Genomic DNA, 268,497 nt, shown 5'->3' on the forward strand with positions numbered 1-268,497 from the left:
TGCCAACGAGGATATGACCAAGCTGCAGTGAGTACCCAGGTGAGTCCCCCAGGTAAGTAGGCAGATAAAGCACAGGACCTATGGGGAGATGCTGACATAGCTGCCTTAGGTCACTGGAAAAGAAAGATCAAGGAGGGTTTCTCAGCTACCTGCTCTCTTCAGCTACTCTGGGAAGTCTATGAGAGGACACAGCCAGGCTCTTCTTGCAGCTTGACATTGAAAGCACAAGAGACACCGAGGCTGTACCAAGGGCAGGACTGTGCTTCTCATCTTTCTCCCAGGAGAGAGAACCTGGTTATTTGACAATTTTCTAAAAATCACTGTCACGTCAGCAAAGATGGAAATGAAAACCTTGAAAGTTCTCTAAAACATAGGATCAAGAAACTAACTCCCTTAACTTGAAAAAATGGACATGAAGTAGTCAAGAAAGAACACATGCATTAGCTACCTCTGGGTTTCATTCCCAAAGTCTTTTCTATGCTTCGTTTAGCTATGAGATGACAAGATGGATTCTGTGTTTCTTAGATGTGAAGTCTGATTCATAAGAAAATATACATCCCTCTGGAACTGTCTCCCAGATTGTAACCTCTACCTTCAAGAATCTTTTCTGGAATTCTACCTAATATAAAGATATCCATCAGGATTTCATATATTCCATAATACCCTCAATACACATGATCAGAATTTGACTTATGAATCCCCTGCTAATGTAAAGCCACCTGACAAAGTGCTAGCAATATGGAGACATATTTTTGAACTGCTAACTGCCTAGGTAACTGGCCTCTATTATCAGTTAGCTTGTCAGGGGACTTCTCCTATGGGGCAGATATACTCCTTCTGGACAAACTGGTGAGAAAAGGAGACGTTAATCACCTCTGAGTTTATGAATCTCAGTACACACACTTTTCATGTCATAAAACTCCAGAAGTAGTTATACATACACATCAGTAATATGAAATTCAGTTAATTACTAGTTTCATAGTGAGACGAAATTTAATAGGATGCAAAATACTTATTATATGGGGTGACAGAAACATGGAAATAGCTGCTCAGGACTCCCCAACTCATTAGAGTCATCTCTTTGGGAAACTGAGCAGGCTGAAGAGAAATCTGACAAGAAGTCAGGAACTGGATCCCCATGTAGTCAGTTCCACAAAGAAATTGAGAGCTTTGGCAGGACTCTCCTGTCCCCACGACAGCACCAGTGAGCAGCACGCCATGAAAACTGAGAAACAAGCAGGCAGGCTGGTTTCTCCCAAGAACAGAGACAAAAATCAATATGTGCCCATCAAACCATTTCCTCAGAATCAGAATTGTTTTTCTTATGAAAGGTTTTCAATGGTTATTCCTGAAGTGCCAGGCTATTAATAAATTTGTCAACCGTGTCCTTGGTGTTTCACTAAAACAAATTCCAAAAAGCTTTTATTGTAGTTATTCCCTTCTCTCTTTTTTTTACCCTCGCTTCCTGGATCTTGAAGTTGAAAGAATACCACCCTGTGTGAAATGATTCATAAATATTAAACAGAGGAAATACATGAGACAGGAAAGCACAGTTAATGATTGCTTAGAGAAGGATCTATTTTATGGGAAAATTAAATTATTTTATTACATTATTATTATAAGTTGTTAAAATTATAATTAATTTTCATAAGTATTGTAGCAATAGTAAATTAATGTCAAAATGTGTTGTCTTTGCAGTTTTTGAATACAGACTAATCACTATATACTGGAAAAAATGGTCTCTTCAATATTAAAATGTATTTTTTGATAAAAGAAGCAGAATTTTTACATAGACCCCATGAAAACACAATGATGTCCAATATTTAGGAAAATCCTGAAAGCGTATTTGCCTTTTTGCTGATGGAAACAGAGATATATAACTAATAATATAACAGCTTGCCCAGTCTGATGCGTAACAGCAAATGACAGTGTTATGTAGTTAGGTCCCAAGAGTATTTTATTACAGCACTCTGAGGTGTGGAAGTACTACAATTAGTGGTCTAGAGTCCCTCTACTCTCTATGACTATCCTCCAAATGTAAGAATACTATTATCAAAATATATTTATATAGCAATAATTAAGTCCCTTGGGAGCCTGTTTGATGTGTTATATAAGTAAGCTCCAAACACTGATGGCTGAGTTGAACACTCAAGGAGACGTGGTCAATGTGTTCCTTTTCAAGTATAGAAATAGAGCCAAATTAAGACATTGGCCAAGAGTATCATGCTCACTATTCAGGGGCAAAACCAAAAAAGCTCAATTTGAAGTTGTATTCTCAGTATCAACTGCAGGGACCACCACATGATTCCACTATAAAAACTATTAAGTAATTGATTATACGCCCTTCTACACAGTGAACGAAAAAAAAAAAAAAAAATCTTTACCAACATTCTGGAAAAGAAAAACAGTATAAGGAAGGTTATAGAACAAAGCGGCAGAAGAAATACAATACCCTATATTCATTTAATTGACTAAAAGTGCTCTTTTGGAAATCTTGAGTAGTAGAGGAAACAGGAAGAAACTTTTTTTTACTCAGTCAATCACTGTTCTCACTCAAATTCTGAGCCATCAAGCCAGGTCATAGCTACAATTATCAAGCACACACTCTCCTCATCCTCATACAACGACTGTAGAGGGGAAGTCCTTTTTGTTACTCTACATGGAAAATTATGCTCATTCACATTGCCACACACAATAACCCTCTTCGTACTGGAAAATTAATCTGCAGAGAATGCATGTTATGATGCACAGCTAGAGAAGAAAAAGCATCACACATCAAACAGCTAGTCATCCTGAAAGAGGTCTATTTCTAAAGCTCCTCAGTGATGAATAAAGATAAATTTAGGAAACTCTTCTATTTATAGATAGTATGGTATTCATTTCTAGACTAGAAAGTAAGAAGCACTTCTGGCAACAATATCCACCCATGGTTCGTAATTTTATTGTTTCCTGACAGAAAATACTGAAAGAAAGGGAAGAAAGGAAATGGCACAAAATTGGGATGCATTTAAAGATTTAAAGTTTGGCAGAAAGAAGAGAAAACAAGAACACAGAGTAAAAGAGAAGGAATAAAATGCATGGATGATTTTAAGAAAAAAATAACGGACAACTGGCAGCTTGTTATGCTGCTCTCAAGCATCTAGGGTGAAAATACAGTTGTTCTGCCATAGCACATGATATCTACACTTATATTTTGCATTTCCAATTAGACCAGACTCATTTTCTCTTTCCTAAACTTCTTTTTAAAAGTTTAAATGTAATTCCTGTGTCATACACAACTTTCCAAAGAGGGAATACTAAGGGAAAGGCTTATACTTGCACAGTTGGCTTGGGTTGGGTTTTTTTTCCAATTTAATAACTGAAAATCATCTTCCAGCAATTTCAGCATTGCAAAGTCATCTTATAAAATCCTTCACTATCTGTTAAAATCTGATACATGATTGGAGATGTGGTGAGAGTACAAATACAGTCAGTTCAAGTCAGGTTATCTCAGCTCAAATCAGTTAATTCAAGTTCACAAGCTGTTCATCTGACCTTAGAATTGGATGACAGAATAAGGATGACCTTAGGATGACATTTTTTAATGGTTACTTGTGAGTACAGAAGTAGTACTCTATTTGAAAATATAACAGCCTGGACAGGACATAGCATGCAAGGACTACTTATTTTGCATAGAGTCCCTCTTATTGCTCTGAGAAGGAGTGTAATTAAGCAGAAAAATCTAGGAATTAGTCTCCAGTGCAGATGAGCTTACATCAGCAGCTACAAAGACTTTTGTTACTAATACCTCAACTTGTGTGACTTTTATGGCTCACAAATGCATCAAGATTTTTTAACAACTTTTAGCTAAATTGAAATTGAATCACAAAACTACTCATTCCAGCTGTAAACCAAAGTCTCTCTGTTTCCAGCCAGTGCTGAACCTCCCATTGGCTGTCAAAATGTACATTAGGAGAGAAAATACTTTTGAGATTAAAGTGTCATTTATCCTTTGTATTCCCACAGAATATAATAGGCTGGAGCACCTCTCCTATGAAGACAGGTTGAGAATTGGGGTTGTTCAGCCTGGAGAAGAGAAGGCTTGGGGATATACCTTATAGCGGCCTTCCAGTACTTAAAGGGGGCTGCAGGAAAGATGGGGAGGGACTCTTGATCCGGGAGTGCAATGATAGGATGAGAGGTAAGAGTTTTACACTGAAAGAGGGTAGATTTAGATTAGATATAAGGAAGAAATTCTTGACTGTAAGGGTGCTAAGACACTAGAACAGGTTGCCCAGAGCGGCTGTGGCTGCCCCCTCCCTGGCAGTGTTCAAGGCCAGGTTGGACGGGGCTTTGAGCAACCTGATCCAGTGGAAGGTGTCCCTGCCCATGGCAGGGGGGTTGGAACTAGATGATCTTTAAGATCCCTTCCAACTCAAACCATTCTATGATTCTACAAAACAAGCACATTAACAACACCATTTTATGAAGGTGGTCCCAGTTCAACCACTATCTGAGATACTTAGTGTCTATACACCTAATTTATGCAGGAGGTTAAAGGAGTAAAACATGGAGAAAAATATCTATTTGCTCTGGACATTTTTGCATGTTTGAGCTAATCTGAACAAAAGGTAAAGAAAGTGGTTTTCATTCAGTATGCTGACCATGAGAACTATTAATTTCATTTTCTTAGAATTTAGGAGTTGAGAAAAATACTTATAGAAAATCTTATAGAAACAATGGTTTTATGCAGATATGGGTTTTTTTTTTTCTGTATTGAATGTACTGTGAACCATTGAAACTGTTAGGTTATTTAGAGTATCTTAATCTACAAGGATTTCAGGGAGTGAGTTCTTGGTTCTAATTTCATTCTGCCAAACCTCACTAGAGCTGAATTTTTTTATCCAGATGCTGACCAGCAGAATTTTAAGTAAGTTGAATGTATTTATCTATTCTTGACATTTTGCTAGAAGAAATCAAAATTAATGGAAAAAAAAAAAAAAAAACAGCAAACCAAAACTTTTTAATTTCTAAAATTTAGAAGCAAGAGGGCTTAATAACCAGAGGTAAACCTTCCCTTTGCCAGAGTAAAATACTTGAGAAAACAGATTGCCGAATTTCACAGTTCTGAAGAACTCTTCTTTTTCTTCAAGAATTACAGCATATTTATAAAGTAAATTGTTTACAGAAGAAATCATTTCAAGAAAGAAAACTCCCACTATAATTTGGGGTTTAGCTTTAGATCCACCCTAAACCAATGAAATTTTGGAGCTCTACATACCATCTTTGAGTTTCAGTACTACAAAAGCATTCTATTTCAACATCTCTAGTCACCTTTCACTCAAAACAGCAATACATGACAGAAAAAAAGTAACTGAAAATGCACATTTACTCTATGTATGCAATACCTTGATACTTCAACAAGTCAAAGGCTTACTGTGGTGAAATGGCTATCAGCTGCCTCTGATGTGAATCAGCTCCATTTTGACCCAGTAGAATGGGTTTGGTTTATTTTTTTAATAAGTCCAAATGCTCTGAGGAACACAAAAGCATAGAAGTGGGTAAGCACAGAAGTAAACAATAAGAGCTGCTCCAGCTTTTGCTTTCAAGCTTCCAACCTTTTCAAAGTTTACACTTTACACAGTGACTCTATGACATAAAGTCATTTCAGTTCATTGAATAATACCATTGTTTTCTATTTTCCATCTCTTACCACTTTACATCATCCAGAATAGAATAATGGTAAGATCATCCACACTACATTGTCTTCTAACTGTGAACATTTCTGAAATCTCAACAACTCAGTTAACCATTTCACTGCAAAATCTGCAAGTGTGATAACGTGCTCTTTGACCTGTCTATGTTAACACTGTACTCTCCTGTGCCAAAGATATTTTCCTCTGTCAAACCAGAAGCTTGCAACACAGTTTCCATAAAGAACAAAGAATTATGACAAAGGGTCCCTGCATGACAGGGTGCCTCTGAGGTATGTTGACATTATCCTGCCTGACTCAGAAGACACTGTTCAATATCCCATTGAAACCAGTCTTCTAATACACAAATGTATCCGTAGTCATTCCACAGAACAGTATTCTGCAGTGCTAAGAACAACTAACAACATTTGATGCTTTCAAAGAAATTTAAGACCTTTGTAATTAATGAGCAAATAGAGCCAGATTTTGAATCTTTTTTTGCATAGATTAGATGATTTAAAGCAGTATTTCACTACAAAGCCCTAGTCGGAAAACCTTTTATTCGTATAAGCAGATTGAAAACAAGATGTCCAGGACTGACTTAAATAATAATTGCAAACACTGCAACAGTCACTATCAAAGCAGCAGAAAAGAACAGGCCAGAAGGTGGAGTCTTGAGAAACCTGACCAGTTTGCTCAGTAATTTTATACTTATTATCAACTGTGTCAATACACAAGTTCTGCAGGGACAGACTGGTGTGATGGTTAATGGTTTTAGCCCTTTAATGGCAAGCTATCCTCGGAACACACTTGTCCTGCTGAAAGTGTGCAGAAACTTACCTGTCATTAATTTGGAAGGCAAATGACCTTTCAGTCACTGCATGGTAAAAGAATCCACAAGGGCAGAGCTACACAATAGCTAAGTGACAGAACACATTGTTGATACCTTGATTTGTTTTTAATTTTCAGATAAATTTAAGTTTATGAACAACTTTGTTCATTGTGTTTTTCACTCCCATTTTTCCTAGAAAAATACTTCCCTTCTCAAGGCTTACGCCCTGTAATTCATTTAAGAATTTTCTTACCCACAAGTGTAAGATGTTCTATTTTTTATTTGAAATCAGGTAGTTCTTTCAATTCTTACTAAAAGTCTCAGAAAATCATAGACAAGCTTAGTTTAACATATAGCAGAGTATGCATCGAAAGCACACTGAAACACTTGATTTTGTCAGTGAAATACATCTCAATACTCGATTCACTCCACCCTGATATAATAGCAAGATAATTCACAATATATCAAATTCTTCAGCTTCGTGTAATGACCTAGTCAGTTCAAGGAGATAGAAAAATTTCTATGAAGATTAACCACATTTGCATGCATTCATTAGAGATGTGCCTTTAAACCCTGAAAACATTTCACAATCAGGTTACTTGATAATACAAAGGTGAACTAGATTTGTATGTAGAACAGCAAAATTTGGAATAAGTCATAAATGGCGTAGAGCAGTTGACAATAATTTTCTTTCTGCAAGGAGGTAGTCCACTTAAAAATAATGATGATTTAATTTTTTTAAAAGTCCCTAAAAACAATGTCTAGCTACTTCAAAGGCAGTCAAATACACCAAAGAAGCCAGAAGAGATTCGCTAGTAAGGTATAGTCATTGCAAGCAGCAGACTGCATATAACGGAAGTATGTTTCAGTAAAGCAGAAGAGAAGATGCTGAGACAAACTGACAGCTGGTCTGTGCAATTCTGCTATGAATAGATAGTGTGTATTTTGGCAGGGAATTAGGTGCACTCAAGTGCTTGTAAATTTGAAGTGCTCAGAAAAACATTTTTTTTATTAAATCAGTACTCCCAGAAGGCATTTCCCCCTCTTTCTTCTTGCAAACTCACACTTTTCTAGTCTGTTATGTAAGATAAATGAAACAGTCCAAGCAAAAAACTTACATGGTGATTGAAAAGAGAACTGCAAATATATGCCTAAAAATCAAAGAAAGCAGTGCCAGACTGTGCCAGACTTTAAGCTGTTAATATCATCATGTTCTTTACAGTATGGGACTTGAAAGAAATGTCCCCTTAGTAAAGGGGTTTACTCACCTCAAATAACTGTATCATGACCACTTTGAAAATAGGGAAGGGGGTGAGGGTGAGGGGAAGCAATAGAAGAATGTGGTTTGAAAAGAAATTGCTTTCAAAAAAGGATAGTAAATTTATTAATACACTATACCTTTTGATTTTGTGGCATGTTGTTACTGAGAAGCTCTGAAAACGAGTTTTCAAAAAAATAGATATATTAATGTAAAATTGGAATTTAGGTTTTTGCTTCAAATGGGCCGGATATTCAGCAGATTAGTCAAGTTGAAGTTCAGAAAATTAAGTCTCTTGTCTAGAAACACAGGCTGAAGCACAGTGCACAAATGTAGCAAGTGACATGGGCTCAACTACTCAACAAAGTACCAAATAGTTGCTCAGTATCAACCATTTGGTGCGTGAAGATTTTCTTTCCCACGATCAGCTTAGATTAGAGAAATACAAATACAATGTGCCTTCATCAGTCAGTCCACAGGAACAGTTTTATATTTCTGATATCAACTGACTTATCTATGTTTCTACCCAAGTCACCTCCTTAATTCCCTTAAAATATGAGCTAAAACATACAATACAGCTTCTGCACAATATCACAGCTGCTGTTCTCAGCTCCCCTGTGAGCTTCTTTCCCCATTCAAATACAAGTCAATATTCACATAATGTAAAGCTTCAAATATGTATAAGCAACCAATGTACAAGGTACATTTTCACTTTCTAAATATTTCCCTCACTGGTGTCTACAGAACTCCTCCATAAACTCCTTCAGTTTCTCAGATGTCTCAAAGGTATTAGCATAACAATATAGTAAAAATGTGTTTGTTCAACAGTCCTCCAAGGTCACTGACTTGGGCACACAGTTCACATTCTGAGATCTCTAAATCAGAGACACCCTTGAACTGATTCTTTATCTGTCCTGGCAGAAATAACAGGAAAACTTCAGCTTTATTATGACCTAGAGGAATAATTGTTGCAAGATTAATGGCTAAGTATACTCTTTTTTTTAATAAATCTGTTTACTGGGTACCAGGTTCAAAATTCAAATGAACAAATGGCAGATCACCTGGTAGATTTATAATGCATTCATTTACTGATGCATAAGTGTCTATTGGTTCGCTCAAGGTCTTCCTCTGTGCTAACTTAGCTGTATCACTGTTACACCTGTTTATACAATGCAAATACTGCCCACCTTAAGAAGCTCTTGAAAAATAATTAAACCTTGTTTTTTTCTTTTCCCTTCATACACCAGGAAACACAATAAAACATGACAAGCACTGCTTATAGCTCCACATACTATCTTCTAATACAGACTCTGAACTGCTGGATTTTGCTTTGATTCTCTCATTTTATAACATTTTATTGTAACATTTTGGATTCGTTTCAGCAATGGCAGAACCAGGGCATCTGCTACCACAAACTTCATCTCTTTTGTCACTGATTGATTATGGTCTTTCCAATATCCTCAGAAGTTTATTCCAGAAGCTGGCAGAACTTGAACTCCAGTCAGAGTCCAGACCCTTAAAACTGTACAGTTTTCAGTCTGCTAATATGTATGACATCATTTTTTTAATATTCATTTTACAAACATTGAATACGCATTACATTTTTCCAATACCCATAGCAATTCCCTTCAGTTCAACAGTAGTTTCTTTGCTGAGATACCTGAGCACTATTTAAACTCAAGTGTTTCAAAACCTAGTTCTTGTCGCTAACTCACCTTTTGGTTATTTTCTTTTCTGGTGACATCTGTTACTTGTAAACACAGAGTATTTAAACCTACTTCAGTTCTGTTTCACATTTTAAGTGAATTGCTGTTCCAGTGGGCCTTTTAAGAATTATATTCTTCTGCTTAAGATATTTACTTCATGTATTGTATTAATGATAATATATTTTGTTGAGAAATCATTCAGAGACAAGAAATCTGACAGATCTGCTACACTGTCTGGGTTTTTACTGAACATTTTGGGTCTCTGAACAACAGATCAGCTTCCAGATAGCTCCTATGAGCTGCTTTTATAAATAAAAGCCCAATCTTATGATTTTTTAAATTTAGAAAAAAGAATTGTTTAAAAAAGTGATAGCATGCCTTCACAGAAGAGAAAAAAGAAAATGTTTTTGTATTTCACTGACCAGGAGGAAATAATGTGGGCAAGGCTGCTGCTGCTGCTGCTGTGGAGAAAATTAGCTAGAAATAGCCTGCGTGCACACCATGTACCAGGACAGAACAGCCTCTTTTGCTGTACTGTATATATTGTGTCACAGATGGTGAAGAAGTCAGGCAGTCAGTCACACAGGTTGTCCCCTTGGAGAACAAGTACAACTTTTATACTATGTCACTATCCACATACACTTTAGAGACATGATTTTGAAAATTACTTCATTAAACAATTAATAAAAATAATTGTCTAATATTTTTGTCTGCAAATTGGACTTTCTTAGTGTCTGAAATCTAACTTTATGATCCTCAAGAGAAAAGTGGGATACTAGTACAGTAATGAAAGCCCTTCGTACCAGTCAGAGTATGTACACTGTGCATAGGAATGCCACCATCTAAGATTCTGAACTATTGTAAAGAAAATCTCAAATTCTGTCACAAAAGGACAGTTCCCTAGATCTATAGTGTCCCCATTGATGAAGCATGATTCAACAGTCCCCATTCTGCTTTTATGTCGCAAAGTAATTTGGAAAAATTTATTATGTTATGAGGAGAAAAAATATAGTTTCTTCTGATACACCTTTTTGTCAAGGAGTACCTCTTTAGACATTCAGAACATATCTAACTGTACTCTAAATGACACTGATTTATAAAAGGAGCACAGGAAAGTAGCCAAAAGGATCCAAATTTTTATTAAGTACTTCTCAGGTTTGGCACATATCTATTAAAATCATACATATTCTGAAACAGAATATATGACCTATTTATGTAAATATCATTTAAGAAATCAATTACAACATTTAGTAGACATATATTAGTATTTCTCTCTCTTAGTCTGTTCCCGAGTGCCACAACATGAAATTTAGACAGCTTTGGAAAAGAGGTTATTGTAAACACACACAGACTGAGAATGTAGTTTCCCTGGCAACCAAAAGATCTGAGAACAACTCATTCCTTCAGGTTGCAATTCAGTTTATGAGCTTCCACATCTGCTTGCATAGAAATGAGACACCTGGGACTACATTTCTAGAGTGATGAGTGAGAAATTAGAGAACAATAGACATTATAGCTAATTTTGTTCTGTGCTGAAAATGAGTCCTTTGATGTTCATTGTCACAGACCACCCAGAATATCTGAGGACACCAGGATTCAAACGTTTATTAAGCATCCAGCTTCTTCCCTAATTGTGTTGACAGGAGCCAAGGCCTGTAAGAAAACCAAAGATGCTCTCCTGCTTTGTACAAGCATGGGTTAATGGACTATTTTATTAAACTGAATGTAATCGTTCCTTTCCGTCAAGGAAGAATATAAGCCAGAGTAAGGAGGAAATATTGCACATCAGATGGTGATCAGGAAAGAGCAGGCACTTCTGTTTGCTATTTCCAAGAAAACAGGTGCAAAATAAGTAATTTATAATACAATTTTATTTAACTCTCAACATGAACAAAGTTACATGTACTCTGTTGGCTTGCACGGAAGGAATTACTGCGGCAGGATACTTTTATTTCCTAATGTTTTCTCTGCAAATGCTCAGTGTTTGCGTTCCTTTACTATATGCAAATGACTTTGTATGGATGCTATCACTCCAGAAGGGTTATTTCATTCAACCCGACATCTACAGGAAAACTACGCAGCTAGGCTGCGATTAGTATGTCTGAAAAGTAAATGAATTTTCAAGCCTTGTATTCAACACATTTTACTCAAGACTCAGATGGTCCTCCACTAGTTCAACTGAAATTATTGGGGGGGTTTATTATTATTAAGATTAATATCATTAATTTTGTGGACAAAACAATTTGTGAAGGGGTGGGGGGTGGGGGTATTTCTAAGATCTTGTAATAGTCTTTCACTAGGTAAAATGAATACCAAAATGCACTGTTGCTCCTTTCCCTACTAAATGCGTTCTGCTTCTGTCTGAACACCTTTTTGTTGTAGATTTCTAAAGCCCAGAAATGTGCAGTAAGATATTTGTTGTACACATAACCAGAATTATTCAAAGAAACTGTCTTATGAAGACAAGTATCCTTAAAAATCATGAGGCGTTGCTTTTTATTTTATTTTTTTTCATACAATATATAGCACTTTTCTAAGAGTTTTTTTTAAAAATGAGGCTCAAAAGCATTCATAATATCTACTACAAAACTTCAGTGGCAAGTTTTCTAACATACACAGTCCTCAACATACTCTACCAAAAACCAAAACCAAAACCCCTCATAGTTTTACAGTTTAAGGTTGTTTTGAATTTGATTCAAGTAATAGCATTCCCTCAGTTTTTCACCTGCTGCATGCTCAAACTGACAGAAAAGTTCAGACTTTTCAGAGAAAGAAATACATTCAACCACTAATTATCAGTAACATGGTAATTTTTGAGGTGAAATTCTGCTCTTAAACCCCTAATATGAGCACTTCATCTATGACCCCTCTTACCACTCTACTTGATGGCGCTCATAGAAGCTGAATACTGAGCTTCTCTTCATGCAACTAATGCAGGTGGAACCTTCCACACAAAGCCCAGAGTTTATCCAGCTGAAGGCAAATACTAAGTAGTCTTTCTTTCAGTGGTCATTAACATAAACGAAACTTTTGCAATGAGAAGTATAGACTCCCATTATATAGACTGCATATCAGCACTAATAGAACCAAACAAAAATGTATTTGTTCCACAACAGAACAAATATTTTGAAAATTCAAGTACTTCACAATACACACCAAACTTCCCTGTACCTTCTTAGTATTTGAATCTCCAGGACCTATTTCACAGCACAATGTAACTCATGACAATGTGTGAGGAAAAACTGCTAAATCAAAAAGCTGCATTTAAACTGATTCGTGAGAAAGAAGTTTCAAGACAAGATGCAATGTCATGTTGAGAGAAACCCTGCATTTTGGAATGGTTTCATAAATCTGTTACCTTCCTATTTTCATCTGTCAGCAACTTCAAGTCTTTCTGGAATTTTTATCCTCCCAGCATTTTAAAGCAGTTGCTTGCTTCCCTACATCACTGGCTTCTGTAAGAAAACCCTCTCTCAGAAATCCTTTATTATCGTCCCCACACAAACACTCTTAAAACTACATTTCTTTATACTGTCAAAATAAGTAATTAAATTGTAACCCTTGTAATTCCTGTAGCAGAATAAAGCTACGTATGTTCAAACAGTAGTGCCAAAGTATCTTTCAATCCAGAACTGATGATTAGCCCGTTTGCCCCTGGCAGCACTTCTAGACACACTTAACTCTAAAAGTCTGTGGTCTCCCAAACTGAGCCCTCTTACCTGCATGTCAGTTAGACACTACCTTATAAGCTACAGAAATGTAGATTCAATCATTAGCAAAATTCAACACCCCTATTCTGTATTTCCTATCTTTGTAAATCCCAATTCTGGGCTATACTGTCCACAAGTGTAGGCAAACTTGAAAGGAGGAAAAAAGGTGATTCTTAATAGGATTCCCCTTAAGGAATAGGAAGCCTGTTATGTTGTCTTAGCATATTAAGTAATTCAGAAAGAAAAAAAGTTCACACAGCTTGGGCTAAGTAAGGGTGCTTTCAAAGATTACATCTAAATCAGGATATGTGTCTCAAGACACATGAGAAGATGCGATCTTGTAAGACCAAATAAATAAATAGAAAACCTGCTTTTTAATGCACAGACCTTTCTTTAAGTCTGAAATAAAACCAGAGACACCTAATGCTAAATATAGACTGAGAAGAACTGCTCAGAGCTTAGTTTGATTATATTAATTAATCTGAGAGAGAAGATTATTGGTACCAGCAGGAAAGAGAAAAAATATTTGTAAGGGGACAGATGATAAGATTCTTAGCACATTAGACAGATGGCCACATGATTGCCTGGGGAACACTGAGGTCTAAGCTGAACATAGGAAAAATTACAAGGTATTATAAAATCCATGTGTTAGGATGGCAAGAATTTTCCTCTAGGTGTTCCCTTGCCAGCAGTAGGGAAAGCATCCCAGGCCTCCCCAGCCTTGAAAGTAAGTCATACACAAGTATGACTGGAACAAAAACAGATTTATTGTCCTGCTCCAAGCTGGCACAGAGCTACTCAAGAGAGACTCCTAAACCTCAATCAAAAGGTTTGATTAACTCTATAGTGTCTTTTCTCCTGCCTCTCAAATAATTTCCCTATATTGCCTCTTTACCCACCCAAATACAGAACATGCTCCTGTTTCTCCCTTCCCCAGTGGACCCAGTTTGGTTGAATTTCTAGCATGATCTGGTATTTATGATATGGATAACTTGTTAATTTCTGTGTTGGCTACTAGTTCAGTTAAGCTAACATCCCACTATTCTGTTTTCTACAATATCCTGACATCTTCATGTCACTGTCTTGTTAGTGATGCCATAGGTCAGGGTGGGCCACCTGCCCAAACATCACTCTTCTTTTGTAATCTGCAACATCCTGAAACTGCTCATGTTGTTACCTTGTTAGTGGTGCCACAGGTCAGGGTTAGCCATATGCATGCAAACCCTAATCCATAACTCAACTGAGCTTCTAAATTTTAGATGCAAATAAAGGCAAGCTTTTCAATGCCAAGTCTCATCTCCTTGTGCATGTTCCTTGAAAACTGGGACTTAAAGGTCAGCAATAGAGGAGGTGTTTGTGAAAAAATGCTTATTTATTGATAAGTGAGTGTTCTGAACATCATTAATAGCCTTATGCAGGTAATATCAACAGATTTAGCACCTCAGTGTAGCCATTTCAGCTATTTTTTAATCTTCCAAGATTGGCCTTGCTTGGTCTTACAGAAAACCTCATACCTGTTTCCTGCTTATATGCAGCTTCCCTTAGTTCTACCCAGTGCAAAGATCCATCTAATGCAAAGATCCATCCATATCATGTTGAATATGGAACATGCCAAGCAATATTGTTTTGCAGCCTTTGGATTTAAATTTTGTGGTGCTTGCTAATATTTTCATGACTGAATTACTTGCCTTAAAATTTTCTTCAACCCATTTCATTCAACTGCTGATAACCTTTTTTAGTACAAACTGAGAAAATGTTATTCTAATTATTTAGAGAGCAGGGTTTAAACACAATTTTGATTTTCACACCCACTTTTTGATCAGTAGTCATTTTAATCAACTATCCATTCTCCACCACCATGTGGACACAAATCTCTAACTGGAGTTAGAATGAACACTTTCAAAAAACTTGAAACAAAAATACAATCAGTGGGCACCTTTTTAGATTTCTGAAGGACTCGTATTGTGCTCATGTAGCATCAAAATAAAATCTATTTGGTAAGCCCACCTCAGCACAGCTTAGATCTCTTTCCCTGACAATTCTCATTACCGCTTGTGTAAATAGTACAAGAACTCCACAGAGCATAACATTATCACTTCAGTGTCCTAAAATATTTAAAAAATGCAAGTTAGCCAAAACTTGTGAGAAATAGAGTAGCTTCCACCCATTTTATTGGTTCTCTCCATACTGAAAAGTAATGTATAACATGTTAAGTAATGGGTTATAGAGCTTTCTTTTTTACATCTCTCACTTAAATTTGTTCCATTTGGTTAGTAGCAGAAACTTGATATAACCTATAGGTCTGATTAATAGAATGTGTACATAAATAGGTCCCAGTCAGGTTTTTCTTATTTATTTACTTATTCATTTTATTTTATTGCTTTAACTGTGGTTGATAGAAGGTATGACAACTGCAGTTGTCACTTCTGGGCAAGAAAAACAATTATCAGATACAGACACTGTACCTGTCAAAATCTATGCAAGTTGTCATAACATCTAGTATTGCTGCAGTGACTTTTATATGTGAGTACGTGAATTTTTTCTTTCGAAGTATATCTTCAGCTCCTTTAATACACACTTTGCTTAAGTTTCAAGACCTGAGACATGGGATTACATTAGGATCTCAACTTTGGCAAATCTTTCCAGTCCTTGTTACTCAGAAAGGGTGAAGGTGAAGCAGGTGAATTCCACCAAATATGTGCCCATAAAGAACACTATGCAGAAATGAGAATGTTCTAGACGTCTCATTAAATCACTACGTTCTTGAACTCTCAAAGAAGCAGTATCTGACATAAGGTCTCAAACTCCAGAAATGCCAAGTTTAAAACATTCTTATTATTACATACAAATTTCCAACACACAGAGAGTGTGTGAAAGGAGAACCATATCTGCCTATTTATTCATCTTAGAAAAATGCAGCTCAGGCTCTTAAGTGACTTTTTCTAAAAGGCTTTTTGTGTTGGATATTTATTGTATAGCTTTATTAGATGCCTTCCCTCTTACCCTCTCTTATCTTGTCAGAGTCCAATACTCTCTGACCAGGTGATATTCCATGAGTGAACAGTGTAATCTTTAACATCAGATTTATTTGATTGAAGACAGTGGATGTTATATGGGATTTTTGACTTAGCAGAATGATACAATATATACTAAAATTACAATACAAATGTAAGTTACACTTAGCAAAAAATAGCAAATGCAATATGCAGTTCAATCACAATACCAATATGGTCCCCATTACCACTGTCTATAATAATACTCACCAATCATAATGCTGTGTCCCTCCAGTCACTGGGAAGCCATTCATGCCCATTGCTCTCTTTGAAATTATTTGGTTTAATTTTCATACGTGAGCCACGTATTCACTCCCACCATGCTGGTCTGGGTAACTGAATGAGAAATACACACCTTTTTAATGAACTCAGGGAGAAAAACACTACCAGTTGATCCACTGAACTGTTGATAGCTATTTATCTAAAACAAAGGCCTCCCTCTGGTCCCCTGTGTTGAGATACAGTCAGCTTCTGTGCAACAGCTGTGGTCAGTCACACCTGTCATTATTTCCTGAGCTTCATGAGCACATTCTCCTCACCCACCTCCTTTGAGCCTTCTTCCAGTGAAGGGGTTTATTCAGGGTGTCACATTCTGACCCTATGGTTCGGTCAGTCACATATCTTCACTAACACATTTCTCGTACCTCTGCTTACCATAATAGAGACTTTTATCTTTTGCTAATGTGATAATGATTATGTGAATTATAAAAACATTCACTTGATTAGTAATATTGCTTATCTGTTGTTAAAAGGTTGTATCTTGGCAGGGGGAAGGAAGCTGCCTGTTAGATTTGATCTAGCTGCTGTGCTCTGGATTGGATTAAAACCTCTGTAAAAGGAGAAGATGGCAACTTGCTTGAGATAAGCTGAGCACAGGTGACTGCAAGGTGTTTTGAGAGAACAGATTGAGGAAGCAGAGAGAGAAGAAAACACAGATGGTGTCAGTCCAAGAAAGCCACATAGCACTACCAGAGGTTTATATACTTTATATAGACTTGCTTGTTTTGTTGCTGTAATGTTCCCTCCAGTGCAGCTCAAATACACTTTTTCTTTAGTATACAATAACATAACCATTTCCTTCCAGTTTCCACAGACAGAGTTTCAAAGATATTAAAGTGACTGAGTAGGCAACTAGTCCTTCATCTTTCCATTCTCAAGTTATATAATCTTTGACCTAGCAGCATGCCCAGTCCTTGAGAAAAGGTTACACTGGTTTTGAAAAGTTGTATCAAATATGATGACGACCTCAAAACAAGCCTACAGTATCATACTGGGAACTCACTCATCCCTAGTGTCTGTGGAGTTGTCTCCTATGTCTACCTTTAACATTTTTTTTCCTTGAGCTCTTCATGTATCAGCTTCTCAAGGCTTTCAGTTTGGAAGCTTCCTCACTCTTTGTGGAATTTTCCTTTTCAGCTTCAGAAAAAGACATGGGGAATGTCTAGTAACTACCAACTCCTCCTCTACACACTTCTGGGTCCTTCTAGCTAAAAAATGCATTGTTTATGATTCAGTAAAAATCCATAACTACTGCAAGTATTTCTGAGTAAGTAAATCTCACTGCATCATGCACAGAAAATCAGCCTCTGACATTGCATTCAACTCTAAATACTTTATCTGAAATCCAAATGATAAATAATAGTTACACCTTTTTACCCATATTCTTATTCTGCCACCCCAGAAGAGTCATATTTATTCACCTGCTGTGTTCATCAGCATTTTATCCTATAAAATCAGTTTTGATTATGCACTTTGGATTATGAATATAATTAATAGTTTTTTCAACAGAAACTACACACTTCTGTATTATAATGCCTTGTCATTTTTTGAGAACACAGATGGTAAATTTAAAAATTGCTCCCTTATTACTAGTTTTAACTATCTGGCCAAATGGTCACTGTCATGGCTATTAATCAAGCTAAGAACTGCACTGTACAATTACGCAAGGGTCAGTACAGGTGAAATTTTTACTTTATTGTTATTTTTGTTTCAAATACTACAAAGTGACAACCACACATCATTTATCACTGTCTAATTAAATTATTTTAGGGGCTTGGTAGCATCCCATCCTTAAGGAAGAGAATTAGATGACCAACTGATTTATTTTGAGGCTCATCACTATGCATATTGCTCTCAGTGTATTCTTAACAAAAAAATGCAAAATCCAATGGTAATGAAATGGTATGTTTTACACTGAAACAAATGGAAGAGGTATTTCATAGAACCACCGGCTGTAAGTGTCACCTGATGAGGCAGGAAAGGGACTACAAGATTCAATCTGGCTACATGCAAACCTGAAAAAAGACAGGAACTATATTGAAAAGCCAAGACTATGCTTGCTTTTTTTTTTTTTTTTTTTCATTTTAATAAAGCTCCATCTGTACAAAAGCTTCAGCCGTTGCAGAGATCATTTCTAAAGGGACAAGAATGCCCCATACACTGGCAGAAGAAAAACATAAAATAACACCTGGAACCTTAAATCCCACTCAGGTACCTGGTTCAAAGCAGTATAGTAGAGGCAGCCTCCCCAAAAGGAGAAGCAATAAAACTAGAAGGCAAAAATGAAAATATGCAATAGAAGTGTATAAGAAAAAAATACAGCTTTATTTTGCTACTTCCAGAATAAATACTGTGAATTCCTGCATGCACATATGCTAAAATATGATTCAGTAATAAAGAATAACTTGAAAGAACCAACAAAAAGATACTGATAAACTAAAATCAGGAAGTTAATGAAGCAATTCAAGGAACCTAGTTGTCTCCACAATTCTTTGAGATTTATTTTAAAAAAAAGATACATGGTCCCTTGTTGATACTGCTAATGATCTTTATTGTCAAATTTAAAAGTCACAAAAAGCAGCTTTTCCTCCATTTCCTTTGTGAAACACAAAATCTGCCCATTTAATAATTCTAATATAAACATGCATTTTTCTGTTCCCAGCTTCTAGACTAGATAAAGGTAGTCTAAAAAAAGTTTCAGAAATAAACCAATTTTTCAAATAAACAAGGGAATTTATTTGCATAGATATCCAAAGTTCTATATCATCTGGGCAAAATAATTGTTCACTGTTAAAGAAGTTAGTGTCTGTATTTGTACAGAGAATCGTTTTACTTATTAGAAATCTCTATTTCACTCAGAATTATATCAATGATTACATAGTAGAAAAGTTCTTTCCAGAAATCAAATTGTGTCTTCATCCTAAGGTGTTACAAATAAGTGTATTACACATATATATAATTACTGCTGCAGAGCTTAATAGTTTATCTATACCGTAAAAATCCTCTCTGGGAAGAAAGGGTTGTTATTTAGGAAAAAGATAAGTGAGAGTATAGACTCTGACACTTCAACTGCTTTATCTCAGGAAAAATGAGCTAGACCTTCTCTCAGATGTCACTTTTACAAGGATTTGCCTATAATAATATTACCGGCAATAGAATTTCAATGAGTCTTTCATACAGATTTGGTCTTTTATTTTCACTGATAGAGTAAGCAAACCTGAAACCTGAATATTAAACTGAATTGGAGGAATGAGTAAATGAATGCATGAGTATTCTATACAGCAAAGCTGTCCAAACATTTATTTGTTTTATTCATAGGCTCTCTCTCCTAGACGATGAACAAAAGTTTTTTCATCCCAGCTATTAAAGACTTAGGTTTACATGTGTATGAATGCCAGCAATTTTTTGTTGAAATTATATTTGTCCTAATGGCATTTTCATAGCATTAAGAACTATGTTACACATTCAGCAATATTTGCAGATTTCAGATTTCTTATGTGCTCTCCATGTTTTCACAAAGCTTTTATTATATACGTCATGTGCACAGGCAACTTAGTGTTATTTGTTTCATCAGGTTTGTATCTAGTTCAGTGGCAGTATTTCACTAAATTACAGAATACAATGTATCATGTCAAATTATTAGACTGGAAACAAGACTGAAGATGCCTAGAGAGAATCTACTGCATCACATCTGGATAATTGCTCTGTTGAGAACAGTTATTTGACAACCCTTTGATAGAAAACAGCTAGAATTATCAAACAGAACAAACACCAGCCAACTCTCCATGGAACAGGGCTTTTTGTTTACTGTTTTCTCCTACTCTGCAGACATGGAAAAAGAAGCTACAACTTCCCAGGTGAAATACATGGTATGCAGAAAAGATCTACTTGATACAGATTTTGTGTATCTATACAAGGTAGGTATCTGTATTGGCACAGGCATGGTAAAATTTACATGTAATAAGAACTTGTAGGAAAGAGACAGAATGGACTCTGATGAGTTTTACAAACACTGGAAAATATCAGTTTTACAGAAAGACAGATTTAGATTCATAAAGCATGCAAATCAGAATTAAGCAAAACTCTCTCTACAGCAAGCATATCCTTAAATTTCTTGAAGGAAGTGGATTTGTTTTAAATTTTCTTCAGTATTTTAGAAAGTAAGTTTGAACAAAAGCAAAGTTGAAATTTTTTCCTTTGTCTTACTGATTTTTAAAAAAAATATTTTCATCAATTTTTTAAAAAAGAAAGTGAAAGACTGATTCACATATGTTGTAGTTTGAACTCGGCCAGTAGCCAGCCACCACTTAGCCAGTTGTTCACCTTTGCCCCTCACCTGGGTAAAATAGGGGAGAGATAGAAAAGAACTCATAGGTTGAATAAAAAAAGAGTTTAGTGATGGTAGCAAAACAACAGTAACAATAGGAAGTCCAGGCAGGTAATGCACAATACTCTTGCTCTCAAACTGATAACTGATATGCATCCTGCCCCACGGCAGCGATCTTGACAGAGCGAAGGTCCCACCACAGGGACCAGAAGTGAGAGAGAACCCACCTCCTTTATATACTGAGCATGGTGTCACATGAGATGGAACACTCCAATGTCCATTTCAGGCCAGCACTTCAGCTGTGCTCTCTCCCAGCTCAAGGAAATTTAACTCTATCTTGGCTGAAATACAGGTTGGATGCTTTGGCTATGCTCTCTCCCAGCGCAATAAAATTAACACTATCCCAGCCGAAACCAGAACATAAGAGCTTAATAGCACAAAAACGTGCATGCATGATTCAGACTGTTTTTTTCCACTGCCAAAATTTATTAGAATCTTCATTTGCCCTTCTCAGGAAACTGTTCAGCTCATCTTTCCTGGTGACATGGTTCAATTTTATATGAGTATTTGATCAATAAGTAACTGGATATCCAAGTCTCATAATTCCTAAGAAGATCCCCTAACCATCAAACTAGATCATACTCATTTTTTCTGTTCAAATATAAGCATTTTATTGGATGAGGCAGAAATCTAATAGGACAGGCTAAGAGAACTGTACTGTAAAACCAACAGAGCCAAAGCAAGACCTTGCAATCAAGATATTCTTTTAAGGTTAGATATATTGCTACCTATAGAAAGAGAAGGAAATTGAAATTAAATCTCCCACATCCCGGAATTAATGCTATAATTTTTAAGAATTTAAGTGAGAAGTAGCACAACATCTCTAAAAAGGTTCTTTTTGCTCATACTCAAAACCTTTTGGAAAAACTCAATCCTAGTTTGTGTTTAATTTCAGGATTACAGAAAACTCATGTCCTAGCAGCATTATCATTTACCACAGTGTGGTTGGTCATGTCTATTCTAGAGCTTACCAGGAAAAATGACTGCTGAAATGGGAGTATTCTACTTATTCAGTAATGCTTATAATTCCCCCCAAAAAATGAAATGAAGATTCAGGTACCTCAGAACCCATCTTAGAAACTGCACAGCCAACTGTGCAGAAGGGTGAAAAGGTCTCAGGCTCCAGGTACCTGACAAGAAGCAAGTGGAGTCTTGGAGCCTTAAAGTGCAACAGGGGAGGTTCAGACTGGACATTAGGAAAAAATTTTTTCACAGAAAGAGTGGTCAGACAGTGGAATAAGCTGCCCAGAGAGGTGGAGTCACCATCCCTGGGTGTATTTAAGGGTCATCTAGAGGAGATGTTAGGGGATACGGTGTAGGGGAGAACTTTGTAGAGTAGGGCTGATGGTTGGACTTGATGATCCCAGGGGTCTTTTCCAACCTGAATGATTCTGTGATTCTGTGAGTTTCTTTGCAGATTTCATTTCCTATGGAAGGCTCCTATACTGAAGGAGGCTCAGCCCATACTGCTTCAAAGATTTCAACAGATTTAAGTCAATCAGAAAAAAAAAAAAAAAAAAAAAAAAAAAGGCAAAATAAACCACAGTATTCATGAAGCATCTGGTCTTATTCCAAATGGATATTTTCCCACCTTTTTCTCATAGTATAACTTCAAACTGTTTGTAGGGCATCTTTATAAATAACCAGCTTGGGCACTGCATAACTGAATGTAATTAACATCACAAAGAACAGTGAAAAAAATCAAGGCATGCTATTTTGAAGAAAAAAATATTTGGACTACCTAGATTTTGAAGAAATATGTTTTACCTATACCCACCTCTGACCATTAACAATTCTAAACAGCTGTGTAAAAAACATTACATAAACCAAAAGAATATTCTATTGCTACCAAAATAACTAATTCTAGAGATCCATGTTTAGTGCTGATAATGGATTTAGAAATGAAAAGTAGACAAAAACTGTATAAACTTATTAATCCTCTCTCTTGCAACATGTACATCATCTTGAGTCCTTCCACCTGTAAAAGCAAAATGTCTTTTACACAAGGGGTAACAAATGTAAATATAGAACACATTAATTACTCACATTGCTATGAATTTTCAAAAATTTGTGTTTAGGTTGTAGGATAGTAGTAATACTGATGTAGCTGAATGGGATTTTAAATTCTATTCTGGTTAATGATACTAATTCTGTAATATCAGCTATAGTTGTGTGTGACTGATGGAAGCTTGTTATCAGTATAAGAGTGCAAATATTTAATGAAATAGGGTGTTTCCTATTTTCTGTTACAGTTTATTCCAACCCCCTTTACAGTAGGATCCATGGTGTCCATCTTTACTGTAGGACAGTTAACCTTAAACCCAAACCTAAAAATCTAGATTTAAAATGTAGCCTAGAATCTACAATACACTTCCGAAGAAGGTTGGATTTTTCCTGTTTGGAAATGAATGTTCAGTGAAATATCAAATTATATTCCATTTAAAATTCAACTAGAAAAATTACAAAATTCTAAAGACTGTGAAGCAAGCAACTGAAAACAACTTTTTCCCCAAAAAAAAACTATAGTTCCATCTTTCTAGTAGATTCTTATAGATTCATGAAACAACTTCAGAAACCTTCCACATCACTTGTAGTTTAAGAGTTTGCAAAGGATTATTCCTCTGATTTTTCTGTCTCTGTCCTCATACAACCCCTCTTTTTTAAATGCAAAACTTCACAAACACACTCGAGGAAATTACTGGGGGCAAAAGCTCTTCAACTTTGGAAGATAACACTTTAAGTCAATTTGACAGGAAGTTCCAGCACTTTCTGGCATAAACTGTTGCAGATGCAACATGACATTGCTCTGAGAAAACTTAAATTTCTCCATATTTAAGTGAAACATTATTGATTCTAGTTTTGAAACTTAATTAGTGGTGCCACAACAAGAAAGAGACTATTACAAATATGTTGTGAGTGCTAAGACTGCTTGTGGCATTCCTATCAATGGAATATCAGAGAACACAACATCTTCAGTATATAAAAGTTGTTAGAGAAGATAAGAGAAAAAAAATTCATTGACCTAGGTGCCATAGGGTAGGTTCCTGCTGGTTTGGTGAATTCCCTTGAATCTCAAAACCAACACCAAAACCATTTAAGAAAATAATATTTTTAAAGGAAGAATTTGGAAGTTTTGTTCAAAAGATATTATTTCTAAATGACTAACAGTGAACATTTGTATTTCTGTAAAGTTGCACTATGACCTTAAAGTATGTTCTATTGGTCAGGTATTACTAAGTCATCATTACTCACTAAAAGCTACAGAGAAAAACAAAGATTGTTTCTCTCCTACTGGTGAAATGTAACCTCCACAGCAACCAAGTATGATGAATAATCAGCTATGTTTGTTCTTAAAAGTTACTATTTAAATAGAAACTTAAAAGTTATCTTTAGCTATGGTAAGGTATAAATTACAAGAAATGTTATAAAGACAACCATAACTATGTTATCATATGTGTTTTCTTTGTAACCTCCTCCAAGGTATACAACATGAAGATGGAAGACAGCCTGTCAACTGGCAGCCAGCTTTCCAGCTTTCCTTACGTAGATGTTATTTTTATTATAATAACAATCAAAGGCTTTGTCAGTATATTATAACAACTTCTTGGTGTTCTCATCTATGTTGTGTTATATAGAACACCTATATCGTCTCTGTCTTGCCAATGGAGATACTCAATACGGATGCACTGACACCGTGCAATTTCCACAAGGTATTTCTAGGACAGCTGTAACAAAACTGGATTCCCTGAGTCAGGGGCTACCAAGAACCAGTGTATTTTAACAAATGAACTGCACAGAGTGTAGTGTGATAGCAAATAAGGGAAGAGTATGGAGAAAAAGGGATATTGACCTTTGTTAAGCAACAGAGAGAGAAAAGGATTGATAAAGTAGGAGGCAGCATAATAAAATCTCAAAAAGTAAACAGGAAATTATGTTAATCCAATTCCTCTGGGTATTACTAGTGAAGGGAAAATGTATGAGAGACACATCTACATTACTGCAAAAGATACCTACATCTTGATTATGCATCATGATCTGCTCATATCTCAGGATCCACTCCCTGGCAATATATAATACTGTTCAACATGCAGTTCCTCATGGGAACCTGTTATTCCCCATGAATATTAGGTCCTTAGTATGCATCCTAAGTTCCTCATGTCTTGTTAACTGGAGATATTTGGCCATCATTCCTTAATGCATTTTTATCTGCACTCTGTCCATACACATTCCAAACTGAGGGTAAGCTAGGAATGAACTGTTTGTGAAGTGTGAATGCAAAAAGATGTTTCTGAAACTGAAAGTGATGTCATAAGCATCATTATCTGAATAGTAGATGCTATCAGGGCTTGAAGTGTTACATTTATATCAAATGTAATATTCATATCAATATCATAACAGATTTTATAACAGCATTTTGTAATGGAAAGTGATTATTAACTAGTGTGGTAGTAGCATCTGAAACTCATATTACCTGACAATTGACACATGAAGAAAGAGAGGTTTAGGCTTTCTAAAACCCTTTTCTACGTTCTACAGCAGCTGGCCACACAAAGGTGGTGATTATAGTTCAGAAATATGTTTCAAATGTATTCTGAAAACTGTTTATGACTGATTTTCATTAATATTAAATTGACTGTTTGCAATGCATTTTAATACTGTCTTGATGGAAATATGAAGTAATCAATACTGTGGCTAACTCACACTCATAGATGTTACAGTCAACATAAATAGTGAAGATGAAAAACCAGTTGGTTTTCCAGCACGTAGGCTTTCCAAGCTACCCAGGAAAAAATACCACTTACTTTCACATGCTCTGCACATTAGAGTAAGCAAGTGAATGTCAAGTTCAAAAGGTAACACTCCTTACTTCTAAAATTTGTGACAGACCAGAAGGAGGCTCATTGGAAAACTTCCATAAAGAAAAAATAGACAGCATAGTGGAAGTGAAATTTAACAGCTATCTCTGTGGACAAGAAGAGGCCTCAGTTTACCCTGAAGAAAGGTGTTAACTGTTGGAGTCCAGCTATAGTCTTATTGCAATAGAGTAAACCCTACCATTAGGGAGCCGGGGTAAAGGTGTACTGTACCCTGACCAGCAGCAGAGATCAGTGGAAGAATTTTCACACTGCCCTAGGATGAAACATTTACCATCACACACCTATCCTTCACCTTTCTCCCTCACAGGTTGAAATTTCTCTAAAGCAGTCTGTGGGATGTATTTTATTTCTTCTAGAATGGGCATGTGAGGTAAAAACACCTGTAATCATACGGAGTGATGTGGTATTTTATCTCAGACTTTCATGTTTCATTCTCTGCATCAAGCCTTTAGTTATAAATATCATACAAAATCTTTTAAAAGGGGTTTGTTTGGTTTTGGTTTTTTTTCATTACACATTGAGCAGCTTCTGCAAAATTGTGGCTTTAGTAAGTAATTTAGATTTAACATGACCTAAAACTGACAGAGGTGGAAAGAGGGAAAAAATGTAAGAAGTGGGGACTTATCTGATTTCAGCTGCAGAGCTTTGGTCCATGTATTGGTTTTAATATTATTCCTTGTCTGGGAAAAGTCTTTAAAAACATTGCTAATTTAAGAGATCTCAAATCAGAATCATGACCAATGTTTCCATGCCTCAGCTGTCAATAAAAAGGAAATTACCTCTTATTTGATGAATCAACAGCACACTAACAGAGAAATCCTTGCCTAGCAATAGAGTAAGCAGAATTATCTCCGTTCATAAAATTTAAAAACATTTTTTTGTCATCAGGTGAAGTAATAGTAATGGAATTAAAATCTGCATAATCATAAAAATATTATTTTGAAGGCACCTCTAGCATCTCTAGTCCAATTTCCTGCTCAAAGTTTGTCTATCAACAACTGAGGTCAACTGGGGATTTATCTAGCAAAGTCTTAAAAAGCTCTAGGATCAAGATACCACTACCTATTCCACTACAGCACTGTTCTACTAGTGTAAATGTTTTCTCCTAATGTCCACCATGAACCTCCCAAGGTGCCGCCTGAGGCTACTGTCTGTTGCTTATCATCTGCCACTGAAGAGGAGAGTTTGTATCCATCACCTTTGTCACACTTTCAAGTAGCTCTTCTTCGAGGAGCCCTTCTAGGCTCTTTCTCTCTAGACTAAACAAGCACACTTTCCTCAACCTCTCCTCGTGGGGCATGTGTACTCCAAATCACTGCAGTAGCCCTCCAAGGGACTCTCTCCAGCTACTCAACATTGTTCTTGAAACAGGCAGCCAAACCTGGACACAGTAGTCCATGTGTGATTTCACCACTGCCAAGAGAGGAGAGTAACTTCAAATCTACAAGCCACGTTCATCCTAAGGAATTCCAGTGAGTGATTTGTCTTCTTTAAGAAGAGAATACATTGCTAATTCATAATCAGCTTGGCATTTACAAGGATATCCAGGTCCTTTTCAGCAGGGGTGTTTCTCAGCCAATCAGTTCCCAACCTGTAATTCTACCCCTGGTACAGACCCTTGCATTTCTTCTGTGTTGAAATTAAGAGGTTTCTGTTGGCTCAACCCTCGAGTTTCCCAAGGTTTCTCAGGATTAAAGTTTGACTCTTTCTTGTATGAGTCATTTCACCCCATTTGCTGTCATCCACAGATCTGAAAAGTGCAATCGGTCTCATGACCCAAGTCAGTGATGAAGATGTTCAATAACCTTGACCCCTGGAGTACTCTGCTTCTTACCAGCAACCAAATAGATGTTCAACCATTGATTACTACATTTTAAACATGAAGATCCAGCCAGCGTTCAGTCCACTTAATTATCCATCTTTCCAGTCCATATTTCATGAGCTTCCAAGTGAAAATAGTGTGGCAGATGGTGTAAAAATTCTAAAATTAAGGTATATTGCATGCACCACTCTTTCTGCTTCCCCTTCCTCATTTCAATGTAGAAAGCAATTACGTCAAGCATGATTTAGCCTTCATAAGTCCATGCTGACTATTCCTAACTATCTGTTTGCCCAGACAGCCAAAATTTAGACAGATATTAACAGAATGTGAAACTACTTCATGCAGAAACTTCCTAAAACCAGGATAAATTTGCCACTCATTGCCAAAGAGTGGACAATCCAGACAGGTTGTAAACACTGAGAAGAGATAATTAAACCATGAAATCTGTAATGGACTTGTGGGATGTGACTATTAATATAGGATTGTTAAAATGTATATCACCTGAGAGAATACTTTAATGTTAATTAAGTTTTATAGCATGCCATAATTCTAATGACACATGGCTCAGTTACAAGAAGGAAGAGCATTTGCTAACACAGGCACTTACTCGTGCTAACTCCATCACTCAGCTTAGAATCAGAAATCATTACTGCTACTATATTATACATTATAGATACATATAATAAGCTCAACTCTATCTTTTCACCCTAAACTCTCTTTTAAAACCCAGTTTCACACATAAGGCTGTTTTTCCAGACAAACACCCTAGCTGTCATTTCCAGATAAAGTTACGTCATATGATTGTATTCATATGCTTCTGCATGAAAAGCTATTTTTGTATTAAATCAGCTGGTTCAGGTACAGCTTTACTAAGCTTCCTGACTTCGAACACAAAACTTGCAATCTTATGCTGCTCCATGGACTGTTCCAGAGATTTTGTTCTGGTTTCATAGTATAGGCCCTGAAGCATCTTCATTTTCTGCACTGCTCCATAGGTGAGACTGCATATGGCCAGGATTACATCATAGGACAAGGCGATCTCACTGGTAACTGCAGGTATTGAGTTATTTTCCAAACAATTTAGCTATTACCCTGACTCTGCACACACTTCTCTACAACCCGTTAGTATAACTCTCTGGTAGCTCACAGAGAAGCTAGCATTTTGTTAATTGGCAGACCTGGGCAAAATCTGGGGGTAATCACTTTGAAATAAGGGTGACAGCTTTCAGAGCAGAAACATGTTGCAAAAGGATAAAGAATAGAACAAAGGATTTCAGTGCAAGAGAACTACAGTCATACAAAACTGATATACTCTTTTTCTAAGGGGAAACAAAACTATTGAGATAAACTGTATATTTTTCTCGTTACAGAATAGCAGCAGAGATTCACTGCATTATGAGCAGGTGCAGAAAAGAACAATCACACATCAAACCTTCAGCACAGGGTTAAAATCTCCTAGTCTTCAGGTATGAGCAAAACGGGTTTAAGTGACTACATGATAAGGGCAGTCAGGTCAGAATATACATAACAGAAACAACAGCGGAACAGTAGCATGCTGAGTTCCAGAAGGAGAATTTGTAACGTTTAGACAATAAAGGACATTATGGCAGAATCTTGGTTTTGACAATCTTTTACTTGAATAATTTTAATAATTTCAGTTTTTTCTTGGTTGGCAGAGGAAAGAAACCACAGGAATTTTGACCAGAGCGATTTCCAGCACTAACAGAAAGTTTTGCAGAATGGTTTCTGGGAGCATAGGGAAGCAGGAAAACATTGTCTTTCAGAAGCATTTGTATATCTGAACTTCTAGAATGTATCAAAATGAAAACCACAGTGTAACCTTTAATTTTCAGTTTTGTAATCATTTAAGAGGAAAGCTCTACACAGCAAAATACAATAGTCTCTTTCTAAAAGAAATCTAGAAGTTCATTTATTTTTCTAACTATCCTCTCTAAGGATTAAATAGATAGTTTCTCTGATCAAGACTTTGGTATTCCAGTTGTAGTGATGTTACAAGATGTTCCTGCGAACACACTGTCAGAAAAAAAAAAAAAAAAAAAAGGTGTAAAAGAAGCAGAAGGATGAAGAGTGACAAAACTCAAGTAGGAGATGTGATGAAAGGGTTTAAGACAGAAAATGGTCCAGAGTTGAAAAAGGCCTTTCAAATACCTGAGTTCTTTTCAAACACAAGGAAGTGAATAAAATTCTACCTTTAAAAGAGTGGAGTGGAAATAAGAATGTTTCACTGTTGGTAGAAAAAAGCCGTCTCCAGCATACAGGTGTATGCGGCAGATCATTCTAAAGAACAGAAACAAACAAAATCATGTGCATTCTACAATCTGATTAAAGTAATGTTGAATCAAGCATGAAACACATCGTATCTATTACTCTGGCAAATGTTAGACATTTAGATTTACATTTGTTACCTTCAGGAGAGACTCCAAATTACACTGGGAAATCGGAAAGATAACAGAAATTATGATTAAAAATTCAAATGTGATCACAACAATGTTTACAAATTTTGACAATAATAATGCAATCAATTCCTTTACTGACACTAGCACACATTTAATATGATTGCCACCATTTACGTGATTCCTCAGCATTAGTCTACTAAATTTTCTACCAATAATAAAATGACACTATTCAAATAAGTACTATCTTTTTAAATTTTCAAATGGAGGACATGGATAGCTAGTATGAACCAGACTGCGAAATTGAACATAGAATCATAGAATGATTTGGGTTGGAATGGACCTGAATGATCATCTAGTATCTAACCCCCTGCCATGGGCAGGGACACCTTCCACCAGATCAAGTTGATCAAAGCACCATCCAACCTGCCTTTGAACACTGCCAGGGATAGGACATCCACCAATTCTCTGGGCAACCTGTCTCATCACCCTCACAGTCAAGAATTTCTTCCTGATATCTAATCCAAATCTACCCTCTTTCAGTTTAAAACCAATACCCCTTGTCCTATCATTACACTCCCTGATCAAGAGTCCCTCCCCATTTTTCCTGCAGCCCCCCCACCCCCTTCTTAAAAAGACCTGGAAGGCCACTATAAGGTCTCCCCGGAGCCTTCTCTTCTCCAGGCTAAACAACCCCAACTCTCTCAGCCTGTTCTCATAGGGAAGGTGCTTAAGTCCCCTGATCATCTTCATGGCCCTCCTCTGGACCTGCTCAAGCAGGTCCATGTCCTTCTTATACTGGGGGCCACAGAGCTGGACACAGTACTCCAGGAGGATCTCCTCCATAACCTTGCCAGGCACAGAGGTGAGACTGACTGACTTGTAGTTCCCTGGGTTTTCTTTTTTTCCCTTTTTAAAACGGGGGTTATGTTTCCCCTTTTCCACTCACTGGGAACTTTGCCAGACTGCCACAACTTCTCAAATATGATAGATTGCTGCTTAGCCACTTCATTGGCCAGTTGCCTCAGGACCAGCAGATGCATGTCTTCAGTCTCATGGACTTGGGCACCTTCAGGTTCCTTAGATGTTCTCAGATCTGATCTTCTCCTACAGTGGGAGGTTCTTCCTTCTCCCAGTCCCCACCATCTTCCATACCTGGCAGTTTGGCTGGAGCCCTTGCTGGTGAGGACTGAGGCAAAAAAGTCATTGAGTACCTCAGCCTTCTCCATATCCCTGGTAGCCAAGTCTCCTTTTTCCTTCTGTAGATGGCCCACGTTTTTCCTAGTTTCCTTTATCACCAACATACCAATTAAATCTTTTCTTGTTGCCCTTGATGTCCCTGGCCAGATTTAATTCTATTAGGGCTTTGGCCTTCCTAACCTGATCCGCTGCTGCTCAGACAGTTTCTCTGTACTCCTTCCAGTCTATCTGTCTTTGGTACCACCCTCTGTAGGCCTCCTTTTTGTGGTCTGAGCTTGTGCCTGACCTCCTTGTTCATCCATGCAGGCCTCCTGGCATTCTTACGTGACTTCATCTCTGTTGGGAAGCCTTACTCTTGACCTTGGAAAAGGTGATCCTTGAATATCAACCAGCTTTCTTGGGCCTCTCTTCCCTCCAGGGCTTTATCCCATGGTACTCTACCAAGATCCTTGAAGAGGCCACAGTCTGCTCTCCTGAAATCCAGAGTAGCAAGCTTGCTGTGTGCACTCCTTGCTGCCCTAAAGACCTTGAACTCCTCCATTTCATGGTCACTGCAACAAGGGCTGCCCTTGAACTTCACAATCCCCACCAGCCACTCCTTCTTTGTGAGAACAAAGTCCAGCATAACACCTCACTGGTTTCTCTATCACATGGAGAAGGAAGTTATCATCAATGCATTCCAGGTACCTCCTGGACTGTTTATGCCCTGCTGTGTTGTCCCTTCAACGGATATCAATGTGGTTGAAGTCCCTCATGAGGCCCAGGATTTATGAACATGAGGCTGCTCCTATCTGTCTATAGAGGACCTCATCTGCTCGGTCTTCCTGGTCAGGTGGCCTGTTGCAGACCCCCACCATAATGTCTCCTGTCCCTGCCGTCCCTTTAATCCTGACCCATAAGCTCTCGGTTGGCTTCTCATCCATCCCCAGGCAGAGATACACACACTCCAGCTGGTCATTGACATAGAGGGCTACGCACTCTGCTCATCATGTGGTTTTGGACATTTTTTTCCCAAATGACTGAGACAAGATCCCCCGTCCGCATCTCAATCTCTTCTCTCATCTCTCAGAACTCTCTCCAAAAAATGAAGAAATCAGTGGGAAAAACTTAATGAGGAAAAATATATCATTTTCCTTAAAAGTTTACTCTATACCTTCTAACAGAGTAGGTATATTCAATTGTAAGACACTATGGAAAAGGGATTTACCCTGAATTTTGTGGAAGAAATAAGACCATCATCTCCTAGATGCCACCATGCCAGTTACCACCCCTTCCACCACATTGTCCTATCCTGTTCTCCCACAACTTACAAGTGACCATGACATGTAAGTACATCTTTGTATCATATCCCTTTCAATTATATTTGAAAAATTTCCTACAATAATACCTCTCAAGTACACTTCTCAGTTTAGAATTATTGTAATTTCACAGAGACTTCTTGAGAGTGACTACAAGGTCTACGTGCATTGGCTTATGGTTTTCATCTCAGAAATACGTGCTCTAGCAACACTAACCCTTTTCATACCTCATTGCCATACAAAGGATTGTACATTCATTTCAAAAAATCACTTTATAAACATGGGTTTAAGATTACTTGAGCTTTCAAGTTCATGGCAAGTAAGAATGACATAAGAATCTGAATGGTTTAATCCTCTATTCTGATATTAGGCTATCACAAAAAATATTACTGCTTAAGCTAGAAAAAATCACATATCTATTCCTTTTTGTCAGATGGACCAGGACAAAACATTTTTATTACTCACTTGCTAGAATTCTTTTAATTGCATATGTTGGTCCCTTATTCACATTTCTACTTTTCTTCATTCCAACAAGACATTTTTCTACTAATTTAAAAAAAAATACTTAAGACACATAGAATAGGAACTTTTGAACATTTATTTTTTTTAACACAGAAGTGTCTAATTTTTAAATATATGAGTATTTTCATTAAAGATACCGTTAAAGGTGTTTTTCCCATAAACAACATGTTTAAATACTTCCATGGATTATTATACTTTTCCTTCATTAAGAGAAAATTACAGACGAAGAGTGAAGATGCCTTCTACTCTTACATAATCTTCTATACTGCTTACTACTGGTAAGCTCCCAGCAGGAGTACTGTGCCCAGTTCCCTGTGCATCATATGAGAAATATGGACACATAAAAAAGTATTCAAAATTTTAAAATTATCAGAAAAAGCAAAAACATTATATATAAGGACATATCTTCTATACTCAACAAGACAAGAGATAGTCAAGATATAACTGTAAAGAATATGGAGCAATGAAATAAATTCCTGTGTATCAGATACCATTGTCTCCAAATGCTAGAGCTTTTTAAACATATTAGATAACATCTGCCAGAAGGTGACAAGTCTTTAAGATCCTACTGGATAGTGGGGTTTTATTTTTCCATTTTTTACTTTGTTGGCTGCATGAAAGAACAAGAAACTGTCTTTTATGTGTTTTTCACTTTCACAGTGTCAATTGATCTCTCAGTTCACCTCAGAGATTACTTTGTGACTCCAAAGCCATCTAAATAATAATTTAAAAAAAAAAAAAAATCAACCACAAACATTTTATCCAGATAAAAAAGCCCAAACCCATTTCTTCTAAGGTGACCAATTTAAAGTGTTAGGACAAAGTAGAAAGGCTATCATCAAATGAGCCAAATGATCCCTCAGTGTTGAAAAACAGCTAAGTAACACTCTAAGCACTTCTATCCCAAACAGTCTCCTGTGATTCCAGGTGAGCACATCAAAGAATCACTTTCACAAACTAATCAGAAACCACCCTGGGATTTAATATTACACCTATAGTTCAATTAACTTCTCTTATTAAAAACTGATGAGCTTCCACTTGGTAATATGCACCATAAGAGGTCAAACTTTACTTTTTATACTGTAGGTTCCATCCCTTCTGTTATTTCAACACTTCATAAAATCTACTTCCTTCTGTATTAAATCCTAGCTTATTAATATACCCTTCTTTTCTGCCATGACAGTAAAGCGAGTATTAAATAAAATTATTCCCAGAGTGATCACAGACAAATTTTACTAATCACATCTTTCAATTCTGATACTTTCAGTTTCTATACAACCTGTTATCACCATGGTAGTCAATTCAGTATCGATTTTAAGGTCAAGCTGGGGAGCTCTATATTTAAATATTCATTTTGAAGCTTCATAGTCACCTGTGGGACTCCACTACACTCATATAGTATTCTGAATGTTGAAAGAAAAAACTTAACTGTTCATTGATTACCATATTTTACCAGAAATTTCTTAATTTCATATATGCCACATGCCTTTTCTGTGTTCTGTATTTAAAAAAAAAAAAAAAATAATGGAAGAAAAACTGATGCAGCTCCTTTAAAGAGCTTCACAATATATTTATGATCATCTGAGTGAAATCTAGTTATTCTGCTGTTAACAGTGGCTAAACCCATTTGAAGTTGCAGCAAGTAACATGAAACCAGTCAGCTGTTGGGAAGATGACAAATGAAATGGATAAATTTAACCTGAATAAATTATTTTCAATTATATTTACTAAATTCCACATACACTGTATAAAATGGTAATTCAAACATTTTTTAGAAAATAATTTTGCTAACTTCAATTCATACTGAGTAAAAATCTGTTACACCTTAATATTAATTGCAAAAGGTCGTATAAGTAATTTATCAGTAGCTCAGTCATTTCATTGCTGGAGAAGATGATTTGGTTTATTCTCATTCTTAATTTCTGATCCAGTCTCCAGTCATTGTTAATAGGCCAATATAGTCCTGTACATTTTCTAAGACTTAATTATCACAAATTACCCATTCCTATTTTGAAGGAAAAAATATTCAAAGTAATTTTAACTTGTATATATTGGTCTCCAAAGAGACCAATATTATATCTTCATTTTCTACACAGTCCATTTCCAATTTTAGTGATTTTATTTTATTTTAAAGCAGCCATAGGTTGAAAATTGTGTAAATAAATTGGCTGTCTCACAACTTCCACACTGCATCAAAATATCTACAAAACTTGATTTCAGAGTATCTCCATCTCCATCCCTTACCAGGAAAGTACTAAAGCTGCAATCAGTTCACTTAATTCCATTAAATCTGTTAATCCATATTTCTGTTAGATGGTATTTAAGACTCAATGTATTTGTGTTTACATTGCTTCATTGATTTCCATTAACTTTATAAAAGTAAAATTATGTTAAACCTTACATGTTCAACATTTTTATTTTAAAATAAAGTCGACAGTTTTAATTAAAAGACTAAAGAAAATAATACTTATATAATGGTTACAGGACCTATTCTACCTTCACCAAAAAAAAGATGTGGAGAAAGAAACTGAAGAAAGTTTTACAAGCAGACACAACTGATTAATAATAAAACAGAAGAGAATGTTTGATCAACCTCATAACCTTCTACGATGTAATGAATGTCACGGTGGATGAGGGGACAAGAGTGATATTGTTTATCCTGACTTCAGAAGGTATTCATCACTGTCTCCCATAACGTTCTCACAGAAAAATGGATGAAGTACTAACTAGATGAGTGAATGGTGAGGTGGGTTGAAAACTGGCTGAACTGCCAGGCCCAGAGGGTAGTGATCAGTGGCACAGAGTCCAGGTGGAGACCAGTCACCAGTTGTGTGCCCCAGGAGTCATTAATGGGGCCAATACTGTTTAACCTCTCCATTAATGACCTGGATGATGGGAAAGAGTGCACCCTCAGCACATTCACAGGTGACAAAAAACTGGGAGAACTTGCCAACACACCAAACGGTTTTGCAGCCATTCAGGAGACCTCAACAGGTCGGAGAAACATGTCAACGAGAATCTCTTGAAGTTCAAAGGGAATCACAATGCTGCTCCTGCAGGCCCCCGCACTACCAGAACCTTGACGCCTGTACCCAGTACAATGGCATATGAGCTGTTTGATAGCTATTACTTCTTTCTGGAAAACCTTATAAAACAGCTCTCCAAGCACTAACTGGCAGCTCAAACCCCAGCATTCCTAGGAGTCCATTACAACATGAAATAGAGCAAGTTTACAACAGAATATTGTCCTTATTCACTTTATTTTGAAAGAAGTGATTGTCAACACATGCCATAGAGTCATTTATTCAGCTTTTCTAATTCATAACACCATATTGTGAGTGCTTAACTTTTAAGTAATGCATTATATTTCATAATGGTAGCTTAGACTCCAATACACTTTGGTCATAGAATAAAGCTTAACTCCTTTTCATAAACTCTTGTCAGCTGAACACACACACCTTCACGGATATTCCTGTTTAAAATCTGTATAAAGTATATTCCACTTCTAACATCTAAGGTAAATTTATGTTATTTCAATTTCTTCTCTCTTCCTTTAGCAGGTAGTAAAATTCAAATTACCTAAAAGATAAAAATAAATTTTATCTAAATCCTATATGTTTTTCACCTTATATGTAAAAGATAAATATGCCTTTAATATGTATGATGTTAAGGAAAGCATCTAGGCCTATAATGCTTCAGAGGATAAGCATCAACTGTTATTTACCCTCCAATTTTAAATTCAATATAAAGATGTAGTCAAATATTTACACATAACTGAAGAGGGATTGCTTGATTGCAGTAGTAAAAGACATAATTCAGGGAGATGCTACATATTTCCTAGAGTAGATTAAAAACATGCACACAGAAATATTTTGAACTACTGACTTAATGTTTAATTGTATTCACAGTGCAGTGCAGCTCAGGCTCTTTTGTGACCTCTCACTTGACGGTGTCACACATTTCATTATCATCAAAACAAAACAGACAAAAGCGGTTATGAAAATTCAAACCTACAAATGGGTGACTAGCAAGTGATCTTCAGTATACTTGCATTAGGAATCCAAATTTATTATTTATTATTATTTTAGTCTGAAATTTAATTACCAGAGTTTATTATCACTATTTCATGTAAAACACAGTCATCATATTTATTAGCATATTATATATGTTCATATCCACATATGCACAGAGAAAATTAGGCAAGAAATGTCCTCATCTTATTTAGACAATCAGCTGGAGTACATAATCATATTTCAGAAAAGTAAACATTTAAGTACCCCAGTGGCAAGGTAATGAGGTTCCACATTTTCTCGCTCTTAGATAGCTTCAAAATCATAAAAAATATAATATAAAAACTCTTTGCAGGGAAAAAAAAATAAACTAATATATGTCTTTATTAAAAATGCTGGGTAGAACTGAATGAAGCTCAAAACTGTTAATCCTTTTTCTGGCACTTTGTCTTCAGTATGCAAATTTGGAGTTGGAATCAGCTGTAATTTCTTAATTAGTCTTAGTGTTTCAGCAATTTCTTGATAAGGAGATTTTCTTCTGCCACTCATTTAATCCATTCTTTTAGAAGAAAATGTCTATGTACATTTTTACTATTTTCTGTATTTAAAAAAACACAAAAAATAAAAACAAATAAAACCCCCCTACATTCACTTCCTGGACTTCTACTGTGCAACAAGAAATGAAGTAATCAAGTCAAATGTAAAGAGAATTACTGAAGAACTATAAATATAATGTGTGAAATCTCATAACCTTTAATGGCTATCATAAAGCCTTGTATGTGCTCACCTTCTACCTCTCTAGATATGCTTATAAATAGTTAGGTCTATCATCATGTCCTAACTGTAAAACAGTGATATGAAGTAATCCACTATTACACCAGTCCCAGGAAAGTCAATTTATAGTTACCATTACTTCCAGTAACTTTCCTGGCTTTGCTTACTTTATGAGTCTATAAAACCCATCAACTCCAGCTTTAAATGAAAATAAAAATTCTAAGTACTATAAATTAACTTTTGTTATCTGGAATGAAGGGAAGGGAGCCCAGAAAAACAAACTTTTGAGCAAGGTCTCTTCAGAGGCTGCTAGGCTGCTTCATTTCCTCTGTAAGGTAACACATCCCACCTTCCAAATGACTTGTTTGTTTGTTTGTTTGTTTTTCCCAGCCCTTACTACTCCAGAATAAAACCTCAAGAATAGATGCCAAGATCTTGGGACTCTGTCCAAGGCAGACCAGGCAGACAGGGAGGAAAACTAAAATCATCTGAAATATCTGGTCTTTTCAAGTATATGTTCAAGGAACATGCAGCCAAGGGGTGTCACTGTCCACTTGGTGGACTCGTGATGGTTCGTTTGCTACAATCTGAAAGTGCAAAATTAAGGTGACCAACACCAAAGGGGATAGCAGTAATAAAACAGTGAAACTTTATTGTGTTGCCTGTGAAGCAGCACGTGGTAGTTATAGATGTGTGAAAGAAAGGAGAAAAGTAAAGTTAATTTTTAGAGAGAGGAGAGGGAGAGGTTATAGCTACCACCGCCAATCTCATGACACCCTAACGGTCCCTGGTCCAGCTGATGCTGCATCGTCGATTGTCGTGGTCCTTGGTGGGGAAGCTTCCAATTTTTGTTGTCCAGAAGTCATCCTTTTATGCTCAGTAATACATCTTGATCCACCTCTGCCTCAGGGGTCTCCCCCCTTCTCGAGTGAGGCCATCGCACATGCACAGGGGGGAGCGTCCGAGGTGTGGTCAGTCTTGGAGGCGGGTAGCCTTCCACCAGGAGGCGTGTTTTGGTATTATAATGAAGTAAAGTTTGTCTAAGGTTCATGATTTCTTCACTGATGTTATAGCAAAAGTTGCGATCCATCTTTTTTGACAGTGGCTGTGTGATTATCTCTAACAGCTCTGGCTAGGCCAGGGTACCGAACAATAGCACAGCACTCTTGGTACTGCACAGCTCAGGCACCAAAGAACAGCCCAGCACTCCCTGCACCACACGGGTCAGTGCTCAGGAGAACAGCACAGCACTCACTGTGCCACACAGTTCTGCATTCTGGAGCCATTGCACCACATTCCACTCCAGGGATCGGCAAGGCCAAGCAGGCCGTTGATGGGTACCTCACTGTCCATGTCCCTCATGACAATGTTGAGACAATGCTGATCTTCTGACCGACTCTTACAAGGGGTGAAAACAGATTTTTTTCGGCTCAAATTCCAAGGTCAACACGAAAGTTAAAGACCGATGGACTACTGTATTAAAGACACAAGTAGGTGATAAACTAACCAGCTTGCCAAGAGGATGGAAGCAGGTTGCTTCCAAAAGCCTTCACTTACATGATCACAACTACAACACAACACTGCGTTTGTCATCTATTCTTACCACTAATATGGGCCAGTCCATTTAATTTATTTGTATTTAGTCCTACCAAGTTAATATAGCAATTTCCATTTTGTGGCTAGATACCTTCCTTTTTCACCAGTTACCACGGCGTTATATACACATGTCCTGACTTACCACAAATGCAATATTTCTGCTAATATACATATACTTTACATCTGCCTGACAGCAATCTATGAACCCTCCCTTTTACCCACACCTTAAAAGCCCTGTCAGCTCTTACTTGATAACTCTTATACTGAACTAGTCTCACACCAGCACCAGCTCACAGGAGTTTAATGCATCACTGGCTTCCTAGTGTTTTCCAAGAGACCCACTATTAACTCTGGGTTGCCTTGCAATGGACAAAATATTATCGTACCATTATCCTTCTATCTATTCAAGTAGCACAGCACTGTCCTAGGTAGAAATATAAGCACTTGTTAAACAAACTAACCAAATTACAACCACCACAGAATGACAACACATTCAAAATTCTCATGACTATGAGTGACTACTGTGGTATCATTTCAAACTTAGGTAGAAACTTTCCTATGTGTCTATTTAATATGGTGCCCTAAAATCTCTTTGGCCTCGCTGATCAATCAAATTAACACTTTATACTCCTGCTCAAAATCTTGTAACACCTGCTTTATCTCTTTGAACAGAAGACTTGAAAGGAATCAAAGGAATTTTTATTCTAGGTAGGAATGTACCCTGGGCCATAGATTTCTTAAGCAGACAGGAACAAGTAACTGAAGTCAAAAAACACTTTTGCCCAAATTAGAGGCATGTATAAATATTTTAATTAAGGTAGAGTCTAAATACATATCCATGTTTGCAATTCATACTGATGCAGTAGAAAAATCAGGTCATAAACATGAAATTTTGTAAGTTGTGGGCTTTATTTCTGAAATCTATAGGAAAATAGGAAAAGGTGTGTCTGGTACCAGCAATCAAGGTAGACATTTACCAAATATTAAAATTAAAATAAACTCCCAATAGAGAAAAACAGAAAAAAACCTCTGGTAGTTGGTGGTTATGTTTTCCTTGAAATGCTCAGTCCAACTAGCTCTACAGCACAAGAATGTTAAAAACACCAGAGACAGTGTATCTGTGTATGCTACATAGCAAAAAAAAAAAAAAAAATCTAACAGCCTTCAAGAGTTATTCTTCCTCAAAAGAGGGAAAATATGATTTGATTGATTTCAGGATCAAAGAATGAAGTTCACAAATGGAAAAGACAAAGAAAAGAATTAAGTTCACAAATGGAAAGGACAAAACTGAAAAATTAAACATACATGTGAAGCAATCACCTTGGCCCATGTCAAAAAAGAACACCAGGCCTTTGGCATCCCATCTCCAGAGACCAGGACATTAACTCTGATTGAACAAGACATACCAGGGAACTGGAAGGCATTGTCTTGTGAAGTCACCACAAGATATTAAGTGAGAACATGGAGTCCTAGGAGATCAAGAAGACCAAAGAGACAGATTCAACAGTGTCATATTCAACAATGAGAATGAAAAAAAAAAAAAAAAAAAAAAGCTATGAAAAATGTGAAAAACTTACCTTGCTTTCATTTACATTCCAGGAGCCAAAAGAAGACTGAATAGTGAATCCCACCACAGGTTCATAAAAGTTTAATTTTTTCAACATCAAATTCTTATGGATAATATAGGGTTTGAGAACGAACATCTCATCACTTGAGTAAATAAAAAAGCCCTCAGATTATCTATTCTCAATTTTGAAAAAGCTGCTTTTCAGGTTATCTGAAGTGTTACATACCTACCTGATGTTTTACTCCGAAGAAAAATAAAGACACACACAAAAAATAACCACAAAAAAACCCCAGTAAGTAGCCAAGATTTTAAAAAAATCAAGCTATTTTTTTTGCAGAAATAAGAAAGTCATTTGAATTCGTACTAATTAAAGCTGCGCTTTAGCCTTAGTAAATTTTGTTTTGCAGATAGTGTTGTCATGCAGGTTGCCTTAGGTTATAATCACTCCTTTCTTTCTCTCCTGTAATCATTTGTCACAAACTCTGAAGGGTAATACAGTGTCAGATTCTAAAGAAGGAGTTTCCAGCTAAAGTTTTAGAAGGCTCTTTCCACAAATAAGGAGCAATGAACACAGCAAATTGGGTGCAATACAATATATGTAGTGAATATATGAGTGTACATAAACTATAAAGAAAGAGATTAGCACTTTAGCAGAAAACACAAATTGGCAGTGAGAAAAATTTTCTCATTCTTTCTACTAATTGTGATACAATATATAATCAAAATATGGTTTAAATTATTTAAAAGAATCACAACATTCTGAGAAATGCTGAATTATTTGAAGAGATACTATAATATCACAATAATTACATAACTATATAGTGCATTATATTTATCCTAGTTTAAAGCTTCAAGACTCCACCAAGTGTAGAAAACACAAACCTTAACAAAATTAAAGTTTATTAAGTAAAAGTTCAGGTATAGGTCTGAAAATTGCTACGTTTTATGCCACCAATAGAATTGTAGATTATAACAACGTTGTATAAAGTGATTATATAAATGGCAAAATAATTTCTAGTACCTTTTGTCAACGGAAGGAAAACATGTTGTCAAACATGTCAACAGAAGGAAAACAATTAATGTTTTACAAAAAAGTAATTAACAAATCATTAGACCACATACAGTTCACTATTTTTTCTTCCAATGTCCAAAACAATAATATTGATAAGAACCCAAGAGTTGATGATATTGCTGATAAGCATTTTTTTTTCTCACAAATATAGCTTCAATAGGACCACAGCACTAATATTCAAAGTCAGAATCAGACCCTCATAAACTGGTGAATTCATAAGAAGGAAAAAAAATCCCAAAACAAACAGCATTGAAATTTTAATGAGGTGTTAAATGGGAATAAGGAACAGTGCTTGATTTAAAGTCTTCTTTCCCTCACAGTTTAGCTGAACCCAGAACGTCATCTGCTCCAAGGTCAGTTGACATATGCCCCATCAGAAGAGCCCACTCTTAGCCAGGAAGAGTCTTACATAGTCTTCACTAGTTCTAAGCAAAGAAAAAGTTCTGTATATTTGAAATAATTAATAGGATCAGATAAAGCAAACAGTTATTGTCAGTTTAGCTCTGGTCACCAAGCCAATGAATCAAGTAAATAAGTTACTCCACAATGAAAAACATATGTGAACTCAGCCAAAAACAATTCCAAGATTCTTGTGTGGTAAATTTTAGCAAGTCTTTCAAGTTAATTGTTTTTCTATAGTTTTTGGTTAAATTATAACTTACAAATGAGAAAAGTGGTGCAAATACCACTTTGCAGATTAATGTTTTAAGACCAAAATAAATATTAATAGTTGTAAAAATAAAAATTAACACAATCATTGAGCAGGTCATAAAAATCAATTGATAAGTGAACAAATGCAAAAAGATATACCATATAATCAAATGCATTTTTTTCAAATATATTTTCTATATGGTTCTGGTATATCATGCAGACCCTGACAAATACTCTAAGAAAAAGAAAAGATTTTATTTGTCATAGTACCAGCTGAAAATTTGAGGTACAAAATTTTTTTTTGTTCTTTCTCCCCAAAAATAAATGATGAAAAGGAATATGAATCCAAAACACATTTAAATGTGTTTAAAGCCTGGATTGCTAGCAATCTCTCCAAAAGCCTGTAATAAAAAATCCATGTTAAGCATTATGGCTAGCATAGAAAAGGAGAAAGCAAGAATCAAATCTAATCTGTTCCAGACTTTTATTCTTTCTATACTGCTGAGTGGTGAAGGTAAGTATGTCTGGATAATCTTAAAAACCAGAAATGAAGCAGTTGAAAAATGTTAGATGTATATAACCATGAAGCAAAATCTTCTTATAATATACAGAATTCAAAGTAGAGATTCCCCTTAAAATATCCAAGTGTCTTCAGTTATTAAAAAAGGAAACAATAAAGTTTAAGGTGAATCGTTACCCAGTGTTTAAGAGGACAGGAAGGAGAGTTTAGGCTAACTACCCAGGGTAAAAATACTTCATTTCATGTTAAGAGAGGGGAAAAATTAACAAAAGTAGCATGTAACATATTCTGTTAGGAATACTGTTAGATCTGTTGTGTTCTGAGGAGAGGGGTGTATTTCACCAATGGGAAGCTACCTTAAAGGTAACAAACAATGTATGTTTTTCTTCACAGCAACTGTGAACACTGTCCAGAAAAAAACATATCTGATTGCCATCACACTAGCTAATCACTGTAAAGTGCAAAACAATTTAGAAATGGAAGCATGTCCTACTTTTTACTTCCATACTAATTTCCTTCCATTCACTAACATTTAAGCATCCATCCCCAAAACAGGCAGGATGCATTTTAATTTAAAGTTTGCAGAGAATTTGGTTTGTTGTTCAGAGCAAAAAGCATGCACCCACTGAATCTATAATTTAAATGTCTTTTTAGGGCAGAAATTTCACAAAATACTTGACAATATAACCCTAAATATTTGACCTATCTGAATTTTTCTATTGTTACAGCACATATAATTTACTTTAAGAGAAATGGTTGTGTATTTTATTTTTGGCATGAAATTACTCAATAGTAATGTTTTTAAAGCATCATATATTCCATTTCTCTTCTTACGAAAATGCCAACATAATATGTTCAATTAGTTGGAAGGTAAAGGTGAAAGTGAACTACTAATATGGTGTTCCAGTGATAAACATTGTATAATGTTCTAGAGGCACTCACAGAGTTAATCTCCAGCATTTTTGTCAAACTTCTTATTTCTTGATACAGCAGCTTTCTACAATGTCTGCAAGAGTGCATAGTACTCGAGGCTTTGTTATTTATTCACACCTCCTCCTATTGTTCTTCATGACACAGTGAGGAAAAAAATCTTTTTTAAAAAAATATTATTTCAAATGGTCTACTTCAGTAGAGTAAACAAGGTCATCTCTTTTCAATCTAAATGACTTGTAAGAGTGATATATAGCCAAAAAAACATGTGAGCTATTTCCTGCTAATTGGTAAGGACCTGGTTCCTTAAAATAAAAAATAAGGAAGATTTGAAAGTATTTCAAAATTTAGAAGATAAAAGTTACAGTCACAGCTTATGAAATTACTTATAGAACTAATTAAGTATGCCAGCCTAAAACAGTAAAAACAAAACAAGGCTTCCTCCCTGCAAAACATGCTTAAATGCATACATTTTAATAAAAGATAATACTGGGGTCTTTTTTATTTAAATGATATTAAAGTACTCTTTGCTTTTATTATTCTAATTTTATGACTGAACAGAATATCCTGGAGACACAGACTATTTTTCCATACTTATGCTTACCTTCTAATTTAAGAAAAATACACCAGTATCATCAAGCTTACTCCAGTGAGATGACTAAGTTTATTGACATGAGAAGTGAGCAATATTCTGATTTCTGTATTCTTCCACTAAGAAGAATGTTTGATTTTATTTCCCCGTTTCTCAGCACCTTGGAATTTCTCAATGCTCACCTTGGAATTGGATCTAAAATCTACTCCAAATGTGATTTCCAGACAAGCATTATTTTCAAAGACGGAAACACATTTTAGACATTTTGGAGTAATTTTTTGTAATTTTCATAGCTGAAAGAATTTAAGTGCTGTCTAGTATATTGAATTTCCATTATGAATTATATTTACACAGAGACCAGATCATCATTCTAACAATAATTTTTAATTTTCTGAAAATGTCAAATTTTAGCAGGACTAAATGACTGGTGTCATCTCAGACTAAATATAAGAAATAGATTTTTTTATGCTGAGGGTGGTGAGACACTGGAACAGGTTGCCCAGAGAGGTAGTAGATGACCCATCCCTGGAAACTTTCAAGGCCAGGTTGGACGGGGCTCTGAGCAACCTGATCTAGTTGAAGATACCCCTGCTCATTGCAGGGGGGTTGGACTAGATGACCTTTGAAGGTCCTCTCCAACCTAAGCTATTCTATGATTTCTTACACAAAATGCTTGTATAGAGATCTCATGCTTGTGTGGACTTCTCACGCTTTCAAAATTATTTCTATATCTGCAAAGACAAATGAATTGGCATTCTCAATACACAGCAGCATGATTTTGACTTGAAGTTGACTAGGGCAAGTTGTTTCTATCCTAGAATCATTGATTTATTTTACATTATTTTTTATTGAAATTAAGTTTTACTTTCTTTGGGAATATGATGCAACAGTAAACACATTCCTTGTTTCCAATTAAAACATTACTACTGTAACTGTATGAACATTAGTTCAGATAATTTAGAAGCAGGAATATAATTTCATGCACATTTAAAAAATATTTAACATATGATACAAGCATAGTCTGTGTGTCATTTCTTTGAGAACAGATATAACAGGTATGTACCTACCTGTACTGTTTGTTATGGGAACTGCTTCATTTTAAATGCCCTTACTTGACACATGCTACATCACTTCTTGACACATAGCTGAAATAAAAGAAAAAATGTTTTCATTCTAGATAAAACTCTCATACAGAAAATAAGAAATTCCACTCCAAGGCTTCCCCAGCAAGGACAAGGAAGCAGAAAAGAATGATCCGTTGCTCTCCAACCCTGCTTGGCTCCACCTGTCCCACCTTACCAGAAGGAAGCCTTCCTATGGCTACCGCAATGTAAAAGGAAACTAAGAGAAGTCTCATTGTGAGATTCATTCAGTGGCATGTTTCCAAGCCAAGTCTTGTGTGCCTCTCTCCTGTTCATTCCAGTTTTTGCCATGCTACTGGCTAGTTGCTATTTTCACCATTTCAGAACTTTTTCATCTTCAGCTCCTTCCCCTTTCTTTTACCTTCCCTTTCACACGTCCTTCATCTTCTTAACATTCTCTTCCCTTGTTCTCCCTTCTTCTCTAGAGAAGCTGGTATGCCCTGCCGTCTCCCTGAGCACTGCAGTAAGCTGTAGTGCAGGTCAGACTGTGCTAGGACAGAGGGCCTGTTTTGCTGATTAGGGATATAAATTAAGCTCGAACACCAGAGTGAAAAGAGCAGGCGTATTTTACTAGAAATAACTAAATAGTGTAACAGAATAATACAGAAAACATACAGTAAGAAAAGACAGAATAGCACACTTAAACAAATAGGAAAATACAGGGTGATGTATCAAATCATGACTACCTGAGAGAGAGAACAGTGATTAAGAACGATACATCACCACTTGCATACGTTCCCATCATCCAGACCCGCAGTGGCTGGGGAGCCCCGGTTACAGCGAGGGTTTGGAGAGCCCATCCCGGCAAGTGGGAAATCCTATGCGGTGCATCCACCCGTAGGTGAGGCTGCCAAAGTCGCTGTGAGTGGGTCCAGCCTTATATACCCCAAAATCAGCAAGCCAGAATAGCTGGCACCTTTGGTTTAAGTGGAAATACCTGGTTTCAATCTCACATTAGATTCCGCCAGAGCCTGTCCAGGGCTCAAGGAAGAAGCTCAGGGACTTTCCCTCCTTATCTAACTGAATTATGTGCAAGATCTCACATCAGGCCTCCGGGACAGACACCTGCCTCCATGACTCTGTTATTCTGTTCATATACGAAGGAAGGGAAGGATACATTTAAAATAGCTACATCCACCATGCGTATTTCACTAATGATTACATACTAAGTTAGCAGTTTTGGTTCAGGGCCTGTTGCTCAGGCTTCAACACTTCCACCTTCTACATCAGAATAGGTGGTTTGTTATAACTTAGTATAATACCTGTTAGCACAATGGTTATCAGTTATAAAATATACAGGATTCATCTGTAGGCCAACTCTGGCTTGGGCCTATTGTCCAAGCCTCAGCACTCCAGGGCCCAGTTTTGCAGCTGGAAAAATTAGGCAGGAGACAACACCAGGAACTAACTACCCACACCTTGACCTGAAAGTATCTTCACAATTTCAGAAAATTAAAACTAGCACTGGGTCAAAAACTCCAGCAAGTTTCTTCAGACATTTTCAGGTTTCTAATTCCTTAGCCTCCCACTTCATCTTGAGTAGCTACTGCCCCCCACTTCCAGAGAAATAACAAAGTCTGCAGCTACCTGGATAAAGGGTGTCCTTTCTAGCCTTTGTTCTGGACAAGTCTCTGGTCTCCTACCACAAGTTTTTACTACAGTATTTTCCCTCCTGAGATATACAGTTGGAGAGTCGTGTGTGGATGCTGCAGAGCACATGCACAGCAGAGATCTTGAAACACGACCTTCTGCATCCACATTTTGGTGCTTTCTTCTTTGGCTCAGACCCTCCTCTTAGCACCTGGAGGCAGGTCTTTGCCACAAAGTGAGGGACAGGCAATAGCCTTCATGTTTTCCACCTGGAAGTCTTCATTAATTTGTGATTGAAGAAGCTTTTCTTCACATACACCAGTAAACTGTAATATTTCTAGGTCAACCTCTGATACAAGCCAGGGCTTCACATATCACCTCCTTGAAAAACATCTCACTGTGGAGAGTACTATGGTACTGTCATCCACGGAACAGAAGCAGAGAGAGCAGAAAGTACCACTAGTATGACTTCCTAAAATGACAATAGTAGTAACCAGTGCCAGAAGGAAATGCTTTAGTATCACTCTTCTGCTGTAGGCACTGGTGTGGTAACCTCATTTTTGTAAGACAGGTAGAAAGAAAACACACTGTTTGCCTACATCATGAGGATGCAGAGGCTCATGCTATACCTTTCAAACCACTGATATATGGGCAGCTTGCAGACAGCATTGCAAACTAATACCAACCCACAATAATACTCAGTGGGATATGAGCAGTTAGTCAATAATTGTTTTCAGCTCAGTGATTCACCTCATAAAGAAAAAGAAATGTATAAGGTATATACCCATGAATGTTATAGTTGCCGCAAAAATAGTGAACAGGCTTGAAAAACATCTGCATTTAAATCCTGAAAGAGTTATTAATTTGTCAGCAGGCAGCGTATGTGACAGAGTGAGATATGTCTGTGCTGAGTTACGATTTCTATTTGCATTCTGCTGAATACTAGTCTGACCTTGTCTAAAGAATCTACTATACTGCATTGCGGTCACCCTGCCTGGAAATTCATTGAAGGAGCATAACTAAGAGGCTTCTGGGACTGTCAGCTTCACTACTGGCCTACCTCCAAGAAACTTTTTATTTTGTCATCAGGAGAAGTCAGTGGGGAAAAAGAGAAATGACAATTAGCTGTAGTTTCTTAGTCTCAGCATGCAGCAGCAAGAGGACATCAAATCTATAAGTGCAGTTCTTCTGCAACAGGGGCAACCATTGCAACAAGTAAAAAAGACATGAAGGAAAGAGGACAGAGGAACCAGCTCAAATCCCAGATCAGCAAAGCAAGGCATGCTAGAGAGCAGCATCCTCCAAGATTTTGATAGTTTTCAAGTGCACGCTTGAACATTCAAGTTCAGACAGATATCTCAGGGAGTAGGAGACATATTTGCTAAGTTTTAAATTACATCAAGCCTGTCACACTTTTCCAAAATAGATTATACTAGAAATTCAAAGTACCAACAGCCTGAGTGAAATAGCTTTAGTCAATGTGAAGACTGAGGAGCTTGCACATCTTAGTTTCAGGGCCTGGTATGAGGTTGGTGTCAACATCCAGAGGCAGGTATCAGGCAAAAAAAAATCAAAACCTGGGTATGTGCTAGAGAGTCCCAAAGCTATCAACAGTGACTACACTTTACTGAAAAGGTGAGAAAAAGTTGACAGGTTATACAAATAGAAAAATGGAAGGTGGAAAACATGTATGAAATTAAGTGCCTGAAGCGCCCAAGTATGCATTTTCCAGTGTATCAAGGGAGGATAAGGAAGTACTATGGGTATATGATAGGATTGACAAGCTGAGGTTTTGAAACATTGATTTGGAGCGAATAGTAGGGTTTGCAGAGGTGGGGCTGACCGATGGAGTTTAAATGAGTAGTGGTGGAAATGCTGGTCTGGGAGGCTTTGCCACAGAAAACCAGGAACACAGAAGTACTTACTTGCGCCTATTAGAAACCACTGGATTTCATCATGCCACACAATTTCTGAACAGCTTTAATCTCTATGCCTAACTTCACTTAGGTCTAATCAACAATCCCTCCCATAATTACCCAGCTATTGCACTCTTTAATATCTGATTGCAGGCTCGGTTAGGTCAGTAATTCTGTATCTCACTAGTATGCTGTTGTTATTTAAGGCTGTTGGATTTATTCAGTTCTCCTTTATGGCACTGACTCTAGACCCATGCAAAATAAACATCTGACTGACAGCTCAGGCCCTTCACTGAGTGGCTAATGTTCATGCACAACAAGGTTTTTGACTAATCAAAGAGTAACATCTAAATTTTTCCTCCATGCATAATATTATCACAAGCTGCTCTATACCATTATAGGAATATCAGTAAGATTTTTCCATAACATAGAAGAACAGGAGAAAAAAAAAATCCCCAAACTGTAGACAATCATTTATGAAGGACTGAATGCACAGTGTACATTTTACAAAATATCAAATCTGCCTGAGAGTTAACTAATGGCATAAATGAAGGCTGTGCTCTGTTCTGCAACAGAAATTCTGTGAATAGGGAGAAACAGTAAATGAAAGCTTTCTATCCTTGTTTTCATGCAAGGAAATTTCACACTTGCAGATTTGCAGCCATTATCCAGTAATATAATAACTCAGAAATAAGATTCACAGAAACCATCCGTAACTCATACATACTCATACATAACATACTCATTTTATAAAATCATGTCTTTTTTGTTTGCTTCATATAGAGAAGAGAATAAAGACCAAATTAGAATCCCCTTAAAATCTGTTTAGCTGGTCAAAGAAACTATAGCTGACTAATAGTAATATCATCTACTGTAGCAATCTGATGTACTTCCTCGACCAAGATTTAGAACAAGTTCTACAGAAGGGCTTGAATACTTTAGTGAGATATGTCACACAAATATGCATCCTTTTTTCTGTCATAATGTACACAGTACTAATGATTCTTACATTACATTGTTTAATTCTACTGCAGATGCATACGCCAAAAAAAAAAGTACCAGTAACAGTAGATGTCAAGGTAAGTCTATTCTACATTCGTGCTAGAGGTGATCTGCTTCATCTAATACCTGATTTTATGACGTAATCAGACAACAACTTGTGATAAAATTTAAGTGCTTTCAAAAATTGTTGCCATTATCTTACTGTAATTTGTGTGTTCATAGCATCAATGTAAAGCAAAAAAATTTTATTTTAAAAGTACAGGTTACACAGAGAAATGGCTAGATTTTGATTTGAGAATTAAAGACGTTTTATTCTCTGCTGCACTAGTTACCATTTGCACAACAATACAAAAAAGCAGAGGTCTGTAGAGATGTTAATCAGAACTTTAAGCATTAATACAGTGCATTGCTCCACTATAGCCCGCATGCTACAGGCATTTCAACGGATGTCTCCTCTTTTTGAATAACAAGAATCCTTTTGCCATATTTCAAAGAACTGTAAATTCCTATTACTAAATCAATCAATTCGTCCATGTTACAGTTTGGAGGAAGAATCTGTTAGAAAGTAGAGTTTACATCCTGGACTTAAGAGGTTGCATTCTGAGTCCTTTTCTGTCTCTGCTTTCTACACTCATAGGCATAATTAGGCCCTTATGTTAATTATTATTTCCAAAATTCTCTAAAAATTATCATGAGAAAGTATTTTTCGACACTGTACTCTTAACTCTTTTTAACTCTGTTAATTCAGAGAGTCACAGAATCAGGAGCAGGGTCAGCTACAGTATCTGGCATCATTTTGATTCTCCATCTGTCTTAGAAGACAAATGAATTGTGAATTGATGGTACTCTTTCCCCTTTGTGTTATCAGTCAACTCGGATATCAATATGGTCTGTTTAAGCACATTTTAAGTACAAAGGTTAACTTCCCAGCTTCTGCAGAAGGTAAATCCAACTTGTCCCTCATTTTTCTTTATGACCAAGAGCCATAAGTGGTTTTCATTCTATTTTGGGGAAAAAAAAAAACAAACCATAAGATGCTGTCAGTGTCATTTGACTAGTCTATTTCTCCTTGTATGTGTGTGATTTCAGGTATGTTAAATAATTTGTTTTCACATCCTCGTGCTTTATCTACAACATTGCCAAATTTCAGTATGATAAACAAAAAAACCTTCAAAAGGAACCAGTTCTCCCAAGAAAGTAGGAAGGTGGAGAGAAAATAAAAATACAAGCAGTTCATACAGTCTGAAATACTTGCAATATTTGATGTTTGTGCTGTATCACAGCTGTTCCTATATAGGGTAATGTATAATTTTTCTAGAGAAGAATTGTCAAGGCTGACTGCATTAACATTGAAGTATTGTTCCCTTAGGTTATAAATTTCTGCAAATCCAAAGCATGAAGCTGTTTGGAAGAAAGGGAAAAGTCCCAGAACTCTAAGGTGTATTAGTAGTCAAGAGACTGTTGTTTGATACTGGCCTTGCACAAACTGTACAGACAGAAATACAGCCTAGAACTAAACAGCTCCATTACAGTCTTGACAGTTAAATCATACACTTTGTGTTAATGATCTCCAGGTATTAATGCCAATATCAATTAATGCTACCCTTATGATGAACACATTTGAATGGGAATCAAACCAAAGTAAAAATGAAAGGGCTCCCCAAAAATCAGGAGAAATCAGAGAGATGTTTGGAAAAAAGAACTCTATTTAAAAAGAACTTAGTGATCATCCTCAGATATGAGGACACTGAAGCAAGAACAGCCCTTATCTGGCACCTTCCCAGCTTTCCTGTAATTTCGTGAGGAGCACAGGAGCAACCCTGGAGAGTATGGCATCTCAGGAGATTTTCCGCTTTTTTCAAGATGAATACAAATGGATTTGTTCAGTTTCTCTTAAGCCACTTAAAGGTGCTTAACCTGCTCATTAGTAGGTTTATCGAGTAAGCTACAGTTGAACTAACCTCTGGAAGACTCCACTAATCTTTTTTTTTTTTTGTTGGTTGTTTTGTTGGGGTTTGGGGGAATGAGGAGGACTGTAGGGTATTAGAATGCTTCTGTACAAAAGCTTTATCTCTTTCAGAGACTAAAGGAAATCCACCCTCTGCTAGGCCAGATAACTTCTGGTAAATCTACTTATAAACCATTCTTTTCTCATTTATCCACACTACATAGTGTTACTTTTTTCCATACAATTTTTCTAATCAAAAGAAGGCAACAAAAATGTTTGCAACTCCAAGCTCATGCTCAGGATATTTACTCTCCTCTTCATATCACTGAAGGATTTCCCAATATCTGTATCAGAACAGCTGAATCAGCCTCTGTGGGAAGAACAAGTTTAATTGTTGAGGTTTTTTCATGTTTAATCTCCCTTATGTGACAACCAGTAGCACCTATTAACAAAAGTTTTAGTCCACAGCATATTGTAATGCACCAGAATGCCACTTTGAAACTTGCTGGAAGTGAAGCTGGCATTAAATAAGTAAAGCCAGGTTTTACATGCAAACACCTGAAAATTGGTATTTGGCAAGAGACAGTAATAAGGATTGTCCTTCAGAGACCATTAATTTTGTCTTTAATCAGCTCCCTGTGTGTATACTCTTATTCCAAATCTGTTCATTACACTCCAAAAAATGGATTAACTTAATTCACAGAAATGGACATAGCTAAGCAAGTAACCTGCAGCAAGGTGGACAGGCAATAAACCTGAAAAAGGAAGGGGGAGAATACGGGAACAGAACTGAGAGTGGTCCAAAATCAAGGAAAAATAGACCAGACAGGTTCTTCCACAGAAAAGGCCAGGGCCAGCTGGAAAAATAAATGTAAAGTGGAGGAACATAACTGCTTGGGCAAACAGGATAATCACTGTGATTCCCTGGGGAAGTGACTTGATCTAGACAGAGGATTCAGGGTGAAAAGATACAGACAAGCAGGCAGAGGATGTAGTGGCTTGAGGATGAGTAACTAAGGAACTTGCTTCTTGATAAAAGCCCTGTTTCCTCAGATGCAGGGGGTTGTGAAGTCATCCTGACAATGAGGTAGGTTTGAGGAAGAAACTTCTCACAGTAAACAGTATAGTCAGGGATTGGCTGTTCCAGCTTTTGACATCAAGACCTTACTTAGATTTTCCACAAGTGACTGGCAACTTGTTCTGGGTGCTTGGTAGAGAGCTCTAGTATGCAGAAGGGCATTTGAGATGCACATTCAATGTGAAGTATCGCAGAACACTAAATACTTTCCCAAATCAGGCTCCAGACTCTTCTATTCAGCATTCAAAAAACCTGAAAGATTTTAAACTTAATGCCTCGGTAAATTGAGAATGGTAAAAACTGAGATGACACCTCATAAACCTGGGGTGTTTCAGATACACATTTGTTGATATTTGTGAAGTATTGGTTACTATAAGAAAAAAGAAAAACCAATTAAAAATTCAGTCTTTAAAGCAGAAGTATTGCACTGTAGAGCAAGAAATATTGCACTGCAAACAAACTTAAGAATGGGAACCAAGAAAATCCTATATATACCTTAGGCACGTAAGTGTCCACAAAGAGAAGGATGGGTAACTAACAATATAGAATTTGTCTTCAACGATTTCTTCAGCACATTTAGACTTTAGGATTGAATTCCAGTTGCACAGATCATCAATTGAAAGGCATTTCTAATCTGATTCTGATTTATACAGTCTTGAAGTTGTTCAAAAGGTACATTCATTTATATCTTTCAAACTAATTCTCTGCAAGAAAAAAATTCCTTTTTCTAAGTTCATCTCTACCATCCCTCTGAATATCATTTCTTATTTTTCTTTGCTTTTCTTCATTAAAAATTGCATTTAACACCCCTTCTCTCTCCCTCAACAATCGCAACTGCCTATTAGAAGTACAATTATCCCAAAACCTCACATGCTGCTATACTTTAAAAAAAAAAAAAAATAGATGAAATGGTTTGTCCTTTAAAAGAATGAAACAGCTACAAAACATAAAGGGTAAAATCCAGCTGTCCTCCTTGTTCTGAGTTGTTATTACACCCAGCACACAAATTGCCAATAGTTTGTAGCTGTAGGACAGCCAATTAAAGTCACTCAGATAATTTTTTTCTACCTAGTTATAATCACTACAGCCTCAGTTCTCAGAAGCGACAAGGATTAAGGCACATCATCATCAGAGTTCACTTCTGCTGAGTTGGCATGGCCTGCTAGCCTCTAGTAATTAAAGAATGATGCCATAACTCCTATCCCTCAACCAGCCCATTTCTGCTCCCCAGTTTTGCCCACTAGATTATTTAGTGACCTTGGGAATGTAGAGTACAAAAAGCACCAATTCAGCCAAAACTATCTGTATTTTTAAGGAAGCATGCCGAGATATTTTTTTCCCCAATATCATTACAGTTCTGCATACAATCTTACATTGGTTATGTCCACAACAATTTTGTCTCACCAAGAACTAAGTACAATAATTCATTCTAAAACATGAACTGCTTTCTCTGACAGTGTCATCTAAACCTAAAAGAGGAAAGTAATTTCTTTATGTTTCTCGCTTAAGGGGAGAACCACTTGCATCATCAGCTACTGATTAGATGGCTTAAACTTTTGGCAGATATTTAAAACTGATTTAGTGCAGTCTTAAATGCATCAAAAGTAACTGTAATAAGGTATAACATTTAATGTTCAAAGCAGAAAACTCTGATCGGGGGAGAGATGAGAAACTGACCATGGAAAAGTTTAAGCAATGTGAAAGGACAGACCTTGTATTAAGTTTTCTTTTCAAAGACAAATTAACATCTCAAAAAAAACATTAGTATCTTAGAGACCACCCTTCCAGTAAAACCTTTGAAAAAATAATTTATCCTATAAAAATTGTGTTTAAACCATGTAGAAGCTCTTAAACATATACCTTCCTTACTTTAATCTGTATCTGCTACGCTGAAATCATCATCTGAGATCCTATCACCCATGTTACATGGGAGATCCACCCAACAGATCAGAAATACACGTAAAAACATACATCAATTTTTAGGGCTGTCAAATCTGGAAGCCCACTCAGCACCCAACTGCCTACTTGCTAGCTAGTCTAGCTTGATGTTCACTGGTGACCACAGGCTGACATACACCCCTACACAATGTATGTTCCCTTTTCTCTCCCCAGTTGCTGCACCACAGACACATGGGCTCTGCAGCCCATGGAGGACTCACACCAGAACATATGAAAAGGGTATGAGAGAAGGAGCAGCAGACAGAAACCTCTATACACCAACCACAACATCCTCGCTGCCTCACTGAAGGGGCTGAATGGGATCTGTGGCAAAACCAAGGATTTTTTATCCTTCAAAACTCAATATTTCAGATTAAATCCACAAAACTTGCTGGCTCTAGGTAGAATTTAATTTTTTGTCATAAAGTTGTATCAGCACAATAGGAAAAAAAGCACCTTTTGGTCCTTGGACACCAAATGGAAGTACCCATTGGATTGTAAAGGAAGTCCTTTTAAAGAATTTGTTTATTAAAAATAGCCCATTCAGTCGATAAGTTCCATTTTTTTGTTAGAAACTGACCAGTCATTAACCTTTTGATATCACACAGAAACAAAGAATTAAATAAGCAAATTAAAAGACCAGGTTATACAAACCCACCCCATTGTTCTTCACTGCAACTACGTACTGCACCCATGCTTGTTTTTCTTGAAAGACCTTAAAAATAGTTGCAGCCAAACACATTTTACATAGAACAAAGATGATATGTTTTCTGTACATTACATTATACAGACATTTAAGGAGTAGAAGCATTTTTAATGTTTCTAAATGTATACAATCAGTATTTTTAAGCCTACAAAAAATATATATGTGGCATCTAATAGGACTGGACTATGCAACTATTGAACATTGAAATACTAAACTTTACAAGACAGTAATCCAGTATTTTTTCATATTACTCTATTCAATAGCGATGCAAAGTTGGACCTATCATACAGAAGAGCCTCCTTCTATTTTTAAACAATCTTAAAATGTTATTATTAAGCAAATGTGAAGAAACAAAAAGGTCTTGCTTCAGGGAGTCTTGCCTTCTTTTTGATGAAGGAAATTAGTTTCTTTTTTGGTTTTTCTTCTATTTCTATATATGAAGAGAATTTTAATAAAATCACGTAGCTCTGTTGGAGATTAAAGAGCTATATGTTGTATACAGTGCCTGGGCATCTTGCAACTGAATGCCTATAATTTGTTCTTCAGCAATGTAAAGGTAAAATGACATTTTTGGGATGTAAAATCAAGTGAGACAATTAGTGGATAATAAAGGGTTTCTACACTCTTTATCTCAGCAGGCCCAGTCAGTAACGATCACTAATAAATCCCTTTCATTGTCAATGCTTGTAAAAAGCCTTTTTCATCATTTCATTTTTGCAAAACAATTACCTACTTTCCCCCCCCACTGTTTGAAATGTAGTTCAGGACTCCATCCCTAGGAATCTGATTTACAAAGTGCTTAAAGAACCATCCGAGATCAAATACTGTTAGGAATATAATCAAGGTAGCAGCAATTCAGCTTTCTTCCTCGGTTGAGAAAGCCATTTCAGAGCCTGAAAAATAAGTTTCTCTTATAGTTTCCCTTTCAAAATGAGGCTTATATGCCAGGGGGCGAAATAATTTAAAAGGAGGAAAAAAGAATTACTTCTTTAAAGAATGGCTAAAAAAAAAAAGAATGACCCCAAATAAAATATGGTCGTCAAGTTTTAAAATCAAACTACTTGCAGCAGCTGTTATATGTTTAATCTTTTTGTATGAAATTACATTAACTTATAGTAAGGGATATTCAAGCAAAAGATAATAAATTCACCTGAAACGCACTTCAGCTCTCATAACAGAGTCATCATCAAATAAATGCATCACTTTACAATTATAAGAAAAGTATTAATATAAGCATTTTTCAACAATTTTTCATAATTTTTCATCTGAAACTGTAAGCCATTTCAAAACCATCCACAATTCGTATCATCAAGCAATCTTTTAACTTTTATTAAAATACATCACACATCAGACACAAAGTCAGCTATCATTGTAGCATTATATGAAACTCAATTACAATAATAAAAAGATAAAGGCTTATTAGTTGTTACATTCAGGAAATAGGGAAGCAACATTATTTTTTCAGTCAGCGGACAAATAAAAACAACATAAAACTGACCAAAGACACAGATATGGGACCAGAATCAAAAGTACTTATGCATGGATCTGTAATCCTGCTTCCTTCATTCTTAACAGAACTTCCACCTCTACACTGCCAGAGCAATGTAGAAAACGCCTCCACCTCTGATTTCCAGCTGATTGTGCAAAGGATGAAGGCATTCAGAGAGTAACTGCTTTAAAGCCACCAGGTAGCTCCCTGCCTCATGGACATTTCCAGAGCCAAATTTCTAACTGAAGTGTTATTGGTGAACACAGTATTACAGTGCAGTCTTAAGGTTTACATGGTAATAATTCTTAGAAAAAGGCAGTTACTTCTCCTCTAGTAAGCCCCAAGGTAGTCTTTTACCCCTCTAATTCCTTCAATGTCAAGATAAAATTAAATGTAGAAAACTATCAGTGTCTCATATCCTAAGAATATTTGGCTTCATCACAAGAAGGATTAGCACCTGAATATTCTTTGGCTAAAATTTTATTTGTTTGCAACTATAGTTATGGAGAGAAAAATTGAAAGGTCAAAATTGTTTTAACTAAGAATGTAATTATTTTCAGTTAGCTCCTCGTAACAGAGCGGGTGACCTTTCATAACAAAAATATAATTGTTTATCTCATTGTAGATCACTGATTTAATAAGTTATAAATAGGTACTTGGTCACTTACTGTGTCTCAGTTGAAGAAAAAATGTACTGCAGACAGTGAAGCTAAAACCAGTAGCAATATCCAACCTCTTTAGTACGACAGGAATACTCTAACCACACTGTGTTTGCTCTCAGATCTCTACAACATATAGCTGTATGATCACTGATCTCATCTTCAGTGATTAAGACTGATATATCTGTGGAAAATCTCCTTCCAACATTCACAACAAAAAAGCTCTGATTATAAGTAAAATAAAGCCTTTAAGAAAGACTTTGGGAATAAATTAGAGATGCCAGAGGGGAATTTTAGCTATACAGTTAACTAATTTTTATTTAGATTACACCTGAAATACAGTGCACAATCTCATAATTAATGTTTTAGTCACAACTGGAATATGGTATTATTAAGATGGGTATCAGTCTTCATTTGCTTGCAGCTTTGTCAAACTTGTACATCCTGCTGAACTTTAAATAACACACATTCCAAAATTTCTGTCTGCGTCAGATACATTTTATCAGGTTATCTGTTCCTCTCAATGACACACTGCTAAAGCCAAAATAATATATATGAAGCTTCAATATGAAGGAATAGGCTAAACCTCTGTGAAAAGGTTAGGGGAGCTGGTGAGGATGAAGACAGAATTCATTTATCCCTGAATCTGAAGGTAATGGGGATGAGTGAAAACGGGTTTTCCATTGTGAGTTAAAACAACTGTAAATTAGTGGGACACAAAAATAGAGAGAGGGAAGATACTGCTTACCTTTTGAACAAATAGAGTGTAGATGTAAGTGAGAATATTGCAAGATACTTGAAAACTGGAAAGTAAGAAGAGACGGGATTTGAACATATTGGAAACAATGGAACAGATTAAGTCAGACAAGAGGAATGTGTCAAAGAAAGTGCGTGCAGCAGAACAGTGACTTCAGAAGGGCCTCCTCTTCAGCCTCAGCACTTTGCTTGTGCCAGGAAACATCAGTAAAACCTACCAGCTATGCCACTCTGTGGGAACTTTTATACCACTTACATTTATTAATACATTCCTGAAAAAATATTTTAGTTGTATTTGAATAAAGGAAAAGGAAATAAAAGAACACCTCTTGTTTCTTCTCAAAATAGAAGATACAGTATGAGAGGAAATAAAAAATGACATCACTGGACTTGAGATTTTGAGTGGCTCCTAGAAAAACATCCTATATATTTGAGAAAAATATGTTATGTTCTGCCACTGTGTATTATGAAGCAGCAAGTGAGAGAGGAAAATTCACTATGATTTTTGAATTACACTGTCATGCCAACAAATCTTTGCAAAGTTCAAACAAAAATACCTTTATTTTTTAATTAATATCATAGAATTGGAATACAATTATAATTCCATGATTCAAGCTTACAAGATTCATAAAAATGTCAAGGTTATTAGTATATCTGTGTCCTTATCCTGGCTGCTCAGGGTTTGTCTTTTTCATGTTTTGTTCTTCTTTCAGTGTTATATTCTGAAGCTGCATACATAAGCTGCATTGTGTCTGTTACCATGGAAAATAAAACTGTTTTCAGCACTTTGTTTACCTACCCACCCTTTTATTAGTTTAAGTCTAATTAAATTTGCCCTCAACATCATATATCTTAAGTAGTGTAGAATTTACTTTGTGAATGTGGCTGCTCTAGCTCATATTGTTGATAATCTCTGTTTCCATCAAAGGCGCGTGAAGATGCGACTTTGCTGATTGAGTTGAAATCACCGGTGCTGACCAACTGAAGATAAAGCTAGCATAACCGGTTGCATAAGTGATGCATTGAGCTATGACAGGAATGACTGAGGCATCAAAACTTGAAAGCTGGGTGAGAAAAACAGGCAATTATACAGAGTTTTACAACTGTAGCAAGTGAAGATGCTCATGATCTCTCAAAATAGAGCGTACCCTTAGGTGCATACATTTAACAGCCTCTATACCAGATGTAACCTTATTTTTCTTCTTTTATTATAGAGCAGTATATTCTGTATTGCAGAAAGAGTGGAATAGTATTCAGGGTTTTTATCTGGTTTTAATAACCCCAGAGCGCTTATTTTGTGTTTCAGGATCTTCTTGGTTAAAGTCTGTAATAATTTTAAAAAATCATTATGAAAAGTATTCCACTGGACACTCAGTAAGATATTCTATTGAAAATTTTTGAAGCTAAACTTTGAAATTGCCATACCAGGTAAAACTGCATTTCTAAAGTGCAACTGACAAGATTAGCGCTGTATCTTTGCATCTTGTGTACAGTGTAGGAGTTGACTACTCACAGAGATAAAGTATATCTTTCTCCTCTCTCTCTAGTGATTTCAATTTTGGGGGCATATATGCAGCCAAATTAATATCATAACAAACCACAAACAAAGGAAGGAAAAGTAGCTTCTGGTACAGTAAATTTAATTCTCTGTTGTCAAGGCAAAACATGAGATTTTTTTTCTTTCATTAACTGATCAAATTTAGCCTTAAAAGTGATTCAGCATTTATCTCTTCTTCTCTTACCAGAAAGAATTTAATTAATACATCCACTCAAATAGCTGGTAACTATTTTCAGTTTCCAGACTGGAATTATTCATGGTCACACAGATCAGTGGGGGCTGTAAAGCTGTCTGAGAAACTGAATTAACACCTGGGCTATTTTCTTATCCTGAACTTTGAGATGGTTGTACAACATTTACCTTCAACATTAAAGATTTGCACTAACTTGCACGTACCTACCAAAGCCACATTCAGAAATGACAGAAACATAACTGTATCTTCAGGTTCTCCATCCCTCCAAACCTTTCCTGAACCTGTTCCAAATTTAATTCATTTTTTCGTTATTGTAGATGAGGTCTCCTGCCAGTGCCTTGCAGAATGTTATTTCTCCTGGACAACTTTGCTGATATAATCCAAGGTCACGACTACATTTTGCAAAGACAGATCATGTGGACAATTCAGACTCAATAGGTAATTGAATAAATGCACACAGATTTTTATGCCTTTAGTTATTTCCAAATTATAAGCTTCCTGCTTCTAGTACAAATTCTCCTCATCTCCATATGAATAACCTTGCATTTCATACTATTCAACTTCATCTAATTTCTAATACCCTGTTCCTCAAAACCATATAATTCAACATGTCTAAAATCCAGTCCCTTTCTTTATACATGAGCCTTGTAGCTTCATTGAATCAACAAGTTTGATTAACCTATTTCTAATTTTCTTTTTCTCCCTGGTAAGGTCAGCCTGCAGTTCTTAAGGAATTTCACTTGTAAATCATGTTCAAATCCACTACATGCTCTTTCAGCAGATATCACATCATCTCAGCTGCACCCACTAAAACAAATTTCTAACAATCTTCATGTCATTGAACTTGAAATAACACTTTTACTTTGTGACAGCATGTGATGAGTTATTGAAATCTTTGTGATTCAGATCAACATTTTTTTCCTCCAGAAAATCAGCTATATTTCAACAGATGACAGATTAGTCTCATACAATCTACATTCGTGTGTACTTAATCAGTTTGCTAGTGTTTCTTTCTCCTTGCTCTTCCATCTTTTACTGAATTGCTCCAATTCCTTTCCCTGCACTGCTCCTGCTTAAATATAGATAACATATTCGTTATTTTCCATTCATTCATCACCCCCTGACAGAATCTAGAAGTAGCTACAGTATGACTATCATTTCACATGCTAGTAAATAATACATCCAAAATATAATTAATTAGCTAATTACAAAAATTTAAATGTCTGACAAAGGCATTTTAAGGTGATTTGCTGCCATAGATTGACATTTCAATATTTGAAACTAAAGGTTTGGGATTTAACTAAGATTCAATGGAACAAATCTGATGTTTGGGATCTGCTTGGCAGGGTAACGTGGGATAAGTCCCTAGACGGTAGAGGGTCCCAAGAAAGCTGGTTAATATTCAAGGATCACCTCCTCCAAGCTCAGTACAGAGGCAACCCAACAAAGAAGTCAGGTAAGAACAGCTGAAGGCCTGCAAGGAGCTCCTGGACAAGATCAAACACAAAAAGGAAGCCTACAGTGGAAGCAAGGACACGTAGCTTGGGAGGAATACAGAGAAAATGTCTAGGTAGCTAGGAATCAGGTTAGGAAAGGCAAAGTCCTGATAGAATTAAATCTGGGCAGGGACACCAAGGGCAACAGGAAAAGCTTTTACAGGTATGCCAGTGACTAAAGGAAGATGAGGGAAAATGTGGACTCTCTACAGAAGGAAAAGGGAGGTTTGGTTACCAGGGATATGGAGAAGGCTGAGGTACTCAACAGCTTTTTGGCCTCAGTCCTCACCGACAAGGGCTCCAGCCACACCACCAAGATGCAGAGAAGAGAAGTCTTCAGGGAGACCTTATAGCGACCTTCCAGTACTTAAAAGGGGCCTACAGGAAAGATGGGGAAGGACTCTTTATCAGGGAGTGTAATGACTGGACAAAGGATAATAGTTTTAAACTGAAAGGAGGTATAATAGATTTAGATTAGATATCAGTAATAAATTCTTGACTGTGGGTGGTGAGACACTGAAACAGATTACCCAGAGAAGTGGTGGATGCCTCGTCCCTGGAAGTGTTCAGGACCAGGTTGGACAGGGCTTTAAACAACTTGATCTAGTGGAAGGTGTCCCTGCCCACAGCAGGGATGTTGGAACTAGATGATCTTGAAAGTCCCTTCCAATGCAAAGAGTTCTATGATTCTATGAAGTTTAAATTGTTAAAAATTTTGAGGTATCAGATTGGCATCCATTTTTCCAAGTTAGTGGAAATAAAATATTCCTAATAAACATTGGGTCTTGTTGCAATTAGCATATGCTGAAGAATTACTGTCACATCCTGCTCATAGGAGGGAGACAAGTGACACAGATTCATAAATCCCCAATGGAGTGGACAACAGTAAGACAAGTATCAATGTCCAGACATTTTTTAATTTCCCACAAAGTACTTATCGGATACACGATAATTGACTAAGTATATAACAAATTACGGCAAGCCGTACAGCATGCCTTGCATTACTTAATTATAATAAAGAAAAAGAGAAAAAAAAAAAAGTAATAGAAATATATATAGAGAGAGGTAGAAATAGAGATCACTGGCCTGGTTTCCTGCATTGGTCCTGCCAACAAGGGTTCAAGGATGCATCTGTCTTCTTCACTTCTTCCTTTTCATTCCTCGCCCACCCCCCCCACCCCCCCCAATTTATACACATTTTCCTTGGGACTGTCCCATAGGTCAACCCACATACCTACATATCACATGTATGGGGAGGGGAAAGGTGCTTCATGGGATGATGTAATTAGCAAGCATGATCTTCTTAATCTTCATTAGCACATCCAGGGGTGTCAACTTTAATATGCATTTCATGGATAATGAAGCAAAGGTCATTCACCAGACAGATGGTCCTTGAAACTTTACAGGATGCAGAACTATCCTGCCTTCACAGGACTCCCTTCTCCAGCTGAATCTTGTTCTATCTAGGCAGCCTTATCAGCTTCAAACTCCACACTATTCACCCAATCACCATAGTTTCATTACTTGTGTTTGAGACATTCCTCAGCTTGGAGAGCCTCCACTCCCCCCCATCCCTTACCTCTTTCTCAGGCTGTTTTTTCTCCTGTAAGCCCCCTTCAAGTACTGGAAGGCCACTATAAGGTCTCTCCAGAGACTTCTCTTGGCTTAACAACACTTACTGTCTCAGCCTATCCTCACAGGGAAGGTGTTCCAGCCCCATGGTCATCTTCATGGCCTCCTCTAGACCCACTCAAGCCGGTCCATGTCCTTCTTACGCCGGGGGCCCCAGAGCTTCTGTTTCTTCTCAGGCTCTGTTTCAGGGAGTTACAAGTAATCTCTCACACTTACAGAGGCTTCATAACTAACACATACCCTACTGTTACATTCAAGAACAATGAAAAACTCCTTCATACATATTTATCTTGAAGGTCAAAATTTTTTTAATCCATTTCATAGTGTAGTATGTTACTCTGTATCTTACACAAAAGCCAACAAGAACAGAAATATCTAAATCTGCATCACTGAGTACTGCATACACCCAGATCATGCAAGTGAGTGACTTCATTTCTTATTCACATTCATATTCATATCACACATACTGTCTTCAGTCCTAATAAGTCCTAAGGCCAAGCAATACTAAAAAGTTCAAGACTTGTGGTTGATGTGGTATGTCAGAAAGGCAGGCTTAAAGACCAAAAAGCAGTTAAAGCCATGGAGTAATAGTGTGGCTAAGAGCATGACCAAAACAAGCACTTTAGTCCAGGCTTTATACTCAGAATGTCAGTGGTTTGACCAGAGGAACATCATATAAAAGACAGATGTGAGTGTCTTCCCTTCCTCACAAGACTTCAGGTAAATGAAAGCTCTCTGCTGGATCAGTCCAGACAACAGTACTGTACAAAACTTTGATGTGTTCTGAAAATTGCATAAATGTAGTCAACTATATGACTTAAAACCTACACTGTTGAGACACACAAACCGGACTACAGCTTGAAGTAAAGGAATGTCAAAGTGTTGCTGAACTTATAATTTTGACTTTCAATTGTGAAGATCAATTTGTATGCCTCTCTCTTTTTTTCTCTTCCCTTGTGCCCTTTTCCCTACTTTAAATGTGAGCAAAAGTTATCAAGCCTTTTTTTCACTGAAAGCAAAGATATCTCTCCTTGAACCACTGAGAAGGAATATGTCAGTAATGGCAATAAGAAGTACATCTTCCCAGATGGAAAGGCTGAGTGACATGAGTCAGTTTACCTCTTTGACACACAATAAAAAAGTCTTTAGAAATAGTTCACATAGCTCCAGGGCCTGTTTCAAGCTTTTCTAACTTTACTCTAATACCAAGGTCAGCATTGCATTTTTCATTCCACAAATCCCATTCCCAGCCTGAATGAACACTGAAGGGTTTTTATATCCCGCAGTATCATCATGATTTATCACCAGGGACTTCTTTTCTCTCTTATCTAGGCTCAACCTGGCAACATGACTAAGCACTGTCTTTATGAATTTGCATAAATATGCAAGACTTTTTGTCTCTAGGGTTTGTGATTATTGTCCATGAAGGTACTGGGGTTCTTGACAACCAACTGTGAGGTCTGATGATTTAGTCAACTTTGAAGTAACCACCCCCATACTAGAGACTGATGATGTACAGCAGAGCTCCAGGTCATGCTGGCTTGTCTGCTGCCAGCATGTCTGCAATGGTCATTTTGGGGTCTGTGCTGACCTACAGGTACTGTTACATTAGAGATGGCTTTATCAAAGGTTTGTAGAAATTATACCTGTCTAAATTATGGCATGACCAAAGGCAAAAGTAATATTGATTGTGCCCATTTTTAATAATATTTAGAGTCTGAAACTTGCAGATTTTGAATTTCCCTCAAAGTAGCTAAAACTAGCTTGCCATACTGTACTGAGATTCATCAGAAGCTTTTCTTCTGAAGTTAATGGAAGATATGAGAGAAGGACATAATGTTAAGCTTAGATACAGGATATCCTCAAAAAAGTTTTGAAGGCTGGTTAAAATTATCCAACTATAAAATTTTTGTTTGATAGTTTGGTAGAAAATTCCCTTCCCATTGAGAAAGGCAGATAGAAATAAGAAAGAAATGTTACAACTCTTTGTGAGATGATACAAACACAAACAAGGTCCCAACACTTCTTTTGAAAAGAAATACCAAAGTGATCTAAATACTAATGTGAAAACTCCAAGCCTTGTGTCAAAATCTCTGCCATCAAAAGAAGGTCAGATATGAATCATTTGATCAAAATGTTATGTTGGATTGACTTTCCAGAAATCAGCTCTTGGTAAATACCAATACACAATGCAAATAAATCTACAAGTGGGAAAAAAAAAAAAAAAAAAAAGAAAAAAGAAAAAATCATTAATTTGAAGGGCAAAGCATTATTAGTAGATTTATTTTGTATTATTATCAAAAGACCCACTCTTTCTTTTACAATTATCTTCCTAAAACTAAAAAAAAAAAAAAAAATTGCTATCATAATATTAAACTCTTGCATGACAAGGAACAGGAACTAGCAAAAGAGAGCAGGGGGACAAAAAGGCTGTATTCTACTTGAAAACTTCTTAGATTTAAGAGTGAATGATCAGTATAGTTCTGCAACACCAGCTGATATCAAATTACTTTTCATTCATTAGAATAATTTACGCTCTTCACATTAGTAACCATCGAGAAAATACAACATACTTGGATTTTCACTGGATATTTATCAGGAGAAAGAAGGGATATTACAAAAAAGATGAGTTGGATAATTTCCAGATGTCTTTTTTCTTTCTTCATATTATATTATAGATTAATTTTTTATTTCATGCTCTGGACAACCTACAAATTCATTTTTCAAGAAGTTTCATCTGTGATTTCTTTTATGTACTAACACTGATGCAGGGCACACACCTTTCATGTTGTGTGTGCCCCACAAAAATGTTATGCCCTGCTCCAGATTTGTACTTCCTGCCCACCAGCACTGCTTGCTTGTAACCAGAAAAGTATTAACCCATTTTCCATTAAATGAATGTCCTGGATAGCCAGGACCTGTATAGTCAGCCTCCTATAAGAGGAAATGGAGGATCAGGTGGAAGAAATAGAAGAAAAACGCATGGATGGCAGGCAGATACCAATTGTTAAGGCCACTACCATACACAGTAATAAATGTGCATAAATTCCTTTTCTAAGTAAGAGGGATGCCAGGAAAGACAAAGTTGCTGGAAACTTCATAGCCAGCAGGATACAGGCCAAGAACCTTTTTATGTATCAGCGAGCACATCCATTTATAGTGAGTTTGACACTGTACTGTTTGAATAGTCTCTTATGTCACAGATAAATATTCCATGTTTGTAGTATGAGGTAGCCTATAAAGAGAGACTTATTTCCTCTTTCAGTGAAAAATAGCCAACTAAAGCTCATCATTCACCATTTAAATGGCCACCAGTCAGTGACTAACAGCTAGCCCATTTGATCAGAGTTGTAGCTTACTGATATGAAGTCATATTTCATGGCAGCTGTTGACTGAGAAATAGAAAGAAAACGCAGGGCTCACAAGAGGGCTTTTGACAGTTTCTGCCATGAAATGTTTTCATTTGTCACGGTGACAGTGAACAACAAGATACTGACTAAAAAAGAGGGCATGAGGACACAGCTGTCTTTAGCTAACTTTCATTGAGCCTTGATACACAAGACATGAAAACACACTTGAGGTTACTTAAATTTTCCTGATTGTCCTCAATAACCTTATTAACCATTTATATTTTAGGCATAAAATACAGCTAAGCATGTATCACTGATGCTGCAGTCATGCATAACAACAGTGCATGCAGTCCCAATTTCATTAAATTCTGTATAAATCTAAAGGATTAATTTTTGCTTTTGATCATAGCTTTTTTAACGAGTTTTGGCTTAATTATTTCCCATGGACAACAAAGCTTTCCACACTGTTCATATTGTTTCTGTGGTTTCCCTACTATACCAAGACACGTCTCAAGCTTCTGGTTTTTTTTAAAAAAAAAAAAAAAATTGTATTTCTAAAAAAATATCTTCCCCATTCAAGTTTAACAATGCTTTTTTTTTTCTACACCTGAAGCCATTCCTAATACAATTAATTCTCTGAATAATGCTTAAATCAATGAAATAATCATGAAAGTGGTAACCTTAACCAGATAGAATAAGCCTAAGACTTAACAAGAGAAAACAGCCCTGTTGTCTCTTAAATATTATTAGCATCAAACCAACAGCAGTGTAATATTTATAAGCTATCTTACATGCTCCTTCAATTACACTTTGCATTAGGCAAAACATACACCTATTGTAACCCTTACATTTTCAGTAATATATGCCATTGAAAAAATAGGTCAAGGTAACAGTAGTCAGGTCTTATTTCAGAAAAAAAAAAAAAAATATAATAATAAGACATTCTTGTCCCGTAACATTGCAAATAACAATATACTTAATTTCCATGGAGACAAAAGCCAGTATCTTAAGTCATGTTGAAGAGCCCTACTTCTAGTATAGCTTTTACCTCCACCACTAAAAGCAATGCTTTGCCTGTCTCCTTTTTTTTTTTTTCCTTTTAAACTTTTTTCCCCAAACAGGATACGATCCTGTTCTAAAAGTGATGATCATACCTTAAAAGCATCCATCACTACGTCACTGGTCTTGAAAGCTTAGAAACAGCCACCTTTGTTTTCATGAGAAACATACCAAATGCCAGATCTTTGCATATTACTGTAATATGCAAAGTCCCAGGGAAGAAGGGAAGAAATCAGTTACGATGATCTTGATGACAGGAAAGGGAAATGAACAGGACTAACGAGCAACTCTGAAATATGTAATTAGAGTTTTGTTTACAATGTTTGAGGAAATTCCAGTTTTAAATTGTTAAATTAAAAGGAAGTTGTCACTAACCTTTATAATTGTAAAGATACATGAAAGTCTGAGCCAATTAAGTATGCCCAAATATGTCTAGGATTAATATTTACCATAATCTAAATACAGTTTACAGTCATGAAAGACAAAAAATCTGAAAGACAACAAACTGAAAAGCAACCTGTTTAAGAGAGATGGTGTGGAGGAGCTTAAGCTTCTTGCAGGTGGGGTTTACTTTGGTAAAGGCAGGTTATCAGGGATTGTACATGATCTTGTACACTATAGCAGCTGTTACTAGCTGAAATGCTGGGGTTTCAACCCCAGGCCCCAAATTAAGGTTGACATATGGGTGATTCCCACAACCCTTCACAGAGGGGGGGTGAGTTTGCCTTTAGGCTTCCCTCCAGGGTGAGGCCGGCCTGGCAGGGAGAGCCATGAGGTAAATGAGCCCCAGGTGTCGGCATTAAGTAACCAAAGGTCAGGTGTCCCACTTAGGGATAAAAGCTGGGACCCCTTGCAGGCAGGGGCAGTGTCTGTCTGTGAGGTGGATGTCCTGTGCAGAGTTTCCTGTTGGGGAAGGACCTCCTGTCTCCCTGGAACTGGGCTCCAGTCAGGTCTGGCCTTTGTAAACGTGGGCTGTGTAGAGATTCAGTGTGTGGCTTCTTTGGTCTGATGTGTTTGGTTTGTTGACTCAGTTGTCTCCCATTCCTTCTATGGGAAACTGCATTTCACCATTTATTCCACCCATTGTTGGTTGTGCGGTGTTGTTGTTGGGGTCAGTGGGATTGATACTGTTTATGTATAATCTGACTGACTTGTTTGTACCCCCAGTGATCACCCATGTACTGACCCTTTTGTATCAAATACAATTTGGTTATTGGTTCATCTTCATGCTGGCTGTGTCCTTTATGCTAGGCCTAATAACTGGCAAAACACTAGCACAGAATAACTAAAGATTGCAACTAAAGGTTGCAAAGGTTGTCCAAGCACCTAGATGAGCATAGCCTCAGCCAGAGGGTGATGCACAGAGCTCAACAGCACTGGCTAGCTGAGCACAAGTGGCCAGATACCTTGATGCAAGTGATATCTTGGATAAAAGGTAGCATCAATGAGAGGATATGGGACCTGACAATTAAGAAGTCTTGAGTGAGAGCGTGCCTGGTAGACGAGCCAGGGAGAAGGATTTAAAATAACTGTAGACACATTTTGGAACAGAATATTTAGTTTCTATTAGCCTGTTTATCTTACTGCTAAATTTATTGAAAGGGAAAAAGGAAAGATGTCTATGAAACTATCTGTTTTCCCTCTTAGAGGTGGTGATGGGGGAAAATTTAGCTCAGCAGTGTCTCATGATGTTTCAGCTTTCCCAGGATGCTGAGTAGGAGTGCAAAATGGTGTTTATTAGAGATCTCCAAAATCTGTACCTATCCCTTGTTGCTCCCAGTTATATCTTGGCAGAAAGGTAAGACAAAGAAACTCCCCAAGTTTATAATGTTCCTGAGCCTACAGCTCTGTTTTTCTTGAAGTACAAATTATCATTTGCCACAGAACAGAAATACTGTGGATCAAAAAGAGACTAAGTACAGCATACAGTTAGGGAACAATCTCCACTGTTGTCCTGCACGTCAGCAATTCCAGGAGACCTTGCTCAACAAGTCATGGTCCTGACTTCAACATGAAGCTAAAAAATAATGAAATCTCACATTTGGTATAAGATTGAGAATTGATCTTAATAAAGAAGACAATATCTGAAAATATAACATTAATAATAATTTTCTCTTTAAGGTTTTCTCCTGAGCTCACCCAGCAGACTTGAAGACTCAGTCCCCTAAGGTTAAGCTTCTCAAGAAGTGGAGGAACTAGATAGAGGAACTAGATACTGTCTCCAAGGAGTTGATCCACAAAAAGGTCAACATACAAGTGCCTAAAGTGTTGCATGTCACTGGCCTAAACAACTTTTCAAACTATCATTACTCTGCCAATGAAAAATGCAGTCATTTCCATCTCTTCATACACTTGTGCTTCACGTTGCTGTTTCTTCAAATAAATCTACTGTCTGTCTCCTGTACCTGTCTATCCCATACTTCTGTCAAAAACTGTTTTACTCTGTGCTCCTCATTTCCTTGGGTCATTCACTGTATTAGAGTAGCTTTCCATTACAAATGGAGAGAATGTGGGGAATAATTTCTCCATTTCAATAAACACTTCAGAGAAAGCCATTTTAGAATACCAAATTGCTCCCAGGAGCACAGACCACTTTTCCTTCAGATAAAATCTGGTTTAGTAAAGGGACTGGAATGATCTTCAATAACATTATTTAGCAGCTGATATATAGGGGGAAAAAAAAGAAGAAAAAAACCTATGTGATCAACTAAATATATCTGTATCTTGATTTTCACTTATCTTACCTCCATAAAGAGACTGGGCTTGGTGCCAGCTTTACTATATGAAATGACTTTTCTTCACATTCAGCAAAAGCTCTCCTGATACAGAGTCCCAGAAGAATATAATATGAATTCAGCCTTTCTCAGCTGTGTTGCTCATAACCTGCAGGCATTTTCTTTTAAATAGTGTCAAAATCCAATAACTCTAATAAAAGGTGTAAATTCCCAGTACAAACTAATGTGACATTTAAAACACACACAAAACCAGCCAACAATACTACAGTGCAAGCTATGATCCATTACCTCGAGTTTGTGACTAATCACAATCTTCATGTGAATATGGTGTTTTTCTCAGTTACAGTTATGAAATCAGAAGCACAGTTAATTCTTTGAGATTTTTCATCCTCAAGTTAAATGTAGGTAGATCTCAACAGAGAACTGTGACCTGGCTTACTGAATTGTCAACAGGGGAAAAAAGCAGCCAAATTCAAAAGAGTCAGAGGGCTTCGTGTTGCAAAAGCGACTGAACACAAATCTACTGAACAACCAATGGCTTGATTCAGAAGCTGCATTCCTAGTGATCAGCTTGAATGGCAAGTCATTGCCTTGCTGGTAAAGGGCCTGCCTATGCCTGTAAAGACTCATCCTGTTTCCTAGTTGCAAGAGACTGCAGCGTCCAGTGGCTCCCTGGGACTGTGAACAGTGGGGGCACCCCAGGGTGGGTCATGGCAGGGCCTGGTAGCCAGAATTACAATCCCACAGGGATGTTTTAAATACTGACAATTCAGTAATGCTCTCTCAGTTTCCCTCTAGCTTCCTAGAAAGAAACTTTGTCAAACTTTACCAGAAAAATTGCATGGTAGCAAGATATGTTTTGCAGTAGAGAGCCATAAAAAATACTTAATATGTCCCACTGATAAGTAAGACTTCAAAACAGATTCAAAATCTTCTGTCATGCAAAAGCTGGATTGGATATTTGGATCACAGTGTTAGTTCATGCTATCTCAGCACCACACCACCTACTTTAGAGACTATGAATGCAGCTTCTGTTTGAGATCAGGCAAGAGTCACATTTCTTGCTGTTAACAAACCATAGTTCAAACTTCTCAGACTTTACCCTTAGAAAATTAAGCAACAGACTACCATCTACAGCTGCCTAACCTCAATTTATACTCTTGCTGTTTGTTACTGGAAAAAAATTGCCTTCTTGTTGGTGTCATTATCAGTGGTGGTAAAAAACCCCCAACTTCATCCTCAGAAATTAACTGTATAGAAGTAAGCAATAGTCATCCAGCTGACATCTTATAAGATAATATTTATTTGATCACTGTATTCTTTGTGATAGCCACATGTTCTGAGACACCCACATCTGCATATGAATAAAGGCAACACTTTGACAGAAGACATCTTGAAATAGCAGGACTGAAGAGCTAATGTAACTGTAAAGAATAGTGCAAGGCACAGACTTTTCCCCTAACTGTTTATTGCTAGCTACATAAATTTAAAATATGTATTAGTGTCCACTATTTCTTTTATGTTTATAGACAATCTATTAGGGAATGATAGCATTTTTATTATTTTTTACTCTAGTGTTTGGGTTTCGTTTTAAAATACATTTGCCTCATTTTTGGTGTTACATAAGTCATTTTTAAAGGTCTAGCTAAACATATATTCTTTTGGGGAATGAAAGATTTTTGCTTAAGTCTCAGCTAAAGCTCCTTTTCTTCTGCACTAGTGTGTAGAAGCAATACAACAGGATAATCTCCATCACAAAAGCATGACATGAAAGCCTTAATACTGACAGAAGTACATTTCTTTGGCTTCAACAACATAACCAAATGACAGGGGCAGAATTTCTTAACTTCTGATTTAAAGATAGGATATTCAGAGCAGTCAGCCTGGGTGTTCTGGATGTGTGAACATGCACCTGTGTTATGAGCAGAAATGTTAAATCAGGAGCTTAATGCTTATAGCAGGATTTCATTCACTTAGGTTAGCTTGTTGAACTAGATATATGTAAGCTCTGAGGTTAATAAATCTTGAAACGGAGCTCCACATGAATAGACAGTTCTGTGCCTGTTAAACCCATGTAAGCAATTTCTTCAATACATAGCATGCTTTTCAATTTTAGTATGTTTTATTACTACTGAAGATGTTCGTTCTTTACTGTTGGTTGTTCTTTCCAATTGTAACTGATTATACATCTATGCATCTGAAATGATGGTGTAGCTCTTGAAGCCACATCAGCCTCCATATTTTGTCTCTAAATCTGCATAGCCCAAATTATCAGAAATTCAGCCACCTCCTTCTTCTGAGGTAACAGCAGCAGCCACTGGTGAGACTCAAATATAAACTTGCAAAATACTCTTGCTTCTCTCCTTCAGAATCTCTACCATTTAATTGTGTTTGTCCTAGAAAATAAATACATACCAACAGCTTTTACTCCAGTCATGTTTGTTTCTTCATATTCTACTGATGCTGAAAAGTGAAAAGATGAAGCCTTGTGAAAGACAAGTAAATATAGGACCGCTCTGATAAAATCAAAACACCAATATATGAGGGAGAACATTAGATTACTGAAGAGTAAAGTCAACTTGAGAACTATTTCCCTCCACTCTGCCTTAATTTAAAGTGCATATAATTTCTCAGTGTCCTCCCACCCTTTACTTGCTTTTTGCTGCATCAGAGTAATGTAAGCAAGATTAAGCCATTTTTTTAGCTGCTACTTCAGTGAAGGTTTTTCTGTGATCAGTCTATAAGACAGACTGCATGTTTTCACCAACCTTGTACTAAAAAGGAATTGATGCAGCTATTTCCTGTCTTTTTAATGTAACCACTCATGTAGCTACTCACATATATGGCACCTAATCAGCCACTGCATTTGATACTCAACCACAGCACTAATCACCAGGTTTTTAAAATCCCTATTTCACTCCCAATTTAATAATTAGTAATGCTCATGATGGCTTAATGCATAAGTTATAAAGAGTGAGCAATGTAAATATTCCAAACCTTCCCTTCCTCCTTGTGGCAACTGAGGCCGTCATTAGAAATAAACACTCAGCATCTGTATCAATGTTCAGCAACACAAACAGCAAGATGCATATGTCAGCAGCCTCTGATTTTCGTTACTGCACACACCATTACTCACTTAGTTTGTTGTACTTGCATCTAAGCCTTTAAATTTGCAAACTTGCCTTTCCCACTGTGCATTCATTGCCTTTTGCTGTCACTTCAGCCTTGTTTGGTAACCCTCAGCACTAGATAATTGATTACTCTCTTCACTATCTCTTTGTGCAAAGAGTTATACTAAATCGAAACTGCCACCTCTAAATTATTGTGCAGCCTTCACACTTCAGTATTAGCAGTACGTTAAAGTGTTATCTCCAATCTATACTATAAAGTTTATTGTTTTAATTAAAATGTTCTCTGTGCTCTCTAAAGGAGATGATCCTTGCTTTCCCCTTGCTGCTCACTTATGAGTCATAAAAAGTTTCTAATTATCCCATATGAATTTTGGAATGAATTCACATAATTTGACTTGCTCTGTGTTATGGTGACTTCATGTATGTACAGGTGTGCAGATGGATACATTTCATCGGTGAAGTATATTTAGTGGAATATGTTGTAGTTTTCCAGATCATCAGCAGAATGTGTCACTAGTGTGTGCTGGTATTACAGTGACCATGGTGATTTTTCACCCTGTCTTTTGCCTGGTGGTAACATTTGACTTGCTGTTCCTGGAACTCAGTGGCTGATCAAACTGAGTGAAGAAAAAAAGGTGGGATCCAAATTTAGGACTATTAATGGTAGCCAGGATTATTTAGTACCTAAATAAGAACCATGTACCAAAATGCCTGATGCAACCTTAGTACAGGAAAGAAACACCTTTCATCACAGAGGACTCTATCTCACTTTCCAAAATGACCAATGTAAACTCTAGCCAGCTGTTCACATGGATATTTGGCTATGCAGTCTAAAAAAGAAAGAGGAATTACATATTTATAGTAGTGTGATGGTTTGACTCTGGCTAAATGCTAGGTATCCACCAAGTCGCTCTATCACTTCCCCCCCCTTCCCTTTGTTTTTTCAATAGGGTAAAGAGGGGAAAGAAGATAAACTAACCCTTGTGGGTGAAACAAAAGCAGTTTTAATATAAGCAAAGCAAAGTAAAAGTCCGCGCGCGGAAGCAAAAGCAAACAGATTTATTCTCTACTTCCCATGAAGAGGCGATGTCGGGCCTTCTCAGGAAGCAGGGCTCCAATACGCGTAGTAGTTGCCTCGGAGGACCAAGGGTGACCCCACCCCCTTCCTCCTTTCTCCCAGCTTTATACTGAGCAGACGTCATATGGTATGGAATATCCCTTTGGTCGGTTTGGGTCAGCTGTCCTGGCTGTGTCCCCTCCTAAGATCTTGCCCACCCCGTCCCACTGGGGAAAATATCAGAAAGAGCCTTGGTGCTGTGTAAGTACTGCTCAGCAGCAGCCACAACACCAGGGTGCTATCAACACCCTGCCAGCTCCCAGCATAAACCACAGCACCGTGAGGGCTGCTATAGGGGAAAACCGATTCCAGTTCAGCCAGACCCAATACAGTCTCCACCCCTTATTTCATACCATTTACGTTATGCCCAGGTCCTACATAATATTCATTTATCTATTCCATAAGCTTTCTTCACTTCTTCAGATGTTCAGTGTCTTGGCTTCTATCTGTCAAGATAGATGCTCAGGACAGAAGTATGCTTGACCGTTGGACTCCAGCACCGGCTAGGTTTGGGTCATCATTGCACGTGTCTGGTTCACTCTTCATCGTTCCTACTTCCTTCATCACTTCCTGCAACATACAACTCATCCCACAGATTACTTTCCCCCCAAGGTTAAATGTTCTTGAGGCACACACTGAGTAGTCCCATCTTCCCGCATTACCCACCAAGTACATCCAGGTCCCTGAGTAAAGACAATCCTACGAGTGGGCTTGCCTTTTCCCAAGGGAGGAGCAATCCACACTGCCTTCCCCAGCCACCTCCCTGTGTGTACTACAGGGACCTTATCTCCTCCCACAGTATGAAGGGGGTTTGTTTGGGCAGGCCCAGGACGGTTAATAGATCCTCTGGTATTAATTAGCCAAGTGGCTTCTGCTAAATTTATATCCCAATGCTTCCATCCCCCATTGTCCAATGCTCTCAACATAGTCTTCAACAGTCCATTATATCTTTCAATCTTTCTAGACGCTTGTGGGTAATAAGGGATGTGATACACCCACTCAATGCCGTGTTTCTTTGCCTAGGAGTTTATAAGATTATTTCGAAAATGGGTCCCGTTGTCTGACTCGATTCTTTCAGGAGTACCATGTCGCCATAAAATTTGCCTTTCAAGACCTAAGATGGTATTTTGGGCAGTGGCATGATTTACAGGGTACGTTTCTAGCCAACCCGTAGTTGCTTCTACCATGGTGAGTATGTAGCGCTTGCCTTGGCACGTTCGTGGCAGTGGTCCAATATAGTCAATCTGCCAGGCCTCACCGTATTGAAAACTCAGCCATCGCCCTCTGTTCCAGGGAGACTTTACTCGTGTGGCTCGCTTGATTGCAGCACATGTTTTACATTCGTGAGTGACCTGTGAGATGGCCTCCATGGTCAGGTCCACCCCTCGATCACGAGCCCATCTGTACGTTGCATCTCTGCCAAGATGCTCTGATGTTTCATGGGCCCATCGAGCTACAAACAGCTCACCCTTACGCTCCCAGTCCAGGTCCAGCCGAGCTACTTCAATTTTGGCAGCTTTGTCTGCTTGCTCATTGTTTTGGTGTTCTTCAGTGGCACGCCTTTTGGGCACATGAGCATCTACATGACGCACCTTTAGAGCCACGTTTTCCACTCGGGCAGCGATGTCCTGCCACAATGCAGCAGCCCAGATGGGTTTACCTTTGCGCTGCCAATTGGTCTTCTTCCACTCCTGTAGCCACCCCCACAGGGCGTTAGCCACCATCCAGGAGTCTGTGTAGAGATATAATACTGGTCACTTTTCCCGTTCAGCAATCTTTAGGGCAAGTTGGATCGCTTTTACTTCTGCAAACTGACTTGACTCTCCTTCTCCTTCAGTGGCCTCAACGACTTGTCTTGTGGGACTCCACACAGCAGCTTTCCACTTCCGATGGCTTCCTACCACGCGACAGGATCTATCAGTAAAGAGAGCATAATGCCTCTCATCTTCTGGTAACTCGTTATATGGCGGTGCCTCTTGGGCACGAGCCACCTCCTCAGGCCGCACTCCAAAATCTCTACCTTCTGGCCAGTCCATGATCTCTTCCAGGATCCCTGGATGGTTGGGTTTCCCCAGTCGAGCCCGTTGCGTGATTAACGCGACCCATTTACTCCAGGTAGCACTGGTTGCATGGTGTGTGGAAGGGATGTTTCCTTTGAACATCCAATGTAATACAGGCAGCCGTGGTGCCAAGAGGAGCTGTGCTTCTGTACCAACAACTTCTGAAGCAGCTCGAATCCCCTCATATGCTGCCAGTATCTCCTTTTCAGTCGGAGTGTAGTGGGCTTCTGATCCTCGATATCCCCGGCTCCAAAATCCTAATGGTCGACCTCGAGTTTCACCTGGTATCTTCTGCCAGAGGCTCCATGTGAGTCCGTGCTCCCCAGTTGATGTGTAAAGTATATTTTGCACAGCTGGTCCTGTCCGAACAGGCCCAAGAGCTACCGCTCGAGCTATCTCTTGTTTGATGTGCTCAAAGGCTTGTTGCTGCTCAGGACCCCACTGAAAATTGTTCTTCTTTCGGGTCACTTGATAGAGAGGGCTCACAAGCTGACTGTAACCTGGAATATGCATCCTCCAAAATCCCACAAGTCCTAGGAAAGCTTGTGTTTCCTTCTTGTTGGTCGGTGGAGACATAGTTGCTATCTTGTTGACAACATCCAATGGCACATGACGGCGTCCATCTTGCCATTTTATTCCCAAGAACTGAATTTCTCGTGCTGGTCCCTTGACCTTGCTTTTCTTTATGGCAAACCCAGCTCTCAGAAGAATCTCAATTACTCTTTGTCCTTTCTTGAACACTTCTTCTGCCTCATTGCCCCACACAATGATGTCATCAATGTATTGTAGATGTTCAGGGGCATCACCCTTTTCCAGTGCAGTTTGAATTAGTCCATGACAAATAGTGGGGCTGTGCTTCCACCCCTGGGGCAGTCGATTCCAGGTATACTGGACACCCCTCCACGTGAAAGCAAACTGTGGCCTGCACTCTTCTGCCAAAGGAATTGAAAAGAATGCATTGGCAATGTCAATTGTGGCGTACCACTTGGCTGCCTTTGACTCCAGTTCATACTGGAGCTCTAACATATCTGGTACAGCAGCACTCAGTGGTGGCGTCACTTCATTCAGGCCACAATAGTCTACTGTTAACCTCCACCCTCCGTCAGACTTTCGCACTGGCCATATTGGGCTATTAAAAGGCGAATGTGTCTTACTGATGACACCTTGGTTCTCCAGTTGACAAATCAATTCTTGGATGGGAGCCAGAGAGTCTCGGTTTGTACGATACTGCCGTCGGTGCACGGTCCTCATAGCAATTGGCACCTGTTGTTCTTCAACTTGCAACAGTCCCACAACAAAAGGATCTTCTGAGAGGCCAGGCAGATTAGACAACTGTTTTACCTTTTCTGTATTCACACTGGCCACACCAAAAGCCCATCGGTATCCTTTTGGGTCTTTGAAGTATCCCCTCTTGAGATAGTCAATGCCCAAGATGCAAGGGGCTTCTGGGCCAGTTATAATGGGATGTTTTTCCCACTTGTCCCCAGTCAAGCTAACCTCGGCCTCCAATACTGATAGTTCTTGACAGCCCCCTGTCACTCCTGAGATCCAGATAGGTTCTGCCCCTCTATAACTTGACGGCATTAGTGTACATTGTGCCCCGGTGTCAATTAATGCCTGGTACTTCTGTGGATTTGATGTGCCAGGCCATCGAATCCACACTGTCCAATACACCCGATCATCCCTTTCCTCCTCCTGGCTGGAGGCAGGGGCCCTCTATTCCTGTTCTTGGTCGGAGTACTCACTGTCTGACTCTTGCCGTGCCAGGCCGGAGGTTCCTTCTTTAGGATCAAGGGAGGTGATCTCAGTCTTTCTGTATCTGGGAGATCGCTGGTTACTTCCTTGTGGTTTTACACCAGCTACATTAGCAACCTTCTTAGATGTCTTCTTGTTGGCAGGGGTCTTTCCTCGCAATTCATGTACACGTGCTTCCAACTTAAAGGTGGGTTGACCATCCCACTTCCTCATGTCCTCCCCCTGGTCGCGCAGGAAGAACCAGAGTTCGCCACGTGTCATGCGCCTTGGCTTTCCTTTCCCCCTGACTGGGACAGAAGAGAAATGATTTCTTGGGGAGCTCCTAACATCCAGGGCACTCGCCCGTAGAGATGAGGAGGTACCAAGACTCTCTTCAAAGTTCTGAAGCCAGGAAGAGACTGCCTCCACAGTTGGCGTACATCTTAGTCCTTCTCCTGCATCCATTTCTGGGTAGTACATTGCGGCCAAGCCGGCAGAATACGAGGATGGCGCACCTTTAATCACCTTCCTCCACATGGCCCGTGTGCATGGGACATCCTCTGGATTTTTAGGGGCTTCATCATTATCTGGATCACCATAGATGACTTCCATCACTGCTAATTCTCTCAGGTACTGGACACCTTCATCTGCAGTAGCCCACTTCCCTGGGGTGTGGTCCATAAGATCTTCCTTAAAAGGATACCTTGCTTTAACACTTGAAAGGAGCCGTCTCCACAGACTGCAAATTGCTGTCTCTTTTCCAATTCCCCTTTCAATTCCTCGATTTCTAGCAAGGGAACCCAGCTGTTGGGCTTCCTTACCTTCTAGCTGTTGAGCATCTGCCCCATTATCCCAGCATCGCAGCAGCCAGGCAGCGATCCGCTCACCCGGCTGGCGGCAGTAGTCTTTCCGCAGATCTCGCAGTTCTGATGACGTCAGGGACCGGGTAGTTTCTGCCTCCTGTTTCAGTTCTGTTATTCCCTCTTCTGATACCTTTGCTGAAGGACCAGCTTCTTCCTCCTCTTTCTCCTCCCTTATTAATCGAGGGTATGGGCCTGTTGTTCTCCTTGTCCATTGTTTCTTTTTTACTACTGGGGCAATCTCTGTTGTTGTTATTGTTTGAGTTCTCATGTCAACCACAGCCCTTTGAGAGTGCTGAACTGCAGCTCGATAAGCACAGGCCAGGCCCCAGTAAAGTGCTAGAAGTTGCTGATTCTCATTGGGATAGGCAAGACACCCCTCTATCAGGTGATGTGTCAATTTTGTGGGGTTGCTTGCTTGTTCAGGGGTGAGATCCCAGGCTACAGGAGGTGATAACCGTCCTAGGAATCTGCCCAACTCCTTCCACTCTCCCTGCCACCCAGGAACAGGCCGCCTCAGAGCACATTTTGGCACCGATTCACTCAAAATTTGCGTTCTCTTACACCAAGAGCATACTGAGCTCCACACAACCCACAACAGGCGAACAGCATTAATAAAGAGTATCAATGAACTAACATAAGGATGACTAAGTACCTCGGGAGCCTGCAAAATAAAACCACTCATGATGTTCCCAATTCCTTGCAGCATGTTCCCGAGCTTAACAAAATAAAGATAAGCAGCGCAATAAACAAGCCCGTGACCAGCACAAGAGCTTGTTGCTTAATAACTACTATAGCTGCAGCACATTTAATGTAAAACTGCCGTTGTTTTGCCCCACGTTGGGCGCCAGAATAGACTGTGATGGTTTGACTCTGGCTAAATGCCAGGTATCCACCAAGTCGCTCTATCACTTCCCCCCCCCTTCCCTTTGTTTTCTCAACAGGGTAAAGAGGGGAAAGAAGATAAACTAACCCTTGTGGGTGAAACAAAAGCAGTTTTAATATAAGCAAAGCAAAGCAAAAGTCCGCGCGCGGAAGCAAAAGCAAACAGATTTATTCTCTACTTCCCATGAAGAGGCGATGTCGGGCCTTCTCAGGAAGCAGGGCTCCAATACGCGTAGTAGTTGCCTCGGAGGACCAAGGGTGACCCCACCCCCTTCCTCCTTTCTCCCAGCTTTATACTGAGCAGACGTCATATGGTATGGAATATCCCTTTGGTCGGTTTGGGTCAGCTGTCCTGGCTGTGTCCCCTCCCAAGATCTTGCCCACCCCGTCCCACTGGGGAAAATATCAGAAAGAGCCTTGGTGCTGTGTAAGCACTGCTCAGCAGCAGCCACAACACCAGGGTGCTATCAACACCCTGCAGCTCCCAGCATAAACCACAGCACCGTGAGGGCTGCTATAGGGGAAAACCGATTCCAGTTCAGCCAGACCCAATACAAGTAGGTTAAGAGTCCATCTGTAGTGGTTAGTCCACCAGGATTAACCACGTATGCTTAACTACCAACCACTGTTGTTGACCACTGAACTTGAGCAGTGAAGGTCAAAAACTGACCCGTCCAAATCCTTCCATCTCATGACTTTGATTGTTATGGTTGTAAATATAGGCATAATGCAAAGATATCTGCTAAGTTTTTTCTCCAGATGTCAAATGCATATATACAAAGAGCCTTAGCTAATGTATACACTTTAGACTGGCTGCTATTCCTTACCTATTTTTAAGCACTGTGTCTTGTTCGGCTCACTAACTTTCCAATAGCACATTGTACCAGAGCTACAAGCAAGCATAAACAGTGTTAAAATTAAGCTATTTTCTTCTAAATGAAGAAGTAAAGCAAGTATTAAAATCCAAATTGTCAGGATTTCATACTGAATTTATAGTTTTAGATATGTAGAAATTAATGTTTCCGGAACTGTTAGTATTCTCATGTGCTTCTTTACTGCCTGCCCTTCCCAAGCTGATTTCCACTTTCAGCTTCAAGGGTGAGCACTCCAGCAAATGAAACTCCAGGATGCCAAGTCAGGCATGCAGGAATGAGAAATACGCAGTGAGTTACTACCTGTGCCATTTATGGTCTCGGTTATTTGTCCAATGTCACAAAGAATTTCAAAAGTATGAAGGATATCTTTGCATTTCTCAAATGCAGAAATGAGTTACCTTTACACATCATCTGTCCTTTCCACTCCTAAATTTCTTCACCTTGCTCCAGACATGTTCTCTAGCTTTGACAACCAATAAGAACCATACATGTCAGTCACCTCCATGACAGTATTCTAGTTTCTTCTCTAAACACTGTCTGTCCTGAACAGTAAACAAAATTAAGGATCTGAAGACGACTGTGTGATAACATCAGTGCAAGGTCTATCATACACATACTGAAAGGGAGAAAAATCAAGTCCTTTGTGTAAAATATATTATTTTATATATATATATATATATATATATATATAAATTATACCTCTTATTTTGAGGTTTTGTGTCTACAAAACAATGGACCAAACTGATAATGAAAAGGTACTAATAAGTCTGATGTAATATTAGCAATGAGGATCTGAAACTTAGGATTCAAGGACTAAGCACTGTGCTGTCACAGTATAGCAGTGGGAGTCACCACCACAGCCAATGTTAATGGGATGAGCTTCAACAAGGCCAAGTGCCAGGTCCCGCACTTGGGCCACAGCAACCCCCAGCATCACTACAGGCTTGGGGAGGTGTGGCTGGAGAGCTGTCTGGAAGAGAAGGATCTGGGGGTTCTAATTGACAAGCAGCTGAACATGAGCCAGCAGTGTGCCCAGGTGGCCAAGAAAGCCAACGGCATCCTGGCTTGTATTAGAAACAGTGTGACCAGCAGAAGTAGGGAGGTGATAGTCCCCCTGTGCTCTGCACTGGTGAGGCCACACCTGGAGTATTGTGTCCAGTTTTGGGAACCTCAATACCAGAGAGATATCGAGGTGCTGGAGCGAATGCAGAGGAGAGCAACGAAGCTGGTGAAGAGCCTGGAGTGGTGGGAACTCTGCTAGGTGAATGGATGGACTAGATGATCTCCAGGGTCCTTTCCAACCTAGATGATTCAGTGATTCTGTGATTGAAGGAGCTGGGACTGTTTAGTTTGAGGAAGAGAAGGCTAAGGGGAGACCTCATCACTCTCTACAACTACCTGGAAGGACATTGTAGAGAGGTTGGTGCTGGTCTCTTCTCACAGGTGATTAGCGATAGAACAAGAGGGAATGGCTTTAAACAGCAACAGGGGAGGTTCAGACTGGACATTAGGAAAAATTTTTCACAGAAAGAGTGGTCAGACAGTGGAATAGGCTGCCCAGGGAGGTGGTGGAGTCACCATCCCTGGGTGTGTTTAAGGGTCATTTGTATGAGATGTTGGGGGATATGGTGTAGGGGAGAAATTTGTAGAGTAGCGTTGATGGTTGGACTCAATGATCCCAAGGGTCTTTTCCAACCTGAATGATTCTGTGATTCTGTGATGGCTAGGTAGACAGTGCTGTCCAATAGAGCTTTCTGGCACTTACCTACATGTCTTCCAATTTACACAGGTAAATATTTTCTGGCTATTTTTACATGACTTGGTAGAAGAAAGGGCTAGAAAATGGAGAGAATGACAAGCAATAAAGAAATTACTGGCATTCATATCACCCAAGATGTTTAAACTAAGCTTTTAGGTTTTGTCACTTGAACCCACAATCTTCTAAAATTCTAAAAGGATCATCAGCCTTTTGTTTCTTCCCCATGTTTAATAACAACATTACTCTAAACTCTGGAAGGTTATGAAGCACCATCTCACATGAAGTGAGGCTACTGCTATGCAGATACCAGACTGTTTCCACAGTATTTGGAAGTAAGGAGCAGTCAGAAATTGCTGTCTTTTAAAAGTGCTTCTATCAAGACATTTTTGCTCCCTTAAGAGCACTTAATAGTGCTGGAAAGGGATTCCAGCCCTCAAGAACAATGAAAGTGAGTTTTAACAGTTATTTCACAGACAGTCAACCGTGGAAAAGCAGTCAGTGATGTTTGATTGAACAATTTACAGCACAAAAGACAGTAGTATCAATATTAAGAACAAAAGGAATTTTAACCCAATATGTAGAATCTTGCTCAAACCAAAGCCTTTTTGAGGCTTTGTTTTTTCCCCTCCAGCAGTTTGGTGTACCAAATCAGACTTCTATGTAACTGGTGCTGCCATGAAGTTATATACAATAGAACACTGTCTTAACTTCAGAGATCAATTGATTGAGATTCTCACACACACGCCTTAGAGCTTTTGCTCTTTTCCTAGTCTTATGCTCAGCCTTCCCCTCCTTTTCTGAGTCCTAAAGTGTCCAACTGTGTCCAACTTCACACTGGTGGGGGTGAATGGGCTATGGGAAGATGTCAGCATCTGGTGTACTTCACAGGTAATAATATGATTTTGATGACTTACACAAATATGATGATTTCTTCCTCACCTAGAATCCACTTGGAGTCAAAGAAGTCTAAAGCTTTTTTACATCTTTTTCTTTACTGGTCTGCAATTCCTTCTCACAGTCATATTAACAACATTTTACATGTTAGATGCTATTTCTTTGCTCTGTTACCCTTCAAAGCCTTTTTGTCCAGCTAAAGGTCTGCACTGTTTTAGCTGACCACTGGTGAATTGTTTGTAGCCATAAGCAGTGCCAGCCTATGCCTCATGTGTATTCATCACCTGTCTGTACACTGCACTTGGTCTCCCCACTTCTTAAGGCCTCTGCTATCACAGCAGGCTTGTATATCTCTAAACTATACCACTACAGTCATAAATATCTTGTCCTACACAGAATGACAATTTATTACCACTATATCTATAAAATTATGGTTGTACCATACAAAGACAAGGAGGGTAAAATAACTGACCATAGTCACCTATGAAGTCAGAAGAAAAATTGCTATTACAGTGCAATCAAGCCAAAAGCAAAGCTCCAGGCAGGTCAGGACAAACTCAAACAGAGCAAGCCTGACAACTACAGAGGCAGCAAGCCTCAGTTCTGAGGTCTTGCAAACTCACTAACAAGTTTGTGTCCTGTTGTTAGTAAAGGCATTGCTGTATTACTGACCTACAGGATATTACGATACATAGGGTCAAAGCAGAACTACAATAACTTTTGCATGTGATATTATCATCTAGTTTCTTTGAGCAGGCCTGATTTCTAGAGTGGTGTTCACTTTCTCCTGTATCCATGTCGAGGTTGTGCAAGCCAAACCATGTCATTAAAAAAAAAAAAACAAATGTGTTTCAATTTTGCAATTGATCTCCAAAAGATAAGGGCAAAAGGTTACTATCAAGGTGGGAAATCCTGTGTTTATATCATTCATGTGGCTGGTAGTAGCAAGAAACAGGAATCAGTGCCTATATATGAGAAGCTTTTAAATCCAGCTCCATCAGAGCAACATTCCCTATCTTCAATCTCTTATTTTCATTCCCCGAGTTTACAGTTGTGCAACCAAGTATCAGCAGAGTTTTAAACTTCCTTTGACCTAGTGAACTAAACCATCCTGCTATTGTGACTCTATAAGGAACCACTTCTGTTGTGTGACATACAACCAAAAATAAATCATCACATCACACTTAAACTAAACCCTTTCTAGATATTATCAACATCACAGTTCTGATTAGAAATGTGTGGTTTGAAACAACGGTTAAAAAAAATAGCTCTGAATTCTGCCAGTATTCAGTTCCTAATCCAGAAGGAGAAGTCCTCAAGTGAGACAAATTACTTATTTACAGAGGGTCTAAATAATGCACCAGTAAGATACAAAGTTGTTATTACCTAATCAATCTGAACAAAACTAGTGATGAATTAATACAGCAACTTTATGTTTTTCAAGGACAAGTGGAAATGAAGAAAAAGAATCAGCATTGGCCTAGAATTTATCAGTTTAGAGAACTTTTAGTCAAATTGCTTTCACATTCATCACATATTTTAATCTTCCCTACCTTTGTTGAAATACATCTTTTTCAAGCACAATTAGGTTCAGCTTTGTTTTGATCACAGAAATATTTTTAAATAAAGGGAAAAAAATTAATTGCCTTCTTTAGAAAACATTACTTGAATGGATTTGTAATGTTACCTATCAGTGTTAAATAAATGATAGGACATTTTTTTCAGATAATTAAGCATTTTGTTTTACTAAATTAAACAAGTCATATTAATGAAGTAGAACACAAACTTCCCTAACTCTAGCCTTAATGTTCTCTACTGAGGATGATACCCTCTGAATGACTACTTCTACATCTTCAAATGTAGTTAAAAAGCAGTCAAAGTTTCTTAAAGTAGAGATAATATTTCCTAAAGCCTTTGTTTTCTATGATCCATTCCTCTGCCCTCTCTATACTCCCTCACTGCAGTAGGACTCATGGGTGAAAGACAGGTATAAACATCACTGAAGTCGTCTTTCACTTCACAGTCTGTGCAGGTTCTTCAAATGGCATAATACCCTAACTTGCTTTAAAACTTCCCATCTATCCCAGTTTTCTTTCAGAATATAAAAAACTCCTGCTCAGCCATTTGATTAAACAGGGCTGTTATGGACATCCCAATAATTGAAATCCTGTCATTTCCCACTACTTTCCCTTCCAGAGCTTCAAACACATCTGATTCAAACCCTGGCAGACTGCCTACATTTCCTTGTCCACTCACAGTGGGCCTTTGGTTGGCTAGATAATTCTGTTTGATTAGCATTTGGATTTGATTTTTCCTGCAGTCCAACTTATCTCAATATTTGTAGCAAAGAACATTTAGTTTTTGCATCCAAACCCTGCTACTTTCTTCAATTGCTCTTATTAATGTGCCAATGCACATTAATAGGGTGCCTCTTCTCTACCTTTCATCCTAGTTCTGCAAGAGTTCATACAATGGAGAAAATTTTATATCTCAGCCATTTACGTGCACAAGAAATCAACTGTATGTTCTTTAAAATGCCAAGTTTTTTAATTCACAGTTTGCTGAGTCATTTCTGTGTCTATCATCAGAAGAGCCTTCTCAATAATTTGACTAGTTGGTACATTTCCTTAATCCATCACTCAGCACACCCACATTAACTTATAAAGTGCTCAGCACTAGGTTAACATCTTAAGTCAATCGTCAGAGTTAGAAGTCTACGTTTTCAACAGCATGAACTAGGAGGAAATTTACTCATGCTGTTTTGATGAAGAGCCTCAAACTAATAGGAAAGATTTCCTGAAGTTGTTTAAGAAATATTTTTCCAGTGTTTCCTCAAGGTTGGAAAATACTTTTTTAATGTATCAGTCAATATCCAAAAGATTTTTTTTTTTTTCAATTGAGATTATCTCTAGTGTTTTAATTTCAGACACTAATCTGCTAGAGACTACCACCAGCAAACCTCTTCTGCGGCCAATAATATGTCAGACATTAGAACAGCGTGACACTATGATTCACTTTTAAATAAATACCACCTTGACTTTATTGCAGGTTTCTAAATTAGCGATGCTGCAGTGAAGATTAATTACATATAAATATCATGCAAATAGATATCTTACCTGCTTGTGATTTCATTTTTCATCCAAGGACTCTGGGAGTTCAAGTTTTTAAGACTCAAGGAAAGAAAAGATGAAATGACAGAGAAATACAGACATCGTGTGTTAGCTGCACTAGCGATCATGGATTGTTCTTCACTAAACAGTATTATAACACCTTACCTGGTAAAACTGTAGCCACCATGAATTTGCTCAAGAGCCTAGGTATATTGCATTACGACTCGGAAGATCTGAGTTCACAGACCATCTTAATCTTGCTTTTACTTCAGAGACATATGTAAGTCATCTTCAGTGTTACTTGGTTTCTTAACTGTATTTCATACTAATGCTTTATTATTTCATAGATGTTTTGCAAGGATAAAGACAGTGACCAACAAGACACTTGTAGTGTGGAAAGAAGCAGCTTTTAATATGTAACATGCTTTTTAGATATTGTACCACAGACAAAGGGAAGGAACACCTACTTCCTAAAATGATAGGTCTTCTCCTATTGCCAAACTAACACACAGTATAACATTTTCAGAAACTTACAGGAGAGAGGAACTGCAACTTCTAAGAAGGCTGAAGGAGTGCTATTTCCAGACGTCCTAGCACATTATGCCACAACCTCATTATATGATTTTATATTCTTTTGGCACAGGATCTGTGTGTCTGTCAGCAGAGGATTAGGGCTTGGAAGTCTACAGCACACTGCTGAGGAAGCTGAGCAAAGGGAGTGAGAGAGCTCAGCATCTCTGCACTCTCCTGCTGCTGGATAGGTTGAGCACAAAAGATGTATAGCACCCTTTTTCCAGCAAGGTCCTTAGACACATGTTTAATCTGTGGTTATAACCAGTTTCTTGAAGCTGTTAAATACATAGTCCACTGAAGCAGGAGGTTTAAAAATATTTTTTGTTTGTTTAAATTAAATAACTGCAAATGAAGAAGCTACAGAAATTTATATAGATTAATTAGTGACATAATATATTTTATCTTCACTCCACTGTTAGACTTGGCTGCAGATCATAATCAAAGCTTTTTTAGTCTGATGCCTAACCAGCACATTCCAATTTGAACTGAATCGGGACACCAGTTAACTTTTTAAGAGCACAATTTTGCAAGTGCTACAAGATAACACTGCCAGCAGCCCTCACACAGAAGGATGACTTCATCAGACACCTGGACCTAATTCACATCCCCCTTTCGCCCCTCAATGCACAATTCTGGTTCACTGTTGAGGCATATGGGCAGATCATGTCAGCCTATGCACTACCATTTTGAACATTGCATTTTCCCCACAACTAAGGAAAAAATATCCACAGACAAGCTTCTGCCAGTCTGTCAGCTAGACAGTGAATGTATTCATCACTACATACACACTAAGATCTATCTATGCTCTTTCTACAGAATCCTGGGAAACCCAACTCACCAGAAAATGTTAAAATGTCTGAGAAATGTATCACTCAGTAAGAAGCCATTCACAATAAAAGTCTAAACATAACATAATCTGCACCCTTCAAGCAGTGATTTCTGTAGATAATGTCTACTATTGGTAACTCCAGAAATTAATTTTACAGAGATTCTGCTGTTAGAAATTTAAAAGAAGAGCTGGACAAATTTAGAATAACAAATGTGATCTTATTAAAATTAATACAGATGTCTTGTCTAATGATAGAACTATGATAGACAGTGATCAACATAGAGCCATAAATAGTACTGATTGTCCTTCAATGACACCATTTCAGATCAAGCCAATCACTATTAGGTGCTAGTCAAAAAAATTAACACCTTACTCAGAAGTGTATCTTCTAGAAAAGAGTATAGTATTTACAGAGATTAAATATTACAGTTCACCATAAAGGTATTACAACTCAGCATAAAGCAATTCCCAGCGTACTGGGATTTTCTAACACAAACTTTGATTTTAATGTTACAGTCATATCTAGTGCTGTATATTTTACTTTATACATTCAGAGGCTACCTGAAAAACAACAGAAGTTTACCTCAGAGATTTTTAATTTCTTTTTCATTATTGCTCTTGGCCAGATTCTGTCTCTCTTAGAACCAGCAAAACAAAACTTGACAAAAAAAAGAATTCTATAACCCATATTTTAAGGTACTTGAGAAAAATATAATGGTAAGTATTGACTTCATTATCTATTAAAAAATGTCTCTCTTACTTTTGAGCTGACCAGTGAGTTTACACAGATTTTAATTCTATACCTTCAGTAGAAACCCCTGTCTCTCTTTTTATTAAATGAAATATATTCAAATAGAACAGCAGCTGACCTCATCTTTCCTCCTTCCTCTTCCTGCTTCTTCCAATATGTCATCCTTAAATACTCATTGCACTGTTTTCCATCAGTACAGAAACATCTAAAGAATTAGTGAATCTCTAATATGATGAAAAAAAAAAAGTATGGACAGATGAACATTACACTTGTTTTGGTTTCACAGGAAGTAAAGGGCAGGTCAGGAGAATCCCATAACACTTTCACCAGCCCTTTCAGAAAAGAATGGAAAGTAGTCTATTACCTGTCAAAGATGTTATCATACATCATGGCAATGTAATTAGCATTTCTGTCTATCAATGATATACTAGGGTATCTGGAGGCAATCCCCTTTTCACATGGTAAAAGCTGAATAAAGTTCCAAGTAACACAGATCCAAAGGCATTTTTGTTCTCTGTTGTTGCTACAGGAAGTAAAATTTAACATCCTAACATTTCAATTCCCACTACCACACTTCAGGACAGCGGGACACCTTCGAAGAGCAGAACATATTTGTTTCCAGAAGGTTTCAAATGGATCCACAAATTGTTAGCAAAATAAAACACAAAAAATCTTACTCCCTCTCTGTAGGGAAATATACTGCGGTGATATGCTGGAAGCCTTTGCATGGGACATTGATCCTATAAAACTGTAGCCCCTCTGGATATCAGTGCAACAATCACGACACAATTTATCAGCTAAATCATTTTTCTCCATCTTCCAGATGGTTGGGGATGGGAAGCAGCACCAGGGAGGGAGGTGTCCCTTAACTGCAAAGTAATATTACAGAAAAAATAAGTGGATAGGGAACAAACAGATATTTTCATTCATGTTCACTGCTGAAATTTTAGAATGTTACAAATTCCTATATTATCTCTAGTCCTTATAAGCAAGTAAGTCTACATCCCATGTTAAGGAAAGGAAATGTTAATGTTCCTTAAATCCTCTGAATGCGAAAAAAAAGTTGTACTAAAAACCAACACATGCCCTTTCAAAAAACATTCATGCTTCTTTGCAAAAGACTGCAATACCTTTTTCACACTATTAAGCTTCCAAAAAATAGACATGTCCACAAGGAAAAATCCACCAGCTGTATTTCTCAAATATCCCAAAAGAACTGAAGGGAGGTAGGGAGGAATGCCATACACTAATAATTTCACTATATAATGATAAAATGCAGCATTACATCACTACCTCAGTTGGCATCTTTCCCCACACACTTTGCTCCCTGTGGCATTTTAGGATATAAAGAAAAAAATGTACACACAACATCTTTATCAAAAAAAGTAAATGTACACCTCTTCCCCTCAAACTACACAGGCTTCACAGTGAAAATTTTTTGGGAATATCGAGTGATCAGCATCATGCTTCTGATTCCTCAGGCACAGCTCCTCTCTGATAAATCTTCTTAACATAAACAGACAAAATTTTATGTTATATGAGACTATGTAGTTTCAGTAGCAGATTCAGTGTGTTCCTTTTTCCCTGTCTCTTTTGCTATATGTTTCAAAAAGACAAGTTAAAATATAGAGAACATCCATAAAATTACTGAATAGTTTAAAATGAAAACCTTATTTGCTTACATTCCTGGCACCCAGGTTTATTTCCAACCACTAGGAGGAAGAAATGCAGTTTGGTTAAGATAAAATGTAGTAGTCCTAGCTCAATCCAAAAGCTGATTTATCGCATGACTTCTCTCCATGCTGCCACTTCTATCTTAGTCATAGACCTCCTTCTGCAGTAGCACAGTCTTGTCACCTTTTTTCCATTACTAAGGACCTTGAACTCGATTTATTTGTCTTAATCTGACCTCAAACAGAGAGCAAAATAACCTTTTTTTTTTTTTTTTTAGGTTAAACATCATACTGACTTCACTTTCAGCTATTCTAATTTCAGTTCTGCACAACCTAGGTAAAGGAAGTCTCAGGTGATATTAATTTTGAGAAACATTTGTTATCAAGCACTGACAACAATTTAAGACTTGTCTGTGTTTCTTAACTTCAAAGATGAAGTTATGGAACTGATTTCACTCACAGCAGGTTCTTTACTGTTCTGTCTGTCAACTGAAAGGTCAAAATTTCATTGATCTAAATGAACCAATTAATTAATTTTAATCTGGTTTTATCCAGCAGCTTTCTATCATTCACCATTTACCAGGAAACATCATCAGTGATGTCTTCAGTCACAATCACAAGATGAGGATACATCATCAAGACTGAATGTTTGTGAAAACTGATGCTATTTTTTTTCCCCTTAAAAGCCACTTCTAATGATCTCTCCATGCCAGCTTCTTTCCCCTATTTGTCCTATTTTCCTTTCAAAAGAGAGATTTTAAGGAAAACAAGACTTTCCACTAGTGTTCATGTGATCTTAGAAATGTGTTCCTGTTAGGTGGATATGAAATATCCATAGTTCATGGACAGTTCAAGAGAAGCCAGAGTAGAACCTCATCAGCAGGCAAGGACACAATAAGTATGAACTAACATGTAGCAAGTGAAGCCACACATTATGATGTCTAGTGGTGTTGTGGGAAAAAAAAAAATTCTCTTTTCAGTACTAATTCAGTAATGGAGATACTGCTGACACGAAACAGTACTGAAAGTAACTTCACATGGCCAACAGATAAAATCACAAACCAGACATATGAAGGCTGTTGCCCAGGTTATCTATCTCAACCACAAGTGGAGACATTTCTGTGTAAAGCAAAAAATCTTTTTGTCATCAAGAATGGTATGTGAGTATCCATTTTAATTATCATCACTCTGAATAAAGGCACATAAACCTGCTGTTATCACTCTCACCAGGACACTGCTATTTCCAAAAGGCAATCATTTTAGGTAACAGTGAAAGATTTTTTTGCTGACCTTACTTTCACTTCTGTATTATCAGTTCAGGATTCCTTTCAAGGCTTGTGCATTTCTATGCTTTTCAAGTGTTTTCTGAAGCACACTTTTATCAAACTATGATCATGTCTTGACAGTGGTTTCAGTTTTTCTGATTAAAGCTGAGGTGCCTTCATAGTTACTGTATATACACTTCTTTTCACAGTGTGTCCAATTATTCTGGTTATAATGCATGGTGAGGGTCTCTCTTCAATCAGGATTTCAGTTAAGCTGTATCTTCATAGATTTGCTTTCTAAACAAACATCTGTCATGTTTTAGTTTACAGGAGTTAGGAGCTATGTATATAACTTAGAACGTTTTTAAACCATTTTTAAATCTGCTTCTGACAACACTTGTTTCACATGCATCATGATAAAAGAGTTGTCCATATTATATTTTCTTCCAAGCTTAAACCTCATTTGAGAAAAACTATCAAAATATTGAAGTTATGTAGCAAATTATACCTCTCAAAAATCCAAAGGTCACATTGTAGCATTTTAATGAACTTCTAAGCCCAAAGCAAACAGGAAACAATAAACAGTGGATATGAAGTATTCACAGTTTAATAACCATCCTCAGATGCCCATGATCTCAGTGCAATGTGATCACAGTACTGCCAGGAGTTCATTATATATCTGGTGCAGAATGGCATACTGGCAAGGCTGGCAGGGAGCATTTGTTTCAACTCCTTTGCTGATACTCCATAACCCTGTTATTCCTAGTTGATCTTACACAGTCATTTCTATTGTAAAACTCTGACTTTGTGCAAACAGCTGAGTTTTCATCCTGCTGTGTAACTAAAACAGTCTGGGCTATGAGCACTGTCTTCCCTGACATGCTTACTTACACTTCAAGCTCTACTTCCTGCTCTGAGGTGCTACATTTTTATTTCACATCCTCTGTTCAGAAACGGTGGTCTCCAGTAATTCAGCAGCAAACCTGTATTTGCAGAAGCCTTCACTAAAATGAACACTGCAAGTGTGAATTCTTTCTGCTGACAGGAAATTCGTGGCATCCCTGAAATTTCACTGGGCTGAAACTGTCCCTGTGTGAGGGTCAGAATACAGCCACAGCAGCACTTGACAGTGCAAATCAGTTCCTCTCACCTCTGAGCTGCTTCATCTCTAGACTACATTCTGTCTTGGCTCCGTTAGGAATTTTCTTGAGGCACTTTCTCTGTTAGCATGATATTCAAGATGACAAAATTCAGTTTCATGCTCAAGCATGCTCTAAGCTTCAAGGCTGTGGGATCTGACTGACAGAAATTCAGCAGTCTTGTAAAGAAAAATTGTACAAAAAAATAAGCACAATATTCTCTTTTTGATAGTTTATAAATTATATTCAGCATTTCTCAGAATGATGAAAGGCAACTCATGTGGCCAAAAGTCAGTGATTGAATGCAATGCAGAAAGCGGGAGAAGAGGATGTAACGTGCCAGTTTTTGCTGGTGATACATTCTCTGTTTCTCTTCCTCTAGCATCTCTGAAAAACAATCCATTCACTGTTAAAAGTTTCATGGCTCAAAACACTTCCCAAAAGCTTGCTGTCAGGCATCTACATGCCCTTCAGGTCAAAGTGAATCCATCTGAGTGCACCCGTGAGAACACAGACTGAGAGGGGGTTCTTTTAGTCAAGATTGTTCAGCTATGGCAGGAAACTACTTAACCTGTCTGACTGTATAGTATTGATTAAAATAATTAAAGGATCACTGCTTCACTGCTCTAAAGATTTTAGATTGATATGCATAAGTGCACACTGAGCAGTAGCAAAGCTCAGGACACCACAATATAGAATATTGTTCAGATTTACTTCCCCCCTACCTTTTTTCCAATATAAAGGTTGTTACCTCATCACAATTAACCAGGCCTTGTTTAGTTAATTACTCATGATTATGCCATTACTAGAGAAATTTAAATATTATAGGGATTCTGCTAACTCAGAAAGCTGTTTCTAAAATACTTCTCTAATCAAGCAGCAATTATGTTATTCCCCACTAACACCATAAGCATGTTGACCCAGCTAGTCACATTCTGGCAACCACAAAGAGAAAAAATACATAGCAACAGTGACTACTCCATGGAAACAACAGCTGTGGAACAAAAGGAAAATCCACAGAAACATTTTAAAAGCTCACACTTGGTCATTTCACTGCTTTGGGTTCTATCATTTCAGCAAAAAGGGTTCTAGGGAAAAACAAAACAGTTTTGAGCAAAACAATAAATACATGTATAAAAATGCTTAAAATATTTTTTTTAAAAGCTTAAAATTGTAAAGTCAGATGATAATAAATTGGGAAACTGGCCCAGGGATAGAAACAAACAAAGAGGTACGGAGATCATTTTTGGCTTTCAGCTGAGACTACAAAACAGCAGCAAACACTTCAAGGTGACTAACTACCCATAAATTAATTTTAGGGAATTTCATAGTAACAATAACATATAGGGGAGTACATTTACAACTGCTAAATCTCACTTCCACTCTTCTTCCAATAAATTAGGATCAAGATACAGGAATTATTGGTGCAAAGTCATGCTTTGCAATAGAAGCCTATAGCTCCTGCAAAAGGCTGTTCCGTGATTTGGTTCGCTCATTGCTCCACCTGCTTCATCTCTGTTAGTTATCATCTTCCCTGTTCTCATATCATAAACCTCTAGGTTTCCCAAGCAGCTCATATTCCTTCCTTCTTGCCCTACTCCCACTTGCTTTGAACTGTACCCTGGACCTTCAATACATTGTCCACTACCTCTTCCATATGCCAACCTTGGCTTTATGCCCTGGACTTTTATTCTTCTGTTTGTCGACATTCTCAGCTGCTCCCCTCCCAGCTGGTACCTTTGTCCTCCTGCACGTGGCCAGGTGTCCCAACCCAATGTTGGGGGAGGTTTCGATATGATCCCAAGAGTGAGATTAAGACACAGATTAAAACGAGGTCAAATGCCATATACCCAAAACAGGTTTTTATTATTAAAAAAGTGAAGAGGGGTAGCGATTGGACAGAATCGAAGGAAAAGACAGAAATAAAGCAAGGATGTGGGATAGGGCTGCAAGAATAGTCACCACCATGGATCCAGTGACGTCCCATTGGTCCATGGTCTTCAGTTCTTCGGTGGTGGGTGCACACAGATCTGGCTTCAATGGTAGATGCACACTGAGCCAAATTTTCTGCTGCCTTTTTAAGTTCATAGTATCTGCTGATTAGAATATCGGCCCACCTTTACGTTTTTTTTTTTCTCTGGTCCAACAGGTTTTGTTGCATCTGGCTTCAGGGCAGGAACGTTTGCCTCATGTCAGTTCATTAGCAATGCATGCATGGGGTCTGTCCTACACAATGGAGCCACACATGGCTCCAGGATGGGGCCATCTCAGCACACCTCTGCCCCTTTCAGGCTTGTCTAAAGAGTCCGGACAATGCAACCGCCAAGAAGTGGAGAGCGCATCCTTCAGTACACTCTCTCTTCTCCGGGCAGCATCCCCCAGACCAATCCACAGGCCGCAGCAGCTTCTCTTGGAGGTTTGCACAGACACAAGCAAGCTTTGAGACAGTCATAGGACATTTCAGTCTATCACACCAGGGCACCCGGAGACAAGCCAGACTCCAAGGACTTTTTTCTCACCTTTAAGGAGTCACAAGAAATCACTGAGGATAAAGTGTCTCCAGTCAGCATATTGGGAAATCACCCGTAAGTGCTAATAACAGCCCTGACAACTCTCTGTACTGCACATGTAAACCACAGTTTCATCTGCAACTCTAAAAATTTGGCCAAGATATCAGCAACTGCAAATATAGTATCCTGCATGAAGTATCAAACAAATTTTACTATCAGCTATGGCTTATGTGCCCCATACAAGTGGCACCAGCTTGAAAGAAATGTATTTAATTGCTGCATTGCTTTCTCACATAAGGTAGTTCAGATAATTTCTATCAAGCTTAAGACTTGTTGTGTAGCCTGCATTTACTCAAATAACCACTTTCTACTCAAACAGTCCGCATGTTTTCTGTGGTCAACTGCCCCCAATTTCTGTATTTCCTTACAATGTGTTGGCATCATATGCAGTGCTTCTTAAGAAACTTGTATTTTTTTTTTAAGAAAATACAACTTTCTTGTTGTTAATTGGGGGTGTTAACATATGACATTCAAGACACCATGGCTTAAAACAACACCTTTTTGCTTCTAGCTAGTGTCCATGCCAGATATAACCATTTTCAGAAGTACTGCACTTACTTGGGCTTTACATTTCTTAATGCCACTTTTAATTTTCATTAGAAATAGCTAAAAAATAATTATACCTTGCATGTTTTCTATAATTAAATTGCCAGTGTCTTCAAAATTTCCTATCAGCTGGTACAGTAACATAATATGTCCCTCAAAGATAAGCTGAAACTCAGCTCTACTAACTGATTTGAAAACCATATTTTTTTTGTATAGATTCAAATACATATCCTTTAATTGGAGACTATCCAGAGGATGAGCTTGTTTTTATGTATCCCCAGAAAATGCAAGATGCATGCTTACATACAGCCTCACTGTAAAAAAAATAACCATTTCAAACATAGTATGATTAAGAACTTTCATTTTCAAAAAAACCATTTCAACATGTGCCTTTCAAGCACTCGTTCAAGAGACAGTTATATCAAGGGTTTTGACTTTTTTCTTTTTATTTACATAGCAGCCTTAAAATCAGTCAGAATCCTTTATATTTCTTTTTTTTTTTAAGCTGTTACTATATTTCCTTTCTCATTCTTGTCAATAAAGAAAAGGGAAGGACAGAAACATGGAATTCTTTGCTTTAAAAATAAGATTTCAAACTAAACATACTGTATGCAAAACAACAATTTACCCAGAGGTTTTAAAAACCAGTAGTATCTTCAATGCAAGCAGGTTTTCTTTATTTTATTCTTTTTAAATTCAGTTATTTTCTCCAGAAAGTTCTGTTGCATTCAAAGGTATGCATGATTTTCTGCCCTTTTTTTTTTTTTTTTTTTTGAGGGGGGGAGGGGTGTGTGTGTAAAACTTAAGTTAACAAACTTTTATTATGCCATGGAAGCAACCTGCAACGTTAACACATTTCTGCCCTAATTATCTAGCTTTACAAAACTCTTTAACACGCAATTCACAATTCAAAGAAATAGCAGCAGAGGCCTGAACCATGCTCTTAATTCACCTCGGTAGAGGTACACTTGGAACACAAAAGCCAAGATTTTATTCTACTATTGTAATTTTTCATTATAACTGTTTAGCTGAAGCAGCAAAATAAATTTTAAGAGTTCGGGAAGTCAGAACATGTAGCATTTAAGACATATTTTGTATACAAGAGTAATGTTGTCTAAAATTAAAAAATCGAGGTTATTAAAAAGCAAGTCAAACATTTACAACTCATTATTGCTACCAGTTTATCTGCAGCAGGTTTTTTCCAAAGCCTACCTGCTACAAAGTTACACACATGAGAACAAGCCCCAGGTGCCTTTGACAGCACAAAAACCCTAAGGGATGTTGGAAGGCTGTTCCCCTCAAAAAAAATAAAATGCATTTTGTATGGGATGTCCCTCTGTTCCCTTTAGTCCTGAAACTAAAGACTGACTGCTTCACAGAATGCATACAGCAATGAACTGAATTCATGAGTCCTTTATTAGCTCTAGCCCTGAGAAACTACACTAGCTTGGTATGCCTGGTTTCAGCCACAACTATACTCTTGCTTGGATACTCCTGCACCTTTTCTATAATTAATGATATTACCTCTGACACCACAGTGTTTCTATGCATCAAAAAGTGAATGGACATCATGTAGCAATCACACTACACCTGCAATCTGTTGTTCCTGTTTTCCATTTGCCAGCAAAATCGATTTCAGACTTCTACAATAACCCCTAGAACATTTCTTACCATATTAGAAATTATTTTATATGATGTCCCAAAGTTAACTATGGAAAGATAAAGCAACTGCGCCGTCACTGCTATTATTCAGGGCACTTGTATCAAAAAATCCCTTTGTTGTATAACGAACAGTTCCAACATGATTTGAAATCTAACTCGTACAGCAAAACCTTACCTTAGGCCATAAGAAACACTGTGCATTTGAGATCTGCAAACAAGACTGTTAATGATTTTTATCACTAGCACAAATCCTTTGAATCTTATGAAGATTAATTTGAAGAGGCCTGAAGATAGGTATACACTTGATTTACACAGAGTGCGGAATCCACTCCTCAATGCAATATGCTACATATAGCTACCTGATCTTATTTGTTAAGTTTAAAGCAGGAAGTGTCCATATATTAACACCAAACCACAGAAGAGAATTAATTTTATCAAAATCTAACAAAACAAGAAAACATACCTCTTAATAGCACATGTTTCTGAACAAGCAAGCATACATAGTCAGTTATGCTTTTTCAGGATATTTAAAAGCTGTTTTTGGAAAATTATACAGATTTTTTTATTATTATTCCCGTATTCCTGTGCACACCTAAAGCCATGAATTTACAATAATTCCTACAGTTCTTATGAGCTACACTTATTCAGTTGCTGCTTAATACCTAGAATATTCCCTCTTTTGTGTTATTGACACTGAAGCTCATGCAATTTTTACATTTTTAACAAATACATCACTGATTTTTCATAATTATGTTGCTTATTTTTAGCACAGATAGTATTTTTGTCAAAATAAATAAAATGCTCCTTTTCCCATGTTAAAAAATAACAAGTTTAAATCATTATAAACTTACAAAAAACAGAAACTCCACAAGTTTCTTTACTGAATTAGTAAATACCATCAAAACAATTATTGTATCTTTTGTTTCTTCAGTTTCTGGGCAAATGTTCCAGATATGGGAAAGGCAAAATACAGTTATTCTCTGCCCTATGTACATTAGTCCGCTAACAACAAAGCTTATACGATCCATAGCTTTTAAATAGGTCAGTTCTTTCTAACACAGCAGAAGTTAAACATTGCAGTAGCCTTGTAGAGCACTGTCTTCAGAACTGTCTGGTCAAAAGTAAATTTAAAGCCTTAAATAGTAGGAATTATCTGAAGGCAATGGTAATTAAATTTGGTGCTTTACTTCTTTAGATGATGCATCCTCATGAACATTTGCAGTAGCTTAACCTTAAACAGCAGTTTCACAGACCATATTTAATACTGCATAGCCTCGGATTTGGCCAACTAATTTTTATTAGGACTCTTCCTTGAGCCTCAGAAGTCATTACTTCTTGCCTTATAGCATCACACATCTCTAACTCAACAAATTTCATCAGACACAGAGGATGAACTTTTCAGTCTCGTCAATAAGCCAATATATATGCTTTCCTGCTTAGACAGAAGCTGAATGAGTTCCATAAATACAGAAATAAGCTCCACTTTCCACAGACAATTCCCTAAACCACTTAGCAATTGCTTCTACATGGATACCAAAGCATTCGGTTTAAAAAATAAAGAAAAAAAAAATATGTCTGAGTGTCATATACGAAGTATTTCAAAATCTTACAAAAACATACTTTTCATATACATATAAATGTTTATATGCTGAAATGTATGCAACTATGCACCCTACATGTGAATTATAAAAGTTACATCTTATTGCCTATCATGTAGTAGAATCTGCTTGTTCTCAGGTGCAAGCTATGGCTAGTGCTACAGGATTTCCAGGTAAAGCTAGTTTTCTGACGATTTTCAGAAAGGCTTTTCTGAACTGTTTGAGTGGCAAGGCAAACTTTTACAAACACCCCTAAGAGTATGCCAAAATGTTAAAATGGCATTGGGAAATAATGGCAAGTTCTGAGGGATGCTAATCTATCAGATGTTTGTCAAAGAATAAAATAAAAACCTACTGTTGAGCCCAGCATCGGCCAGAATGAAGCATGGTAGTAGAAGATGACATCTGAGTGGCTGGCAAGCACAACTGCCTTGAGTGTGAAGGCAGATACTATCATCTGTGGCAGAAGCTAGCAGAAAACTAGAGGGGAAAAAAAAAAAAAATTATCTGTGTCTTTAGAAGAAACCATGGAACCTGATAGCACACTGGAAATGGAAGAGAAAGTTATTCATGACAGACTACACAGCTTTTTTCTGAGCAGACAGGGTATTTTGAAAAGTTCATGGAGCGACCACTTTTCTAACTGATAGATAGTCTTTCTCATTTACTGCCTGAAATGCAGCATGCAGTCACTGTTTCTTAGACACACAGATGACACTTACTATGTACGGAAAGCAGTTAGACTATGAAATAAAACAGAACTAATGGCATGGAAAGCACAATAACACTGGTTTTCTAGGTTAGGCTATCTTGAACTAAACCAACAGCCTAATATGTTTTAAAAATTCTGCTACGTGCATGAAGTTTTAACTGTCACTTTCTTTTTTAATTCTCAGAAAAAAAGGTTTTTTCTAGACTGCTTTGCTGACACCTAGTGAGCCTCGACTTGAACAGCTTCAGGCACACGAGCTCCTAGAAAAGAGAGGTGGTAACAGAGTGGCTGTTCTTTTCATTCCACTTGCACTAAAACATTTTATAGGGCCATGTCTGTGATTCAACAGAGTGCTGAATCGTATATCAACTCAGAGAACGCTGTAGTATGATGAGACGTAAAAATGTGGAAAGATGGTAAAGAGGAGAAAGGGAAAAGAACAGTGAAAAGACGTAATGATCAAATCAAATGATCAAAAAATGATCAAATCCCTCCCAGCCAAAATACCTTTTACAAGGATGACTGACTCAAAGAAACTTCTCACTGGTTGTAACTTCAATCTTTTTCTTTTAGTGCCTCACATATTTAATGGGCATACATCAGTGTCTGCAACTTCCAGCTAATGGCTCCTTTGTTGTTTGTTTTTAATGTAAAATATAAACTACAAGCAACTCCTTATAACTGTCTCAAAATTAATTCCAATCTAATCCTATCGTTACAATAGTATCAACGTGTCAATGTATCCTTGGCTTAGTTTGGGAGAATAGCAATTTCACATAAGATTCTCAGCTTTACTGAAACGGCTTAATATTGCCTAGGAAACAGGCATCAGTTAGATGATATGACTTTTTCTGATGTCAAAGAATTCTGCAACTTCTAATGAACACAAAAGCAATTTAAAAAAAAAAAATCAACATCCTGTTTTAAAAATAAATCGAACAACTGAACCTAAGTGCTGATTACCTGTGATAACAATGATGAATAAGATCACATTTTACTTCCCTGAAAAATGGCTCCAAGAGGTCATGATCATTAGACTTGCATCAAAAATGGGAGAACACATAGTGCTCCCAACTGTCATGAAAGTTAGTCTCTTGAGAGCTGCTGGTCAGGAATTCTCCGGTTTCCCTAAGAGCTTACTAACTGTCTGAAATATGTTAACTAAGTAAAATCTTACAAAATGGACAAATGTCTGGATACTTAAAAACACCTAGGCAGAGACAGTTGTGCTGCTCTAAATTTCCAGTGTAACAAATTTAGGGTAATTGAACTTCACTGATAGAAGTCACTAAAACAAAGACTATGTAGTTCTTGTATCAAAAACATAACAGAAATGCTAAGGATTGCATAGGCTGAATATGACTACAAAACAGCAGAGAATACACAGTTCTGTCAGTAAAGAAACTACCTAGTGCCTACAGGCTACGCTTTTCTTACAACAATCATGACAGTAGATGTGCTTCTCTTCTCAGACTCTGCTCAAGCTGTCCACGGTGGTACCAAAACAGTCACTCCTATTTTCCTTCCTCGTCAGCCTGTTATCTTGGTTTAGGCACTTCAGCCCATCAGAACTTAATCCTGCATTTAAATAGGAAGCTGAGTCACTTTATTTCTTTCTCCGAGGCACAACAACCAAAATAAATGTTTCCAGCTAAAGTAGTGTGCATTTAAGACGATAACCCCAGAGCATTTTTAACTCTCACATTCTGGTTGCTGAACCTGAGACTAAAAAGCAGATTATGTCCAAAACACTTATAACTGTATGTTTATAATTTGTATTTTATGCATGTAAAATTACCAGTTATCAGTAAATATAAAAATGTTCAGGTGAAACATCAGCATTTATATGGTCTTGTCTTGCAACAATATTAGGAATAGTATATTCGAGCATTTAGGCCCAGACCTTAATCAAATCCTCAATGTTTAAGAAGCTTTTTGAAATTTGTAATTAATTGCCTATAAGTGTGGTAAACACTTTGTTGCTTAAATACATTTCAGTATGATTAATTGAACTTTTTGACTTATAGGTCAGACACTACCACATGATATACTTCACCTTTATCCATAACAAATTTCAGACTCAAACTCTATTACACAACTCAATAAAGAATTACCTTAAGGTTCCTAAGTGGTTTTTATGTTGCTAAATTTAAAATAAAATCTCTGCCATCAAAAGGCAAATGAAAACTTTCATTTTGTGATTTTTTTTTCTTTTTATTAAAAATACTCTTTTACTCTATACACATTTAGTATTTTTATAACTCACTTGGTTTGACCAGAGCTGAAAATGATTATTGTTATTAGTTAATGAAAAGAAGTGGACCATTTAATATGTCATTCACTAAGATGTGTATTAAATGTAATCGATATATCCAAAATTATTACTTCTACCATTGCCCTTTACAAAAATAATTATGTGTTTTAAATAGTATAATCAAATAAATAATATATTCCCAGTGGAAAAAAAAAATAATTAAAAAAGAATGTGAGAAGAGAAACAGACCAGGCAAGATTATTTTATCAAGCAAGTTCAGGAGCAGAGCTGCTTTTATTTCAAAAGCTTTCACCCCTTAACCTTAACCTTGTTTAGATGAATGGCAGAAACTGCTTTGTTCTCATTTCGATTGTCTTGATCTCTTATCTCCACTTAATGCAAGGAACAATTCCTTCTTGAGAAAAAGCACAAAGATGGTTTTTATCAACTGTCCCATTGCCATAGCTTGGCTTGTAAAACCCACAAGGTGCAAGACACATTAACATGCACCAAAGACCTGAACTGTCTAAAAATAAAAACATTTGTACTGTTTCTATGCTTTTCACTGTCAGAGCCTTTTGCAAATGCCAATAATTTAATCCCTGGAACATACCTGATTTCCAAATTCCAAATGTACCTATACTAGAAAAAAACCCAAAAGTGGTGTGATCGAATTCACTTAGAACTGCATACAAATTCCAGATGGCCACAGTTCCTCAACATAAACTGTTAAGTGCTGACACTTTCAGTATAGCCATAGGCACTGTGAATCTACCACGCAATGAAGCCATCAAGACAATTTGGAATGGCAACAGAATTCTCAAATATTTTGTATGATAATCGAAAACACAACATATGCCTGAAACTTTTCTATCTAGTGTGAGAAAAGCAGAATTACACTGTATGCATCTAACATCCAGTGCATTCATAACATATTGCCAATTTTTGTTACAGTGCAGCCAACCAGCAATACTTTAACCAGACTAAAGAGGCAGGCACATGGCTTCTTCAGACAGAATATATTTTTGATTCATTTGAATAAATGCTTCTGGTAAAAGAACAACACAAAAACTGGAATAGCAAGCCAAGTTAACCTGGCACGTATTTAAAATATGTGCTTTTGTAACACATGTATATTTAGGAACCAAAAGTATGACAACTCCTGTAAAAGAAATCTACCATAAATAAATCTCTAGAGATACTGAAGAGAGTCCAGCGAAAGGCCACAAAGATGATGAAGGGACTGGAGCATCTCTCCCATAAGGTAAGTGTGAGAGCTGTGACTTTTCAGCCTGGAGGAGAGAAGGCTGAGGGATTATATTATTAATAAATAAATACCTGTAGGGAGGGTGCAAAGAAGGAGTCGGGCTCTTTTCAGTGGTGCACAGTGACAGGCCCAGAGACAATGGGCACAAATTGAAACAGGAGGTTGCCTCTGAACATCAGGAAACACTTTTTCGCTGTGAGGGTGACCAAGCACCGGCACAGGTTGTCCAGAGCAGTTGTGGAGTCTCCCTCCTTGGAGATATCCATAAGCCATCTGGACACAGTCCTCTGCAGCCTGCTCTAGGTGACCCTGCTTGAGCAGGGAATTGGATCAGATGACATCCAGAGGTTCGTTTCAACTTCAACCAGTCTGTGATACCACAACTAACATCCCTAGTAACCAAGTTATAGATCTAGAGAGCATTTTCCCTAAAATAAAACCAATTAAAAAGTAGAATGCATAGAGGTGATTCTAATGCACTCCAATTTTCTTACATGGCCCTCCCCCTTCCCCCCATCTTTTTTCTTCTTCTCAAACATAAGAACTCATTCAACATGTGATCCATAAGAGCATCCTATTCATGAAGAGGTATTCTGAGATCCATGGGTGTACAAGACTTCATACACCAAACACATGGCTTGGATACTTCCAAGGCCTGGTTTTCTATCTGGTCATTTTAGTATAGTAGAGGCCAGAAACCACTGCCCATATAGCAAAACCACCTAGGTCCTATAGCATTACTATTGCCTGTCTGATTTTTTTTAAAGGATAAAAAAGGAGGAGATTCATTCAAACCTGCGTAAAGAAAGCTCAACTCAGTATTAAATTTCTCAATATGTAGGGATCAAGTATGATTTTTATTGTGCTGATAGAACAGTGTAACACTAATGCAAATTGATCAAATTTTTGCAATCCAGATATCACCAACCAGCATTTTTCTTCACAAGGATTTCACTTCCATTATGTTCTATCATACCTCCTCCTATTGTGACATTTCTTCTGTTATGCATAGATCATGTATCTCTTAATTGGCTTCTCACTTTATCCAAATTACAAACATACTGAACTTCAAACATAACTCACCTGAGATGTCTTGCTTTGGAAGAATAAAGAACAGCTTTATTTGCCCTTGGAAAGTAAGGATTATTATACAGAATTTGGAGACCAAAATTCAAAAAGGAAAACATACTTCACATGTTTAGTGATTTATTTTTTTCTTTATGAAAGTTGTTCCTTTGTTGGCTCACTTTTTTCCAGAATGATAATATATCTTCTAAATGTTTAAAATGAAAAGTCAACATGTAACTACCCTATGATATATATTTTTGAGCTTTATTATTCCACAATGTAGTGTCAAGACGAAATGCAAAGCAACTTATTTTATGGGCAAAATTAAGTAAATATTTTTCTTTGAAGGCACAAAGTCATTTTTTTCTCACCTGCACATTTTATGCAAAACATTTTAACTGAAGCAATATTGATTTATGCAAGTTATAGAATCATAGAATATTTTGGGTTGGGACAACTAGTCCAACCCTCCTGCAATAAGCAGGGATATCTTCAACTAGATGAGGTTGCTCAGAGCCCTGTCCAATCTGACTCTGAATGTTTCCAGGGAGGGGGCATCTACCACTACCACCTCTCTGTGTTTCACCACCCTCATTGTAAAAATTTCTTCCTTATACCCATTCTGAATCAACCCTCTTTTAGTTTAAAACCATTACCCCTTGTCCTGTCGCAAGAGGTCCTACTAAAATGTTTGTCCCCATCTTTCTTATAAGCCACCTTTAAGTATTGAAAGTTAGTACAAAGGAATTGATTTTTGAAAATGACAACTCAGAAAAAGGAGATGTGTTGAACACACCTTACTTCACAAGTCATTTCTAGACTTTCTTAGCACAGATACTTTTGTCACAATCTTACACAGTGCTAATGGGCTTCATCATCAGTCAACACTTACTTTCCAAGTACATATTGATCAGTTCAGAAAAGAAACTGAAAGGTAAGATGAACCACTTATAGTGCCCTTCCTAAACTAATCTGCTATTCATTTGCTGGAATCGCAGTTTACTCAGAGCAAGCAAGGTGGGTAGGAACTAACCGAGCTTAAATAAATTGAGAAAAGCATAATGTGACATATGATATAGTAAGGGCAGTTAACAATAAGAGATATTCCAGATTACGTTTTTCTGAAAAAAAACCCACCTTTTGCACTCAAGTTATCTAAATTGGTGGTGGAGGAGCTATATATATTGACTGCCATTCTTGTGGCCATTTAACAGAGAAACTGAAAAGTTTCAATTATTTGCAGGCAATTCATGTAAAAACAGTGTCTTAACAGGTTATGCTGCCTTCTGTTAAACCATGTTAAGCTCTTTTCACAGAAGGTTAAAGTTTCCTAACTTTTTTTTTTGTGTGTAAATTTTCTTGTTCTAAGATAGCACCTTTGAAAAAAATATCATGTTTTTACATCAGCAAACATCTGTTGTTTTTCTTGTCAAAGTAGGATATCTCATACCCTCTGACAGCAAAAACTAAAATAACTACTTCGATTCTCAGAGTGACTGCAACGCAAATCACAGCTTCACCGAAAAGTTAAAGGGCAGTATCCATTTCAAATAATAGCTCTAACTGAAAAATATTTTAACCATGTTGTTCTTCCCTTTCTTTCTTTCTTTCTTTGGTTCAGTAGTTCTTCTTTGTTTTGGATATTTGTTTAAAATTTTTAATATGCAAGTAAATACCAAGAAATTTCTATTTCTGTGTGCAGACTTCACAGGCAAATTAAGACTGGTAACATGTATTTACTGTTTAGTTTTAAAAGCCCAGATATTCGTTTTCCTTTTTCTGTATTAATATACAGACACACATAATACCTTATCACTTACACTGGATGTTTTAACTTTATTATAAGAACAAAAGGTATAGAAAAAGGCAGTAGTTGGAAAACTTTGAAGGAAAGCTGCCAGAAGCTCCAGTAAATGCTACATCCTGGGATCCACAGGCATGTCAAGAACTGTATTTTTTCTTCATCTGTTTAACTGACCTTTAATTTTAAATAACTGATAAACAACTTGTCTCATATGGATTCACATCTGCAGCACTGGGTTTTTAAGCCTTGTATATGTTCTAAAAGCCTTCAGATATTTTTATACACCTATAATGCTTACACAATGTAAACACGATGGTTAAAAATTAAAATGCTGCATATGAGCACTAATTAAACTCTATTTCAAGATTCATTAGGAAGCCAATATGTATGTCCAGCTCCAGGTAATTAGAACAGGATAACTGTCCAAGCAAGAAATGAAAAAAAAACCCAACATAATAGAGAAAAAATGAACTTTCTTCAATATTAATTTCATTATCAAAATAATTTAATGAAGGATAGTTCAGAATGACAAATACTTTCTCTATAATCCAGTTTGCACATATACCATAACAATCTGGTTATCCTTTTCAATGATGACAACTATACTTACTGTTAATTTGGAACTGTACTACCTACTGTGATAAAAAATTCAGGTTTTTCTTCTTCCTTATAATCTCTGAAAGTAGAACAAAGCTCGAAAGTGAGAACAAAAAGTTCAATGTGAGTGACCTCTGAGTTAAAAAGTATGAATGAAGGCACAGAACTCAGGCAAAAAAGTATTTCTTCTTTCCAAGAGAAGCACAGAAGACCTTCCTATGTAGTATAGACTACACGGCATAGCATGTATTTGAAAGACTAGGTTGCTTATTTTAAAATACTTACAAAATTGATGAAGCATTTCCATGGATTCTGATGAAGCTTAATATCTCCACCTTATTCAGAAAGTTATTTTACCATTAATTTCTAAGATAAATTTGTATAGCATTTGTTCTTAAATATTCTCCAAAATACATGTATTTATCACGACAAATACTAGAAAGAAAAGAAGGAAACACTTTCTGTAATCCTGCATGTTTCCAGACACCCGAATTTACAGTGCCGCATGCTTAAAAATAGCACAATTGATGTCTGTGAATGGTTTTTCTCAAGTAATCCATTCAGTACCAATAGCATAGCCAAATGCAGAGAAAGTGCATCCAGTTCTATATTATGTCAGGGCTGGTTATTTTATTGATATTCCTTTCCATAGAAACACTTTATTACCCACTTCTGCTATGAAAATGAACAAGAAACCGTTCATTTTTTCACCTGTTTGAAGCCATATGTCAAGAAGCAGCAAGGGCAGGCTGCTTGGAAAGAAAGGTAGAGCTGGAAGCCAAGAGTCACAGCAGGATGGGCAGGACAAGGCTCTCTTTGACAAGGGCACAGTCCCACAGCACCTGAACAGAAAATCAGAGCAGGCCCGTGACAGCAGCCAGGGCCAACTAACATATCAGTGACTGCCAGATGAGGCTGTATAACCAGGCAGATCTGAGGTCATGCCAGAAAGTTGAGTCAGCAAGGCAGGGCCTGATCTGATGAGGGTAACCAGTCTGCCACAAACCACTAAGCTAACAGTCTTTGGCATAACTAGAATCACCAGTGTGTATTTATTTGGGGAACTACCTTTTTCCCACCACCCTCATAGAAAATCAGATTGAAATAAAGGTGCACAGTTCACCCACTGAGGATTACTGTGGGGTGTGACATCTCTGCTGTGTCTAGAGCAATAATGGTACAACAAATCAACTATTTGGAAGGTGGCATTTGAAGTGTATGTGGCTTGAAAATTTTCAGTGTGAATGATTTGCACAAGGACAATGTGCATCTCCTTCAGAGAAGGTGGTCTTGGTGAAAGACACAAGTCCACAACAACTTACAACTCCAGTGAGCATCTAGACAATCTCCTGAAACTCTGAGCATTGTGCTCCAAGGTCCCATAAAGAACAAGTTAACCCTCCCATCTTATATTCCTTTATTTCCATGTCTTAACTAAAAATATTTCCTAAAGGAGATTTTCATACATTTAATGTGTTTCACTGTGAGTTATTTAAAAGGAAAAATTAAAAAAAGAGAATAATTCCAACATGGAAAGACACTGGAAAGATCTCTACAAATAGAGTTTCAAATAGAATCAATGTTCCACCTAGGTTTCACAACTGGATGACTGTAGAAATGAATGCTGAAGTCTACTAAAATACAAAGACAATTATTCTGTCATAATAAAATTTATTTCTTTTAATATTAGCATTAGGCAAGAGATATATTTAGCATGTTTATTTAATCAACCAAAAAGGCCACTGGCATCCTGGCTTGTGTCAGCAATAGCATGGCCAGCAGGGACAGGGAAGTGATCTTACCCCTGTACTCGGCACTGGTGAGGCCCCACCTCAATTTCTGTGTTCAGTTTTGGGCCCCTCACTACAAAAAGGACGTTGAATGACTCGAGCGTGTCCAGAGAAGGGCAACGGAGCTGGTGCAGGCTCTGGAGCACAGGTTGTACGAGGAGCGGCTGAGGGAACTGGGGGTGTTTAGTCTGGAGAAGAGGAGGCTGAGGGGAGACCTCATCGCCCTCTACAGCTGCCTGAAAGGAGGGTGCAGAGAGCTGGGGATGAGCCTCTTTAACCAAGTTACAAGCAATAGAACAAGAGGTAATGGCCTCAAGTTGTGCCAGGGAAGGTTTAGACTGGATATTAGGAAGCATTTCTTTACAGAATGGGTTGTTAGGCATTGGAATGGGCTGCCCAGGGAGGTGGTGGAGTCCCCATCCCTGGAGGTGTTTAAGAGTCAGGTTGAAATAGCGCTGAGGGATATGGTGTAGTTGGGAACTGTCAGTGTTAGGTTAATGGTTGGACTGGATGATCTTCAAGGTCTTTTCCAACCTAGACAATTCTGTGATTCTGTAATTAATGCACCCTTCAAATTCCATGTATTGACTTGACAATGGAAATGATCAACTGTTTGACAATGGAAATGGAAAACAGTTTCTCCCTTGAAGCATTTATGTATGACAGACACACCAGGAATACTGGCTCTTTCTGCTTCTTCTTCTTCTGCAGCACCTGTTACTGTGAATGACTAGTGGACCACTAAGATCTATGACCTATTGGACTCAGCAACAAAAATTCACTGGCTTTTTGATGACTGAATATGTGTGCTTGATGCGTGAAGTCAATAATGTTCAACTAAGTGGATCTGCATCTCTTAAGATGGATTCCTATGTGAAACGATTTCTATGTGAAAAGTTTCCCATCTAGCTGAGAGGCTGCAGCACATAAGCAAAAAAGGAGAAAGGGTAGAAAAAAAAAAACTCGAACAAACAATTAAAACAATATATAAAATCACAACACTGCAAAATTAAAGCAAAAGAAAAGCTAAAATTCATGTCATAAAACTAATAACCTTGATGAGGACTGACTCAAATCTGGTGTGCTAGCACAAAAAAAATATCCAAGCACTCTTATGGAACTATTTTCTTCCTATCCATTACATATTTATAAGTCATGAACCAAATATGGAATTCTGGCAGTTGTCAAATGCTTGTTTTCCTATGTAACACAGTTGTTCTCCAAGTGGCAAAACAGGTGTGACATTTTTCCAGTCTCACCTTCCTTACTTGGACAGCAAGGAAACTAGAAATTATTAGCTAGGAAATAAATCTTGGAACATCTTCTTGAGGGATATTAACTAATATGAATGAACAACTGGGCTTAGCTTTCCACAGATGACACACACACACACAAAAAAAGCATTGCATTTAACGTCTTGAAGGTAAGCCCTGATACAAGCATATGTACCACTGAAAAGTAACAATGTTTAAGTCAATTAATCTTTATTCAAGGTAAAATTAAGCAGAAAATAGTAAGATAGGAACACTAAGTATCTGTCAAGACATCAAATGTAGTACTTCAATCTATTTACCAAACAATATCACTCTAAGATTTAGCATTTATAAGCCTGTTGTAGAGGTTTACTGAGAACAGTTTTTTTAAAATACCATAATGGAGTCTATGCCTTAGAAAATTTTTAGAAGTGATCCATTGTACAGCTAACTACATATTGATGTTTACATTTAAAACCAGAAAAGGACTCTTAGAAACCTTTTTTTTAACATTACTTGACATCACACAGAAGTGCTACCCCACGCAGTACCCAGTGCTCTGGAGGCTGAAGAGTTTTAAGATCCACAGCAGCAATGTAATTCATATCTGTTCGAATGGTCTTTTTGTAGACTGGACATGAATACAGACGTGAATCTTTGGAAGCTGACAAGACAAAAGAGACATAAAAACCAATGAAACTAGGCTGAAAAAACAGGGCCCTAAGGGACTGTAAAAAAAAGGCAAATGTAAAATCGAATCAAAGTTCAATAGCACACAGCTCTCTGTCACCACTAAAGAAAACTCTTACTTGGTTCTCACCCTGTTCACTATTGTGTTATTGCCAGCTGAAAGACACACATGGCTTAAAATTCCTGTAGGTTTAAGATTTAACACCACCACTTAGGAAATGGGCGTAGGAAGAAATGTAAATGGGCACTCTAGCGTGATTAGCGTTATTATCACTTCAATCTGCTCACTGAACATTATTTTTTATCAATATATTATTATTAAGTCAAAATAAAAAATGCCCTATTTTGAAATGCATTTAATATTTCAGAGTATAAATTGTCAACTTCACTGCAGAATTAGAACAGTATTTTAGTCATACTTAATACTTCAGTGTTCATTATTTAGCATCTTGGCTGCTGTGACAGTGATCATGCCTCTCACAAAAGACCAGCTACACAAAATAGCATGTAAGCAGGCTTTGCTTTTGGAAGTGGAATGATTTTCAACAAAAGTTTCCAATTTTACTTTCGAGGGTGGATAGCCCTATCCTATTTTACATCCCTATTCAACCACATTTCATATTTTATATGCAAAAATCCCCCACATTAACCTAAATTATTTATTTTCACAAAAAAGCACTGTCCTTCTGCCCTGTAAGTTTCCTTTCCATTCTCACAGTCCTTTTCTGCCTCAAAGATAAAACACCTTCTACCATCTCACTCCACCTCTTGCTTGCTTGTTAGCTCAAAAATTGCTTCCTCCAGGAAAAAAAAAAGAAATTATAAATATACATGCTACATATATAATGTTATCTATAAATACTTCATATAAGATAAAAAACTTGTAAGTATGTATACACATATAAAGTTTTTTATATATATAAATTACATTGGGTTTTGGGATGTGGGAAAGAGGTTATCTGGGTTTAGGTTTCAGAGTTTTATGTGTATAAATATTGATCTGCTCAATCTAGGATACACTGGCAATGGAAGACTGAATGTGAGCGTGTTTGTCTGAGGAAGCACAGAACAGCTCATCTGTAATGGGTTTAAGAAGTTATTAACACCATTAGGACCAGAAGGAAGACACATCTAAATATTAGGAAATAAGTGTCTATTATCAATTATTATGGAAGGTTGAAAGGTCATTTTATAGGGAAGACTGGGAAGGTTCCTTTACAATATAGTTACTTACTGTTATTCTCTGCATATATCCTTATAACCGGCATCATCTCAAAGAGCACCTTGGGCTTTGATTCAGTCAGTCTCATGTTTCTTCTGTCCCAACCAGCTCCTTCCAAATACAGCCCATACACATAGACACCTTCCAAAGGAGGGCTTGTGATATCTTCCTTCATCCATTTAGTGACCTCATTGCACAGCACTACACTGTCAAGAGCCCATCCTTTGTTAGCCCTTGTTATTTCCTGCCCAAAATAGACAAAAGTATAAAGGTTACATTTTAACATGTGCACAGAGCCATTTTTTGCAAGCATTTATTAGAAACATATATGTATGGTCACACCTTATCGTCTTTGATACAAAAGAAAATATCTTTTATGATATCCATGTTTACAGCATTTTTACTTCTAACCTAGTGATGGCATGGTAGTAAGAGAAAGCTTTCAGTACCTTATCCACTATATTTGATTTTCAATCTCTGTATTATAAACAAAATCTGAAGACCATATCAAGTAACACAATCACTGAATGCCAGTGGTAACTGGCTCTTGTGAATATGAAAATTTCACAGCTTACATGAGATAAGAAAACATTAACTGCATGTGCTAAGTAAAACAGTTCCAATAACAGAAGCAAAATGCATAATTTGGTGCGTATTTTCTGCGGTTACCTTCCTTTTCCTGTACCTATACCCTTCATTAACTGTATTCTTAACAATGAGTTAGAGCTCACTCAGCTTTAAAGTTACATAAATAGACTGCAAAAAACAGAATACTTGAAGACAGACATGCTTAAGATTCAAGATCTATTTCAAATTTAGCCAGTTAGTTAGTGCACTGGACAACACCCCTTTTTCTTGCCCAGTCCCTTACTATCCCATGCTATTAAGTTATGCCAGACCTAAGTTTTATCCCAGTCTTGTAAAAGTATTCCAAGTTCTCTGTTTGAAGTAATTGGAATCAATCATTGTCCCGTACTGCAATTGATTAGCTACTTTAAAAAACCAGAAGGGTTTAGTTTCAGTGATCATTCTGAACTTTCATCTTTTTCACTTCTATTTGTTCCACCACATAGCAAAACTCAGAAAGTCACGTTGGTTTTTACTTGGGACATTAGGTTGTTATGTACCCACATTCGCTTTTTAGGGAATCAAAAAGTTCTGTAGATTCCAACTGTTTCAGATCCTGCTGCTAAACCCTTTCCACAAGCTTGTGTCCAAAGTAAATCCCAGTTTAGGACTGTTTACTCAAAAGAAATATTTTGTTATATAACTCCAAGGCTCTATGCCTGCAATTGCAGTAGAAGTAGGTCACCAATTAGAGTTCACTTTGTCAGCCAAACATTACACTACCCAGACCCCAGAGAAAGACAGGATAATTTACTTCTCTGAAAATTTTAATTCTCTCTTCCAAAAGTTAGTTTTTTTCTGAGGTCCATTGGATTCCCACCCGAGTATTCTTTCCCAATTTTACAGATTCCAGACAATTATTGTCTCCAGTGTGTCCCTTTATGCCAACCAACACGGCTGTTTATTGCCTCTTTTTAAAGTAAAAAGTAGCTCACATGTCAAATGCAACTAGCATGCTGAGCAACCAACACAATCCTCAAGGCAACAGGTACGTACATTAACAAATACATCAAACTTCATGCTTAGCACAGATTAATGAAGGAAATTCACACTTCGTGAAGACAGACTGAATCAACTACTGAACTGAAGAAGTGCAATTTACGACTAATTCTGAGCAGCTGTTCTGGCAAGTCTCCAGCCAGGTAAGTCCTGAACACAGACCAAAAGGGAGAGGGAAAAAGGGAAAAATCAATTCATGGGCTTAGCACCTCTTCCCAGGAATATCTCAGTGGTGACATGAGACATTACTTCCCCAGCCTACCTTAATAATGTTGTAAGATAGACCCTACATACATGGGGCTTGGTCAAATTAGGAAATATATTTTAACACAGTAGTTGTTGATATACTGAAAAAGTGTGTGCAGAGGAAAAACACTTCAGTCAGGAAATGTTAGACAGATAGGCAGTCACATATCTTCCCTGCTGACATGATGGAGCCATGTGTATAACCCAGCCTTCATCACAGAATATATATATTTTTAAAAGAATTATATAAAAGAATAAGCAGAGTGAGACTCTAAACACTATTTACCTGCCTCATTGCAGTTAAAAATCCTTGAGGATTAAAAAAACCCGTCATCCAGAAGCAGTTTGGTCGGCTTTCAAAAATCCAGTTATAAAACTGGTGGTTTCTTTCTAGAAGCTCAGTAAACCAGAAACCAAGTGTACTGGAAGCCCAAGATGCCTAAAATAGTAAACAGCATGTTAAATTTTTAATTTCATTCAACGGTTTTAAAACATCATATTCATGTCAATAAAAAGTACTTCCTCACAAGGTAGTAAACAACATACTAGAAAGCACATTTCAAGCTCATTTTTCATGTCTTAACTTTTAACCCAATAGACAAACATTGCATCCCACTGACACTTGATCCAAATTCTTACTCTGTTCAAATTCATACCTACTATTCCTTTTAGATGTGCTTAATGCTCCCTGTGGTAACTGTCCATTTATGAAGTTTCTGCAAAATTAGGTAACTGTGTAAACTAGGGAGAAATACTATACACATGGTCTTTCTAAAGCCACGGTCAATGCATCAAGATAACAGGATTTCTGCCAAAACTGTTCTGCTCTGAAAAAAGCTAAGAAAAACTGAGCTTGAACTACATGAAGATTTATGCTGATTTTTCACTTTGAATAGTTGTATCATACCTGTGCTGTGAAGCATCTGCTTTGGTCTAGGTTTTGTACCATGAAAACACTTTGTCAATAAAAAGAAAACATAACAACACCAAAAAACTTTCCCCCATTTTCTTTCCATCAGTTGTCATTAACAGCTCTAATTGTCTCTGAAAATAACTTATATGGGGAGAAGGATTGTTTAGGCTGGAGAAGAGAAGGCTCAGAAAAGTTATTATCAGTGTTTATACCTCATGTATAGAGAATGGAAGAAGATGGAGCCAGATCTTGCCAGTTATAGAAGATGCAATGGGCACAAGACAAAATGTGGGACCCTGAAGGTGCACAAGTCGATGGGATTTGAAGAGATGCACCCATGGGTCCTGAGGGAACTGGTGGATGAAGTGGCTTAGCCACAATCCATCATACTTGAGAAGTTGTAGCAGCCTGGTAAAGTTCCCACTGACTGGAAAAGGAGTAACATAACCCCCATTTTTAAAAAGGGAAATAATGATGACCCAGGCCAGTCAGTCTCGCCTCTGTGCCTGGCAAGATCATGGAGCAGATCCTCCTGGAAACTGCTAGGGCACATGAAAATAAGTAGCTGATTGGTGGCAGCCAACATGACTTCATTAAGGGCAAATCATGCCTGACAAATTTGGTGGCCTTCTGTGATGAGGTTAGAGCGCTGGTGGATAAGGGAAGAGCATCTAATGTCATGTACCCAGAATTGTGCAAAGTGTTTGACACTGCCCTGCACAACATCCTTGTCTCTAAATTGGAAAGATGTGGATTTGATGGATGGACCACTCAGTGGATAAGGAATTGGCTGGATGGTTGCACTTAAAGACTTACAGTCAACAGTTTGATGTCTGAGTGGAGAGCAGTGACAAGTGGTGTTCCTCAGGGGTCGGTGTTGGGACTGGCGCTGTTTAACATCTTTGTTGGCAACATGGACAGCGGGATTGAGGGCACCCTCAAAAAGTTTGCTGATGACACCAAGCCGTGTGGGGCAGTCAACAGTCTGGAGGGAAGGGATTTAAGGTCCCTTCCAACCCAATCCATTCTATGATTCTATGAAATTCCATTTAAACTTAAGGGGTTTTTTAGTTTGTTGGTTGGTGGATGTTTGGTTGTTTTTAACTGCAAGGGTGATCAAATACTGGAACAAGTTGCACAGAGAGGTTGTGGACCCTTGATTCTGGAGAGTCCTGGGAAACCTGCTCTAATTGACCTTGTTTTCAGAAGTGGTAATAAACAAGACTATCTCCAGAGGTCCATTCCAGCCTCTACTGTTCTGTGATTCTCTGACTACAAGACTTAATCTCAAAGAACAGCGTAGTCCACTATTTTTTAAAAACCATCATCACATTTTAAATTATTCTCTTCTCTCTAGCTTTTTATCCTGCCAATATGCAACAGGCTGTTGAAATAGGAAATACTTGCATCTCCCACGTTCATTTCTATTTTCATAAATGAAAGAGGGCTTGTTTTGACAGTGTTTATTTTAGCCCAAAATCTACTCTAGCAGTTGTGCAGTCCTGGTTAAGACGTGTTTGAAAAAAGTATTTACTGTATGTCTAACAGTTTAATCTAGCACTACAGAAACATTTTTTATTTTCCTTACAAAACAGGTAATGCACACCTACTTTTTTCCACCTAGAAGGAATCCTTCCATCATACATGCAGTCTAAAGCATCCCTCAGGTTTTCACTCATCACAATTGTCCCATCAATGGCAAGTTTTAGATCAGTCAGAGTGCTTCTCACTAAGGAAATAACTCTCTGCATTTGTTCAATCTCCTGTCGCAGAAATATGTTCATAGGCTGAAAAGGTCCCATGTTCTTTAGTCTCTCTTTTACCTGTAGGTAGAAAACCAAAGATCCTTCAACAGAAGTAGAAAACAAAGGTGACTTTATGCCAAGATTAGGCTGCATACAATTTTCAAGACATACTACTTTTATTTAGGAAGTTAAATGGCCAGTTTGGCATCTTCTTTGAATCCTCTGCAAGACAGAAATACAGGTTTTGTTTGAAAAGAAATCTACGATGCTGAGACTAGCTGGTTTTGGTCTAACTCATGATTTAGTCTGTATATCAATCTATGAGCTAATGTCATTTAAACAGCATGTATGCCATACCCCACTTGGAGGAATTCAACTTTAATTCCAACAGACAGTTCCCAAGGTCCACTTTGCACAACCACCCAAGAGCAATTGCCACAGCTACTTTGCCTCAGCATAGTGGTGCTGTTTATGAGCAATGTTTGGGAAATATCACACTGTCAGGTAGTCTTGTATTCTAATAAACCTTGCTGATATATTTTTAATCAAAAGTGTAAAGTTAACAAATTATCAACAACTATATGGACATAACTAGAAATTTTGTAGTCAGTATGGTCCTATTGGGATACAAGTGAAAAAAAAAATATATATAACATGTATAGAATCTTATACAGAATAACTGCCCTGTTCTTAATAACAAGCATAACCTTTCTAAGTTTATCGGTATTTTGCCACACAAGAAGTAATTTAAATAGTTTTCACCAAGTGAAAAAGTTTATTGCTTCGCATTTACTTTTATTTATACAAACCATATTTCAATTTTTCATTTCTGATCTGCCCAAAAAGAGCTCTTGTAAACTTAACAGGGCTAACTGTATCTATAGTGACACTCTATAATATATATCTCTATTAAGCCACGTATCTATTCGTGAAGATGTCGAGTAGAATTTGAAGAGAGCTGGACATACAACTACCAGGAGATTTAGGTCATCACTAAGGCAGTATCCTTCTGAGAAACTCAACAAATTTCAATCCTTTGCAGATCTTAAGCACCTGGTTCAGCTTTTTGGAAAGTCATAAAGCTCAGGCTTCTAGAAAGACAGTAGGTGAGAAACTTCATCAAGTGCAAACTTTTGGAAGACTGCTAGACAATCGCTATTCCAAATTCAGATATGTTAACTCATCTGTTCAGATAAAATATATTATCATAATTATACCATTTGAGGGAAGGAAAATTATGTAATAAAAAATGGGCTACAGAAAACATAAAAAAACAGATGTAAGACATGGGTACCTGAAGAGAGTCTATACTTATGAGTATACCCCACACAAGGGAAACTTATTCCTCTGTAAAAACAGAAAAGAAGGCCTTAGATTGTACAAGTCCGCTTGCACCTTCTCATAGCTCAGCATCCTGACAGGAGAAATTTGGCATTCATGTCACCTAGCCTTGTATCAGGTCCTCATGCTAACTTTCATTAAAGAGTAAGTAAAATGGCAGAAGACTAAGGATAAGAAATTTCACTCTCCTAAAGAAGGAGATGGCAGGCAAATTATCTAATTAATAAAACATCTTACTGCCTAGATGAGCAGGTGGCTGCTTTGGGAACCTGTTAAATTACAAACACAGGTGTGAACTTCTTTCTGATCACACATTAGGGTCATTCATATCCATTTCATAACAAAAGTGTTTAAAATGCTTTATTACTGACATAACTAATCTTACTTGCTTTTAAGCTTTCACAAATATAACGAAACACAGAAGTTCAGCATGCCCTGACATAAGAAATATAGGAAACTTAACTATTTTACAAGCATTTTCCTCTCATTTGTTTAAAGCTCATAATCAGCCTGACTTGTGAAGAACTATAATATGTCAGCATCCTAAAATTCTGGGGTCTCTAAAGAACAACAAAGAACTATGGGAAGACCCAGAAACAACAAAAATTGTCCAAACACTCAATTAAATGGCAGTCTCCAGGATGGGGACACAGAATACAGTCAGTTAGAGTGTCCACGTATTCAGTTATCAGTAAATGTTTTTTAACTGTAAGAAAACCCTCTCACCTTGAGAGTCATTCCATCTTCCCCATAAACAGAAGGAAAGCTGTTATTTCAGAAAAGTAATGACTGTAAGGCAGCAGGTGTTCATTACAAATATAATTACATAGGCTATTATGTGTTAATATGGATCATGAGATACTAACACTAGGCTGCAATCAATGAAACCTATCATTTGATAAGCTTTTCAACATTCACTTCACTGAAGAAGAAAGCAACCTAAAATATCTTCAGAATGTAAGCTGTATCCCAAAGTGATACATACGTTAAAGCTGTAATACTTTTAGAAGCATGAATACACTTACAACACGTCAGTTCTCTACAGTGTCAACAACCTTAGTTAAAAGCTGATGATCTTACCTTCCCCATAGTGCAAATGACTACTTAAGCATGAAGTGGTTTAATATTTTGAAAAAGCTCTTACAAAAGCACTTCAGTGTACATTTAGTGACTTTGTTATAAATGTTAAGAGTCTGGTCAGACTCCTTGAAAATATGTTTTTGAAGTATTGCCTGTATGAATGAATTAATATAGTTACTTTTTTTTTTTTTTTTTACTCCACACAAAGCAAGCTGGAGCAATTGTTTTTGACAAAATTTAATTAACTCACTTCAAATGGTACATAATCAGCAGGAAGCTTTTCCAGCATATCGTCAGCCAATCTGGTTACAACTGCCTCACGGGTTTCACCTCCTCCACCAGAGCTATCTTTAGGTTGAATACTGAGGATGATGTCCAATACATCTTTGGAAAGTTTAGCTTGGTAAGTGATATCCGCATTGGGGTGCAAACCAAACACCTCTGGTGTGTCATAAGCAGGAAGATTCTACATAGTAAAATATAAAAAGAGCACAACTGGAGATGGACTTATAACCTAATTATTAAAAAAAGCAAACAAAAACCCACAACAAAACCAAATAATGAACACAAATTTAAAAAAGCCTTATATTGTAAAAAGGCTAGATCTCTTCAAATGGTCTTCAGGCAAATAACTGTTTGTCATGTGACAGCATAAATCACATCAGTGTTAACAACAAATTCAGTTTCCTCCTCCACATGCTATTTTAATAGTCAGCTTGTACTTTCATATATCTATGCTTTTTATTACTGTGAGATTGTACCCAATGCCTGGACTCCATTCTTTGTCCTCTTTAATAACTGTATGCCTTCAGGTATGTCCCTCAAGCAAATCACATGAAAAAGAAAAGATTCCTGTCATGATGATGATAACACTGATGATAACAATTAGTTGTCACTAATTATGTAGACTGTTAGAAAGCAATAAAGAATCTGTGAATAAAAGACAAAATATGGGTGCTCAGAAGGAAAGACAAAATATAGGAAATGAGGAACTTCTGAGAAATAAGTGAATTGCTTTTTTGTTGTTGTTGAAAAGCTTGCATTTACCAACCTGTATGTACTGAAGATATTGATCCACCATAACACATTTAGGTATGCTGTATCCTTTGTAGAAGCTGAATTCCTGACTGAATGTATTTTCACTGAACCAAACCCTTACAAAGGTGTTCATGAGTCTTTTGTCATAGTCATCTGTCACACGGCCACCATACTGGATCTCACCTATCATGTAACAAACAGTACTCCAGGAGATCCCCTAAAAACAAGCAGAAAGGACTGACTTTAGCTAATCCTCTTCTCATCTATTTCCATCTCCCTTAGTAAGAATAGCTGATATACCAAGTTCTGCATCTCTGTCCCTTTTGCAAGAAAGTTATTTTCTTTCTACTCTTTTTTTCCTATAACCCTGCATTCCCAGAACACCTTCAAGGATTTCACAAAATAGGATTCATTGACAGCTAAATCAAGAGGCTGTTCCGACATCTGGGCAAGAAGGATACAGCTACATTCCAATCATGATTTCAACCCCACTTAAAAGTGCCAATCATAAAGTGATCTACCACGGACCTCTATATGACAAGTGACCATATGAAAGGGAGAGATGCAAGAGGAATTCTTACATGGTCATTTAAAGACACTTCCAATTTCTTTATGTTGCCAAGATAGGTTGGAGAACCCCAATCTTATTTTTTTACTCCCATTAGATTTAAACAAAATAATATTTTAAACACAAGGGTCTATTTTTAAGTATCTGACTTAATTAACACTGAAAAGAAGGTCTATACTTTTAAGGTTTATATTTCTGAAGTTTTCTGGAAAGATGGCTGGGAAGGATTTTTTTTTTAATATACAGGTTAATGTAGAAATTCAGCATGCATAGGATTAAAAGTCTAATTTAAGCCTGTTGCTGTACAGATAGGTATGCTTGGAATGATGAATGTTTGTGGAAATAAACAAAAGAAAAACTTAAAATCATGTTTGTGTTTCAGTTGTTGGGAACGATATATATACATTTCACTACTAGAAATATCCATCATCCTAATCTACCTTCACCACAAAAAACATTAATTACCTTCTTGGCATCCATGCCATCTAAGTAGTTTTGAATGAACTGCACAGTAGCATTGAAATCAGCTTGATTAAACTCATAGGGTATATTCCAACCCAGAGATCCAAACTTGCGTCTTTCTTGAACAGTGGAGTGTAGAAAGGCTACAGCATACAACATTGGTTTCCATTGTGCCATGTCACTGACATCTAGTAAATCCTGGCTGACACCTATTGATTGTAAGTGGGCTTTATAAGAAACACATTCATAGTATTTTCCAAAATTACTTCAAATCAGTGCTAAAACACCACTCCTAGAGACATTCAGTCGGCTCTCTGCCTCCTACAAAGTGTTCTATGCTGAAGACAGTTTATATCATGTTATCAAGTTGTTCAAATTAAGAGTAAACTTCATAAAAAAACCCGCCACAATTTACTAATAGCTGAATTCACATTCAGTTGCTTTCTGCACAGACTCTGACTTTTATTTTATGTAATGTGAAGAGAATTTAATAGCCAACAAAGATTAACATATCGCTTTCCTGCCAAAAGACACAAGATCAATAATTTAAACACTTTAGAAGCCAACACCTGAGAAAAGAAAAAGCATTTCCTGTTTTGCTGTCCAATGTGTTCTGGCAACAGAACTTCAGCAGATCTTCCTTTTAATTTTCACAACTTCTAGCTCAAACCAAGGATCAAAATGTGTCTTGGCATGGTTGTGTGAAGTTCTCCATGCTATCTACTCTCAGTGGCTACAATGTGACCACACAGTAACATCAGAAAGTCTATTTAATTTAAAATCATTACCACTCTAGCACTCACCACTATATGTTCTCCTCAGTCCAGCTCTGAGCCCTTGCGGTGGTTCATTGGTAAACTTAATAGACATTTGAAGAAGGGTGATGGGGAACTGTTTGTGAATGTCAGTTGTCATCCATAAACGAAAGCTTTCATGGACAGTCTCTGTCTCCATTACAGTGTCCATCAACTCGTCTAAAAAGTCAAGTCCAAGGTGGCAGTTTTGCAGAAGTGCCCAACCTCCCTAATTTAAAGCAACAGAATATAAAGTTATCAACAATGTTTACAAATTGAAATCACTAAAATCACCCTTTGTTTATGCTGCAGGTTAGGAACAAAGCCAACACATCTAAGCCATAGCAAAATATAGCACATTTCTTATCAGGGCTGTTAAAGGAAGAAATCCTCCACAACTGATTTTGCACCACTGACTCACCAAATCAAAACCAAGGCCTTAATAATTTGATTTCATGTACATTTCATGTACAAACAGAGACCAGTAATCACACTAATGGTACACATGCAATCAACAAAATATTTCTTCTCCAGAAGATAGTCATGTGAGCTAAACTGTGGGCTGTTCCTGCTGGAGGCAATGTTTGCTTGTTTGGTTTTATCATCTAAACAAGTGGTCCTTACTTGTCCAATCTGGTCTTCTCAAGCAGTCCCTAACTCTTTCATTTCAGTCCATTTAAAACATATCTGGACATGACTATAGTGCTGACAAACACTGATAAATCTTGACTTACACAAGGAAGCTCAAGTAGTTCCATAGAGGAAGCTCCTAAAACTTGTTCCTCACAAGGGTCACAGGCTTGGAAAATAACCAAATATACATACTTAACCTATTGCTACCGGTCAGTAGATATCAAACTTTTCCATATGAATTATCATACTTCATATAGACATCTCACATAACCTCTCCGTTAAGAGGGTATGTGAGACAAGTGAGGGAAAGTAACTGCATTTCTCTGAACTAAACAAAAGCTCTTCTCCCCTATGTTTTGAATTAGTTTCTTCTCCTGTGACCTGCTAATTAGCTCATAATGTGAAGTTGTCAAATGAGAATCTGAGGCAAAAGTCATGGGAAAACTGATTATATAGACAAGGAAACAGCTCATAACACAGGAGCGCAAGAAGTTTAATTTGTTCACATAGGCAGGCATAGCACTACAACCACCTGATCAGCAAAGCATGCTAAATTGGAACACTTTCAGCTTTTCTTTCTCGTACAGGAAATTTTATACTTTATTTCCTCCATGTTTCACTTGTAAAATGTCTGTGCTATCAGATTGCCCACCCCAATTCAAAATCCAGACTACGGTAATTCAAAATATTTTGCTATACAGCCTTGTTTTTCTCAAAGTTATATGACTATCAATAGTGTATTTGGAATTAATCTTCTTCATTTAACAAAATGTGTTTGTATTTCTAAAAATACAAAACTGAAAATATGTTGTGAAATGCTTGATGAAGAATATTTAATATTCATGCAACCCAAACAATGAATGCAGCTATGTACAGCAGTCAACAACCTGCAACAAATACTCCACTTTATATGAAAAACACTGATCTCTGCACAGTATGAAAAAGCTTGTTATGGCAAATGACTGTGAAAAGACAATTCTATTGCTTAGGACACTTAATTATACAAATAAATATAGACTCTTGCATCAGCATTAACTACCCACCAAATAACTTTATTTCATGACAGGACTTTCGTTTCTAAGTGTTTAATACAAATACAAAAACATTCAAATTTTTGTCTCTTACATGAGCCATTGTCTGCTGTAGAAGTTTACGAGCATGGATTTCTTGCCCCTGGCCCATGGAAACATAACGTGTCTCTGTCTTCATTTTTTTTCCCAAAGCAATAATTGAGTCCGTAGGATCAGAGCCCATGGAAAGAAAGCATATGAGAGGAGTACGTGGATCTGACTCTTCCCATGTCTTCTCCAAGTCCAGGATGATTCCCTCTGCATATTTCTCCCCCATAGTTTCAATGATGTATTTTCTTGCCTATATTAAATAGGGTAAATTTAACCTGTGATGTAATCATTTCATAGTTTTCTTCCCAGTATAAATACAATCAATAAGTAAACTGAAGAGTAAAGGCCGATATACACTTATATCAGAAATATAAATATGCAACAAATGTATTTTTACATGTTAACATATCACACTATCTTTGAAGGTGTTTTTTCTTACAGCTTTACAAGACCAGATAAAACTTTAAAAATGTCTGTTCTATTAAATATATCTACATGTATAGTTATATATAATACCTATCATTAAAGCACAATAAAAATAATAATTTCACTAAACCTTTAGAAAGATTTTAATTGTTTAAAGATAGTATTATAACTCCTAACCTTAAAAGTTAGCTTTCCTTTCCAAATACTAGAGAAAAAAGGAGGAAAGGATGGAAGATATGCTTCAAAGATCTTTCCCACCTTCACGCTTAAATAAACAATGAATTAATAATAAATAACTGTCATAATTAAAAGATCCAGGGGAACAGGTGAAGACCATCTCTGCTATTCCTTATTCATTTTTAAAATTGTCAGATTATTGTTCCTTTTTACTAAGAAATAGAAACAGTCTGAAATTATCTTTCTTGTGTTCTTTCCCACTACATTGCTTTTGTCTTAGACCAATCTTCCCCTTTGGATTACTTCTCAGAGAAAAAGATAATCAGCATTTAGCATTTAATAAACTGTTAGTTTTCATAAAACCATCGTAAGATGAAAGTGTATCTTGCCCCATTAACAGAACTGAGGAACTAGATAATTTTGCATTATCTGTTTCAGACACATAGCACACATCTGAGAGATTCATTATACAGCACCATTTAACCTTCTATTGACCACAGTTATACCAATAATTACTGAGACTTTCTGTGAATCCAGTCAAAATATCCAAAGTCTTGCATCTATGAAATTAATACTATACTTTTAGTATTCTGACTTCAGTAAACCGCCAACCATTGCTATGAAATTGTCAGCAACTGCATAATTTTTATTCTTTTGCACTGGCAAATAACATAAAGATTAAAAATAGGCTCCTAAAAGTTGATTTTTCTTAAAAATAAGTCTAACCATTTAATAAACTTTAATTTTATATTTCTCTCCTTTCTAAATAGATGGCTTTAAATTAAAAATTTTGAACAGACCTTAATATAGATTTTTCTATTTTACTTTTTGTTTTGGTTTTGCTCAGCCAACTAAGTTCATGAAAAGATTTTACTTCAGCCTAACATGAGGACACTTCTGCAATTCCAGTGAGTAGTATCAGCAAGGGCAGTCAAAAATACCTCCTGAACTGATAAAGCAGAACTAGGTAAACACATACATTTCCCCAGATTCCAGATGAAGTCCTATCTTCATAGTAAAATCATTGGCTAATATTCATTCCGTATGTCGGAATAATTTTGCTAACACTGCCCTTGCAACAAATGCATAAATTGTCTGAAAATAATTTCAGAAAATGAAATGTAAAGGTCCATTATAAAAGGAATTTAGCATTAAATAAAAAAATACTGAAATGCAATCCTGCAGCTATTATTCTAATGACACCTAAATAGACCATGTTGGCTATATAAATGTACCTGAGCTATGGTCCTGTCAGGACACCAAGATCTGATAAGAAGAAGATGTCTGAAGCAGTCCAAGGATTGACCATAGCCACTAGGAAGCAGTTCTTCTTCAGGATTCTCACTATCAAACCAGATTTTCCACTGTTTCTCTGCTCTTGAAATCTGCAGTTATACCATCAAATGAGCAAATTTCACTGAAAAGTCCCATTTCAACTGCTACTAGGTCACAAACTTTTAATGAGGGTCGGAGACAGGTAATCCACACACAGGTATTTGTTTAGCAACGTTAGTACACGCATTTAGTAAGGCTAATCAAAAAAAGAGAGTATAAGCTTTCAGATTTTAAGTACAAAATTGTAGAATGCAACAATGCCCTTAAGCATTCATACTCCGAAAAAATGAACTACTACTTAGTATTTTCCATGAATGACATACTGGCATAGGAAGGTCAGAACAGATAGCTAGACTCAGAGATAGCTCTGAGAACACTTAGGTACATATCCGCTCCCCACATGACTGTACAGAAGGTACTCTTCACATATACTAAATATCATTTACTTACTTCATTAGCTAACATACATCTATACAAGTGTTGAACACCTTTCCCCTAACTCTTACTTCACGTCAGCAGAGAAATATTGGAACAAGCATCCTAAAACATAGTGTAAGAAAGCACAATAGGGATGCAAGAAAGTCTAACAACTGGAAGAAGCTTCAAGTTGAATTATGTGAATTGGATAATAGCAAGTTGTATCTCAATCTGAAAGTATTATAATTATATAGGGTGCAAAACGTTCTATTTTCTTCTTATTTTCCTTGGGGGTGGGCTGGGGGAGTGGGGTTGTTAAGTCTTTTTATCAATACAAGTTGATAAGCAGTCAGTGCCACAACTGTGGCTATCTGCTCTCAGTTTCATTCTATTCTACAAAATAAACTAGTTTCCTACCACATGCCTTGATCACTATCAGACGGTCACTATCAAATAAGAGATTCATTTTAAAAAGCTCTGACTTACCTGATCAAGAATATCTGAAAAATGTTTAAGCTTACTGAGCTCCACCAAGTTCAGCCATGTCATATCCAGAATCCATTTAGCCGGCTTAGGAGGACAAGCCTTAAGGTCTAGGGAAGCACCACCTGCCAGAAATTAGGAATCAGTTGTAATTAGAACTGTTGGAGACACACAAAAGAGGAAAAAAAAAAAAAAAAAAAAAAAAAAAAAAAGGACCTATTTGGAAAATATAAACTAGATACTAGAACTAGTCATTTCACATGACTAAGTATTCCCAGTCTGGAGAAATAACTAAGAACGGTAATAAAGAAATTTCTGAGTTAGGTAACATGCAAAATTTGTTTTAAAAATCTTATTTTTCATCTTACTTTAAAACATTTTTTTTTTAATCCATAACAGCTTCCCATTACAACATACAGCAATTTTTCACTGTAAAAGAATAAGCTTTACTTGGAGAAAAAAATGAAGATGCTTAATTTCAGTGTTTTTTTCTTTGATTTTTTTGTTGTTGTAGATACTGTAATAAGTTTGTCAATATGCACATTTGCCTTCCTTAGAATTCTGCTGAAGCTAAAAAAAAAGGCAAACATAAAAAAAAAAGAAAACACAAGCTACAAGAATCCAGATTTTTAAACTGGTTTTTCTACCTTAAAAAGTCATGCCATCTTTGGTGAAGCAGATTTTGTAGTCTGGTTAGTTTACACTAATTACTTTTTTTTATGTTGTACCTTAATTATAACCTTTGTTAACCACTTTCTCTTTTGAGGCTTTACTATTTCTTTGTGCAATGTGCCTGGAAATAAATGCTTGTTGGGAAAAGATATTCTGAAGGTTCAACATGGAAAAATTAACTTATAATCCATAAATAAATGTTACCTGGAAAATTAAGTATCCTGGAATAATACAAAATTACCCCAAGCTTTAAGTGAAGATACACAGTGCTTGTATACAGTTAAGACGAAAGCCATGAACTTGTCACATTCAGCTAAGAGACTGATATATTTTAAATTGTTAGCATCATTTTCTGTTCCTATTTGCCTACTGATCCTCCTGTTGTTACCAAATAAACTAAAATATGTTTAGCATGATAATAATTTTCCTAAGCCAAACACATACCTGGTGGTAATTGATCAGCAGACATAAACATCAACTGAAAGAACACTTAGTGATTTTCTTTTTAAATTCTCACAATTCTCAAAGCTGTATTTATCAATTTTCAGTGTAGTTCTATAAATTAGAACTACCATACAATGTTGTCTGTTACCAGGACAGAATGATAATCAAGTATTCTTTCAATTGACTGGCTTCTCACGTGCAAAAGAAAGCAGCAGGTTGGCAAGGAGATGTAACTACAGCTCACAAATTTTCTACAATAATATATATGCTCTACTTAAAATTGTTCCATAGTTCCAACCTTTAATAAATGTCAGAAATTCTTCATGCTTCACTCTGTTTCTTTGTATATCAATCTTTAATGTAAGTAATAACGTGAAAAGAAATTTGTGCTCCTCATAGAGTCCTCTGGCAGCATATTTGAACACTTCATATGTCATATGTTCAATGATATTAGTAATCCTCTTGCTAGTTATAGGGCTTTTGGTAGACCTGTTGGAAGAATGTTGATTTGCATAGGCTTTATTAAAGGGAATACTATCTTAAAGACAAAAAAACATAGTTCGGAACATTCAAAACATAAAAAAATAATAGATTGCAAACACAGAATATCAGACGGCAAGCTAGTAATAAAAAAAATTTCCTTTCTAATCAAGCTTTTCTGCATAGCTGAAAATCACCACAGTATACTGTTTTTTAATTACCTAACACCTAGTTTTTAATGACTGCAAGTACATTTGAAGGTTCTTGCCTTGGTAACTAACAGACAAAGGCTTATAGGTATTTAAACTGACAACGCCTGTCAAAATTGCAACAGGCAACACCCTCTTTCTTGACACAGTTTACAACAAATCTTTACTATACCACAACCATCTCCAGGACTGAGTAAATACAAATAATACTTATTGTTAACTAAATTACCTGTCTAGGGAGCGGTCGAAAAGCCCCAAAAACTGTCGAAGCGAAGTCTGATACATCACATTGACCATGCTCATCTCAGTAATAAGGAAATATAAGATGCTACCCCGAGTTGCAACTGAAGACAGAAAAAAAAGACACTGTTCAAAATAGAAATGCAAAGCAGAAAACTCTCCTCAAGCACACTGAGTTTAAGACTAATGCTAACAAGATTCTTCAGTTGCTGCATTCTTTTCTGGCCAGAAAAATAATTAAACATTAATTTAATCTCCATTTATATATTATAAAAAAAACCCACAACATTTTCTGTAATTAATGCATACTATGTAAATCCCAGTTTTCAAATATGAGCATATCTGGAGAGCATCTGGATGGTATACTGCAATATTCAGATCATCAGCAGAACATAAAAAGTAAGATCGTTTGAAGTTCTGAGTATCCAAACAAATTTGTCTTTACAGAATTTTACAGGAGTCATATAAAAGCCAGATGAACTATGTTGATTTAATTTACCCTGCACTGATTTAACTTACTTTCAGAAGCCATTTAGTTTTAAATACAAAGGTTCTGCAAAATCTGCAATGATTTTTGGCACACTAACTGCGCCATTTACACACTTCCTAAATTACAGATATAATACTTAATTCAGAAGAGCTTTTTTGTTTTGTTTTTTTTCCACATGTCAGTTAAAAGCCAAAAGACTGATGAAATGTGCTGATTATAATAACTTAAGGATCTATGACAGGATAAAGAAAGTATTCATCCAAAGAAATACAAAAAGCATTTATGATTATACTGGCCCCCTGAAAGAATATCTACATGTTGAACTCAAACATTCAGTTACATAATTACTCTGATGACAGGTCTCATCAATAGTCCATAGAAAGTGTCAACATTTTAACAGTTAAGAAAGAACAACCAAGCCCTCCCCTAAATTTCTTATCCAGCAGACTAGATAGACAGGTACACTTGTATACAGAGCAATGGGAAGTCTAGGGAGAGAATAGACCGTTCCATTTTATAAATTCGACATGAAGCATAACATTGACTACCTTCTCCACCATAGCTCAATATGACATTTCTTAGATACATTTTACTTATGGGAGAACACAGATCCTTCCCACACACTATGGTCTTCCTGATCTCATTCTACCATTTCTCTTACTCTAAAGTATTCCTGTTTTAATCATAGGCTCCAGTCATTTTTCTTTCATTGCTACCTTCACTCACCAGGTCTGTACTCTTCACGGGCTGAGTTGATCTGGACTTCAGTTTCAGCAGAAGTTTGCAGTTTCTCTGTTACCTCCTCAGCAGTCTTCTTAGTGTTACTCAATACAATTATTAGACTCTCATCATCTGCCAAAGAACCCTTAGTGCTTGTAAGTCGGAACAAAAGGTTATCTTCTAGGTCTTTAATCCTTCTTTTGTTCATAGTCACATCTTCAATAAGATCTGTTCTTTCTTTCTCTAATTCCTGTTGGAACACGTGGTAATATTTGGAAAACAGAAGAACAATCAAAAATAAAAAACAAAATAAAACAAGGTATTTAGTTCTAAAAGTACTGTGATCCTCGTAAAACAGTGAAGGTCAAGAGCAACTGCAATAATTTGGGGATTTTTAGTGGTATTTCTGACAGCAGGTCTAAACCACATTTCTGAACCTGCTACATAAGTATGCAAATCATTTCAACAAATACTACAGAGCATACTCATATCATGCCTAATACAATTAGAAGTTCAGAATGGAAATTATTTTTCTTTATCTGTTTCAGACAAAGACAAGTGCAAACACCTTTTCAGGCACAGGGTTTTATTTCACTCCATCTAACGCCATCTTCATTTATGCCTTGTTTTCCAATCACCATATTGAAAATATAGCCTCCGTAATAATGGGCACCCTTAGTCAACAAATCAAACATCAAGTATTTCACAAAGTGCATCTAAAAATATTCCTCCATCAACAGGGATAACTTCGGACTCTCATTAAAGCACTTCATCGATTAAGAAAAGAAAGCATGCAGAACACAAACTGAGTCGCTTCACTCTAAGTATTTAGTTGATTACTTTTAGTAATATAAGCTGGACAGTGGTTTATATACCTAGTTCGGTATTGAGCAGTCTTATATAAAAGATGGATACCTGTTGATTAAAAGCTTTACATTAGAAAAAATATTTTAAAAAGCTGTTTAAAATATCTAGAAAAATATGTTCTTCGAAGATAAAAGGCCTTTCAGTTCATTCTTATACTACTCTTTAAATTTTAAAAACTTATTACAGATTAATCCTTCAGAGATAAAAATTATTCATTGAAACAATAAAAAAATGTTTCAATACACTGAAGTAAAAAGAAAATAGAGTATGTGTTAAGTCTCTCATAAGGATATACAAATCTTAAGAATCAACAATAAGTGAGCCAGCTGGTAGAAATATTGGCTGTGTCTACAGAAGTACTCCTTCACTGTTTACAAAGGTCTGGTGGATAGTTTTAACAGTGTCTCTCCCAAGTGGGAAGCTGTGTTCAACTCCACCTTTGCTAAATCCACCCCAGCACTGCAGACAGGCTGCTATTATTCCAAATAATCAGGGACAACACTAATACATGATCTCTCATATAGCGCTAGATGCATTGAGACCTGAGACCTTGGCAAGGCTTATGGAAAGGTTTTGCTCCCCCATTTGAGTAGGCAAGTCTTAAGGAAAGGTTTTACTCCCCCTTTGGAGTAGCTCTCATTTATACAGATTTGCAACACCATTACAACTTTTAAAATTTTTTTATTTTCCCACATTCCAAACTTGTCGTCATCTCACTCCTACATTCTGCTAACATTCCTAACTATTACAAGTATTTAGTTCTTGTAAATAGTCTTTTTATCTTAAAAAGGAAATTTTAAAAAAATTTTCATCTCATTATGAAATTTAGGTTCTTTTCTTGTCACTGTACAAAAGGTATATTGAAACATTAGGTAGAAAAGATTTATTGGAACCATTGTCACGGAATAATATAAATGTCACATAATTTAGAAGATGTTGACCTAGTTTCACCTGGGATAGAATTTATTTTCCTCCTATTAGCTGGTATAGCGTGCTTTGGATTTAGTATGAAAATAATGTTGATAACACACAGATTATTTTAGTTGTTACTAAGTAGTGTTTATACTAAATCAAGGATTCTTAAGCTCCTTGTGCCCTGCCAGCAGGAAGGCTAGAAGGGCACAAGAAGCTGGGAGGGGACACAGCCTGGACAGCTGACCCAAACTGGCGAAAGAAATATTCCATAACTTATGATGTCATACCCAGTATATAAACTGGAAGAAGTTGGCCAGGAGTGGCAGGTTGCTGTTCAGGGACTGGCTGAGCATCAGCCAGCAGGTTGTGAGCAATTGCATTGTGCATCACTTGTTTATCTTGGATTTTATTTCACTCTCTTTTTGTTGTCTTCCTTTTCATCATCATCATTATTATTATTTTATTTTTAATTCAATTATTAAACTATCTTTATCTCAACCCATGAGTTTTACTTGTTTTCAATGTTCCTCCCTAATCCCATGGCACGGGCAGGGATTGAGTGAGCAGCTGCATGGTGGTTAGTTGCCGGCTGGTGTTAAACCACAACAATGTACATACAGACTCAAAATATTCTGACAAAAACTGATTAAAAGACAAGAGAACTACAGTTAACTCCATTTCAATCAACTGATGGCTAATGGAACTAGAGAAAAGCAGGTAGCAATTATGAAGCAAGACACGTATTATGCAAGTTTGATGAGGCAGAAACAATTTTTAAAAGTATAGCATTAAAAGAATGTTAGTATCCAATTAAATATAATAATTATCATGCTGATAAATCACTCTGAGCTAAATTAAATTTCATGTTTTGCTGAGTTCAATTTAAAAGGTTAAACATATTTTAGAGTGCAATGCATTTAAAAAACAGAAAGCTAAGTTTTCCTCACAAGAAGAGCCTGAGAAACAAGCAGGAAACAGAATGACCAAACTAAAGCAAGTTAAGTAGCCTGAGATGAAAACCTTGGTGAAAAATCCATCTATTAAGCTTTTAAAATACTTTTTACAGATCAGGAAGAGTACATAGATGAAAGCTTTCATCATGTTTTCATAAACTTCCAGTTGTAAATTCAAAGATGCAAAAAAACTAAGCCAAGTTACTATAAACGTGAATTCAAGGAACTTGCACCAACGAGACTATTTCAACTACAGCTTTATGGGATTGCTTTACACAAGCTGACGTCATTTTACAGATTGTACCAAAGAATGCTAGATCTTGTTAATATTCATAACATGTAAAAGCTGCTACATAGCTTATATTGTTCTGTCATAAAATGATTCACAAGTGCAAGAATTTCCATTAACTGTTCCTCACAAAACCTGAGCCTTTTTCCACCACAAATCTTGAAATATGAATGTGAAAACTCAAAAAGCTATAAATAGTTCTTTTATTTTATAACTCCACTACTAATCTGACATATCTATTTCTACAACACTAAATAAGCAAGTTTTTTGTCAAACTGCATAACAGCCAATGTATCAAAACAATCATATTAATAAAACAGTACAAGTTATACTACATTCAGATATATATCAAGTCTCTCAAATCCAATTATTCCAAGAAATAGAGTAGAATGAAAATTATACAGATATAACAGCTACTCTTTGACCTTCTTATCCTTAGCTCACATCTTGCAAATCAGTTTAATGTTCTGGTGGAAAGAAGAAATCAGTACCAGTATTCTTATCAGTAATAAATCAATTTTTTGAGATTTATGCCACACAGATTCTACCAGTGGACATACCAGACAACACAGGAATGGAAAGTCAAACTTTGCAGAAACTTTAAATTATGTGCTGTAAATCCTCCTTTTCCTCTCTGCATGTCTAAATCTCATTCATCAGAAGTGCAGAACTATGTTAGAGACAGTGGAATGGCAACAAGGATATAAATGTATGTACAAATCTTGAAGAACAATAACTTCAGACAAATAATCTCTTCTCTTTTGGGGGCAGAAATTCCACACATACATTCTAACACTGCATATCACCAAGCAGTCATACTGCTCAAATCATCTGGCAAACTGTCTCACAATTAAATAATTCCACCATCTCCCTACCAAAGGCTACAAGAAGGTAGCAAGAATCCAGACACTTAAGAGGGAAATCCCCAAATTCCCGAAGATGCATAACCCAAACATCATAGGGAAAAAAAAAAAAAAAAAAAGTTTTGGACAGTGGTATATGTCCGAATTAACTCTTCAGGAAACCTTGAACCACTGGGTGCAAAAACAGAGGCCAAGCAAACTGAAAAGTAGTAAGTCTATTCTATGAAAGTCCCCCTGCCTGTCCACTTGCCATTTATCTGGAAGAACTATCCCCAGATGGTCACAAAGAAAGCAGTAGTGAGTACACCACTCTGAGAAGCTGGTCCAGAAAGCACAGTATGTCCACCCATTAGATATTCCCAGTTAGTGGCAAAGATACCACAGAATAATAGAATAATTTTAGTTTGGAAGGAACCTCTAGAAGTTAATTAGTCTAATGCCCTGCCCAAGGCAGTTCTAAATAGATCAGCTGCTCAGGGCCATGTCCAGTTGAGTCTTGAACCTTTACAAGAATGGAGATTCCACAACATCCCTGGGTAGTCTGTTCCTGGTTTTGACCACTCTCAATGTAATTATTTTTTTCCTATTTTCTTTACCTAATATTTCCATTAGTTAGTCTATTGCTCTGTACCACTGAGAAAAACTAAGCTCCTATCTTTTCTGTGTCCTCCAAGCAGGTATACAGCAACTGTGATGACTGGGTGTATTTGTTGACAAAATGACTATCATCTTGAGGAATGTATTATTCTATTGCAGGGCTCAGAAGTTAAGTTTGGCATAAGGCTTTGCAAGTATACACAGCACCATGTGTTTCGGACAGACAGTGATAAATCCATTACGTAGTGGGTTGATAAGTTGTCATTGGTTGAAGCAAAGCTGATGGTTCAATGAAGCTGTCTGACAAAATATAAACCTTCATAGAATGAGTAAGATTTCTTTCATGAGATCTATGGACATTAACAAGATGACTGATGCCATTAAGGAGGAACGTCTTACACTGGGAGGAGGTGGGGGAGGAAGATAGGAGGACCTCAACAGAGGTCCTCTAATAGCACAATAAGGGAACAAACACATTCCTGTCTAGTGAAGATAAACTGGAACTATTGCCAAAATCTTAGTAAATACATGGTCATCGACGCATAGTGTCTCATTCGACTTCAACATTGCCTGACCTTAATAGTTACAGGCATTAGGTGCCCAATAGTTCAAATGATACCAACCAGACTCCCTCCAGAACTGCTGGTGGCATGTTTACTGGGGTTGTCATATTGAACTTGGACTTCCTCAACTAATACATCTGCCATGTCAAACTAGGTAGTTAGTCTGTTTCCCTTGGAGCAGGGAAGTAACTAAGTCTGAACCCTTTGCACCCAGTTCTGTTGCCATGAGCTCCACAGTGTGTAGACAGAAGAACATCAGGTTTTATTCCAGGCCCTCTTCCTTTTCATAGGCCATTCTCATGAGGTTATAACTCACTGAGGCAGGAAAAATAGGTGAGTATGGTACAGTTGTGACAATACAGACAAATAGAAACTTCCACTTGAATTAGTCAATTTCTTCTGTGCCAGCTTTTAAACCATCATAAAAAGAATAATCACAATAGAGAGAGCAAGAAAGTTACCCTGCAATATGGGAAAAGAGTGTAATAAATTAAAATGAAAGTAAAACCTTCCATAAATGTAAGATGTATAGACAAGGAGAAAGATACAATTAATTATTTTACCTGTTTCTCTGTGAGAATGACTCTGCCTAGGAGCTGATTTTCAAGACCTTTCATGGTCACAGTAAAGTCAATGATGGAGGTTCGAGCACTAATTTCAGGAGAGTAACCTGGATTTGGCAGTTTTGTAGTAATGTAAAGTCTGAAGCCATTCATAACATCTATTTCCTTATCACCAACCTTCACCTTAATAAAAGTATTAAAAAGAAGTCCTGAGATATTAAGAAACAGTACACACTCTTTCAGATACTGCATGTAGAAACAAAGGTTATATTTTTTCTGTTCAAAGGTGTGAAAATCCATCTTTAAATTATATGTCTGATGCAAAGAATTTGCTGAGAATATCTGTGGAACTCTTTAAATGACTCATTCAAAGATTATTTCAATTTTTTAAAATTGCCATAAGCAAAGGGATAAGGAACTCTACAGATTAAATATATTAACTATTAGTGATCTTAAACTCTACTTTTTTTGGTATTAGCATTAATCACACTTAAAAACGAGTTTAATCTTTTATAGTCATATACTCATTAGGATTTATTGAGGGGGCTGTTTCCACTTGTTTACTCATTTGTTTTAGATTTACCTTGTTGGCGGAGCCTGTTTTAATTAAGTTTCTTTCCAAAACATTATCGAGAGCTGGGTCAAGCTCTTCTCCAACATCTTCTATCAAAAGAGGTCTTCCCAAAGAAAGGCTGTCTTCTAAGTGATTTCTAAAATACTTGTGATTCAAAGAAGTGATCTAAAAATACAATCATGGACCTATATGTTATGCCATTACTAAATTTGGGGGATTTTATATTTATAAATTATTTTATTTGTTACTGTCAAAAACAATGATCCTAAGGTTAGACTAGGATTAAGGCAAAGATTGTGACGGAAAAGTTAGCATCAGTGTACCATGTTCTCAGAACTCACTGAACATGAATTTCTATTTTTCATCTACAAAAGTAGAAGCAAAGCAACACTGAGCACCTAAAGTTTTGATACCTTATGAGTGTAACTAGACCAGAAATTCACAGCAACCTGTTATCACCTTCAATTTTGTCTTGGTTAACTTCTCCAAGTCAAACTGCAGCAAAGTCAGGATTAGGGCTGACATTGCATAAATTCATTAAACAAATTGTTTCACTAGTACTAATGGTACTGACTTCATTTTCATATCTAGCCAAATCTCAAACCTACCCAAATATATCTCATATGTCCTTTACATCCAGACTAGGCCTTTTATATAAGGCATTTACTAAGTATTACTTGAATCACTGAATTGTAATGTTTTGTGAACTAAGAGTTTCTAGGAATTAAGAAAGCACCAGCATTCCTATTACCTGAAGTTCATTTCTGCCTTCTTTATTTTTAATCCAAATTTTACCCTGTGCCTGTGGATCGATTAATAAAGGATAACGAGATGCTTTAGTGACAATGATTCCATTCTGAATGGATAACTCATCATTTGGTAATCCTTGTAGGTTCCATTCACTGATGGTTGCAGCATCAGTCAACATTTCTATGAGGTTCAAGTTGTCACCAAAGGGGATTTTCCGGCTTTTCATTTCCTTTTGCCAGTCATTTAATAGCAGATTGCGGAACTCTTGGTTAAAAGGTCCAGAATAGGACAGAAAAGCTGTAGCCAAGAGTACATCACCTCAAAAAGAACGAGAAGAAAAAGAAAACAAAACATTACAACTTTGCCAATTCTATTCATGAATAACCTGCTTCCTTCTATAGTTGTATGGTTTGGCTGGTAACTGAAGAACACACTTTGACCCATAAAGAAGACAAATCAGCCTTTTCCCAAGGATTACTACATAGCAATGCTACATCTCAGTAGATGACAAATTTACTCTATCCTTACAGTGCAACTGTGAAAATCAAGAGATAGGCATCTGGCAGCCAGCCAAGGTCAACCCAACACATACACACCCACCCCACCATTTCAAACACCAGATCCTGCACAAGCAGGACATGGCAGAATAAACTTCAAATTCCACTGTTTCCTTGCAAAGTCATGAGAACAGGCTTAAACAATATTTTGGGGGGAGGAAATAATCTTTATTTAGGAGTACTAAATATGAACAAATCAATTACAACTACTCCTACTAAAAAATTGTAACAGATATCATTATGGGGATATTAAGTGTGACAAGTTTTAATCTTCTGATGAGCTTCAAGATTGCCCCCCTAAGTTTCCTGACACCATAGTTCTGTTTTTTTCTGGACCTCTGTAGTAAGACTGCAGGATTCAAACTGGAGAAGATAGTGTAGTTTTATACTGAGTACTAATATTTTTTAGACATTTACAAGTTATCTATAAAGCAAACATCATGAGTGTGTGGGGAAGGTATCCTGTATTTTTAGTAAGTTGTTAATACACATATACATATTATAACAACAAACAAAATACAACCTATGTATTATAATACAACATCTACAACAACATCTGCTTTCTACAGCATTTCAAGGCAAAAACCAGAGAAGAAACTTCACACCACAGTAAAGGACAAGATAAATTTCATTTACTTGATCTCACTAATAAATTAATCCCTTATTGCAAAGTAATTCTGTTTCCAAGTGCATATTTATAAAATAAAATTGAACTTCTAAGAAACAAAAGTTTTATGAACATTAGTAACTAAATTTAAAAATATTGATTGCTACATATAAATTTCAGTTCCTGAAGATCAAGTCCTCTTCTCCTCCATATGTATTCTGTTACAGATACTTTATTGGCACTTGCTAACATACCACCCTCCTTGGACTGCTACTTACAATCAATCAAGTTAAAACATCAGTGTCCCAAGTATGTACTGCATGTTATACGTGTCAAGTAAAAGCCCATGCAGAGCACACACAGTTACTGGTGGGGTTATTTTTTTTAATAATGAACTTTAGTCTTATAGTGTACTTTTTACCTAGCAGTGCTTTAGCAAGAGAATTAGTAACAATTACTCTCATTTTAGCAACAGGGAAGCTAAGTTGCAAAAGGAAAGTTTGACATTTCAAATGTTTTGAGTTTCACTACCCATCACAACTCAAGTGACTAACTTACAAGCTCAAAGGTTTGGACAAAAGCTTACCCACTAGCTTCTTGGTCTGCATGGCAAAGTCTTTACTCTGCTCTGTCCACCTCTCTTTTTCACCTGCTAAACCGCTTATAAGACTTGAGGCAGTTTGCATTTTATGACGGCAACGCTCAGCATCTTCAAGCAAAGCCTAGAGAAAACCGTATACCAAAAAATATGGTTTAGAGTAACGTATGCAAGATGCCAGAAAAAAACTCTACAGCTAATTAAACTGGTAGTTAAACAACAGATTAAAAATATATACTCAAGCACTTATATCACCATGCAGAGAAGGAGGTAAAGTGGGATAGGAAAAGTGTATCAGGACAAACTATCAACATCTGTCATAAATGTGATTCAACTTTAAAATATTTCTGCTCTTAACTTTCATGTTGGCATACATGTTAAATGATATGCAAAATGCCTAGTATCTATTAACTCTGGGGAATTCTGTCCAGAATTTCAAATACATGATATACAGATAACATACTTTAATGAAATTTGATGTTACTGTAGTTGGCACTAAACAAATAATCCAAACAAAACAGTTTTTGAGGAGGTAGGACGAAGAGGGGGAGAGGATCAGTGGCAGAGAGGTGGGATCCAAAGAGGCAGTATCCAAATAATATCTCTTTCTTTTCCTCTGTCCATCAACATTCTTTTCAAATAATAATGAAATTGAGAGAATGCATTAAGTTTTCCCTAAAGTAAGGGTGGCAAATTCTTTTCTGTAACGAGCAGTTCACCTGCTTTTCTCTCATCGCTTTTTCATACTCTGCCTGCACAGTATCTAATTCTTCTTGCTTGGCACCTAGTTCTTCTTGAGCTTTCTGCAGATCCATCATAGCAGTAGTTAGGCGATTCTCCTGGATTGCTAAATTAGCCTATGAAGCATACAAATACAAAAGTGTATTCATACACACAACATCTTAAAGCATTTGCTAAAATATATCTCAAAGAGTTTTACTTTACTACATTTCAAAATCAAACTGCTCAGTATAGATTTCATCATTCATTAAAACTTTTTATTTGGATTTTACAATGAACTAACTTTTTATTGCAGGTAACTACAGTTAAGTAGTTGGTCCAACATAAATTAGAAAAAATAGAAAAACTTCTGGGAATACCAGCCATTCTCCATCTCACACAAAAGTTAGTCTGATCTGGTGTGCAAAAATACTGGTGCCACTAGAAACCTATTTGATTTCTCCAATCAATGTGCTTTGTCTAATGAAATATACTACCTCTAACTACAAATCTTGCTTCCCTCTCAGTCATCCCTATCATAAATACAAGCTATTCTGTGTTAAAAACACGCCTGACCATGTTCTTCCTGGTTTTCATTCTTACCTTTTAACAACTATTTAAGCCTGGTTTTCTCTAAATAACACCGATGAACAAAGTCACTGTATAGTCATCTCACAAACTGAGATCCAGAACATTAAAAGAACCAGATCTCAAGTTTTTTCCTACTTAATTTTTAATTAAGGTAAAGCAATTTCAATACTGAATTACACTAGATGACAGCTGCTTCAATCCTATTCAGAAGCAGCCCAGAGGCATAAAAGTGCACAATCTCTTTCATAATTTTGACAGCTTAGAAGTGATAGTACATTTGAAATATATTTTACTGTACAGTTACTATTTTCAAGATAACAAATTCCTACAGACACATGCACACTTGGAACAAGGCAGCTGATGTTTCCAGCAGATGAAAACCTCAAATGCACACAGGTGGGGAGGAGAAGGAGCAAATAAGCAAAGTCTGTGTGCCTCCTACTAACAGATTTACCTTTAAAGGTAATACTTCTTTGTTGATGGAAAAAAATACAGCCATAGCTTTGGTCCATGAGCAAAGGCCAGCAACATTCCCACATACTCTCTTAGCTGTCTCAATGTTGTAGTCCGTCATTTCAAAATAAGGACTCAAAAGTTCTACCACTTCTTCATTAATTGTGTCCTTTGGAAACTGCTAAAAAAAAAAAGTGCAATGTATGTTATATACATAAACTATACATATATGTATTTCAGCACACACAGAACACTACCAAGATCACAAATGCTACTTACAAACAGCTAATATGAACCCCTCTGTATCATGCACCTTTGAGAGCTTGTAAAAGTCATTCCACTCTGTTCTATATTCTTACAAAATGGAAAAAAGTTTGCCTTCATTTGTGATCCTCACTGTCTTACACTGTCCATTACCATTACACAGCTAATTGTTGATACAAAATATCACTGATATCTTGCTTGAAATGCCATTTTTCTTAAGGCTGAATACATAACAATCTTCAAAAAGAAAAGGAAAAGCTTAACTCTGGTGAATAATACGCATTCTACAAAGGGCAAGACAACTATCTTCTCCTTAAATTATCTTACCTCATTAGTGGAATGTGTTTCAATTTTAAGAATTTATTTTGACCCTCTCTTTTCTCAAAAAAAATCTTTTCCATTTTTCATCCCCCAAAACTCTCAATTTTCTCTCTCAACTCTATTTTGATGGTCAAATATTCTAGATAAGTTTCTTTAAAGATTTATTTGCAAAGTATAATGAGAATCCATCACTGATGAACTTGAAAAATAGCCATTCTCTGAAGCACAAATAAGTTTATTTATGCACAAGTAATGAAATGCTGAAGTCCTCCAGTAAATTAAAATTACTATGAGTAGATCCATTGCGAATACTACATAAATGGCATCCATGGCACTACCAACCACACAAAGCTGGTCAAGCCAACAGAAGCCATCTGTGATTTCCCACTGGACCACAGACAGATTAAGAAAGAAATTTATTCTGAGTAGAATAATGATAATATTATTAATTTAAATTATGAGCAGGGATTTATTCACAAGTTACTCTTCCCATTTCCCTAGACACATGCTATGGAACTGAAAATCCCAAATTTTTAAAAATTCTCCTTTTGTACATCGTAATAATCCACTGTTCTTTTGCAAGCCACTACACAAGTTGCGATACTGAAAATTAATGAAAAGCTAGGTACCAGAAAAATGATGTTTCCTATCAGCTTTAATGAAACAGATAAGTAATAGCTATTCAAACCAAATGCTTAAAGCTTTGAATCATTTGCCACTGAAAGTAATTTAATTGCCTTACTTAGGAGAAACTATAATTGATTTATGACCTAACTTTGCCAGAAGGATTCAAGTTTATTTCATTATGACATACTTACTTTTAGACCCTTAAAGTTTCAGATCTATTGTGTGTCTGATTCCCTTTGCACATTTTTTCTCTTATGAACACCAGAGAAAACACAGTCCCGTATTTTCTTAAATTAAAAAAATATCAAAAAGATGGTTGCACAAACACCTGTAGGTTCTGTAAGAAGTTCCCTGCTGTCATCAGCTTCAAGGATTCTTGCCATGATGGGATGGTACAGCATTTTTCCTGATCAATTTTCACATTGTTCACTTTTCGCTGAAAGAGCAGTAACACGCAGTCCATGATACGCATAATGAGGTGAGGAGGTCGACCCAGTGTGCGGACAGTGGCAATATCTGCAGGTTTTATTGTCTATGAATTTAAAACAAAGGGTAAAGCAATTACTGTTATTGCTTATTTAATAAGACATAGAATATAAGCTCACCAACAGTACTAATCAATTGGACAAGAAAAAAGTTACTCATATTATTTTTAACCAAAAATAATTTTATCTCTAAAAAGCATGAAGCTAGAAGGACCCTGCAACCAGATTTTCACTATGACCTCCTAGCAACCACCAGGAAACTTCACTTCAGCCACCTCCAGAGCAGCACCTAAAAGCTTAAAACTACCATGCACATTTTTGACAAAACACAGCAAAACAGAAACATCTTGAAATTTTACCTTTTTTGAAAATGTAAATCTATTGACCAGAAACTGAGTGTAGAAAGGAAAATACATTCAGCTGATATTTTGCAAATGAGGGAGAATTAAGGAAACCAGTGAGAAGGCCTGATACACATACAGATTTGCACCTTCTGATTCATCATACTGGGAATGTTCCTGTTGTAGAAGCAGGCCCGCAAGAAAAACAAATACATTATAATAATGTATGAAAAGCTAGGCCCTATTAAGTAAAGTCAAGTAAGCTTAGGGTGCAATTCTACTGCTAGAAGTCATAACTCTAGTGTACATCATGAATCAGAAAGGACTATCAGAAAAGTCTACTGAAGATGTCTCCTTCGAGAAGTTTGAGCAGTAGTGCATACTGCACCACATACTGAGCAAAAAAACCCTGAACAATAACTGCTGATGGACAGGCCCGCTCCTGTAACAGACATAACTTGGATCAGAAGCTTTGCTTATTCACAGGCAATTTCACCACCCTGAGTGCATGACAGTGACAAACAGTAAGCAACAGGCTATTGTAGGTGTTATGACACCTCGCCTCTAAGCCTAGCACATGCTTCACTGGAAAATTCCTAAAGGAAGATTTTAATTACCTGTGTTTATACCTCAAGAAAGAGACTGTAAATTATTGCAGATTATCCTGATGCCCTTCCTTCTGCCTGCCATTTGTTCTTCAATATTTGGCTGCTTGTTGGGTTCAATGTGCACCTAGTAATTCAGCAGAGTTTTTCTAGGCATCTGTGTGGAAACTTTAAGCAACTGTTTCTTAGTGACCTTTAGGAAATTCAGCCCAGCATTTTTTGCTACCACCTAAACTGTGGCATAAGAGTTGCATTTTATTTTAAATTATTTATTTATTTATTTCTAGTTACACATTTAATGTGCCATGTTTATTGCAGGGCAAAGTATAACTAAGTTTTGTTGAATTCTGTCAATTCTTACTCTTACTTTTAAAAATTTAATCTCATTATATGTTTAAAAATGCTTACAAGCTGTTCTGTACCTAACTGTCTCTTAACACAGGGTTTAGCAGTCCTAAATATGTAAAAATGGAGTGAAATAATCAACGAAAGATTTTTTTATCTGGGAAGTGAATTTTATATTTATCACATATTCAATAGACATTTGTTTACACTGCAAGCAGAATTCCATCACAGGAATATCTAGCCGGAAATTTACAAATCCGTAATGACTGTGAGATTCATTTTTTAAAAGAAGCTCTACACAGACTCGTATAGATAATTTTCTTCCTTAAAGAAGTTTCTGAATGAATTAATGCATGCTGAGGATACAGATACATATGCTGATAGGCTTGTTTTTATGATAGTTTTCCTTTCCCCTTTAGGCACAGGCAAAGCAATTCATTATAGCAAATGCAAGAATTTCAAGATTAAGCCCAACTACCTTTTCCCATTGTGAAGTCTCATAATAATGCTAGTGTAGCTTTTCCTTAAAATCAGACTTTTGTTTACCAGAATCCAAAAATTTCAAGTAGAACAGTATCTTTTTTTTGGTTTGGTAACTTTCAGTTACCAGTCTAATATCAACATGCAACACATCTTACATCAACTATAGTTTCAAATTAAAGTTAAAATTTGCCCTTTTCCAAAAACCTACCTATTCTGGCTTTGGTACTCAGGTGGAAAAGAAAAAAAAACTGAACCTAAAATGCCTCAAAATATGTATATTTATTTGCATAAATTTTCTGTAAACTTATGAGTTATGCAATACATCTGCAATCTTGTATTTGTTTTCAAAGAACCCCATCTTAGCAGTCAAATAATGTTATACATGGTCCAAGTACTAACCTGTAAGGCTGCTTCTGCCTCTTCTAAAGCAGGCTTAGCTGCTTCCAACTTCTCTTCAGCAATGGCTTTGTCAACTGAGATACTTTCTACAATAGCTTGAGCTTTGTCTTTCACTTTCTGAACTTCACCCTTCACTGTCTCAGCAGCCTGTGCTTTTACAGTAACTTCTTTCAGTACCTAGAATGTAAGAACACCCACATGGCAAATATAAAAGAAAACACACCTAGTCAAAGAATGTATTAATTTTTGTTGTAAAATTCTACCTGTTGAATTCCAGAGCCAGAAAACTCAAACCAATTACTTTCATCACTGATACAAGTTTTCAGATCCCCTTTTTCCCAACACTTAATTTCCTTTTACTTTATTAATCATTTTAAAATAGAAGAAATTAAAAAAAAAAAAATCAAACAGCAATACACTTTGAAGGCTGTACATACCATGTCAGCTTTTTCATTGGCAACTTGAAGTTCCTTTTCTTTCACCTCCAGCTCTCTGCTTAAAGCAGCCACTGACTCAGAGGCCTCTTTCAATTTTTCCAGTCCAGTATTCATTCTGAAGTTAAAACACAAAACAAGAAGCATGTCATTCCCTATGTAATTTACACTCCGCTTTCCAAATTATTCCATCAATAGAATAAATTATATCAAACAAAATGAACACTGGCAAGACACGTTTTACACCAAAAATAAAACTTGTGCAGGAACTTTCACACAAGTGTCTGATGTCTTCAGAATCAAATAAAGAATTACATGGAGACTGTGACTTAAAACTTTACCCACTTCTAACTCAAACAGCATGCCTTTACCATTGCATAAAAATCCTACATGTTAGTTCCATATATGTCACTATCCCTGTTGACCTCCAACCTGATACCCAAAGGACTGAGTTTTATACAGCAGAAAGCATTTTCTGATCACTAGAATGCCACGAAATACCTCAAATCACTTTTTCTTGTTTGAAGAGGAAATTAAAAAGGCTAACAAAATTAAAAATATTGAAGTCAAGAACAACCAGAGTTACTAAAGAGAGTAACAGAAAAATAGCATTGAGATAACACTTTTCTTATTCAGCATTAAAAATGCTCCTTCAACTGTGCATTTTGTCTATCAAAAATTAAGTCCTCACTTGGGACTTTTCAGACAAGTTTAAGTGGCCCCTACAGAGGCTGCTATTGCAAAGGCTAAGCAGTACTTGGACAGCTAAACAAATACTGGAGAAGAGATGAAGAGTAACACCTACCAAAGCAATTCAAACCATGCAACTAAGGTTAAGTGAAACAAATTGACATGTATGAACTAATCTGGTGCATCTGAGGCATCAGAAGATAGAAAACAGGACCAGACCTCTCTGTTTTACAAGTCTTCATCCATAATATAACTACAGATTTCTAACTCAATTTGGCTTTGCATGTCTCAAAGTGAAATACACTAGTTTGAGTCTTTCTTAAACATTTCCAGCTCCAATCTTTCAAAATTAAGATGACAGCTTTTCTTAAGAGTGAGACCAATTGATACACTAAATGTTAATGTTACATTCTATTTGGGTATTTCTGGCATGAAGATAAATCTGCAAATAGATTTCATTAGTTTAATAAAGTAAATGAAAAGGAGAATGAATATCAAAACCACTTTAATAATCTACAAGTAAAAAGCTCATGAGCCTAAATTAGGCTCTATGATCACAAAACCAAAAATGCCAAGGGTATTTCTTACATGTTCATACCAGGAGCATACAACTGTTTAACAAGAAAACAGAAGTTACTCTGTGGTAAATTAAATTCTATTGTGAATATCTTATGAAATTACACATAGACATTTTCTGTTATTCATTATAAATACATGGGAATAATTTATATTTGACTTTTTTTTTTCCCACCACCCTGCTTTTTCATACATCACTACCCTTCTTTCCTCTCCAAAAATATACAGATTTTATTATATAAAATATACAGTTATATGCCAACAGCAACGATAATATTTGATCAATTTACACCTTTACACAATTTTAGGAAGTTTAAAAAAGAAAAAAGTCCTTTTGCTGTGCAAAGAGACAAACCACGCATTGAAACAAAGTATTATCAGGATATACCTATCTGGGGAAGAAAACTACAGAAAATCAGTAGTAAACTGAGCACTTTACCTGTTTGCTAATGTCTGTAACTCAGCATGCTTTTCTCTGTATGTGGTTTTATATCCCTGAATAAAGGACATGTAGGATTTGGGAGTCACATGTGTAGAACGTCTGTATCTTTGGAAATAATCAGAACACTTCTCTGCCACTCCATCCTGGAATGAGCCCATACACTGTACAATTTCCCTCTTTGTATCAGCAGTGCAGTCCATATCAAATGAGGACAGGAAATGTTCAGATACTTAGGAAAGAAACAAAACATAAATGTAAGTAAATACTCAGGAAAAACTCTTACCTTATAAACAAGTCAATATAAAACATGTCAGCATGTATTATGACAGCTTTCATCCAGCTTCTGAAACCCCAGTCTTCTTTACTCTCCACCATCACATTCTTAACGTTATTCCACAATTCTCAGTCAAGGATATGGCATATTTTCACCTCCAGGTGTGCAACTGCTTTTTATCTAGGGACTGGGTAATCACAGCCTTCCTCTGTATGCCTGATCACAAGCACAATTACTAATAATCTCTTTCTTTATTTTGCCTTCAAGCCATCTTCAAGGGGAATTTTCCTTCAAACCATGTACAAAGCTTTTCCTCTATTAGAAATGTTTCAACAGTTTAATACAGCAAGCTTAAAGAAGAAAACAGGTATATCAAATTTTAGAACAAAGTAAGTTTCTTCTGCCAGTGTGACAACAAAATTCAAAGCAATTAAAACAAATTCATGACCACTGATGAGAGAATTAAATACCTGCAAAGACAAAACATAGACCTACCTGCCACTAGAGCATCCTTAGGCCATCGGCTGAACCAATCTATAGTGCATCCAGAAATGAGAGCAGGGAACTTCAGGGCCCTGTTTCGGAATTTTTCACCTACTGGTGAAAAGCAAAGAACTACATGAAGGTACTGACGGACTCTGGTCATGAAGTAGTCATGCAGAACCTCACTGGTCGGAGGTCTACGTGGATGTTCCTTTTTGAAGGTGGGTATGAGGTCACTAATGATCTCATCTACTTCATCACGTGCAAATAAGTTTGACACCTTTGAGAAAAAGGAAGTTTTTTTCATGCTTTATGAGATGATCCAAAATAAGAGTACATAGCATAAGGTTCATTTAATAGATAGCATTACAGGAAGGGGCATACATTTTGGACACTGAAGTTATTGGGACCCACACCACTCTAAACTTGAACTTTTACTGAAGTGATTCCATTAAACACACTGAAATCTAACTTGCTGTAAAAGTACAACCCACCCTCTCCTGTGAAAAACATGCACAATCGCTTTGCTTTCTTCTCTTAATATTCTAGTAAGTAGTAGAATTTACTCTGAAACACACTCCTGAAATAAAAACTAAATAAAAACTAACGACAAAAGCCATCACATCCATTCTGGACATAAATTTACCATTTAAAAAACCCTGTACACTAATGAGATATTTAATTTAACAGACAATTTTGGTAAACTTCAGGGATGTTCCTCAAGTCTTAATTTTTTTAAGGTATTCTCATATCCCAGACAACTTGTCAATACATATAAAAGGGTCTGACTTAGAGAATTTCTCTCTATATAATGATGAGGTTCAATTCTTAATTTTACAATAGCTTTGTCTTATTCAAACCTAGTATAATGGATTGTTTAAACTTTTTGTAATACTGTAATGACAAAAAGTTTGTGAAAGTATGCCCCCTGACATATGAAAGAATATTTAAATAAATGAGGTTATTTTACTTCAGAATTATAAAATTTAAAAAGCAGAAAAAGAATCATGAGAAGGCATCTTACTTCTCCAGATGATAAAACATTGTTCAGGTATTCCAAGAAAGACTCATCTTTGATCTCATTGTCTGTAAAAAGAAAACAGATGCCTTTGCCTTGCAGTCCTGCTGTTCTGTACAAGAGTTTCAGATCTTCCATCAAGTTTAAAGTGTTGTACGATCTACAAAAAAGGAAGGTTGTACTAATATTCATTCCTTCTAAAAAGGGCTTCCAGTTAAAAGAAAAAGAACAAGTCTATTTAAGTAAGAAATTATCTCTTGGAATTAAGGCAATAAGGTGCCAAATCCAGCAATTTTCATTTAGATTAGGAGGACATAGCTCATTTCATAGTCTCACATTAAATATCTAATCCATTCTTCATTTTCCTGCTCTCTTTTTCACCTCCTACATCAATAAAGAAATTTAAAAATAAAAATTATTAAAAAAAATAACCTACAACCCTGCTCTTCAAACCCACCAAAAAACCCAAAAGCAACAACATAAACCCCCCAGCTATTTATTTCTCTTTTGCTAGAAAAAAGTAAAAAGCCAGACAGGTGTCATCTCACAGGATTTTGTCATGTGGTGGGTGCAAGAAGATACTTTACATTTTATTGACTAATTAAAAAATTCAAACTAGTTGGCCTTTCTGATGAAAGTTATCCCCAACGGTGCCACTCACAGTTTCACAAAAACAAAAGAGAGCAGCAGCAAACTAAGAGAATAAAAAACATAAAAATTATTAGACAAGGTGTGGTGGGTTGACCTTGATGTCTGAATAGTTGTTTCTCTCACATATTCTCACTCCTCTTCTGGCTGCTGTTCCATCTGTTGGACACTGAGGAGCCTTCTAGCAGCTTCTCACAGAAGCCAACCCTATAGCCCCCCATGCTACCAAAACCTTGACACACAAACCCTGTAAACACACAGTTACACTGGAATGATCTCTCTGGCTGGATAAAGGACTGCAATAAAAACTGAGTTTTCTTGGATGCCCACTAGGAATTAAAACAGAGAAGTGGTTGCATGTAACTTATGTAACCATAACTATCTCATGTATGACCTGAAATATCAGAAATTGTACAACAGTTGCTCATTACTAGGGAGAAGATCAGGAAATAAATACACTGGGTTTATGATTTTTTTGTTGATGATTAAGAAGATCATTTTTTTGTTTCAGAAAAGATATCATAATCACCACGATAAGGTTCCATACACGGGTTTATAAATAATACACTTCAAAAGCAAAAACATCACTAAAATTAGAAACGGTCATAGAGAAGACACAAATATTCTATGCCCTTTTGTTTAAGCTGCAGGGAGAAATAATGATTGGAAGAGTTATTCAGTTAATTACCCAAAATTAGACAAAAATACTGACCTGAAAAAAGTACTTTAGGTTATACATACTGAGTTAGCAATATGACTATCATCTAACTTGGTGAACTAAATGAAACTATTTTAAATCAAATAATTATTATCTTTAAAAACAGAACCGAAAATTTTGAATTAAAAAAGGGCAAATGATTCTATACAAGAAGGATTCAAATTTTTTCCCAGAGGTGTTCTGGCACAAATTATTAGATATGTTTTAGATGAACACTTAAGGTTAGAAAGGCACAGAGTTTAATTTTATCAATAATATCACACTTCTACATTTACTTGTTGACTCAATTGGAGAAATCCAAGGGGGTTGTAAGGCAGGATTATGTTTTACCAGAATCTTTGATGAGTCTTTCCTAAAATCATGTTTATTCAAATCTTCACTCATTCTATTTTTCATCACAGCTTCTTTAATTCATCTGGTGCATACATCAGGTTTACAAGCCTTAAGGTGTGAGGGTTTTCCAGATCTTTTCTGGACTCTTGTTGTCATGGGCTTTATATAGGCCTTTCTGTGATCCTCAAGTGACAAGGGAACTTTACGTGGGAAGCTACACACCACTTCCTTAATTCAATATTTCACCCTCTAGTGGCTTCATAATTCTTTGTGAATGATACCCAGGAATTTGTTACTGCTTGTTTTGTCAACAGTACTGTAATCTCTCCCAAAGTAATCCCTATCTCACATAGATCCTCTGATGAGATCCTCACCAAGAGACATCCACACATGCCAAATCTACAATTTCTTCTGCAGCCAACACAGCTGCAAAAGAATTAAAATAATTTAGCTTCTCTACAATGATTTGAATGCCAAAAATATTTCCTGATCATTGACTTGTCCTAGAGATACTTTGGGAAGCACTCTAAAATACTGAGAGAAGGATTTACAATTTATTTTTTTATCTTTTGTGAGTTATTCCAAAAGAAACGACCTTGGGTTAAACAATATTAAATAAGCCAAGATATACTCAGAAAAGTCTGTCAAAATACTGACATATACATAACATCTACTAAATTAATGGGCAGGGACGAGGATTTCACTCCTCACATAGGCATTACTTCAAATGGAGAGCGATTCCCCCCACAATCCAGGAGAAGATAGTCAGTGACCTACCGCATCACACAGACACACACAGGTCTATGGGACTGGATGGGATACACCCGAGGGTGCTGAAGGAGCTGGCTGGGGTGCTCGCCAAGCCACTTTCCATCATTTACCAGCAGTCCTGGCTGACCGGGGAGGTCCCGACAGATTGGAAATTGGCCAATGTGACGCCCATCTATAAGAAGGGTCGGAAGGATGATCGGGGAAATTACAGGCCTGTCAGCTTGACTTCAGTGCCCGGGAAGCTGATGGAGCAGCTCATCCTGAGTACCATCACACAACACATGCGGGACAACCAGATGATCAGGCTCAGTAAGCATGGGTTTATGAAAGGCAGGTCTTGCCTGACAAACCTGATCTCCTTCTATGACAGGGAGACCTGCCTATTGGATGAGGGAAAGGCTGTGGATGTTGTCTACCTTGACTTTATTAAGGCCTTTGACACCATTTCCCACAGCATTCTCCTGGTGAAGCTGTCTGCTTGTGGCTTGGAGGGGCACATGCTTTGCTGGGTAAAAAACTGGCTGGATGGCCGGGCCCAAAGAGTTGTGGAGAATGGAGTTAAACCCAGTTGGTGTCTGGTCACGAGTGGTGTCCCCCAGGGCTCGGTGTTGGGGCCACTCCTGTTTAACATCTTTATTGATGACCTAGACGAGGGGATCGAGGGCACCCTCAGTCAGTTTGCAGATGACACCAAGTTGGGTGGGAGTGTTGATCTGCTCAAGGGTAGGGAGGCTCTGCAGAGAGACCTGGACAGGCTGGAGCCATGGGCTGAGGCCAACTGGAGGAGTTTCCATAAGGCCAAATGCCGGGGGCTGCCCTTGGGCCACAACAACCCCCAGCAGTGCTACAGGCTTGGGGAGGAGTGGCTGGAGAGCTGCCAGTCAGAGAGGGACCTGGGGGTGCTGATTGACAGCCGGCTGAACAGGAGCCAGCAGTGTGCCCAGGGGGCCAAGAAGGCCAATGGCATCCTGGCTTGTGTCAGCAATAGCGTGGCCAGCAGGGACAGGGAAGGGATCTGACCCCTGTACTCGGCACTGGTGAGGCCGCACCTTGATTCCTGTATTCAGTTTTGGGCCCCTCACTACAAAAAGGACATTGAATGACTTGAGTGTGTCCAGAGAAAGGCAACGAAGCTGGTGCAGGGTCTGGAGCACAGGTTGTAGGGGGGGCGGCTGAGGGAACTGGGGGTGTTTAGTCTGGAGAAGAGGAGGCTGAGGGGAGACCTCATCGCCCTCTACATCTACCTGAAAGGAGGGTGCAGAGAGCTGGGGATGAGCCTCTTTAACCAAGTAATAAGCAACAGAACAAGAGGTAATGAACTCAAGTTGTGCCAGGAAGCATTTATTTCCAGAGGGGGTTGTTAGGCGTTGGAATGGGCTGCCCAGGGAGGTGGTGGAGTCCCCATCCCTGGAGGTGTTTAAGAGTCGGGTTGACATGGCACTGAGGGATATGGTGTAGTTGAGAATGGTCAGTGTTAGGTTAATGGTTGGACTGGATGATCTTCAAGGTCTTTTCCAACCTAGATGATTCTGTGAAATATTGCAAGATAAATTCTTAAAGGCATTATGGATAGATACCACCTACAAATGCTTTCAGTACAGTTCAGTTTACTGTGTAAAGACACAAACTAAAGATAACTTGACACCACCAATATTCCTTCTTATTCTGTGAAACACACAAAACTGTTAACTACTCCAAAGATGGTAAAAGTTCAGATTTATTGTAGGAAATCAACCAAATTTAGTAAGTATCAAATGATTTTCATTTTCCACTCTAAGCAACGGTGATCAGCCTATGTTAAGCTTGTTATTTCTCCCACTGCAGAGAGTAAGACCCTATTTTATTTATAGGAAGAGTTCAAATTCAAAGTACTTACTTAAATTTTAATTAATGCTTACCTCGTTAACATTATCTGGAAGGTATCATAGCCAGCTATGAAAGATGCCAGTCTTGTCAAGCTCTGCTTTCCTGAGCCACCAACTCCAACTAAAAGAGCATTTCCACGAGGTGTGCGAATCACTCGAGAAATCTGTGTAAGATCACAGTCATTTATTGCTACAATGCATAAAAGTTACACACCCAAAATTTATATGCTATTGCAGTGATAAAGTTATACTAGAAATGCAGAACAAATTAAAATATTAAGGTTTAATTTAGGAATTCTAAATTACTATTAATATATTCTGTGGACACTTGCACTTTGTAATATTTTCTGTAAACCTTTCAATAATATAGCAACCACTTGATTCCATCACTGTGAAATTTCAATTATCAGTGGAATTTTATCACACTTCCACAAAGCACATGTAAATCTCAACTGCAAAACTGGGAAGGAAATAATAATTTCGCCAATACCATAACCTCTGGACAACTTTAGTAAGACTCATTTCCCCAGACCTCTTCATTATGACCAGAAAGACAAGTGATCTAAAGCATGTTAAATCAGGACAAACAGTCTCCAGTATTCTCTGCAGCAGGTAATAATACTGCTTTTATAATCAAATTTCTTAAGCTTCTAGTTCACTTGATTATCAAAATCCACAATATCAGTATGAATATTTGGTCACAGTGAAACATCTCTCAAGTAGATCTCCCTTTCTTTCCCATTTCATTATTTATCTTTTAAAGCAAAAGGCAGGAGATATCTACTACTCTACATTTCCCTTCAATTCAGGACAGTGCAATGTAAGCAAACACACTCTGCAGTTCAGAGCAACAAAAATTTCAGCACTGTGAACTGCATGCAGCACCTGTCCCTCTGTCCACAGCAAAAAAACAATGCCAAGAAAACTGGAAACAGGTAGAAGATGTTTCCTGATGCTGAGAAAATATGCCTTTAAGCACAGGAGACAAACACTCCACACCCCATCAGATACCCATAGTACACAAAAGAGCCTACATTAATTTCCAGAATAACATGGAGCCACTTGCCTCTCTAAGGCAAGGTAATAACCAGCAGCTGTTTAGCAGCTGGTCTCCATTGCACAAGCAATGACACAGAGTATTAGCTCCTGTTATTATCTTGAACATTCCTCTGATACCCCTAGGATTCCATCATGCCAAGAAGCAGCCTCGGATACTTATTTACTTGCCTTTCCTCTAACATACTTTTTTTCAAGTTATTAGAAACAGCCATGCCAATTTCCTGCAGTTTTAAACCCATATATTTTGCATCTTGAGTGTAATATAGTTGTTATTTTTCATAGATAAATATTTTATAAGCAAAGATAAAATCAAGTACAAAGTTTTACTCTAAGCATACTTAGTATTAACCAGAGATACAAAACTAGATTTGCACACCATCCTTGGAATATTGCTCATCACTTCAATTATGAGTACTAGATCTTTTTCAGGCAGATGCACACAAGCTGTAAATTGGAAGGTTTGTTCTCTGTTTAAGATATTCCTCAGCTTTAACTCATTCAAGTCATACTATATCAGCTCAGATTAGGCATGACCTTAACTGTGCTTACCTAGCTTTCTCTTAGAAGCGTCTCAAGGCTAGCTAATGCATAAAACTCAGACCTGCATGGCTGTAAATGCTGCTTTCAAGAATATGGAATCAGACAAGCACTATATATATTCATTTTATCCAAGTGAAAGTTAAGGTAACATTTCAGGTATTTACTAACTAGTTGCCTGAAGAGATTCCTGACAACAGGTGGCTCTTCAGTGGAGTTTTTTTTAAAAAAAAAAAAAAAAAAGAAAAGTATTTTTTTGCTAGATCCTGAATTTAAATAGATTTTTTTACTGGGAATAAACCACAAACTTGCTAGTGAGTGTCATGATGATTTAACAATTTTCCTAAAGAAATCTATAGCAGAATATCATCCATCCTTTTCAGGGAAGACCTTAAAGGGATTACTTTTGTGAAATGACAAGAATCCACCCCAAAATTTTGAAATCTGCAGATGCAATGTGTTTGTCAACTATAACTAAATTTAAATTGTTTTGATATTTATTATACTATTTGTTAGGATGGTACAATCCAATATTCACTTCTTAATAATTTATGATAAGAAATACAGATAATCTTACTGTGCAAATGAGAAACAACAGGTTTTTTAGTTTTTTTAAAAAAAAAGTTCTCCTTTGTATGAAGCCTGTGTGGACAATGCTATCAAGCTGTGGTGTACTAGAAATTATGGTCAGCTCCAATCCATATTCAAAGGAATTTCAATAGAAGTGAGCATACTGTGGATCTACAAAGGAAGTTTGGACTACATTTATTCCTTCTCTGCTGTGCCTACTCCTTCATAAACAAAAAATCATGTCCTAATCTGAATTTCATTTGACTCATTCCAAAGAGAGGAAGGGCTCTCAGAGACTTAACAAGAAAAAGGTTGAAATAGAATAGTTATGACCATGATCCCAGCAGACATAAAAGTAGATATAAAAGAGTAGTTACACCCAGTGCATTCTCAGAAAAGTTGAGTTTTAACACCTAGTCACAGAGTGACAGACAAAATATTTGCTAGCAATACATTACTTGCTTTAGTTTTAGAAGTAATTTACCTTGATTCATGCATACTTCCACTCATAGGTGCTGGGGGCAAGTGAACAACAACAACAAATGGCAATCCAATAAGACTGTACCTTGACTAAGTGAATCATAGCATCCTCAAAGAAAACCATGTCCATTCCAGTTCCACGGACATTCTCATTGTATGCTTGTAAAAACATATTTAAACGATTCCGTAGCTGATGAAAGGAGTAAATTGGCTCATAAATTTTGGGAATATCTAAATGGACTTCCTCTGGCTTTTCACCTAGAACAAAAAGCAAGTAACAAAACCTTAGCAGTTTAAATGATTGACAAAGGATCAATCTGGGGATGAGTAAGTGAGGGTAATTAGAAGTCTCTTTAACAACCCAGAACCAGTTTTATTATACATATTACATATTAGATGTATATATGAGAGTGCTACCTATACCCTATACAAGGAATGGTAAATTCAGCTGCTTAATTCTGAAAGACAAACCCAGCAAAAAATTAAGGAGCCTTCTTTCTTTACATTTAAAACTTGAATGATGAAAAACTGAAATTAACTTAGATGCTAGAAGCAAAAGTAGCACCCAAGAATGATGGTAAATAAATATTGCAGTAAAAACTTGCAAATAATATTTTCTGTAGTTTCTTTTTTGTAATTTCTCCAAGGAGGGAGACTCCACAACTGCTCTGGACAACCTGTGCCAGTGCTCAGTCACCCTCACAGTAAAAAAAGTGTTTCCTGATGTTCAGAGTTCATGAACTCTTCCTGTGTTTCAATTTGTGCTCACTGCTTCTGGGCCTGTCACTGGGCACCACTGAAAAAAAGCCTGGCTCTGCCTTCTTTTTACCCTCCCTCCAAGTATTTATACATATCGAGGAGATCTTCTTGAGCCTTCTCTTCTCCAGGCTGAACAGTCCCACCTCTCTCAGCCTTTCCTCTTAGAAGAGTCCTTTAGTCCTCTTTTGTGACCCTTTGCTGGACTCTCTCCAGTATCCCCCTGGATGGCAGCACAACCCTCTGGCACATCAACCACTCCTCCTAATTTTGTGCCACCTGGGGACTTGCTGAGGGTACACTCTGCCCCATCATCCAAATGACTAATAAAGGTGTTGAAGACAACTGGATCCAGTGTTGACCTCTGGGGTGCACCACTAGTTAATGGCGTCCAGCTAGACTTTGTGCCATAGATCACTACCCGCTGGACTTGGCTGTTCAGCCTATTTTCAGTCCATCTCACTGCTTATCCAGTCCATACTTTATCATCAAATAATTGACAAACTTAATTGGAAGAGTGCCAGCAAGCAGACACCATGGGGTTTTTTTAGTTGGTTTGGTTTTCCTGGAAAAATAATAGTAAACAGTACAATTTTGCTCCTATTTACATACAACTAGCTACATTAGTTTCAAGATTTCGTGATCTATATGCTGCAGAACATATTTTTTCAGTTACTGTAAATCAGTCATTACTGACTGATTTTGCCAAGCCTCCTCTTATTCACCAAAGAAATACATTATTCACAATATTATCTCTAACCAGTGGAATTAAAAGCAATGGAATAAGTAATTCCAGTAAAATAAGTATTTCCCTAATGCTTAATAAAGCACTGGAAATCAGTGGAAAGGGAAGTAAAGGTGGGAAAAAAGCAATCAAACTTTATTATGTTTAGAACAGTATCTATAATGTTTTTCTCACTAATTTTTTCTTCATTTCCTTCTTGCATACTTTGCTTTTACAAATTAGCAGTGGTCCAATAATCATACAGATTCCAGTAAAAAAACAAGACAAAAACAAACAAGCACACAAACAAACAAAACAAAAACCACTAAAACCTAAACATATATATATATATAAAAAAACAGTTTAAGGAAATTGCCTTTTACCCCAGAATCAAATTTCTCAAAATAAAGTGACAATTAACTCTCATTCAGCTGTCCTTTATATTGCATTCTGTGTATGTCTGAAGTCCCCTTAATTTCAGAACTTTTTTATGTTTGTATTATTTCGGCATATATGAACTCTCCTTTATAAGGCCTAATTAAATTAACCAACATCTTATTTTAACCTGCAGAGACACTGCTTAAACAAAAGGAGTATTCCAGGTGAAAGTAAGTTTCTTACAAGTTGAATGAGACATTTAAACAACTCAGCTACTGATAAGGAACTAATAAGGAATACATCAAGGAGTTAAATTGTAGTGATGTTTTGAGAGTTTCGAACTATTTAAGAGAATTATATCAGCTTAATCCTTTTCCTGAAGTTATTAATAATGTCAAAAGACAGCATGATCAAATGCCTGCCCTTTCTTAGGTTTAGTATTTACATTATTTACAGAGGCAGCTAGTGTAATATATAATTTTAAACTCTTTAATCTCAAGATTCAGAATCACAAGTATGAACAGCAATGTCAAAACTAACTGATAAAAAACACCTTTGAACAGTTTGAGGGTCTCGAGAACACTAGCACCACTAACAATTTCTGTGAAGCTAAGATCCAAAAGCTGATGTTTAAGCTACTTCATCTCAAGTTTTCATGTATTTATCTCAGGGACAAATATGTTGACTGTACAACCCAGAGATACAGGGAGTATATGTAAACATATCACTAACCTGAGCATAGGGTTATTTGAAATTTATGTCAGATGTATTTTTAGATATACTTAAGAGCTCAGAAAACCAGCTCCTGTTCTTACACTTCCATCATAATGGGCAAGACTAAATTCCCTTAAAGGGACAATTAAAACAAAATTATACTTGTTATTCTTTCCACTTAAAGCCAAAACAGGAAGGTGTTCTTGAGGCTCTGACAAACATGTTGAGGACAAAACATAGCATTTCTAAATGAGGGCCTCCTACTTTGTATTTAGATGAAGTTTCATGCTAAAAGGCAGGTTACAGGGCAGGTACATTTAAACTGTCACCAGGAAGCAAATTAATATGAGAAATGCATGCTGCTTTTTGCATTTATTTTTCAGTTCAATATAACGGTTTCTAGTGTGGATTCAAATGTTCCCATTAAAAGTCGCTCTTCACTCTCTCAGTATCCATTCTGACTTACATTTCAGTCCTCTCCACATTGTTGCAGTTTAGCAAGTTATTTAACAATGTATTTGACTACTTTCTCACACCAGTTTGCTTTTTACTTCTGATTCCTTCCAGTCAAACATATTCTATCGTTTAGTCTCCTTTTGTTAGTGCCTTCTGACTACTTCAATTATCCAAGTAGAGATTTAAGTGGCATTTGACCACTTATGTGAACTTTTTATTGCCTCCACTACCCATCATTACACTGATATGAACACAGATAATTGAATCATCCAGTGGCTTAAATAATGACCTTCCCCAAAACCCAAACAACTGTTTTCTGTTCTTTTGCATCAACTAACAAACATTCCCAGGTCATTTAGCAAGGTCGGTGACAGTGTTTTTATTTAAAAGACATTGTTATAAGTCATATGGATAATTCAAGAGGTTTTACTAGCATTGAGGAGATTTTGAAATAATACTCATTTGTTACAAAATCATGCACCAGGTATTTCCTAAAAAGAGCTGGATTAGCCCAGAGCCAATATTCTTTCAGTTTCTAGGGGATGGTAGCTGGACTACTATCCTTTACCTAATACTGCAACCCCATCACTTCAAGTCATTCATATCACACTTCTTTCATCATTTTAGAACAATACAGACTAATGCTCACTATGGCAGTTTTGTCTGTCTATCACATCAATGAAAATGGAAGCAAGGCTCTCCTATACAGATAATCTGAATATAAATACAGATTTTAAAATCCCATGAATATGAAGATGTGCCACACTTGGTAACACAGACTACCTTCAAAGTCACTGGACAGAACAGCCACCCTTGATGCATAGACTTACTATGCATTTTTAAGGCATATTTCTATTAGCATCTGTTTTACCATATTCCCTTTCCCTATTCTTCTAACCATCTCCATGGTTATCAGAGTCCATCTTTACCAGTTCTTTGAGGTGCATCCCTTAAGAAGTCAACAAAGAATGCATCAGTTTCAGGATCCAGCAAAGCTTTTGCTTCATCAAATTCCTCCTCAATGAGTTTTGCCACAGCTGCATCAAACCAGTTTACATCTTCTGAGGTTGTGAAACGATCAGCAATAACACACTTACATTCATGCTTCCATAGTTTCATCAGTACCTATATTAAAAAAAAAAGAAAAAAAAGGAGCATTTCAGTCAGATTAAGTTTGTAACAAAGCTAAGCCAATTTAAAAAGTCGTGCTTGCTTTTATTTATTTATTTTAAAATCATGTTAACACTAGAAAAGAAACAGTAGTTATTTAGGGGTTTATTCAGGAGAGATACATTGAGCTTCTCATTCTGCTCAAAAGCATTTTAAATTTACATTCAGTTAAGTGTGCAAGAAGCTTAATCTAACATCCCAAACCAGAGAGTGTTTACCAAATCAAGATTTTATTTCCCTAGTCCTAAAAGCATGTTCATACCTGTTCACACATGTTTATGCACTGATAACACTCTTTTTTAGCTGGTCATTAAGTAGAAGGTGCATGGAAATAATAGCATCATGGCATGAATAATTTCATGCCAAACACAGATATCACTCCCAATACTATATTTAAAGTAGTTAAAGAAAAAAAACCCATATAAGTGTTTATATTATTCCTTCTACAAATTCAATATACCTTTAAAGTCCTTTGGTTTGGTCATAGGACGGAGAAAGAAAACCTGTCAGATTCTTAATCCTACCAGCACTGGTTTTATCCTTCACTATTACTACACAATAGTAGAAAAAATTTGAAGTACTCCTTGAAGACCCCTTGTTTGAGTTTACAGTACTTTGCACAAATGACACATGTTATGTCAAGTCTCAAAACTAATATGTAAATTTATACAATCAGATTTTGAGCAACTGTTTGCTATACTTCAAAAGGCATTAATTGAGAATATATATACATATAATCATCTTAGTGCTGCATATTTTTAGCTTCAGAAATTAAAATCAATGCTAAAATTTAAATTTTAAATGTAGTAGAATTCAGGAGCTTATTCAAGAATCGGGGAAGTACATTAAAGATGAAGTAATTCTATAACGCAAATGTATAATAAGTTTTACATGATTACCATAAACATTGCTTTCCAGCACTTCATGTTTCCATGCTCAAAACACTAAAAGACTTTTCCTTAAAAAAATTAAAAGATAAGTGATGCATAAATTATTGAGCTTTTCTGGAAGAAAGGTGGATTATGAAAAAAAAAATCAGTATTACTCATTACTACTTTTTAATTTTAAACCATAAACCAGAAATCATTTTATACTCAGATATTAGGCAGTGACTGAAAGCCTTAAGATACTAGTGGAGAAAGAAGAATTAATTGTTTTTCTAATCAATATGTACGTATTTTCATTGGGTTAAAATAAGTTCATCGCTTCTCATAATTTTCTTTGCTCTCTTCTTTCAAACAAACTAGCATGTGTCAATAGAACAAGTAGACAGAAGCAAACGCTCTTCTGTCAAAAGAAGCATTTCTTGTAATAGTTATGAAACAAAATTGTCATTTCAGTTGGCACTGTAAAAGCTAGACTAAAACATCTTTGCCTTGAACACTGAAAACTTTTTTAATCAGAAATTATATTTTTTGAAAGTGAACTCAACTGCAAATAAGTTACACCGTTCATCTTCTTTGCTACACTATAATTATACACAAAGCCACTGATGTGCTGCACTTACCTTTGGTTCACTGATCACTTCTGATGTAGTATTCAGCATTCCTTGCCAAATCCTTGAGAGATCTCGAAGGTTGAAGACATAATGGAATTTGGCTGGTGTGGGCAACATTTTTAGTTTGGTAATCTGCCATAGCCTGCGTGTCAGTGGAACCAGTTTGGCTACTGTTTTCTTCACATCTTCTGAAAATCCCCGCTCGCCACAATAGTGCCCTTCTCCAATTACACCTGTGGGGAAAAAAAATGCCAAATGAAAGATTTTTCTAAAACACACTAGCACAACACCAAGAGCTACAATATTCTTATTTTTATTATTTTAATTCCCCAAACCCTGTCAAATCTGTTGAAATGGCTTTCCAGTCTTTATTCAAATCTTGATTCACCTGGTCTTAACACCATTCTGTCACTAGCTCACTATTTAGCTCTTAATTAACTGTCTGTTAAAAATATTTTCTATCAAAATAGCTTCCACAGCCTTTGAATACTAATCTCTTCTCTGAGACTAATCCTGTCCTTTGTGAAAGTCTAGGCATTAGTCACTCGTTCCTAGCATCAGTAGCACCTTAGCTACTCTCCAGCATTGTCACTGAATCCAGGAATGGCCTTCTTGCCGTTTTTCCTAACACAGCATACCAATAGATTCAGAGATATGACTGGACCTGTAAAATTTACAGATTGATAACCACAGAATCTTTTAAGTTAGAAAAGACCTTCAAGATCATCAAGTACAACTGTTAACCTAGCACTGCCAGGTCCAACACTAAACCATGTCTCTAAGCACCACATCTACACATCTTTTAAATACCACCAGGGATGGTGACTCAACCACTTCCCTGGACAGCCTGCTTCAATGCTTGACAACCCTTTCACTGAAGAATTTTTTTCAAATATCCAATCTAAACGTCCTCTGGCACAACCTGAGCTCATTTCCTCTTGTCCTATCACTTGATACATGGGAGAAGAGACCAACACCCACCTCACTAAAACCTCATTTCAGGCAGCTGTAGAGTGATGAGGTCTCCCCTCAGCCTCCTTTTTTCCAGACTAAACAATCCCAGTTTCCTCAGCCACTCCTCATAAGACTTCTGCTCTAAAGCTTTCACCAGCTTTGTTGCTCTTCTGATGTGCTTCAGGACCTCAATGTCTTTCTTTTAGTGAGGGGCTCAAAACTGAACATGGTATTCAAAGTGAAGCCTCACCAGTGCTAAGTACATGGGGAACAATCGCTTCCCTAGTCCTGCTGGCCACAAGAAATTGCAGGTGGGGACTGATTACCAAAGGACAATGTGCTGGTAAGCAAATCAGAAGGGGATTAAGCCTCTATTGTAATCACAATGTTTACAAATAGAGGAATGAAGAAAAAACGACTACCACTTTCAAAAATGGAATGGATACAAAGCTAATTTCCCTTTACCAAAAATTTTGTCAATGGAAGAATTAGAAGGCAGAGTACAGTTGAACACAGAAAATTGTCTCTTGAGCCTCTGTGGAATGTCATTGCGACCTCCCCCAGGGTGGATCATGGCAGCCAAAAACTGAATGTCCACAATGTTGGTAAATTCACCGGGCTTTTCCAGGTTATACAGTCCATTCTGTTCCATCAGCTGCCTAACTATCTCATTAGTGACCTGTAAAATAATCAGGTATTATATAACAGAATATTATACACACAACTAAACAAAATACAAAACACACTTATGTACTTGAAAGACCTCATAAAGATCACACCATTATTTTCTCCCCCAAACCTCTGCTTATATACTTCAGGAGAAAAATGCACTGCTAGCAATAAGCATATTTATATTGTCTTTCACTAGTAGTATCTATGGACAAAACTCCTGGGAATAGAGGGGAATCCCTAGTTTAGAACTAATCCTTCATACTTGATTTCATTCTCGCTTGAATGCTGCATGATTTCCAACAGTGTTGTATGGAAATACTTCTTCCTTTTAAAATAAAATTTCCAGTTTCTTCTAATCAAGCCCAAAATGATGCATCTCCACATGTTGCATTTGCTACCAAGTACTTTGATGAAATTTCCATGTGCAGAAATCACAAGCATGTTTTTTCAAGCTGCAAACACGGACTACTGGCATACAAAAGAATGTAAGATTCCTTTCCTTAGCCATAAACGACCCCCTGATTTTCTGTTTGACGAGCTGAAAACATCCCATGTATAGTCATATAATGTACTGTCTTTCTCTAGAAATTCTAACACTAGTCTCCAAAGCAATATACTTCAGAATAATCTTGCCAATGTACATCATGATTACTTCAAAATTTTTAAAGCAGAGAAGTCACTTCTTACCTCTCAGCATTCACAGTATTTTAATTATCATTTACACAGCCAGTTTGCTATCACAATTTGTGTGCCAAAGGTTTTTTTCTAATTAATTTTTAATTTTTTTTTTTTAAATTAAAAAATGAGCATCGGTAAAAAATATTGTTAAAACTATACGGGCATGTTTTAAGAAGTATTTGAACTGCTTCTTGTAGTCAGTATATTTATTTTCAATTAATTCATGACAACATAAAACTAGATGGGTTCTTTAAAAAGACTGTTTAATAATTAAGCACTACATATGAAATTTAACCCCTACCGTCCGCTTGAGAAATCAGCAAGGAAAGAAAGAAAATATCTTTTGCCTTCTTTTTTCCTCTTTTACAAACTAACCTGATCTCCCCATTCATTTATTATGGGCATATTCACATCATCAATGAAGACTGTCATCTTTTTGCCTGCAGGCGGACCATAAGTTGTGCCCATGCGCTTGTCCACATAACTTTCTATTGTACGCTGTTAAAAGACAATTATTAGCATAGTTACAAAGAGCCCTTCATTTCATACATGATTCAGTCAGATAAACATATTGATAATTTTGTTATACAGAATTTTACTAAGGAAGGTTTAGACAACATATCTGATGGAAGTAACTGTACTGGTTCAACTAGAATGTCTGAAATCTCATGCTATACAGCATTAGGTTAGTATCAGATAGAACAAACATCTAGCATAGACAACCATGTCTAACATTTCATAATTTTGAAACTATTCTGAACTTTTCTTTCATTTTATTTATCAGCAAAATTCATGGTTGCTAGCAGTAAAGATTAAACTAATAATCTGTCAGATTCGAACGATGTGATTCTTGAAGATGTTTCCAGCAGACATCAATGTATTCATAAAAGCATACAGTGATAATTAAACTCACATACATAGACTTGATGAAATAATTCTAGTAAACTTATCACTACTTTTCTTCCCATCATCTTTCCATTGCTCCATTCTTCTTAAGGTCCGGTTTTTATTTATTCTATACCAAGTGACAGCTCTCTTAACCATGCATAGCTATTCTTTAGTGTTAATCTAAATACCTGCATTCTTATGTTGTGCCTAGGCTCCTGTACAGAAACCTGGAATGCCCCCTTACACAACTGGCATCAGTTAGACTGAGATTTTAAAAGTTAGTAATTTTAAAGCATGTGTCGTAACAGACAATGCTTTGGTCTAGACTGTTATCAGAGATTTGACTGTTAAGACTTGCACATCCATTTTAGATATCTTGATGACCAATATCTTGATGATCAATAAACTTGACATCTATTTTATAAAAATAGATGTACCAACACTACTTTTTGTTCACGTAGTCTAATCAATAGAAGGAATAATACTAAGGAAAATAAGACCAAGATTACATACTTGTATATTAAACATGTTAATAGTTTCTACTATGTTATAAATGCAGATGATAGATGAGGCATCAGGCTTGCAGACAGCAATTCTGATTACAGCACAGACAGCACTTTGGCTTGGCATACCAAACCACATTAAAAACATTTCCCATATATATTGCCAGAAGGTTAAAGAAACTTAAAATAATTCAAAGTCACTCAGTAGAAATTTGGACAGGCTGTACAGTTTAGGATTTAAGTATTCATAGTTCTATTCAGAGCAGCTGCACTGCATGTGTTACTTTTTTAATGAGTAATTTAATTTACTGAAATTTGAATTGCAGACAGCACACTTTTTATGACAGACTGTTGTGGGTAGCACTTATTTTACTCATGGCTTTTAGGGAAATCTGAGGGAAGTCACTGACAGCTCTACCCAATTAGTGAGAATTATACATTTGACATAAAAACATGAAATGTGATGAAACAAATAATACGCATGATATTGTAATAGTCCAAGAACAGCTCAATAACTACCAAATAAGTTGAAGGGAACATGGTTTTTCAGAAGGCTTTTAAATCATGTGTTAGGATGACCTTTGAGCAGGTGCTTTTTAGTTTCTTCACTAATTTTCAATTAAATAAACCACTTGCAGAAACATCTTCCTGGCAAATTCTCAGAACAATCTCTGAGGCCAATCACATTGTACTAGAAAGTGAATGACTACTATACCTGGAAAATTAATGGGGTAGTTGCAGATGAAAAATTCAAACTCTTAGCCATGTGGCTTTCAGGGTTATACTTTGACATAAAACCTTTGATGATAACAGTCTTTGCAGTTCCTTGCTCACCAATTAGTAGGACAGCCTAGACAAAGACAACATTGAAATAAGACAAAACACAAGAACTGGATGTCTTGGCAAAGCCTCAGCAATCCCATTTAACTTATGAACTTAAATGAAACTAGAAAAGCTATGTAAAGTGAATTCTCAACAAGGGACGTGTGGAAGCAAAATAGTTTAAGTCTCATAGAATTTTGCAGGCCTGACAAGTTAAAAATATTTGCAGTTAACAGTCATGTCAGTCAGCACAATTTAACTAAAAAAGGAATGAATTATTCATAAAAGGTATTGTTTCTCTAAAAAAGGATGCACCTTCTAGAGCCTCATTATCTGAAAGATTTTAAATGCTGTTGTTATTTACCATATTCTGCTTATGTGACACAGTTTTGGTGAAGAATGAGTTGAATAACCTAAAGGTACATAAACTCTGTAACTGCCCCATGTGGGTAGAGTTCATATCAGCAGAATCTGGCACTCTGCTGCCCTGTGTGCTGCCCCCTCTCCAACAGCTACATGAAAGAATTGCTTCTGTCTGACCTGATCTCAGCTGTAATTACAGTTATTTCTGCTGCAGAAAGGATGGGTGAGGGGAAGACAAAAAAATCTTGAAGCAGTGAGTATTCAAGAGTTCAAGCATATTTACATGAATGTAGCTCCCGGAATCACCATTTTATATTCAAAAAAGAATTTTTTCCTTCTCAATAGTATAATATTTCATTTCTAATTCCAAAACTTTATCACGTGTAGTGTTAGCACTATTCAGATGTGAAATACAGAAAAAGTACCTTGCCCTGTTTTGCAATGATTTTAATAAGGAAATCCATTCTCACATTGTCAACGTTAGGCACAAGAATGGTTCCATACTCTGGAGTGCTGCTACTGGGATATACATACTCTTTAACACGTGTATTCCAGTGCATCCATTGACCTAATAAGTAAAAAATTAATTAATGTTTTAGAAATACAAGGCATCATCCCATCTTTTGTTTTCCATTGATTTGACTGATCTGTCAGCACCTCTGATTCACATACAGTAATCCCACTCTGTAAATTCAGACCAAAATTATAGAATCTCTCAAGCTGGATCTAAGAGGCTTTCTCCTCTTTCCTACATAAATTATGACAAGGACAAGTTTGTCTAATTTTGTTCAGTTGACAATTCATCGGCACAGAGACCATGCAGCTTTCTGTAGCAATATATCCACATTCTCATTTCTCACAGGAAACAGGGAAGAAAGTTTCTACAACATCACCAGTAAAGTGTAGCTGTAAAACAAAACTTGCTAAAGGAACAAAAAAGAAGGTCAGCTACAAAAAAAGTCTGAATTAATTCTCTAAAAGAAGCACATTTTAAAAATTACTTTTAAGTTTTACTTCATACCACCAGCTGGGTTACTAACCATCAGATGCCACATAATAATCAAACATGGTATCTTCACTGCCTTCTGGGATACAGGGGAGATCAAGTTTTATTGTTGCATGGTTTCGAAGCCAGTGTTCCATTTTGCATCTGTCTTCCAGTTCTAGTAATGCTCCTACACTCCACATAAGAGAGAAGACGTACAGCCTTTCCAAGTATTTTGCAGTCAATTCCCCTCCTTGCTCCTGAAGGAGTGAGTTAGGTTTTTATTTTTAATAGCCTGAAAATTCTACTTGAGAATCATTAGTAACATCAAGTTAAAAGCCTTCAGTCATGTCTAAATTTACTGATATCTTCATCAATGAAGAGACTGAATCAATATCAAGTAGACCACAAAATACAGAAAAGCACTCTGTAAATATCAGTTTTAATCGCCCATTACAGCATTTGATCTGTTGAAGTTCTAATTTATAATCTGATAACAATCCACCTAAAAAAAACAGAAGGAAAACTGCTGTCTGATGCATGCTACATGTGAGTGCTAAACATCACATCCAAATGTGAAAAGGGGACATCCTAGCTATTATTTCCTAAAAAAAATAAGGTATTCCTTATTAACATGCATCTTCATTTATATTCCAAGTTATCAAAGAATCTCCTCTTTACATAACCTCATAACTTAAAATTATCTCCATTAGATTAGGTAAATATTAAAAAATCCACACTACTTTACCTTAGGTGGGATAAGGCCCTGCAGCATATTAATGCTCTGCATAATCACAAAGGCTTCCAACATCTCAGTCTTGCATTGCAGAGACTGAATGCTGAAGCGGTATAAGTCTGGGAACGATGAAGAAAACAGCTGACGTAGAATTTCAGCTTCTTGGAATGAACATCTTTTCAAAAATCCCTGTTACAAAGCATGGTGAGAAAATAAATTTAGTTCCCAATGCAAGTCTCAGCATATTCAACTCTAGTAATTCAAAAGGTCCAGCGAGCACGGGAAGTTGATTTCTTGGGGGGAGGGGGGGGGGGCTCAGATTCCCTGCCTGTTGAGTAGGGCATGGCTAGCAGAAGGTCAAATTTACCCAAGTATGCATAATTCCATCTGGATTTTAAATATGGATATTGAAGAACAAAGCACTTTAAATTTTTCAACAGCACAAAAAACCACATTATTTTCAAATATTTTTTAATCATAATAGCTGTTTAAGTTATAAAACAACTCTGCAAAGAAAGATCGTATGTACTGAAGACAAGTTGAATTTATTCTGCACAACATTAGTTTCTAGCAGTGATACAGGGTATCCCCAAAACATCTGGCAGTTGTAAAAAAGAAGTTAGATTTCAGGGGGGATGTCTGCTGGTGTGTGTAGTGTTTTTACTGTGCATCTCAGTACCTGTAATGCTAACTCTAATTAAAATCTAATTAAAACTACCTATTTCTCAAGATCATACAACAGGATTTATTCTTTGATGCCTTTAGCTCAAGCTAGTGAGTGACCCGCTTCTTTGAGTTACTCAGAAGCTCTCTCTCATCTGTGTGGCACCTACACAAAATACACTCATCAGCAAATACACTTGCAGATTCTTCCCCAAAATTCAAATTAAAATTTGGCACAAATTGAAATAAAATAAATTCCATTTAAACATAAGAACTTTTTTTTTTTTTAATTGTGAGGGTGGTCAAACACTGGAACAGGCTTCTCAGGGAGCTTCTGGAGTCTCCATCTCAAAACTCAACAAGACACAGTCCTGAGCAACCTACTCTAGTTGATTCTGCTTTGAGGTGTGTTCAACTACACAGTCTCCAGAGGTCCCTTCCAATGTCAAGAATTTCGTGCTTCTGTGATTCCTTTTTACACTGCTACCTTCATAATCTTTTGAAACACTATCTTTTACTGTCCAAAGTAAATAAACTTTGGGACTGATTACAAATAGGTAGATATAATGTATGAAAAAGCTTTCTAAAAACAAGTAGGTGGAAAACAAAGTACTAAAGATTAATTGGCATAAGTACTTAAAATAGATATCCAGAACTTCACCAGCTGTTCAGAAGATATTAGGGGCAAGTGGAAAAGTTGGTAAGATGTTTTTGCTTTAGAGGAGGTTGATGAGTAATGCATCAAATACCTTTGATCACTTTGCAAAAGCTGGTTAAGAAGCATGTTAGACAAGAACAGAAATATGAAAAGTTAGATATCTATTTCACTGAATTTGGAAATTGCTTATATCATAACATTGCATCCCAATAGGCTGCTATATTTAGCTGTTTATAAATTATAAGGATGGGGAATCTAAATATATACAACAACTTCCTGAGCTATTCATATTTCTTTCTAATTATTTTTCAACGTTCTTCTGAAATATGAACAAATAGTATGCTTCATTCAGCATCTGAGAATTAGAAATTAAAGAAAGAAAATGCCATTTAATTCTATTACAAAAGTAAGGAAATCCTCCAGTGAGCAATGAAAGATTAACATCTACACTAATCTGCTGCGATATGTAGTATATTGCACTACAAAATAGATTTAAAGGGAGATTTCTAGAAAGAGCCATCAAGACACTTTATTTATGAAGTAAAACCAAACAAAACACGAGACAAATGAATGCTCTTGGCTCAAATGATAAATAACTATAGGTTGCAATTTTATAACCAATTTGGAGGGGGGGGTGAGGGAGGAAGGGAGGTTGGAATCATTGTGTCATGGTTGAAATGAACGTAATTTGTTTTGTGTTATCCAAAAGAAAAAAATAAAAGTTTTTGCTTTCCTCTTGACTGGTCCTACCACTGAAATAAATTAAAAGCATAAGGTCATGCATTAAGTGAAACTACTTTCATGCAACAGTTACTTCAACACAACTAAATTTAGTCTGCATATCACTTTAAAGTGAGGAGGTAAATCATGACAGATAAGGAAAAATAAAACACTTTGGTTTTGCTGTCTTCACAGATGAATCTATAGTTCAATTTAAACTGAAACATTCGAGCTGTTGTCTGCAAATTAACCAATGCAAGGAGGCAGAGCTAGGAGAATCTAACATCAGTAGGCCCTATGCAGTCCTCTAAGTATGGGAAGGAACAACATGAGTGGAATCCCATGGGAGCCACTGTCCTAGATGCATAATTTACACTTGTACTTTCCCAAGTATCCATATTAGTTTCATTAAAAAAAAGGTAAAAGCTTTGCAGTAATATACATAAGGCACTTGCTTTGACTGCATGTATTTGCATTGGTAAAACTTCAATAACAGCCAAAGTTTTAGGAAACTTAATAAACACTTTTCCTAATAAGAATGCAAACATTTTTGACTTGACAAAGAAACTTATCAAATAAATTAGTGAAGATTCTCAAGTGTTGCTAAGTAGCTGTGATTGAACAGCCAGCTCCATATGATTTAATATCTCTCTAAAAGGGAAAGCCCTAGGCGCTACTAGAGAAATATGGTAACAACCCTCTGCAGTAACCCTTAGTCCTTCACAAGCAGAAAACCTCCAAAGGCAACAAGTCACAGCACACAGGTGCCTCCATCACAGGAGGGAGTCTCTGACAACAATCACACTCCTTTTCCTCTTAATTGGTTAAGGCTAAGCTGGGTTCTGATGCCTGCCCTAGTGGATCTTGTTGCTCCACACCTATTCTCGGGGCACTATACCTGATCTGCCATTTCAAATCTGCAGGTGGAAAAGAAACCTTGCTTCTGTTGCCAGAAATCACAAGTTTACAGCCTTCCTCATCGTGATAGTTTCTGTTCACCGAAGTTTTGAATGCAGTCTCTCACTCACTCTCTTTTCCATTACAGGACTAGGGATCTTGAGTCTGCAGTGTCTCTGCAAAGATCCTGCTGATCTGTCTATCTTCCCTGAAGGCACACAAGTCTTCTCACCCCTTCCACAGCTCCCTCACCTGGTAACTTCATGCCCAGGGCACACTTCCCCCAGGGGTGCTCCACTGTCTCCAGCCCCAGGAAGAGGCACCAGGCACTGCTTGGACAGCAGCATACTGTCTCTTTTGATTTCCATCTGTACTGAAACCTCTATGTTAAGGACAGTTGTTCTAGGCAGTGCCACAGACCACACTCCATGGCATGTCAACTTTTTCTCCACTGCAGGACAAATCAGGGATTTATGGACAAGGAATCTGGTTATAAACAAGCAAGCTACATTAAGTCTTACACGCATGAGAAGCTTTATGGGTTAAAACAATAAGAAATCTGAGAATAGTACAGGGTAATCATTACAAAAAGCTCCCTCAACTACTAACACCTGAAAGTTAATATGAAGCTAACTATTTTCCTCTGCCTAGTTAAGCAATATTAATGTATATGAGCATTACTTGTATCTTCCACAAGTACCCTATTTGATTTGGAAAATTAAATGAGTGAATGAAACTGTGAAACATTAAATTTTTTTAATTATTTAAAAAAACTTTTTCATATGATATTTTCCAGAAAGAAGGATAGTCAGTCTGTTAGCTCATAGTAACCTGAGAAATTTGTCTTTTCTTAGCCACAAGGAAGGAAGTTTTAATTTTTGATACTCATGAGACAGTCCATGTTTCATCAAAGCAAAATAGCATCAGGAAAATATTATGAGTAAGACTGACTAGAAAACAAAAAAATAAAAACAAAATAAATGAATATTTATTTTAATTTAAATTTTTAAAAAGCATTAATCCTGAGGAGCCTACTTCACTGATAAATTTCTAAGGCAATAGAGGGCTTAAGAATTTTTTTTTTTTTTTTAATTCAACAGAAACCAACTTTATTCACTGCTATTGTCTCCACTGTTTTCTTAAAAGGGAAGAAAACTGGAATTAAATACTGAAAGCTTTTATGAAAGATATTACTATGGAACATTAGGTAGATTCTCAGGAACTCTTATATTTCATTTTTACCAAGATATTTGCTACATGAAAAATAAACATAGCATGCTCAAGTCTCTAAAAGTATCATTCACTATATCACTGACACCATTCAGTTAAGATAAGGATTTATTTTGTCTGGTTTTTGGAAGATGAAATATGACATATACAAGAAAAAAACCACTTTATACATCACTTTGAAATTTAAGTAATATGCTGTTCTTCCCTCCAAAACACACCTATAACATGTTCTGGTTTTCTAAATGATTCATTCCATGCAGGAGAGAGAGTGACCACTGCATGGTTCTTAAGACATTTTGCTTCTAGAAATGTTAACAGACAACCAGGTAAGAACATCCATTTTAAAATTACATACTTCAATGCTGCACTGACTTTATTTTTGGTTCTAAATCCCAACTGAAATTAATTTTAAGAAAGATCAAGATAATTTCTATTTCCTTGAGGATTTCTAGATTCCTGAATCAGCCTGTTTACGCCTCCTTCTTCCTTGGTCTGAAGTGTACTAGAGGTTGCCAGGTAGTTGTTATTTTGACAACCGAGTTGTTCTTCAACTATATAAAATACCTTGAATTACAAATTTGTCCCACAGTGAAACACCGATGTTTTTACAAGTGTATTATGTTGACTATGTCCCTGGAAAAATTACGTTATTCACTCTTGTATAAATTACCAAGAACATCGCTATATTAAATACTGACCTATAAGTTTATACAGTGTAAAAGCCATTCCATAGAAAAAGTCACAAAATTAGATCCTAAAGTAGTAACACTGAAGTGCTGAATAAGTATCCAGTAAAACTTTCAATACATAAGCAATCACTTAGCTCTTGTACCTCAAGGATAGGGCTCCAGTTGAGAACTGATGAGCTCATGAATACCATCCCGTTCCTTGAAACTGTTGCTGGAGAAGCATTATCAATATTATGAGGTTCAAAGACTATTTTGCAATTTGGTGCCATAGGTATCCGATCTCCATTTGCTAGAGTCAGAGTTCTGTTATCATCCAGTACAGAATTAAGGTTCTCAATCCAAATAGCATCAACCGGACCATCAAGAACTATCCAGATGTGGTCACCTATAATCCAAAATAACAGATAAAAAAGCCTATGGAGAGAGATCTAGTTTCTTTCAAGGATCAATTTCTTCTCTCTGCAGAAAAAAATTTGAACTAATTCTGAATTCACACACAGCTAAAATGTCAGCTTTTAAAACAATTACCATTTCCATCACTCAATTTCAATTCAGTATTTAATTTCACCACCTATTGATAGCAATTATCCATTGCTCAGTATATAAGGTGTCTTCAGCATAAGTCATCAGTTTGTAAGAGTCTGAAACAGCTTCATAGGTCCAATCTTCATGCTAGTAATAAATTAGGTTCGTTTCAACTGATCTAACATAAAGAATATAGAAACTATGTATCTATTTAAAACCACCATTCATTTGTTTCCAAAGAGTTTGTGTAAATGTAGTGAGATTAAATGAAAGGAACGCTTGAAAAATTCCTCTCTCAAATAACATGCTCGCTTTCATAATGTCCATTAGGGGAAGAAAAAATCTTGTTCTTTCTTCTGCTTGTAAACCTGATCCATCTCCCTTTGAAGGTTTTTCAGCTCTATTTAGTAACAGAAACGTATCTTAAAGGCTGCCTCTGTTTCCTAGTTTCTCTGTTTCCTCTGTCCTGCCCACCTCACTTGGGTACAGAGCAACAGGCTCTGGCTAGAAAGAGATTCCCCCTTGGTTTTGGCTCCCTGTCCCCTAGGAAGTAGCCAGCCCTGATGTGCATTGCTAAATAGCCCTTTAGTCAGAGATGGTCCCACTCTCATCTGCCTTCAGAGTGAGTCCTTACTATTTAGGTTTGGGTAGCTAGGTATGAACCAAGAAGATTCTGGATAAGAAACTTTCTCACCTCTCAGGGAAATAGTTCTATATTTAGAGATTTTCAGAGCTAGAGCTCAGGCATCTTGGGCACAACATGTTCTGGACTTCACAGAGACATTACAGAAGTGTTGCAAAGAGTGAATCTGAGGAAGTCATGTGAGTGTGCTAATTTACATTTCATGTTGAGGAGGAAGAACAGAAAAATCAACAGTTAATGCTATGCTACATTCTCAAGGGTGCTACATTTCTAGATTTAAAACAAAACCAACAAAATTAAATCCAAAAGTCTTTTCTATTTTAAAAGTATCTGTATCCTTACAGACTAAGAATTTTTGTATGAAAACTGACAGTGAAACAAATGTTAGATTTTTTTTTTTCCTTTAGTCCTTAAGGCCTAATGATAAGATCACATACTAATATTCAGCAAAACAAGGAAGAACCCATCTACCATCAAATCATCAGGGCCTCTCTTTCAGTTAATATAGTAGTTTAATATATGCCAGCATTATTTTAGGCTGAAATTGGTTGCCTCAGTAGTATTATCTAGTGTCATTTGAGATGGACTATGGTATGTGCAGGGTTAGCAGGTATGACACAAAGGAGATTCACACCCTTCTAGTACAGCAGCTGGAGACCAGGTAGATATCCTACACCACCAAAATTTTTTATAGTATACAAGTGCTGGGAGAACTGACTCTTATCTTCCACTTTTCTTCCATACAAGGGCCTATTATTTGAAAGAGAGGGATTAGCAAATTCAGTGAAACAGTATTTGCTACACTACACAGTTTGACCACAAAGCATTTAGAACAGAGAATATACAACAGACAGAAGTTCATACATGGAAGTATTAGAATATTGCTGCAAGTCAAAAAAAAACCCCAAGAAGTCTGCTAATATGCTTTAGATAGATGTCCTGCAGCTTGTTTTGTTTTGGAGAGAATTGTTTTCCATTATACCTTTCTTGGCTCTTAAAGTTTTTCTCCAGAGTGCTGAAAATATTCCATCTGTCCAATCGTTTGTTGCCACATCGAGACGACCAAACATTTGCGGAGCAGTTATAGCTTTTGGATTCATTCTCATTTCACGATGTGGTTGTCCACAATCTATAAAGGCAGATCATCACTTAATTGGAGGGGGGGTGGGGTGTCAGCAATCAGAGAACTTTGACAAATTCAAAATCATTACAACCAAATGTATGGTTTAATATACATTCAACATTATAATAAGTTTTGTATTTACTTGGAAAACTTACCTCTTGCTAAACATCAATATGTGTTAATTGGAGACATCAAAATTTAAAGTACACAAAGTTCTGAAACTTTTGAAAGTACAATTCACATTTCATACATTCATCGGGAACAGAAGAGTAGGAAGATTAAATTTATTCAAAGTCTAGTTTAATATTTTGAAGGTTTATCAAACAATAGATCTTTAAAGCCTCTGGTTTGGATCGATTTTTTTAAAACTCAATGACTAAATACCAGACAAATGCTCCACATGATTGACTGTTTTTTCTTTTTCCCCACTGTGCACTTGCATACGCTTTGGAATAGGCAAAACATATGATATTGGCACATGCCTGTGAAATCTCTTAAGCAACTAAATTCTATCTAGCTATACCATGATCTTATAATCTTTATATTTTCCTCATTAACAACAGCTTGAAAAAATTCTATGTCAGACATCTTTAGAAAACCCAATATTAAAACTTAATTGGGAGCCAATAATAAGATGCTAAAAGAAAGAGCTAAAAAAATGGCTTATCTTAAAATCTTAATTATAATCAGAGTTCACTAACATGTAAAGATAGAAGCCTGGCAAATTGTGTAGTTTTATATTTCATGAGATTATGGCAGAAGATCAGCTTGAAAATGTATCGTGGCAGCTTTATCTTGGTAGTAGTTCACATCTCTGTGCTACAGAAATACAGGAAAATATTCTAATGCAACTATCTGTTCTTTCTGATTTTTTTCCTAAATGGAACAATCATTTACACTTTAATGTAGAGATTACAGTGTTTCTTAAGCACACTAAGGTATTGCATGGATGAGAGACTGACTGAGGCGTTTTTTACAGAACTATCAATTTCTGGAAAATTGTATAAGCGGTCTACTGAAGCTTGTGAAATGGGGTAACACAAGCTTACCTCAAAAGAGATGGGTTTTTTCCCCCAGCTATGATTTTTTAGTTTAATAAGATCAAACAGATGTTCTTCCACTGATATTTTTGTTTAGAAATACAGAGTACAAAACCACACACTCCTACTCTTGAAGACTTTGTCACTGTCTAAATCAGAAATTATCTCCTATTAGCAACAAATGATAGACGTAGTTATTCTGTACTGTAGATACAGACCACTCTGATGAACTGTGTTCAAAAAGGACTAAACAGTTATGATTAGGGGAAGGTTTCAGCATTACCTCAGCCAAACCTGGGAGATGCTTTAACCACTTGCTCAAGCTGTCTACCCAGACAGTACTCCTCCTTCTCAATGTTTCTAGAATAAGAACTCCTGATATAAGTATCATAATATGGAAAATAAGATATGTATTGTATGACTTTGAATGTCAGACATTTTTAAGCTTTTAAAAGATATTACCACAATAATTAGTATTATAACGCACAAACTGATTCTTCCAGTAATATGTTGTCACAATGAAGCAATTGAGGCTTTCTATGAAGAAACAATGTGTTTTAAAGTTTACAATATAAATACTCACGTACCTGTCATGGCTTTCATTAAAGTGTGAATGCAAACAGTTTTGCCTGCACCACTAGGTCCTAGTGTCATCAATCCATGCCTTACTCTCTGGGTTTCAAAAAGTTGGATAACTTTCAGCTTCCAAGGAGGATGACAAACAAGTCCAGCTTCCTCCACCTATAAATAGTGACAGAAAACCAAACTACTACTGTTTTAGTGCATAAGATATTTTGATGTTTAAAAAAAAAAAAAGAAAATCTATCTTCAGCATAAGACTATACAATTTGTAAAGATTTTGTGTATATAAAAACTGTTTAGAAAAAGAAGGGATATTTGGTATTCAAATACATATTCAGAAAAATAGAAGATAAAACATGGGGGGTTTAGCTCTTCTTGGGGTTAAAACATCATTTCAAGGAAAAGCCAAGAATTTTAGAAACATTCTTGCTAGCAATGTCTTTCATAGGCACACAGCATTTTCACTTGCCTCTCAGAACAGCTGCCTTTTTATGATCATGATGACTTGTGTCTCTAAATGCTTATAGTAGCCAAAATTTTTCTGTAAAACATTTTGTTAAATGTTTCTCAGTGTACAGACAGACCTTTGAGAAACTTCTTAATATCATCGTCCTAAGAAAAGACATGATGTTTTAAAATCAATCATATGATTGTTTACTACTTTTTACTAGTTCCAAGCTTAAAGAAGTTATCTCACTATACTGGTATTGCTGTTGCTCCTGAAAGTAACTCAGCTGGAAGTGAACAAGCAAGTTTTTAGCCAGTAGAGAAAAGCTAGAACTATTTCTTAAGGATTCATAGCACAGCTATGTTTTTAACAGTTAAAGAAACCTTCTAAAACCTCAAGATCATGTTATGAAAACAAAGCTCTCAAAATAACAATTATATTTTAATTCAAGTATAATTTGTTTTTAAATTATGTTCCACAAAAAATCTCAGAAAATATTATCAGTAAAAAGAGGACTAACTTTTTACAGATAAAACTCAGCTTTTACAATTACTGTCATGTAGTCCGTTAGAACTGTGTAACTGGCACTACCACTTGCTCTATTACTCGCATATCGAAACTCATGTCAGTTCAGCTTATTTATCTCACTCTGCAAGGAAGCCATGAACAGAAGGCAGCACAAGATGAATTCATCAACAGCAACCATGAAGTATATGCTGCCACCAACTCCTCATCACCATGAAGCAATGGAGATTGCAAAGCACAGCAAAGACATCAGATGCACCTTTTTCAGGTACATGATAAAGTTCTGTTATCATTTACATCTTAACAGATCTCACAGCTGACACTAAACCTGTCAAGCTGTCTTTCTTTCCTGTATAGAATATATTCTTCTGACTTGTTTCCAGAGTCCACATATATACAGTAATATATCCAGAATCCAATGGTGCACTGACAGAATGCATCTGAACTGATTACTTTCTTCACATAAAACAAGATGGTCATGTTAGCCATTCCTTCACTCTAATCCAATGCCATCAGTGGAGACTTACCTTTTCTTAACAATTTCTAAAACTCATGGATTCTGTAATAATCTTGTAGACTAGATATTTCTCTTACCAAAAAAAAAGTATGTTCACAAGCAGACTTGACATGTTCTCAAAAGATCCTCTGTTAACAGTTGTACACATGTACTGGGTCTGGTTGGAATTGAGTGAATTTTCCTCATAGTAGCCTATATGGTGCCAAGTTTTACATTTGTTATTGAAACAGTGTTGATAACACACCATTGTTTTGGCTATTGCTGAACTGTGCTTGCATAGCATCAAGAGTTTCTCTGCCCCTCAGACTGCCCTGTCAGAGAGTAGGCTGGGGTGGGCAAGAATTTGGGAAGAAACACAGCTGCATCAGCTGACTCCAACTGACCAAAGGGGTACTCCATATTACAGAACCATAGAATAGTTTGGGTTGGAAAGGGACCTTTAAAGATCATCTAGACCAACTCCTCCACATCATGCAAGAAAATTGGAGGGAAGTTTCTCCAAAGTAGCCATTGCTCAGAGACTGGCTGGACATCAGTCTGCTGGTGGTGAGAGACCGCTTTTGCATCATTTATTTCTTTGCATTTTTTTCTTCATTTATTAAACCATCTCAATCTAAATCCACAGGCTTTTTTTCCTCTCTTTTCCCCTTCTGAATCGCTCCCCCAAGCCACTGGGGTAAAGTAAGCAAGTGACTGTGTGAGGGCTTAGCTGCCAGCTGGGGTGAACCCACCACAACATATAAACATAGAAAAACATTTTAATTCAAGTCACGACTATTTCTTCATTATGATACTTCCCCAACTTCTGCCTCCTTCCTCTAATAAAAACCTCCTTCCTCTTGAACTTGATTCTGTCCTAGCCTAGTTGTTTTCATTGTACTGAGTCATTACAGCTCTGAAAACACAGCAAAGAGCTCTGTTCAACAAAACCTTAATTCACTTCCAATACAAACAAGATAGACAACCATTTCTGGTTTCTCCAGACTTTACATTTTAGTAATACGAAAAAAATATGTCAAAATAAGCTAACAAAATTTCTAAACACTGTCATAGCACTAAAAAGCTACCATGAGATCCCTAGATCTGAACTTTCAATAAACTTTGTTTTACATAAGATAATCGCAGTGTGTAAAGATCTTCAAGTTTTCAACACTGCTTCAGTATAGGCTGACATTACACACTACTTACAAACAAGTGATAATGATTTGTTGTTAAAAGGGTTGACACTTTCTACGTCTGGTTTCACAGATCACCAGCAGCAGAGCTATGAAGAACATGTTAGTAAGACCTCGTTTTAATTTATTATAAATGACAATTTAAAGCATGAGATTCAAGTCCCTTATAGCTTCCCCTCATAAAAGCTTAATGTGTGAGTCTCTTTTTAAAGGTAATTGTATAAGCTACAGAAAGCAAAACATTTTTATAAATATTAGCTCATGATTCAACTCTTCCTTGTTAGGAAAGTCAGAAGCAGACTTTTCTACTTGTATCTAATCGCATTAAATGTAAGTAAATGAAAACTCATACACTCAAATTCTTCAGAAATACACTTCTTATTTTCTTTTTTTTTTATTTTTGGGGGTCTTTGACAGGTTTTTTGAGTTTTTGTTTCTCTGTTTAACTATTAGATAATATTCTGAGGAATTATTGAAATTCTGGAGGAAAGTTTAACAGAGGTGATCACTTAAGTGTACATACTTCATTAGCTTTCTATATCCCACTGATATTCTTAAACTGGTCCTACTGAAATATTCCAAAAGCTCTAATGAAAGATGAAATAGAGAAAATATTTTAGGTAAATCTTTTCTCAAGCTCATGTTCTGACTGTTAGTCTTTATACAAATATTAAATCCTGGGTCACATAAGGCAAGCATATATACATGCATTTTTCAAACTGGACACCACAAATGACTGACTTACAAGAAAACCACAGGACACCACAACCACAATTCATTAACACCCTTAAGAATAAGGTTAATAACAAAATGCCAATGGTATGGAAAAGCTTACTATTCCTCTAAGAAGTAAAATGTATAATTAACAGTTGGGTAGACTCAACACCAATAATTTTCTTAGATGTCACATCATGATAGTTATGCCACAGCAGCACAGATCAAGAGAAACATTACCTGTTTGTCAATGGCGGCTTCCAGTTCAGGATAGCCTACTTTATCAAGATGGATATCTGGAAATAGATCTTCAATTAGACTCAGGAATAACGGTTCATCTTCATCAATCTAGTGAAAAAACAGGGCAGGCGGAAACACAGATTAAAACTTCTTTTTCTTATTCTAGCATCTTAAAAAACAATTCCTAACTCTTGCAGAACTAAAGAAACACTTGAAAACAAAGGGAACCATCTAAGGTAACCCTCTAGGTGCTAAACACTCTAGAAGGGTACAGCAGGAGATCGTATGATGCTTCCAATACTCAAAAGTTAATGAAAATAAATCACTAACATACAGACTACTTCTACTTAAAGATTTTAGCAATAAAATTTATACAAATAGTAAATTATTTGTCTAAGGTGTAAAAACACTATAATAAAGGACATGAAGTATCACAGCAACAGGAGAGATTTTGTTAGCTATTTAAGACAGATGAGATAGTACTCATTACTACAAATAGATTATTTCAAAAGAGTGACTACTTTAGGTCAAAGGTTCTGAAGAGGTTACTGCTTAGACTTCTATTTGGTCACTTATTTCTATAGGTAGCAGGAGAAATATTTGAAGAAAATTCTGAACAATTCAAGGTGATGCAGTTTAAGCCAGGTAGGCAGTCAAGAACCACACAGTCCCTCACTCTCTCCCTCTCCAGCCCCATCAAAGGTACTATGAAGAAAATGAACCCTATCCCAGCCAAAACCAGTACCAAAGACCATCCAGAGAATTAAACATTTCCAAGCTAGCTTCAGTGTAAAGGCCAAATCCAATCTTCTAGTGATCATTTTAACAGATTTAAATTGCATTTAAAAAAAAAAAAAAAAAAAAAAAACAACAAATCAAACATACCTCTGAAGTGCAGTTTAATTAATTTACCAGACCTTCAGAACTTACTAGTTTAGACAGGTTCATGTCTCTCAGCACACGCATGACAATGGTAGCTTCAGTATCTGTGGGATTTGCTCTTTTTGCTGCTCCTAGTGTACGTAGCACTGACAATATATTCCGCAAGCCAAAATCATAATGCACCTAGAAGATATGCAAAGTTTGGGAAAATTCTCCTCCAGTTAACAGAGATGAAACAATTCTTATTTATCATTTAAGGTATAGATTTGCACAAGAATTGGTACATGTGGCACAAATGGCTCCTAATACGCAACTACTGGTCTTTGGCTATATGACTAGGGGCGACTCCATTCCCCATCTCTGCTACCATCTGTAATTTCTTACCTGTAAGGTGGGACAGGAAAAAGAAATGTAATCACAAGTCTTTGAACCAAGATAAGGTTCCCAAGGACTATTAAGAAATAAACTATCAGCATTATTTTAAATTCTCCATGGACCTCAGAAACTGACTTTATTTGAGAAATATCTAAACAAGCATGGGCAGCACAAACCAAATGCCTCTCAATCCACTCTATCAGACCGACTAATATATAAGACCTTTATTTGCCTCAATCACCATTTATTAAAGTTAAATCTTAATAATAAGCAGTGTTCTCAATGACAGTCCCATTCTTGTACAGACAACCTGCAGCAGGAGTTAACCCTTCAGGGCAGCAGAGGGCTGCACTACTAAACTGCAAGTGTCATTTAGCTTGCTGAGTGAACATGAACTCTTCAATTTTATTCACAAAGATGCTAATAATTTATGACATCACACATAGTTTTTCCCTAAGATAATTTTTCCTCATATGAAAGGAATCACCTGCTTTGACAGTTGTTCTTCACACAGCTTGTACAGTGTAAAGAATTTCCTTGCCAGTACAACATTAGCAATGAAACCACAACTAGCCAGTTTGACACGAATTATGATCTGACGATCAGGAACCATCATAGCCACCGAACGGAAGTTGATCTTCAGGTTCTCAGGAAGTTCTTGCCGTCCAGCATATCCTGGATTCTGGACAGAAGAACAGGTCTTGAAGTTGTGTGCACCTTGCACAAACAGAAGAATTAGCAAAGGAACGTGTAACCTGGTTAAACATAAAAAGCTTTTTGGCTTTAAATAACATGTAAAAATTATTTGCCATGCAGATTTACCACATGTCTCCAGAATTTTAGCCTCTCTAACATCCATGAAGTATGAAAAATGTTCCACCTAAACACTTCAAATCTGTATTTGTTTTATAGGTCCTGTTTTTACTGTCTATTCCTACCTATATCTCTATGCCAAATTTTCTGTACTTATAGCAAAAATCATACTTTGCAAACCAGAATGTAGCCTGCAGAAGTAATCTAACACTGAGATAATAGTTTATATTTACAGCACTGGCTGCATTTGTTAATTCACGTGCTTCATGTCATTGAAACAAGACCCTGTAAACTGTCTTCACAGTAATGCTCAATGTTCTCAAACTGTCAGTTGAGCTGAGTAAATTAGCAAGTACATTTAACATTGCAGGTTAGCAGTGATTATTGTACAATCATCAGTGGCATATTAGAAACCTAATGAATACCTACCATAGTAAGAAAGATGCCAAATTCTGGGTTCATTTCCACATTATCTCCATCAGTAAAAATAAAGCTTTTTTTATGTTCCTTCTTACATGTCAACACAACTGCAATTTGCTGTGCAGCTACTGATAGTACTGGTAAATCAATACGATTGAATTCATCAAAGCAACCCCAGGAGCCAGACTGAGCAAGACCTTCAAAGAGAAAAGCAACTAAGCATCTTACCATTATGTTGTTAGCCCTTTTCTGGTGCAATTCATAAGACAAAAAATCACATTAATCTACCTCAGGCAAAAAATGTGCTTATTTTGAGAGATGAGAAAGAAGAGTTTCTTTTTTAAGCAAGAACTCAAAAAGTTCAAAAGTCCTCATGCTTGTATACGATATTATATTGTTCAATTTTTGCTCCTTCTCTCAGTATCTTGAATGTTTTCCTGTTCCTCCCTTCTCCTCAAAAAAATTCCCTGCAATAAGGCTATGAAAATATGATGGGTTATCAACAGCTTATTGCACAGATTAAAATGAACAATAAAATTGCTTTCACCTGGTAAGAAGTTATGGGTCTGTCTGTGCCAAAACTCCATTCTTCCTCAGATATTTTGAGGAAAACAAAGCAAAAAATCATCAACACAGTCACTTGCAACAATACAAAAGTCAAGGACCTCCGCTAATTTGACATTCACCATGACTGATGTGTATCAATTTCAGGTGCCTAAAAAAAATTATCATCTACATCTAACTTCAGGGAGTTGTGCCAACTGTTTTTATCATATGTAGTACTATTCATGCACTTCCTTCAACTGATAAGAACTTTGACATTTGAAGGAGACAAAATACTGAAATCAGAATCCAATACATTCCACTAGCTCAACAAGAAATTTCACAGCTTTTTCTTTTTGTACTGGCAGACCTCCTTGATTATTTATCCTTTCATAAACTGCCTTACGTTTTCAAATATTTCTATTTCTGGAGACAGCGTTACAAATGTATTTTACATCCCTAACACAATATTAATTACCTGTATTTATTCAAAGGCTGAAAACCACTTGCTGATCATGTGTTGACCTTGTTTTATAAATATGGTTTTAGCATTTGTAACTTTCACATAGTCCATAGAATCATATAATCACAGAATATCCTGAGTTGTAAAGGACTTATAAGGATCACCAAGTCCAACTCCTGACTCCACACAGGGCTACCTAGAAGTTAAACCATGTATCTAAGACTGTTGTCCAAACATTACTTGAACACCGGCAGGCTTGGAGCCCTGACTACTTCCTTGGGAAGCTTGATGCAGTGCTTGACCACGCTCTCAATGAGTCATTTTCTTAATATCCATTCTGAACTTCACCTGATGCAGCTTTAAACCATTCCCTCATGTCCTACCATCAGACACCAGAGAGAAGAGATCAGCACCTCCCTCTCCACTCCCCCTCATGGAGAAGTTGTAGACAGCAATGAGAGCACCCCTCAATCTCCTTTTCTCTAAACTGAACAAACCTAGTATACTCAGCTGCCCCTCATAAGTCATGACGTCTAGCTACTTCACCATTTCTGCTGCTCTCCTTTGGACACATTCTAATATTTTTATATTCTTCTTACATTGTTGACTCAAAACTGTACACAGTACTTGAGGTGAGACACTCCAATGCTGAGCATAGTAGGACAATCACTTCTTTTAACTGGTTAGTTATACTACACTTAATGCATCCCAAGATACAGTTGACCCTTCAACCAACATCCTACCTTTGGTCCACACCTTACCTTTGAAGATCCTCCCAAGCCCTCGGAAATCCATCTGGTCTGAACAGTTGAAGACCACTACATATTTTCCAAGGCACCGTCCCATATCTTTGATGGTTTCAGTTTTTCCAGTTCCTGCAGGTCCTACAGGTGCTCCACCCATGTTCATGCCTAAAGCTTGAGCCAAAGTGATGTAACATCTAAAAGGCAACAGGCTATCATCAATGGGCTGCAGTGTACAGTTTTTTTGTATAGTGCCAGAGGAACTTACTCAAGTATGTTAGATGAGGAATTGTCTGATTTAAGGAAACAAGGAAACTGCTAAAATCACATGCCTCTAATTACAATTTAAATCAGTAAGAAGGAAAACCCTTCACTCAGCCTCTGATGAAGGTAATATTAAGGTCTGTCTTCTCATACATAAAGTGGAAGAACAGATAATCCTCAATAATCAATCATCTGAAAGAATATGAGAAGGGAAGAAAGCAGATACAGAGATGCTGCCTAATCTAGTTTGGTTAGGTTAGTTCATGAATTACTTCAACTGAAGTAGTTCTGAACTACATTATACTGTGGAGTACAATAATGAAAGACAGCTAACCTTTCCTTTCTCATCCACTTTTAAAATTTGATCATACAGTGCATCCCATTTTCATAAATGAAACTTCTATGTGTAATGCAGTAAAACACCAGCTGACAATTATATTTAAAGAGAAGCTCTAGAATTTGCTGCATGGAGTAGTTAAAAACCAAACCAAAATCAAACCAAAAACACCCAATGCCGTTATTTTGCCAATTATAGATTATAAAACATTCTTTGTGTTATTCCAGTTAGGTAGGTACACCTCTCTGCTATTAGCACTGCAATTCTTTCAACATCTTTCTAAATCAAAGATCTGCAATCTATTGCAGCTGAATAAAACTGTTTTTCTTGTCTATTCTTCCTTAAACATTTTCATTAGCTTGCCTGTAATCACTTTTTTTGCTGTATCTCTCTCTGCATATTGTATTTGTTGGATCTAGCTGATCCTCAGGTATATTAACCTAACATACATGAGAAACAAGTCCCACACATCATACATATGGCGATCATGCAAGTATGTGGCAGAAATTAAACAGAAAGTTATTTATATTGTAAGGCACAGAAACAAAAATATTCATGTATTCCATGTAAAATCATTGACTTTGATGAGACCATGAAGGATAAACTCTGCAGAGACCTATTTTGCATCCAATAGCAATGACTAAATTGCTCTTGTAAAAGCCTAGGTTTGGCGTCAATGAATAAAGGAATAAAATCAGTCTTTTTTACCTGTCTGTAAGAGGTGTTATGACAAGCCTGTCGGTGCAGCCCAAGAATTCATTCTGGTATGTGAAACCCACATCAGTGATCTTAATCATCATTTTATCAGAGTCTTCATTGAAATAAAATCTACACTGTTTGAGCCACTCGAAGTCTGTAGGGCTCTTGATATGCATGCAACACTAAGAAAAGAAGGGGAAAGCAAGCTGTAGAATTCATAGTTAACGTTTACTTTTGTATTCATATTATCTCATCTAAGTAGTACTGCAAAGGCAGCATGCAATCACAATAAAAGGCATGAAGAACAGCTAGTAACACAAGAACAGTGGAGATCCTATTTTGATTTTTACCACAAAAACTGCTAACATGTTAATGATGTCCCTGAAACCCATACTAAGGTAAAGGAACTTCAGGCTTTAGACTGAAGTGTATCAAAACTCTAAATACAAATAAGTAGACCATAAGTCTCAAACAAGTCATTAAGTTCAGTCATTTCTTTTACTCATCTCTACCATTTTATTTTTACATGTGAGTACGTAGCACATAATGTGATGATTTAAAAAAAAAGTCATGACAACTGTATAAAACCACATGCAAATTGGAAAAAAAGGTATTTCAAGACAATGTCATGGTGCAGGTATTAGTTAAGAAAATCAACAGTGCTGAGAGTAATTCAAAGTTGACCAAATGAATATTAAAACAAGAGTTTAAAAGGTGCCCTGCAAGTTGTATCTAAAAATTATACTTTACTTAAGATGATTATCACTAGAAATAACTAATTCTACAATGAAAAAGTAGGTGCCTGCCTATCAGTCACAGGTTAAAACTCAGTAATTCTTTCCTCAGACAGCTTAATTTCAAGAGTCAGGTCCAGAGCTTCCTATAGGTAAAAGGGTACGTTAACTTTTAAATTTGAATGTTTAAGTAGTGAATGCTTTCATTTTCCTAATTTTATTACTCTGTGGGGGAAAAAAAAACCACTGGATTACTTAAAGAGAAACTAAGACATGGATTGAAGAAACATCAGCATTTTTATAATGCTTCAGGTCACATAATTACAGTCCTGAAATTAAATGTTTAGCTTAAGAGGCAAGAGTTCAGGCATAGTAATACTTTATTCTTGTCCTTTCTTATCGTTTTACATGGAAACCACCTCATAGCTTATTGTAAATTTTTCAGTACTTACCAGACCATCAAAAATGTCCCTCTGATGCACATGAATCGTGATTAATGTCTCATATTTAACTCGCTCAACTGGGCTAAGGTCTTTTGTTGTCATATCTATCAGCACGTTTAGAAGATCCAGGAAAAACTGGTTCGTCTTTCGCATAATTTTTTTATCATACCTGGCATTAGTCAAAGCTTCTTCTGAGTCTCTTGTCCAAATCATTTGGATCCCCAACAACCCAACCTTAGGAAACATAAAAAACATAAAAGTATATGCTTCATAATCTTTTCTCTTTCAACTAAAATGTACATTCATAGACACAGATAAATTAAAGAAATGGTTCTGCTACTATCTGTACAAAATTATTTTTTCATGCATCCATATAGAGGCCATTCAGCCTATGCATTTGTTTTATGTGTGTCAACTCCATTCATAAACGTATAGTTAAGTCCACACTTCAGTCTTGTAGATATTGTCTACGGTGCACTGCTGATACAGCTGTTCAACATAATTTACAACACATATATAAATACTATATATAATTAATGTACTTTGTATATATAACGAATAACTAACTAGTGAATAATCAATGCTTCCATTTAAATTATTTTTTTCAGTTCACAATTCATAAACTCTTTTTACCCTCTTCAACATTCCTGATCACAAGAAGCTTCTACTAGGAAAATAATTTTCTCTCAGCACTACCCTTAGCTCCAAATCTTTAGCAATATATACTGTTTTCCTGAGTAGATAACAAACATACAATTTTACTACATTTCCTTCAGTAGTCAAGTATTAAGCTTATAAAGAAATAGTGTTAACTCCACTGCATTAATTTATTGAATCCAGCATTATATTTTAACAAGAGCTTCAGAGTGTTTTCTTCTTTTGGTTCCAGATATGTAAAGTGTAACTTAAAAGACTGAGGTGATTAAGGTAAATTAAATGTCAGTTTTGCATCTATAACGCTAGCTGCAGCTTTGATTTCAAAGACAAGAAAAAAAAAACCCAATGTGCTCTATAACCGTGAACAATTCTTCAGTGATTTAACAATGATATTACCTGGGCTGGGTAAGTAGAAAGAAATTCAGTCAGCTGGAAACTAGATTCCTGGATGTGCACAGCTGCCTGGCGAATAATGTGATGCAGTGACAGCTGAGATTCTTTCAACAGCGAATTGAGCCAAACTTCGACATTACCTTCAGCCATTACAGGTCTAGTCAGCTCTACAGTCTCACCCTCTCGTGAACTAATTGACAATATACGGTCATAGATCTAAGAAAAGTAAAGCAAGAGCATTTTATGTGTGTAGATTTATTGTTATCTTTACTATAAATGTCTAATTTTCCTGACATCACTCCATTAAACTTATTTAGGTAACTAATAAATTATACCAACCTGTTAAGTGAAATGTAAAAACAATCAAATCATTACCTCTGGTGTGCAGAAAGGCTTTAAACAAAACTGTCATCTGAACAAGGAGACAAACCCCAATACACTGGAAATTCCAGAATTTCACTTAAGTTTCAATGACAACATCCACTTTCCAGTCACAATAAAGTCAACCTTCCCCCATAACTTGTGGGTTAATATCCTAACAAAATTTACAGCCTTACAATTAAAAATAATGGAAACACATAAGTTAAGGAACATGGTAAACCAAATAAATTTCAAATGAATGGGGAGGTAGTGAATTTCTAAGAAAATGTATACATACACAGGCAAAAAAAAAAGTGTGGCTATCTGTTCATGTAAAGTGTATAAGAAAATTGTTCTTCAAATAGTATGTTTTAAAGGATATTAGGGATAACTCAGAAACAGGTGAGAGACTAAATACACTTTTTCTTACAATAAAAATGAATGAAAAAGCACACGTACAGGCAATCTAAACATACAAATATGCCCATAAAGAATCAGAAGCTTATTTGAAGGGATGCTAACCTGTATTCAGCCACAGAAGACAGTTCAGCAGCTTTGTATTTTTTTCTGAAACCTAAGCACTGGTGCAAATTTTGGAGGTTTTTTGCTATTCCATATAGAGTTTTCCTAGTAAGTGAGGACATGAAACTAAATCTTAAATGAAGAAAGCCTACACAACATCAAATAGCTGATGAGCTTGGTAAAAGGGTTGAATGCCCCATGCACACAGGTAGCTTTCTTATTTAACAACTATAGCACATTGTTAATATGAAAGAATTAACATTAAGGTGTGGGCAGTACATACCCTTTCATGGAACCTGACAGTTTTAATGTTGTCAAAGACATTCAGCAGATGTGCCTGTATACTGTGAGAGTCTGAAGCCTGGCCAAGAATTTCTAAGAGAGCAGGATCCGACACAAAGAAGAATCTTGGAAATAAGAGGCGCTTTTTCTCCAGGTACCTGCATTTCCCAAAAAAATGGCAGGGGAGGGGGGTAGATGGTAAGTGAATTAATTTATACATCTTTACCTCTTTAAAGATGGCATTTCTCACAACGTATCATTGCAATTTTTAGCAGTGGCAACAACAACAATTCTTACCCATCATACCTTCATGTTAAGTACCTGCATTAAAGCTACTCTTTTAGCATCTGAAATCATTTCATAGAAAGCTTTTATTATTTTCTATAATGTAAGCAGCAGTAAAAAGAAAATATACTAAATGAAAATAAAATATTTTTACATTCAGTCTGTTACTTGCTATTTAGGTCTCTCATGCTGAATTTCTCCCAGCTTCATGAAGGGTCTGAATAGCACATTCAGATCTAGACTGCCTTCTGGAATGAAACTAGGCTGAAACAAACTTTGGTTTCAACAGAGACAGACAGTGAGGGACAGCTTAGTCACAAATCAAATACTTGTGAGTTGCTAGCAATTTCACTGGCAGTATTGTATCATCATGCTAACCTGTTTGCTCAGTTCAACTGAATTCATAGTAGAATAAAATATGGGCTTTGCAAAGTCCATAGGACAGTACTCAAGTAATTGCTCTTTGCCTACTTATACAATTCACAACCATCTGCTCAAGACTGATTTTGTAGTAATCTTACCCTGTGAGTGATTTCTGACAGATTTCGAGCTGTTCTAATAAATGTGGTAGTAACTGTCCCATGATTTCATCTCCAATGCAGCACTGAACAACATTAGGTGTTTCATGAGCTCGGGTCATGATCCTCACCCAGGATTTATCAATGTTAGAAAAACGCTTTGCTTCCTGTTGAAACATGACAATGTGAAAGAGATGAAGGAACGAAGAGGGAAAAGTCACTTGCTTGCAGAATTGGCACTCAGTAATCTCACCAATAATCTTCTCACTAGTAATCCCATGTCCAACTTTTAAAGATTTTTCATTTTAGAAAAACAAAGTTCTGCTTACACAATACAGCTTATTTTATACTTGACTGTCAAGCCTGCTATCTACTTTCTCTTTCAATCCATTCTTAAAGAAAACTCATTATGCTTGAACTGCATGCTTCAAATATGAAGATTTTTTTCATAAAACTAAAGTTAATTTTTTATTTGAAAAGCTATGGATGGAAGTTTAAGATAAGGATTCCTAGATATTATTAGGCTAGTGGTAGATACTACTAAGCTAGTCTAACTAGACTAGGCCACTACTAGGCACAACACTTAAAATACATACTGGTTAAAAAATTTTACAATCTAGAAATAAAAAAATCAACTAGCTCAAACAATTCTATTATTCTAACATGATATTTCTGTTGACATTGTTTACCTAATTTCTTAGCATGACTAGTTTTGTTAAGTACCAAAAAAAAATGCAGCTTATGTTACCGCATTAATTACGACATCACTGTTAAGTTTTATTCTTAAAATGTAAAAAAAAAAAAAACCAAACTGAAGAAAGGCATGTCTTAAAACCTTTGGAAGCTGCCTTGCTATGTCACCACCAACAAAAACAGCTTCTAAATAAATCCACAAGTTCTGCACAGTCATCCAGTTCTCAATGATATCTGTTGTGTTGGAAAGATAGTGCACCCATTTCTGAATCTGTGTCTTGAATGGTGTGTTGTATCTAAAATAAAAAGACTCTTGTTTTATTTCAAGAAGGAAACAAGTCTCTTGGAAGTCAGTACATTACAAGGACGAGGAATAATATTGCTGCTTGTATCTTTGACAAGTGAAAGTACAAAATCCTATACTTCACTCAATTCAGCTACTTAGCAGCTATAAACCAAATCAGCTTCAACTTGTTGCTTTGTACACATGGTGTGTAGCACAGCTCTCATCCTACAGAATCTGAACAGGAGTAAGATTCCAATTTCATTCTAAGGTAAAGTGGTTTCAAAAAGGTACTATGCAACATCTTGAAAGCTGCAAGACTCCTAGAGGAGCTTATCAGTTGAACTCTTGCTTTTGAACATCTGCCTGATGATCAGGTTCTGTGTTTCTTATTTTACCTGCAGACTTTGGCATGTGAAACCAGACAAACTGAAGCTCATTTTAACTGGGATTTTCAGCACCTTCAGCATGAGGCAGTGACCTATCACAGGGGGCAGAGTAGCAATGCCTGTAGGATGCCTGCCACATCCAGGCAGTGTTCCCCATTATGCTCATTACTGGTTTATTGCATCAACACTGTCCAGTTGATAATTCAGGAAGTTTGAACTGCATCCACATGCTTTCCAAAGAACTTACTGGAAGGATACAGACAATAAGATCTAGCCCATGAACAGTTCAAGGACAAGCAAACTCAGTTTTCATCTAGATGTTTATTTTTCTTCTCCTCTATGAAAAATAGATTTGTTCAATAAAACAAAGCCTCTTGCTGATATTTTTATCTCCCCCCCCCCCCCCCCCTCCTGTTACCTGTTACTCATGAGAGAGCCAAGAATCATCAAGCTGTCCTCCATGGTAGCAATTGTTTCTGATGCACTGTCACCTCTTAAAAGAAGTTCCCCACGGGCTTTAAAGTTTGCAAAGATAAATGTTTTGTTGTCCCATTCAGCTATCACTTGTTTTAACTTCTGCTCAATGTCTCTCTCTTTCACAGCACTTATGCAGATATCCTTTCAAATAAATAGGATGTCAAAACAAGCTATGAATGTTTCAGATTTCTGGTATACAAACCTAACTCATATTTCCTTTAATCCTAGTAAGGCTGATGAGCAACTTTTTATCAGGTGGAAAGATCTACAGACATACAAACACCACAGCTAATAATCTGCATACCACCTCACAATACTGCTAGCTTTGGGGGTAATAAAAGGATAATACAGTGATTACTTTTCATATCTTTAATGTTTAAAAGCAAGGCACCCTCACAAATTAACTCCTGGGCCAAGTTGCATGATTTAAAAAAAGAAGTTGACACCACAATACATTGGTGTCATTATTTTATACAGAAAGCTGAAGTGATAGCCCATTTCTTTGCTCTTTCTTTAGAAATCATAGAATCATAGATTGGGTTGGGTTGGAGGGACCTTAAAAATCATCTAGTTCCAACCCCCCTGCCATGGGCAGGGACACCTTCCACTGGATCAGGTTGATCAAAGCCCCATCCAATCTGGCCTGGAACACTGCCAGGGAGGGGGCATCTACGACCTCTGGTTGTGCAACCTGTTCCAGTGTCTCACCACCCTCACAGTAAAGAATTTCTATCTTATTTCTTCCTAATATCTAATCTAAATCTATCCTTTTTTAGTTTAAACCCATTACCCTTCATCCTGTCACTACACTCCCTGATAAAGAGTCCCTCCCCATCTTTCCTGTAGGCCCCCTTTAAGTACTGGAAGGCCGCTATAAGGTCTCCCCTGATGTTTTTCTTCTCCAGGCTGAACAACTCCAATTCAGTTTTCCTTCTTACTGCTGTTACTCCTACACTATTTGAGCAGATTGTTTTGTTTCATGCATTCATTTCTCTTCCTTCACAATACCTCTATTTCCTCTTTATATCTCAATAGTGGAGCTTCCATTATATTCCTCAGTTTGAATGTTTCACTTTCCACATCAAAGTTGTGTTCAGTCAGATCTGTAATCCGCTTCCAGTGTCGAGGCATCATTGCTTTACTTGACATACGCTCAAGCAATGGGCAACATTCACTTAAGTCCTCAATGATCTTCTTTAGGTCAAAAAAGGCCTGCCATTCCTTTACACCACGAGGAAGCTTACGGCATCTACATAGAAATAATGCAAGCTTTTTCAAAGTTTCAGATATTCTTTCTATCACCCACTTAACTGCAGTAAATGGTTTTAACAGCAGACCACCTATCTTCCAAATTCAGGTTACCTGTATTCTGAAGATTCTGTATGTGATTCTGCATGTGAGAAAATCTGTTTCCAGTCTATTTCACTGACTGATAGCTGAACAGGCACCTACAGGCTCCTCCTTCAAGGAGTGTAGCTGCATAATTCTAATATACTTGTCCAAGCAATCTTCAAAAACAACTGAACCACTTTACATCTTGATTTCATCTTTCGATGAGGCTCATGATATGCACTGCTCTGTGCTCTAGAAAAAAACCTGTTCCTTAGAACACGCAGGTTTAATTCTTTAAATCATTTAATTCTTGGTTTGATGACAAGCTCAGCTTCTATGCATTCAATATATCCCAGTTTGTAGGAAAACTATTCAGCGATTCACTAACTTGCCTTAGACATCTAGGGTGAATCTGTCTGTCATGAATAATAATATTACAACAAACAAGTGAAATTTCCCTTCATTAACAAAATAAACAGCAATTTTAACATATATTCTAATCTCACCAAAAAAAAAGTTAAACAAGAAGCTCTCTAACGAAAAATAACCCTCAACATTCAGAGCCTAAACTGGCTCCTTTATTTTATAAAGTTGATAATGGATATATTTTTCAATAAAATTCACATTTTTCACGTTTCAGCGAACAAATACATGCTCAGATACAATTATTGGTGCTAATGATTTATAATCATATTTAAGAAGCAACAAAAGTATTTTAGGCATCGTGACCACAGCAGCAGTTTCTCACCTGTTCTGAAACTCCAGAAGTTCACTGTTAATTTTTGCAGTGTCTAATTCTGACCAAAGAATATCATAGTAGCCACTGACTGTGTCAATGACATTGTTATATAGATTATAGAGTTTCTGTAACAGATTCAATTGCTTCTTTATTTCAAGCAGTTGAGGATACCGAGTAACAGGCAAACCAAAAAGATCTTCCCCACCAGTATAAGTAATATATTTCCGAAAAAGATTATCAAATCGATTCTAAGAAAGAAAAGGGAAAAGATTAAATTAAATAACTAAGTATTCAAGGACTAGCATTATGCTTGGATCTACATTAGTGATTAAAATCTAGTAAATACTAGAAAGATATATAGGAGATGCTAATAACTCTCACTGTCAATGGTTTTATCAACAACTTTCAAGAGAAAGTAAATTCTAGTTAGCTTGGAGCCACATCTTCAGAAGTTGACAGGGAGGCCTTTACTCCATGTGGCACAGTGATAGAATAATAAATGCTAATCTTGCACATGAAAGAGGTGGAGCATGACATACAAAGCAAAGAAAGGTGGATGCAACAAATTTGACCACTCCAAGTATGCTGTGCAATTCTTTTATTGAAGGGTTAAAGTAAGAATTACTACTGTTTAAGCAGCAAAGGAAAAAAAAATTGAATTGTCAATTGCAATATAACTGAGGGAACATAAGAAAAAGATAAATGAATAGCACTATGGGAAAGGAAAACCATTAGAAATCATCATTACAGGAACAGAAATTAATTACGGTACAAAGAAAAATTTCAACAGGCAAAATAGTCATTTTAAACGGAAACCTTTAACACTACTTTAAAAAAAAAAAAAGTGGAGAAGGGAGAAGACTGGGCAGAAATGTATTTGTGAGGTAAAGACACAATAATGAACATAAGAACAGCCCACAGACAAAAACACAACTTGAGAGTAGGCTCTCATTAAAATACTTGATGCTAGTAATTATTACTCATTATCTACACAGCCTTTCTCTTAGCTCCTACAAAATCTAATTTTAACAAGCATTCCTTGCAAATGCATAAAAAAATACCAACTCAGCTTTCATTATGTTAAAATAGACTTTGCCCCATCAGTAAGCCTATGTATCAATGAGAATTAATATAACTACTCTGCTGCATTCTCAGGGCCTTCAGGTGTTAGTTTACTTGTAATAAGTATTAACCAATATCTTAAAACTAACAGTACCTGAAACATAGTAAGCCTGTCATTGGCTTCCTGAGGCTCTAAACCAACCACCATTGGCCCATTCTAAAAAAAAAAAACAAAAAACAATAAACAAAAAAACAAAAACAAACAAACAAAACAAGGAGTGAAAATAGAAATAGAAATACAACTTATTTCTAATCAGCATTTTCTGCAGGATTCCATCCCTACATCAGATAACAACTGAATTAAGAGATCACAGTTACCTACTAGAACTAGCACTTTATTTTTTTAAAATAAATAAATAACAAAGGCAAACAATTGTCTTTTTTAATACAGAATTTTTCATAATAGTATAAAAGCTAGGCAATGGTAGCTCCTTTTTCAAGTAAAAATCAACATTACTTAGAAGATGATACAAGACTGGTTCAGCTTGACTCATTTATATTCTACTGAGAAAGAACATAAGAGCTTAAGTCATTTGTATTTATACCCAACATGAGAAAACATTTCTTATATTCTAAGATATTTTCTCATTAATCCCAATCTTTACAGTTGCTCATGCTAACTACCTGTTTATCATAAATCTTAAATGTCTCAAGTCTTAACCTTTAATAGCTGACCACCAGCATTACATACTTTAGTCACACACAAAAAATAACCAAAGCCTGCCCAGCACTGAAACTCAAATACCACATTAACAACAGTAGACATAGTATTCAGACAGTAGAGGCACATCCCATTAGTTAGTCAACTCCACAATCCTTCCATGCTCCCACTGCTCCTCAAAAACTCCTTGAATACAATACACCACAAACACTTGCCTGATCGTAATCTGCATAGAACTGTGCACACTCTTCAGTAAAAGTTTTCACAGCTCTAACAAGCTCTCCCCTGAAGTTTGGCTGCAAAGCAATGAGCTCATTCTGCACTTCATTTGCACGGACTAGCAGTTTTTCCCAAGTGTAGTGCAAAGTGTCCACCTTCTCTATCTCTTCCTTGTCCACAAGTAGACCATATTTGTTTAACAAAGCATAGGATTCCTGTTGGAAGGATAGATCAAGATACACAAAATGATAACTGAAGTTAATTTTACACATATACGTATGCTAACATTTTAAATTTTTAAGAACAGAGAATGATTTGTTAAACAATCTGTTCTTTTCACACAGCAGTTATCACAATCTGGCAAACCAATACCAAACTGGAAGAAACATAAAAATGAAAACTAGCTAGTTCTCCTTAACTTCTTACCTTTCACATAGCATTCTGCTTTCTGATAGATTATTTGCCCCAGTGCAACCTACCTCTTAAAAATCTATTTCCAGTTAAAGTATTTCTTAAGTCTACAGGTTTTAGTTTAATTTTAATGAGAATATTTTTCTGATTCATGTCTTCAGTTATCTGCTATGACTCAACCTGAATATTACAGGAGGTGAGCCAAAAGAAAGCACCTAAGCCTTCAAGTAAGCAAAGCAAACAAACTTCTATTCCATAAGGACCTTTAAGCCCTACTTCAAGTTTTCAACAAAAAAGAATTGGGAAACCACGTCAAAATTTACCACAACTAATACGCTGCCACTATTTCAAATGTTATAACTATTCAACATTCATGATAAGGAATCTACTTAAAAATCTACTTAATGGTCCTTTGTTTTCTCAGAACATTATTCTTCACCTGTGCTACCAACATACAAAAACCCCACATACTGAAACCCTTAGTCAAGTTTCACAAAAACACAACTGAAATTCACTTACTGTAAATTAACACAGCATAGGGTAGCTGTGAATCTTGTGGCATAACAGTTTCTTCTGAAAATTTTTGTATGAAGTGGAATTATTTCCATTTACATTTTCCAGTTTGATCAAATTGCAGACAAATTGCAAAAATGGAAACAACACTGTCTACCACCCCGTTATGCAGAAAAACGTCAGCCTCCATTTCAAAAATTTGAAGCAGAACTCCTTATGCCTAGGCACTCAAGGCCCCTGCTTGCAGAATTGGAAGCTTAGGCCTTTGCCTTGGCTCCACATCAGCAGGAACTTCCAAAATGTCATCTCCTAAATGACCCCATTACCTATGACAATTTCACAGAAGGTTCTAGCTGCAGATATGCTTTGCTTTTCACTATAATCTATTTGTCCTATTTTTGTTCCTTCACACAACAAGGGAGACCCTCACAGCTTGTAAGGCTGAGAAATACATTCCTTCTTAACTGTATTCTTCAAAATATGATAGAGCTCCATACTCATTTCCATTTTTTGTACATGCTGCATTCCGTAATTTACCTCAGCTCAGAGAAAACAGAACCAGAAAACACAGGTGCAAGACATTTGCACGACAGCAAACACAGTTTTTGCATCTCCAAAACAAAATATTAGACTTGTGAACATTTGGTAAATAAGAATTCTGTGTTAAGTCACCTTAATTTAAAACAATAAGGACACAAACCTGACAATAAAATTATGGGCAATCAAGAATCACAAACATGTCTTAGGAAAAAAAATATTCTACTGAACATTTAGTCAATAGTGCATTTTGCCAAACTATAGTATTCTTAAATCAATACTCTGGTCAGGAATGCAGAGAAACAGTTATTATCTGTTTTTAATTCTGCCATTTGACCAGAAGTCCCTACATTGTAAGATGTTCAATAAACGTATTCTAGTAAGTGAACTTCTTTAAGGAAGTCAATTGCTTGTGTTTATTTCAACATGTGATGTAGCTGATAAAACAATCACTCTCACACAATCTCGTAATCTGCCTAACATTAGCTTTCTCCTCTTCTGTAGGCTAAACTAAAAAAAAAAAAAAAAAAAAAATAAATATGAAAATCAATGCTTTTCATATGCAGACTCTTTCCACAAAGTACTAAAAGCTTTCTTGCAATAAATACTTGTATTCTTATCTTCCTCTTTCTTAAATCACACAATTTCTGCACTATTCATTAAACCACGTCTTAACTCAACAAGTACACATTTGTCCAAATCAAAGTTCCACAACAGGTCTGACACGCAACATATAATACATATTACATCATAAACTTTTCAAAGTGCACTGTTAAGTTTTAACCCAGAAAATAATCGCTGTGTTGAAACAGTACCCATACATACAACATCCCTGTTAACTACCTCAATGGGCCCAACTTGAGAGTCTATGGAGATCTGTAGTTCTCTGATCTCTTTTAAAGCTGACATGGCTATTCTTATATCATCCAGATCCTTGATGTGGCGATTTAACTTCTTGCCAGTTTCCTCTATAAAAGCAAAAATTGCTTCCATCTCTGTTCGGTACTTCTTATTACAATGACACCCCAGCAAAGTCATCCAGGCTTTGGTTTCTGCTCTCAGTGCTAGCTTCAGATCAGCTAAAAAAACATTGAACAACGAATAGATATTTAGATATTGTACGTACTTTTTAAGATATACTTTTAGTCTTTTTTCAATATGTGTTCTCATTAGTCCCAGTTCTGGTTTTTCAGTCTAATCATCCATGTACAGAAAAGATGAAATTAAATTAACACCTTTGAGTAGTTTATAGGATTGCTTGGAGTTCAGGATTGTTTTCCTCTTAGTCTTCTCAGAATATACCATCTTTCCTACTGGAAAGATGAGGCTCAACCTCACACATGTCATCTTGTTCATATATCATTATACACATTCCCGTCATACACATCACCAACAAATTGGTTAATATTCTCATTTAAGTCTAAAGTCTTTTCAAAAATTTATCTTTAAAAGAAATAATGTGACAGAGAAATGTAGCAGCCTGATTATGGAAGCTGAAGAAACAGAAAGTTTTATCTGACATTTAATGAAACCAAATGGTCCAGCAAGCATTTAATTTTTATAAGTTTTATCTGTAGCATCAGTGGAACCAAGTGATGAATATTTAGAGAGAAAATTGAAGTCTTGCTCAGTTGCTGCCCAATTTTGCAACAATTCAGCCCATTTCTCTAAAACTCTGCCATTAAATTTAAATTTCTTCCTCACAGTTCTCAATAGAAGAGTCAAAAATAAATACCAACACAAGCATTAGACAAAATTTTAGCTAGATATAATTTCAACCTAGGTTACGTAATTATTCATTGTGCTGATTTCACTTGTGTGTATTCCTTTATACACAGCGCTTCTTCTCATGCTTAGCTCTTTCACCTGATAATCTTTTTGATTTATTAAATATCAGAACCACCTCACACCCACTGAGTTTCAACAGCCAGCCTGTTTCTCTAGTTCTTTGCCTTATGATATAACCAAAGACATCTGTTTGACACTCTTTCCTAACGAAGAAAACATTCTGCTTCCTCAGATTTGACATCCACTGCAAAACCAGTTGTATGCATTTCTTACAGTCCATCACAGTTCCCAACTGGCCTTTCTGCTATACTGATGTAAAATGTTTATGCAAAATTTAGTTAGGTGATGTGGAATTTGAGCTACAAAAAAGTAAAGATTTGAGGCCTGGCTTTCATGGCAAAAAGGGAATCAGCAACACGCATGTTTCACTTAACTGTGTTAAATAGAAGGCTTTTCAGCTGTCTCAATACATGCAGCCAGGCAAGGAGAAAAGTAACATAAATGTATCATCTAACTCCCATAAAATACGTGCCTATGAGGGCCAGTGACAGAAGGATAGGCAAACATCTACCATCCACCCCATAAGTGAGCAGAAGTACCCAGGTGGGGGAAGAACCTCCAGCTGAGCCTCACAGATACCCTTGCATTAGTGTTTTGTTTGCATGCATTTACAGCCAAAACAGCAAGCAGCCATTATCTCTCTCCTTTTCAGCTTTAATCTAGATCCCCCATCCAAAACTAAGCACCATCTCTCCTTCCCACAGGAGACAGAGAGAAGTGGAAAGCTGAACTCTACCAGTGTACAGTGCAACAGCTCCCACGCAGATGTATTCAGGCTCAGAATTGATTTTCAGCTCCAAGTCTTGGAAACGTAGAATTTCAGATTCAAAATCAGAGAGTAATGGGTTTCTCATCATTAATTTATCAATGATTTCTTCCTTGTCCCTCTGCCATATATGGTGGTAACAGCTAAAACTCTCCAAAGCTGTAAGAACTTCCTGAAACACATTAGAAGTTCAAAGATTTTGAGCATTATATCTATAGCATATATATAATTTCTTAGCATCTACTCATTAGAATACATTAAGAACTCCACAGTGGAGCACGTTGCATCATCCCACCAAACAGAAGGCTGCTGGTAAATTTATGCTAAAGCAAATTCCATTTGCAATCACAAGCCTTGCCAGGAACTGTACGCTAATCACATTCAATTTGTCGAATGAGTTACAGTATCTTCCAATTAAGTGATTCTTCAGTCAGTAAAATCCTAGGAATCAGAGGGAAGTAAAATCCTCCTTTAAGACTAGGATACAGTACACTTGTCCTTCCCTACCACTTATTGGACTAGTGTCCTTGCTTCGGCAGGGATACAGTTAATTTTCTTGAGCTGGGAGAGAGCACAGCTGGAGTGTAGGGCCCAGATTGGCCATTGGAGTATTCCATATCATGTGACACCATGCTCAGTAGATAAAAGGAGGAGGGTTCTCTCTCCCTTCGGGTTGGCGTGGTGGAATTTTCAGTCTGTTCAGGATCGCTGCAGGGGTAGGCTGTGTGTCAGCTGGCAAGTGGTGAGCAAGCGCATTGTGCATTACCTGTTTGTGCTTCCTATTATTATTTTGTTACCATCACTAAACTGGTTTTCTATTTCAATCTATGAGTTTTTCCTTTTTGTCCCTGCCCTATTTCACCAGGCAGGAAAAAGTTGGTGATTGGCTGCCAGCCAAGTTCAAACCATGACAATTAGCAACTGAAATCTGAGCTCCAAGGCCCAACATAACAAGAATAGCAGTAACACAATTCATTCTCAAATAATGAAGTTATGAGACAAATTTTTTTATATGTATGATGTTGGTGATCTTAACATTAAATTCCACACTCAATTCAGATATCTTTAATTTGAATATCATTTAAGGAATGTGCAACAGAATTATTTTTCTGGTTCTCAGGAGTTCTGGAAAATGTAAATGAGAGGTAACTGCTATGAAAGATAATCCAGGAGGAACTGATGCAGAATTTGCCAAAGAAAACATCAGATCGATACCTAGAGTTTACTAGAGATTGCATAGAATAAGAAAATAGCAAAGAAATTATGCATATTCCTTAAACTATCTCCTAACTTCCAGTACCAAATCCTATATAGCACTTTACAAATGCGAAGCTGACAGCCAATTTTCTTCCAAACATCTTCATAAACTCTCCATAATGGACCAGAAGTCATGCTGGTTTCATTAGAATTTCTATGTGAATAAAACTGTATTTTAACACACTTGTACAATTACTTCCAGTTCTATATTGTACACACAACTCAACTATATCTAGCATTTTTCATGATGTTTTACCAATGGAAGTATGTTTTTAATCAGACATAAGTTTTACTAATGTAAAAGTATTACATTACTTTATGTAATACTTAAAACCTCATAAATTTTTGAGCAGAGTACACATAACGCATGTTACACTTTCAAAGCGCATTTCCAGATTCAAAGCCACATGTTTTCTGTCCACCATCCTACACTTTTTTATTCATATGTTTAAAGACTGCTTCAAATGCCTACCCTTACTGCCCAAGGATATTAAAGTAACACATTAATATCCCTTAGCTAGTGATATTAAATTAACGTCTCGATTGTCTTACCGCTTTTGTAGAATTAATAGCCGTGCTGAGTAAAGATACTAATTTAATAATTTCTTTGTTCTCTGAAATGCTCTTGAAGTAGTTCTGGCTTTGCACTGGATCAGACAAACTGAGTGATGCTGCATCTGACACACTATCTATAAAGGTAGATTCAAATAAAAAAGCAGTTTTAGGACAGACATATTGTTTAGGCCAAACAAATTCCTACAGACAAAAACTATGACCTATTTTTCAATAAGCATGTATTTTACAGTTAATTGTTCTTGCTAATCAAAAAGACAACTAGAAGTCTAGGTGGCCAATACAATTGCCACAAATTCATAAACCTCTCCATTTTAGGCAACTTGTTTCATCTAGGTATTCTATCAACTTTGGAACAAGTTCCACTCCAATCTTTCAAATATCATCTTTCTTTTTCTCTTGCCCCTCCCCAAGGTTTACCCTGTACACTGCACCTAAGTGATTTACTGATATGTCAGCATTGAGCAAATTGATAAATATTTGTATTTTCTGAAATAATGTGGGGTAGACCACAGTTAATAATTTAAAACACAAATTAACATTAAATCTGAGAAGATTATTATAGCCAGTCCTCAAAAGGAAAGAAAGATTTAAGGGAGGTCCCATGTGTTAGTAAATACCCACAAGACTGAATTTACCATCATTCTTTATTTCATCCAGGCAAGAGAAATTCTTAGTTTTGAAAGATCAATTTCATTTCTTAACCAATTCAAGTATTGCTTTCCTACTTTTTAGACTCAATGTACTTTTGAAGTACCTGAAGTACAAAGTAGAACAATTGGGCTTGATTCTAAGCCATTTCAGACAAGAAAAACCCAGCAACCAAAGATACCATCTTAAATTGCCTTGAATTAATGCCTTCAATAACTTAATTCCATGTCTGATCACAAAACCATTTAAGTTAAAATCCTTTTAGAAATTTTAGCCTATTCAATCCTCTGCACAATCCTCTCTCCACCAATACTGCAATTTATATAGACATTTCAATACCAGGTTTTATCTAAGTTCAACTACCTTTCTTAAAGGATTTTCACCATAAGTTCTAAGATCCCATTTAAGCATGCCAAGTTACAAACCACACTGGAAAATGATCAAAGATCTTTTGTGTAGCAATAGTGACTATAATTGTTTGCCAAACTCATTCAAAATTTCAACTATGTTGCCGAACCTGGCACTCTAACAGCTTTTCACATGCTGCAGGTAAAACCCAAAGCAGTACAAATCTGAGAGGCACAAAAAATGCCCTTATTCAAATCCACACAAAGGCAAGCATCTTCAGGCAAGCCTGAACACACAGAGAAGCTCTGGTGTTGCTATTATAACCTATTTCTTCTACGAGGTAAATTAAAATCTATGAAGTCTTTGTTCTACTGCTTTTGATGCATTCTGTATTTAATATCCTATAATACATTCTGTATAAATCACATTTACCTAACATTCAAATTGAGTGATGTCAGAGTTTATCATTACCATGGATGTTTTTCTTTCCAGTCTCTTTCATCTCATCATCAGAATCATTGTCTCTGCTCTCACACCACAACACAGCCACTTTTCTCTCTAACATTTTCTTCTGTGGAAGAAATAAAATCTCATTTTCTATTTGCAGTAGTTTTGAAACGTTAATTTTAAGAAAGGTTGTTAAAGACACAAACCTTGGATATTCTCTCCTTACTCCACTGTCCAACTCCTTTCATTACTTTCACAATACTATCTACAGCTTTATTAAGCATCTGTTGTACCTCATCCAAAGTGGGTGTCATGACAATATTAGGGATAGATAGGTTAATACTAGTCCTAATTATAGGATAAGCACTTCTTTTCTGCTTAGGAGCACTGTGATTTTCTAAATGAAAGGGAAAAAAAAAATAAGGTTGTTATGGTTGTTCACATTTTTCAAGACATCAAACTAGGTATTGTAATGATATAAACCAATACATACATCCTAGTATTGAGTGTAATTCCTTAAGGAAAAAAAGATTCCTGAGTAATTTACAAGACGTATTAGCAAAGTCTACAGCAGCACAAGCAAAAACTAAGTGCCATGCTATTTCTCTCCACGAAGCTCTTCTTCAGCTTGTTCTGTGCAGCTAAACTCTGTCTAGCAGAAAATTTTGTTATCTGGACTGTAGTCCCAGTCAGTCTATTAAATTGGGCACAAAAACTTCTTAGAAACTCATAATATTGTATGCCTTATATGCTATAGAGATCAAATACAAATGTCTTTATTTTTGTTTCTTAAAATTACGTAATAAGAAAACACTTCAGAAAAGTGTGCCATCATAATGTATAGAAAGATCTGAAGGTAATTAGTAAGAGAAAGAGAACACACCTCTTTTTTTTTTTTTTTTATATAGTTTTAGGTAAGAGCCAAGGTCAAAAAGGTAACCATTTATCAAGTCCAGCTCCAAATATAGTATCTAGCTTCAGAACAGTACAATCAGTCCTAAGAGAAACAGCATTGCAATGACACTTTTTTTCCTAAAGGGCAAAAAATTATTTTGGAAATATACCGTGTTATCAGTTGTGATTTAACAAGACAGTTTATTCAAACTCCCTTTTTTTCCCCACTCTTTTACATATGTGGCTCTTTTTTTTATAGTTCTGGGATTTACATTTTTCTTTTCATGGGCTAAGAAAGCAAAGTACTGCAAAATGGCCACCTAAGAAGTTGATGATGGAAGATGCATGGATGCGCTTGCGTATGGTCTCCAGAGTGTTTCGAGTGACTTTCAAAAGGGCATCAATATTACGATGATTGAAGTAGGAAAGCAGTTCATTGGCTTCTTCTTCTAATATTTCTAAGTTTGTTCTCTTCCTCTTTGGTGGAGGAGACAGTCCAGCCCATATCTCACTGGAATTGTGGGAGGAAGTCAAGCTTTTTGATCTTATTTCCTCTTCTGTTGCTAAAACATCATAAAACTAGTTAGTTAATTGACTTAAGGTACTTGAAAACACAATAAAGCAACACCTCCACAGATGTCTGAAATACAGCTCACTTATATGGAAGTGCAGATTATAATCATTTGTAATCTGTACCTCAATGTAACAGTCCTTTTACTCCTACCCACCTTCTCTACTCAGTGCAAACAGGCATGATTATCACCCAAATTTAAATATTATTTCTCTAGGAAGTCCAGCAATTTGTGAACACCTGTAAATAGCTGCTTCCATGGCATGAACATTTCAACATTCATGTTAGACTGATAATATTAACATATTTTGCAGATGATAGATGATTGCTAGATGATCCATTATCCAGGCAAATTCAAACAAAAGTCTTTAGACATCAGATATTGATTGATACTTCAGTCAACTACAATATCTCCCAACACATACTATCAGCATGCAAAAGAAACATAAGTACAGAGCTACAGTACAATCTTACCTGTATTTTTTCCCCTTATTTCACCAGTGACCTGTATCTCAGTATCAAGTAACATGTTAATCAGCTCATTAGCAGCATCTTCCACCAGCGAGCTTTTTAAGTGTAAAGTCCGAGAACCTTTTACACAGAGTTCCTGTTATCAAACCAAAACAAACATATGCTCTTATCTTCCTGCTTCTCATGTCTATTTCATGGTCATAACAACCTTTATTAACACAAACATCAAGGCTTCAGAATTGTGAAAACCAAAATCAGTACACACTATTTTTATTTAAACTGGTTTGTTCCAAACTATTTTGTGTTGGATTCTCTGTTGTGCCAAACAAGACATCATAAATGTTTTTTGAAACTACTGTGGCTTTTTTCCAAAATCACATGACTCATCCACAGTTAATATCATGACTCAATGTTTATAAAGCCTAGTTCCATTAAAGGGCTCCCAAAATCAAGTGCTGCTTAATTTTCTGAAATTTCCGGTGTAGTTATTGTCTATTTAACCTTTCTTTTAATCACTGCCATTTCACATTACTTGGCTATTCCATAAGGAGTATTAGAAAATTGTACTTCCCACTTTGATAAAATCTTTCAAAAGCTGTATTTATGATTAGAATAAACAAGAAACTTAATCACTGGGGGGAGAAGGAATCAAAGAATGAGATTTAATAAAATTCAGAAATCTTATTAAACATATTATTGTGCATTTTTTTCTTTAATACTGTAAAATTGATCAAGTATGCTTTAACCAACTATAATTTTAACTATAATTGCCTTTTAATTTTCTTCTTCCTTTTTATCACCTATTTCTTTAAGCTTAATCAAGCCTGGCTAACTCTGTTTAATTAAAAATCAATATTTGGAAAAATTCAGCCATTAGCAAGATGGAGTCGTTTCCAAATTTTAAGACAATCTTTGATATTCCTAATGATTCAGTCTAATTGAGAAAGAAGCCAGATCTGATTTGCAGTATCAGCTACTAAACAAAGTACTCTGGGTTTTTTTTGACATTGTAACTACTTTTGTTGCAGCAATTTCTTCGGAAAATTAAAGACACCTGTTAAGTGACATAACTTATTTCTAGTTTCTTCTAATTAAAAACTACGATAAGCTTACAAACACTGTTACTATTTTCATTGTACCCATAACTGGGGCTAGTATACCACTTAAGCTGCTAACTCAAACCGATTGGCTATCGTGATCTTGTAGTTGCTATGTACCAGTTTCAGTTTTCTTGCAGAAGATCAACATTAAGCAATATCAATTATCACACAATGCTGGGAAATTTTTTTGTGCTGCCTCTCACATACATTTACTTTAGTGAATATGTTTTAGTACTAGCCCTATCAGGAAAGCATCAGCAGGATCAACAAAAAAACCCTATGGATTGTGAGGCTTGCAAAATATCATTCATTCTATAAAATATTATTTTAGGTTTTACTTTGTATTTAGCAACAAGGTGAGCTGTTACAAGGGACAAAAGAGGAAAGGCCAAAATGATAAGTACACTAAGAGAAACAAAATTTTTATTTGTAGTATTTATTGCTGCAAGAGTCCAGGGGTGGGGATTATCTAAATGATCTTCTACAATCTTTTCCAAAGCAGTTTATTTCAGAAGAAAACACAAGTTACACATTATATCCTAAAATAGTAGAATATCTCACTACTGCCTCATAAAAACCTTTCTGACATTTCAATTTTATTATAGTTTAATCAGCTTTCTAACCGACTAACGATTTACACGCTTACACAGTTAATCCTCCTCAACATAAAAGTATTTTGATGAGGTGAAGGATGGGGTTTTCCTAGGATATCTTCACTCAGGTATTTCTGAGTATATTTTGCACAACTTATTACCAACCGTGTACAGTTTCAGTACACAATCATTTCCATAGTATTTACTCTCCCATGCAATGAAGTGCACTTGTTATGGAGATATTCACAGGCATCAGATGGGCAATTCCCTTATTTAAAGGCACTAACGAGCAACAATGACAAAAAAGACTCTATTCACAGAGGAAAAACATTTAAGTTGAATTATATCAAAGCTTAGAAGAAATAATCATACAGTAGTTGGCTTGACATTAATAAGCTCAGAAAAGAATATCTCAGCTCAGACCTCTGCATTTGGTATTTTTGTTCCTTTTTAAGGTCCCAGGCCTTATATAATACCCATATCAAGTGGGTATTTCCTTACTTCAGTTTCCCACACATGCTTCATTAATTCTGCACTGTTTTTATCTCATAAAAAAGGGAAAATATCTTAATTCAAAGTCATTGAACTCTTCTTTACAAAACTTTTATCTACTAACCTTAGTCTTTTGGAGAAATTCCTCACAGCTCAGTGGTTCATCTTCTGGCAACTTACAGAGTGGCACTCTAGTCATTTCTTGAAGGACAGCATCAATACGAAATTCAACCAAGTCATTCACTTGATCAAGCAACAACTCCAGCCCAGCTTTTGAAGCAAACAGAGATTCAAAACAAGCTTAAAATTTTGAAAAAATAGTCCTTGCAGAGTCCCACTTAAATTTTTACTTCAACATACTCAATTTTATATTAATTCTACAACTTAATCAGCTTACTTGAAACATCTAAAATTCTACAGCAAGGTTCACCATTGAAATAAAAATTAATGTTTTGCATAACATATGCTCATCTAGCAGATGCTCTCCATATTCTAAAAGATAATAGGCAAAATATTATAAATACTTATAAGGTGAGCTTAAAGTACATGCATTTCAAGCAAAGACATTCAAATTCACCTGAGGTCCAGGAATACTTCTCCTTCTCCTATAGTTTGAATTAATTACCACTTGGAGAAACTACTAACAACAGAAACTTTTGACAAATAAAATGTCTATCCTTCAAAAAAATGTTGGAAGCCAAATAAGAGTCAACAGAAAAAAAAAAAAAATCACTAGAATTTTCACAGTTTAATAGCAATTTGCTTTCAATGCCGAAATTGAAACATGAACAAGGTGTCTGTTCCAGACTCAAACTACTTGTATTATTCACATTTACATTGAGTATAAAGTCAGGTTAGCATCCAAAATGCATTTTAATTAGATATTTCAAATAAAGAAAATTCCCACTATAACTACTTACATCATTTCAAAAAACAAAATCTGTTTGATGTAGGAATTAAGCCGAAGCAAAAGGAACTTGGTATCTTCAGAAACACTATGTATCACAATGGATCTTGTGATAATCTTTTGAAAAGACTACAAGCTCATCTGTTTTCTACAGCTGTTGTCTAAGAAATGTATGCATTAGTTTTAAAGAGACTGATGTTAAAAAAAAGGTTAATATGAAAAGCTACTGAGCAGTGACAGTGCCAACACAGTCAAGATAATATTCACTGAGAACTTGTTTTGTATATTATAGAAACAAAAGGCAAGATTAGGAAAAGCCTGAAACTTAGGAGATCTTTTAAAAAGTAGCTATCATTCTTTGAATTCAGAATATACAGGACCTTTTTGCACACTATTTTATGCTTGGTTTAATCCTAACTGCCATCCCACCCATATTAATAAAAATTTGACAAAGACATGAGACAAAAAGAAGGTGTTGATATAAAGCAGAGGTTTCATGAAGTACAGGACAGGTGAAAATTCATAATTCTTTCATATATAAATCAATTAAGTGCAAATCATATAAAGGGTAGTAAGCTTCATAATATAGCTTGCATTTGTACAGAAACAAATAAGCAGAAGTTAATGGAAGAAGGCAATGATTTACCTAGCTTGTAAAAAACTGTATTAATATATTTCTCAATATTCAAGGATGTCCAAGTCAGCAACATTAGACCTGGCTGGATAGCATCATCTACATTTGCTAACTGAGGAGCCATCAGTCGTTCAATAGGGTGTTGTATTTTCCGTTTAATTCTTTCATATTCTGTCAACATCATCTGAAATAAGCAGAGAATTAAAGCATAGTTAATATACATTGATTTAACTTCTTCATGTACACATACTTATCATAACTTAAGAAAATTGCTCTGGATGTACATCACTGAAATTCTTAAGAAACAATAATTAATTGGCAGAAGTTCACTATTTGTTGTTTTTTATAATAATGCAAGTACTACTTTGCATGGAAGTTCTTTGTAGATTGTACTACTTTTGGTTCGGAAGGAGTTAATTTTTTTCATAGTTGCTCATACTGCTTTATATCTGTGATCAAAACAGTGGTGGTGGTACACCAATGTTTTGCCTATTGCTGAACAGTGATCATACAGCACTGAGACCTTTTCTGTTTCTCACCCTACCCCACCAGTGAGTAGGCTGGGGACTCACAAGAAGCTGGGAGGGGACACAGCCGGGACAGCTGACCCAACCTGATGAAAGGGATATCCCATATCTATGGCATCATGATTGAAAATAAAAGCTGGGGGAAGAAGATGGAAGGGGGACATTCTGAACTACGATGTTTGTCTTCCCAAGCAACTGTGATACAGCCTTGCTTTCCTGGAGATGGCTAAACACCAGCCTGCTAATAGGAAGTAGTAAATTAATTCCTAATTTTGCTTTGCTTGCACATGCAGTTTTTGCTTTCCCTATTAAGTTTTCTTTATCTCAAACCACGTATTTTTTCTTTTAACCTCTGGATTCTCTTCTCCATCCCACTGGGGGAGGTAAGTGAGCAGCTGTGATGCTTAGCTGCCTATTGGGGTTAAATCACAACGAAGAAAAAGTTTTGCAAATTTCAATCTCTAAATGCATGTGTTCCAGGAGACAAAAAGCACAAGGAAAAAAAAAAAAAATAAAACAACATCTAAGTCAACTGATCAGCACTTTTATTAGACCAGCCTTAACAGAATTTTAATATGGTATTTGGATTCTAATGAATCTTTAACCCACTGATCTAGTTTCACATGGTTTGCAAAAAATAATCCTAGCAATAACTTTATGACTTAATATAACATTTCTTTTTCATTCAGAATCAAGCAGTCCTTTGAAACTATAGAATCCTTGAGTCATCGAGAACCTTCTCTGTTCATAGGCAGAAAATGTTCCAAAGGATTTAAAAGAGAAAGGGAAGTTTTAGTTCCTCTTTTTTAATCTATTCCATAGACATCTGTGCAAAACATTGGTGCAGAAAATATGCTGCTACTCATTGGATGCTTTACACTTTTTAAAGGCATACCATTTGTCCTCTCTCTGAGCTATCCTCTCAGAACAAAGTGTATCCAATGTTGACTCCATTACTGGATGAGATATAAATTGCTTATCATTTAGAAAGCAGGCAACAGAGCAAGGCATGATGTAAGCCTCCTTTCCCACCCATCCTCATCTCTTTCCCAAGCTCTGCAGAACTTCCCTAAACCCATACCTCTTTGAACTCACTTCTCAGAAAACAACAGCCAAGGAATTCTTTTAAGAAGCACCTCGAGACAGTTATAAAGATAAAAAATAGATTTGCCAATGTTTACTTAACATATAATAGTCGATCTTCATTTTTTTGTTTTCCATATGTATAGAACCTAGACATCTTAATGTACAATACATATACGTAATTAAGATAAACCCACTTGCAAATTGTTGACAATCTTCTTATACCAGTCTCTCTTATGTTGAATAATACTTGCAAATGGAGGGATTTCAAGGCACATGTAAACCATGCAATCTGTTTCTCTGATTAAAGTTAATATTTCAGGGTCAAAATTCACAAATAATTCTCCTGTTTCTGGAGCTTTTACCAGGAGAGATGCCTGGAGTCCTCTTTTAGTTAATTCAATCTGCAGAAAACAAAGTCATAATTCCTGATCAGACAAGCCAATACAGAGTATTTTGCTTTGGACATAAATATCACTTTGGCAGATACTAAAATCAGGTATTGCTGACAATAATGATTGATATGGTAATCAACAATGAAATTTTATTAACATATTATTTATGTACCCAAATGCTAAACAATCTTCTTTCTCCAACAGACATTTTTCTGTTCATTCTTGGATATCATAAACTGCATTCCACAGACCAACATCAAATGCAGAGCCATAGACTTTTTACTTTCAGTCCTCCTAAATCTTAACTCTCATTTCCTTAAAACTTATTGCACACTCTGCAATAAAGCTGCAAACAATTCCCTTGATGAACTGAATTAATCTTAGATAACTTCTTCAGTATTTTTTGAATAAACCTATCCTCATTTCTTCTTTCACTTGTTTTCCACTACCTAACAGACATACCACGCTCCAACCTTAATGGAACTCCCAATTATATCCAACCTCTGGGCAAATTTTTAAAAATACTAAAATTAATGTCTATTACAGATTAATTTTTTAATTCTTAAAAAGGAAGACTAGTCACACTATTGGTTTAACTGCCTTAGTGGAATCTTAGAATACCATTTGTCCTCCATGTGATTAGAACAGAGAGAATTCATAGACACCACATGTGGAAAGTTTGGTTGACACCAGGAAGAAGTCATGTGTTAGGTAGGGAAATCTTTCCTACATGAAAAACTTCCTTGCTATTCATATTTTCCAGTTGCCCCTTTGCTAACATAATTTTTTGGGGTTTATTCACTTCTCAAATTTCATGTATCACATTACATTGAGACGGAGCTTGGTTTTAAGTAATATTTTCACAACCCACTGATTTCTTTCAGTATACTCAATTCTTTTGTTATGAAACACACACTGAAAATTTGCACCCGCTTTCAATGTCTAAAATATAGTTGACTATACTGTTTGCTTCAGTTGTATCATGTATTATTATGAAATTTTACAAACATTTTTCAAGAAAACATCTGATCAAGTTTTGTCAGTGAAGTCATTATGCTCTATCTACTAGCATCAAAGTCACTCAGCACAGATGCCTTAAATAGGAGCTGAATTTTTTTCTGCAAAGTTCACCAGCAAATCTTACTGCACTCTTCTCTGAATTTCAGCTTTATTATTCCCACTATCAATCTTTTCCTCCCCTATTTATGGGGTTTTTTATGCAATTTTCATTATTAAGAGAACAGAAATTGCTAACAGAAATAAGGGGTTGCACTGAAGGAACACATCTTTCACTGCCATAGAATTATAGTAACTTTCACACTTCTTACTGGTATTTTATTATTTTAATACATCCAAGTTGAACATCATTGGCTATAGCACAAATAATAATGGCTTTAAATCTTAAGCTATTAAAAAAAAAAAAAGTAGATAAACAAGGTGGTAACCATCCAGTAACAAACAGTTAAGGGGGGGGGGGGGGGGGGGGGGAATGTTCAGAAATATCAGAAAGTGGTACTAAGCTTAGTATTTCCACTGTATAGAAGACTAAAAAGTAGCAGGAGCTACAGCCCTATTTCTGTTACATTTCTATTCCCCACAGGACATTTGCCCCCCTCTCATTTTTCTTTTGTTCAGGAGTAGAGCAGGAGCTCCACCTTGTGTTCTATGATACTCATGTCCACATCCATCTGCACTCATTATCTCAAGAAGAGACCACTGCAGTAATCACATCTTTTGCCATATGTGGTAGACAAGTGTGTTGATGTTAAAGTAGACTCAGTTTTCATGTATTTTCAAGGCATGTATGCTCGTTTCAAAAACTCGAAATTGTGTTCAAATTCATCTCCCTTTGTTCCCACCTAATGAGTGTAAGTTGGAGCAGGCTCAGCAAGTTTATATGGCTGCCAAGTGTGATTTCACAGAATCACAGAATCATCTAGGTTGGAAAGGACCTTGAAGATCATCCAGTCCAATCAATAACCTAGCACTGACAGTTCCCAACTACACCATATCCCTAAGCACTATGGATTTGACTCTGCTATAGCAGAAACCAGATGCTTACTTTTAGCACAGATCAGATCACCGATCACAGGACCTCACAAAGAAAGGCACCAGTTCAGGGGAGATGCCTTGAATGTTTTGTAAAATTCCTTTTGCAAAAGATTAAAGAAGAATGTACTTGACTGCTCTGTCAAAGCATGGTACATGTCAGAAAACCTGGTCAGGAAACACAGGTAGCCCCACAAGAAGCATACCTCCTCTCTAGTCTTTATAGATGAGAGAGGGAATATATCTTAAAAGTGCCCAGGCAAGGACATGATATCAGCAGCAGGTAGAATTCAGTGAAAGCTATCATCAGTATACTTGGTACAATGCGGGTATCCGCTAAATTTCAGGTATCCAGCACAACACTGGCATCAAAAGAGAGACTGAGTCCAACATAGAAACACTAAACAAAAGACAAAGGCTTCCTGAAGCATCACGATTCCTCTTCCATAAAACATGATGGATACCAGCTCTCTGTGAAAAGTACATGAAATCAAAGACAGGCTTCTCAATTTATCAGAATAAGCACTTGAAGTTAAAGACATTTCTAAGTACAACAATGGCAATTTTCATTACTGCCCAGGAGGAAGACCAATTATACAGAGGTCAATAGTGCCACACTTAGACCTGATGTACCTGAAACATAATTTATAATGAAAGAATAGTTGAGGTAATGCTCTTCAGGTTCCTTGATTCCGAGATGGCAGTCAGTGCCAGACTGATCATCAGTAACATACACCCAAAACCAGAGCCAAAGCAGTCTGAATACACCATATTATACCTCTAACATTCAAGTCACTTCTTCTATTTTAGTACACCAAATTGACACAAACATTCCCACTTAAAGTATCAGACAATCAAATCTGACGATTCTTTAAACCTTCATGGCAAATTAAAGTGAGAAGGGGAAAAGAAGAGTCAGAAATCTTCATATATTCAGATTTGACAAGAGACAGCAGGAACGTCTGGTCTCAGGTCTGGTGTAAGACTAGCTTTCAGAAGACTGCTGTTTATCAGCACCAGAGATTTTCACACTGCACAAAAGTTCGAGCTGAGCTCCAAGAACAAGGGGCAGATGCACTGCTAATTGTCCCACCACCTTCGAAACAGTCATCTGGAGAACCTGATACTTCTTTTTGACATTTGAGAGGCTGAGACCAATTTTTCTACAACATGCTCTTTGACAAGGCAACAAAGAAACAGGAGGTAGAAAACATGCCAATAGGATAGTAGAAACTTGCAGAGACGTCAAGGCTATAAAGTAGTCCCTGCAGAAGCCATCTGACAATATGAAAGTAGTTGGAGGTTCTATGTACAAAACCCAAGTGGGCAAAATCAGTCAAATGAGATTTGGAACTTAAGGTAAACCATGTTTTTCTAAAGAATATTCAGACTACAAAGTGTTGTGCCTTACCAAATGGTTGGTTGGAAATGAAATGGCTCTGTACTGGGTCTGGATGGGATGGAGTTAATTTTCTTCACAGCAACGTGTATGGTATTGCGTTTCAGATTTGTAATCAAAACACTGATAACACACTAATGTTTTAGCTATTGCTGAACAGTGCTTGCACAGCATCAAGGCCTCCTCTGTTTCTCACTCTGCCCCCTGCAGTGAATAGATTGGGAGGCGGTGCATGAGAGCCTGGGAGGGAACAGAACCAGGCAGATGTCCTGAAATAACCAAAGAGATATTCCATGCCTTATAACATCACGCTCAGCAATAAAAAGGGAGAGGCAGAGGTTGAGGGCACTAGCCATCTTTTGCTCTGGAACTGGCCCGACAGTGGTCTGCCATTGCAGGTGGTGAGTGATTGCAACACTTTTGGGTTTTTTCTCGCTTCCTCCACTTCTTTTTTACTTACTAAACAACTTCTTATCTTGACCCACAAGTTTTCTTGCTTTTACTTTTCCTTTCCTCTTCCCTGTCTCACTGGGGGTGGGTGGGGGAAGTGAGCAAGCAGTTGTGCGGTGCTTAGCTGCCTACCAGGGTTAACCCACAACAGGCTCAAAACACACTTGTGTACGGAGTATGCTATTAGTTCTACAGGATGCTCTATCTGTTGAGACTGGATGCTTTCTACATGTACCCATGGATTATCACTCAGAAAACAAATACATATTGTCCAGACCAGAGGAAACCTCCATGTCTGCTTTAACCTTAAGCTAACCAGCTGACAAAACTACTCTCTGCACACAGGATCTTCTTGCACCAGAGTCAGCAGAACATGGCAGAGGGGCAGCTAAGACTAACACTGAATCTTCATTATATATTTCCATAATAAATATTTTTCATTATAACTTCTTAGTTATAATTAAGGTCTTTCAATTGCTCCTAAATTCAGCTACAGGCAGTACAGGTATTGTTTATTAATAGAATCACTTTCTTATAAAGTACCTTTTCTTATTCCATCCCTCATTTAAGAGGCATCCTAAATCTACAGCTTAGCATAGCTGACTACTGCTATTAAGCAGAGATTCCTTCACACTGCTGTAACCCCGTGTTTCACTGAGGCCTGAAACAACAGGAATCCAATCTGGTCTGTAAAGCTAGATGTTATTAGTCTAACAACAAAAAAATCCACCACATTTTTTTAAAGAAATATCCTGATCAAAATCAGCTATTTTACCTGCTGAAGCCATCCCCTGTGGTAGATCACCTCAAACTCCATGAGAACTTTTGCTACTTTGTTGTAGTTGCGGATTATACGCTTGCCATCTGGTGTCTGCAGAACAGCCGGGTGCTGCTGGAAAGACTCCATAGGCTCCTGGATCCTACGGAATAGGTGGCGTGCCCACAAGATCTTACCAGCTATTGGAGGCAGATTATGTGCCAGTGGAGGGTCCTGCTTCTGCCTAGTGTAGATCTTACAGACTGTTTCTATGTCATGACCATAGTTTTGAAGTATTTTCTGATACTTTTCATCAATGCCAAGGTTCGGGATTTGTAACCTGCTTAGAAAAATAATAATCATTTAAAAAATTCCTTCAGTACTTCAAAAATTCTTCTGATGTATTGTTGAAAAATACAGTTGTTCCCAATTCCCTTGTATTCTTTTGAAAGTAAGTACTTTAGCAGCAGAGTTTTAAAGCTTGAACAAATGCTGTGGCATCCTGATTCCCAGCAACCAAAATTTAGACCAGACGATAAAAGTTTCCAAGTAATCCTACACATTTTCTGTTTTGTCACTGTTTCCAAACACTGAGCTAAAAGTATGCGCAGCAAACTGTAACCAATCCGACACCAGCAGTGTACTCCATTAAACACGATATTATAAGAAAATTGATGCAATACTGATGAAAATTGATGTAAGACTGAGGCTGCTTTGCCACAACATGAATTTATCAAGACTAATTTCACTGTTTCCCAATACAAGCATTTTAGTCTCACTGCACTGTGATAACAAATTTATGTCATTGTTCAAGGTCAAAGCTAAGGCAAATATGCTAATAGCCATAAAGCATTCCTGTACTTATAGTAATTTTGAAAGATGAAGTTCAAAGACTGCTTATATTTTGCATTTTCCAATACAAAATATATGGTTTTTGATTTACCAACACGGATGAGAAGACATCCCTTAACAAAGCTGAACAGTTGAGTGAGAGGAGGCTGAGTTGATTTTTTGTTTATATTTAAGGATATGCCTCCTGCTCTGCTCCTCCTACATCCCACCATCCTCAGTTATTTCCACTGCCTGGCAGAATTCTAGCAATCTAGATAGGACACAGTACCTTTCAAATTTCTTCAACATACTCAGTGCTCTTTCAGTGCTCAGAATATTTTCAAAGGTAATGTCCATGAAAATCCTTAATTGATCCTGAAGGAGAGTAAACAATTCAGCAGCAGAGAACTACATAAGGCACACACCTCAAATATGCCAGGTATTATTTGACAGGATTTAACATGCACTATATTAGAACATAATTTGTTTATGTGAAACTAACCTAAATAAGTATCAATTTTCCCCTTCTTCCTTCCCTCAAAAGTTAAACAAAATACAACCAACTTTCAAGGCTTTTTTTTTTTTTTCCAAGGTCCCTCTGTAGCTGTGCAACCAACAAAAGCTTTTGTACGCTCAAATGTTTCACCATGCTGAGAGCCCTCAAAGAATGCTTGCTTACCTCTTTGGCAACCAAAGTGAGCCAAGCATTTATTTTAATTTTTTTTCTTCTACAGATACCCTTCCTTCCACCAACCTGTGATTTCAGAACTATGGGAAAATTATTTATCTGACTTATTTGTGCTATGCTCCCATTTACCCAATTTTTGTGTTATTCTTGATAGCATAACTTCCAAATAAAGTACAGTAATGGAAAATCCTTTTGTTGGAGGCTCCCTTTCTAGCCTATTCCATGAAACTGGTCTGAAAGTCAAATAAAAAAATGCAAGATTTAAAGTGGAGATATATTAGAATAATTTTTCAATTTCAGAACACGAACTTTAAAATATGCATAATTTGTTTGGTGATAACTCAGAGGTATTTTTGTCTTCATAAGGATTCATCAGTAAACTAAATTATTATTTAAATCATAAGACCTACATGTAGATCTTGTATCGCTTTGCAAAACTCTTCATAGTCCTGGTCAAAATCAGTCTTCCGTTGATCCAAGAAATTGTAATGCCGTTTCTTCATGATATCAACAATGCTCTAAGCAGTTTCACAGAAAAAGAAAATTATCACCAGAAATTCTCTTATCAAGAAGATTTACCACACAAAAATATTTAGCACAATGGGCCATGCACATTCACATTTTACCTTTGCCATTAGTTACCAGCATTTGCTGAGCAATATAAGCAAACCTCTTAAACAACATATTTGCAGGAAAGAAGTTGGTGCAATGGCCATATGAATTCCATTTATATTATTCACTTCTGTTTTAAGTCAATTAGAACTGACAGATAACTCAGACTCTTGCTTTTCATCAGACATTTGTTACCCATTAAATAATTTCTCATGCAGAGGTTCATTATTTCTATTTAAAAGTTCAACTTATTTTCATATGTTGTATATGAATATTTTCACATTAGTATTTATCATGTCTTTAAATTAACTGATTTCACAGAAAAACAGACTATTCAAAAGTTGAAGCGTATCACCATTCCAGTAGCTATTATTTCTGGCTTCTTTTACATAGCTGCTGTCCACTCAAATGAAAGTACATCTTAATCAGCAGCTCCCTCAAGCTGCACACACAGTTGAAGTATTTTTAATGATGAACTGCTGCTCAAAATCGTAGTAGTTTACCACAGCACAGCTATGAAGCTCAACATATTTTCAGCACAGCAGACTTCTACCATTTTATTATAAGTCTGTTGAACTTCAGTGTTACTGCTTTGCTGTAAATAAAAATTTCATCTTTTCTTCTAAAAACAAGAAAATCCTAGATAACAACTAAGTGGTAAAACAAAGAACTGCGACATAATAACTTGGTCCATGTCAAATACTTCAGCACCTCAATTTTGTCACTGTTAAAAAAGTACAATCACTTTCTGCCCTTTATGCATACTATCCAGAACCTTCCATGCAGTATTTTCTACTTGAGTATGTAACATTTCTCCTTGCACACACACACCCCCCAAATGAAATTGATGTCACAGTAACTGGGTCCCCCACAAAGCTCTTACTTTAGGACTTGAGTGCTGCAATGGATAAGGCGGTAGATGTGTATAGAGTTTGCAGACTGCCTCACAGCCTGGGCTAATGATCACAGGTGGCTTTTTAAATACAAATGCTCCAAATAAATGAGATGTCTGTGTCCCAGCATACAAAACAGTATCTTCATAGCGTGACCTGAAAATTCTCAGCAACCTGAGTTGCTAAGAAGCCTGCTGGCACAGTTCTCAGTGAAGGGAGGAATATTTAGAGCCGCCCACACCTATTCTGCCCATGTGGAATAGTCCTGGACCAAGTTACCCTTCCAGTTGTGCCCAGGTTTCTTCTCAGAAGACTACAGAAGAGAACAAAGGAGAAAACTGGCTACTGTGAACGATGCAGTCAAATAATCAAAACCCCAGACTGCAACAGGGAGTGAACTGAACTAGGATGGACCATTGAATCCTCGTATTTTACCCTACAGTTATTTAACTAAAGCAAAGTAATTTACTCATGGCCATAACAAAAAGAAAAAGGACAGGGTAAAGCAAATTAGAAAGCCATATTTGCCTGTACTGCCACTGTATCACATGCAACCTCTAACAGTAGTCTACAAACTCCACACATTGAATACTTCTGATTTATTTTAATATTTATAAGTACCATAATCATGATAGTGCACTAAGACAGACATACAGTAGGCTAAGTTATCTCAGGCTCAGTAAGAGCAGGGAAGACTCTACTCGCTAGATAAGAAAGATAATCTTGGAAAGAAGGAAGGAAAAGAACATGATTTAACATATTTATATTCTTAGAAGAGCTCCTCATTGTTCAGGACTAACTTCTATTAAATAAGAGGACCAGGACAGAAACATGAATAGGTTTCTTCAGCAAAGGAACTTTGCTGTTACAGAAGAAAAAGTCTAAACTCAAAGAGCTTTCCAGATCAAACCAGCTAAGCCATTTCTCTTCCTCCCTTACCCTAAAGATAGCCACCTGTGAATTAACTCTTCCTTCATAAAACACAAAGCTGATAATTGTACTCTAGATCTAGAGTATAATTTTAAGTACGAATTTTAAGTAAACCTAACAATCTGTTTCGCTGGAATTAAGCTCGCTGTTTCCTTAAACAAAGTAAATCTGAGAGTCCCAAGTTTTTTTAGTTTTCTTGGTTTTGCATTTTTTTCAAATTACTTATTTCAATAAATCAGTTATAGTTGTTTGTATTTATGCAGCACAGAAATGGAACTGGGGCTTGTTTCACCCCAAGCTGCAAGCAAAATCTGACTGAAGCATCAACCACCATGACAACAGAGCACTGATCTAGTACCTCTAGAATAATGGGCAAGAGATGAATACAGTCTGCGATTTTCATCACAATACACTTTCATTGCTAGCAAAACATCTGTAAAGACAGAAACATTGCACTTCTCACTTTTTCTCCTGATCATGACACAGAACCATAGCTCCAGTTACTCCTGTTACAGAGTCCCCTCATTTTGTTGCTTTTTTCAACCAACTTCAATTTTAACATACCTTTCATATGTCCACCTGCCCCTTTTCATCTTGTCTGCTCGCTTCCCCAACAATCACATATTTACATCGCTACTACCCATTAATTTTAGCACAACTTGCAGAATTAATTCTTCTCTTGACACTTTTTTAATTTTCATCATTATTTATTGTTTAAAGTTCAAGTCAGACTGACAGATTATCCAAAGTTTACTGTGTACCTCATATTTAGTGATCATTCCTTCCAATCCCTCTATTTTAGACTCCTGTAGAATTGAGTAGGTTTTCATAGTATTGAAAACATCTATTATCTTTACCAGACGCCGATGAAAGGTTTCAAATTTTCCAAAGATATACATCTCACTAAAATCAAACTGTCTTTCAGCTGGATTTTGTTCCAATTTCTCTTTTACCTTGTGAAAGCAATTTTGATACTCCTAAACACAAAGAATTTAAAAGAACGTCAAGCATATAATAAAAGGCTCTGTCATCAGCTAGAACAAAATTTATGCACACAGATACTATCCTAACAACAGTAAGTAGAAGTTTCGTCAATAAACAATCATGAATACTATAAAGATAGTAACAGAATTTGTCTCTGAAAACTAATGCAATACCATTACAGGATCATACATTTTATCAAATGCACATATATGTATTTGTACATTCCATCCTTAGCTAGCATAAAATTCTGTTCCCTCCATTTTATATGAGGGCTTGATGTCTTTATTGAATGTGTTTACTGAATATCCAAGATGACAACCCAGATTACAGTTTTCAGAGACTGAAAATAATGATTGTGTGCTGAGCAGTTTTATTGAGTAATGTTTTAAATTTTCAAAAATCACTTTCTAGAACAAAAACTCTTCTGAAGTTAGAATGCTGCTTCATAACAGCTTCCAGTTTTCATTCTGCTTTCTCAACCAGGAACAAACCTTACTCCAAACATGTTAAAATTAAATACTTGCTGAAGTCAGGTTTCATAGCTGACAGATTTGCTTGAAATGGTTTCTTTCAAGAGTAATTCTCTTCAAAATACAATTTATTTTTTTTATCACATATATGTATGAATAACCCCACTTGAATATATTGACACAAAGGGCCCAGAGTTTCCTAAATTGTTAGTGTTAAAAATTTTAAGTTTTAATCTATTGATTTTCTGAAAGCTTTCATATTGAATAAGACTCAAATAAAGATACAGCAGCTGAATAATTTGCTATATCTTTATAGAAATATACAAATTTACTCATCATTGCTGATGGTAACGTCACATAAATTTACACTAAGTTTTGCAAGAACTATGCAAGATTTCTTGCTTCAGAAGGTGTCAGGATAAAGTTCTAGTCTTCCACGCACATATGATTAAGGAATCAAAAAGCAGTAACAAAGAAAATGTAATATGACCCTTCCAATATCTACAGGGAGGTTATCAAAAAGACAGAGCTAGACCTTTCACAGTACCACACGGACAGAGTCCAAGAGGCAATGGGCATAAATTGAAACGGAAGATGTTCTGACTGGATGTAAGAGAAAATCTTTCACCCTAAGGACAGTCAAACAGTGAAAGAGGTTGCCTGGAAAGGCTGTGCCGTGTCTCCATCCTTGGAGAACTTCAAGACAGCAGTAGATAAAAGGACTGGGCAACCAAGTTTAATCTCATAGCTGGCCCTGGTTTGGCTTTGCACGGAAGGTTGAACTAGATACCTGCTGAGGACCCTTCCAAGCTGAATTACCCTATGATCCTATGTTCTAAAGGAGGAAAAAAAAATAAAAAATCCCGAAATGGTCATGGAAGCATGTTGGAGAACGGCTTGCAGAGAGCAAGGCCATGGGTCTCTACAGGAGCTGATTGCAGCCATCTGAGGTAAACAAAGGAAAAAAACCAGGGTACAGTTATGCTAACAACAGACTGTTATGTTAACAAAGAGAGAAACTGAGGTACACAATGGCCTTGATGGTAAAAACAACCTTGGGAAAGGAGGCAGGCCAGAAGAGGGAAGATGTTGTGACATGTCTGAGATGCCACAGAGGGCTGGGACATTATAATGTAGTTTTTTACATGTATCCAATAGATTTGTGAGTAGTATGCATGATTATTGTAGAGTGCTTATATAAGGGGTTGATTTCTTTCAATAAAGTTGAAGCTTGCTCTATCATTCACATTGAATCGGCTGCTTGCTTCCTCCGCCCGTCGCAGAAGCATATGCAAAAAAATAAAAGCTATCTTCCCAGCAAGTCTATACAACCTGAACAGCTGAGTTCTCCCCAGTTCACTAAATTGCCCTTTCTAAAGGTATAGCTTGTCCATACATATATGGACCTGAATATATATCTTCGGAATATATTCAGGTCAGTCACTGCCTCTGTTTTCATTTCTATCACACATCCCTCCTCATCACGTGAGAAGAAAACTTCTGGAGAAACTCAGGCATGAAAATCCAAGTAATTTTCATATAAGAAGCACAGTTAAGTTAGGCTAAGCATCAAAATCCTGTTTCTAGATGATCAGACACTGGACAAAGTTTCCTGTTAGGTCTAACATAAACATTTCTGTTCCAAAAATTATTTTTCCATCACTTCATTTTTTTCAAAATTGCTTCCTCATATAAAATAAAGTTTTCCTAATCATGCCCTCCTAAATCTCATCTTATATTCTGTTTTCTACATGCTCTCATGCTCTTCCCACCTACCTGTTTAAGTCTAATGGCTGCTTGTAGCTTTTCCATAACTCTCTCCTGTGGTTGATTCCAGATGGTGGCCGTATTGTTGTTCGTAATGTAAGATTTACATGCTGTGATCATCTGATTGGTCACCTAAAAGCAATTTTCATCTTGTGAAAAAACACTTCAAGACAAATCAGATCTTGCCCCTTCTTTCAGTCTCATCCCATACCACCTGACTCCACTAAAGCCTACAAAATAGCAATACCAAATACTAGCCACATGGACAGACTGTTCTCCTTGCAATATCCAGCCACCAAATCACTACGCCACCAAATATTGTTGATTATGCTCATCCTAAACACCTTGTATCAACCTTGAAATGACATTGAGGACTACAGTCATAAGATTTGGCACATCTGAAAGCAAAAGTAAAACCAAGGTCCGACAAGACTATGACCATTAAAGGATAGGTTATCCTTCCAACTCCATTTCCTTCTTTATGCAGACATAAGGAGGTTTAAAGTCTATATAAATTTAACATGATTTGTTCTACAAAAAACAGTTCACCACAGGCAAAACTCACTGTAACAAAAAGTTCCCTGATCTATTCATGTCCGGGTTCAGATTAGCCCTGATCTTCAAGAAAAAATTCATACAACTCCAAATTACAGATAGCAAAGTAAGTTCTAACTTTGAAATAGTTTTATCACTATTTCCAGTTTTCTATGCATTTAAAAACAGCATTAAATTGCTTCAATTGCTTGGTCCCTTTGTGTTTTCTGTCTCTCCCTCAAGCAACAACATAAAAAAAAAAAAAATCTGTGAAAATTTCCTTTTGCACTGTAGCACCAACCTTCACAAACAGTGAGGATATCTTTTCAGACGTGTTGTAATACTGAGAGATACTCTGAATCATTTGAATTGCATTTATGAGACCTGGAATAGCATCCACCATGGACACCTGGAAACAAACACAGAGTCTGAATTCTGCTCAGTACTTCTGTTACCATACATTAACTCAACACCTAATTAGAGAATGCAGGGGTGTTACAAACATGGTCTTCCTAATGTTTCTGCCTCTGTTTCCCTGGGCCTCTCCTGCAGAGCTGTCTTACCCAGTTTACCCTCCAAGCTTTACAATTCAATTTGGGGGAAAAATTTTCATTAGAGTCTTGGCTGGAAGAATTCTGGTCAATGAGTGAACTTTGATAGAGATGTAAGCTTGCATATAAAGATAGCCCAAAAATTGCAGTAAGCCTCATAGCACTCCTTTGAATAAAAGAACCATGAAGAACAACTTCCCCATAGTACCAGTATTTAGATTGTAAAAATTCTGCACAATAGATGAAGTGCTTGGGAGGAGGTGGTCTTACAGTCCATTCACTGGGGTACAGGTGCCCTTGGTGCTTGGCAGCAGGGTGTGCCCCTGTGCAGAGCAGCTGGGGCTGCTCCACTCTTAACACAGACGGTTCCAGCTGGCTCCAACCACAGGGCACAGCTGAGCTGAGAGGAAGAGAAGGCAAAAGTGAAGGAGTGAAGCTGAGCCTGGCAAGAAGGGGAATGGTGGGGAGATGTGGTTTTAATTTTTGTCTTTGTTTCTCACTACCCAAATCTATTTTCACTGTCAAATTAAGTTACTTTTCCCCAAGTGGAGTCTGTTTTGCCCAGGGTAATAATAGGTAAGTGATCTAATCTCCCTGTCTTTTCAAAATCCATGAGCTTTTTCATCCTATATTCTCCCTCCATTCTGCTAAGGGGGGGTGGGGGGGGGAGTAAATGCTTGGCCCTGAGCCAAGGTTAACCCACCACACCCATCTTAATTCTCCATACTCTGTACAGTTTTCAGTAAGTCTTGCATACAAGAGAAATGACTTTTGCTAAATACTTTGAAGAAAAGCATAATTTCAAAAGCCCAGCAGTCCTGTCTTCAGCCCACGAATATACAAAAAATTTTTCAGACAGCTCCTCCTCACGTCTGAATTTCAAAAGCAATGTCAGATTTACTCTGCTGACAAACTAGTTCTCAGCATTTTACAGGTAAAAATCAGTAAGGGAAAGGTTCACACTCCATACCTCGATGGCTTCCACTCCAAGTGCTACACACTCTCAAAACTAAACATCTCTGAGGCTGGCACCACTTTCTCCTTGGTAAAAGCCAGTAATGGGAGCACTAAGCAGATCAAGTTCAACAGACCCTGCACAGTGCCAATAGCAAGCATATTCACTTTAACTCTGTTTTGTATGAGTATCAAATTAACCTTTCATCAGAGAGACTCAAATATCAGATTGGGAAACACAGAAAGAACACACTGTTCTAATACTGTCCAGTAAATGGAAACAAAGCTGTACCATGGTTACCCAGAGACCTGTTTGGAAGCAATTTCACTTTGGGGAAAGTATGGATAAATAGAGAGGTAGCTAGGACGGTCAAAGCTTCATGTCTTTGTGGCTACTCATCATATTTCTCTGACTAGCAAGATACATACAGTCAGCTGCAAAACCAGTTTTAATAAAAGCAACCATTTGCCATCTGCTTTAGCAGATAATGGGACAGTGAGAATCCTTCCTCCTATCCCATAATTTAGGTTGGCTGGTTTTGTTTACTATATGTTATGCTTGCATCATCCTGTCACTGTGGTATGAGAAGGTGATTAATATTTACACCTTAATATTTACATAAACATATTTATGTTCTCCTAATCCAGGAAGCTCAAAATTGTCTTATAAATGTTAGTCTAAGCATGACATGGACACCAACACAAAAGCCCAGCCTTTGTCTTTAGCATAGCAACAGGTTCACTTTCACCCCTTTTCTCTTTTTTTTTTTCTTTTCAAATGACAAAGATTTCACTTCCTCCCATACCACAGAATCCAGTGTCATGGTAAGACAAAAAGCTTCATACATACCACAGCAAGAAAAATAACAAGTACTTTATTTTGTAGCCAGAAATTCCCACTAAGCCACTTTTAGCATAATTAAACAAAGTCTCAAACTGGAGATGAATACTTCAAGTGCTATCTATGTCATTTCCAATTTGATCTTACAAAACGCATTCATTTTGGTGGTCTCAAGAGATTTATATTAAGAATTTAAAAGTTCTGCTTACAGGATCACTATTGTATAATGGGTCACAACATTTTTCCAGAGAGTATAGATACTTCACATTATCTTTAGCTTCATTTGCTGCATCTGTGATGCGAATATCCAACACTCGCCAGTTCTAAGAATATAAAGTTGAAAAAACAGAATCATGCATTTCAGAAAAACTGTTTTAAGATCACTCTGTTTTGTCATTAGCCTTTAAACACATTTGAAAGCACAGATCTTTTACTTCAGAGTTACACTTGTTTACCCAAGATGAGAAACAGGTCCTTGTTTTGCTTCAATAACTTGACTGTGAACATAGTTACTTTAGACCATTCAGCAGAACAAGGTATGTCAGTATTACTGTCAAGTGAAGTTGCTGTAAAATGACATCATCTGTTAACTATTTTTGCTTGATGGACTGATGGATATGTAACAATATATTTGTTTCACGTCTCTCATTTTGAGACCTTTTTGTTTATTCACTTATTTTTCTGTTTGTGATGGGTCTTTAACTTTGTTATGTCAATGTAAGAAGTTACAACCCAACAAGAAATTCTGACGGACATTGTAAGAATATGAGAAAGAAGTTTAACAAAAAAAAAAGGGGGGGGGGGGTATTTCCTTTTCATTAAAAACCCAATTCATTAATTCAACTTGCTGATTTAATAATCAACATTTCGACGATATAAGGATTTACTTCTCTTGAGCCATATGGATGCAGCACATTATCAGCCCTTAGACAAAGTATACTCCCAGTCTTTTCCATAAATTAAACTAGATTTAAACTTTATCTACTCAAGGTGAAGAATGGGGAAGAACGAAGAAAACAAAAGCTAAAGATACTCCAATATTTTCCCCACCAGCAACATTACATAAATCATCAAAATGAACTAGGGTATACAGAGCATTTCTAGTCTTTATATCGGTCATAACTCAAAATAGAAACCTTCAGCAGTTTGGATTTAGCAGCAGTGAGTACTCCAAGCACTGCCTTCACATCTTGGCTCTTCAGCTGGTCCGTAAGGTAGTTGAATTTTGACAATCTTTTTCTCCAGTAATCAAGCTCTGCCCGTGGTCCAAGGTCATCAGCTTCCTTTCTCAACTGGTCATTTTCTGCAATAACCTTTTATTATACAGTAATATTTGTGAGTGATGCTAATATTTTTTATCTGCATGGATACCATGGATTAATTCATAATTTAACTCCTAGTATTAACCTCCCATGATAAATTACCTAACTCAGCCACCACCTCACATAAGAGACCTTCATTTTGCTTGGCCTCTTTAGTTCCAAATTAGAGAAGGAGTAGTATCTCAAGAGCACTGTTACAGACAATTACATTTTCTGCAAATAACCTGCAAAGTATGTTTCAAAGTACAGTTCTGACCACTGAGACTAGTGTACATTGAATTATTGTGTTCCTTTTGCTTCCATTAAATCCACTGGGAATCACTATCTTCTCCTTTATGAATAGGTGATTATTAAAAACAGGGGACTAAGCTTCCCATGACATGTGTATGCTCTGTTTAACTCTATTTAGTAGATGGAAAAAGCTCTCAATAATATTCTCATTGAGAAATAAAACCACACAAACCATGCCAGTACTTTAAACTGGCAAGTTAAACCAAACAGTACTTTAAAATACAGGGATCGATCACATCTAACTTTATAGAAAAGTAGTTCTATGCCAACAGTATTAAATGTCATCTGCCAATATGCAGATGTTGTCATATTTCACGTTTGTCCACTGTATCACCTGTTCAATTTGTTTGGTCCATCCTTTCATGCAGACTTCTATTCTTTTGAGAGAATCTATGCTGTTAGCAACCATCAGGTAATCAGAAGGTCCTCTTAGAGTTTCCAGATTGTATGTTTCACATTTCCTCAGACTGACCTAAAACACAAATTTAAAAACTCTGAAATGTCAAAGTGTTCACAACAATCCAGGAATTTTAACTGGGTGCCCCACTTGGGGTATCTCACTTCATATTCCCACTTCAGTTTTAACTAAACTGGTTTGAGCCAGAACTGGGCTCCAGAATCTGGAGAATTCACCAGCCTTGCAGCTGTGCTCTCATGCCCTTTCCTTCACACAGGCTGAGTAGAAATCAACAGTTAAAAGCAACTGTTTGTTACACATTAATCATTCCTGGTTTAAGAGTGGCCACAGCCAGTGGAAAATCAAGAAGTTAATAGGTCTAAAGAACTGGAGCCAGAACAAACAAGAACAGAAGCACCTGCAGAATTGTTAAAGCCACAGATCAACATGTAACAAGTTACTGATGACAACAGTGTCACTTCAGTTTAACAAAAACAATTTAAGAGTATTCTGCAGCAGCAGTTAATTCAAAAGAAGAGACATTCTACAACTAGCTCAATTTCTATTTTCCATGTGAACATACTACCTTTTCCAATAGACTTTGCTGAGCTCCTGATAGCACACTAACAAATGCTTCAAGGGAACAAAGGAAGTCACGTTTAATATTAGAAGCTTGTTGAAGTTCACCAAGTTCAACCCAGCCACGGTCTTTAGTCTGTAAAGCTGGAATGAAGATTTCTGATATCAAATGCTCAACACTTTTTAATAAGCCATCTCGACCTACATTCATCATATTAAAATTTACTTCCTGTAAAAAAAAAACCAAAACATAAGTTAAAATAGAAAACAAAATTTTACTATCACTATATTTATTCCAGTCCTACCGCCATGAGCATCAAACAAATTACATGTATGTACAAGGGCTCTTCAAGCAATAACAGCCCAATTCTTGCTATCAGGGGCTGCAAGATTTGCACAGGGTCACAGTTTGTCATACAAAACTGAGAAAACAAATATCTGAAAACACTTCCAAAATATGATGAGAGCAGAAGAGACCTCTACTTATTAAAGCTCAGTTTGTATGGGTGAGTAAAATGATTCCAGCTTGCCACGTCTAAATATATCAGAATTATATTTTTTAATATATTCATACATATATACATACATCTCAGCAGAGATATATGCATTTAAAAGGTTTAGATACCAAAAGAATCAGGAGCTCCAGTTAATTCTGATTTGCAGTTGCCCAAGGATTTTAGACCAGGAAGAATACCTCTATCAGTCTGAGAGAGAACAATTCACAGAACACCCACTTTTCAGAGACTTTTTCAGAATATTTAAAAACTTCTAAGATAAATTACATTAATCTGCCAGCCATTTTTTGCTTCATTAGAAGGTACCACAAGAATTCTTTTCAGCAACATAATTTAATGCCAAACGTACTTAAGTGTCACACATTTGTCTTCAGACATACCTTTTCACTTTTCAACTTGACTTTTCTAGTTTTATTATCTACTATCAGCAAGGGTGATATCATTACTTGTGAAGTCTGTTTTATACATCTTTCAGTTACAATTACCAGCTTGCAAGCACTAATAAGTAAAAAATCTTCAAATGTTAAAGGGTATATAATTGACTAAAATCTAAGACAGATCTTTCAATATCGTTTTTAAAAAAAAAAAAAAAAAAAGAGAGAGAGAGGTTAAGTGTAAAACTTTAAAGCGTGTACTGTGAAAATCAAAAAAATAATTTGGTGATGACAGCCAGCTCACCCACCCTTTTCTCTTCTATTTCTTGCCTATCTGGGAAAAATAGTTTTAAAGGTTTTCCTAGAAGAGAGGAAGGAAGTTAAAATTTGCTGGCTTAGGTGTTGTACTTGAAAGTTCTCATTTTGAAGTGTATAGTTTTCCATAACACTAACTTCTCCTTTGGCCCATCATTCCTGTTTTAGCACTCTGATAAGCTTCTCTACAACTGTAGGATTCCCTACATTTCACTCTGTGCTCCTCACAACTGCAGCACTTGATCAAGCTTTGTTCACTTCAGACTGTCAGAGATTTAAGGAGTCCTCCACCAGTAAAAACTTGTTTATATATAGTTTGCATATACACTCTCAAAAATAAAACCATTTTTGTCTGTTTTTTTAATGGATTTGCTAACACTTATAAAAATTATGACCTTATTAGGTATTGTCAACACTTTGTCATTCTGGATTGTCATAAATTTTCTTCCTTAGCATTGTTTCTTTATAGCAATGATACACTTCAAATTGCTACCACTAGATAATATTGGTTTTTCCATTCCCTTCCTTTTTTGTCCTGTGTTTCATTTAGCCAAACTGTGCCCTTTCACTCATTCCTCCATGGCAAAAGCTGTCAAGTTATGTGCTGAGACCAAATACCCCAAGATGAAAATGAATTTTAAACAAGATTATGTACAGTGATCAGCAGTCACTGACCCTTACCTGATAGATATTCTCAGTTGTGATTGGTTTAAAAAGACTAGATCTAATGAAGAAAACACATACACCAGTTAAAGCAACTTCTTTTCCCTCTGTGACAAATACTTCAGGTTTCTTTTTCTTTGTCAAATGAGAGTTCATTCCTGTTCCTGAAAGGCCAAAGTGCTCTACAGAGTCAAATAAAAGAAACATTTAAAAACCACTGATTATTTATTCAAAGAAAAGTTTTTTAAACAAACAGTTCAGTCATCATTTGTGTATCTCCAAGTTCCGGTCCTCTGGAGCTACTCCATAGGACTATCCACAGACAGTACACAGCACCCAGAGTCCTCATGGCATGGTAAGAACTATTTCATACAGTTTTGCTATTCACACCCCAAGCCTTTCATTACTGTTTATTTATTTGTTTTCTATTCCTTCTAATCAAAGGTTCAGGTTCAGGATCCTCTTACATGGTTCTCTATCCTGTAGTTGCAGATAATGCTCTATTGATTTAAAAAAAAAAAATCAGCAGTTTACCTCAAAGGAGCCATTATCATCTGTCTTTCCTTAAAAGCATGTAGACATATGTCTAACATACCAAAAAAAGCAATAGAGTGATGCTGGAAACAAGGATAGAAAGGCCACATCAGATTCTTTGATTCTTTGGGGAAAATCAATAACAACAACAACAACAACAACAAAGGGGAGCTACAAAGGACTCCCCTGTCCTTTCTTCTTCTGCCAACATGAATACACTTGTAAAGAGTCACCAAGGAGTAGCAGTATTTTGGAGGAAAAAATAATTCTCTTAAATTGTATTTTTGGCCACATTACTTCTGTTACTAGTTTTCTAGCGTTATCTCAGCGTAAAACCGCAAGCATATACATCTCAGTGAGACACTGCAACAATAAGATGAAAAAGTGAATTGTTGATACTAGTAAAGGACAACAACCAAAAAATTCGCAAAAAATGACAGGTGCCTTGCCCTTTTTTCTTCCAGGCACATGACCATCTGCCCCAGAGATCCCTATTTTGGATCAGGTGGCCACCCATAAATTCCTTCCCAATCCTTTTGTTCATATCACCTTTCCCCATTCCTTCCCCCCCCCCCCCCTCAGCTCCTGCATGTCTCTTTTTTGTTTACCTCAGTACATTAAAAGGGCTCTTTCACCAGCAAAATCTTGACTCTGACAATTTTATTAATTTTATTTATTGCCACTTAACATAAACTTGCACTCTCCTTGCCCTTCAGTAATTACAGAGGCTAGACCAGCTACAGTCATCCCAGTTTTCAGGGCATTCCCACAACGTATGGAGCTGAAGTAGGTAGTACACTCTGCAGTCTCTTTAGCAAAGATGTACTGTTACGGAAAAGTGTGCTAGAAGTTATTAAGCTACATGTTAAAAGTGCCGTTCAAAACACTGCAAAAAGTCTACATGTGGGAGTGGACATAAAACCAGACTTTGAAACGATGACCCCTTAGGGCTCTGGAGTACATCTTCCTAAACTCAGATACACAGGCTCCTGCTCTGCAGGGACACAAAATATCTTGTAGACACCCTTCATGGGGTCATCTTCTGCCATAACAGAATCACTTGCTGATCCACAACAGGGTCAGAAAACCAACTTGTATTTGAGATGCTGTATACTAAGTGCCCTTGCCAACAAGGTGCGTGTAATACTACAAAAAGTCACTTAACTTTCTTTACTGATTAGTAACCATCACTATAACTGCAATTTTTGCTTTGCTAGCCTGTAAACCACAGCTCCAGTATACTCTGCACAGAAGATTCTTTTAGAAACTCTACTCCACCTAAGAAGGAAAAATGTATAGTGCAAACTGCACACTGTGATGGTATTACAAGTAACTATATGCTTACAGCTGTGGGCAAAGGCAGCCTGTGACCCACTCACTTCATCCCACACCCGTCTACTTCACTACCAGTTCATTTTTTTCTACTTTTTCTTTCCTCCAGTGCACACGGTTTTTTGGGAACTTTTGCTGATTCACCCAATGCACATGTTAATGAGAATTTGTTTGTTTGTTTCTCCAGCTTTCCACATTGCCTGCATCTAGCATGACATCCCAAAGGTCATCACAAATGACTCTACAGTATGATTGTTCAGTTCAGGGATTGGTGAGAGGTACTCTGATTAGATTCCCAGGCTTTTACCCTTGCCTCACACTCTCCCCAACATATGTCCACCACTTCAACTCAGGCATGTTAAAACTCAGCATATTTCTAAATTAATGGCCAAGTTTGTATTTTCATTTAATTTTCCTTCCATGTACATTTCAGTTTTAATTATTAAAGGTGCTTATATCAAACAGTCTTTTCATACCTTTTAGGTATTGTATTGGGTCTGGCTGAACTGGAATCGGTTTTCCCCTATAGCAGCCCTCACGGTGCTGTGGTTTATGCTGGGAGCTGGCAGGGTGTTGATAGCACCCTGGTGTTGTGGCTGCTGCTGAGCGGTGCTTACACAGCACCAAGGCTCTTTCTGATATTTTCCCCAGTGGGACGGGGTGGGCAAGATCTTGGGAGGGGACACAGCCAGGACAGCTGACCCAAACCGACCAAAGGGATATTCCATACCATATAAACACAGATATTGAAAATACATAAAGTGTAAATGAATATTTGTACACTCACATAGGTATACGCTTACATATGTATAAACACATATTTATACAGATATACATAGATATATTTACAAGGCCATTCTTGTACATCCAGGGTAAACAAGTGGAATGAACTCCCACCAAACAGTCACGGGATCTCAGAGGTCCCATAGGACCTGGCTAGTCCCAGCAGTAGCAGCACTGGAGGCTCTGGGACAGAAGCCATGGGAAAAGGGAGGATGTCCTTATCACAGGGGTCCCAAGCTGCCTCCAGGCTAAGTGAGGAGGCTTCCCCCAGAAGTGTGGTAACACTGGGGAAGGGAAAGAGATATGAACAGAAGGGACTTCTGGGATAACAGCCCTGCCACCCATAATGCTGGCCTCCTGGGGCCATTTGTTATGTAACAGGAACACCCGGATGGATGGCCATGTGCCCACAAATGTGGTGGGCTTCTAGGGCAGACTGGTGGCATGATTAGAGGGGAGAGGACAGAGCACCTGTCATTGCTCACCTTGTATGAAAGTCATCTTTTAACTGTCAAAAAAACATTTCCCAGCCCCCCAGGCAAGAGTTGCTGGGCTCGCAAGGAAGGACCTTGCTGCTGCATACTAGCAATATGCAGAAATGCACTAAAAAGCTTCAGTAATTTCATCAGTCCTCATTTCATGAGCAAGGATCGATGCCCCAGTATGACCAAATTTGACTTGCCTTAAGACCCAGTTTATAAGAACTTTACTATTTGCTTTTACCTTGCACACTTACTCAGCACAACTGTAACATGCTGCAGGAGAACCTAAGTTGCTTTACCTGTATCAGTTGACTCCACATCTTGACAGTAGAACATCAGATGACGCAAACCTCCAGGGGTCAGGAATTTGTCAATGCGCTCTATCTGTTGATAGGTCATGCTGAGATCATTACGCAAGAAAAGTTTAACTTGCTCGGATTTTTAACATAAAGGGCTGACAAATATTCATCACGTTATCATTGTTCAATAATAAAGTTATACCAGGCCCAGTTACTACCACCCAAAAAGTGATTGAGTTGCCTTGTCCTTTACTAACACACACTTATTTAATTGAATCATTTAAATTTTTCCATGCTGAACACATCTGAATACCACCAAGCCATGTTTCAGTTTACTGAAACCACTTACTGTACATGCTGTGCATTGTCTCCCAAACTGAGGGGACAAGGCATTTCTTCCTTTACTGAAATGCAGCAGCAGCTCATTGAAGTCCCTCACTCATGCTGTTCTTAGTGCCATTCAGCTAACTAGCTGAAAGCAGAAAACACACAACTGCAAATATTCCATATCACAGCAACAGAGGAAGCCTATATTTATATTTTAAGCATCAGGACAATTTCACAGTTGTCCATCAATTTAAGGCTGCCATCAAGCACCCTTAAACTATATATTGGTAGTGCAGTCCAAGAACCTCATGTATAGTCTATACAGGCCTAGGAAGAAAGTTAATTGCTCAATGGTAGTATGCTGATCAGTGTCTCAGCGCTTGAAATTCTGGCCTAATTCATTATTTTTCTAGATCTATGAGTCACTTATGAGTGTTTCACACAGTCCCTAACTACACAGCAATCTTTCAGCAGAAAAGGCTTCTACTTCTAGAAGTTCTTCTTCAGAAACATTTGCTGGTACCGTTTGTGCTTCCTAGTGCACAAAAAAAGGCTAAGAGATTACCAGCAGCAGGAAGAAAGCCACATTTATCCCTCTTCCGTTAATAATGGGCCTCAGTTACACTAAGATCACATAAACTGTTATTCCAGAAAATCTTGGCTGAGCCCTCCAAGATGAGGTCAAAATAACTATTACACTTTCCTCTTTCCAAGTATAACAGCTGCCAAGTGTAATCATCTGACAGTTATTCTCAGGCAATATACTTTGCCAGGAAAGCAATTTAGAGATAGAATGCACAAAGGCTAAAACAAGTTCTGTTTTTTAACTTGCGTGACGGTGTTTTGCACAGTTCATGTTCTTATATCACATGGAATCACAGAAATGTTGGAAGGGACCTCTGGGAGATCTTGAGGCCAGCCTCCTGTATCATCAACAGCAGTTCAGGTTATCTAGAGCTTTGCCTAGGCTGTCTCAAAAACCTCAAGGACAGAAATTCCACAACTCAAGTCATCTATTCCCATGCTGCATTACCCTCCCAGTGAAGAAGGACTCTTAATGTCCTATTTGCAAGTTGTGACTATTGCCTTTGTTGTATCATCTGCAACCACTGAGTTCAGCTCTGTCATCTTTGTAACTACTCTTCAAGCAACTGCAGGCTACTATTTGACTACCCCTCAATCTTATTCTCCCTCTTCTCATACTTTACATGCCCTGTGTTTCTCACTATCTTGGTAGTCTTCCACTGGACTTTCTTCAGCCTCTCAACAATATTAGCATTGAAATGGGAATGCATAAATTCTAAGTAAACAGATGTCAAAAGAATAAAAGAGGAAAATAACCGCAACCATGTTTACTTCAGTGTCAGGGAGTAAAACAAGATCTACTTTCTGTCTACCTAGGTTTTAAAAAAATAAACATTTCTTTTCAAATCACAGAATGTATCTCCATTGCATATAATACCATCAACTTCTGTGGACTGTTTCCTCAAAATACATATTTCTAACTGCTTACCCCCTACATTAATCATCATGTAGTCAGACAGATCACTCAGCCATTCTATTTTGTCAAGTAGCTTCCACGTGATGTAATTTCCTAAACTAGATCACAATGTAGTCTCACAAACACTGGTGGCAGCCTAATGGAACCAACAATAACATGCAGCCTGCTGTGGACAGGACTCTTGAATCTATACGTACTATATATTCAAGGACTGAGACTTCATGCTGTGGATCCAGTATGAAATACAGACACAAGCTTTACTGGACTTATCTATAACCACTGGAAAGCAGAAATTCTAATGAGTTTCCAAATCAATATTGTTACAATAGGTCCTGAAACTAAGGATGCTTTTGTTCAACTTAAATACAAAAAGCTAAGAAATATTTTTTTTTTATAAGACTTCAGTAATCTCAGACACAAAGTCTGGCAGCTATCTTACTGAGTATTTAATGGTAATATCAGTTCTAAAGTACTCCATGAGCTTCACTACCAGATTACCTGGTTACCATCAAGAATAGCATCTTCTATTTCTGCTTTGTCCAGATTCACACAAGAGGCAACAATATCCAGTAAGTAATCATGCCTGCCATCCAGCCGAGCGCGTTTAGCCTCCCTCTCTTCCTTGAGCTTTTGCTGTTATAAAACACAAAGTGGAAAATTAATAATTCACAATCTATTTGAAGACAAAAATAAAGAAAATTCTACAATTTATTTTTTAAAGTAAAGGGCATTACATTATTTCATAGTTGTGGTTTATGTTTTTAACGCACTTAAATGAAATTTTTAGAAGCGACCCCTGTTATGATTTTACACTTGATTTTCTGTGTTCTATTTTCAGATTTAGCACAAAATTTCTATCACCAGTCTTTTCTACAATATTATCTATTTGTTGAAAGACTCTGAAGAAGGGAAAAAAAAAAGGTATTTTATATGTACGGCTCCATCATTCTGCAAGTGTTCTTCAACACCCTAAATCCTTAGTCCCAGCTTTTCAGTCTAGACATATATGACCATCAAGTCAAGACAGGATTCTGAACCATCTTTGTTATTCATGGAAGATACTGTAAGTGTTCTCTAATAAAGACAGATGCTGCTGGAGGAAGGTAGGATTTCATACATTATCTCTTTAATATAATGAGAAGTAAAACAAGCCACAAGCCTCAAGGTACACAAATGTTTACAAATGTGCTTAACCATAGCTATTATACCATTCTTCAAGCAGTATGCCTACTCTTCTAATTAAATTGAATTCCCATATGTAATACACCTCATTACATTATAGACAAAATAGCCTTCTGGAATAGTTACTGGTATTATCGTGCTCACAGATTACAAGATTTAATATCATTTCATTTTCAAAAGAAATTTAGAATTATGTTTCATTGGTGGTAAATTCAACCTTTATTTCCCCAGTGATTATGAAAAATCTAGTAAGTCTATAAGGTATGCACGAGTGATTTATCCACAAGCTTCTGCAGAACCAACAGAAGAACTTGCATAATAAACTTCATACCTTTATGTAAATATCCTTCCTAGTTTCTGAAGGAATTTTCAAATATTTGGTAAAATCATAATTACTAGCATGCCTTCATAAATGCTAAATGAACTAGAAATGTTTCCTCATGTAAAAGACAAACATACAAATCCTGTTCTTTACACAGATATGCCTCAAGAATGCAGTTTCAGATTAATTTCTACATGTACCTTATGCTATTTTACTCCTGTCATTCCCTAACATGGCCTTCATTTTCCCAAAAATGAAATGTCATCACAGGATTAGCCATTCTTACATGTTGTCTAATGAGGGTAGAAATTTTCCCCCTAGTTAGACATACAAAAAACCAACCATTTCAGGCTCAATCAGCTTCACTTGAGATGATAACACTAGAATCCTAAAAACTGTTATTGTATAATTTGAGCACAACTGATAAAGCATCTTTAACATAGAAAAATACAACCAATACTCTGCCATTTAGTTAGCTTCTGTTTAATCCAGCAAAAAGCTCTTTGTGTTTTACTTAAACTACAGAGAGACTATTTTTGTATTCTGCTGCGTTTCCAGCATAGAAGTCCAGATATATTGCTACATAAGGTATTATGTACATTGCACACTGTATTATGTACATTATCTTACATTGTATATCAGTTCCAAACTCCACTTATACAGATGGCCCTTGATATTTACATAGCCTCCATTTCCTTCTACAGGTTGCTGTTTATGTAGGCTGAAATCATGAACACCTTCTGCGCAATCATGCCCTGATTGTTTCAGGTTTTAATGCTTCCCAGTCTTTTAATTGCAGCCTCTCAAGCCCTATAACAAATACACTAGCTAGTGTGTATAGCTGTTCACATAGCATGAGGCAATATTTGATGTCTAATTCCAGTAACAAGAGCATTCATTAATACATCACGAAACTTCTGAAGTCTAGTTAACTTCCATTCTTTTAATGAACTCCTAGAGAAAACAGGGAATTATTAAGTAGATAATAAAGCTATAGTTTTATGAAGATTAAGGCATTCACTTGCATTTATCACATGTCACTTCTGGAAAGCATTTGCATTGTTCTGGTGGGTATCTCTCTAATTAATGCAAGTTGCATGCATGTTTTGCCTGATAGGAAATGCTATGATCCTATGCAATTCAAGAACAGACCCTGCCTGTCATGCTTCCATATTTTGATGATCTGACACTTCTAAGAACTTCTCCTCCCCAAGTAGTATCAGCAGTGATACTTACTGAAAAGTATCAGCAGCAATTCTGGTCAAGGTCATACAACAAAAACCCCTCATAATGTCCCATGATGTAGGAGGATCCAGATGGAGGAGCATTTACAAGAGACATGCTTTCTCACTTTGATATCTGGAAAGATTGTCTAAATTTTATATGGTACAGTTCTTCATTTAAAAAACAGCAGCACTGTCATGTTTAGTTTTGGGTTTCTTTTCCCCCTCTTAGTTACGAAGGTAAGAAAGGCCACATGACAGAGTCCCACAATGGATGCAAGTCCAAAGCTAAACTTATTAACCAAAAAGTCTTTCTTTGATGATTAACCTAGTAGCATTAACCTTTCATGATTAACAAGAAACTTGTTTAACATTACATAAAACCTTAAAATTCCCAATACCTAAATGCCAAAAATCTAGCACAGGAAACTAATTTCTGTAGCCATCTTCTCCTGAAACAGAATAAAAGGCAGATTCCTAAATCCATTTTAATATATGCCTAAACCCATAACCACCACACCAACAATCTAAAGCAATAAATGCGGATTAAGGTAACATTTTCAAAAAGAAGTGTTTTCTGACCATCAGGAGAATATTTAAGTATATATATTTAAACAGAAGGTACTAAAGTATCAGAAGTCAGAGTTGCCAGGGGCCCTTCCTTTGAAACAACAGCCTCAGAAACCAAATACTGACTGTTGCCAACTTCTCCGTTACAGAGTGCAGTTACTGCTGTGCCTGCAGACACTCTAAACAGAGTTAGCGTGAATGTTATTTAGTATGCAAGTCATAACTGCACAAGTTAAAACTTGTTCCTGAACACTGTTTATCCAGCAAATGATGCATTTTGTTGTCAGAATACGGTGCATTACTGAATTTAGACACACTCAGATCAAAGTCTTATGAGCGAGCAATACACTTGAGTTTTACTGGGAAGTTCAACAGTAAGAGTCAAAGAGTGTGTCATTGTTCATTTACTGTATTATGCAAAACTTATTTAACCAACATTCCTCTGTTTCTTCTTTAACTTGCTGTTTTATATTGCATAAGTATTGCTCATAGATTTCCCTGTAAAAGTAAACTGCAAATCATTTTACACTTTCCAAGCATCCTAAGTTTCCAGACACACACCTTTTTATTTGTTCTTCTCCAAAAAACAGGCCTACAGATTTTCTCCAAAAAAATAGCCTACAGATTTAGGGCAGCCCCCTTAGCTCTCTTAAGCCTCAAACATCAGAGCTTTTCCACATTTGTAATAACATTACATTAACTCAGGAACAGTTTGTTCAAATAATCAGATTTTTAAGTTAGTCTAAGGGTCTTAATGACTTCTGTATTTTATTATTGTTTCTCAATTGTATGTAGTGTCTTCAAAATTCTATTCCCATTTTATAAGCATGCAAAGAGTGGAGTTAAACTTCAGTTTCCATGGTGGCAGAGCCCACCCCTGTCTTCTTGCCAGATCTAGCATCAAGCTCTTTCCTTACTGGTATAACATTTGTTGAATTATACCATTACCAGATCACTGCAACAATCTGCAACTAAGCCTTAACTGATACCCTACCAATTAACTTATAAGACCAGTTACACAATAAAACTACCTCTCATGACAAATACCTATCCTAAATACTATGTTCTGCTTTAAAATGCAAAGTTTATCCATTCTTATAATTAGAAAATTTTGTGAAACCAACATCATCCATTTTAAAGCACACATTTTTCTACACTATTCCCTCCCCTCAACTCACAGCTTTACTCAAACTCTAGAGTTACTAGAGTCAACCTAGTCCAAAGTTGAGTTTTCCTTACCTTTATAACTCTGCCAATGCTCTGTTTCCAAAGTTGCTTTCTTCCAGTTCTAAACATTGTACTATTTGATATAAGCATCAAGTACTGTTTTTCAGCAATAAGCCTTAAACCATGGAGAAGCTTCTTGGTTCATCATTTTGCACTCTCTCCCCAACCTTTTGTTCGTACTTGTTTCATTCCTTATCTGTAGGAACACCAAAAAAATCTCCAGGAAGTACAGTAAGGACCTAAAAATCCAGGAACTAACCTTAGCTCTGTATTTAAAAATCAGTTCTAAATGTGTATTTAAATTACTTGAAAACTAAATTGGACTACTTGAGAAACTAGAGGTCTCTAACCACCAGAATTTACTGCCTATAGATTAGGAGTTGAAAATTACTGCTACCAACCACAGTGTTGTTAAGGTGATATTGTTTATACACAAACACCGCTCGATATGATTCACCATGCTCAAGGGCAACATAACATTTGCAGAAGTCAATTTTATAACTGCTCATCTGATTTGTGTTTAGTCTTCTTAAGTAATCCTCATGTCAACAGACATCTTTGTTTCCTTGTCACAGATGACTGTTTAAGCATATAGCAACAACAGTCAAGCAGCTTTCAAATAGCTTTTACCTGCAGACTACTAAATTACCAAGTTTTCTATCTATATTTTTTATACAAGCACAGTCTCAGTTATTTTTCAGTTGTACAATGGTTGCTTAATACAGCAATTTTTCTCCAGCAGAGAATGTTAAGGCTTTTTTCGTACAATAGCCTTAATTTTTTCCATTTCAGTAACAGAATCCAATCTGACATCCTCTTGAAAACGCCAAGAAAAATAAACTAATGATCCAATATTAGGAACAAGAAAAACAAGAAATTTTACAGCTATTTCAGGCTTAGAATGCCCCTAAAATACTTCTGCTTCCACTCATATCAGTGTGAATCATGCCTAAAAATCACTTGAAAACCTCAGTGCTGATAAAAACCACATGAGTAAAAACCATTTTCCCCACATTATCCGATTTTCAATATAATTTCTCCCACTTACTTTAGTCAAATCTCATTGTGTATACATGTTTGAAAGAGACAAAAAAACCCCACATTTGGTGTAAAAGTAAACATCCATAGCTTTCTCTGAACACTTCACAGACTTCTCTTTTAAAATTAAACATGCTACTAAATATTACATATTGAGTTAATTCCGGGATATATTCAGAACACTGAGGAATTATTTACTTCTCTGCGAAATGTATGTGATATCTAATGTAAAAACTCAGCCCAACAGGTTTAACTTTGCCATGCATTAATAAAGCTCTTTAAAAAAAAAAAAAAAGTAAAAAAACCACAAAAAAACAGCTTAAATAAATCTCTCAAAGAACCACCTAAGAATCATGGAGCTTTTTCATAAAATGATGTAAGGTCAATAGCAACTAACTTAACCACCAAATCGTGTAGCCTTAAAGAGATCTCTGGAAGTCACCTAGTCCACTCTTCTGCTCAAAGTGGGTTAAGTTAGAGGGGGTTGCTCAGAGATGTGTGCAGCTGAGTTTTGAATATCTCAAAGGATGGAGATTCAACAACCTCTTGGGCACTGTAACAGTATTTGCCTGCCCAACATAAAGATTGTTCCCATCTAAATGGAATCTCCTATGTTCCACCTTGTGTATGTTGGCTCTTACTACCATACAACTTCAGCTCTGTCCTCTCTCTACCCTCTCATTAGATGATTGTAGGCTTCAATAAGATCTCCCCTTACCCTTTTCTTCCTAAGAATGAAAAAACTCAGTTCTCTAAGTATCTTTCTCACGCATCACACACTCTGGCCTCCTGACCATCTTGGTAACCCACTGCCGAACTTGCTCTGTCAACTTGCTGGCTATTTCAGCCCTGTCTGTGGTCAGCATTCTTTGCTGTGACATGCATTACTGGCTCAAGTACAACTTGGTGTGGAACAGAACCCTTCAGCCCTTCTCTGTAAACCTACTATCTAGCAAGCTGGCCACTGGCCTGTACTGTCATACAAGGTTACTCCATCCTAACTGTAGAACTTAGCATTTGCTTTCATTGAATTTCTTGAGATTCCTGTCAGCCCATTTCTCAAGTTCATCCAGGTTTGTTGGAACAGCAGCCCTGCACTCCATATATCAGCCTCTCCCCTCAGTTTATTATCAACAGCCTTGCAGAGGGTGCACTCTGTCCCACCATTCAGGTCATTTGTTTTTACAAATACTAAACAGCATTAGGCCTTAGTATCAATCCCTGAAGGACACCACTAGAAACTGCCCACTAGCTGGACTTGGCACCTCTTGAAGCCTGCTTGTCCAGCTAATTTTCCATCCAAACTGTATGGCATAATTGTCTGATATCTCCAGTTTGATCCTAAGGATATTATGGGACACCTTCTCAATCACCTTGCTAAAGTCAAGATAATGAACACCACCACTGCTTTCTCCTTGTCTACATAGCCAGCCATCTTATCATAGAAGGCAATCAGGTTGGTCACACAGGTAAATCGATGCTGGCTGTTAGCAAACATCTTCTTTGTCCTTCACATGACATAAAATGGCATCCGGAACAGTTTTCCCCACAACCTTACCTGGGACTGAGGTGCAGCTGACTGATCTGTCATTCTCTGGATCTTCCCTCTTCTCTTTTTTAAAGGTGGGTGTGACATTTGTCTTTTTCCAGTAATCAGAAACCTCCCCAGATCATGTGGCCTTTCAAATATGAGAGGGGCCTCAAAATTACATTGGTTTCGTCCCTCAGCACCCTCAGGTGCATCTTATCTGCTCCCATGGAATTCCACACATCCAATTGGCTTCAGTGCTCCCTAACACTATCTTTGGCTATCCTTCATTTCCATACATTCTGCAAGAAGGCTTAAAGACCTAGAAAGTCAAAAGGCAAACCCAATTTGTGAATGCTGAGATGAAAAAGGCACTCAATACTTCAGCCTCTCCCATGTTCTTTGTTGCTTAGTCCCCTGTCCCACTGAGCAATGGGCCTACATTTTCTTTTGCTGCCACCGTACTTAGAAAAGCCATTCTCATGCCACTCACCCTCCTCACAAGTTTGAACTTTAGATTTCTGAACTCTACCACTGCTCACACAAGCACTGTTCTCTATATTCCTCCTGGGCAGTCCATCCCTGATTCTGCTTTCTATGGAAGCTTGCTGTTTGAGTTAAGACAGGGTCTCCACATTCATTCATGCTGGCCTTCTGCAAGGCCCGCTCTTACTTCCGCACACTGAATGACTTGTCCTTGTGTTCCAGTTAAGTTGTTCTTGCAGATCAAAGTTTTCCTCAGTCCCATTTCCCTCTAGGGAAGCCCTTCATGGGATCCTGCCAAGCAGATCCCTGAAGAAGTAAAAAAAAAATCTGCTGTCCTGAGGTCTAAGGCTGTGATCCTACTGGTTGTTTTAATCAGTTTTGTCAGGGTTTTAAGATGCACAACTTCATGGTTACTGCAGGCAAGGCTTCCCTTGACCTCCACATCTTCAACTAGTTCTTTCTTGTTTGTGAGTGGCAAGCCCAGCAGAGCATCTCTGTCAGCTCATTTATCATCTTCAGAAAGAAATAGTCTTCAAACTCCAGAAATCTCGGTCATTTAAGTAACTTGGAATGGAGCAATTTTACATTAATTAAAAGGGCTAGCAGAATTAAAATTACTGGCAATCATGACAGGGAATAATCTAACTCATGGATTGGACCCATATATGTGTTACTATAAAAAAATCATAAAACACTAATTTACACAGAAAACCTCTTTGCAGCTGTAATATATCCTCACTCAGCTCTCACTCAGAGCCTTTTACGCAGACTGCATTTACAATACTAGATAATATGCTGATCTTGATTAGAAACATGGAAAGACTTCTGACATTTATGGAATGCAACTTCCTGTGATCTTCCACATCATTATGTGTTAAAAAGGAAAAGTGAAAATAATGAAGTAGTTGAGACAGTAGTTAACTGCCGTTGTCAGGTCACTATTGTTCTCAGGTCAAAAGCCAGACTTCCAGCAGAGCCAATTTAGCACACTATTAATACAACCAACAACCCAGAAGGCTAAGAAGCCTTCTGGTCAGCAGCCATATGCAAGACTCTTATCACCTTCACTGCTTCTTTGCCTTACAAGCAACAAAAGTTTGCTTGTTTGGTGTAGCTGATAACTACTGAAACTGCTATAAAAATATTGCTTTAGGAATTTGGTTTACATCCACAAGACCATTAACTTAAGTAGTGTATCATGGCCTATGTAAATGGGCCCAATAATACAGGTTCATTTTAAAGATTTTTGAACAGAACAGTTCTTGCTGAGGCAGGGTCATGTAATCAATAACTTAACAAGGACTCCTTGTTTTATCACAGTACCAGACTTAACATTTACAAAATCATTTTTATCATTTGCCAAAAAAAAAGGTTTTATTACCATTTTAAACCAGCTTTAAAAAAAACCCCTGCTCTTTTACCCTTTATTTTATTGTATTATTCAATAATCAGATCTATGAATTGAATAATACCTTTTCTCCCCAGGTGCTTCAGAAGTATAAAATCCATAATGAAGTTGCATTGTTTTTATTAATGCAATATATACATTAGAGGATATGCAATCATGTATTATAACTCAGAATTATCAGAATAATTTTAGTCTGTTATGCGTTTCTGGATAGCCTTGACTATGTTCAGCACCCTGTAAAACATTAAGTCAGATTTGGGGTATTTACCACTATGCAGGTCAGTAAAACCATAAAGTGCACAGACAACTGCATTAGAGAAAAATTTTTTAGATTAAAATATTATTGTCATATCTGTTTAGGAATTATGAAAGTTCATTTCAGAATGTCAAAAAAAAATTATAGTGTTACACTGCACAGCTTTGGCAATGAGGTTTCTTTCACTATGGGTAATTACAGATAGTAGTTAGCTACCATCTAGTGGTTAAAAGCTGAAAGCGTACATTATTTTTATATTGTTTTTCACAAGACCACAAAATACAATCTATATAAAATTTGGAAATTGAATTTCTCCTTCACAGAGATGATCATTCACAAATCACAGATTAAAATCTACGCTGAACGGAAGTGGAAGAACTTAAAGAAAAGCATATTCTACTCTCCCGCATTCTCTTCATACAACTGCAATAATAACAACCAAAGCAAAGAGTGGACATTCTCACTTTGAGCTTCTTCCAAAGTCAAACAACATTGAGGCTTTAACACCTTTAATTAGGGCAAGGATTTTTAACTGCTTTGCTGAGAAAAACTAAAACTTCAACATATTGAGTGATTTCCTACACTAGTAGGCATCTGGGTTGTCAGTCCAAAAAAGGCTTTTTGTCTTAAATATCGAAGAGTGTACAATTTGTCAGCCAGTCAATGCCTTGCTTCAGCTCAAACAAGTAAAAAAAAAAAGCCATCATAGCTGAAAAATACAATTTCTATTCATCTTAACTTGTTTCATGAGGTAATAAGATACTACTAAGATTTTAACCTATAATAATGTCACCTTGCTGCCCAACAAGCTTTTTATGGTAAAATATAGTACTGCTTAAAGAATTAACCTACCATGTAGGAAATCCTAGTGCAATTCCCTCTCCTGCTTTAGGCAAGACATTTGCTCTCCCAGGTCTGCTTGCCTATTTGATTCACTGCTAAGAAAAAAAAATTTAAAGAGAAAACACTGAATATATTATGTAGACAGATACTCAGTTAGCCTTCTGTTTACCAAGACAAACAGGATGTGTGAGTCTTACCAAACAAAAAGATATTATTGTGAGGACAGACAGTTTCAGTTCAAATAACCTTGCAATACATTTTCCATTTTAAGGAACTACAGAACCTCACACCTTCTCTGCCCTTTTCCATTACCAATTATGTGGACATTGTGTCCATCAGCTTCAGCCGGAGTAAGGATCAACAGTGAAAATACAGTAGCTCAGGTTCTTCAGGCATCACTAACACTGCTCAAATGTTCCCAGTATCCCCATGCAATACAGACTAAAGAGCATGATAAATTCTCAACGTGCACTTGAAGGAGGGAAACAAGGTCCAGATTCACTGGAAGCTGGGGACAGTCCTGAAATGAGGGGAACAGTTTTGGAAGAAACAAGTGCCCTGCTTTCTGCTGGGACAGAGCTAATTTTTCATCTTAGTAACCAGAATAGTGCTGTGGTTTGAATTCAGTATGGGATTTGGTATGAGAAGAATGTTGATAATACACTGATGTTTTCAGTTGTTGCTAAGAAAGCACAGGCTTTTTAACTTCCCGTGTTCTGCTAGTATGCAAGTGTACAAGAAACTGAGAGGGAGCATGGCCAGAGCAATAGACCCAAATCAGCCAATGAAATAGGCCATATCATATAACATAATGAGCATATGTAGATTGGGATTGGGCAAGAAGTTCACGCTCCCGCTTCCGGGATTGCGGCTTCTGGATCTTCTCTTCTCTGGGATCACTAGCCAAGAACAGGCTGGGCATAGGTTGGCGGGTGGCGAGCAATCGCATTGTGCATTACCCGTTTGTATTTTCTATTATTATTTTATTTTATTTCAATTATTAAACCATTTTTATCTCAACCTAAGAGTCTCCTTTCCTTTACACCTCCAATTCACTCCCTCATTCACCAGGCAGGGGAGGGTGAGTGACCAGCTGTGTGGTGTTCAGCTGCCAGACAGGTTTAAAACATGGTAATATCAGGTAAACTTTGTGGTTGTTACTCATAAAAAAGATTAGAGAGATGTTTTTTAAACATAGCCTGAGGAAAAGCTATCAGGCCCTAAAGTTCATGTGGTCTCAAAATACATAGCCACTTGTATGAAGTACAGGGAGCCCTCACGTAACAGAGCAGAGGCTGCCACCTGTCACACTGCAAACCATAGCAAAATGCTGGAACAGATACTGTCCCTTTGAACAGGGTGGAAGGAAACAGAAAACCAAAACTATATGCCTGTTTCTACCTAAGCAGGAGAGGTCCTAGACACAAAGTTGGGGTAGCTATCTTTGAACAAAGACCTGTCTGTTATAATAACACTAGAAACTCATCATAAGGAGGGTATCACTGGTACCTTGTGACATACATCAAGGTATTTACTATACAGGAAACATAGAAAAGCCTACACTGCTGTAAAAGAGCTCAGTGTTCCAACAACTTAGCAAGTCAACCAGAGCCAAATGGAAAGAAGCTTCAGACATAAACAAGACAGACATAGCATATGCTATTACTGACTGCCTGATTAGGATGGAAGCATTGACTGTGACATGCTGACAGTGATGAGAGGGGCCCCCATAACAGGGAACAGTATCAGCAACTTCAGCTGTCTCCGTGTACACTAGGGAAACACCATCTCAGATTGTGATACTGATAGTAGATTTTTTAGATATTGTTAACAGTCACAGAAAGTTTATCATAAAAAACAACACATACTGAAGGGCAAGTGACTTCTACATCATCCCTAAAAGGGCACAATATCAGGTTCAAAACGTTAGTGTTGGAGGAAATTAAATACAAGATTTACAACTCACAGCACTAACAAAAGTTAAAAAATATAAATGCCATGAAGTCAAATTCTACTTCAAAATGAGGAACCACTAAAAATAAGAAGGTAGAACGCAGTCAAAAGACTGAAGTCTTTGCAGACAACATGCCATCTATTTAAGAACACTATACTGGAAATGCAGAGTTAACTGCACAGCTTCTATCAAGAAATACTTGAGAAAAAGCATAAGCCAGCCAGCATAGATAAACAGTAGAGTAAAAGCAAGAAGACATCCTCCAAAAAGCTAGAATAACAATAAGGAAAAAAATCCACATAAATGACAGCTTAGACAAAGATGCAATAAGGCAAGGTGAAGCAGTCTGAATAACAGCTAATAAGAAATGCAAAGTGCTGATAATGAGGTTCTTTTCACAGTGCATCACAGAAGTAGGAAACACCTCAGAATGTCTTGGAAGAAAAACCCAACATCATATTGCAAGAATGCAATAGAAGAATATGTGAGAGACGAGAAACCAGGCCTATGAGAAACTAAGAAAAACAGCCTGGGAAAGCAAAAGTTGAGGTTGATTGAAGAAATGCCTCAAACACTCGCAAGACAAAACTGTGAGTCACAGGGTGCATTCTGTGGAGGTCGAAGCTGGTAACGCTGCCCCATGCAGCTGGGGGAGAGAGCCCTGTGGAGACAGGACGGCTCTCCTCTGGGGCACCTGGGCAAATTTCAAGAGCCACGTGTCCGGTGAATGAACTTTGCTTCATTATCCACAAAATGCATATTAAAGTTAACACCCCTCAATATGCTAATGAGGGCTGTCATGATCATGCTAATGACATCATCCCATGAAACACCTTACCCCTCCCCATACATGGGATACGTAGGTCTGTGGGTCGACCTAGGGGACGGACCCAAGGAAAGTGGGTATAAATCAAAGGGGGGAAGAAAGGGCTCTCTCTCTCTCTCTCTCTGACCCCCTCTCCCTGCCCCCCCCCCCCCCCCCCCCCCAGCCATCTGGAGAGAGGAGTGAAGTGAAGAAGATGAACGCCAGCAAAAAAGACGGCCACCTCCTGGAACCCTCGCTGGCGGGATCAGCGCGGAACCCAAAACAGTGATCTGTACTCCCCCATTCCCTCTATCTCCCTCTTTTCCTTTTTCTATTAAGAAATGCAAGGCATATTGTATTGCTCGCCACAACTTGCTCTGTACTTAGCCAATTATCATGTGTTCAATTAGTACATTGTAGGTAGTTAATAAATGCTTGAACTTGGAGACTTGCTGTCCACTCCAATTGGGGATTTGCGAAACTGAGTCACTTGTCCTCCTCGTCTGAGCGGGACGTGACAGAATACTAATTTTTTTATATATTTTTTCTGCACAAGAGTTCAGTATTTCCTTCATAGGAACCTCCCAATTAAATACCAACACATTAAAGCTCAAAAGAAAAGTTTATGAGGTGACCAAAAAAAGAAAATTTTTAAATCAGTGCTAAGTAATGCATCAGATGGATAGTCATCCAAAAATTCTAAGGGAACTCAAAGGAGCTAAACTGCTTAATGCAGCATGTACTCTGCATTGGTATCAGAGGACTGGTCACTGGCTTAAAAAATACACACTTTCAGGGATAGCTGAATGAGAAACAATTGATGAGAAAGCCTGACTAGATAAAATAACAGGTATTATAATAAAGGAAAGAACTAAGAGACAGCTCAAATAATTTAACTTCCCAAGGAAAAGTCAACAAAGTTTCTGTGAAAGGGAGAAACATTCATCATGAACAGCTGAAGTTCACCAAAGGGGTTAATAAGCATCAGAGTAAAGAAGATTTATCAAAATGACCTGGATTTGCAAAAAGCTTTCAGAAAGATCCATTGTCAAATGCTTTTAGGAAAAACATAAGAGAAATGACCCTTCATAGATAAAGAATTTGAATAATTGTTAAGAGGAGGATAGGAATTAAAATTAATAGTTCTCATAGCAACAGGTGTAAGGTGGTAAGTGGAGCTCTCCAGACACCTGCACATAGTTGAGTAGAAAAAAGAAAAGCTGTGAGAGTAACATCTGCAGACAGAACTAGGTTGTTCACAGAATCACAGAACTGTCTAGGTTGGAAAAGACCTTGAAGATCATCCAGTCCAACCATTAACCTCACACTGACAGTTCCCAACTACACCAGATCCCTCAGCGCTATGTCAACCCGACTCTTAAACACCTCCAGGGATGGGGACTCCACCACCTCCCTGGGCAGCCCATTCCAATGCCTAACAACCCGTTTTGTAAAAAAATACTTCCTGACATCTAGTCTAAACCTTCCCAGGTGCAACTTGAGGCCATTACCTCTTGTCCTGTCACTTATTACTGGTTAAAGAGGCTCATCCCCAGCTCTCTGCAACCTCCTTACAGGTAGTTGTATAGGGTGATGAGGTCTCCCCTCTGACTCTTCTTCTCCAGACTAAGCAATCCCAGATCCCTCAGCTGCTACCCGTACGACATGCGCTCCAGACCCTTCACCGGCTTCGTTGCCCTTCTCTGGACACGCTCGAATAATTCAATGTCCTTTTTGTAGTGAGGGGCCCAAAACTAAATGACCACAAAGAATTACTGAACCTTCCAAGACTGAACAACTATGTATCAGTGGCAGATGAAAATTCAGTATAGAAAAATGGAAACAGAAAAAACCTTATCAACTACAGGCCTGTCAGCTTGACTTCAGTGCCCAGAAAGGTGATGGAGCAGCTCATCCTGAGTACCATCACACAACACATGCGGGACAACCAGATGCTCAGGCCCAGTCAGCATGGGTTTATGAAAGGCAGGTCCTGTCTGACAAACCCGATCTCCTTCTAGGACAGGGCAACCTGCTTATTGGATGAAGGAAAGGCTGTGGATGTTGTCTACCTTGACTTTAGTAAGGCCTTTGACACCATTTCCCATAGCATTCTCCTGGCAAAACTGGCTGCTCATGGCTTGGATGGGCACACGCTTTGCTGGGTAAAAAACTGGCTGGATGGCCAGGCCCAGAGAGTTGTGGTGAACGGAGTTAAATCCGGTTGGCGGCCAGTCACGAGTGGTGTCCCCCAGGGCTCAGTTTTGGGGCCACTCCTGTTTAACATCTTTATTGATGATCTAGACAAGGGGATCGAGTGCACCCTCAGTCAGTTGCAGATGACACCAAGTTGGGGGAGAGTGTTGATCTGCTCAAGGGCAGGGAGGCTCTGCAGAGAGACCTGGACAGGCTGGAGCCATGGGCTGAGGCCAACTGGAGGAGTTTCCATAAGGCCAAATGCCAGGGGCTGCCCTTGGGCCACAACAACCCCCAGCAGCGCTACAGGCTTGGGGAGGAGTGGCTGGAGAGCTGCCAGTCAGAGAGGGATCTGGGGTGTTGATTGACAGCCGGCTGAACAGGAGCCAGCAGTGTGCCCAGGGGGCCAAGAAGGCCAATGGCATCCTGGCTTGTGTCAGCAATAGCGTGGCCAGCAGGGACAGGGAAGGGATCTTACCCCTGTACTCGGCACTGGTGAGGCCGCCCCTCGATTCCTGTGTTCAGTTTTGGGCCCCTCACTACAAAAAGGACGTTGAATGACTTGAGCGTGTCCAGAGAAAGGCAACAAAGCTGGTGCAGGGTCTGGAGCACAGGTCATACGAGGAACGGCTGAAGGAACTGGGGGTGTTTAGTCTGGAGAAGAGGAGGCTGAGGGGAGACCTCATCGCCCTCTACAGCTACCTGAAAGGAGGGTGCAGAGAGCTGGGGATGAGCCTCTTTAACCAAGTAATAAGTAACAGGACAAGAGGTAATGGCCTCAAGTTGCACCAGGGAAGGTTTAGACTAGATGTCAGAAAGTATTTCTTTACAAAACGGGTTGTTAGGCATTGGAATGGGCTGCCCAGGAAGGTGGTGGAGTCCCCATCCCTGGAGGTGTTTAAGAGTCGGGTCGACATAGCACTGAGGGATCTGGTGTAGTTGGAAACTGTCAGTGTTAGGATAATAGTTGGACTGGATGATCTTCAAGGTCTTTTCCAACCTAGATGATTCTGTGAAGGATTTTCCCATCTAGATGAAGATATATTAATACATTTGATTACAAAGCCATTATTACTTTTAATTCATCTTATTACTTTTAATAATATGATCTCTGGTAATTAGTTAGCTGTAAAAAGGCTTCATATTCACATGTACATTTTATAGCAGCTTAAGTGGTTTTACTTGATACTCCAGTCCTGAGACTTTGGGCATTTACATTAGATATAGACCTTTCACAGTGTGGTGGTTTAAGCCCTGCTGGGACCGGAGACCACATTGCCTTTGCCCCTCCCCCACCCTCAGCCAGTCAGGCTGGAAGTGAGGCACAAACCCCAGGTTAAAATAAGAAGAAATTTAATACAACAGTGTAATAAGCAATCTGAACAACAACAGTAGCAATGATAACAACAATAAACAGTAATAACAGTAAACAAGACAAAAGATATACAGAGAAATACCACAATGGATAGAGACAGCCCCGTGCTCCCCGCCACCAAAGCCACAAAGGAAAAAGTTCCTGTGCTCCTGCACCCAGACCTGACATCAGCATGGTATGAATAACCCAGCTGGAGATCCCTTCCCCCTCTCTCTCAGCCCTATCCCAGCTGAACCAGGACACACAGATACTTTCCTGGAGCTTGGTTATCTCTCTTTATGGAACAAGGAGCAATCTGCCCACTTCGCTCTACATTATGTAGCACTAGCATTAAGTGTGATTATATCATCAGTGATCAGACTGTATGTTCTGCATTACAGAAATCCATTAAATTTTATACTGAAAATATAACTTGCTATTAAGACAGTAAAGCCTCCAAAAATCAAGACAAATGTTTAAGTCAGGAGGAACCTGAGAAATTATTTTTAACTGGCTGTAAACATCCTCTTTATTCCATGTTCACAAGTGTAGATGCAGGATTAATATATGATATGACTATACAAACTAAGCAGAAAACACAGTGTAGAACCCAAACACTGAATTCTTGTGTTCACCAAGTGGTCTCAGTACAGTTACCTTAATCTTTAGAGGTATGCAACTACTTTACAATTCTTGAGGACTCCTGCTCAAGGCAGGGATGAAAATTAGGTTTATTTCAACTGCTGTGATGAGTTCAGCATTAAGAAAAAATGAACACTGCATGAACCTATCTGTAATCTATACAGCACTAAATTGGTCTGTGATTGCAAAATTTATGTTGAGAATTACTGTATCAGAGCAACTGCTACATTATACAGCAGCTAAAATATGTCTGTTCCTAATATAGTCTAAACATACTTTCTGTCTGCAGAAACCTCCTTTAGATGCACTGTTCATCACCATTTCTCTATCAGAATGGACCATCTCACTCTATGACATGTACATTACCCTGCAGACAAGTTTAGTATATCATCATAAAGGCCATAAGTATATCCTTATCCATCCTAGAACTAAAACTTCAACTTCTTAATTGGCACAACATAAACTGTAATACTGTATTTCCAAAGATTGCCTTGTCTTATGCCACGTGGGGTCAACAACTCAGTGCTAATAGATGATGGTATTGTGTATTTTCCAGGAAGTCATGAAACAATTCCTTTCTGCCATCTGCAGAATTTCAGTACAGTAAATGAAGCATTTAGCTTCAAGGAAACAGCATAACTGACTATGATTTTTATTGTAAAGAATTGCTAATTATCTGTGTAGCATGCAGTGCTAAGCCAAGCAGTGCTTCCATTCTGTCTGCTTCATGTTTGAAAGTTACGGACTCTCCAATAGGCTGTAAACAGACCATCCCAACCTGAACTATTGTGCCTTACAGAAACGTTGCTTTTGCTTTTCTGATTTCAGGTGCTATCAGACCTGTCCAGAGAAATAGTGCATCATCTTTACAGCCAAGAGCTGAAGAACTGTTATAACTTTGTTTTGGATCACATCTCTGTTCCACAACTTTTCAAAAATCTTACAGTCTAAACATTAGCCACCTTTTGTAGCTCTTGAGGATGCTGAATTATGGAATAAGTCATCATCTGAGAAGGATCTCCAAGACTTACGACTGGATCACTAGTCAAAATTTCTCTTTCATTAAGGCTAAGACAACACCAAGTCTAAGAAATACAGAAGATTCCAGGAGACAAGTTTCTAAGATTAAAACATTTCCATTTTAGGTAAATTGAATGAGGAAATACAAATTTGTGAAAAATAACAACTTTTTGCCAAAGTTATCACTATAAAGATTAAAAAATGTATTTGTACAGATTAGCAATATATCCATAATAAATAGACTTAACATCCAAATTGTTGCCTTCAAATTTGGGAGGATGATAGCTTCCTCTATTAATGCAGCCTGTCAAGACATAACTGACATAAGTTTGCCAGATCAGCATGGCAAACTATTTGTGTGATTTATCACTTTTTGAGGTAGTAAATACTTTTATAGGTATTAACTGCTTTCTACAAGCTGCTTTGTTACTCTTTTAAGTGAAGGCAGTGATGTAGTGGTTCATATTCTCTATTCTACTGCTCTTTATTTACTTTACCTTCAAGGGGATTCAGCAACATAAACCTTAAAGATTCACACCTGATTTTTTGCTAACATGCAAACGAGGAGATAACAAGTCAATAAATAAAAACTTGATTGAACTAGCCTGGGTTGTTTCTGGATAGCTTAGCATTAATAACAAAGTGTCCATTTGGAGAATTTGTTTTCTGTGGAATAACTAACAAAAGCTTTGTCAATTAAAAACCTCACATTTTTGTCTGGCTGTCAATAGCAACCAGACAAGACCATTTGATTTGAGCCCTGCAAGTTGCCCCATGGCCCAAATCTATTTAAGCTTAGTTGCCAGCACCAGAAGCATAGCTAGATCCACACAGAAGTAAAATAGTTCCAGTGATAGAATTTTTAAGTCCGTTTTAATAAGTAATATTAACATTTTTAAGTTTTTGATTACTTGTGCTGAATTCAGGCTTTTTCACTACACATGTAGCAGTACTTTTGTACTGCAATCAACAGCTATTACAGTTGTTCAGTCACAGCTGAACTAAATTGCTGTCAAGCTTTTTAAAAATCCAGTCACAGCCGCACTGAGCTCAAGAGTAACTCATCTAACCTATGGGTCACAAGAAAAATCACATCTTATTCTGCAGATACAGATGCTAGGTATGCAGCTAAGACATGCTGTACTCATATTGGGTAAGTTATAGAATCACAGAATCATTTACATTAGAAAAGACCTTTAAGATCGAGTCCAACTGTAAACCTTAAACCTGGAAAATATAACAATCAGGACACAAATAATCTGTGCACAACATATCTATACCATTATAGATTTCAAGAAAATGGTATATCCATTTCACTGTATCACTCCATTATACGCAACACATTCATTAAACAGTCCAGTAGCTAAGCTGAGCTTGGCGTTTTCTTTCCAGTCACTTGGAAGTGATTTAAACTTCCATCTGCCCTTTGGATCTTTCCTACTAATCTTAATTTGAGATGAGCCTACCAGTCCATCTTTGAAAAGAGTTATATGCACTAGCTAAAAATAGAAGTTTCATGGCACACTTCTTCCACAGTAAATCAGAGATATCTGTTCAGCTGTATTAACTAGCTCATACAAGAAGTCTTTCATTTGATACCATTGCAAGTAAAATGTCTTGTTTTCCCTCCTTCCCCATAATTTATTAATACATGTACAATTAAAGGAAATTAACTCACTTAGTACCTACATTTCAAAATGTAGAAAGTGATGGGGGGGAAGTGTTTTTTTTCTTTAATAAGGTTATGACCCTAATTAACATTTTCTTCCAAGCATACTTTAAGAAAGTCTTACACATTTTTCAGGCTATACATTTGGGGTTATTTACCACCAAACAAGATTCCATTTAATGCACCTTTTACCTATTCATTTACTTACACTTTGATAAAAATTCAGTGAAACAGAGCTGCAACAACTAAGTATATTTAATCTAAAGTACCCAGTTGTTTGACTAATAGCAAAAAACCCACCCTCTTGGCAAGTTTTATTAGTAGCTAATATGGCATGAAAAACATAATGTTTACCAATCAGCCAAAGTAGTAGTGTCTGCTTTCATATCTTTTCTCTTTCTCTGGAGAAATAAAAAGGTAATATACATAGGCCATAAATTCATATTTCTTTTCTGCAGTGTAATTAATCTTTTACACTCTCTGCTCGGTAAAAGTTTTGTCTTTGGTTCTTTCTGAAACCGATCATCTTTTAACAAGGCACTTCTTGCTCTAAACCTTTGGAGGTTTATTTATTTATTGATTAACCCTAGATACAGATTACTACTTTTACTGCACATTTGGAGGCTTTCCCCTAACATCCTGCTGTATCAAGATTCCTCTTTTACTCAGCACTTCCAGTGCCTTTTTCTGAGTATGATCCTATGACTGCTATACAGCAACTTGGGGCGGGGGCAGGGGGAAGTTAACATCTAACCCCCCCTTACTCACATTTTCCTCAAACTTTAAAAGGACTCTCTTAATTGAATACTCTTTTAACAATGCTCCTGAGAAAACATAGTAAGATTTCAAAAGCTTTTCCCTGAAGTTACCACATTGTCTGCATGCAGCTAAACTAACACTCACGAAACCCCAGCTTCTCAGCTTTTAGCAGGAATTCCTTCTCTACCACAGCTAAGTAACATCCCCATGCTAGTCCGTATCATCTGGGAGGGAGATACAATAACCCCACCACATGTAAGGTGAAGCTTACCTTTTTCTTGAGGCTGTAAGAATCCCCTGATGTATTTCAGTATATTTAAACCTCAATTTTTAAATTCCAACAAATCTAAAAACATCTTGCTGCATGGTACCTTCTGGTGCTTTCACCTCACTAATACTCAAGGCCTGCTGCTTGCAGCTCTGTACCCTTGCAACCAAGCTGCCAGGGGGATGTTTTCCACAGCATCCGTGGCAGGATTTTTTCCTCTGCTGTTCCTGTGCTGCTGCTCTTGTGCTGTTACTCCTCATGGCCTGCACCTGCAAACCCTAAAAGTGCTGTTATGATGCTTCTCACAGGAAGCCATTCCCTCTAGCAAAAGGAACACCCTTCCTCACTTTCTTTCCTTGCCTTTTGTTTTTGAAGATTTTAGTTTACATTAGAGAACACCAAGCATAATGCATAACAAAGTAGAAAACAGTCATAGAGATGCTTGATAAACCTTACTGGATACTATATGTACAGAGAGATTTAATAACAATGTGCAGCATTTGCATTTGATTAGCTTATTCTATTTAGCAGTAATAATAAATGCAAAATTCAGATAGGACCCGAGGAAAAGACAGGTCAGAGTCATCGTCAGCATCCTTATCTTTATCATTGCCACATGCTCCACTGGAAGCACAAAGCCAGCCCAAGAAAGTATGCAGCTGGGACTCATCACTGCTATACCTGGCCCCACTAGGAAGAGCACACTCTCTCCCTTCCCCTCTCCCCACCACTCTTCTGTTGTTGTTGCCACAAAACCAAAAAAATCTTTCACTTCTTAAGGCAACATATGCCATCAGCTACAAATCCTGCTAATAAATCCTTGTCAATATGAACTTCTTGCTTTATACATCCTTTGTAAAATACACTCAAAATTTCATAAAAAATAAAATAGTAAAGGAAACAGAGGAGTTTGTGCTTCTTGACCTAATTTATATTAATAAACAGTTCACCACACATAATAAGCATTTTTCATGAAGAAGTGAAAAACTTTGAAAACAGAAAACAATTCAGAGCAACAAGAAGGCAAGTTTTCTCTTTTTTTTCAAGTTAATGATTGTTAGAAATATACATAAGAAATCACGATTTCCACATTTTCCATTTTCCTGTCTTCTGTGCCAAATTAACTTCATAAATGGCAGAATTTATGTTATTTTCTACACACTGGAAGTCTAAAATGGTTTGGGTATATAAATTTTAAGAATCAAGTGGTCATGAAACAGAAACTACATCCTACTGCCTCCAATTTCTGGCACCTGATCGCACATCCAAGTTACCATTCTCATAATCCTTTAGCAGCTGTAGCTTGCATACTCCACCCACTATTATCTGCAAAATAAAATACTTCTTTTCCTGTAGTAAAAGTCTGATGGTATTTACATTTGTTGTGTGCCTATGTGCTATGGAAAAACTATTTTCTTTCATAAACTATTATCCAACATACAGAGGCTTGAGTCACATATTTCTGTTATAAAACATCAGCTTCTCCTATTCTGCTAATGAAAGCAAAATCCCTTAAGTTACTCCAAAAATTGCAATTTAGACCATTCTTCAACCTGCCATAACAAGACTATTGGGTTTACAGGTAAAAGACAAGAACAACAGTGTGGGAACCACAAGAGAAAAATCTGTTGCAGTATACAGATGAGAAGACACAACTCAACGTTCAATATCATGAAGGATTTATTGCTTCAGGAACCTGAAGTTTCTAATATTCTTTATACTACATACTATTATTTTTCATCATTATACTTTAGCAATGTCTTCAGCTTTTCTAGGAGTCCTGAACACTCCCAGCATCTTCACAGAGCACCTCTCTTCTGTTTCTTCACACAAGAAGGAAAGACAGTTCCAACTGATTTGAGTACAGATGGTATAAATACTTGGGGGCAAATCTGTACTCAAAACATTGACCTTTTTTCGGTCCTGAAAGAGCCCCCCAAGAAGTCTTCTGTAACTCGGCCTGCCCTTCTTTACCCTAAAAGACATAAGCAATGCCAAGTGCTGTTCTCTGCTGTGTTGGGTTTGTGTGTGTGGCAGGTTTCTGGTAGCAGGGAAGGGGGCTACAGCAGCAGCCCCCTGTGAGAAGTTTCTCAAAGTTCCCCCGGCCCCAAGTCAGACCCGCCTCTGGCCAAGGCTGAGCCAATTAGTGACAGTGGCTGCACCTCTGTGATAACATATTTAAGAAGGGGAACATGGGAGGAGGAGTGGCAGTTGTGAGGAGGAGTTACAAGGAGGACACCTCTGCAAACACCAAGGTCAGTGGAAGAAAAGAGGAGGAGGTGCACCAGAGCAGAGATTCCCCTGCAGCCTGTGGTGAGAGGTCAGGCTGTGCCCCTGCAGCCCATGGAGGTCACCGGTGGGGCAGATGGCCACCTGCAGCCCGTGGAGAACCCCACACCAGAGCAGGTGGCTGCACCCGAAGAAGGCCGGGACTCTGAGGGAAGCCCCTCCTGCTGTAGTGCAGTACTGGAAGGATTGCAACACACAGGAGGGATCCACACCAGGGCTGCTCAGGAAGAGCTGCAGCCCATGGGAAGACTCACCTCAGAGAAAGTTTGTGGAGGACTGTCTCCCATGAGAGGGACCCCACACTGGAGCAGGGGAAGAGTGTGAGGAATCCTCCCCCCGTGAGGAGGAAGGAGCAGCAGAACTGACTGCACACATACCACACACACACACCCCCACTCCCTGGCCCTGCACCACTGGAGGGGAGGATGTAAAGAAACTGGGAGCAAAGCTGAGACCAAGAAAAGAGGAGAGGGGAGAAAGTGTTTTTAACACATGGTAATGTTTTGCATTATCCTACTCCATTAAATGCTGCTGTTGTTAGTGTCTGAATTAAACTGATATCCTTTTCTTCCCTTAATGAGTCTGTCTTTTGCCCATGACCATAATGGGTATGTCATTCCCCATCCTTAACTCAATTCCTCAACTTTTTACTTTATTTTCTCCTTCCCAAACCTGAGGAGGAAGGGGTGAGCAAGCAGCTGTGTGGTGCTCTTAGTTGTCTTCTGGACCTAAACCACAACATTTGTATTTAGCCTTTTTGTTCACTTCTAATCCACTACCCGTAATTCCCTAGAATCCACTGGGTATCCCAGAAACAGAACATGGGAGCCATGCTGTTATTTCACAGAACTGTTGGTGTTAGCGTGCCCAGTTTTGTTGTGCAGTTAAACTGAACCAGCTGCAGCCATTCAGCATCTGCACTCCAACTGCACAGAGACAAAAGGCATCCAGCACTGTTCCCTGTCCCGCTGTTCAACCCCAGGTCCTTACCCCAATAACCTTCAGGTATTTTAAACATCTACTAAGAAATCTAAGAACAGAAACAGAACTGTATTTGTCAATAACCAAGTGTTTCCCTTTACATAACTCTGGCATTACAGTAAGTTTATATTTCAAATTTTAATATTACATAAACAAATGTCAAAACCCTTCAGCTCCACAGAAGTGGCAATAACATAAAGTTGTAAGTTATCCTGGGCTTTCAGGGTCATACACAGGCAGCCCATGCCTATGTGGAATACCTTCCAACTGTGTCAGAGAGGAATTTACTCCCTGGCGATAAACGAGACCTTTCTAGAAACAGCACCACTGCTAATGCCTGCACACACACACAGTAGAAAGCTGGAACTGTTGCCGAGCAACCGGAGCTGTGCAACTGCTGCTTCCTCAGCTTGCCATCTCTCCCCTGTATATGCAGAGTGGAGGAGGCTGGACAAAATGCAAGATGCCCTGCAGCTGTCACCCTTATTAAACCTCTTTCTACTTCTGTGGTACATGATTGTTATTTGTCATGAAGTGTCATCATTCTTGATATGTGTGGAGTACATTGTCTGATCTAGATTAAGTGACTGAGGTCTTCCCTACCTGTAAATCTTCTGAATATTAATTGTAATGTTGACATAATCCTTCATTACCAGTCACGGTTCTTTGGAAATGCACCCTGTGTCTATTAAGCATTTTCAAATATATTATGTGGCTACTGAAAACTGAAATCAGTAGGGACCTGTGACATTCTTTTAACCAGTCACAGCTTAATTGTGACTAAGGAAAATCCTTCTTTCCCATCTAAACATTTGATGTCATGCTTCATCCAAATATATTTAGCAAGTGAAATCCACATTGATATATTGCTTAACTGTCACCATATTCCAAACAAGACAGCATACTTAGCTCTTCATTTTCTTTTGATTAAAAATGCCTGTTAGAAAATTAAATCTACTCATAGTTCTCAGGCTACCGCATTGGTTCCGCCTTCCATTGCTGTATACTCTTTAAATTTTTTGTAGTATTTTACTGTTGATGAAAATAAAAAGCAGCTTTCCCCGTCTTCCAGTAGGTTACCTATCATTAGCCATTTTTAAGATTACTTCAGCCATCTTATATTACAGTAACAGCTGCCTCATGCAGTTTGCTGCATGCTTTGATACTCAGTAAGTTGTACCCAAGGGTTTGTCCACCACCAGTTAGCAAGTGGATACTTTTTAATCAGATCAAAAATATCCAAACATTGCTTAAAAAAAAGCACAAAAGTGAGATAATTTCTCTCCATCACACATTAAAGAAATGGCTCCATCTTCTCATCCTCTTTTCTTTGCAGGTCCCACACCTTAAATCACCTCTCTTGGCAACTTTGCATGCTTCCTCAGAAAGACAAATTATGGAGTCTTCTGCCCCTGTCCATTTTAATGTATACTGCTGAATGTAGGATTTTGCTTACCAGTGAGGTTATAACTCCTGCAGCATGTGTCCATGAATTCAGTGACTTACAGCAATCAGACTCTGGCCTCTTCTGTATTTTGTTTGGTATAGAACAGAAATACAAACAAAGTTTAAGGATTGTTTCCTATCAGAACAATACCAACATTATGGCATATGGAATTAGACAAACTTTACTGGAGAAGAGGGCATTTCTTTCAATAAAGTTATTGCCAAACACCTGTCACAGTCTTAAACACTTTCACATATTTTCACTGATATATCAAATGCTTTTCCTTGTTTATACTGCTCTACACCTGGTATTAAGCAGTTCTTAGTGTCCTAATTTTGTTTTCCTGGGGAAGTGGAAATACCTGAGAAGTGTTCATTACATAACTCCCATAATTATTTTAGACCCACTGTACATCCACTGGGGAGGCAGTGGAAAAGCACACTTTCTTTCTACATGGGCTAGTGTACCTGAATATCCCCAAATTTAAGGAAAGGTGCAAAGGTTAATAATTATTATGTTGGTCTGTTTAATAAAAACTTCCATTAAGGCAGGTCACTCTGTACAAGAGTAACACAGCTGCTTCCTTGTCTTCTGTAATTGCTCAAGTTGGAAAGAATCCTCCTTCATATCTCTATCCACCCCATTCCCCGCAAAATATAGGCTGCTGAAACCTCAGAGGATATTTTTGGTCATTGAGAAGTTACATCATCAAGCCCCATTCTAGAAAAAAGAGACAAACAAGACACACATATTTACTAACATGGACTTAATTCCCAAGTTGCAAGAGAGCAAAAGTTCCCAGCCCATGAATGTGTTCAGCAACAAATATAATAAAACTATACACTTTAAAAAAAAGTTCTGACTACTTAATCTCATAGCCATATAACCAAGAAAAATGAAAAAGCAGCAGTTGAATCCTCAACTGAATAATGCTAGAATCAAAATTCAAATGAATGTTGATTGAGATATAGTGGCTTTATTTTTATCCTTAGCTCTACATATCAATTAATTATATTTTCTTAATCTCTTATAAACTAAATGATGTATTTTTATGAAAGTTTATTCTAGATATTACCACAGCATCAGGCTGATTCTCTTGTCGCTAAAGTTTTAAGTTTTGCTAGGAGGGGCCTCCCAATAAACAAATTGTTCTTGTAAGAGATAAGCACAATAACTTTTTATATTTGTAATTGTAGAGAAATATCACCCCAAATGGTTTCCAAAGTTTCCGGTAAACTACTGCAAAAGCTAAGAGTGAAGTGCGTTTGTACTGCTTTAATATTATGGAAATCTAATGGAATCCAACCATTCCCAGGATCTATTAACTACACACCCCTTTACCAGGAAAAAAGTAACCAAGTTAGCTCCACTAGTAGTGAAAGACCATACTGCAAACTTCTGCGTTTAGATACATTGAGGACTCAGCCAAAAGGAAAACAAGTAGTTTAGAAAAAAGTTTCATTAAATATTTACACTTGAAGAAGTACTGTATAATTTTATGTTTTGACTCAACAAAACTAGTAATAAAATAATTATCAGAGTAGAGCTGAAAGCAACAAGAGATTCAGCAGAAGGCAGGAAGCAGGATTTGTCAGGGCACGTTATATTATGCTTCTTTTGTTACGTTGGGTCTCAAGAGCATCCTCTACCACTGTTACTGAGAGAAGAACCTTAAGTATTTCCATACCTGGTCTGGTCACAAGTAATTACATTAGAAAGAGCTGCCCTCTTAAAAATATAAGACCACGTGTTTTGTTTATAAACAAGAAAAGTTTGTGAATTTCATCACAGATAAAAATATCTTCTCGGAGGAGTCAACAGGGGAAGTTACGCCTAGTTATTTTCTTTTATCAACGTATATAGGTATCTCAGGAAAACAAAGAGGACCAGCCACCGCTGTCCCGTACAAAACCAGCACAGAGGTGCAAGCGACCCCCAGTCCCTGCGGGACGCCTTGACGCACAGAAGTCGCACGGAAAAAGAAGTTCCCGAAGAAGAGCCGCTCTAAAACTCCATTTTCCAGGTCGACGCCAAGCGCTAGAAAGTCCGTTCCACCCGCACGGCCTCCCTCAAACGCGGACACACACACACATTCCCCTCCCGAGCCGCCGCCAGGCCGGGCCGGGCCGCCGGGGGCGCTCCGGGAGGGGCGCCGCGCCCTGCCCCGGGCGCTCGGCCACGGCCCCGCTCCCTTTCGCGCTTCAGTTTTTTGGGTGTTCGCTTGCCGCAGCCGCCCGGGCCGGGCCGCCCCCCTGCCCCCCGCCGCACCTGCGTTTCCTTGCCGCTCTCCGGCGGGGCCAGGGCCCGGGCCGGGCCGGCGGGAGCGGGGTCGGCCGGGCCCTGCCACGGCCTCGCCGCTGCCTCCATCGCCCGCTGCCGTTGCCAAGGCGAGGGGCTGCCGCCACCGCTCCCCGCCGCCGGGTGGGCGGTTTTTTAACCTCCCCTTCCAGTCCCGGGTCAGTCCCGGCTTCCAATGAAAACGACCGGCCGCTCCGGGCAGGAACCGGCATCGCCGGCTCCTTCCGCGCGGAGCGAAGCGGACGCCAAACCCGCAGCGACGCTGAATCCCCGGGCGGCCGCAGCCCTGCCCGCTCCCGGTGGCTCTCTCTGGGCCGGCCAGCGAAGCCCCACGCCGCCCGCGGGGGGCCCCGGCCGGCTCCGGGACCCAGCGCTCCCCGCCCGCCCCATCGCTGCTTGGGGGGGGGGGGGAAGTCGGGACTGCGAGCCCCAGAGCGGCTTGTAGGGCAGACGGCTCCTCGCGAATGCCGCAGCAGTTACCCTATTTTGCTCTTTCGAGGAGAGAGACCCGAAAAGTCATTCTCTGTTACTGCGCTAAAAGCTGAAAAGTTGCATCAGGCGCAGCTTTAGTAGTCAAAACATCACAAAATAATCCGACCTTTAACATCCTACTTTCGGCAGCTCCTCAAAGCATGCAACTACATAACCTTCACCCATGGTATTCCCAGAAGAAGCAGGAAAACTTCAAACGCTGCTCTTTTAACTGCATGACAAAAAGGCAATGAAATGTAATACACCTGGATGCTACAGGTGCACATAATACAACTTTCTCCTAATTGGATAACACAGTGCAGGTTGCCCTCTTAAATGACCAGAGAGGCTACCTGTTACTAGGTTTTCACTAATCCCTCCTCTCAGAATATGATAGTGAAAATAAATATCTTGCTGACACTCTGTTAGCGGTACTGATCGTTTATGTAAAATCCAATTCTAAATATGTTCAGAAACAAATCTGTCCCCAAGGAAATCTTTCTCCTGAACTTCTGACAGAAGAAGGAAGTCCAGGTGGTAATCACTCTATAGAAAATAGTTACAATGTATACACAAAAGTACTAAAAGCTATCTAACATTAAATATAGATGAAAAACTGACTAAATATGTATGTCCTGACACTGAGACATCAGCAGCTTTTGTTCACCCAGAATCTGTGTCAACACATCCATGGGAACATCAAAGCCAAACACTAGGAGTAAAACAAAGATACTTCAAGAAAGCCTGGAATTCTTCACATAAACGTGTAAGAAACTCAACACCCAGGCCTGAGGTAGGTATTTCACCTTGGAATGTTTCTCTTCTGCTTCTTTTGATGTAATTTGAACTCTGGACTGGGGAGCCTCCTGCTAGTCGTTTATGGAAACATGCATACACAAGGCTGCAAAAGACCTGCACAAACTCCATGTCTGGGCCCAACTATTCCTAAATATTCCCTAGGAGGATTTTTTCCACCTACTCTTAAAAATCTCTGGAAGACAGAGGCTACACAAACTTCCCAGGGAACATGGTCCAGTTCTTATTTACCCTTTTCATTATTTTTTTATTAGTATTAATTATTACTTCAAAGTACACTTTTTCTCAACTATCCTTCAGTGACTAGGCAGAAAAAACGACCTTTATAATCACAGCTTTTAACGTTTGTGGTGGATTAACCCTGGTAGACAGCTAAGCCCCACATAGCCACTTACTTCCCCCCAGTGGGAAATGTTTTCTCCCTCAATATTTTCTCTCCTAGAAAGAAGATAATTGATTCAGCTAAAAGCTATTTATTTAACCATTTCATTGGAACTCATAGGTTCTGTTCTTTATGCTTTTCCAGTTAGTTTGTACTATTGCCAAAGTGTGACATGCAAAACTGGACATAAAACTCTTGCAGTGGCTTTAGAAACCAGAGCAGAAAGGAAAGCTTTCTATTGATGATTTGAACATAAACTTTTAAAACACTGCCCGATAACACTTATTCTTTCTACTTTGGATGGTTTCAATATTCACTTTGGCACCCACAAGATCTCACATATAATTTTCTGATATACTTTTGCATATTGATATTTATTCCCTTTTATACTTGTTCATTTGACTCTTCCTTTCTTGAGTACTTTGCTGAATTTCCAAGCTTTTCTTTTATGCTCTGCTTCTTTAATGAAAATTAGTTTGAGTTTCATTCCCATCCTCTGATCCACATCTGGATCATCTCTCCCAGCCTGGTTACTGTATGTGATTGCAAATTCTCAGTTCCCTTATGAACAATGTCCTGAAAAATCAGGCTCTTTTAACACCTCATATAGTATCTTCACAGAGTTTCTCTGAAAATAATTTACAGTCTTTCAAATCATTGCTGACCTCCATCATAGTAATTTAAACTAGATTATATCTGTCTTGCTTCTTAAAATAAGTATAAATGTGAGGGGGTAAAAAAAAAAAAAAAAAAAAAAAGAGTTGCAAGGGTTGTATCATAAACTTTGCTAATAATTGGGGTGGTGCTAGAAGTGTTAGTTCCCACTAGTTGAATATATGCCTGTCAAGCATCTAAACTATCAGAGAAGGTAATTCTATTGATTTGACCTGAACTGTTTTTTTAAATCCATGTGGTACAATTTCTTTCCTATTCTTTTCCCCTGAACTACTGTAAAATAATAGCATAATAATTTGTTCTAGTAATCTTGAGGAACTTTTTCCCCTCATTTTTAAGGGAAGTTGCTCTGTCTGATATTCTTTAAGACTCTGAGACCCTGCACATTGTTAATTAGTGCTCAAAGAAACTCATCTTGTTTGGGAGATTGTTCTCAGCGTTCAAAGATATGTTTTATTTCATGTTGTCTTGAATAGCTCTAAATGATATAAATATTTCACAGTATTTCTTTAATCCAATGATTTTCTATTCTTTTAATTTTTACAATCTTGTCATAAATAGCATTTTACTGAGACCAGAGAAAAAAAGGTACTAAACATTGTGGTCTTACCCAGGGTTCCCACTATTTGCTTACTCTACCCTTTGCTCATTCTTCATGACTCCTGATTTTATCCCTCCAGAGTTTGCTTATTATAAACATCTCTGTATTTTCTGCTCATTCTGAGCACTAATATTCTCCATATTATTATTTTTCAACTTTCAGGACAAGCATATCTTAGCAAAGGCACCTCACTGAGATTTCAATATCATTAAGGATACTGAAGGTGCCACTGTAGCACAGAATCACAGAACAGTTGAAGCTGAAAGTGATGTCTAGAGATCATCCAGTCCAACCCCTGCTCAAAGCAGGGTCAACCAGAAAAGGTTGCCTAGGACCATATCCAGTTAACTTTTTAATACCTCCATAGATGAAGACTCTACAACACTGAGCAACCCATTCCTCTGCTTGACCACCCTCAAGTTAATTTTTTTTTTCCTATGCTTTAGTGGATTTTCCTGTGTTTCAGTTTATGCTCATTGCCTCTTGTCCTGGACACCACTGAAAAGACCCTGGCTCCCTCTGCCCTTCATCTTCTTTGTGGCCTTTGATGCACTTGCTCCACTATGTCCATGTCCCTCCTGCACTGGGGAGCCCTGAAATGGACACGGCACTCCAGACATGGCCTCACAAGGGTGAGTAGAGGGGAAGGATCACCTCCCTTGACTTGCTGGCGACACTCTTACTAATGCAGCCTGGGATGCAGTTGATGTTCTCTTCTGGGTTATTTCCCATGCACAGACCAGGTTTAGGGCTTGGTAAATCCTTTTGTTGAATTCCAGGAGATTCTTGTTGGGCTATATTTCCAGCTTGTTAAGATCCCTCTGAATGGTGACACCACCACCTGGTATTTCACTCCTCCCAGTTTTGTATCATCTGCCCTTACACAGAGGGCGTACTCTGTCACGTCACCCAGATCATTAACAAAGATGTTAAACAGTATTTGAACAGTGTTGACCCATGGGGTACACTACTTCTGACAAACCTCCACCTTGACTTCATGATGCTGACCACAACCCTCTAAACCTGGCAGTTCTCTCAATTTTCAGTCCATCTCACTTTCCATTTATCTAGCCCATACATCATCAGTTTGTTTGTGAGGAATGTATGGGAGACAGTCCCATAACTAAAGTCTATAGTAAAGTCAAGATAAACGACATCCACTTCTCTCCTCTCACCCACCAGACCAGTCATTTCATTGCAGAAGGCTGTTAGCCTGGTTAAGCACAACTTGCCCTTCTTAAATCCATGCTGAAACATGACAAAGGCACAAAAATTTCAGACTTTCAGAACTGGTAGCCATGCCATTAGGTAACTCTTTTTCATCACTGTAGTAATTCATTTGGTATATAGGGTGCTATATAGGGGTGTATGTCCAAGAATATCTCAGAAAGCCTCAGCCTCCATCACACCTAAACACTACAGTCACTTCAGTCCCTCAATTTGCTTGTGTCGCTTTTGACTTCAGTCACATCAGTTATTTACTTAATACTATTCACCTCAGTCACTTACCCAAGCCTGCCTGTCATTTGATCAGCTCCTTTCAGCAGCCACATCATTCACGTCGACTCTCAGGTTAGTCAGCTCCTTCAGGTGGACCTGCTGCACAGTCACCTACTGCCACTGTCATCTCCCTGAGCTCCACTAACAATAAAGTATATGGTAGAACTGGTGTCTGAAGCTATTTGTACAAAAATTTCTTTTGAATTTCAGATTGTTAAAAAAACATTGGTATTTACAAAAAATAGAAATCCATTTCACTAAAATAAGTACTAATACAAGTTTCTATACCTGAAGATTAGTGCACATTTTTACAGGTATTAGCTATATGAAAGTTTAAGCATAGAAGTGTTTTCTGTTCCCAACTTCCAGCTGCTGCTTTACTAATTCTGTGTGGAGTGAAAGGATTATTCACGTGCCATGCTCTTACTTGTGTGTCTAAATTCAGGAGAATGCTTTTGGGAATAACCCCAGAGCTCAATATTCTATTTCCAAAAGTGGTCACAAGACACCTTGGGAATGAGAAGAATGCAAGTTTATGTGGTATGTTGCATAATATTATCCCAGGCTCTGAGCATATTCAGCTTCGACAATTTTTAGAGCCTATTGTCATGGTACCACCAAGGCTGGTGGCTCTGTGGGGCAAGGGTGCCAGAGGCTCCCCGGGTGGATTATGGAGGGGCCTGGCAGCCAGGGCCCATCCCACCCCCACCCAGGAGCAGGGCAGCCAGGGGACATCAGAGCAGCATCAGCCCGGGGCATCGGACACCTCCCTGGGAATGGGGATGGGCCAAGGCCAGGTTTTGTCTGCTTAGGAAATCATAGTGGAAATGCCTTCCAAATCTTTCTCCAGCCTCCCCCTAACCCCATGCAAAGTTGTTGAATCCACACAATTGTTCAGCAAAGGGATCCATAGGTTTTCTTCCTGTTGCATGAAGAATAACTTTCA

The 268,497-nt window shown here is 37.2% G+C and overlaps 1 protein-coding gene across 1 annotated transcript; it reads right to left on the reverse strand.

Annotated features, from left to right (window-relative positions):
* Positions 1-111,055: 111,055 nt before the first annotated feature.
* Positions 111,056-239,934, reverse strand: DNAH5 (dynein axonemal heavy chain 5). Its single transcript, XM_074897847.1, has 79 exons — positions 239,878-239,934; positions 235,840-235,974; positions 233,514-233,598; positions 230,102-230,265; positions 228,224-228,445; positions 227,575-227,712; positions 226,764-226,940; positions 225,837-225,950; positions 223,583-223,690; positions 222,757-222,879; positions 220,288-220,503; positions 217,502-217,609; positions 216,693-216,778; positions 215,591-215,912; positions 210,720-210,926; positions 208,925-209,096; positions 207,496-207,641; positions 205,182-205,322; positions 204,465-204,723; positions 203,457-203,647; positions 203,275-203,374; positions 201,784-201,908; positions 199,945-200,146; positions 198,204-198,439; positions 195,896-196,114; positions 195,114-195,176; positions 193,907-194,145; positions 192,835-193,075; positions 191,768-191,967; positions 190,820-190,973; positions 189,988-190,151; positions 189,183-189,339; positions 188,021-188,233; positions 186,977-187,201; positions 185,800-185,972; positions 184,509-184,687; positions 182,751-182,938; positions 181,996-182,190; positions 181,182-181,316; positions 180,252-180,359; positions 176,638-176,791; positions 174,870-175,016; positions 172,863-173,104; positions 167,875-168,051; positions 167,182-167,386; positions 166,567-166,709; positions 165,672-165,806; positions 163,941-164,063; positions 162,681-162,894; positions 161,271-161,494; positions 159,523-159,718; positions 155,651-155,823; positions 152,953-153,083; positions 148,591-148,744; positions 147,579-147,846; positions 146,807-147,038; positions 145,105-145,219; positions 144,668-144,844; positions 142,338-142,541; positions 140,799-140,978; positions 139,753-139,890; positions 139,022-139,157; positions 137,273-137,589; positions 136,531-136,686; positions 135,948-136,130; positions 130,344-130,587; positions 129,117-129,231; positions 128,497-128,687; positions 127,086-127,207; positions 126,083-126,232; positions 124,249-124,494; positions 122,500-122,719; positions 121,700-121,905; positions 120,680-120,883; positions 119,879-120,094; positions 117,073-117,285; positions 114,836-114,988; positions 112,690-112,921; positions 111,056-111,429 (listed from the first exon to the last, which is right to left on the reverse strand). Exons 1-79 carry the CDS (start codon positions 239,932-239,934, stop codon positions 111,278-111,280), a joined length of 13,875 nt encoding a protein of 4,624 aa, XP_074753948.1. The 3' UTR covers positions 111,056-111,277.
* Positions 239,935-268,497: the final 28,563 nt, after the last annotated feature.

Source organism: Athene noctua, chromosome 2, assembly GCF_965140245.1.
Source record: "Athene noctua chromosome 2, bAthNoc1.hap1.1, whole genome shotgun sequence".
NCBI classification, from domain to species: domain Eukaryota; kingdom Metazoa; phylum Chordata; class Aves; order Strigiformes; family Strigidae; genus Athene; species Athene noctua.

Coding starts and splice junctions, on each gene's coding strand:
- DNAH5 (XM_074897847.1), bottom strand. CDS start 239,934: ATGTTTAGAACTGGAAGAAAGCAACTTTGGAAACAGAGCATTGGCAGA. Junction 145,220..146,806: donor TTACAGACATTAGCAAACAG/GTAAAGTGCTCA, acceptor TTTTAACTTCAG/AATGAATACTGGACTGGAAA. Junction 128,688..129,116: donor TTCGACCGCTCCCTAGACAG/GTAATTTAGTTA, acceptor TTCTTCCAACAG/GTCTACCAAAAGCCCTATAA.